The following is a 243793-nucleotide window of genomic DNA, read 5'->3' as shown; positions in this document are numbered from 1 at the left end:
TGCCAAGGGACAGAGGGGCTAGGGTCTTTGGTAAGGTTCCAGGCTGAAGTAGAGGTGAAGAGACCATTGGGGAGGGAAGCCAAATAACCTTATCCGCACAAGGGGAGGGGGAGGGCTGTAGAGGGGAGAGGGTTGCCCAGATTTGAGGGATGATGGCTGGGTTGAGAGAGGGGTGGGAGGTCCAAGATCCAGAGGAGATGAGTGATGAGAGGGGCTGCCTTAGGGTGGCCAGAGGAATAAATCGCTCTGGGGCCGAGGAGATTAAAGAGGACCCCCATAGGGTGCCAAGGGTCAAGCCAGAGAGAAATGGAGGTGCCATCAGCTATGGAAGAGGAAATACCACGAAGAGCAAGGGGGCGAAGTGGAGGTGCCATCAGCTATGTAAAAGAAACTTGATTGCAGAAAAAACTGTAAACACTTACTTGTAATTGAAGATCTTCAAAGGCAACAGCAGTTTGAAGATGTAGAAGAGTCTCCCGATCTGAACAGATCCAAGGAGTGAAGAAGACCTCCTGATTTTAACAGATGCAAGAAGACGATTGGTAATCCCCCCAATCCCTTCACCTTGAGATCCACAAGGCAAACACTCACTAGGAGTAGAGCAGCAGCAGCCATGGCAGCAAAGCTGAAACAGAATTTTCTTAAACTTTTCATTGTGGGCAGCCTCCCACGATTTTGCTATTAATAAGATGGCCATAGGCCCAAACCCTAGTACAAGCTAAAATGATCCTCTAAGGACCAATAGAAATAGAAAGCATCACTTAAATTGAACCAAAGTTGAACCTGGTTCAATTTAAGTTCCAAAATAAACTAGGTCTAACCAATAGAACTGACTCACTTAAATTGAACCAAAATTGAACCGGAGTTTACAAAATAAACTAAGGCTAAAATAACTAAGTCCTAATCTTAGGGCTCCTTTTATTTGTGGATGCTTGGACCTGCATCAGTTTGAATTTGATCTTATTCTGGATTAACTGAGGTACTGGATTTATTTATTTCAGACGTGGTTCCAGTAAAAGATTTCCAGAACCCCACCCCCCTCCTCTCTCCCACATCACCCCTGAGCTATCTCTTTGATAACCCGAAAATGGGAGATAAAAAGAGAGATTTTTCAAGAAAGAATTTGTTGAGTATGCTAGAGAAGGGTAGGTACAAGGGGAAGGAGGTGATTTTAGAGAATCCCAACAAAGAAGAGAGATTGGTGGAATGAAATTTTCTTCAACTAAATGAGGTTAGGGAAGCAGCAGAGCAGCTGCAGGGATGAAGCGAGAGCTCAATAAAGAAATTGAAAGAGAGAGAAGGGAGATGAAGGTGACGTTAATGACCCTTAATCTCTCTCTAGCAATCCCAAATGTCTCTATCTCTTACTGCCATCAAATGCAAATTGATGCAGGGAGAAATTTGCTCACAAGGTTCTTTTCCAGAACCTGGGCCAAATGCTGGTCCAAAGGCCAGCACCAGCCCAAGCCGCAGGCAGGTCCATGCTATCCCAACCTGGCCCTGCTGAGTTTATTTTATAAAGTTCTTTTTTGGTCCACTTGGGTCCATTATTTTGGAATAGCTGCTGGAGAAGACTTTTGGTATTCTTAGTGTCTTTTAGAATTCCAAGAGTTTGTTAATTTTCTTTGTTTGTGTTTCCTATGTATTGAGGGTGGGATTCAATGTTTTGGGTTTAGTGTTCTGTCTTGGGGGGCAGATATCTATGTTTAGGATTTGTTATTTATGTATGGGGAATTCCAAAGGTGTTTTGGAATTCTAAGAGTCTCTTTTATGTTATTGTGTTGTACTCAAGATTTCTATCTCTATATAATGCAAGTCCTGGCTGCTCTCAAAGGAAATCCAGAATTTTGAAAATAAAAATCCTCTTGTGAGAACCCTTGTGAGAAACAAGAGCTGTGAGACTCAGCAACCCAGGTGGGACTCCTGCGGATTGGCCTAGGTGGGACCGTGGGACTCCTACGGCTGGTAGACTGGTGGGACTCCAGCTCTACTACCTAACTATCTATTTTCATACCTACCTATTCTCTTACAGATTGGATCTTGGCTTGCTTACCCTCTCGGGTTTGCATCATAAATCCTTCTGCTCCTCCCAAACCTTCTTGACACACTCAGTCATTGGCTCCATCGAACAACAATACACGAATGGCAAGCTCTAATGACTTCAAGGCTGCTTCTCTCTCCTATTCTTACTCTCTCCAATTCTTTCACAACCCCAACTGCTCACTCTTCACATGCAACTCCACCGAGAGCCTAGTAGCAAGTTGGCAGTTACCAGATATGGTACTATGGAGAGGGAACTATTGGATCAATTCACAGTTGGTTCATGCCCATCGGCGACAGCGGCGTTTGTTGTCGAATCACGGTGGTGGAGGCAGAGGCAGCACTGGTTGTAGTTTTGGACATCTATTGATGCAGGGTAGTTGTCAGATTAACAAGGATTCATATAATAGTCTTTACAGAACAACCAGCTTTGACAGCCAGTCCTTCCCCTAGGAGCTTCTCGCGAGGCCAAGGAAGGATACGGCCTCGGTGGTTTCGAGAGGAAGAGATTTTGGACAGAAGTCATATGGTAGCAGAGCAAGAAAGCTCACAAGGCCAGAGAGGATTCTGTTGGAAATAGATTCATATTCAATCCTGTAATGGCTCAGATAATTCAAGAACTCCCATATGATACAACTGAGTTTGTGAAGGAGCACATGAGGAATTTCATTGGGTCTCTTGAGAAGACAGAGGAGTTAGTTAATCTACAGAATCAATTTGTGAGAAGATCGGACCTCACTTTTGAGACACTCTTAGTATCATAAAGACCAATTAGAGATCTAGGTTGCAATCAAGATGGGCCTTGTGAATTACGTATCAAGGAAGAATCGTCTCCCCATTACTGAGCTTATGGAGATCATTTTTCTCGTGAGATGTCGCAATGTGAATTGCAAGGGTTTATAAGTTTGAAGTGATAAAAGTGAACAAAAAGAAGTAGAATGGAAGAAAGAGAGTGCGTAGAATGCTTGGGGAGAGAATCGATTTCTCTCTCCTATATTTACATCAATACCCCGTGCTAATATAAGAGAACCTAGGGAGATAAAAATACAAGCTTATAACAACAACAACAACTCAGCCTTGTCCCAACTTAATGGGGTCAGCTACATGGATCTTTGGGGGGAAAAAAACATCAAAATCTTATACAAACTAATTGGGGTTGGCTACACGGATCCTTGCCCTCCAATCAGCTTTGTTCGACGTCAAACTGGAAACAAGACCTAAGATATGCATGTCTTTCCTCACCACTTCTCCCAGGGATATTTTAGGCCTGCCCCTAGCTCTTTTAGTACTGTCAATCTGAATCAAGTTACTCCTCCGAACTGGAGCATCCAAAGGCCTCCGTTGAACATGGCTATGCCACCTCAGCCGACTTGAATCTGGTCTACTCCCAAACCAGCTCTAATATGATCATTTCTAATTTTATCCTTCCTGGTTTTTCCACTCATCCATCTCAACATCCTCGTCTTTGCTACACTTAGCTTATCTATATGACGCTTCTTAACTGTCCAACACTCAGCGCCATACATCATAGCAGGTCTTATATCTGTCTTGTAGAATTTTCCTTTAAGCTTTAAAGGAATCTGTCGACCACATAACACTCTAAAGCACCTCTCAACTTCATCCATCCTACTTTAATCCTCTGTGAGAGATCATCTTCTATATCACCTTCCTTACTGATGATACATAAGTCAAACACCCAAGTCTCAACTCCCAACAAGTGACTGCCAACTGATATGAACTATGACGTGCTGGATCTAGTCCACACATGGTCTAATGGAGACGACATGCATTGTCCTCTGTCTATATGACATATGAATATCACGTCATAGAGTTCGAGAAGAAACGAGAGTAGTCCTTCACAACTGCATTGTAAATGGTCTCATCTACATACTACGTGTAACCTATCCTAGGGTATAGGTCACCGCAGTGTGAAGAACCAGTCATTGAGCCACTCTCATAAGATCCATACGGATGCATGTACGGCTGCTGGGCTGAGTAAGAAAACAAACTATCGTAGATCGGCCTCCAATGTAGCACATAAAAAATCTACACCCATACAACAAGTATTTGTCATATATTTTTTCCAAAAAATGGTTTTTGCGAATAGTAACTTTAGCTGAAATAGTTGAATGTAGCCAAATCTTCCACAATAAGCAACAATCGATCTCTTTGTAGTGATGTGGCAACTGGCAACCCCTGGTAGTGTATCCCAATAGTTTTGGGTGATGATGTGGGCAAAAAAAAAAAACAAGGTTTTTCCCCCTTCTCTAGCCAAAAAACACCTTCTTTGTCAAGTTTTTTTTCGAAATTTTGAATTTTGGTCAAGATGTGGCCTTTTTATAAGTGGGGGGGGGGGGGGTTGTAGCATTTCAGCAAGATGGTACAAACAGTACCGAAATCTCGCTGAAATCTCGGTCGAGTTATTCGAGACCTTGCATGTTTGACATTTCGGATATGGTTTCATCTCGACAAGCTTGAGATCCTCGAGATTTTGAACGATGATTTCAAGGTTGATCTCCATAACTCTAGTTTGGCATTAATTCCAGCTTTTGTCATAGTGTTGCTAAGAGATTGCAAGTACTCTCCCACACAATACATGAAAGTGGAGTCATCAACAAACTGAAGGTACCCTATCTTAGGATATGGAAGAGGCGGTTGCGATGAGATCGATCCACTGCTACTACCACCAGGTTGTCGAACTACCATCAACATGTATGGCTGGTTTGGGACCGTAAATATGTCATCTACAAAATCTGACCTAGTGCTCTGATGATAAGGAGTATAGATTTATATTGAAGGAGTTATGTAGCGGTCAAAATTATTTTGGTGTGCGCGAATGTTGTTAAAATCGCTTTGAATGAAAATATTTTTTTGGATATCAAAACAAATGAATATTTTACTGCACTTTTGGTTTTTAGTAATATTTTACCATATTAAGATTTATGGAATTTTTTGATTTGAGAAAAACCCCAGCATTAGAAAGTTGAAAATTGCACCTACCGTCGAAAATCCAGTTTTTGTTTTTGAACTGGGGGGTTAACTTTTTTTCCTTTTGGAATTTGATTTTTTTAACTATTTTTTATTGGATTCAAATAGGGGGTTATTTGCTTATTTATGAATAATATCTTTAGTAAATGAAATGATTAGGCATAAATAAGTATTTGTCCTGGTTCTATCATAAATAGGTGTTTGTATACCAAGGTTTGCATTGATAGGGGTCTGTATACCAAGATTTCCCACCAAGAACTCGCCCAAATCTCGAGATCTGGTACTCATACAAAGGAGTTTGGGTCGAGATCCCGATTGAGAGATTGAACTTTTTAACTCGTAGGCCTTCTCGTCTCGACCTTTTAAGAAACCGAGATCTCGCGAGTTTTAGTTCCATGGTCTATTAGATGAAATTCGTCTTTTATGAGTAACTTGTTTTTATTTGTTGAAATCCTTGAATAATGGCTTATGAACAATGTGCCCAGAACCTCTTTATTTATAATCAGAGATCATTATAATAAAGGAAATAAAATCCTAGTCAAATCACATGTGCAACATGTGCATAATGAACCTGGATACTTTAATGTATCCGGATCCGGGTCACAGATCAACGGGTAATCCGTGAACATTCAACACTCCCCCTCAAGTTGGTGCATACATGTCAAACATGCCCAACTTGCTAACAATAGAACAAAATAATTTACTACGAATTCCCTTAGTAAGAATATCAGCCACTTGATCACTAGACTGAATAAACAGAACACAGATGACCCCTTGCTCCAGCTTTTCCTTAATAAAGTGTCGATCAATCTCGACATGTTTGGTGCGATCATGTTGGACTGGATTATGGGCAATGCTGATTGCGGACTTGCTATTGCAATAGAGTCTCATTGGAAGGTCAACTGACAATCCAAGATCTTAGAGAAGTCCTTTGAGCAAAAGAAGTTCGCAAATGCCTTGTGCCATGGCTCTAAACTCAGCTTCCACTTGACCGAGCAATCACTGCCTGCTTCTTGCTTCTCCAAGTAGTCAAATTTCCTTCAACATAGGTGCAATATCCAGAAGTGGACCTTCTATCATCAGGGCTGCCTGCTCGATCCGCACCAGTATAAGCTTCTACCCGAAGATGACTATGTGAGGAATATAGGACTCCTTTACCAGGAGAGGACTTTAAGTACCTTAGGATTCGGTATGTTACCTCCAAGTGAGAAGAGTAAGGATCATGCATAAACTGGCTGACTACACTTACTGCAAATGCAATATCTGGTCGGGTATGAGACAAGTATATCAATCTCCCAACCAACCTTTGATAACTACCCTAATTAATAAGGTCATCATCCTTACTCTTCATTTCTTCAAGTGTGTGTTAGGTTCCAAAGGTGTATCGGCAGGTTTACACCCAAGCATCCCAGTATACTTTCTCTGAGAAAGAGATATACCTTTAGCAGAGTAGGTAACCTCTATTCCAAGAAATACCGCAACCTGCCCAGGTCCTTGACCTCAAACTTGGTACCCAAATAGGTCTTCAACCGCTGAATTTCTTGTTTATCACTTCCGGTGATCATTATATCATCTACATAGACAATCAAAATAGTGATCACTATATACCCTTTTAACTATTGTAATATGGGTTTTAGTCCCACATTGCTTAGTTGTATTCTTGTCATATGATTTCAATGGTATAAATAAAGGCTGGGCTGTGATCACTTGGATCAAGCCAGTATTCACGGAATTCCACATGGCATCAAAGCCAACAATATTCCGGGGATATGGGAATTAAATTTTTTTTCCTTTTTTCTTTTTTCTCTCTCTTCTCCTTCGTGTTTCTGCCCTAAGGCCAGCCACCACCGCCAGCCCCCACCTCTTGCCTTCCTTTCTTTTTCGCGAGAGGGTCTCCCTCCCCTTGCCGTTATTTTTTTTTCCCACCCTTGGTGGTGAGTTGACTCCCGCCAAGGGTCCTTTTTTCCCTCCGTATGATTTAATTATTTTTGGAGGCCTTGTTTTTTGAGTTTTGTGATTTTTTCCAGCCACCATGCCTGACGCTTCGGAGATCACCTTTGCTTCTTCTGGATCTAATGGTTTGTCGCTACGTGATTTTATTCTGTTTCCTATGAACACCATCAAGTTGAATGAAAGCAATTATCTTATGTGGTCTCGTTCCTGTTTATTTGCGATTGGTTCCCATGGCTTGTCTGGCTACATCACGGGCGCCACGGTCAGGCCTACAGAGACTGGTTCTGTCCAGGATCGCTGGATGAATTTTAATTTCTTGGTCATGTCATATCTAGTTAAGTCCATGGACCAAGACATTGCTGGGCGGTACCTTCTTTTTTACTAGCATGGAAGATTGCCAAAGATACTTATTCTCAAGTTGGTAATGCTGCCCAATGCTATGAACTCCGTCAAAAAATTCATTCTACCAAACAGATGGAGTTAACACTTTCTCATTATTACAATACCATGTGTACGATGTGGCAACAGTTGGATTTTCTGGGCACCTTCACTGCCACCAGTGATGTTGATGCCACAACCTACCGCAAGTGGGAAGATGGTTTACGCGTTTTTGAATTGTTGACAGAGTTGAATATTGAGTTTGATCATATCCGGTCAAATTTTTTGAATCGGAAACCTCTCCTCACTCTTGAACAGGCCTATGCGATCCTTTCGGCTAAGGACAGTTGACGAACAGCAATGGTTCACCCAGTTACTCAGGAGAGATCGACTCTTATTTCTGGGTCACAGTCTGCCTGTGGGGGGTCTTCCCATTCTGCTAGCACTGATCGGTCATTTGGTGATCGCCCTCCCATTAAATGCGATTACTGTGGAAAGGAATGGCATATGAAGGACTACTGTTGGAAATTTCATGGTCGCCCTGCAGACACTCGCGGCCGTGGTAGGGGTGGTTCCAATCGGTCCAATAATACCCGTGTTCATCAGGCAACTACTGAGGATCATCCTGATCATTCTCTGTCACAGGTTATGGAGGATTTGCAAAATTTGCGGGATATGGTGGCTCGTTTGGACTCATCTTCTTCAACATCTGTATCTCCTTCCATGGCTGCCTCGGCTCTATCTCTGCCTACTAATCCCAATACACCTTCTTCCATAGGTATTTCATTTGGTGGGAATTGCACCTCGGTCACACCCAATTCTTGGGTAATTGACTCAGGGGCTACCGACCATATGACCGGTTCTTCCTCTTTTTATTCCACTTATTTTCCTTTATCTGGTCATAGTAAGGTTCGAGTTACTGATGGGTCTCTTTCTCCTATCTCGGAAAAGGGATCCGTGCAGTGTTCTTCATCTCTTACCCTTTCATCTGTGTTACATGTTCCGAAGTTTACTACTAATTTGCTTTCCATTAGTAGCATAACTAAGGATTTAAACTACAAAGTAACATTTCTTCCAACCCGTTGTTTATTTCAGGACTTGGAAACGGACAGTACGATTGCATGTGGTAAGGTGGTTGGTGGTCTGTATGTGCTGGACGGTTCCCGGGCAGCTTTGACATCTCAGCCTACATCTTCTGATTTTGATTCTGTACTCTTTGAATTAAATAATTGGCATCGTCGTCTGGGCCATCCACCATTTAGTGTTTTGTACGCTTTATTTCCTAGTTTGGTGAAGAGATGTAATAAACATAATTTTTCTTGTGATGCTTGCACTTTGGCAAAGCAAACTCGAAGCATTTTTCCCATTTCTAACAATAAAAGCTTGCATCCTTTTGGTTTGATACATTCTGATGTATGGGGCCCTGCCCGTTGTGTGTCTAGCTCTGGATTTCGGTGGTTTGTCACTTTCATTAATTGTTTCAGTCGGATGACTTGAGTATATTTGATGCATAGTAAGAGTGGCGTCTTTACCTGTTTCACTTTATTTCATAAGATGGTCGAGACACAGTTCGATGCCAAGATCAAGATTCTCAGGTCCGATAATGGAAAGGAGTACATGGACGGTGCCTTTCGGTCTTATTTTGACAGCCATGGGATCATTCACCAAACCTCTTGCGTTGACACTCCCGCTCAAAATGGGGTGGCTGAACGCAAGAACCGCCATCTTCTGGAGGTTGCTTGGTCTCTTATGTTCACTATGGCTGTTCCTCCTCGCTTTTGGGGTGATGCTGTTCTGACAGCTACATATCTTATCAATCGGCTTCCCTCCCGTGTTTTGGATGGTCGCTGTCCCTTGGATGTGCTCTGTGGGACATCAACCTTTGTTGCGTCTCCCAAAGTCTTTGGCTGTGTCGTGTTTGCCAGGAATCATCATGTACACGGAAAATTTGATCCCAAGGGACTGCGATGCATATTTCTTAGTTATTCTGCTACCCCCCAGGAAAGTGTTTGTCACTATGGATGTAGTGTTCCGGGAGTCTGAAGCTTACTTTAAACAGCTGGAACCTCTGCAGGGGGAGATTATAAGTGGTGAAGAGGTCCTGCTGATTGCTCCTCTAGATATTGAAATACTTATTATTGAGGATACCTCTGTTGAATTCGAAGAAGGGGTTACTAGTCAAGAACAAGAAGTGGGTTAGTTACAACAAGAAAAAATTGTGTACACTCGGGGAACTGATTTTCGTCTAGACGACCACCACGGATCCTACTTAATCGGCATCTGCTTCTGCTCCAAGTCTTGCTCCTAGTTAGATTTCTGGTAAGCCCCCTATTAATCCCAGTCTTGATTTACCCATTGTTGTTCGGAAATCAAGAGAAGTTGTACATTGCACCCTATTCCAACTTTGTGTCATATAACTCACTAACTCCTGCTTTCCATGCCTTCATAGCTTCTTTATCCTCTGTTTCCGTGCCTAACAATTGGCAGGAGGCTATAGCCGAACAGAAATGGAAGGATGCCATGAATGAAGAGATGTATGCCCTTGAAAAAATCAGACTTGGGATTTGGGGAGTCCTCCGCCTGAAAAAAGACCTGTTAGTTGCAAATGGGTCTTTGTAGTGAAGCACAAGGCTGATGGCTCAGTGGAGAGATACAAGGCGAGGCTTGTTGCCAAAGGGTTTACTCAAACCCAAGGTAGGTATTGACTACCAAGAGACCTTTGCTCCTGTAGCAAAGATGAATACTGTACGGGTTATTATCTCTTGTGCTGTGAATCGAGGATGGGAACTCCAGCAACTTGATGTGAAGAATGCCTTCTTGCATGGAGATCTGGAAGAAGATGTCTACATGGAGATACCTCCTGGCTTTACTTCTTCAAAAACCCAGGGAAAGGTATGTAAATTGAAGGCGGCCCTGTATGGTCTGAAACAGTCACCTAGGGCTTGGTTTGGCCAGCTCCATAAGGCTATGATTGCTTATGGGTACAAGCAGAGCAATGCTAATCATACGTTGTTTGTGAAGAAGGTAGGACAGCAAGTGACAATGCTGATTGTCTATGTTGATGATATAGTGATCACAGGCAGTGATGCATAGGAAATACAGAAGTTGAAGGCTTATTTGGGTACCGAGTTTGAAGTCAAGGAATTGGGTAGATTAAGGTATTTCTTAGGGATTGAGGTTGCCTATTCAGCTAAGGGCATATCTCTCTCTCAAAGGAAATATACCTTAGATTTGTTACAAGAGACAGGGATGCTTGGGTGTAAACCAGCGGATACCCCCCTTGAGCCTAACACACATTTGAAGAGTAAGGACGGCGACCCGGTGGACAAGGGCAGTTATCAGAGGTTAGTTGGCCGATTGATCTACCGCTCACATACTCGACCGGATATCACATTTGCTGTAAGCCTTGTCAGTCAATACATACATGATCCTCACTCTTCTTACTTGGAAGCAGCGTATAGAATTCTCCGTTAACTTAAGTCATCTCCTGGAAAAGGAATCTTGTTCTCTCCTCATAGCCACCTCCGGATAGAAGCATACACTGATGCAGATTGGGCTGGTAGTCCTGATGATAGGAAATCCACATCCAGGTATTACACAATTGTTGGAGGAAACCTAACTACTTGGAGAAGCAAAAAGCAAGCTGTTGTAGCTCGATCTAGTGCTGAAGCTGAGTTTCGAGCTATGGCCCAGGGTATTTGTGAACTTCTTTGGCTCAAGAGGCTGCTTCAAGATTTGGGGATGCTTACTGATCTTCCTATGCGACTCTACTGTGATAGCAAGTCCGCAATCAGCATTGCACACAATCCGGTTCAACATGATCGTACTAAACATGTTGAGATTGACCGACATTTTATCAAAGAAAAGTTGGAACAAGGGATAATCTGTATCCCATTTATTCAATCTAGTGATCAGTTGGCGGATATCCTCACCAAAGGAATCAGTCCTAAATTATTTTTTCCTATAATTAGCAAGTTGGGCATGTTTAATATGTATGCACCAACTTGAGGGGGAGTGTTGTAATATGGGTTTTAGTCCCTCATTGGTTAGTTGTATTCTTGTCATATGATTTCAATATTATAAATAAAGGCTGGGCTGTGATCACTTGGATCAAGCCAGTATTCACGGAATTCCACATTAACAAATAGCGTGTGGTCAGCATTGCTTTGCTGATATCCATTAGCAACCATAGCTCTATGGAAACGACTGAACCAGGCTCGAGGAGACTGTTTTAAGCCATACAAGGCTTTCTTCAATTTGCACACCTTTCCCTGAGTGTTTGGGGAGGCAAACTTCCATGTAGACATCTTCTTCCAACTTTCCATGTAAGAAGTCATTTTTCACATCAAGTTGTTGAAGATCCCAACCTCGATTCACAGCACAGGAAATGATGACTCTCACTGTATTTATCTTTGCCACAAGATCATAGGTTTCTTGATAGTCAATTCCTTGGGTTTGAGTGAACCCTTTGGCAACCAACCTTGTTTTATAACAAATTCTCGAGGGGCATTAGCAATTTCTTCAAGGATTTCATAATCCATAGGAAATTGGGTGACAAAAATACGTCTTCCGTCAGCCACAATGTACCGAAAAGCAAGTAGACCATACTGAAGAGTAATATTAAGGGCCTCTTTGTGGAGAGCCATTAAAGACTGCTTATAGTGCTAGTCTGAATGGATGAAGAGGTTCGCAATGGTAGCGGCTTCATCATCCCTTTCAACTGAACCATCAAATTTATGCTGCACAACAAATACCCATTTACAGCCAACAGGTCTCTTTCCTGATGGAGGAATTACCAAATCCCAGGTCTGATTTTTCTCTAAGGCACGCATTTCTTCATGCATCGCATCCTTCCATTTTTGCTCTGCTATTGCTTCCTGCTAATTGTTAGGAATAATAACAGAGGATAATGAAGACACAAAGGTATGGAAAGAAGGAGTAAGGGAGTTGTAAGATACAAAATTAGAAATTGGATGTTGAGTACTACTCCGCTTTGGCTTCCGAATAGCAATAGGTAAATCCAGACTGGGATCATAAGGAGGCTTACCAGGAGAATGAGTGGGAGAACTCAGAACAAGTGCTGATTGAGTAGGTAGTGTAGTAGTGGTCTCTTTGTACAATGGTCCATGAGGAGGAAAAAACGTCCCTTGAGAATAATTCTTCATATCTTTCTCCCCCTGAACTGGTTGCTGCTCAATCTGTCCCATTTATTGTTCTTGACTTGTAATCCCATCCTCCAATTCCACAGAAGAGTCCTCTATAACAGGTACATGAACATCCAGAGGAACAATCAGTGGGACCTCTGAATTTGCACTTATGATCTCCCCCTGCAGATGTTCCGATGATGAAAAGTAGGCCTCGGATTCACGAAACACATCCATGGTAACAAATATTCTTTTGGTTGGAGGATGGTAGCATTTGTAGCCCTTCTAAGTAGCCGAGAGTAGCCAAGAAAAATGCACCGAAGTCCCTTTGGGTCGAACTTGCCATGAACATGGTGGTTTCGGGCAAACACCACACAACTAAAAATTTTTGGTAGTACAACAAAAGTCGAGGAGCCCAATAAAACATCCAATGGGCAGCGTCCTCCTAAGACTCTTGAGGGAAGTCGATTAATAAGATAAGTAGCTGTGAGGACCGCATTACCCCAGAAACGAGGGGGAACAGCCATATCAAACATCAGACATCGAGCCATCTCAAGTAAATGCCTGTTCTTGCGTTCTGCGACCCCATTCTGAGCAGGTGTATCCACACAAGAGGTCTGATGGATAATCCCATGAGTTTCCAAGTATGACGAAAGGCACCATCCATGTATTCTTTGCCATTGTCAGACCGAAGAATTCGTACCTTGGCATCGAACTGGGTCTGAACCATCTTATGAAATAGGGTAAAAGAGCGGAAAACATCACTCTTATTGTGCATCAAGTAGACCCAAGTGATCCGACTACAACAATTAATGAAGGTGACAAACCACCGAAAGCCAAAAGCAGAAACACACCGGGCAGGGCCCCCAAATGTCAGAATGAATCAAATTAAAAGGTGATAAACTTCTACTATCAGAAATAGGATAAACCGTCCGAGTTTGCTTGACTAAAATGCAAGCATCACAAGAAAGATTAAATTTATTACATCGTTTAACCAAACTGGGAAAAAGACCAGATAAAACCCCTATAGGGGGATGGCCCAAACGTTTATGCCAATTATTCAACTCCAAAATTGCCTAATCAGATTCAGTAGAGGAAGACTGAGATGTCAAGGCTGTCGGTGCACCGTCAAGTACATAAAGACCACCAACCACTTTACCACAGTGCAATCATACGACCTGTCTTTGAGTCCTGAAACTAGCAATGGTTGGGAAAAAAAGTCACTTTGCAATTTAAATCTCTGGTTATACTACTAATTGAAAGTAAATTAGTAGAGAATTTTGGAACATGCAAGACAGAGGAAAGGCAAAGAGAATATGTGCACTATACAGATCCCTTTCCCGAGATAGAAGAAAGAGATCCTTCAGCAACACAGACTTTGGTATGAGTCGTATGACTAGATAAAGAAAAATACTTGAAAAATAGAGATGAAGAACCTGTCATATGGTCGGTTGCTCCAGAGTCAATCACCCAAGAATCGGGAATGACAGAGGAGCAGTTCCCACCAAATGAAATACCTGGAGAAGGAGTGGTAGAAATAGTAGAAGGACAGAGACAGCCAATGAAGAGGATGTAGATGCCGAAGAAGACGTGTTCAAATGAGTCACCATATTCCTAAGATGATTGAGTTCAGCCATAACTTGAGAAAAAGACTGCACAGGTTCTTCAGTGGATGCATGATTTGCACGTGTGCCAGTAGACCAATCGGAACCACCCCTGCCCCTCCCCCTCGTATCGGCAAGGCTACCATGTAGCTTCCAACAACGATCCTTAGTGTGCCACTCCCTTCTACAATGATCACATTTAATAAGAGGACGATCCCCAGATGGCCGATCACTAGGAACAGAACGGGAAGTATTGCCACGAGCAGAAGACTATGAACCAGAAATAAGAGTCGATCATTCCTGAGGGACAGGATTAACCATGGCTATACGTCGACTGTCCTTGGCAGAAAGAATTGCATATGCCTGCTCAAGAGTAGTTAGAGGTTCACGATTCAGAATATTAGACCGGATCGGATCAAATTCAATATTGAGCCCGGCCAAAAGATCAAAAACACGAAAACCGTCTTCCCATTTTCTGTAAGCAATTGCATCAGCAGTACTAGTTGTAGTCAAGGTGCCCAAAAAATCCAACTGTTGCCATAGAGTACACATAATGTTATAATATTGTGAAAGGGACAACTCTAACTGCTTGGTAGAGTGAATCTCTTGACGAAGTTCATAGGACTGAACGGCATTCCCAACTTGAGAATATGTGTCCTTGGCTGTTTTCCATATCTTGGCCGCCGAATCGAGAAGAAGATAACGTCCAACAATCTTTTGCTCCATGGAATTCACCAAATAGGACATAACCAGAAAATTAAAATTCTCCCACAGATCTTGGGCAAAACCAGTTTCAGTAGGCCTGACAGAGGTTCCAATGATGTAGCCAGAGAAACCACGGGAACCGATTGCAAACAAGCATGAACGAGACCAGAGGAGGTAATTGGCCCCATTTAACTTTATAGGACTGGCTGGAAAAGGAACAAAGTCACACTGTGATGTACCGTCAGGGCCAGAGGAAGCAAATTTGTTGAGATCCCTCCAGACCTGATCAGACAATGGCTTACTTTGGGCTACATCCATCTCCATCTTGGTGCAGTCAAAATGACACTTACCTTGCATGGATGGAAAGGTCTTCCAGTTATTATGCGTATGGATCTGTTGGATACCCGGTTCAAACTATATCAACATGCTGTTCTAACCAATGTTCAGTCCACTTTGAACAACGGCACAGTATTCTATACCCTGTATCCCAACTATAACCTTTCTTTGTTGGATCCTAATCTTCCTACAGCTTGGAAATTTCTGATCCAAATCACGGGAGCTCCCCAGGTGGAATCAGCAATAGTTGCAACCTTGCATTATCAGATATGTTATCGCCTGCAAAATCAAGCTTTTGACCTTAACACTGGTCACACCTCAAATGATTCAGCTCTATTCCTCCATATTGGTTCAGATCAGACCCCCACGGTCACTCATGTTCCTCGGCAACTTAGTCGAATGGATCTCTTCAAGTTGGTCCCAGATTCTTGGGTTTCAGCCTACGAATCAACACATGAAGTTCCATCCACACCTCCTTTGGTGGCAACTGATCCAACTTATAAGCGGCTCAGCAACGGATAAACAGAGATTACTTTCCCGAAACCCGTCAATATGGGTCCAGTTCTTCCGTCTCCACCCCCGCAGCTTGATCTAAGATTAAATGCTCCTATAACGTCTTTTGATGCTCAAGGCAACCCGGTCTACAGCTTTCAAGGCCCCACTGGCCATAAATATTTTGATGTCTGCGATTGCCCCGACTGCCTCTCTTCTGATTTTGATGAACCTCCTCCTGTCTCCTTCAGGAAACCTCGGCGAAAGAAACGACTAAAGGATCCGCTATGGATTCGTTACCAACAAGGCTGTCCTAACGTCGGCCCCCTTGGCGACGACCCGGGCAAATACCAGTTTATTGTGGAATATGGAAGCAGCAAACCTTGTACTTTAGGTTGTTGTTCCCCAGCTTCAGCTCCGCCTCCTCCTCCACCACATTGTTATCCTTTAAGTGGTAGTGGAAGTAGTTCGGCATCGTGAAGAATTTCCCGGAGCAACGACTATGAAGATCATGATAGACGCCTGCATAAATGGAAAGTCACACCTTCCAATTCAGTCCAACCAGATGGACATCTCCCTGGCAACACTACAGTTGAAGCACAGCTCAACTGGCAAGCCGAGAATGCTATTGTGCAAAACCAGTACCTTTAGAAGATTGTGTCCTATCAGGATCACACTACTCTTCGTCTAAGTCAACAAGAAATCGATGTTCGTTATCTCAAAGAACGAATCGAAGCTCTACACAAGGAACTCATGCACATAGCCACTACAGTTAAAGATGTTGCTTATGCCTCTTCTCTCATCTCTACTCGAGAACGAGAAAAGCAGAGACTCGAAGACCAGCTCAGCTGGATCCAAGCCCCGATACAGCCTCCTCCCTCGCCATCTCTCCCTCGGTTTTACCCAGATTTCCCTCCAGCAGTTGAATATGATGTGTCACCTACACACCACAGTTTTCCAATAGACCTATTCAAAGAACTGCAGGATTTACACCAAAGTCAGAGCAGACTTGGCCGCAGGAAGTCCCCAAAATCACCGTCTAGCACCAGTACCATTCCATCCATATCCCAGACTGTAGATCCCCCACTCTACCAGCCCAATCCTTACCGATATACCCAACCTACTTTTCAACCAGTTCACTCTTCCCATTCCAAATCACCTGCTTTTGTCCCATATGTACCTCCACAAAGACCTCCATCTACCCAACCAGCTTGTTCCCCATTGACCCCGGCTACAAACCCCAATTCCCTTTCAAACTTCCTCAAACAACTATACTTAGACTCCTTCCCTCCTTCCAAACCCTCTCCAATCCCTGAGTCCTTTGTAGCCTCTGATACTGATTCATGGTCCACGGAACCCCCTTTGGTTTTCATGGCACAGCAACCACCAAATCCACCACCTGCAACTGAACCTACAGGAGTTACAGAAGTTCTTTCTGAAGAAGAAGAACATGTTGGCGAAAACCAGCCACCTATGCCACCAGTGCAGGATTTCCAGCCATTCAGCAATCAAGATCCTAAGCAGCTCTTTACTTTTGATGGCATTCCATTTCATAAATGGCCCAACAAGATCTCAGAATGTCATGCCTGGCTCACAGCTGAATTACTTCAGGAAGGCATGACACCCAGAGCAGCTATTACCAAGTTTCTAGCACACACTCATGGTACTCTTCGAGAGTGGTACATGGCTTTAGGACCATACAGGCAAATGCAATGGGTCCAATTGAGTATTGATGACTTCGTTCTCCAAATGTACAACGAGTTCATTGGTCCTTTGGAGAATAATCGTCTCAAAGCCCGTGAAGAGTATTTCCAGATGAAATGTTGTTCTTTCTAGAAATCTGATCTTGAAAGACATTTTCATCGCATGATGGATCGTTTCTACATCCTTGGTGGAATGGATGATGTGAACATGAAATAAGTTTTTCTCAACTCATTCCCAGAACCCTTGGGCAATGATGCTGTCAAACATTTGACTACTCAAGGCCTTCAGCTCAGTCAGGTCACTTTTGGTCACCTCTACCAAGAAGTCCAAACAGCACTTCAACGTCTTTGCAATCAACAGCAATTCTTCAAGACATGGGAAAAGACTACTGGACGTTTACAGGACGTCTGCAACACATCCCACCTCGAAATCAAGTGCAAAGATCAAAATTGTCATTGTCCCACCAAAAAGAAACATCATCACTCTCGTCTCTCCGACACCAGATCACATCCGCACATGAAGCACAAGCACAAGGCTTCTTACCGACCTCGCCACACAGGCAACCCCAAAAGATACAGGTACTTCAAGAGAAAGAAGTTTCATGGAAAAACTTCTGATACATGCTACTCTTGTGGAAAGAAAGGTCACTTTGTAAAGAATTGCCCCGACAAGACAAAACGGACCAAGCTCATGCATATGTTTAATACTTCAAATGATCCGAATGCCGACATCGAGTCTTTGTATTCCATTGACGAAGAATTCTCGGCAGATCTTCTGTTCGCAATAGAAGCTCTTGACTCAGACTCTGAGTCTGACCCATATACCGAGTCCGACGGATTTGAACCCGTCTACCCTCTCTATTCACCACCTCCACCCCTGTATCCTTCATCCTCAAAGCTTACCCTTCCATTAGCCCCACTTTCAATTTACCCCACAACATGGGACCTCCCAGTAAAAGTTATTGGTTATTTTGACACTGGCGCAACTATGACCATACTTACCCCCCATGTTCTACCCCCTTGCTGTTGGAAGCCTCATAAGCAGTACTTTACTGCTGCAGATGGAAAAACCTTTTTCGTTAATTTAATATCCAAGGATCCAGTCAAGTTCAAGATTTTTCCCCTGTTGACAGTCAGCCATAGAGTTCTAGGATCCTCCTTACCCGGCCGTGATGCTCTAATTGGATTTGACCTTTTAACCAAACTCCCTGGCCTTCAATGGAGTTCCCATGGTCTCACTTACAAGAAGCAAACCGTACCATGGATTACTACTCCTACCCTTCTCTCCCTCACTTCTCCAATGGATGATATCAAGCAAAAGCTAATTTCTCAATGCTGTGCAGATTCTCATATAGATTTTCTCACAAAGTGTGATCATCCCCTCTGGAAAAATTCCCAGTTCTTCATCAGGCTACCTTTCAAGAAAAATGAAGATGCCAATCCAACAAAAGCTAGCCATTCTGGTCTAAACCCGGCCCAACTGGTTTTGGCCAGAGATGAAGTTGCTCTTTTACAAGCCCAAGGTCTCATTGAACCTACCTCATCTGCATGGGCATGTGAAGCTTTTTATGTTAACAAATGTGTCGAACAGACACGTGGCAAGCTCCGATTAGTCATTAACTATCAGCCTCTCAATGTATTTCTGCAAGACGACAAGTTCCCTTTGCCTACTCGACCAGCTTTAATGCTCCAACTCTCAGATGCCACCATCTTCAGCAAATTTGATCTCAAAGCAGGTTTCTGGCAACTTGGGATCCATCCTGATGACAGGCCCAAAACAGGTTTCTGCATCCCTGGTTCACATTTCCAATGGACAGTTATGCCATTTGGTCTTAAGGTGGCTCCCTCCTTATTTTAAAAGGCTATGATGCGGATTTATGCTCCCATCCAACGACAAACTCTCATTTACATTGATGACATCCTACTATTCTCAAAGAATGTTGTTGACCATCAGAAGCTCTTATCCTAGTTCTATGATATTACCGTTCAGCATGGTATAATGCTCTCCTCCACAAAAATGGAAATCGGAGTTACCACTGTGGATTTTCTTGGTGTCACCATTCATAAAGGACAATATCAACTCCAACCTCATATTGGCAAATCCCTTCTTCAGTTCTCAGATGGACCTCTCACTGTTACTCAACTCCAATAGTTTTTTGGCGTCATTAATTACATAACAGAGTTCATTCCTCACCAGACCACTTATACAGGACCGTTATACAAGCTCCTCAAGAAGAATCCTCCCCCATGGACTGCAGAACATACCAAGGCAGTTCAAGTTCTTAAACAGATTGCGGTTAAGCTACTACCTCTTCATATTCCCACCAGTGGCATACGCATTCTTCAAACAGATGCCAGTGACGACCAATGGGCGGCAATACTTCTTGAACACACCAATGGTAAAAGACAGATTTGTGGCTACCGCAGTGCACAGTTCAAACCATCTGAACAACACTATCATTCTACCTTCAAAGAGATCCTTGCAGTTAAACGAGGAATGGTACTAGTGCTAGACGGTGGTTTTGGGGACTTCCTGCGGCCAAGTCTGCTCTGACTTTGGCGTAAATCCTGCAGTTCTTTGAATAGGTCTATTGGAAAACTGTGGTGTGTAGGTGACACATCATATTGAACTGCTGGAGGGAAATCTGGGTAAAACCGAGGGAGAGATGGCGAGGGAGGAGGCTGTATCGGGGCTTGGATCCAGCTGAGCTGGTCTTCAAGTCTCTGTTTTCTTGTTCTCGAGTAGAGATGAGAGAAGAGGCATAAGCAACATCTTTAACTGTAGTGGCTATGTGCATGAGTTCCTTGGGTAGAGCTTCGATTCGTTCTTTGACATAAAAAACATCGATTTCTTGTTGACTTAGACGAAGAGTAGTGTGTTCCTGATAGGACACAATCTTCTGAAGGTACTGGTTTTGCACAATAGCATTCTCGGCTTGCCAGTTGAGCTATGCTTCAACTGTAGTGTTGCCAGGGAGATGTCCATCTGGTTGGACTGAATTGGAAGGTGTGACTTTCCATTTATGCAGGCGTCTATCATGATCTTCATAGTCAGTTGCTCCTGGGAAATTCTTGCTGATGCCAGAACTACTTCCACTACCACTTAAAGGATAACAATGTGGTGGAGGAGGAGGCGGAGCTGAAGCTGAGGAACAACAACCTAAAGTACAAGGTTTGCTGCTTCCATATTCCACAATAAACTGGTATTTGCCCGGGTCGTCGCCAAGGGGGCCGACGTTAGGACAGCCTTGCTGGTAACGAATCCATAGCGGATCCTTTAGTCGTTTCTTTCGCCGAGGTTTCCTGGAGGAGACAGGAGGAGCTTCATCAGAATCAGAAGAGAGGCAGTCGAGGCAATCACAGACATCAAAATATTTATGGCCAGTGGGGCCTTGAAAGCTATAGACCGCGTTGCCTTGAGCATCAAAAGACGCTATAGGACCATTTAATCTTAGATTAAGCTGCGGGGGTGGAGACGGAAGAACTGGACCCATATTGACGGGTTTCGGGAAAGTAATCTCTGTTTATCCGTTGCCGAGCCGCTTATAAGTTGGATCAGTTGCCACCAAAGGAGGTGTGGATGGAACTTCATGTGTTGATTCGTTGGCTGAAACCCAAGAATCTGGGACTATTGCTGAAGAGATCCGTTCGACTAAGTTGCCGAGGAACATGAGTGACCGTGGGGGTCTGAGCTGAACCAATATGGAGGAATAGAGCTGAATCATTTGAGGTGTGACCAGTGTTAAGGTCAAAAGCATGATTTTGCAGGCGGTAACATATCTGATAGTGCAAGGTTGCAACTATTGCTGATTCCACCTGGGGAGCTCTTGTGATTTGGATCAGAAATTTCCAAGCTGTAGAAGATTAGGATCCAACAAAGAAAGGTTGTAGTTGGGATACAAGGTATAGAATACTGTGCCGTTGTTCAAAGTAGACTGAACATTGGTTAGAACAGCATGTTGATATAGTTTGAACCGGGTATCCAACAGATCCATACGCATAATAACTGGAAGACCTTTCTATCCATGCAAGGTAAGTGTCATTTTGACTGCACCAAGATGGAGATGGGTGTAGCCTAAAGTAAGGCATTGTCTGATCAGGTCTGGAGGGATCTCAATAGGAAAATATTGCTCAGATCCTGAGGCGGTAACCTGATTTTGGGAAAAAGGAGAGGCTTGCACATACTCTTTAAGACCTGGGGACTTCTTAGGAGCAAGGAGAGTCCGTATAGTCTTTGAGAGAGTAGCGGTGTGTCTGGGGAAAACATCATAAGGGTTGATGACCGGAAAATTTGTAGGGTGAACTTGTTGATCAGAGGGAGTATAATTTAACTCAAAAAGATAATCAACTTTAAAAGCATGGGTTTACGGAAATGTAACGGATGGAGTACCGGGAGCCGTTTGCATCATATGGATTAAAGAGATTTCACCTGCCAGAAGAAGGATGACTATCTGTGTACAATGGAGTAAGGTCTGTGAATGTAAGCACAAGGTATCTGGAAAGAGCGAATGTACATGCCATAGGTTTTCCGAGCCTTATAGGGATAAAAGGGGCCTTTTGCCAAGATCCCACGCGCTCAAGGACTATTTTTGACATAACCATGCACCATAACCAGAGAACCTAAGATAGAGGATTGACCCTTAGAACCATCATACAGAAATAGACAGAGCCCTCGCCGGGCAAATGAAGAGAAAGAACTTAGAAACTCATGGCTTTGATACCAAATAGTGTAATATTTATTAACGTTCTTGCGTTCTGATTTAACTGGTCAGAAAAAAATAATATTGAAAAAAAAAATCGCAGATTTGTTTACTGCATAGGGGAAAAAAATTTAGGGGAAAAGGAGGATCTAAAAGGATCGCAAGGAGGCGGGAAGTCCTCTCGCGAGAAAAAGAGAGAGAGAGAGAGCCGCGGGAGGGCGGCGGTGGTGTGAAAAAAGTGGGGAAAGGCTGTCGGAGGGCTGGCGATGGTGCGGAGTGCTGCAGGAAGACTGGCGGAGGTGTTGTTGGCAGTGGTGTTGCTGCTAGGGTGACTTCACGATGAGAGGAGAAGAGAAAAAAAAAAACAAAAAAAGGAAAGAAATTTTTAGATCCCATATTCTCGGATTGGCTCTGATGCCATGTTGAAATCCTTGAATAATGGCTTGTGAACAATGTGCCCACAACTTCTTTATTTATAATCAGAGATCATTACAATAGAGGAAATAAAATCCTAGTCAAATCACATGTGCAACATGTGCATAATGAACCTGGACACTTTAATGTATCCAGGTCCGGGTCACGGATCAACGGGAAATCCGTGAACAATCAGCATTATTGTACTAGTAAGCCCATGGCATGCTTCCTATATGATGATCGATAAATCATTGCTCATTAAAAAAATAATAATAATAATAATAAATAAAAAAGAAAAAGAGGGGAGGTGGGGAAGAATCCTTAGTAGGCAACGCCTTGACTTTTGCTGTCACCTTGGTCGCCTAGGCGACGCCTTGTTGGTGTCGACTTGGTTTTTAGTCCTTTCCATCACCTTGGTTCGCCTAGGTGCCTTAACAACTATGTCATGAGCAAGGTTCGAGAGTACAATTTTGACCAGGATCAAAACCAAAATGTATTGCGAAATGTCAAAAAATTGACCCAAATTTGTTCCATTTCGATGGTCAAACATTTGAATTTTTCCCTGAAACTTCAGGGCAAGGCTATTAAGCACGATTACTCATTCAAAAAAAATTAGATTGGAAAAAAAAACACACAAAAAAAATGTTTTTCTTTTGATTTGGACTCTAGGTTGCTATTGCATGCTGTAGCCTATTGTATCTTGACCTTTTTTTTTTAAAAATAAATTAGTTTCAAGAAAATAAAAATTTTAAAACCAAAAAATAATAATTTAAAACATAAAATTAATTCTGACTCTATGAAGTAAACTGGCTACAATGTTTAACATTTAAAAACCAATATATACATTTACCCTATGTTTTGCAAAATTTGTTTTCAAGAAAGAAGGATTTTGTGATTTACCTTCAACTACTCTAGCAAAAGATCATTGTATATGCTCCAAATAGTCCACAATGTTTGGTCCAACAAGAGATTGAAGGTTTTTTTGCTATTTTGGGGGGTTTTCCAGAGGTATCGATCGAAATGGTCGAAGTTTTGACGTCAATTTGTGAATTGGAGCCTTTTAGAAGGCTCAATCGTTTCAGCAGAATTTCAGCATTTTTCGACCAAAATTTCGAACCTTGATCATGAGTTTCATGAATCATCATCTTGCGTTTTGAAATGCTCATGGAATTTGAAAGGAGATGATTTCATTCCAGGTGGTCAATATCCTTAGTAATTGTTATACTTGTGGCATAGTTTGAACTTCTACCTGGCTTTATTCTTGTATCATGAACCACAATCCAAGATCAGGACTATTCTCAAGCTTCAAACAATTTACTTACCTTCATTTTACCTCCCAATACAAATAAATAAAGAGGAAAAAAAAACTAATTTACTTCACTTTCTACCACAGGGAACTGGAAAAAATTGAAGTGGATGGGGATGACCTTTATCTACCAACTGCTCCCACCAAACTTGTTCGTGGAATTCAATTGGATAGTGGGATACCTCTGCAGTCTGCTGCGAAAGTTCCTATTATGATCACATTTAATGTGGTGGATAGAGACGGGGATCACAACATCGTAAAACCCCAAGCATGCATCTTCAAGGTAAGCCTGTTTGTTAGTCATGCACAGAGATGATTGTTGACCAGGTAAACTGTGCACCAACTACCAAACTGGAATCATGTGATTTTTCTAGGGTACTAACATTTTTTTTTGAAACTAACATTGTTGAGTTGCCAATTCTGCCAATTTGTGAGAGTTTTTCTGACAGTTGGAACTATCTAGTATATCATGATACCCATGTCAATTGGGTAGTGCTCAAGTCAATCACTATATTGTGATGTTGCCATATGCAACTTCAAATATGGTTCTTTCTTCCAGGTTGGAGATGATTGTCGACAAGATGTTCTTGCCCTTCAAGTGATTTCACTCCTCGAAGACATTTTTGAAGCAGTTGGGCTTAACCTTTACCTTTTCCCATATGGAGTTCTTCCTACTGGCCCAGGGAGAGGCATAATTGAGGTATAATGGTGGATTCTTGATGGCATAATCTAGTGTGCTAATTGATGTTAATTTTATGAAAACACTATCATTATGGTACTTGCCATGTTTTTTTTTTTTTTCTTTTTTTTTTTCATTTTTTGGCAAACTGTGAGTTCTGTTTCTATTTTTAAGTAATATGACCAATGAGGAGTTCGAGATATCATCTATTGCAACTTTTATGCATAAATTTCGGAAAACTCATCAATTTATGAGGACTTCGAGTCAATAATCCAAATTTGTGATATTTATCTTCGACATTAAAATGATATAGGAGCCTGTTTTGACTCTTGTTCTTGACTCTCTTGATTACTACTACATATTAAATGTGTGTTGTTCATTACTTAAAGTGATTTTTGACCAGTGCATGTAAGAAAATGTCAAAAAGCTTCACTGCAGGTTGTACCTAATACACGGAGACCTGGTAATAGGTGTTTTTTCTTATCACATTTGAATCTGCAGGTTGTACCTAATACACGGAGCAGAAGCCAGATGGGTGAAACCACTGATGGTGGATTGTATGAGATTTTTCAACAAGACTATGGGCCTGTTGGCTCAGACAGTTTTGAAGCTGCCCGTGATAACTTCATAATTAGCAGTGCTGGTTATGCAGTTGCCAGCCTCTTACTTCAACCAAAGGATCGTCATAATGGGAATCTTCTTTTTGACAAGTATGCTCAATTTTACTTGGACTTTGTGTATATGGATGAGAGAGGATTTTTTTTTTTTGTTTGGGGGCGGGGGGTGAGGATGCAGGATCCTCAACAATATCAATAATTTGTAAGTGACTACTAAGTACTGTCTACTTTGCCATTCTCCCATATGAATAGGGGTCTTTATGTCAATGATAATGTTTCCTTAAAAATATCATTGTAACATAAGTTAATTTAAAAAGACTAAGGCTCCATGTAATTGGAAAACTGTATTGTATAGTAGACAAGACCAAAATGAAAACTTTTCTAATCCTTAAAAAAATTTGCATAACTAACTGTGCAACTTAGACTTTGTTGGAAAGTGTGATCAACACAAATTTTACATCACTTTCAACTACTTTCTAAAATATTTCTATTTTCTACTACACTATTGGTCATTTCTTCTTAAAATAATTTCCATTACATTTCATCATTTTATGTACGACCAGATGGAGCCAAAATTATTTTATATTAAATATATCAGCCATACAGCTGTACTCCTGGCAGTATTGAGATGTGGGGGTCAAGCAAGACCAACATAGAGTTCTATACCAAATAAGACATTTAAATGTGGCCTGTTGCTTGGATGATAACTAGCCTCTTAATTTTCGTTTCATGCAGTGTTGGCAGGCTTGTACATATTGATTTTGGTTTTATCTTGGAAACTTCTCCTGGTAACAATATGCGTTTTGAAAGCGCTCATTTTAAGCTGAGCCACGAGATGACACAGTTGCTTGACCCATCTGGGGTGATGAAAAGTGAAACCTGGCTACACTTTGTAAGGTGAGTTCTCTCTTTTTCAGGTGTGCACTAATGCACACCTCTGCCCATACTCTGGGTAACTTGATTTATTTTTTGGACTAAATTGCCACTCAATCTTGTGATGTTTGTTATGATTGGTACAATATCTGCAGCTTGTGTGTGAAAGGGTATCTTGCTGCTCGGCGTTATATGAATGGGATCCTCAATACGGTACTGATGATGGTTGACAGTGGGCTACCTTGCTTCAGCCGAGGCGACCCTATTGGGAATCTACGCAAGAGATTCCATCCTGAGATGAGCGAACGAGAGGCTGCCAATTTCATGATTAAAACCTGCGCTGATGCCTACAACAAGTGGACTACTGCAGGCTATGATTTAATACAGTATTTGCAGCAGGGCATTGAAAAGTAGAAGCTTATGGGCCGCCCTCTTTAAATTATCATTCCTTGCAAGTGTACTCGTCTTCGTTTACCTGTTAATTTGTAGAAAGAATTTTTCTTGAGAGTTTTTCCTTAGTGAGGTTTCTGAGAAACATTGTAAATGCGGGAAACACTTGAAAGAATCAAAAGTTCTTTGTTGTGGGACTACATCTGAGTTCTGTTGAAATTCAAAGTGTATCTTGTACCTCCAATATATCAATGGAAAATTTCCTTTTTGGCTTCTTGCTCCTCCCCTACCCCCTCTTTTTTTTTTTCCGTCTCTTGATAGTGCAGGAACCCCTTTTAGATGTGCTTGTTTTTTCCAGTTTTGTGGGAATCTCCATGCCCTGTGCTGATTGGACCCTTTTATATCTGTTGCTTGATTTTCAGATGGGGCTGAAAGTTTGTGGAGTCGCAACTCAACTAAACTCAACTAAACTCAACTCAGTCTTATCCCAACTGAATGGGGTCCGCCTCCTGAAAATTGCTCTATCACTCTTCCACTTGGCCAAAACATAAGGTGTGAGTATACAGAAATCAGCAGCGGCTGTGGAGAAACTTTTTTCCCTTTTTTGTTTTATCTTTTTGTAGTAGCTAACGAATCAACTTGGATTGCTAGGAAAAAAAAATTGGACACCTGATCGTCCATTGGGCAGTACAATCCTAAGAAAAAGTGACATGAAGGTAAGCAAATTTTGGAAATCTTACAACCTCTTCTGTGTTGCCTGTGGCTTCCAAAATCAGATGGGATGTTCAAGGATTCAGGTCGGTAATTTGTTGATCAAGTCTGCTGATGGTTCAATTAATTCTGCTTTCAGGAATGAAGGATTGCAAAATAACAGTTCGGTTCAGTTCTGCATAATTTAGAGTTGGCCAGTGGGTCTTCTTAGCTTATTCTTGAATCCCCGAAGAAGGTATCTCATGATGGCCAGCTTGCTGTTTATACTATTGCTCCAACTGTTGGTTCTAGTCACACAGAGCCATTGCAACAAGCTTTGCCTTTTTCTTTTACATTGAGCTCCCAGACTCTATAGACATGGTGAACCCCTCCCCCCCGGGTGCTGCCAAAACTCTAAAGCACTCTGAGTCACAGAACTCAGTCTGAGCCCCAGTCCCCTCTATTATCTTGTGGCAACTTGGAGCCCGTTTGGTAACATTTCTTTTTCAGAAATCCCAGTCCCCTCTATTTTACCTTTATCATTTTTTCCCGTTTCTATTCTTAAAGCCGAAGTGGCTTTCTCTCCCTTGTGCCCGTTTGGTATACCATACATGTAGTTTACCAAAAGAAAAAGGGTATACCATATGTGAAGCTGAATTTGACATCACTCTTGGATTTTTATCCACTCCAGTACTGGATGAACTGTGCACACATGGCCACTGTTGCGCCGCACGATGCGACAGCAGCGCTGCAGTGCACAATAGCGGATAAAAATGCCATCACTCTTTCATGTTGCAAATTAATGCATTTGTTACCATATATGGAGACAATAGACTTTTATTATTTTTAAATTTTTATTATTACAAGCAAAAAAAGAAAAGATTCTTGCATACGTTTATGGGATCCATTTTCTACATGTTACCTATATGTTGCTACGTGACGGTATGATCCTTCCTACATGCTACTTCTTCTCCTTGTGTTTGATTGCTTTCTTATATATATAGATGGATCGAGTTTTCCTTCACCGCTAGGGTGAAAAAAGAATCTCTAACATTTGACCTTTTAATTTGATTGATGATAGGTATTTAGAATTTCAATGATAGTGACGAGAGTTAATGACGAGATTCACTATTCTAATCATAATATCAAAAAAAGTGAATGAAGAAATTCTATCTTCACCTTAGGTAATGAAAACTTTCATTTATAAAGAAAGTGAAATAAAGAAAACAAGAGAAATTTAAAAAAAAAAAATACATTAATTAATTGATTTTGGGGAAAAGGTTCTCTGAGCCGCTAGGGGAGGGTACATTAGCACCCTCTATTTTTCTCTTTTTCACTCTAAATGACCTTGCTCCCGTTTTAAGTAAGAAACCATGGTGTGCTCCTCTATGCCGCTTGCCTAGAGAAACTTTTCTGTTGATTTAATATGACAAATTTTCTTTTTGTTTGGTTACCCAAAAACTTTAGTTAGTTATCCCCATCTTGTAAGAGGAAAAGAGACGTTAGATCAAAGATTTTAAGAGTGGAATCGAGATTCAAAATAGTCTTGATAGATTTTGATTCAGATTGACAGGAATAGGTTGGAATTGGTCAGACTTTTCCCAAACCATAGAAATGTAGTACAAATCGGCCGCTCTAAATCGGTCAGAATTGACTGTAATGGGCTAGATTCTACCCTAACCCTAGAAATGGAGTACAGATAGGTTAGAATTAGGATTGACATAGATTAATTCTAATCTGAAGCGATCGATCCAGCAATCCAATCCTAAGTTTTGAAACCCTACATGTGACCAACTTTTCGTTGTGTTCTCTAATGCCAAAAAAGAAAAAAGAAGGTAAGATATTAAGGACTAATTTTTTTTTTCTAAAAAGATTATTATTCTTTGCATCTAATAACCAAATGGATAATTTGGTACATATTAAGGGCATGTATGATAATACTTCTGGTTTTTTATTTCTCTATTTTTTTGTTTCTGTGAACCAAAAAAAAAAAGTAGAAATCTGTTTATTAACAGCGGTTCTTTTTTTTGTTATTGGGAATGAACTGGGAATAAAAAGTAGTTGAAAAATAGAAAAAAAGAAATTCCAATTTGAAACTTCCCTATTCCAGAAACAAAACGGAAAAATAAGGAGGTGGAGGTGTTCAACCTATCTCCACGAGACTCCACCTCAACCACCACCATCACCTCTACCATCACCACCACCAAATTTTTGGATATTTATTTTGAAAATATATTGAAGCTCTAGAATCAAAAATTATTACGTGTTTTTGTTTCTTTTCTGGACTAGAAATAGAATTTACTATGGGTTACCAGCATACTTTTTTGTCAAGAAATTTGTCCTAATAATAGAAACACAAAAAATTATTTCTAGAATAGAATCATGGTGCAGAAATAGAAGTGTTATCATGCAAATCTAAAGTCCCATTGGACAGTTAAACAGGATACTCATTATTGAAGATTCTAAAACACCGGTTGAAGATAGAGGTCTATTGCATTAGGTCTAAACCCGAGTCTTTTGACCGCTTTCGGTAAATCACTTTCCCTAGCGACTCGTAATAACTGACCCCATTCAAACATCGTCCTACGTGGAAGGGAGTCGGTTACCTACTTAACTTCCAGCAGAAGTAAAGCACTAGACAAAATGACGGTTGGACCAGTCATTATTTCGTCCTACGTGGCAAGCGCACGTTAGTGAGACATAAAAGCGCATATCCCGTAGATCGCATGACGACAAAAGATGGACCAAAAAGTACAAGGAAGAAGAATTATTAGGGAAAAGAAGGAGAATATGAAGAAAGAAAGGGGTTTAAAAGAAAATCGAACTAAATACGCGGTTACACAGATTAAAAGTGTTCATAGCGTATAAAAGCAATGGTTATTACTTGTTAACCATAACCATTTGCCACTGTACAAGAAAATCAAGAACTGTTGGAATAAAGATGCAGGCAAGGAAAGGGAGAAAGCCACTTCGCATCGTTCGCACATAGCAAAATTGTATAGTGTAGAGGAACGAGTTGAAGTATATCAAATCAATGGAAGGGAAAATGGAGAGAAACGTACACGAATCCCGTTAACTACTCTTCATCACTTGCTTGAGTTACTTCTCTCTCTTTCCCTTTTTTTTCGGTTGGTTTGCTTCGTCGATCTGTGTTCCGACAAAATTTGGATATCCCAAAATGGGTGGATGGGATAGGGTTAGGTCATCGAGGTCACGACTTACAGGAATAGGAGGAGGGTTCTCAAGGCTGCCCAACATGAACGAGCGCCAGTCTTCGTCTGTACGTCTAGGTCGGATCCAACCCCAGGCTCCTGATCACCGCACTATCTTCTGCAATGATCGAGAGGCCAACTTTCCCGTCAGATTCAAGGTTGGTTCCATTTAATCTCTTAACCCGATCCCATCTATGTTTTCCTTCTTCATTTTCGTGCGTTGGATATATTTTTTTTTTTGGTCGTTTTGGAGAGTTTGATAATTTTTTTGGCTGAAATGTGGACGAAATTGAAGGACAAGGAATTGAATTAATAAATGGTAACATGATTCAGATTTTCTATAGTAACTTGGATTTCTGAATACTAGTAGACAACTCTCCTGTTTACTAAGTCTAAGAACAATTGACAACTCTCACATTGTGAGTAAAGTTTTCTTAATGCACCTCTCTTAGGTAGGAGTGGTTGGTAAAACAAAGTTTTTCGTGTTAAAGACTTCATATATCGACTTATCAAGTTAGAATGATGTGAGTTTTATTTGGGTTGTTCTGCCAAGTAAGAATGTTGATCTTAATTCTAGTGAAAATTGTAATACAATATCTTGAGTCAGTTCTATTCAACTGAAAAACAAATAATTTTTCTTCATAATAAAAGGATCCATATTTAGTTCTTCTTAACTGTTACTTCAATGATCCAGTACTCTATAAAGTTTGAACTAATTAAAAAAATCAAATGCAACAAAATAAGGATAACTTGTTTGCTTCAGAGTAAGTTTTGTATCAGTGCTAATTATCAGATTGTGACAGAATGGGATGTTGGAAGAATTAATTGCATGGAAATTTTGGAACTGCAGGGTTTTTGTATATATTTTCATTTGACTATGGGTGAAAAACATCTGCTACTAAAAAAAAGAAAAAGTCAGTAATCCAACTATGACTAGGGTTTGAACTAACTACATCAGCAGCCAGCTTCAATATGCAAAGAAAGTATGCCTCATACTTTCTCAGAAAAATCAAAATTTCATTTCAACCTGACTAGCATTGTTGGGTCAAGCACATCATAACAGATGCAACATATTCACTTTCCAGAATCACCAAAGAGCAAATCCAATTGAAAATCTACCAAATTTTAGATTCAGCAACTAAACTTGACCATACGCCACTCCTAAATGTAGCATTTAAGTTGGCTGAGGATATGGCCATTGTTCATCCAGCTGCAGAGTATTTGGCCCACTTTTTTTATGAGGATGGAGATTCACCACTGCTTTGATGTTGAAGGCATTTTAATCTGGTTGTGGGTGGGATGTATCATTTCTTTTTGCCTGTGCTTGTTTATTTCTCCTTCAAAAAAAAAAAAAAGAAAGAGCTTATAGCAGGATGATCTGCCTTCCAGGCTTGAAGAACAGGTTATGTTCCTCTGGAAAGATCCATGACTGAGTGATTAAATCTCAAATCCATAACTTGAGTAATCTAACTCCTGAAAGGAAGGATGTCTGTTACAGCACATATGGAGTTTGGATAATAGAAGAGACAGTATCCAAACACTAACAGTAATCCTGGAACACTGAATGGCATGAGCAGCAGTTATAAAGTGGAAAAACTGAGGCCAAAATGGAGGAAAAACCTGGCTGTAGCCTGTAGAAACTCTCTCAATACCAATAAATAAATAAATAAATAAATATATATGGCAAAAAAAAAAAAATTTCCATAACTATGTGTAATCCCTCCTTGTCAACCACCCTTATAGTATCAATTATGGAGAGGCACCATGACCAAATGCATGAAAGGCATCTTAATCAAGGTGAATATGAATATTAAATTGTGGAAATTTGGAAAATTTCTGGCAGGACAGGTGGAATCATAGTTGTCAAGGCGTCCAGGTGCCTTGGTCGCCTAGGTGGACGCCTTGTTGGCGTCGCCATGTTTTTTTCCCCTCTCCAACGCCTTAGTTCGCCTAGACGCCGTGTCAACTATGGGTGGGATGGCAAAGCTCCTTTGCAGTTGCCTTTCCTAATCTGTACAGGATCACCTTTGGTAGAACTGTTATTTTGAGTAGTCTTTTGATGATTTGATCTGGTAACTGGCACCATGATCCATGAGTGGGGATCTGAGGCTGAACAGAAGGTTAAATAACTGGGAATTCCATCAGTCCAATAAATTCTCTGATTTGTTAAATGAAATGCCAACTTTCAGATTAATCCATCTGACCCTGATAGCTGGATATGGAAAAAAGCCTAAAATGGCCAGTTTACAGTCAACTCTGATCTATGTTGCAATCAATAATCAATTATCGAAGACTGAAACTGTCCTTGGTTCAAGATCTTAGGAAAATTTATGAAACCCAGTAAAGTGGGGCTTTACCGATAGATGGCATGTAAAAAAGGTAAGATCCTTACTGTGGATCAACTTATCTCTGGGGGCCTGAATTTCCCCAATAGATGTACTCTATGTGAAGCTGAGTTGGAGACTTGGAGTTTGCTTCTAACTTGCTGTATTCGTGCCCTTTCTCTTTGAAGGTTTTGGGGTCACAATCTGCAGGCTTTAAGACAAGTTTGGCTTTGTCCTGTTGACATTCTGAGGTTTCTCTCAAGTTGGAAAAGGATAAAATATGACTTCTTTGGGATATTTTGGTCATTGAGAAAATTTTGGAATAATAGTAGAAGAGTTTCTGATGGGCTTAAGAGAATGACACCGAGATCTTTTATCAAAACCCTTCATGGATTTATTTTAGGCTTCCACTTTGCAAGAGTGTAAAAATTACTGGTGGAAGGACTTTCCCACCAGATTTTTAGAACTGGCTGTCACACGTATGTCCTTGTTTGTATCTGGTTACCCTCTTTTCCCAGGAACTTGAACGATTGGGATTACCTTGGATAGATTGGTCGCTGCTGACTTTACGTAGTACAAGAATCCAGAAAGATCAGAAAGATAAAAAAAGTTTGGACACTGGATAGTTTTGGTATGTTCTCTGTCAAACCATATTAGATTCTCTGCAAGGCTTAGGTGTGCTAAAATTTTCTTTTAAGAAAGTTTGGGTTGAGGGAATGCCCTCCAAATCCAGTTTTTCATTTGAGACTGCTGCTCAGGATCACTATTGACCTCCTTATATCTAGAAGGGTTTTGCCTCCCAAATGTTTGCGTTCTCAGGCTCGGTGCTGCTGACTCAGTTTCACACCTTTTAATCCACTGTCCATTTCACTTTTGAAGTTTTTGCTGTTATTCTTGATGGCCCGGTCTATTATGGTACTGGAATTGCCAGATAATATCTCAAACAGGAAAGAAACTTTGTTCTTTTCTTCCATCTGTTCCTATTTGGTGTGTGTGGTTCAAAAGGAATGATAGAGTATTCCAAAATCGTGCAGAACCTGCATTTAAGATAGCGGCTGAGTCCAGAGAGTTACTCTTTGGGCTTCTATTTGTAGAGAGTTCTCTAATATGTCCATAGTTTACATCAGACATGAATTTTTTTCTTTCTCGTGTAATATTCCTGTTTTTTTTTTATAGACTTTGATATTGGAGCATTGTAAAGTCTATTGGGAATGGTTCTTTACATAGACTTTTGTAGCCTTTTTATGAAATTTGTTTTAAGTTATGATAAACAAAATTACAACTGGAAGGACTTGTGTGTGTCTGTGTGCGTGTTGTATAAGGGGCTTTTTGATGGTGTACAAATTAGCCATGTTTCCATAAAAAGTATGTATTCACCAAAAGAATAACAATGACATATTGACATCATATATTTATAAAGACATATGCTCCCACCGTTGTACTTAAAGCGACTTTGTTTACCAGACCAATAACACTTAAGACTTCTAACTTGTCCACGCCACTAACTCTACTTCTAACGTCTTAAAAAAGTCTACTCCTCTAGACTCCCCTTGCTTAATACAATCGATTTAAACTCTTCACCCTGGGTCCCACTACTAGCCACTTAGATAATATAAAAAATTAAAATTACAAAGCTTCCTTTTTAACTTAAAAACAATACGGTACAACCCAACCCATGCTAATACAGTATTCCTCTGTTGGAAATTCCATTCTAACAGCAGGTATGCTTCAAGCCAGCTTAAAAATCGGAGCTAGTGACATGGAATTAGGTTATGGTTCTGTTAGAACTAGAATTGGGGTTTAGTAAGAAACGACAGGGGTATTTTAGTAAGGTGGAAACTTGTGAGCAAATTATTAGGTTCAGGTATGAGAAAAGGGGTTGAGGAGGCTTAGAAGGGCACTTGGAGGATATACATTAAAGCTCTATCTATCTATATATAAATCTCATCATCTTTTGTCAATTTTAGTTTATGGCCTAGTCAATGATTTAGTAAAATGAAGGGGTCGAAAGGGACACTGCAATGCATGATATTTTTGCATTATTTTTATTTTTATTTTTTTTTCATAATTTTGGCCTGTAGGAGATTGCCCCTCATTCATGGACTGTCATATTTCTTGAGTATCGTTAGCTTTTGTTTGTTTCTTAAGTTCCTATGATGATGAATTTACTTTAACAATCTTTCAGGGGAACTCTATATCGACCACAAAGTATAACCTCCTTACCTTTCTGCCGAAAGGGTTGTTTGAACAGGTAACATGGTCTGAGCCTATGGGTTAAAGGAGGGTTGCTTTTAGGTTGCAAACTGTCAATTGGATCCCTGTTTTTCTTATACTCCTACATATGTGTTGTTCTTGTTTCATTCTCCTAAAATGTTTCCTTTCTGTTTATGTTGACAGTTCAGGCGGGTAGCTAATTTGTACTTTCTTATGATCTCTATCTTGTCTACTACTCCAATCAGGTATCTTGTTGGAGCCAATTTAGTTTCTTTTGAATTAATTCTTGTTTGGAAAAAAAATCATACACAAACATTTTTTATAAGGGAAATTATCCGTGCCACCCCCTGAGCTATCCTGTTATATTAATGCAACCCCACTAAGTATCAAAATATCAATTCTGGCCCAAAAACTAACGGGGTTAACTGAGTGCAATGCAATTGACTAAACTACCCTTTACACTAAAAACATAAACACCAAGGGCTTTTCCGTCAATAAGAAAATTAGAACTGGGTTTGAGAGATAAAAGCACAGCTGGCAACTTTATCATTTCGCGGCAAAACCTCGCCGCCGGCAAGAAAACAACCGCTGCAAAATTAGAGATCCCAAAGCCTATTCGGATTCTTCGGACAAGAAAACTCTATTTCGTTCGAAAATTTTCATAAAGAAACAAAATCTGAATCTGGTAGTCCAAATTCCTAGACTGAGAAATAAATGTGTCTAGAAACCGACAAAAATAGGATATGAAAAGAGAAGGAAAAGTGGAAACAGACCTTGGAAGATCTGTTGCTGTAGCTACTCATCCTTGAAATCCTTAGACCAGGAGAAGATGACGGCATTGTCGTCCAAGCTTGGAAATCCTTCTCAGAAATGTCGGGCGAACGAGCAACTTCAAGAGATATCGAAGAAGACTGAGAAGAGTGCGGCAGAGATAGAGTTTTCTTCAGCTTATTCCATGTACTCGCCATGGATAAACCAGAAATGAAGACAAAACGAAAGAAAGGAACCCAGTACCTGGATTCCTGGTTGAGAGACTGTTGTGATTGGAGACAGAAATTGAGGTTACTTTTCCTTTTTTCCTTATAATGGATTCCTTTCTATCTTACAAACTTCAACACATTAAGCACACAGCAGCTCAGCTGGTGATGACATTCAAGCTCCAACAGAGAAAATTCACCAGGTTTTGCAAGTGAGAGAAGAAGTTACCCCAAGATTTGAGGGTCCCACCATCAGTTAGTCAATGTCAAAATACAAGCCCTAGCATGGTGGCAGGGATCAGACTGCTTTCCTATTTATAGATGTCTGGCCATCCATTTCCCTCGTTACTCATTAACTTCATGGGCGGCCACCAAAACCTCTTCCACGATCACGGAATCCTCCATGGACGGCCGTTCTCTCAGGGTGGCTACGTGTGTCTGCCGCCTGTGGCACTCCTTCACTCGTCATGACTGGCTCTGGGAGAACATTTGCTTCTGCTACGTGTCCCCTCCACCTTACGACTGAGACCTGCGGTGGTGGCCCTTGGTGGGTATCGACGCCTCTACATGGTTTGCCTCCGCCCGCTCCTCATTCGCCTCTCTTCCTCCAGGTTGAGTCTGGATGGCGGCGGTGGCGGTGGCGGTGGCGGTGGTGGCCTGCTGTGGAAAACGAGGAGCGGGTGAGGAGCAACAGGGTGTGGACAAGAGACGAGGTGCAGCTCTCACTTTCCCTCTTCTCCATCAATTACTGTGAGAGATCGGTCTTGGGCAATTCTAATGAGACGAGGCTTCCTCCTCAACGTCAACGACGGTTGCAGAGGTGAGAGGTGACCAAGTGAGTGTGTGCAAGGGTGCAGAGGTTAGAGATGGGCAGCGGTGACTAGTTGCAGAGATGGGAAATAACATTCGTTCGACTGAGGAAGAAGAAGACTAATTTCAGTTGTTTTAATGGGAAGGGCAAAATAGTCTTTAAAAAAAAACTAACTTGCTGACATCACTAATTAACAGTTAAAACGCTAACCCCATTAGTTTTGGGCCAGAATTGATATTTTGGTACTTAGTGGGGTTGCATTAATATAATGGGATAGCTCAGGGGATGGCGCTGATAATTTCCATTTTTATAATGGGATTGTGTTTCATTATGAATTTATTTGCACACACATTTCTGTGTAGCAACAATTAAAATATGTTAATTGTTATTGTAGAATATTTTTCCTCCACCTAAACCAATATTGTTTGGAGAGAACCTTTTAATTATGGACAGAAGTGACTTGTAAGTGTTGTTTTGTATCTGGTATGTGGTTATGAAAAAATTGCTCTTTTGTGGCAGTCCTGTTCATCCTGTAACAAATGTGGTACCATTGAGTCTTGTGCTTTTCGTCTCACTTGTAAAGGAGGCTTTTGAGGACTGGGTAAGTAATATAAGCTACTACACTTTCTGAATTGTGTTTTTGCCCAAATAATATTGCTATTATTGTTTTTCTTTTACGAAAAAGGTTTCTGTCACGTACAATGCTGGAAACTATCCTGCAATGACAGCCATAAGTGCCATGTGGGAGTGGCTGTTGGTCAATTGGATTGATAGTGAATTCCCTGAATGGTCCATGTGTCAAATTTGGTGACCCATCTCAGACATACAGCCCACCATGTTGGGGGCTTTTCACCTTGTTTTTCCAGTTGTCCCTGTTCTTCCAATGGTTCCAAATTTATTTGAACTTTAAAAAAAATTATATTGACATGTGGAGAAGTCATTATTCTGGAAATTAAGACATGACTGTTAATTACCTGTTCAGCTTCTCTAGTATTTGAGCCCTATGAATTGCCACTTGGCAGTTGTGCCAAAAACCTGACCCCTTTCTTTTTAATTGAGAAAAAAATATTTCCTTAAAAAATAACAAAGAAGCAAAAAATTTTGAGCCACAGGGTTTAATTGTGGTTCCATCTTTGTTGCGTATTTTAGATACTTTGCTCGTTTCAGAGTAAAATAATTATTTGTAGTTGATTGTTTCTTTTCCTTATTCTGTAAAACAGAAACGTTTACTTAATGATAAAGTGATCAATAGTAGTCCCGTAGATGTTTTGCAAGGCCAGAGATGGGAAAGTATACCTTGGAAGAAGCTGCAGGTTGGGGACATTGTTAGAGTAAGTTATCTAACTTTTTCTTACCCCCCGCCCCACCCCCCTTTTATATCATTTGATGATGTACAAGGTGGGACACCAAAATTTTTCTTTTGGGGATTTGCTAATAGCATGATGTTTTTGATGTCTTAGGAGATACGTACTATGTTTAAAAGAAGTCTTTTATTGGATATATCTTTTTGGTCATCCGTTCATAGATGAATTGGTTGTCTAATTATGTGTAGTCCATTGCAATTTTTTTTTATTAAGTCACAGTCTTTATTTATGTGGGAAAAAGAGAAGAGAGCGCCCCCGCCCCCCCCCCCCCCCAAAAAAAAAAAACTTTAGAAGGACTAGAAAGGCTTTATAAAAGACTGTCTACATGAAAAACTAAGTCCAGTCCCTTCTCATCTCATAATGTGAAGAACCATGGACACTTCATATATAGAACCTTTACAAATAGTGGCACATACAGTCTTGGGCTTGCGTGTGTGGGAATATATAATAACTACTTATTCATTGGTCTGTTACGTGTTTCAAACTGCTATGTACTTCTATTTCTTAATCATTACTTAAGCTTATAGTATGAATCTAATTGTTGCATTGGTAGCAGGTTAAGAAGGATGGGTTCTTTCCTGCTGATGTACTGTTCCTTGCCAGTTCAAATCCAGATGGTGTCTGCTACATTGAGGTTCTTTCTCATTATCTTTACTGCTGAGCTTCACTGGATTTTTGCACTGCTAAATTAAACACTCTTCTTACCTTATACAAAGAAAATCTGAGTATTTGGGTTCTGCTGTTTTGGTTTCAACTCTCCCTGTGTGTGTGTGTGTGCACATTCACACTTGTGGCATGCTCCCCCCCCCCCCCTCTCCCAGACCGCAAATCTTGATGGTGAGACGAATCTGAAGATCCGAAAAGCACTGGAAAGGACTTGGGATTACTTGACTCCTGAGAAAGCATCTGAATTTAAAGGTTTAATCTTCTATAATTACTCACCATGTTGCATTAAGTTTTTGTGGACCAGAATTTTAGATCGCAATCATTCTTTAGTTTTTTTTTTTTTAAATAACGTCTAATTTATAAAATGTGATAACTGTCTTAATGTCATTTTTTTCTTCTTTTTCCTTTTTATTGTCTGAATATTCAGGAGCTAAGACCATTCCAATGCCCCCTTTCGCCACACATAAACTGAACCTACAATTAGGATAAGCACGAAAATTAAAGCTTCTATAAATACAGATAGACCCAAAAGGTACAGAATATATTTGCACTGTCACCATCTTCGAATAAAGTATTTTCTACAGTAGCATCATGAATAGCTGATGCAGGTCTGAAGTAATGTAGTCCTAGAATAGGTGATAATCCTACTAGGAGCCAATTGGAATCAAGCTTTGGTCAAGCCTGTTGTTTAGGGCTGATTTGGGGCTGTTTTAGGGCAAAATTAGGGTTTAGGATGGAAATTTGGGAATGGGGTTTATAGGGTTTTAATCTGCAGGTTTAGAGGGTCATTATGGTATAAAAATATCTGAATTTGAATCAGTTTTAATTTCCTGCAGAAATTAGGGTTAGGGTTTCGGGTTCTAAAACTAAGGAAAATAGCCAAAACTAGGGTTTTTAATGGGGGTTTAGGGCTAGGCTTGGGATCGAGTTTAGGGCACTGTGGGAGGGAGGTTCGATCCTAATATGGGCCTGTTTTGATGGTCCGAAGTGGGAGATCTGTAATTTTAGGGTTTAATGGCTAATGGAACTTTTTACAGAAATTAGGGTTGGAGTGATGGGAAGGGGCAGCAACTTGGGTCGAGTAGGGATGGTGTTGAGGGGAGGCTATGGTCAAAATTTGGATGGCTTCTGATAGGTAAGCAGATCTGGACAGAACTGAGATTCAGATCTGGGCAGAATGTAGCAGTCTAGGGTTTATGAGAAATAGGACAGAAAAAAAAGGGGATCGATTGGGGAAGGAAAGAAAGGATAAAACAGAAAATTAAAACCCAAACTTACACTGGATTCCTCCGGCAGCAGCTTGGATTGTTGAAGGATGAAACCACCTTCAACATAGGGATCCTCCCAGCCGTCACGGCGTAAGGAGTCGCAGGATTCCACCCACCCTTCCACCTTGATAAGCCCACAAGGATGCACACACTCTTGGAGAGCAAGGAGCAGCAAGCAGCCAAAAAAATCTCTTTTTTTAAATTCAAATCTGTTCTGGGGGAGCCTCCCACGATTCCTTTATTTATAATTAAAGGCCTAAGCCAAATCCTAATACAATCTAATCTCCTCCTCACTTAAATCGTGGAAGGGATCTAATCAAATTCAAATTACTAATTTAAAATACTAAAATGTCCTAACTACCCCTACTAACTTAAAATAAAAGAATCTAACTTAAAAACAACTAATTAAAAGAAGATTCCATATTAGCCAATAAGATAAAATAACCTATTAACCAATAGGAATACTTCACTTAAATTAGACCCATTGAACCAATTGGATGCAACCAAATCTAAACCGGTTCAATCTAAAAACATAAAAATAACTAAGTATTTGGCTAATCCCGTATGCAACCTAAGTACCCCTAGTTTAGGCTCATTAAAGTGGCCTAATACATAAAAAAACCCTTGGGAACAAAGGCCCAACATGGATATAACCCAACCTTAGGCCTATTTCTAAAGAAATAAGCCCTATTTGGTGATCATTCTACATCAGACTTATGTTCAAAAGAAGAAGAAGAAGTCCATGCTGTCCAAGTAATGTTAGTGTTAGTATTTTCTTGGTTTTTATTTTAATGTAATACTCATGTGGCTACTTACGCCAAGATTTATGTATGAGGGATGAGTAAATTTGTGACCTATTAAATGGAGATCGGTCGTGTAGAAATGACCAGGACGAGTACATTATGTATCAAGATGCCACACGCCATAGATACATACGAAATGTGAATGTGGCGGAAATTAAAGAAGCCTTAAGAAAGATGAAAGCAGGCAAAACACTAGGCCCAGATGAGATCCTGATTGAAGTGTGGAAAAACCCTAGGAGGTTGTGGGGTATATTGATTAACCAATTGTTTAACAGAATTATGACTATAAGGAAGATGCTAGATGAATGGAGGAGAAGCATAAAAAATAAAGGTGATATCCAAAGCTGCAATTTCTATAGGAGCATAAAGCTAATGAGCCACACTATGAAACTTTTGGAGAAGGTTATTGAAGCCCGTTTGAGAAGAGAGACTCATATCTCAGTGAACCAATTTGGCTTTATGTCAAGAAGATCCACGATAGAAGCTATCTACTTATTGAGGAGGCTTATGGAAAGATATAGAGATAGCAAGAAGGATCTCCATATGGCCTTTATTGACCTAGAAAAAGCCTATGACTGAGTTCCTAGAGATTTAATCCTCCATGTCTCAGTAAAGAGGGGTTTCGAGTAAATATGTGGATATAATTAAAGATATCTATGAGGGCATGGAGACTAGTGAAAGATCTGTGGAAGGTCAAGGCAAGGAATTCCCAATTACGATTGGGTTACATCAGGGACCAGCCTTAAGCCCTTATCTATTTGCGCTTATCATGGACGACCTAACCAAGAGCATTCAAGACGAGGTCTCGTGGTATATGCTCGTCGCCGATGATATCGTTTTGGTGGATGAGACAAAAGCAGGGATTAACGCTAAACTAGAGTTTTGGAGATCAATCTTTGCAACAAGAGGCTTTAAGATTAGTAGAACGAAGACAGAGTATATGATGTGTACTTTTAGTCATACTATGATGGACACTGACATTGTGCGAATTGAGGAAAGAGAGATACCGAAAGTGACTATTTTAGATATTTGGGGTCAATCATAAATAAAGAAGGTGACATAGAGGATGATGTTTCACAGAAGATTAAAGTGGGATGGATGAAGTGGAGAGGTGTGTCTAGTGTGCTGTGTGACCGACATATTCCTTTAAAGCTTAAAGGCAAGTTCTATAGGACTGTTATACGACTGGCTATGATGTATGGGGCAGAATGTTGGGCAGTTAAGAAATGTCATATTAAGAAGCTTTGTGTAGTAGAGATGAGGATGTTAAGATGGACGTGCGGAAAAACTAGGAAGGATAAAGTAAGGAATGATCATATTAGAGCTGACTTGGGAGTTTCTCCAATCAATGACAAACTCCGAGAGAGTTGTTTGAGGTGGTATGGTCATGTTCAACGGAGGCCTAGGGACGCCCTAGTAACGAGGAGTGATATCCCAATTGAAGGAGCTAAGAGAGTTAGGGGTAGGCCTAAAATAACCATAGGAGAAGTGAGGAAGGACATGCATAGTCTAGGTCTTGTACCAAGTATGACCTCGGATAGAGCCTATTGGAGGGCAAGTATCCACATAGCAGACCTCATTTCGCTAGGATTATCCTAACTTGCTGGATTGTGCGTCTTTCCTCTTACTTTTATCTTTCATCTTTCCCTTTCCTATTTATTTTCTACTTCTCGTTTGTCAAATTTCCATTTTTCATTTCATATCTCATTTCCCTCTCCTCATTCCCTTTTTTTGTATTATACTTCAGTTTTCCCTACTTTGTTTTGTTTGGATCCATGTAGCCGACCCCATTAAGTTGGGATAAGGCCGAGTTTGTTGTTGTTGGTAGTCAGACTACTTAAAGGTCACATGACCTTGTTTTTTATTTGAATTGGTTTTAGTAGTCATGTGACTTTTAAGTTGTCATGTGACAACTTACTTGTCCCCTCATAGAATCGGTTAGGCTATTTCTAGGCTATTTAGCAGTCATGTGACTACTTAAATTAGTTACATAACCTTCTAATTGCTGGCTATGTAATAAGAATCGGCTAGGGGGCTTCTTAGTCTCCTAGGCTGAATAGGAGTGTGGCCTTATGGCCTATATAAATAAAGTAATTTTCGTGGGGGCTCGTTCATCCCACAATTTGAAAAAGAAACTCTCTCAAAGCTGCTAATTTTCTGTCCATTGCTGAAAATTTGTCTTCCGTTTGATCAAGGTTGACGGAATCAGTGTTTGATATGATTGACACCTTGCAGTGGGAATCCTGGGTGGTTTGATTTGGTTACTTGTTTCTCCTTTGCTGTTAAATTCAAGTTCTAGTTTCAAGAATTTATTTTACATCAACAAAGTTCTGTTCAAGTTTGTTCTTCAATCTATAAGTAAGTGTGAACCTGAATCAAACCCTATCCATTCTCTTCTTCTCCTCTAGACCACCCATAACCTGCCCAGCATATCCTAACCATCTGAACATTACCAAACCTTGACCAAGTGTTCCTCCAGGAAGACTCGATCCAAACCTGATCCTATTCTGCCCACTCTAACCCTAGAATCTCCACTCATCTCTCTTTCTAAAACCTAATCCTAAGTCCCTAACTTAACCAACCTTTCTGTCGATTCTGTTCAGAAGTCTTAGACTGGTTATTTGTTAACGAGACCTTCACTGGAAGACTCCCCTACATCAACTTACCCTAACCCTGACATCAAATCCTAAATTCCACTAAACCCTAACCCTAAATTTGACTTTTCCCCCTTAATTTAACTCTTAACTGTATTACCCTTTGAAGAACAGATCCTGGTTTTGGCTTCTAGGTTGATTATTTTCAATCTAGGTCTATTAATAGCGCATAGCAGAGCAGCACCCAATACTCCATACTTGCTTTTCTTCTTACCTGATTTCAGAGGATATCAAACCCTGCAGATCATTGGCCCATGGGTATGATAAAGAAGCTAGGTTTGACGAATAGGCATAAAATCAGTCTTCTGTAATTGAGGGTTAATTTCAGGAAATCATATCCTAATCCTTTGGCTTCTGCATGATTTTAGGTTACTTGGATAATTTCTTAATCTTGGCAAATTTCACGACCATGTTATAGGCTCAAAAACAGAGCCAATGAATTGACCATCATACATCAATAAGGTCAGTAATAGGCTTTGTAAACTCAGCTGATTGCAGAACTTAAAAAGAGCAAGAAAGGCTGAATTTTTGAAGAAAATCTAAGAAATTCCTGATACCAGGGGAAAAGTTGCAGTTGTCGTATATAACTAGTTAGTTGCTATTCTGCAAATTTTTTACACTAATCTTCTACTTGCTATAATTATGATTTCCCAACTATTCAAGATTGTGGGTATGGGAATAAAGTATCAGGCAGCAACGAGGACCAACCAAGGATGTAAATTCTTTATTGCAGGGAGGGAAGAAAATATCAATATTCAACCAAGAAAATCTGATGCAGTTTATCTTCCTCTTCTCTTTACATGCATAGCTATGGACTCCCAAAGTATCTAATCCTACTGAGAGTGCAACTTGACTCAACCTCATCTCGCTCCTAGAACTCAAGACTCCTACCTTGGCCCAAATAAATAAGAATATTCTCTTGCAATAAATTTTTAATCCAATAAAAATGGAAAGACTGGAGTTAGTAGAAATAGGTAATGCTCATTTCTATTAAAATAACATATGTAGTATTTACTAAAATCTGGTTGAAAAATCTTAGATAATATCATTCTTTGCTGGTCCGAGGCTTTGACAGGAAAGGTCACTCCTCTGCTGCTCTCATGAAAATTGACAATGCGTAAAGCCTTTGATTCTCTAAGTCTGAGATGGGACTATATTGTCTCTTTCATGAACAAGATAGGATTAAATGGTATAATAGTATGAAATATGCAATATATGATAAATTTTGATACACTGAATTTGATAATGTGGCTTATCTGGCATAGTTTCTATGTCCTTATTGCATGGATCTTAATCTTATTATCCTGATACTTGCTAATTCATCTTCTTTTATTTGCCTCCTTGTTTTCCTTATAATGATTCTTATCTTGAATGCAGGGGAAATACAATGTGAACAACCAAATAACTCATTGTACACTTTCACTGGCAACATCATTATCCAAAAGCAAACATTGCCCCTTTCTCCAGATCAATTATTGTTGCGAGTATGATTTAATCTCTCTTTTTCCCTAAAGCATTATTGAGGCTCAAACAACTATGCATGCCTATTTTAATAAAAAATGTTTAAAGCCATCCATTTCTGCTTTTCTTGATGCTTGGATATCATGTTGAAAATATATGCATCAGTCCCTTTATCTTGCCACTGCTGAGGGAGCATTTGGTATAACTTCTCTTAAGTGATTCTGAAGGGTTTTTTATTCTTCTGAGCTATTCTAACTAGAATTGCATTTGGTAACAATTTGATTTTATTTTTTTCGTCTTCTGGAGTTTTTTTTTTTTTTTTTTGGGTGAATAAATAAATTCATTACTAGAGGAAAAAGAAAAAGAAATACAGGAGACCCCAAAAGGGGAAAAGAAAGAAAAGGACAGCCAACCCAAGCTTAGCTAGGGGAGTCCAAAGCAACAAAAGAAACATTTTGAAGGCCCCAGGAAACAACAATGGGCCTGTTCCTTGGGGTATCTAAACACTGAGAAGGAGGAACAAAAGATAACTTTGCAGAAATTTCAAAGGAAATGGAATCCCAAATCTGCCGGTAAGATCGAGAATTGGAGGTCCATTTGCTGACATTACGCTCCATCCAAATATGGTTGAGAGTAGCACAAAAAGCCAATTTTCCCACAAAATCACATAAGGAGGAGCCAGCAAAGGACTTGTCAATCCACATCCATTCTCTTGAGAAAGGGAGGATTCATCTCTGGGAAGGCCAACACTTGGAGAGGATATCCTTCCAGATAGCTTTGGTGGTGGGGCACTCAAAAAAGAGGCGATTCAAGTCTTCATCATTGTTCCAACAGAGGCAGCAAGTAGGGGACACAGGGATCTGTCGGCTGCGAAGAAAAGCTTGAGTTGGGAGGCAGTTGTTGAAGATTCTCCAGGCCGTGAAGCAATGCCGAGGGATGTGGTGCTTGAACCAAATTAGCTTGTGCCAAGGGACTACTGGGCCTTTTAACCGAATAGAGTTCCAAGCCACTTTGGAAGAGAATAAGCAGGGATTGTCTGGCGACCAAGTAACACAGTCGTCTCTTGTCACAGGCCTTCTGGGAATAGACAAGAGATCATTCCAAATAGGAGCAAGAGCAGGGACATGGGAGGGAGGAGCCCAACCAACAAGATCAAGAATGTTGGCCACCAAGGAGAACCTATGAAGACCTGAGGCATAAATGGTTCTCGGAGTGACCAAGTGAAGAAGGATTCCCCTTGGGTGCCAATTATCCAACCAAAGGTAAGTAGAGAGACCATCTCCAATCTGAGAGCGGATGGCCTGATGGACCAGCTGGCGGCAAGAGAGGATTTTGCGCCAGACCCAAGAGGCATCAGAAGAGTTTGAGGTTAGTCCAAATGGAGTTTTGGCGGAGAGGCCCCGAATAGATCCAATCAACCCAAATGCTTTTCTTCTTTGAGGCAACCTTCCAAATAAGCTTAATGATACCCGCTGTATTCACTTCTTTGATTCTTCTGATGCCTAAACCTCCTTCTTTCTTTGGGAGGCAAACTGCAGCCCAGCTAAGAGGATGAAGGAACCGAGAGGAGTCTGTACCCTTCCAGAGGAAGGAAGCCATGAGAGCTTCCAAGGACTTGATAATGGAATGAGGAAGGCCATAGATACCTGACCAGTAAATGTGCGATGCCTCCAGAACTGATCTGATAAGAACCAACCTGCCTACACATGAGAGAAGCTTGCCTTTCCAAAGCTTAAGTCTTTTCCGGATCAGATCTAACATGGGGGTGCAGTGGTGGGCAGAAAGCCTAACTGGAATGAGAGGGAGCCCTAAGTATTTTATAGGCAGCCTACCTTCTAAGAATCCAGCTTTTCCAAGGAAAGCAGCCTTGTCAGACTCTGAGACCCCAGCAAAAAATATCAGAGACTTAGAGGGGTTGATGCGAAGACCCAAAAGCTCGTTGAAATGCTGCAGGCATAAAAGGATAGGCTCTAGGGAGGCAATGACCATCTTAGTCATAACCTGAGCAATAAAGTCCCACCTCAGAGAATCAAAGGCCTTGTGGATGTCAATCTTCAAGAGGAGAGAAGGAGAGTGATTTTTCCTGTCAAACCCTCTAACAATATCATTACAGAGGAGGATGTTGTCAGAAATATTCCTGCCAAGGATGAAAGTTGTTTGATTATCGCTAACCAAAAGATCCACAACATTTTTTAGTCTTCGGGCAAGGATCTTGGCAATAAACTTGTAGAGCAGGTTGCAGAGAGCAATAGGCCTGAAGTCGGACATGGCAGTAGCACCTTCCTTTTTCGGGATGAGACAGAGGAAAGTGTGATTTGCCCCTTTGATTTGAGCAGGATTGAAGAAGAAGCTTTCAATGGCAGCAATGAGATCGGGCTTGATAATATCCCAGGCAGCTATGAAGAACCCCATACTAAAACCATCAAGCCCCGAAGCTCCATTGGCTTTGAGGGAGTGAATAGCTTCCACAATTTCATCTTCTTTCAGAATGGAGCTCAAAGAAGCATGGCAAGCTGGGTCAATGAACTTGTTGATCAAATGGTTTGGAATGGGATAAGTATCCTCTTGAGAGCCTGAGAAAATGCCTTTGAAGTGCTGAACTGCCAAGTCTTTAATATCTTTGACTGTATTGACAATAGAACCATCCAGATGAGCGAGCTGCACAATGGAATCAGCATTTACTCTAGCTTTCACAGACCGGTGGAAATAAGCTGTATTTGAGTCACCCAAGTCAAGCCACTTGATTCTAGATTTTTGTTTAAGGAAGCTTTCTTCTCTAGGCAGTAAAGATGAGAGATGACCGGAAACCTCTTTCTCTTCAGTAGCAAGCAAGTCATTTAGAGCATCAGATTGCAGCCGAATCTGAATAGAAGCAAGCCTTTCTTTGCACTCAGCAACTTGGAGGGAAATATTGCCAAAAGTGTTGATATTCCAATCTTTAAGAGCAGCCTTGACATTTTTGAGCTTCTTGGAGAAAGCTATGAGGGGGTGGAGAAGGCAAAAACAGGCTTATTCTAGGCTTCTTGGACAACCGGCAAGAAGGTTTCATGAGAGGACCACATGTCAAAGAACTTGAACGGTTTGGGGCCAAAGGAGGTGAAAGGTTGAATATCAAGAGAGATGGGGGAGTGGTCCGAGATGTCCGGATTGTCAAAAGTTGCATGAGAGGAGGGGAAAGAGGATAACCATTCTTCATTGGCAAGCACTCTGTCAAGCTTGCAAGCAATATGGTTTAAACCAGCCCTTTTATTACTCTAGGTAAGGGGAAAACCAGACCATCTAAGATCGTTGACTCCAATATCTTCAATGCAATCATTGAATGAATTCATAGCTTCCAAATCAGGCTGCTCACCTCCCTGCTTTTCATGGCTGTAACGAATGATATTGAAATCACCACCTAGCCCCCACGAATGGGAACCAATTTGAGAAGCCAAGCTCCTAAGATCAGACCATAGAGAACTCCTTTGCAGAGGGCAGTTCAGAGCATAGACCACTGTGAAGTGAAAGGAAAAATGCCCCAGACAGTTCGAAAAATTGGTGTGTAGAAACTGGGAGGAGGAAGAAGAGAGGGAAATGGAAATTTTTTTCGGATCCCATAAGATCCAAATGTGACCATTAGAGTGATGGGAGTAGTTGGATAAGAGAGACCAACCAGGGGCAATGGAGGTACTGATTTTTTGAGAATTGGGCTCTTTGATGTGAGTTTCCAAAAGGCAGCAAAAACTGGACCAAGAAGTGCAAATGCGGGAGCGCACAGTAGAGTGCTTCAAGGGAGAGTTGAGCCCTCGTGTGTTCCAAATAAAACCACGGATCATTGGGGAAGGGGGAGAAGAGGCAGCGAAGACTCGATGAGTCGAGTCAGAGTAGCCTGGGATCTAGTTTCATTGTGGTGGCGTCGCCTATAAGAGCTTCCAAAGGGAGGGGCAGGCGAAGAGGGAGGAGGTAAGATTTTACGGGAAACCAGAGTGTTGGAGGATCGAGTTTTTCCGGGTAAGGAAGAAGCCGGGTTACCCTGGATAGAAGGGGATCCAATCGGGTGAAGAGAACCCAACCCATTGCCAAAAGCAGGAATGGTAGAAGATGAAAAAGAACCTGGCCCAGAAGTGGCCGGCGCCAAAATAAGCCCACCAGTCTCACACAAAGGAAGAGAGTCAAAAGTTGGGGGTCCCACCAATGATGACTCAGTAACGGCAGGATTCCCAATATTTAGCATCGAAGGAGTCAAAGCCTTCCCTTGAGTGGGAGGAGAAAAAGGGAGTAGAGCGTCTGTAGTAGACGAAACCTCTACAACCACACCAAAACTCAGTTGATCCATTGGCAACGTAGCATTGGGAGCAGCAACAACAGCATCAGAGCTAGGAAAGGAAAGATCTGCAACAGGGGATGCCATCATACAAGATCTGCTACGAGGAAGGGACTTGAACTAGAGATTTTCTAGGCAGGGGAGCAGATCCGTATCATCGTCAGGCGACAAGATGCTGAATCTGTTCTGACCATCAGTCCAAGGAGTCATCTTTGAAAGGGATTGGTCCTTATGGATCTCCTGTGCCTTCTTCGTCCATCTCTGATTCCGGCGCCGGAGCCTGGTTCGAGACCTACCACGGGAAGTAGGCCTCCCGACAGAAGTGCAATTTTGCACCATCCTCGTCGAATCACGAGCAGGAGACAGGGCAGCGACAACCTCAGGAGAAGTCTGAGCACCAACAACTGAGAGAAGTGGAGGTTCACCAGTAGCCGGGCCATCACCAGAGGAGGGCTTCGCCTTCGGAGTGCACAGATGGGAGTCATGACCGAAAACTTTGCAGACCAGGCAATGCGGAGGCTACTAGTCATAATGCACCTCCTGCTCGAATGAGTAATCATCTCCTTCACTCACGGTGATGAAGGAAGGTAAAGGGTCCTCCGCAGAAACCTCAACATAAATCCTAACAAAGGCCAGGCAATCCTTGCGCATAGTTCGAACATCAGAAAACAGAGGCTTACCCAGAACAAAGCCGATGGAGCTAAGTCCATCAGAGCACCAATAATGGAGAGGCAAGCTCGGGAGAGAAATCCACAGAGGGATCAAGGAGAGGTCCACACGGCAAAGCTGCAGCTGACGATGCCATTGACGCAGGAAAATAAGCTTCTTTCCTACCAGCCAAGGCCCACCTTCAAGGGCACGAACCTTATCGAGGGAGGAGGAGAACTTGAAGATGAAGAACCCGTTGTCAAGCAAGTAGGTATCTAAAGATCCCTTTGGGCACCATTGCTTGGAGAGGGACAGTTTGACGATGTGGAAGGGAGGTCTAGGACCCAGAAAGTTGCCAACAAGGCAGTCCTCCCAGAGCTTGGCTTCAATATTCAGAAGGTCAGCAGGGCACACAGCAACTTTCGAAGAACCAGGAAGGGGGGACGAAATGCAGGGGCAGTCCGTCAGAGTGAGGAGAGATTCCGGCAACAAGTCTAGCATTCCAGGTGGCAGGCTGAGAACCAGCAGGGGGAGAGGAAGGGGACGGAGCAAGGGGGGGTCAACATTCCCCAGGCAAAAGGAGCCAGCAACAGGGAAGGTCAGGCCTGCCGGGAACACCGGCAGGGAAGGGAAGAGCTCACCATGAACCGGCAGGGAAGGGAAGAGCTTCAGGTGCTATCTGATGCCATCATATAGAAGAAATGTTATGTCCCAAGGGAGAGAAAAGAATGTGAATCTCTTTTCATGTCTTTCGCGAAAGAACAGAGAAAGAACAAGTGGTCTCTTGCCATATGTTTTTCTTTTTATTTTATTTGGGGAGAGGAGTTGAAAATCTTTTGCTTTTCATTCTGCGAATTTCTTCTTCATCTTTTGTGTGGATCATTTACTGTAAGAATCACTTGTAAAAGTCAAAAGTGATTCCCAAAAGAATCACTCTAGAAAAGTAGAACTAATACTAAACTAAAGGCTGGTCAAGTTTTAATTTTCTGCTTTGATGCTGTTGTCTTCCATTCCATTCTGCATCCCTGCATGACATGGTGTCCGTTCCCACTGCCTCTTGTTGCAGAGCATGGAGATTGCTTGTCTTGATTTGCATTGCCGTAACATGATTTGATTTCATGTTAGTGATCCTAGAGAGATCTGTTCTCTTCCTTATAACAGTTAATTTTCTCTCAAAACAGTGAAACACCCATTTGGGGGCTATTATACAACATTTTTCACTTTTTCATTCTAGTAATAGACATATATATGCTACTACTTATTTTCCATTTTATATTTGAAGCTTCCATCTTAAGGCTTCTTTCTTTCATCTTAAAGCTCTTATCAATGCAACTCATGTTATCTTTTCAGGGATGCAGTCTCCGAAATACAGAGTACATAGTTGGGGCTGTTATTTTTACTGGGCATGAAACAAAGGTGTGCTTTCTTTCCAGCTGCTGCCATGTGGCTTCCCTTAAAAATTCCTTGCCCCCCCCCCCCCCTTTTCCCTTCTTGATCCTTGTGTGCATATACAGCATGGTGTGATCAATTTCTTTTTGGTTTTGGTGAATGAACTTCTAATCATTGCATAAAGAGATTCTGACAAACTAATGCCATCTGTTATTGTTTTACATCGATCTCGGGGCCTATTGTTTAGGCTCGTCTCTTTTTCCCTTGGTTTTCCATTTCCTAAATAAAACACTAAATAAATGCTCGTGTAAAATTCTTGTCGTGATGTGTTTTCATGCACATTTTGTGTCCAACCAAGCCTTTTCTGAACTACTTGGGGTTGGGTAGGAAAACCATGCTCTCAGCAATTTCCATTCTCCTTTGTGCCATAACTTTCTTATTGTATGTCTTCATGGATTAAATGTCAGGTTATGATGAATGCCATGAATGTTCCTTCCAAAAGAAGTACGTTGGAGAGGAAACTTGACAAGCTTATACTCGCTCTCTTTGGTACTCTCTTCTGTATGTGTCTCATTGGTGCCATTGGCAGGTGTGGTAATTTAAAAGTTTAATCTCTTTTGTGATTGTAATGCTTCTTTTAACAATTATTGTCAAACACCTTGCACATTTTGCCAACTATTTGGATTCTCTTAAAGTCTGGAAGTAACCCAGTTTTCTTCTTGATTGAATTCTACAGTGGTGTGTTCATAAATCGCAAGTACTACTATTTAGGTCTTGATGAAAGTGTGGAAAATCAGTTCAACCCCAACAACAGATTTGTCGTATGTATCACTTATGCTGACAACTGTATTCTCTAAAATATGTTCATGTTTTATGTCATTAGCATACTTAATATGTTTTATTTTTCTTATCAGGTTGCAGTGCTGACAATGTTTACTCTAATTACATTGTACTCGACCATTATTCCCATTTCTCTTTATGTTTCCATTGAGGTGGGTGGCATATCTGATTTAAGTTAAGATAAACTCTGGTAAAAGGTTATGTTTTTTTCCTGAAATGTTGCATATAAATTTGTTGGTTGTTACTTTGTTGTGTTTTAAAATGTCAGATGATCAAATTTATTCAGTCCACTCAGTTTATCAACAAGGATTTACATATGTACCATATTGAAACCAACACACCTGCATTGGCTCGTACATCCAATCTGAATGAGGAGCTCGGACAGGTATGTGGATGCACTTCTTTCTACAAACCAAAAAAAAAAAGGGTGGGGGGGAAGATGCACTCCTTTCTGTGGTGCAAATGAAGCATTAGATGGTCTTAGCAACTTTTTCGCCATCAGCAACTTGTTCTGTCTACCTAGCTCATAGATAGAGACACTGTTGCTGTTGAACTCACTTTTTAATGGATTTTTATAATGATTTTACTCATTGCAAGTGCAAGTTTTTGAGTCTTTGTACTTTGGACTCTCTAAAGGTGGAGTACATATTTTCCGATAAAACGGGAACATTAACAAGAAACATGATGGAGTTCTTTAAGTGTTCAATTGGAGGAGAGGTGTATGGGACTGGTATCACTGAAGTAGAAAAAGGAGGTGCTGAGCGGACGGGCATGAAAATTGAAGAGGTATGCTTATGGATCATTTGTGGAAGGAATGTGCTTTTATTCACTCTTCATCATCATTTTCTGATGGGTGCACTTCTTGCTTGTATAGGTGCCAAGATCAGCAACTTCACTGCATGAGAAGGGTTTTAATTTTGATGATCCTAGGGTTATGCGTGGTGCATGGAAGAACGAGCCTAATTCTGATACTCTCAAGGTATGTTTATTGATGGAATTGGATTTAAGTGCTATTTGAGTTTTACATTAATGCTTCTAATGATATAGATTATTATCACGTGGCATGTGGTAATGAATTGTGGCATCTATAAGTTGCCAAGTGCTACTTGAGAAAAGGAAGTTCTTAATGATAAAATGGTATGGGCATAAGATATCATTCTCTGCCCCCCCCCCCCCCTCCCCCCACCCCAAACATAAAATTCCCTTGATTTTAGTTGTACCACTCTGGTTGAGGCCTTGATTATTTTTCCTGTTCTGATTTCAGAATTGATTTCAAGGTATGCCAATTATTGTTCATTTCTTTGTGTTCAATATTTATCAGGAAAGAATAGAATGTTCTTTATCTATTGTTTCATTTGGCATCATATATTTTCTTGTACATTGTAATAATGATTAACCAATCAACCTATCATTCAAGGATTGCTCTGGGGATAGGTGCTTGGTTTTCTAATGATAAATGTGTGTTCCTTATACTTGCCATATCATCCTCATCAATGAATGTCCAATCATTTCTTGATGAAGAATAGATTCTTAAGAATGGATTTGCATTTCCTGTTTTTTGGGGGGGTGGGGATGGGGGTGTTCTTTCTGCTCATCCTGTGAGAAAATCAGATGGCATTGGATCCCATGGGCATAATATTCAGTATCATCTTAGCAATGATAGTTGCTTTTTTTCTGAGTCATCACTAGGGTATGCTTTTTATGTATATTTATTATTCATTGTTATTGCACTGGAATTTTCTTATTTGTTGACGTCATTTCCAGCTGATGGATGACTTGAGATGTGAAAGTACATCTAAGTGCGTCGGAGTAAGTAAATAGCCATTTCCATGTTCATTATAGTTCTTGGGCATATAGTTGAAGAGCATCAACTGAGCCTTATCCTAACTAAATGGGGTCGGCTACATGGATCCTTGGCCTCCAATTGGGTCTATTTGAGATCATACTTGATAAAGAGCAATTGGGATTAATTACCACTTCTTTTTTTTTTTTTTTTTTTGATAAATCATGGGACTGGTGAAGTAACCCGCATAAGAAGATTGAGTGCATTAAAAGTGTTGTTCTGTTGATATACATTGTTGTAGTCATAATAAATCAAGCTTTTGGAATAAATGGTTGTAACATGATATCAGAGCCAGGAGGTCGGATATTTGATCACTGCTATGTGTTGTGCCCCAATGCTGTGTGCACCTTGGTGCCACGTGATGGTGTCACGTGCAGACTGCAGAGTCGTGTGTGTGGGCCTGCACGTGCCGGGGGGTGTTATTTTGACTGTTGATATACATTGTTGTAGTCCTTACCTAGGCAGCCACCCCGTTTGGCGGATTGACACCTTCAACCTGCGGCTGGTGTGTATAAAGTGTTTTGTTCGCACTGAGCTCTTACAAATCCTCCTTCAGATAATTCCTTTTAGGCTTTTTATCGCATCCCAACAAAATATGGAGCAGCAAGAGCCCCGTCTCGTATAATCAAGGAATATCATAAATGGGAGTCTTCTCGCCCATTAGAGCGGTCAATTGCCCAGTAGTCGTACCTTCTTTTGTGATGCAGCCTCAGATGCTTCAATTGTTGATTCTAGTATTGAGTGAAAGGTTATACCCATAGGTTGTGTATCCAAGTTGAGGAGTTACCTGGAATGCTGCCAAGATATTCGTATCTTTGGTTTCATAGTCAGTAGTATAATAAGTCGATTTGCAATCCTTAACACCAGCTCATTCATCTTTGTTTCGATGGAAGGATTCGATTCCTCTACCTCCCATCATGACGTTTCAAAGTCAAGTAAGTACTGTAGGAAGATAACCTGAGTTCTTGCAGGATATGCATGCCAGCAGACCTAACCATTCAGGAACCTAATTTAAAAGGGTAACAAAAATGACAGACCATTTCAATCAGAGCAAGTGAAGGGGAGAAAGAGATGGTGGATAATCCAAAGGATAAGCTGTTTGCTCCGTCTGTAAAAAAGGGTACAATAGCCATATTAAACAACATGATGGACTCCTAGAATTGCCTATATTCTTTAATGTAAATACTAAAAATAAAATAATTTTTTTCCTGGGAGATTCTTTTCCTCATCTCTCCCATCCCTAAATGTAAGGCTCTCAACCTCTCCCACCTTGCCTTTGTGGACGACCTCATGATCTTTTCCAAGGCTGACCCCTCGTCCATCTCTTCCAATATGTCCTCCCTTCAACTCTTTGAGAGCCTTTCCGGGCTTAGGATCAATCTTTTGAAATCCCACATCTTCCTCTTAGGTGTTTCAGATTCCGACAAGGAGTATCTCCTTCGCCTGACAAGATCTCCCTCGGTTCCCTCCCAGTCCAATCCTCCTATATTTACTGGTGTGGCATCTATGGGCCCCCCAAATCCATAACTAAAGCAATAGAATCCCTCTTTTGTGCCTTCCTTTGGAAAGGTAAAGAATGCTCCAAATTCATCTACCCTGTTAGTTGAGCTTCCATCAGTCTCCCTAAATTTGAAGAAGGTCTAGGTCTTCATAGGATCCGAGATTTTAACACTGTTTTCCTCAAGTTAATTTGGAAAATCTCCTCCAAACATGACTTCATCTAGGTCAATTGGGTCTACTCTTACCTCCTCAAAAAAGACTCCATTTGGACTGTTCCTCATCCTGCAGTCACCTCTTGGGTCTGGCACACAATCCTCCTCCTTCGGCCCTTAGCTCTTAGAGCTACTTCCTACCTGATCACTGATGGATCCTCCACTTCCCTCTGGCTTGATCCCTGCCACCCTTCAGGAGTCCTCTTTAATTCTTTAGGAGCCCGCTCTGAATACTCCTCTGGTATCCTTAAAACATACCCCACTTTCCTCTTTTATCTCTGACGGCTTGTGGTCCCCTCCATCCCCCTTTCCCCCATGTCTCACCCAGGTCTGGGCCTCTCCCTTCAGGAGTCCTCTTTAATTCTTGGTGGTAATGTGTTGTGTTGGAGAGATTCTCCACCACACCTATATTAATCCATTAATAACAAGAAAGAAATTATATACCCCTCCCTAGGGAGGTAGAAGGTTAAAATGGAAAAAAGGGAAAAATACAATATAAAGCAACTAGACAGAAGACTAGTTCCTAAAGTACCCTTATCACACAAACTCTAACACTCCCCCTCAAGCTGGAGAATAAATGTCATGCATTCCCAACTTGCATAATAACGTACCAAACTGGAGAGAAATAAACCCTTTGGTGAAGATGTCCGCCAGTTGATCACCAGTCTTCACGAAAGGGGTACAAATGCAGCCAGGATCTATCTTCTCCTTGATAAAGTGTCGATCCACTTCGATGTACTTTGTTCTGTCATGTTGCACCGGGTTGTGGGCAATGCTGATAGCTGCTTTGTTATCACAATAGAGCCGCATAGGACCTTCAGTGTCAAACCCCAATTTCTGAACCAATCGTCTCAACCATATGAGCTTGCACACTCCATGAGCCATAGCCCTAAATTCTGCCTCTGCACTGGATCTAGCTATAGCATGCTGTTTTTTCTTCTTCATGTGACTAAGTCACCTCCCACAAATGTGCAATAACCAAATGTAGATCTTCTGTCTGAGATGGATCCAGCCCAATCGGCATCAATGAAGCCTTCCACTCTCAAGTGATTGTGCCTGGCATACAACAGTCCTTTCCTTGGAGAGGACTTCAAGTATCTGAGAATGTGATATACAACATCCAAGTGGCCACTCTTGGGAGCATGCATAAATTGGCTCACCATTCCCACTGCATAAGAAATATTTGGACAAGTCATAGACAGATAAATAAGCTTCCCCACTAGCCTCTGGTACTTTTCTGCATCAATAAGAGAGGGACCACATCTTCTCCTAGCTTGTGATTCTGCTCAATAGGAGAATTTGTTGGTTTGCAGCCCAACATGCCTGTCTCTTTCAACAAATCAAGACCAATCTACCGTGACATGTTGATTCCTCTCTTGGACCTTGATACTTCAATTCCCAAGAAATACTTCAAGGGACCCAAATCTTTGATTTCAAACTGTTGAGCCAAGTAGGTCTTCAGCCTATTTATCTCAGCTTTTTCATCTCCAGTTACTACAATATCATCAACATAGACAATAAGAGTTGTGATGGTACCATTACCTCGCCTGGTAAAGAGAGTGTGGTCAGCTTGACTTTGGAAATATTCATTCTTCAGAATAACTTGCCGGAATCTCTTAAACCATGCCTTTGGTGACTGTTTGAGACCATATAGTGCCTTCTTGAGAAGACACTTCCCTTCAGCTAGAGGAATTTTGGAGCCTGGTGGGATTTGCATGTGCACTTCCTCTTCTAAGTCACCATTGAGGAAGGCATTCTTCACGTCTAACTGATATAATGGCCAATCTTTATTGGTCGCCAATGATAATAGAACTCTTATAGAGTTATGCTTAGCCACAGGAGCAAATGTCTCCTGATAGTCAATTCCATATACTTGATTGTACCCTTTGGTCACCAACCTTGCCTTGTACCGTTCAACTAAACCATCAGATTGATACTTGATTTTGTAGACCCATTTGGATCTCAAATGCCATCATCTCCTCAAACATAAAAATTTAACGTACTGCTAAGGGTTGTATTAGAAGTAGCATGAATACTATGCATATATGGATGTTCTTGGTTGGCATAACAAGGGGTTGGATATGGATTCATAATTACTCTAAAAATCAAATAAATTACAAGATGATTTCCTGGGGGCTAAACCCGTTCTATAGTATAGGTTGACAATGGTTCACATACCACTTTTGGCACTCTAGCCTTGAGGTTAATAGTCTGGTTCCACTTTGGGTCAGACATAGCCTCAGTGACATTCTTGGGAATAGAAATAGAAGAGAGCAACAATAAAGGCAAGACCTGTAGGAGAGAGATCATCATAGGAAACAAACTGAGCTATAGGATTAGTACAAACTTTTTTTCCCTTTCTAATAGCAATAGGAAGGTCTAAATCAGAAGGAAGAAAAGGGATGTCACCTAACTGAGGAGAATGGGTCTCAGGATGTGGATCCAAAGAGGAATCTTGGTAGGTCTTCTTTCCTTTCAAGCATTCACCTCTTTTGTATACAACTACCTCTTTTATTGCTAGCATCAACACCTGATTGATCATCAATATCAACCACATCCACTTCTCTGTGTTTCCCAATGTCATGCATAAAAGGAGAAAGAAAGGGAATATTATCAGCACCATGTTCACTCCCACAATTCTCCCCCTGAAGAGGATGTTGAGGAGGGGCAAAGAAGGGTACAGATTCAAGGAAGGTGACATCTTTGGAAAGGAGACACCGACTAGAGGAAGGGTGATAACACTTCTAGCCTTTGATAGTAGAAGAATACCCAAGAAAGAGGCATTTGAGAGCTTTGGGGTCAAGTTTAGTTCGAGAGGGTTTGTTAACATGAACATAACAAACACATCCAAAGACTTTGGGGGGGGGGTAAGAGAGAAAGCAGAGACCTGTGGAGACAAGGTTTCCAAGGGAGATTTGGAACCAAGGAGTTTGGTAGGCATGTGGTTTATAAGGAAGGAAGCAGTGAGAAAGGCATCAGACCAGAAGGTCTTAGGAACATGCATATCAAATAAAAGACTACGGATGACCTCCAATAAATGGCGATTTTTCCTCTCACCAACCCCATTTTATTGGGTATGTCAACACACGCTAGCTGATGGATAATGCCATTATTAGCAAAGAAGGTTTGGAGGCCATTAAACATGTATTCCCCCACCTCCTTTATCAGAACGAACAATTTTGATTCAAGTATCAAACTGAGTAAGGATCATCTGATAAAAATTCTTAAATGCATCACAGACATCACTTTTATGCTTCATCAGAACAGTCCAAGTAGTGCAAGGAAAATCATCAACAAATGAAACAAAGTAAGGATAGCCAAATAAAGAGGTAGTAGGAGAGGGTCTCCAAACATTTGTATGCACAATATGGAAAGGGACAGTAGATCTATTACCCTGATATGGATCAGAGGAACGATAATGTTTGGCAAACATACATGGTTCAAATTGAAAAACATTAGAAAAAGCAGAAGAGGAAAATAAATGAGGTAATTGTTTCCGCATTACAACAAAAGATGGATGGTCAAGACGACTATGCCATGACATAACAAAATCCACAAAGCTACTATCATTGTCCACACACATAGGATTGAATTGTGGGCAAAAAAGGTTAAAAAGGTAGAGGCCTTTCACCTCATGTCCACTGCCAATAATCCTCTTCATCACCAAATCCTAAAGAAGACAGTGAGAAGGAAAAAAAAAAGTGACAATAATTCAGGGATTTAGTCAAATAACTCGCATATAAAAGATTAGCGGCAAGGTTAGGGACGTGAAGGACGGAATCAAGAGAAATGGAAGATGTAACAGGAATGTTGCCCTTACCAAAAATGGAGGAAAGGGAGCCATCAACCACCCTAATCTTATCCCTACCAGAACAAATGGTGTTGGAATCATAATAGTGAGACGTACCAGTCATGTGGTTAGGGGCACCATAGTCAATAATCCAAGACTTGGCTGTAGTAGGAGCAGATGTGGAGGCCTGCAAAGCGGAGGATGATGAGGAATTTGCCACTGTAGGTGTAGAAGATGAAGTGCCCAGATGTGACATGACCCTGTGAAACACTGCATTAGCCAAGGTGGAATCATCCTATGTGCTAGGTGAATACTCCCTAGCATCTGCCTCAGTCATTATAGTAGAACCACCACGTGTACCAAGAGGACAACCGTGAAGAGTCCAGCACCTCTCTTTAGTATGTCCAGATCTCCCACAATGATCACATTGAAATCTTTGTCTTCCCCACGGGTAGCCTCTGTGAGAACTAGAAGTAAGAGCAGACCGCTCAAATGATGATGCTGGTTCCATGGCCACACGCCGGGTCTCCTAACTTTGTAAGTAGCTACAAACCTCATCAAGATAGGGAAGAGTAGACCGGCCTAAGATCTGGATCCGGATTGGTTCATAGTCAGGATTAAGGCTACCAAGTAAAATGAGCACTCGTTCCTTCTCAAGAGTGCGGTACACCATCACTTCATCCTCTGGATTGGTTAGTTGAAGATCCTTGTAGAGTTCATACTCCTCCCAGAGACCAACAAAGGAATTATAGTACTCAAAAATAGTCCTGTCACCCTGCCACATTGTAATAATTTTTTAAAGAAGCTGGTAGACCTTGGTAGAGTCACCCACCCTGTCAAAGGTCTTGGAGACACTATCCCAAATGGCCTTGGCAGTTTCCTTTCGCATAAATCTTCGCCCAATCTCGGGTTTCATCGAGAAAATCAGCGAAGTCTTGACTATGGAATTTTCGGTCTCCCATTTCTGATAGGTAGGAGTGCCAGGCTCTGAGGCTGTAATAGCACCAGTAATATATCCAAGTTTCCCTTTGTTCCTTAGGTAAAGCTTCCATGGGGCAACAAGTGAAGCTTGGAGCTAACATCAAAGGAGATGGAGTTCCAAATCTTATCAAAAGAGCAGGAGTTGGATGTCCATCTTCAGAGATTGTGCTCCATTCAAATGTGGTTAATTGTAGCACCAAAGGCAAGCTTGCTCGAAATATCAAATATCAAGTTCCCAGCGAAAGTCATATCCATCCAGATCCACTCCCTAGCAAGGGGGAGAATTTTTCTGTTGCGGGGCTAGCACATACATAAAACTCTCTCCAAATGGCGGAGGAGAAAGGGCAAGAGAAGAAAAGGTGGTCAACATCTTCCATGCCATACCAACACAAGCCAGAGACACAATGATAGGGCGATAAAGGAGGAAGGACTGGGTAGGGAGGCAATACAAGAGAGCTCGCCAAATGGTGAAACTGTGACAAGGAGTATGACCTTTAAACCAAACAATCTTACGCCAAGGGAAAGGGTATCACGAGATCTGACATGGTTCCAAGCTGAAAGGGAACTAAAAGATCCGCTACAGGAAGGAAGCCAAACAATTGAATCTCCTCCAAAACGAAAACCAGGAGGGAGGGGGGCAGGGCATTCCAAATAGTAGCAAGAGCCGGGGAGGGGGAGTCCAAACACCTTGGGATATGATGAAGGCAACAGGGGAGAACTTACAGATGCCCGAGGTATAGATTTCATAGTCCCCCACTATAGAGTGTAGGACACCCATTGGGTGCCAGTTATCAAGCCAAAGGGAGGTGGACTCTCTGTCCACAATCTTGGAAGAAATGGCCTCAATAGCTAATGGATGGAGGTTCAGGATTTTGCGCCAAATCCAAGAAGCATCAGAGTTAAATGGAACTGTCCAAATGGAATCCTTGCGGAGAAGGCAGGAGTATACCCAGTCTACCCATATGTTGTCTTGTTTTACCACAAGTTTCCAGATCAGTTTAAGTATACCTGCATTGTTGGCTTCTTTGACCCTTCTCAATCCAAGGCCCCCTTCATCTTTGGGGAGGCAAACTGCTGCCCAACTGATTGGGTGAAGGAATCTCAAGGAATCAGTTCCTTTCCAAAGGAACGTACACATAATGGTTTCAATAGTCTGGATAGTTGACCGTGGGAGACCAAAAACTCCACTCCAATAGATGTAGGAGGACTGGAGGACTGATCTGATCAATTCTAGCTGCCCAGCATAAGATAGAGGCTTACCTTTAAAAAATAGGAATATTGACTTCCTCTGTCATGGTTATTTTTTCTTGCGCGTGGAAACATACCTTTCGGGCAAGCGCTTGATTACTATACTGTAAATTTATCTTAAAAAATTTGTTGTATTCTGTAAAATGAACATGGCAAGATTAAGACTGATGGTGACACAATAGCTCTGTTCTGCATGGATTCTCAAATCTTGGTTTCCACATTTAAAATTAATGACTTCTTGCCTAGGATTTCATCCAAATGGGCTATAATTTAAAAATTTATCCTTTGTGAAAGCATATGAGTGTGTGCATTATTTTCCTATTTTTTCACTTATGGCATTCTCAGTGGAAGTTTTTGTTGTTGAGTAGGAATTCTTCAGATGTCTGGCTATATGTCATACTGTGCTTCCTGAAGGTGATGAATCCCCAGAGAAGATTACATATCAGGCTGCATCCCCAGATGAAGCTGCTCTAGTTACTGCAGCAAAGAACTTTGGCTTCTTCTTTTATAGGTTAGGACTTCCTATATGGCATATCTGTATCATAATAGTAATCCTTGTAAAATTAGTGGGTAGGAATGAATGTATTCTCCCTCCCTCCCCCCCCCCCCCTCCTTTTAATTGTTATTGTGGTTAACCAGTTATGAGGGGGCTGTCTTCTTTAGAAACTGATTATCTGATTTACAGTTCATGTGGTGCAGCCATTTTTTTCCTCTCTTTGTTTTGATAAATAGGTAGTCGAGTCTAGTTCTATTTTCATGTTACCGGTGTACTCCTTGTTCTGGGAGTGAAAAAGGTTGATGCAAAGGTCTGTGCTATTAATTGTTCTATGTTAAATTGAATTGTGCCTATCTGTTTCATCTTTCAGGCGGACACCAACTACAATCATTGTTCGTGAATCACATGTAGAGAAGATGGGTAAAATCCAAGATGTCTCTTATGAGATTCTGAATGTTTTAGAGTTTAATAGGTGGGTGCCATCTTTCTGTTCTCATTTCTTTGTTGTTATTGTCTTTGTGCTGTATGTTAATAGTACCAATGATTGTCATTTAAATAGTACAAGGAAGCGCCAGTCAGTCATATGTCGCTATCCAAATGGGAGGCTTGTTTTGTATTGCAAGGTGATTATTTCTCAATGTTTTTTATTTTTAAGATGGGTGTTGCTAATGACAAATGAAATGAGGCTCAGATAAGATAAAACTGTGTTTTGCAGGGTGCAGACTCTGTCATCTACGAAAGACTGGCTGAAGGAAATAATGGGATGAAGAACTTGAGTAGGGAACACTTGGAACAGTTTGGTTCTGCTGGTTTACGTACACTTTGCCTGGCTTATAGGGATTTAAGTACTGAGCTGTATGAAAGCTGGAACGAGAAATTCATTCAAGCAAAATCCTCTTTGAGAGATCGGGAAAAGAAATTGGATGAGGTATCTGCACTTTGAAGATGTGTACTTATGTTGTTGAAACTTATTTTTAAAGTAACCTAGCTAAAATTTATGCTTTCCAGCAGCTTAGGGAAATTATGAAGTTCACAAAGGTTTGTGAATTTCGTAAAGTTCAGAGTTGCTACACAGTAGGCAATGGTATACATCGATGGGTCCATGTCATAGAGGATACCGCACCCATCTCATTAGCCAAGTTTTGTTCAATTCAAGTATTTAACAGGGTCGAAAACATGGTCCAAAGTAATTTAAAATTACAAAGATGCCACTAACCTCTAAAATGTAACATAAAGACTAGTAGCATCTTTGTAATTTTCCACAGCTTTGGATACACACCTATAATGTATATGACATGCTCATTTCTGATTGAAATCTACCAATGAGATGGATGGAGGGTCTTTTATAACAAGGATCCACCTAAAGTCTCAAATGTAATATTTCACAAAGTTCATAACCCTTGTGAATTTTATCAACCCCTGGCTGGTTATAGTTTTTTGTTTTTGGCAAATTTTTCCACAGATTTAGTACCATGATTGTTTTAACAAAGTGGTTTAGTTTCTTTTAGTTAGAAGATCTGTTTGCAATGAAGCATTGTATAAGTAGATTCTAGGGAGGTAAAGTCTTTATGGATGTATGAATTGAGGTCAATTTTGAGGGGGGGGGGGGGGGAGCCTCCTATGGATTTTGTTGATGATGTATATGATTTACCTTGTACATTCTCCTCTTTTTTGGCTTTGTTGCTTCGTTAGAAAGAAGAAAAAAAAGTGTGCAAGTAGCTTCTGAAACATGTTATTTGATTGCTGTTGGTGTGCCACTATCTACCTTGAAGATTATTCTCATATATGGAACTCATGACATCTACAGTCTGATCCAATTCATATTACTGTTTTTTGGAGGTTGGAATAAATCAATATGTTAGGTTTTGCAACTTGTCATATATGAAAAGGCAAAATTAGAGGCTGACAATGGTACCCGATCTGCACCAGCAATTAATTCATTATGATCTTGGATCAAATATGAATGATGGATCTGTTGCTATGGATCCAAGTTGTGTCCCACATCTGGGTAGTTATTTATATCAATGTAGTCAAAATCTTATTAAAAGATGTTAAGATTGTATGATTTTGTGGTAAAGGATCCAATTCATGAATTCAATAGGCACAATGTCTAGCAGCCATAGTTCAAAATCTCGTTTCTTTGCGGTTGAAATTTCGAATGTTTCGATTTCGGTCAAGTTGAAACAAAATGCAACATTGAATTGAAAAAATGCAATATTTTGGAAATTTCAGTCATCTCGTTTCGGAAATCTCGGTAATTTCGGTCATCTTGTTTCAGAAATCTTGGTCATTTTGGCATTTTACACCCACAAATGGCCAAGCAAACTCAGAGAAAAAATACCATATTTCGACGAAATTTTGGTATCTCGAAAATTTCGGTCAGACCGAAACACCGAAACGAAACGAGATTTTAAACCTTGCTGGCAGCCCTCAATCAAGTGCACACACACATCTGCCAAGAACTGATTGGTCGGCGCTGGCTTTTTTTCCAATCACTCATGCATACAATCATGTGACACACCTTGCCTCTCAACCATAGGCACACACAACCCTGTGGCAAGGTCTACCCGGTGTGCACACCCATCTTGCAGAAAAGGCTTTCCATATATATCCACACAAACAATCCACAAGCTATCAGTCGCAACACAATATTTTTTTACGTGGTTCGGCACATGTCTACATCCACAGAGCAATGCCTCAAATGGGCTTCGTATATGCTCAATACATTACTCTTTTGATCGTTACAATGATCCAGGAGCCCCAACCCTTGATTTACCCAACATAAAACTTGGAGGGTGCTACAATGCCTCACTTTGTTATAAGAGATTGTTATGTTAAAAGTAAATGTTTTGAACTGAAAAACCAATATGGCAACTGGTTAGAACCGTGATTGGGATTTCTTCCTTTTTAACCTAATAAATTGTGGAAAAGAAAATGTGGATGAAATTTTCGATTCTTATTTGCTCAAATATTGCATTAATTTAGGATATTTATCTGTCAATTTTGCATGATTTATTATCTTCCATTTCAAGTGTGGTACTGATGTATTTGACTTTTTTTAGCCGTTAGATGCCATGCTTATGTACCGTTTAAGTTTAATTGTTACAAACCAATTATAGACATTGTTTTAAAAAAATGCTCTGAAACTAGTAATATCCATCAACCAATTGATTCAGCCAGACTGCACAATTTCCATTTCTGAGGCAAAGGAAATTTTCTCATCTTTGAGATTTGTTAATTTATTTGATTGTATTTCTCCCTTTTCTCATATGGTTAAAACTTCTCCAGGTGGCTGAACTTATAGAGAAGGACCTTATTTTGATTGGCTGCACTGCTATAGAAGACAAGCTTCAAGAGGGAGTTCCAACTTGTATAGAAACTCTTTCTAGAGCTGGAATCAAGATTTGGGTTTTAACAGGGGACAAGATGGAGACAGCAATAAATATAGCATATGGTGAATTCATCAAGTGCTTATGATTTTATTTGTTTGTTTCTCAGTGATGCTAGAAAAATTCTTAGTTTGGGTTCCATTTTGCTTGTTATACAGCATGTAGCTTGATAAACAATGACATGAAACAGTTCACGATCAGCTCTGAAACAGATGAGATGAGAGAAGTCGAAAGTAGGGTAAGAAGCATTTCTTGCTTTGCATGTGTTAAATATATGTGAGGAAATTTTCTCCAGTTCAGACTGTTGACTGTTTAAAATTGTGTTTAATTTTTATGATTAGGGTGACCCTGTAGAGACTGCACGCTTTATCAAAGAGACAGTGAAACAAGAGCTGAGAAAATGCCTTGAAGAAGCAGAACACTATCTACATAGAGTGGGTGGACCCAAATTGGCTCTCATAATTGATGGGAAATGTTTGATGTATGCATTGGACCGAAGTTTACGAGGAATTTTGCTTAAACTGAGCTTGATTTGTAGCTCAGTAGTATGCTGCCGAGTTTCTCCACTGCAGAAAGCACAGGTAGAATCATAATGATATTTGCTGCTTTTGCAATAAATTTTTTGTTTTTTTGTTTTTCCTGGGGAGGGGGTAGAGGGTGGAGTTGGGAGTATCACCGATATTGTCATTATATAGTCAATGGTTATATTGTCATTATAATGACAATATCGGTGATACTGTCTTATGTAATTAGTATGCTTGTTATTAAGTATTACAATCTTCCAAAACACTCTCAAAAATCCTCTCTTTTTTTTTCTGCACATCCATTGCTGGGACTGGTGACTGTAACATCTTGACTCTGGAGCTTGAATTGTTGTCCCATAATTGCATCCAAACACCATAACAGGTTCATCACATCCTTGGGCATTATCCGGCTAACATTGCAACTCGTTTGACAGCCCCATCAAAAACCTTGTACACAGAATGCAATGGACAAAAGACTGTGAACTGTCTTGGCTTCACTTAAGAGGAGATTGCACACATAGGAGAGTAAAAACCCACTGGGTATTGATCATCTATGATCAGAAAAGCTATCATGAAGAGTCTGTACCCAAAAAAATGAAACAAAATATGATGACAAACCTTTGATCTGGATTGGACCAAAAGGAGAAGATTCTTCTGGAGCACTGATGAAAGCTTCAGAATGAAATTTGACTGAAAACATATCTGATGTCTCTAAAGACTGACGCAATGCCCTTTTACTGTCTCCCTCATAATGTTGGTGGCTTGATTCGAAATGTCTGCTTGCTGAACCTTTTTGTTGAACTTCCAGGTCATTAAGATGTTGGCTGAAGGTTGAAGTCCAAGTCCTAAATGTCCTATGGACCTCCAAGCAATCTGCTACTTTGTGGAAAATAACCAAAAATTCCTACAGGAGACGTCTTCCATACGCCTATCTTCCTTCCAAAACAGAGTCTTTCTCCCACTTCCAACAGCAACTTGGATTTGTTGCAAAACATAAAAAAAGAATCCGGTTACCGTATTCCTTTCTGGTAACGTGGATAACTTGATTGGCGAACTGTTCCCACCTATTTTCCATTCCATAATCAACTGCAATAATGCTTCTCCATAGGTTGTGAGGTTTTGGCCAAAGTGCCATTATTATTTGGATAAATTGGAATCCTTTGTAGGCTTACATTTACCCTCCCTTGCTGCTTCGGTCACAGCCTCCCAATATTTGTCCTTCTTACCATCACATAGAAAATTGCTCTGTGTTAAAACTTGTCTACCGCCGCAGCCATTAAGGTGAATGAGATAGTTAATTGTTTGGAATACTGTCAATTATTATTTTATTTCCTATGGAACAAAGAATATGCAAATTGGACTCTAGAGGAGTGTAACAAGGATTATGGACTGTGTGGGAATAGTCCCCCCGCTTCCCTCCTTTTTCAATTTATGTTAAATTTTTTATTGTGTCAAACTTGGGAATTTGATCTGTCTGATTAACCGACCCTCATCTCTAGGAAAGACCAAAATTGTTTCAGTAAACTATATCCTTCTTCGCTTATATATTTGTTTCATTACTTAACACCCCCCCTCCCCCGAGGGGGAGTCGTGTCACCTGGGTTACTGTACCAGTGTTTGTCAATTGCAAATCAGGCTTAAATACATAAACAATGGATTGGAGATTGGCATCAAGTATGAACAGTGGTGTATTTTTTCTATGTGGTTCTGAGCAAGAAATTCTGGATTCTTTGCAGGTGACTAGCCTAATTAAGAAAGGTGCACGGAAGATAACCCTTAGCATAGGTGATGGTGCTAATGATGTGAGCATGATTCAAGCTGCTCATGTTGGTGTTGGAATAAGTGGGTTGGAAGGAATGCAAGCCGTTATGGCTAGTGATTTTGCAATCGCACAGTTTCGCTACCTTACAGATTTACTTCTTGTGCATGGCCGGTGGTCATATCTTAGAATATGCAAGGTCTAATTTCCCAATGTTATGCCAAATTACCAAAGTCCTGTTGAAAGTTGTTTAAGAAGTCGCACACTTTCTGTTCAAATTACTTGCAGGTGTTGACATACTTCTGCTACAAGAATCTTACTTTACGTTCTGTCTAATTACTTGCAGGTGGTGACATACTTCTTTTACAAGAATCTTACTTTCACTTTGACTCAATTTTGGTTCACCTTCCACACTGGATTTTCTGGTCAAAGATTCTACGATGACTGGTTCCAATCTTTGTACAATGTTATTTTTACAGCTTTGCCTGTGATCATTCTTGGACTGTTTGACAAGGTATAGCAGTAATTTTTTCAATGTGCACCTTGTCTTTGGGTGTGTGCCATTAAACTTGAAACTATTACCATTTAGTTTGGATAAATTGTATGATTGTTAATATGAATGCAACTATTCGTCCAGGAAATTTATTATTATTATTATTTTAATTTCTATAGTATTTATTGCAGCTGGAGGATGAGTATTGTTGCAATCTTCATATTTCTAAGTAAACAATCTTGCTTCACTAAATGTTTAAATGAAAACTAATTTGTGATTGGTTCATCTTTTCTCTTTGCTAGGATGTCAGCGCATCTCTTTCCAAGAAATATCCTCAGTTGTACAAAGAGGGAATAAGAAATTCCTTCTTCAAATGGAGAGTTGTGGGGATCTGGGCTTTCTTTTCTTTCTACCAGTCACTGGTCTTCTATTACTTTGTGACTGCTTCCAGCTGTAATGGTCACAATTTATCGGGCAAAATTTTTGGTTTATGGGATGTCAGCACCATGGCCTTCACTTGTATTGTAGTAACTGTCAATGTGCGTCTTCTTATGGCCTGTAATTCTATCACTAGATGGCACCATATTAGCATTGGAGGAAGCATTTTAGCATGGTTTGTGTTTATCTTTATCTATTCTGGAATTATGACGCCACATGATAGACAAGTAAGTAATCTTTGATATGTTTCCTTAAGCGCTTTTCTATGTAATGAGATGTTATAACTTACTATGTTGTCTCCTTTTTCTTGCAGGAGAATATATTTTTTGTCATTTATGTCTTGATGAGTACATTCTATTTCTATCTCACTCTTCTCCTTGTTCCCATCGTTGCACTTCTCGGTGACTTCCTTTACCAAGGGTGAGATTTAGAAAATTGCCATTTTTCCTCTATACTCCATGAGATAATTTCTAGAGAAAGGTTTCCTCCACTGATGGTGCAAAAGAATTTCCTTCACAGGAAGCTATATCTGCCAAATGTGGAATGTTGATGTATTCATGTCTGACCAGTTTGATAGATATAGGATATCCTCTGGATAGGCCAAACTTAGTAAGTGGCCCATCTCAATCAGGCCCAACCATTTATTCGACTTTTTCCTCATTTTTAACAAGGACATTTTTTTTTCAGAGAAACCTCACTTTTCAACCATTTTTTAGACCATTATTTTGATATGTGGTGAAAAGTCTCCTACTTGACACATAAGTTGAGGGTGATGTGGACAAACATTTGAGAGCGAACTAAAATGCCACATGGCAGATGTAGGCCTGATTTGGTATAATTTCTATTTCAATTTCAAGGGGTGATTTCTATTTCAGAAATTGTTTGGCTTGATTTTTGCACCTTATTTCAGTGAAATAGAAATCAAGTGGAATAGAAATTCTGAAATAGCTGAGGAGCTCTTTCAGAATCTCTATTTCATTTTATTGCACTCTTGCTCTTTAATGAGCACATGGTTAATTTGATGGGCAAAATAGTAATTTCATGTTAAAAATAAAACACCACCTTTCTTCTCCTAGTGGACTCGCCACCACCATTACCACCACCATTGCCACCGCCATGGCCACCACCCTTCCCAAAGAAATATAGAGCATTTATTCTCCGAAATTGAACTACCAAATGGATTTTTTTTATTCTTGAAATATTTCATATTTATACAACCAAAACAATTTCATATTTTTTACTAAAAATCCATTTGTTGCTTATTGCATGAAATCAATTCAAAATTGAAATAGAAATTATAGCAAATCTGGCTGGCCGTAGGCAGCAGTGACAGAAACCATTCCTTCACTGGCAGTGACAGAGACCTGCCTCTGTCTTGTTTTTATTCTGTGTTATTTCAGATTCTTTCCAAAGGAAGCCATACTTCTGAGTTGTAGGTGTTGGACTCCTGACGACAGTGCCTGACATCTGTCTGTTGATGTAAAGAAAAATTGGATCATTTTACCCTGTCTGCTGAATCTTGAATTCGTGTTTTTGAAATGTGTTGGATTCATGTTAACCCTACTTCCAACATTGTATTTGATTGGGAAATGGAACTTTTCAATATTTGTTTGGATAGTTTCTCATTTCTAAGTCATTTTAGTTAGTGAATGTGTGCCTTCCACTATCCCAGCTCCTGATTTCTGCATAGACACAACTGACCACACTTAACTGTATTGAGTATTTGAGTAAACCAAAGTAATGACTCAGTAAGCCATAACCACTCAGGGTTGGCTAGACAATCCTGTTCGACGAATTAAATTCATGACTGTAGTAAACTGTAAACAACTCACTTTTCTGACTACTTCAACTACGGTTATCTGTTATCTTCTTTTTCCTTGCACTTTAATTTTCATGATGTCGATCTTGACTGCTACATTAATTAGTCATCTTTTAGTTGGAGTGCTCTCGAGGACTTATTTGATCCTAATTACCTAGCGGTATTATGCTCCTAAATTCCTCTGAATGCATTATTTTTTTGTTCCATGCTTTGGCTTGTTGGTCATATATCGCAGCTTATCTCAGCTATACCTATACCTGAGAAAACCAAAAAGAGACCATGAACTGAGTAGCCATTTTCTGTCCAGTAAGTTGGAAAACTAAGACTCTAGTTGTTAGTTCTATTCCAAGGACCATCTTTGAGTCCCTTGGTTTTTTGACCAAGGAAGTCGTGCTGTGATGATGACATACACCTCATATGGAGTATTCGTGTGTTTCTACTTCTCTTAGTTTTCCTTTTGAGCAAGGAAGTAGAATTGCCCCAGTTAATGTATAGGTAGGATGTTCTGGGTGACCAGAATGCTACTTCATTCCATTAAAGTTGAAATAAGCTCACCTTCATGGAAACTGGTTTTCACAAAATATATCAAAGCCATATTAACAAACTTTTCATTAATTATTGATACGTCTTGTATACCTCTGAACTTTATATTCTAAATCGTTTTCTTCTATTTACAGGATTCAAAGATGGTTCTTTCCCTATGACTATCAGATTGTTCAAGAAATTCACAGGGAGGACCCAGATGACAGCAGCAGAGCTGAGTTGGAGATTCAGAATCATCTTACACCAGATGAACAGAGGAGTTATGCAATTGCTCAACTCCCTAGAGAAACTTCTAAGCACACTGGCTTTGCTTTTGATTCACCCGGTTATGAATCATTCTTCGCTTCACAGGCTGGTGTTTTGGCTCCACAGAAGGCCTGGGATGTGGCCCGTAGAGCCAGTATGCGACAAACAAGGACATCTAAAAAAGAATTAAACTAGAAAATGTACATTTCTTTTTCTTTTAGACATTTAATCACAAAATCTGTAAAAAAAAAAAAATATATATATATATATATATATATAGCTGTGCCATATCTTAGTTGCTTTTTTTCTTTTTATAGAAAATCTGCTCATTTTTGTTCATCCTCCGCATGTATCAAATATCAATTTACGAGGAATATAGTGCGCTTTTAGTGTTCAGCAGGAATATTACCACAGTTACTTGATCTGATCATCTTGAATAAATACACTTTTTTGTGAGTCTAATTCTTGTTATGCAAGCTTAATTTTTTTAAATATTTCTACTAGCACTCAATTAAGGAAAAGAGGATCATAGTTCACTGGATTCATTTCAATACCAACGCTATTTTCTGCTACATTAGAGTCCATGTTACCCCTCAAACTTTATGCAATCATTGAATCAATTGCTTTTTTAATTGTGAAAAAAAATTTCTATCCAAGTTGAAACCACTTGGGAATGGTGAAAGTTGAGAATTTTTATAACTTACAGCTTTTAATTCCCCCTTGTCTTATTTTAAAGAGCTTTTTAAAATAGAGGTATAAAAGAATTTTCAAAAATAATTTGAAGTGATTTATTATTAAAGTCATTATATTGGACATTTTTCAAGTATATGTGAAATAACAATATTTTTGTGTGGAAAAAAAATATGTTATATTGAATTTTTTTCCTATGCGGTTTGTGATCAGTATGGTTCCCTAGTGCCTCTCTCAAGAGGGGGGTGGATCCTACCCGGGCAGAGTGTTCGGTCAGGTGTTCCAAGTGGGTCCCACCCACCTCTTGTGAGAGGAACTAGGGAACCGTACCGGTCAGGGAACTATAGACGATAATGATTCATGTTATATTAACGTAAAGTTACAAATTATTTGGCACCTTTATTTCTTTAGTATACACGGTTTTTTTTCAATGAGGATAAATATTGTCATTTTACAAATGTATTTGAAAAAATATGTATAACAATGGTAACTTTTGATAATGACATAAGGATAAATCATTGTCAAATTATTTTTGAAAATCTTTTTATACTCTTAACTTAAGAATTTTTTAGTATAAGACAATGGACAATTAAAAAAATGTGTCAAATTTTAAATATACCTTTAAAGATATCATTAACACGGTCATTTAGGCTATGTTTAGAAATTAAGAAAAGAAAAAATATAATAAGACAAAAATATTAGACACAATCATCTAGAGAGTTAAATATATTACTCAAAAATAATTTAGAGAGTTAAATATTAAGATATGATGTATGAGTCATAAATATATCTAATATTAAAATATTTTTTTTAAGAATCAAGATTTAAGTATTTTTTTTTATGAAAAGTGCCATCTTTTTCACTAAAAAACATAAAACGTGTTTCAAATTTGTTATTTTCATCGTTATTATTTATTGGGTTCACTTTGTTTTTTTTTTTTTGGGGCGGGGGGGGGGTGATGACAAAAAATAATTAGGGTTGAAATTAAATTTTAATTTCAAAAATAATTTTACACCAATAAATTTTTATTTTTTTCAAAATCTATTCTGGTTGAAATTACTCGGTACCACCAGTGCGTCGTGAAGTGACTCCAGTGTAGGATCGGTCATCGATTGCGATAATGGCAGCAGTTTCGTCATCTGTTCTTCCCCCGTTATCGTCTCCTTCCGGAATCAAAAACCGCAGCAATGGTTCGTCTTTACTTGTGCCTCTCTTCATCGTCGCATCGCCTAAACAGTCGAAATTTCGACCGCCTACCGTCGTCATCTCCTCCTACAGTTAAAAGTCTATACAGAATCTGTGTCGATTCTTCGGTCTATTCCTTTGCTCTTCTTTGCTATATGTGGATTATTTCTCTTTTTCAGATTCGAGGAATGGAACGGTGAGCGATAGCAAGAAAGAATTATTAGAAAGTTACGGCCTCGACCCCGACGAGTTCTTAGCACAGCCATCTTCATTTTCAAAGGTTCAATCTGTGATTGTCACTGCTTCCATATTCCTTTCTATTCTGTACTGAATTATTTTTTTTTTCTGGGGTTTCTTAAATTTGGTTTTGTAGTCTAGGAGAAGAAAGGAAGCTGAAGGGGCAGGGAGAGGAAAGAGGAACTCGCCGGAGCAGCCTAGTCCTCCTCCTCGGACCACTCATAAGTTGCTTCAGGTATGCTGCATATCCCTTTCACTTTTGTGGGTGCTGAACTTTTTCAGTTATCTTGCGCACAAGTTGCTCATTTAAAATGGAAAATTCTAGACTATTCCCCTTCAGTTCCCTTTATTCTTTTTTAGCATATATTACCGCTTCAGACTCCCGGATAATGGGAACTGAACTGTTTAATGGTAAGCCTACTTACTTGCTAGGAGCGAATCTGCTTTCGAATTTGTTTAACTTTGGAAGCACATTTGATTCTGTTGATCCACATGTCATCAGCTTGTTATATTGTTATATACTTTTGAGTAAGATTTCTGTAAAATAGTTATAACACAAGGGTCTGTCATACTTCTTCTATGACTAGTTTTGTGGAACTAAAGACGATTACCACTACACCTTTAAATTAGTTTTAATTATATTAATTGCCTTCGGAATGGAGTACATGTTTGCTAGAGAACATAGGACATTCAAATCGAGGTTCACATTTTAAATGGGGAATAGTCTATTATGGTTCATCTTAGTCAAGTGTTGTCCAAACCATTCATATCTCTGGTTCTCTCTTCTTTTCTTTTCCCCCCTTTTTTTAATGGTTGGGGGGTGGGTGGGTCTGGGATATTTTTTGCAGGTATTAGGAGGTAAGGCTCGAAGGAAGAAGTTGCTCTCGCCAAAGGGCATGGATGTGCGCCCAATGATGGAAGTCGTAAAAGGTGCTGCTTTTGATATTTTGCAGGTGAGGATGGTAATTTATTTATATGATGTATTCTACTTTCAGCTAGCAACTAAGTATATCAAATGATTATTCATGTAAAAAATTCTAATTGATTATTTGAGTGTGAATTTAAACCACTGTTCTCTCTTGATTAGGCAGCTGGTGGTTGTCCTGCTTCTTTGAGGCCAGGTCGCTGGTTGGATTTGTATAGTGGCACAGGATCTGTCGGGATTGAAGCTATTAGCAGAGGATGTTCTGAGGTATTTTTTTCGATGGCCTGAAATTAATAATGTGTTCCAAATCTTCCTCAAGTCAGGATTTGGACTTCATACTCAGAAAATATGTTATCTAAGAGTTTCAAGATGATTACAAGTTATTACATACTATAAATGTGTCGTTTCCTCCGAGCCTTTCTATATTCCCTTTCTGGCCCTAGTATGTATAAATATCTGTTTATGTTTTCAGGTCCACTTTGTTGAGATGGATCCTTGGGTCGTGTCAAAGGTCCTGAGACCAAATTTAGAGTGGACTGGATTTCTCGATGTTTCTATGATACATACTGTTCGTGTTGAGAATTTCTTGGAAAGAGCTGAGCAATTTGTAGGTATGTGAATACTTCTTCTTCTCCTTTTTTTTTGTTGGCTGAAGGGGAATTAGTGTGCTCTTTGATGCACTAAAATATTAAGTGATACAACCTCATCCACTATGGCTTTGCATTATTGTAAATTTGGATTACTTTAACCCTCAAGCTTTTCATCAATTCCATTAGTTCTTAGAATTATTCAGATGACTTCCATGTGGTTCCTGGTTTCTTGAAAAAGACCACAGTAGAAAGAGTCTGCTGACAATTCTTCTATTAGTTCCTGGTTCCTTGAAAAAGACCACAATAGAAAGAGTCTTTATTGTAGATTAATCTTCCATTCTATAGCCACAGAAGGACAGAAGGACTTTTAGACATGTAGAGGATTGGAAGAGATTTTGTAGGCTGATGGAATAAGGGAGTTTGGGAATCTGCCCTGGGTGTATGGATAATTGGAAGAAGTTCTTGGACAGTGGTTCTGGAGGCAACAATATAATGAATACAGGGTTATAGGGATCTGGAGATGTGGAAAAGCACATTGCTTCTATGGATGGTGGTATTTGGAAAGGTATATTTAAAGGTGTAGGCAGACTGAAAATATTGAGGAAATTGGTCCTGCAGAGCTTAGTTTTGTTGAGATCTCAAATTGCAATGTGCAGAAATATGGCATCATAACTCTTCTTGTTACTCCTTATTAGGTTCATCTTCAATGCACTGCATTCTTGGCTGCCAGATCGTCAAAGCGGAAAGTTGATAGGTAGGCATGTTTAGTGCATATGTTTGTTGTGGCCTATTCCTCCAAGTGGGCTGGTTTCCCTTGAAAATTTTTTGGCTTTCTGTTGAGAGGAGAGTAACCCCAACATTTCACTACCATATTGGGTTATAGGAAAGGGTGTAACATATCTCTCCGTGGCACCTGTGCTAAGTACTCTAGGGTTTGGGTCTTTAGCAGGTCCATTGATAAAAATCCATCGTTTATTTTCGGATGCATTGACATTCCTTTTTTTGTTTTTTCATTTTAGTTATTGACATGCCAAGGGGGTGAAGTGGATCAGAGGTTATGATCAATTCGATAGAAAAGAAGGAATAGTGTGTATTTTCTGTTGGAGTTTTCCTCAAAAAAATTGCCACATTTTCCTTCGATTCTTTATGAAAGATACCCAATTGATCATAATCGAAGTTAAAGAGAGTCTTTATCCCCACCGTGTTCTTTATATGTAAATCAGAGGGCAAGGAGCCGTTCCCTTGACTTGTACTGATAAGAATTTGACTCTACAAGAACTTGAACAAAAAGCTGCTGAATTGGCCTATTTCTTGCGCGTACCAATTGAAGTATTTTGAAATAATAATGAAGGCTTTCTCAGCATGAAGGGAGAAATCTTATTCCCGAAGTGGTTGCTACTCGACTGGTGTGCCTTCAGAGGGAGCCGCAGTTCATTCGGAAAGCTGTCTTTCAAACTCTGTTCTAATATCTGAAACTCTGTTCTGATATTACTAACTCTGTCCATCTATCATGCAGCTCTTAAGTTTTCCAACTCTCAGTTGGATTCTCTCATATCTTGAGATCCAGCCCTCATTTCTGGATCACACTTTACAGTCTTATTCTACCTGCTATAATGAGCTATCGATATGAATTTTAGACCAATGTAGTAATTCTCTTTGGGTTATAGAAAAGGGTGTCAATCAGTTCGGTTCTGATTAAACAGTTTGGTTTTGGTTTGGTTTGGTTGATGTTGAACAAGGACAAACCAGAACCAAACCCGATCATTTTTTGTTACAATTTTTGGTTTCAGTTATCCAGTTTTTATTCGGTTTATTCTATCCAGTTTTATTTGGTTTTGTTATCCATTTTTACTAGGACTATTCTTGTTACTGCTCCCCAAAATTACAATCCGTACGTTCGATAGGCCAGGCATTTCCTTTTGCTTTATGGTATTAGTGGGAAGAAATAATGTGACAGTGTTTATAGGCCAGGCAAATCGATATTAGTCAGCATTAGTTTTAGAAATCGGATAAATTAGGGTTCTTCTTGCATTGAGGATGAAAGTTTGACAGCATACTAGGCAGTTCAGGCAGTAACCGGTATATTTTATTGAGGATCCATCCAGACATATTTCTTAAATGGTTGGGTGAACGACATCATCCCTTCTGACCACCATGCTAACTCTCTCTTAGTATCGCCTCACTAAGGACACAGTGTTGCAGAAAGGCTGGCCAATCATGAAGATGTTTTTTTGACTGAAGACTCCAAAGATGATCCAGTAGGTGGCTTTTACCTACACATGAAATTCTGGTGGCTAGCATCAAAACCTTTAAGCTTAGCAAATGGTGTAAAACATGTGTTGGCAACACCCGTGTTGTAGCCAGCTTAAGTCAGCCAAACATTTAATCTATACAACATTTTCCACATTCTTTGCTCATCAAAGAAAAGGAAGAGGGAGGAGGGGGGGTTTCTCTGCATTCTATAGGTTCTGCTTGACACCCTTTTACTTCTCATATTTACTTGCAAATATCTGGTTTCATGTAGATAAAAATGGACAAGTTGACTACATTAGTGTCACACCTCCCTATACAGTAGTGGATTATAGCATATTGATGGGTCAACTCTCAAGTTCAGCTTTAGTGGGAGAAAATACCTTCATAGTAAGTTTTATATTCCCTATTCCTATTTGCAGTTTAATCCTGTTATTTCTTCTTATGTCTTTGCTACAAGTTTTCTAACTTTGCTTACTTCTATTGAGCTAGGTAGTGGAGTATCCCTTAAGAACTGCAATGCTGGATTCATGTGGATCTCTTGTAAAGGTGCTGTGATGAAAATGACTGCAATTAACATGCATACATGTGAAGTTCATTATATTTGGTAAAAAAAATATTTCAAATGACTGTCTGAACAGCCACTTGATACTTTTTTTTTTTTTAATTCTGTGGTAATCCAAAATTATGGTTCTTGAGATCTGCAAGTTACACAATCAGTTTTAAGGTTCAGATTGAATAGCATCTCTGCTGGATGCATGTAAGATTTCTCCTTTTGTTGGAAGGTGGATGATAATTCCTCCCCCCCCCCCCCCCTCTTCCTCTTTTGATTGTAAGGTATAAATTTCATTGATACTGGAAACAAAGGTACAGAGAGAGCCCTTTAACAGGCTTCAGATAGAAGATAATAATTCCCTTTAATTACAATGAGCGTTTGTATGCGTTTTTTTATGAATTTTGCTCAGGTTCTCTGCTGTAATGAGTGCAAACTAGAATCTGGTATAAAGATGGTCAGGGATGAAAAATATTCTTTGAGGTGATATCCAAAGATTTATCGGAGTAGAAAGTGGTTGTGCTCATCACTTGATGTCAGATTTTTATTTTTTTTTTGGGTAGAACACTTGATGTCAGACTCTACCCTTATCTGTGTATTGCTTAGTTGGAATCTGAACAAAGATTTGAAAATAAAATATGAGTGGAAGTAATTGGTGTAAATCCCTGATTTGTGGCTGTAACAGTCAAGTTTACAAGTTCTATCACAGCAGATATTTCAAATTTCAGCCTACTGCAACATCCACTGACTATAAACTATGTCTAACCTCTGGAATGTAGATTGTTGACTTTTTAGGATAGTTATTATACATTAAAGGAAAGCTTCTACTAGGTCTGAGCCTGCTAAGTGTACCCAGTAGATGCATCACATTTTTACTGTTGCACTCAAGATTTCATTGTGATTAATGACAATATCAGTGGATCTTATACTAGAGCCTTCCAAACATGCCTCTAACCATCATTGTAATGTTGTTGCAGATAACTGATCGAAGGTTTGGCCGGACACACTTGGCAATATATGGACCCACATGGGCACAGAAGAAGAAGAAGAAGAAATCAGAGAATTCAGTGTTAACAGTTGCAGCGATGTCTCCATTGCATATGGAAAGCATAAGATGAGAAGGAAACAACAGTATTATTAAAAGGCTCATTGTAAGGCATTATGCTTCCTTTCGCATGGCTTCAATTGGTCACTCACATGTACATTATAGTGTGTGCTTGCTCATGTGTGTCATATTGATTTCATTCAAGAGGAAATAGAGGTTGTCTTATTGCTCATGTATTTCATATTTTGTGTTTTTATTATGAGAAATAAACTATCATCCCTATTTAGAAATTACAACCAATGTTCAAACAGATCTCCACTGGATACAGATTTCTGTTGGACGCCACCATGTGCGGTGCTTTTTTGGGAGGAGACAAAGAGGTTGCAACACAGTATGTGACGACAGGTAAACTTTATGCCCAACCTGATGATTTAGGGTGCAATCTGTGTTCAAAACTCAATGGTCCATGGCATTTCTATATAAGAATTGGATTTCTTGGAAATTAGTAAATCATGTCAGTGGGTTAACATACTTTAATTTTCCTCTATAATCTCAACCTTATTTACCCCTTCAAATGCTTTAATAGATGAATGAATAAGAAATGTAAATGAAAAAAGAAAACGTGAGGGAAATTAGAGACACAGGCAGACCTAAAAACTGCTCCAAGAGAAAGAAAGGAGGATTAAGGTCATTGAGAGTGTGACTTGAATCGGTCCCGGTCCAGGCCCAGCCCATAGAACATTGGGTATGGAAGGGCCCACTAAAGAGATAGGGTACCACTCTAAAGTTTGATCTGCGTAGTGCTTTGCTTTTGATGTAATTCATCAAATGGGTATATTTGTTATGGGTTTAGCGTAACTCGTGAAGGAATTGGGTGAGACGGATACATTCTATATCTAGGGCTCTGTTTGGTTGCAAGTAAAGGGAAATAAAATCTTGTTGGTTCTGTTTAGTTGCAAGGAAAATACATATATTTTTCGGAGAAGTAAAATATATTTTATAAGAAAAAGCACTTTTGGTGTTTAGTTGCAAGGGAAATGCAGATATTTCTCTAGAAAGTGAAACATATTTTACATGAAATGCAATTATTTTCCCTTCAATTTCCTTCTCCTGTGACCAAACATAGCTCTTCAAAAATAAAAAGAAATTTTTATTAGGGAAAAAGATGTTGCTTGGTCTCACACCCCCTATGCCCAGACATTGATCACCCCACCCCCATGTTGGATGCTTGGGTATCCCTCATCCTTTTTATAATCATGATTGTGTAATCTAACAAAAACTCTTTACTACATTTGGTAAAGAGAAAATGATGAGCATGCTGCTAGTAGTGCACGTTGTCTTATACTCTGGCATTCTCTATCTCGAATTATGTGGGTCCCTTTGTATACAAATTATAATGCACTCCCTCTTGTGAATCTTTTGGCTTGGCATGCGAGATGCCGATGTAAATTGGCAGCATATTGTGCGCTCCCCCTTTGGTAAATATACTTCTAAAATAGAAATTTTATTTTACTTTTTAACTCAAGAATTGGATTGTAAAATAAAGTAAAATTTAATAACCAAATTTGATATGTTTTGGTTTTGGAGATAGTAATAAAAAATATAAAGCCATACCCAATGCAAGAGGCTCCCACCACTACGGGGTCTGGGGAGGGGCATAATGTATGTAGCCTTACCCTTGTTTTCACAGAGAGACTATTTCCAGACAATCATGTATGGTAATGATTATAAAAATTTTCACTTTATTATTGATTTGATTTTACTTTCAAACCTTTCCAGCCAAACGGAGCCTAAAGATTTAGAATAACAAGCTTTCACCCACAAAAAGATTAATAATGAAACGCATAAAAAGTTATTCGCGTCACCTTACAGCATTTTACAATTAAAATTGATATGTTTATGTGCGCTCTCTCTCTCTCTCTCTCTCTCTCTCTCTCTCTCTCTCCCTGTGCTCGCACGTGAGCGCACGCGCATGGCCACATTTGTATAAACTCTATATTCGTGCGAATAACTAACAACTAACCACCAATCATCTTTATTGTTTGAATATAAATACTTAAAGGGAAGAGAGAGAGGATTGAGAAGATAGATTGTTTCTTTTCTGAGCCTCCAAGAAAAGAAAGCTTAATAGTAGAGTAATAAATTAAGCTTCTTCACCCATACAAATTAAAGAACCCCCCAATTAAGCAAAATTAATATTTATATAAAGAAGCTTGTACGGAAAAAAGGAGTCATAAACAGACACCACTTGCGATGCTTCTTTATTACTATCAAGGAAGGTGTGTGTGCTTAAGCATAAAAGTGAAAGCTTTTGTCCTACAAATCTATTGGTTTCCGTGGCATGGAATCAGCACTTATAAAGACCAGTTTTTAAATTGTGGATTTGAGGGAACAATGTGCAAAGGTGTCATGTACAAATCCCATAAAAGAAGAAGAGATTTTGATCCAATAGTGGGAGGTGGGGCCCCTAGAATACTGACTACTCTCAGAGTGTGTGTGAGAAGGGGAAGCTGGTTAAGTGAACCTGTCCCTCCCTCATTACTGAATAGTGATTACTGTAATTTGTAATTAGTGTCCATAAAAGGGTATACATCAAGTGTCAATTTCTAGTCCAAAAACTGGCTGGACTGATCAAACCGACCAGAAAAACCAAACCAAATGTTTATTGTTCAGGTTCGGTTTCGGTATTTTAGAAACGATAGAAACTGAAACTGATGCAAGCGAAATCGAAAAACAGTTCGACGAACCCGTTAAAAATGTGTTTTTTGTATTTAAGCCAACCTGATAAAAACATGCAACCGAACCAGACCGTAACTGAACTTTACCTTAACGGTTTGGTTTTGGTTTAATTGATGACTGTCATAGTCATACATTATTTGGGACCTTATTATGATTCAAGGAGGCCCATCTACATATTGGGCCCAATTGGACATTCATTTTTAAATATGCAAACAAAGGATTCTTGTCAATATAATATAGGGTATGGGTATTAAAGTAGATTGGAATCCTCTATGGTATTTCTCATTTTTCTCCATTCAGAATTAGTGGGAAACCAAGTAAAAGCTTTTGGATCAAGTCCATTCATAAGGTCACATCATGGAGAGGAAGAAATCCAACTTTCTCCAATGCTTTTTGTCTGGATCATTTCATTTAATCAAGTCCACAGGAGATCTTCCATCTTGTTGTATGAGATCGAATAGTTTTAACATCATTTTCATAGATTTAAGTCATATCAAGAATATCTTTCTGTTGTGGTACGATGTCTTGTATTTTGTCGCTTGCATTAGTATGTTGATTTCCCCCGTTGGACATTTTTTTAGGGCTAAATGGGTATTTCGATAAACTGATGATAAAGGGTGTTGCTATATATTTGTAGCAAAGGTTCTTTCTTTCTTTGTAATCGATCTGAAAGAGGTGAGAGGACTAGCGGCTCTAACCCTATTCTCCATTGATAGTTAAGAAGCAGATCATATCTCACTGTGAACATAGGCAATCTTGTCGAACCATGTAAGTCTTTATGTTGTGTGATTTCCAGTCGTTTCCTACATCATTTTAGGTTCTCATTTTCTAGACTTGCATGTCTATAGTTTCATATTTTCTAGAAATATATTTCACTCATTGTTGTAAAGAATATAATGTAGTAGCTCGTTGGAGTGCTCTTGCCCCTAATATATTTTCATCACTGCTATAAAGAACAGGTCAGCCATCTTAAGATTTAACCAAGAAGGTGTTAGGGTTCTATCTAATGGCCTCCTTTATTGTTCTTCAGTCTGAATTCTAGTAAGTCTTCCTCTCCATTAAGACCTACCCAGTACTCAAATGGTGGTGCATTGTTCATTGTTTAAATTTAACCCATAACCCATGACAATTAGGGTTTGGAGTCCAATGCTACAGTGAGCACTCAAAATTTATGGAAAAGAAAAGAAGTACTGGAAGTGATCAGGGGGCCCAAAGTATAATTGAACCATATATATTTGTTATGGTTTCATTGATAGAAATAGAATCATCTCTAAGCTTGAAAAGCGATTGTCTGATGCTGTCTGTCCCAACTTTGATAACTACAGAGAAATTTTCTTGGACAGTAACTTCTTCAAGGAGATCTCAAGCTCTTTAGTGGGAGAAAACACTTTATAGTTTTATTAATGGAGTTGCCTAGGATGCTGGTTCACTTGATAGAACTGATTTGATAGAGCCTTCTCAAAGATGGATTCTATCCCAAATTTAGATTTGTCCAGAAACCTCGAAAGAGTGATCACCTTTTAGTAATGTTTGACAGCCGGCGCGATCTTTACTGTGAGCCGCAATTTGAAGCAAGAACAAGCATTTCAGGGGCCCCTTGAATACTAATTTATCATCCTTACCTGAGAAGCCATTATCAGACAAAGATTTCTGATTCTTGGAACACAAAACTTTCATGAACATAATGTGAGATTCATTGAGTATGGATAAGGCTGGACCAGATTAATGTGCAATATGCTCTATCCATATGGAGTAATGTTAGTGTTCAAATATTCCCCAAGTCAAGGCTTATGTCTGAGGAACCAGCTTCCTCCTGTACTCTATTCTCACTCAAATCTCCATATATATCTCTTTGTTATATGCAGTCCTGTTCATCTATTTATATATTCCCTAAGGTCGATCTTATCTTCTAAAACACCATTGATATTGAATCAAATAAACCCACATAACTCAATGGTTTAAGTGATTAAAGGGGAAGCTCTAGGAATCAAGTTCACAAGCATCAGATTTCATTCAAATAGCATTGGTGGACCTTGATTGATTATGTTGATTGTCATTAACCATTTGTGATGGGTACTCAAGCCAGTGTAGCTTTAGATGTTTTATCTATCTTTGGGAGAGGGTTTCCAATGCCGCCAGAATTAGGGAGGGCGGGGTGGGAAATCTCTCATGCCACACTAATTAGAGATGAGGGATAGTATCAGGGATTAGAGAAGATGCGGGAAATCATCCCCACACCGACAATGTGGCTCGTGATTAGGAAGGAGAGAGAATGTCAGGATGAGAGAGGACATGGGAAACTATCCCTACACTAACATTGTGGGGAGAGAGTATTAGGGATTAAAGAGGGGATCGAATCCTCTCCAATGAGTAGATCACCCAATGAGTTTCCAATGAGGCATCCAACGGTTGAGCTGTCTGGCACACATCCCAGCATACACCCAAGCAGCCCAGCCGTTGGATGCTCATTGGGCGATGCCTTCTTAGGAGAGGATCCGGATCCTTAAAGAGGATATGGATTGGGCTCTTTTTCCCATTATCTATATTGATAATTGATACAGTAAAAACGTGTCAAATTAACCTGGACCATGATCAAAGATATAATTAATGAATATTCTAAATGATTTGGAAGATAAAATCATTGGAGATCCTTAAGAAAATTAAAATTTGGATTCGTACCCTGAAAAGCAAAGAACGGACAAAACCTAATCTTAAAAGCCTTGAGATTTTGTTTAAGTGCTTCATAGGAGAACTACAAATACAGAAGTTTCATAATCCTTAATTGCTGACATAAAAGACTGGTTCTTGTCTTGCTTTGGAAGGGGGGCAACTCAGTGACCTATTATAGAGTTCCTTCGAGACTTCAAATACAAGGAAGTGTGACAATTTTAGATTGGTCCTCTGTGGTGTGGTCACCTGGCCTCTTCAATTCGATCAATGGATCTGACCAAAAGGGCTCAGCTAGCTAGGACACCTACCTATAACCAATTCAAATTTAGCCCTTTTAGTCGTCATAAAATTATCTATGAACATCTGCTTTATCTTACATTTTAATTCAATACTTTACAAGGAAACATAGATAATTAACAAAGAAGAAGAAGAAGAAGAGAAAAAGAAACAAATTAGATAATGGGAATTCATAATCAAATTCTCAAGATAGATTGGGGAAAGATTAATTTGATTCTTTAAAGTTGAGTTTCGATACCCTCCCTATATATATGCTCCACTATATGTGGAGTACAAACTGATACTCTTAACTAGGGGTGTTCAACCCTAGACTGACCCAATCCGAATAGAAACCGAAATATGTAGGATTGGTTTTGGATTAGGGTTTTTGTGAAATCGAACCTAAATTGAATCGCACCGAAACTGATAAGACATCCAACCAATCATAGAAAATCCGATCAAAATCGAACCCAAAACGATATAGCCCTATAAAAACCAGCACCAGTCCAACCAGTCCAACATTCAAAAAAATCACATTTTTTACACCGATTAGAGAAACTGAACCAAAACTGGCCCAAACTGACGGATTGACAACCCTACATACCCTTAACTAGGGGTGTCAATCGGTCGGTTTGAGTCGATTTTGGTGTGGGCATGGTGAAATTGAAACCAAACCAATAGGAAAAGTTTGGTTTCGGCTCGATTTGTTTTTGGTTTACATCGGTTTCAATTTCAGCCCGGTTTGGGTTCGGTTTACCATACACAATTAAATAAACTAAGAAAAAAATATGATTTTTAATGGGTTTCGGGTTGTTATCGATTTCTTATCAGGTAGATCAGCTTGGTTTTGGTTTTGTAGGGGTTTGAGCCGGTTTTGGGTTCTTTCGGGTTTGTTCGATTCGTTTTGGAGTGTTAATCCACCAAGTCGAAAACCAGTCCAATATGACTTCGGCTCGATTTGGTCCAGACTATTTCTATTTGGTTCGAATCGATTTACCTGGTTCGGTCCCAACTTTGACACCCCTGCCTTTAACCGAGCACTCCTTAGATAATGGAGAGTTCAAAAGCTGAGTCCCTCATCAAAAAAGGGCACAAGACCCAAGGTTTTCTTAAATTTAATTAGTTAAGTATAATTACTCATAATTCAAGGGTACGTAACACTAATAAGAGGACCCTTTTGGTTATTATAGGTGCATGAAAATACACAAACCAAAGCAAAGTGTATTGGACCCAATCGGTATAAAGCTAAGGCGGTTCGCTCCATGTCACGTTCGAAACCAGCTAAGCTTCTCTCTCTCTCCCTCTCTCAAGGTTTGAGAAAGTGCAACAGAATCGCTTCCACCTATAAAGAAAACAAACCACTCCTACCACCACACTAAAATACTTGCCGTAGCCAACTCTCCCTTCCCTTCCCTTCCCTTCCCTTCCCTTCCCTTGCCTTCTCTTCGTCTCTTCCTTCCTTGAGAGTATCATCTCTGCAACACAACACAACACAACATGGTTGTGTTGATATTGTGTCCATCATCTCTCTTGTTGAAGTACAAGCTCTTCTTCTAGCTAGAGACAAGTAGAAAGAAAGGAGCCGATTTGGAGTTGTAAGGAGCTGGAGAAGGAGAAATAATATGGATCGTCATAGTGGGTCTTTGAGGGACTTCCTTAGGTTTCTTGTATTATTTGTTGGTTTTATTGGGTTTTTGTTGTTGGTTGAGATCCAAGCAAGTGAAGCTTCCAAAACAACAACAACAACTGTTACTTCTCCACCAGGAAATTTCAAGCAATTGGAGCAAGAGAAGAGAGTGGATCATCCAGATTTAGATCTCAATTACATGAGCAAGAGAAGGGTTCCTAATGGCCCTGATCCCATTCACAACAGGTACATTTCACCCCATTTTTTTATTAAGGATATAGGTGTCTTTTAAACCAAAAATAAAGAAAAAAGAAACATTTTTAAATGACTTAACTTGATTCTCACAAGCTTTAAAGCATGTGGCCTTCAACAAAAGTTTCTTCAAAGATCAATTCTTTCTCTTATTTTCATGAGAAGAAACTAAAGACAGTTAGCTGCCTAGAAGGGCACAAAATTGCTTTTCCATTTTTGTCCTCTTTATATATTGGTCATATGCCATGTATGCATGGATCACAAAAATAATTTTATTGGAAAACCCCATTTAGATTTCCAATGATTTCTCTTTCAATGTGTAATATAACAGTGAACACCAATTTTAGATTAATGAACCCCCTATCAAATCATTTGCTCTCTCTCCTTTTTTTTCCCCTCCTTTTCATTATAAAAATCAATTATAATTTATGGATTTTCATGTTAATTATCTGATTTGGTGACCTTCTTCATGGGCCCCAAGTCATAGGTTTCAATGTCCCTTACTCTGTTTTTCACTTATTGAGTCATAGAAGTTAAAAGGAAAAGCAGGGTCTCTGCATCTTCACTTTATCTATATAATGGCGCATCCCTCTATCATTCTAAAACAAAGCTACCTAATTACACCTCAATTGTGTTCTTTTTTATTTATGTTTATTTATTATTTATGTTTCCTTTTCTCTCTCTCTCTCTCTCTCTCTCTCTCTCTCTTAAGTGATGGGTAGAGACCCAAATCAAGATTTTTGGTGTTGGACTAATAGTATATATTTTTCTTACTGTGGTAATTTTCAGGAAAGCAGGGAAGTCTAAACAGCCACCTGGCAGGGCTTAGGGCTTAGATGAAGGAGAGAAGCTTCACTTGTGTAGCAAAAGATTTGCAAGATGCCAGCCATCTTGTATGTTTTTTTGGAATGGGATTATAACTTTTTTTCATACCATTAGAAAAATCTTAATTTGCAGAGTGAAGTACACAAATTGTTGCAAGGGAGGTGGTGATCAAGAAAAGCTAGCTAAGCTTATCTCTTTACAAAGTACACTTAAAAGAATCCTGAGAGAGAGAGAGAGAGATTAAACCACCTTTGCAGACCCCACTTTAGTATTAATCCCATATCCTTTTAAATATTTTTTGGAGAAAGAGAGAGAGAGATTCATGAATTGGTAAATGAGATTATCTTTACTTTGCTCATGTAAAGACCAAACAAGTAGATATTACAAAAAGAGAAGTAGAGATGGAACACAACCCAAGAAAAGTTCTAGTAGAGCCATACATGATATGAGAAGGTTTGTAAACAAAACAATCTCCATCATCCAATGCTTTGGTGGCTTTGGTTTGTTAACTATTTTTGTGTTCCAAAAAACTAAAGCAAATTCCACCAATTAAAGGTGATCTCATCTACCTTAATCTCATGCTCTCCTTAGTTTTAATTTAATTAAATTAAAAAACCTTCTAATTTAATTTCCTTTTCTTTTTTATTTTTTGGGGTAACTTTTACATTCTTTGGTGAGGAGTGACTAGTCTTCAGTCCATTCAAACTTTATGAAAACAGCATGAGATGCTTCTAGTCTTGTTGTAACACATAAAACTCCAAAGTGAAAACAAAGTAGGGACCCTCCTCTGCCCCCATGCTTTGCTTTTCTTTTCTTTTCTTTTCTTTTCTTTCTCTTTTTTACTTCTTTTCTTGTTTGATTTTTATTGAATCGAGAAGCAAAGACTCGGTCTAAAGTTAGTGACATTCAAAATTAGGGCTGCTGCCGTTGCATGGAGGCAGGAGCTATCCCTAGCTGGCAACATTTGTTTATGATACAAAGAGTCTTATCAAATGGTCCACTAGACTCTATATATATAATTTCTCAACATCATCTAGGTAGTGAACAAGTTAAACTTTCTTTACCCAAATTTTTTACAAAAAAGGACATGTAGAAGTAGAACTTCCAATTACGGATAGCAATGGTGTTGGATAAACTCAAAAGGCTTAAACCATCTCCCTTAATTGGTAAGGTTGTCCAACGGCGTGGTCTTGGGTAATTGGGACGGGTTCCTTACTAGTTCTCGTGAGTCCTAAAATCGTCCTATATGTTAAATGATCTCAAAACTAAGATCCAATCCTATTTAATAACTGAACGATTCGATTATACTCAAATATAAGCGCTCCTTTGATATGTAATCCTTAGTTTTCTTTGTAATTATGACATAACTCTTGTTAAAGTTATAAATCTTAAATATTAACAAACCTTAAATAAGTAAAGGGTGGGGGATCATTGCAAGGTTGTGTGGCCTTGCACCAGCATAGGAGCCAATGAGAGCATACGCGGGGCATCCAACAAAGGGACGATTTTTCATTTCACGGGAGGGAGGTAGGGGAGTTATTTCGCCCTTCTTGAGTTAGGGTGCAGGCGCCATGCAGCTTGGAAGCCTTTTTTTTCCCATAAATAAATATGCATCTTAAACGTGTCCAAGCGATTTCGAGGCCAATCGGTTCCTTGTTGATCTCTCAAGCCTAGATCCATTGGGAAACCTGCCGCCCTAGAACCATACTATCTCATTTAATAATCAACACCCAAAACTATTCCATTCATATAGTTCAATTCTAGGTTTTAGTAGATCGATTGCAAGAAGGTTCTCGATTTTGATCCCAATATAGATCCCAAAACCGTTCGGTTCAATTTGGGTGATAGTGGTGGGAGTTGGTGGCGGTGTTGGTGGTGATTGCAGCGGTGGCAATGGCGGGGTGGTGGTGGCAATCAGTCATCTTTATCGATCCTGTATCAAATGGATCCTATATCACTATATATGAGGATTTTGACCATGTGAATAGTTGATCAAACAAACTAGTGGATGTGTAAAGGACCCTTAGGCTCCGTTTGTTTAGAGAGGACTTGGGTGGGGTGGGAAAATACTGATGTGGTACTTTAAAATCCCACCCCAATCTTGTTTGATTAATTTTGGGTGGTGAACTTACAAAAGCTCAGGGGACATCATTAATTATTTTGTCCACTGATGTGGTACTTCAAAATCCCACCCATTTGTTATCCAAAGTGGTTAATGTCCATAAAAAAAATAACTTCACCTCAATTTTACCTCAACTTTTCCACCCATTTGCTATCCAAAGGCGTCGCAGTTTGTAAGGTGGGGTGGGATTGTTGAGAAGATGAAACACACATGTTGGTGGGGTTTTATTAGGGTGAAAATGTTAAAGTAAAATTATTTTCTCATGAACAGTAACCAAAGTCCCACTAAATTTAGATAGAAAATATGAGATTTTAAAGTACCACATCAACCGACAAAGCAAATTATTTTTCCAAGAGTTTTTTTGTAAGTTCACCTCTCCAAATAGGCCAAACAAAATTAAAATAGACTTTTGAAATGCCACATAAGCCCACCCTCCCCCCCTCTTTAATACAAACGGAGAAATTGACCACCAGCAAAAATGTCAGGCTTCCGCTTCATCATATAGCCCACCTTATCCTAAATTTGCACCAATAAAAAAATTTAGTCAACTTTAATGAAGCTTTCAACCTTCACGACACCCGAGTGTTGAAAATTGGGCGATGTTAACATGAACGAAACTCAAAGGAGTCGACGGGTCGCACAACCGGTGGAGCCACATGCTGATATTGGACTATAAATCTTTATAATTATCCTCTTTGTCTCATGGCCTTCTTTCCCTTGCTATCCATTTTCCCTTTTTAAGGCCATCCAATACTTTAAATGGACGAATACCAAACAAAAAATTACCTTAAATGGACCATAGGAAAAGGTCCATGCTACACATATTGTCTTCTTCTTGATCGTTCTATTATTTGTCTTCTCCCAATCGGATCTATTTTATTTGAGCAAAACCCATGTCAGAGATAATCCTGAATGATAATTGCAATCTTTGATTTTCATGCAAAATTAAAGTACGTGGAATATGTGAAAAATGTCCTTGGAATCATTCAACTTTGACATTTGGATCCCAAAATAATTAAGGGTGTCCGAAGTTTTGGGTAAAACCTAGGTGGGTCAGGCCTAGCCCGGTCCAAAACGAAATTGGTGAGCTAAAGCAGTTAGCGGCAACTTCTGAAATTCGATACCAAAACAGATAGGTATGGATCGAACTTATTTGAAAAATAAATTCTCTATATTCTTAAACCCCCACAGGGCAGTGCAGTTGGCAAGGGACGAGGCCTAAGGAAGCTGAAGGTCCTGAGTTCGACTCCGCCTTCCCCCTTTGGGCCATCCGCCTAAGAGAAAACTTCTTGGTGAACATGGGGGCCCTAGTATCACCCGATTCGTGTGCATTGTGGAGTCCTGCATGAGCCCTGGGGGAATTAGTCGGCCACAGCTCCAATTCCCAAAACAAACAAAAAAAAGTTCTCTATACTCTTAAGTGAAATATGGGCTTGGGCTAGGTACATGGCCCGTCCTGATTCCTGAGCACTGTAGTTATATGCTATACAGTATGTCATTGTTTACAGCGACATTAATTATTAAGTAAAAGGTTATATAAGTACACATATATCAATAGCCCATTCTTAAAAAAATAAAATAATAATAATAATAATTACATACACCAATTTCCACATTACCTAAAAGAAGAAAGAAAAACTAAAAGTTTATCGCTTGTACTTTTTTTTTCTTTTTTGGGTAAAAAGAAGGCTTATTTATTAAAACGTGTCGAGCACATAGAATCTTAGTTACATAATTTAGAGAGCCAAGGAGTGGAAATGGGCCAGTTAATCTCACACGTTAAAGATAACGCCCTCCGAGCAAGAGAGTCAGTTGTGCTGTTAATCTCTCTTGGAATGTGTCTGAAGGTGCAATCCTTCAAATAACTAGCTAGCAAGTGAATGCTCGCTTGTACCTTGTAGTGCTTGCAATTTCTAGTGTTAAAGAAGTTTGGAGTTGATTCAAAAGCAGTTTAGTTCGATTGTACATTTGTACCTTGAACTTTTCCTTTGGTTTATCATTTTAAGTAATTAAGAAATGGATGGGGAATTGCTGCGAGGTCACGTGGCTCCTACGCCAGACACTAGGAGGGTGAAATCCCATCCTTTTTGGATGTTTATGTCTACGCTCTCATTGGCCCTAACATTGGCGTAAGGGCCACATGACCTCGAAGCCTTTTTTATCCCCTATAAAAATTATGTCACTTGTGAGCGTGGAGTCATGGGCTCCCTAACCCTTGCATGACATCTTTAGGATATGAATCTCTATGATCAAGAGTGCAATTTCCTACCAATGAGGGGGTGAGTGATTGAACAGATCGTCCAATAAAGAGGCATTTAATAAAGAGAGAATTTCGATCCACAAGTAGACTGTGAGAGGGCGTTCACATGAATATACACACTGGCATCGTGGTCTTCTTTTTCCCTTTATTTTTTTATTTTTATTTTTTATTTGTAAACAAATTTACTTTTTCCATGTAGACCCTGTAGTTAATATATATTTAAAGTGAAAGGGTTTGTTGTCAAGCTGCATGGTCAATGCGCCAGCGCGGGGGCCAATGAGATCATGCACACAAGCATCCAAGGGGAAGGGTGGAGTGGTCATTTTACTACCACATATGAGTAGGGATGTAAATGGATCGGATTCGGCTCGGATAGTATTATATCCGCATCCTCATCCAATTAGCTTTCGAACAGATTCGGATAGTGCTAAACGGATACGAACACGGATACAGATCGGATATTTTATCCGTTTACATGTAAATATAGCTTTTCGGATAGCTATAGTCTATCCATATCCGTATCCGTTTAGCTTTCGGACGGATTCGAATAGTGCTAAACGGATACAAACACTGAAACTGAAACGAATTTCGGCTATTCATTTACACCCCTACATATGAGTGGATGTAGGAGACGTTGTCGGATAACCTTTTTTTTTCATATTTAAAATGTAGAACTTATCAAAGTACCCATTTGATGCTTTCTCTTTTCCTTTGAAAAAAACACGTGGCATGGAGGACTATCCTTTGGAACGTGCATTCCAGATGATTCTTATGTTATTATGTGAAAATGTGATATATAAGCACCATATATATAAGTATGCTATCTTTTTTCTTCTTTTTTTTTGTGTACAAAAGACTAAAATTATATTAAAGAAAATCAACAGAGGAAGATCTCCTGCTCAGAAAAGTCATATTTACAAAAAAAATGACTAAAATTCTATTCATGGTATGCTATCTTGCTACTCATTGAAAAGAAGAACTAATCAATAATAAAAGAGCCCTGGTAAAATTTTATTGATAGTCCAAGAGGACATTAATATATAATCACCTATTTATGGTATGTGGACTTGTGATTATTTTTATACTAGTTGTTATATGGATGAGGTTCTTTATATGGACTACATGTCAAATTTAATGACTTATCTTAATCATTTGATAGGCTCAGCATTTATGGGACATTTTTCCATTTGTTTTTCAATGAACCTTTTTAGGTTTTAAATTTCAAAGCATTAGTTTGTCACAGTACAATATTAAATTGGACTAAAGATTAATATCAAAAAAATGATTATGTGGTCCTCATGAAAACAAAATATGAGCGTTAATTAATATTACCTTATGACATAAACAAAGCCCAAGTTCTCTCTCCACCGCGACAAATATAAAGGGAGTATGAAACCAAGTATATATGCATTGTATATTTGTATTATAGTAGTTGTATACCTAGCTATATAGTGGAGGTCGTGGGAGAAAAAATAAAGGAACATAACTTAAAAAAAAATTAAGGAAGATATCTTTTTTTAAACTCTGAAAGTGTTTCATTGAAAGTAAAAAAAAAAAAAAGATAAATATATGAAGGCACCAAGGACCTAAACCATATGAAGGAAGCAAGGACGTGAACAAACTGATGTGGAAGTATAACATACACGTGGAAAAATAATGATGGAAAAAAACAAGGAACCATGGGCGCTAGTACTATGTTGAAAGGTCCAATCCAAAACCTTAAGGCATTAGATGGAGAGAACTCCTCAAATTTATGAAGGCATCAAGGACCTGATTATATAACTCCCAACATGTGAAATTTTACAATGAAAACACAAGAAGTAGGGGAGGTAAAAAAAAAAAAAAAACCAATCAATTTGTTTTACATATATTTTACACCAAAACATTGTTGGAAAAAACATGTTTCATCTTTGGCGAGTTGCCCTAGTTGAGTAAAAGAAAAAAAGAGAATCTGGTCATGAGTCATGAAGACTCGCTCTATATAACAAATGGGCTTATGTTCTATGTGCCGCAGCGCAACCTGCACCCAGACAAGCCTACCATTCAAGGGGGCAGGGTGGTCATTTGCCCACCCCCATGTGTCTAGGCGCTGCCTGCGCCCTCAGCACAGAAAATATTCTCCCATAACAAATTTACAAGACTTGGATTGGGTCAATCGACTCATCCAAGAATTATTTGTTTTGATCAAATCATAAAAAATTCATCAAGTTTGGTAAAAAAATTAAACTGTTCTAAAATGGTTGGACCATCACTCCATATATGCCATTCTCACGATATTGTTTCCCTATTCAATTTCGATAACATTGGAACCCTAACCCCTGTGTAACTTCTCTTTGCTACAACCTCTAGCCTGCAACTCCCAACTTGCTGCAACTTCTTGGCTAGCTTGAGGGGATGATGAGTGATCATCGACAACTCTCAAGTCGAATCTCTCTCTTTCACTCGGACTCTCCTTTGATAGTAAGATTGTTAAACCCTTAGGTCTCAGTTTCTCTCTTAGGTGCTTAGCTCCCTTAGGTCTCAGTTTCTCTCTTAGGTGCTTAGCTTCTCACACAATAACTCTCTCTCTCTCTTTCTCTCTCATATCTTTGGCTAGTGTCAGTGAACCACCTCCCACTACAAAAATTAATGGTGTAAGTTTGGCCCTGAGAACCCGAGCCTGCCCTGAGCCTAGACAGGGCTTGGGTTGAGATGTTTATGCTTGAGGTCGGGTCAGGCCTGAGTTGAAGCAATATATGAGCCCGATCCAGTCCAGCCCAACCTAGCCAGACCTGATTTTATATAACTGTATATTAATTAAAAATATAGAGACCCAACCTGGTCAATATTGGTTAGGGCGAGTCTGACTACAAAAAACTGATATTTCAACAATGCATAAAAAATACATAACTTAAGGCTCTCTATGATATAGTTTTTGCTATATTTATATTCTATTTTTAAAAAAAACATTTACAATAATAATTTGTGAATCATAAATAAAAGTTCTTTTGGTAGCAATAGACATAATAGTTTGTACAATGAGATATAGCCTCATATAGGTTTGGTATAGATACATGTAAAATAAATTATGTAAATATTTATCCTCGGTTCTTTGCATAATCTTATCAAACATGTGAGATGCATTGCCAAAAAACAACTCTGTTACAAAGATTTTGACTTCTACTGCATCTCACAAGCTTGATTCACTTGAGAAAGCAGCCCATTGCGAGGTGGCATTTCCCACCGGAGGTCGATTGCAGGCTCTGTTGGCTGCCTCCAAATGCCAAATGCCTCGTCATTGAAGCCAATGCTCTCTCTGTCCTCATATTCTTTTTTTTTTTGTCTACACAGGTCTTGTCCAAATCAGAGTTGCAGTTCCTTGCCTTGCTTCATACTCTCTGACCCCCAACCCAAAAGAATCAGTTGGTTGCGTGTCTGCAATTAAAAATGAACGACACTGGAAAACAATGGCCGATTGCGAGAGACTGCTGGGCCGACATTGAAATTTGAATAGAGTCCAAAACCATCGAGGGCGTAGTGACGACAGTCCCCAGTCACTGAAATCACAAAGACACTAGAAAACAATGACGGATAATCTGCTCAATTTGGCACACGATCTCTGTTCAATTCTGCGGTGGGCACTGGAAAACTCAGGCGAGTCTCGAGCACACGAGAGAGAGAGAGAGAGAGAGGGGGCGGGGTGGGGGGTTTGCAATTTCAGCTTGGGAGAAGATGCCCGTGCTGTCAGTGCAGGGAGGATTGAATATGCACCACGTATTTTTATCTGCTTCATTTTCTGTCCGCTCTTCTAATAGATGGGGGTGGATCCCATCCAAGCAGAAGTAGGGTCATTTTTACCCTCCTCTATTAAAGGAACTTGGGGAAATGGATCTGCCCAGGAAATAAAGCAAATAACACAAATGATCGACATTTTGAAAAATTATCATTCATATGGAATTCATATTTTTAAATTAAATAAACAAAATCATGTGAGAGTAAAACTGCACAATATTGTAGCAATATTTTTCCTTTGTTATCTTACCAAAATATATATATATATATCTTTTTCCTTTGTTATTAATACATATATAAAAAGCCATGCTTTTATCTAGTGTAGATAGCACGTCTTTGGATCATTGCCACATGGCAGTTTAGATGAGATTGAGATTTTGTGAATCTGTGAATTTTAAGTCTTTTATTTACTAGAAGAAATTTTAGTTTAATTGATATTTATAAAATAATAATATAAGATAGGATAAATTACACATCACCCCTTGGTTTTCAAATGAAACTCAAATCATCCCCTGATTTTTGAAAATACTCATCTGTCCCTATCTATAGTAACGGTGTTAGTCTGTTGTTAGTTATTGGTGTGAAAGGATTATTTTACCCTTGTACTAAAATATTAGAATTAAATTTATGATATTACCCTTCAAAATTTATGTTTGGATGTCAATGGTAATTTAGAGATTTAAATTTATTTAACTGGCTGACATCATCACTTAACAACATAAAACTAATGATATGGATTAATTTATCATATTAGAGTCTAATATAGGAGGTGATTTGAGTATTTTAAAAAACCAAGGGGTGATTTGAGTTTCGTTTGAAAAATAGGGAGTGACGTGTAATTTACCCAAAATAGATATTAAAAATTCATTAATATAAATCATGGATAGAATGTATTGACACTCATATGTCAATATATGTGGAATGTTGGGCAATTAAAGAAGAATTTTATAGGAAGACATACGATTGGGTATGAGGAATGTTGTGGAATGGTGTGCAATTAAGATGGTATTGAGAACCCCAAGGGGTTAGCGCAGTTGGCTTGGAGGGGACATGAGACTTCGCCTCAGGAAGCAAGGTCTCGTGATCAAACCTTTGCCGCTGTATAATTTATTGGGGCCACCCGCCTGAGGCTCACTAGGGCCTAGATGCTCCCAGTTCTTGCAATTCAACGGAGGCATTTGGATATTCCAATATGATGACCCTATAGGAAAAATGATAAGGAAAAAACATACATAATATAAGTTTTATATGAAGTATGACCTCGAATAGAGCTAATGAGAGGGCAAAGATCTATGCAGCGGATCCCATTTTGGTGGGATAAGGCCCTTCATTTGCAATTTGAGAAGAGATCAATCTAGATATTTTTTAAACATCTAACGGTTAGAATTTTTAGATAATTTCTCTCAATGAAAAAAAATAAAAAACTGTGTTAATCTACTTCGGTACTTCCGGACAAGGGCGTGCTGAATTTTTCTTTCTATTATTTTTTGGGCTTCCGAGCATATCAAGAAAGAGGGAGGGCTTTCATTTCTCTTACAGACGAAGAAGAACCTCAAAATCCAGAAATTGAAAAACAATGCTTGGCTCCGAGGAATGATCGAAGGAGGATCGAAGACAAATCACTCTTTTTCTCTGGTTTCATCCTCCTAAGTTCTCTTTATCCTCGACCCTTAATCCCAACAGTTTTTCATCGGCGATCGTCGCCGCTGCCGATGCTCCGAATTTGATCCGGCAATCTCTCTGTACGTAAGAACTCGATCTACAATCGCCTTTCCGGTTGGATTTGGGTGTTGTGGTTTTTCTGATCGATTTGCATTGCAGTTCGGTGAGGGAAAAAAGAAAGGATGCCGTCACACGCGGATCTGGACCGGCAGATCGAGCATCTGATGGAATGTAAGCCTTTGGCCGAGGCGGAGGTGAAGGCTTTGTGCGAGCAGGCTCGGGCGATCCTCGTCGAGGAATGGAACGTACAGCCAGTGAAGTGCCCCGTCACCGTCTGCGGCGATATCCATGGTCAGTTCCATGATCTCATCGAGCTGTTTCGGATCGGAGGGAACTCCCCTGATACCAATTACCTCTTCATGGGAGACTACGTAGGTCAGTCGAATAATTTTCTCTCTCTCTCTCTCTCTCTATATCTCTCAGTTTTTCATTTCTATTATATACTTGTTTTTTGTTAGTGTTTCATCTCCCCCTCCCTTTTCCCAATTGAAAGGTGTTTGGCTGTCTGGATGTTTTTTTTAAGAGTTTTGGGTTTCCCCTTTGACGTTTCTGTTCTTGTCGAATTGCTGTCAATTCCATTGGTTGTGCGGTTTGGTATTTATTTCTACATGATTTCATGTAATTCCTATAAATCGGAGCGGCTGTTTTACTCTTACGACAAAAGCAAACGAATTAAAACCATCGCTGAACTGAGGGATCCACCGATCGCCCTCCAAACAAAACAACCTGATCTGTGGTGGCTGGCAACCGCCAACCGAGAGAGGAGAACCAATGGCTCAGAATGGGTTCCGAGCAGACCCGTGGAGCTGCAGCTGCTTCTGCATTCATGCTCCTGTTCTATTTGTTTACCGTTTATGTTTAAGTTTGTATTCAATCTTATTCAAATCAGAGTTCAAGAATCAATTATTGCATTTAAGCTCTATATGTTGGACCGATACAATTTTTGTTTCTGTTAATGCAGATCGTGGGTACTACTCGGTGGAGACTGTTACCCTTTTAGTGGCCTTGAAGGTCCGTTATAGAGATAGAATTACAATTCTAAGAGGGAATCATGAGAGCCGGCAAATAACCCAAGTGTAAGCTCTTTGTTCTTTTCAAAAGTCTGCCCATCCTTAATTTGCTACCTTAATTTCTTGGATGGTCAACTCCCAAGAATTTACATACTTTTTTTCTCACCAATGAATGGTAGAAACTGTATGAGCTTCCAGTCCTTACAAGGGTTCCATAATTATCTTACAGGTTGTTGCATAAAAGAAACGTAAATCTCATTGTTTTGCTATAAAGTTACATTTTATCTCTTGTAAATTTTTTCTTTTCGGATTGATATTGACTAAACTATCTTCACTACTTGTCTCGTCTATTTTCTGCTCTGATAACATGTTGATTTATTCTTTCTTTTCCCAGCACTTCAATTCATGGATTTCAAACAACTCTTTCTCAGTTGAAGAAATCATGTGGGGAAAAAAAACTGTGATTTTTAATGCCTGTTGGAGCTATTCTTGTGTTCCATGAGATATGTTTGTTTATTTTTGTCACCTTAACATATACTTTGTTCTCAGAGTCAGAAATTATCGGTGAATTGGTTTGGCAACTGTCGTATGGAGCTGTAAAACTATGCAGGAAGGTTTAAGCAATCCTTGCACCCGGTGAGCTATGGTCCTAGGACATAAATGCTAGATGAATTAGGGCTGCTAACAGTAGCATGAATGTTAAATTTTTTTTTAATCAACAGAACCCCAAATCATGTGAAGCTTGAAACAACAAATAAAAGGTAATTAAAAAAAAAAAAAACTGCTTTACAGAATTGTTTTCTGTTAGTTAATATGTGGGACTTCTTGAAGGAGTTGTTTTCTTTTAAGAAAACTCGTTGTAGTGATGATTAGAAGCTGAATACACTTTATACGAAGAAACCAAGAATCTACCACAACAGCAATCGAATCAATTTCATTTCAACAAAACAGAACCCTTGCGTATGTAAACTGACCTAGGATTTAAAGAGATGTATATGGCAATGAAGAATCCATCTCCATTTGGCAGGTCCATTGATTTGTCATAAGAATGATTCAGTGCATTTGTGGTGTACCACAACTTTGTGAAACCACATGCCCATATGGTCTGAAGTGCAATTCTAGTTCTACTTGTAATGGAAATGGTAGTGTCTTATAGAAATTTTGATTTAGGAGATATAGGATTTAGATGGTTTACTTGTGAAGAAGATGGGTTTTTTAAGGACATTTCTTAGTGTCCATGCCCGGACCATTTTCGGGGACTGTTTAGCATTTCATGTCACAATAGCAGTGATGTATATGTAATAAGATTTCCTTTGAAGTAGATAAAGGCGTATGGTGGAAGTATGGCTGAATTAGATAAGATGTATACTACAAGTATGGATGAATTTATGTAGACTTTGTGGTGTGGAAATATGGTATGAATTTTTGGACCTTACTTTGATTGCAAGTTTGGTGTATTACAAAGAAGCTTCCATCCTGTTCAGACTTCAGATTCCTATGGTTTTTATTTATTTATTTATTTTATTTTTAATTTATTATTATTATAGTGTAACTGCTTGCTAGAGCAGGTTTCCGTGTCTGAATTTGTGTCATGTGCCCCTTAGTGCAAGGTTGGAGTTATTAATTTCTGCCACCTCATTCATATTCAAGAAAATTCAGTGATTAGCACCTAGTTTGGCTTTTTTAATATGAACTCATCAGTGAGATTTTTTCTCAATTATAAGAGGTAATGCTAGCTGAAAGCACGGAAGGAGAATTAGGTCAAACAAACCTTAACAGTAATGTGTTAGCACCTCCCCATCCTCCAACATACACCAAACACTTGTGGGCAATGGCCTCAATTAAGTTGCTAGAATTGTTAATTAACACCAATAAAAAATAACTTCTGAAGTTCAGCAAGCCAGACAATCCAGAATGAGCAGGCTTCAATTGACCTAAAGCAGATCATTCAATGTGTGACTGAATCACGTGAAGCTTCTCAGAGAAAATTAGGCTTGAGCATGAATAAAGCCACCTATAACACACTAAAAACTAATGAGGTCTGGCTCTCTGATCCTCAAATTTGTTTGGACATATGAACCCTCTCATAACTCATAAGTGTGTATTTAATTTTGGCAAAAGAGAAAATTGATCATACAATGTTTGTTTGGTCTTAAATTATTGGTTAGAATGGTATCTTTACAGAGGTTTAAACCTGCGAAATATGAGCCCAAGTCAGTTAGTCAGGTTGATGTTGTGGTCTTATAAGACTAATGCAATTTCATTTTCTGAGAACCATCCGAATAAATAACTTTTCCGTGATAATGAAACTTCAGGTTTTGATGGTAGACCTAAAGTGCAACAAATGCCCAAAATTTAACCCCAAACAACAAACCTCAGCTATGTTTTCCAAGGCTCACAGCCAGGACAAAAAGTCAAATACAAGAATCAGAACTCTGTTTAAACACCTCTGATGAATGTAGCTTCAAATAAACAAATCTTAGATCTGAACCTAGCAGATTAAGATGATTTGTAATCCTCCTGGAAATCATGCTTTTAATATGTTGAGAAACTCCTGCCTTCAAGATCGTGATACAACTCCCCCCGACATGTTAAACTGTAATGATAATGAAAAGTTTGTAAAAACTGTGGAAAAAAAAAAATCAACAATCTTATCGATCAAATTATATTAAAAAAGTACCAGACACCTCTATAGTCTATATGGACTTCCAACTGATCCATCCCCCCTCAAGGTGTAAAAAAACCAGATGAAAATATGAATAAGATCAAAGAAAATCTAATGCAGGTCTAAACTTGTTTGGACAACGTGAAAATAAGAGGCAAAAGGAAAAACATATCGTGAAACATGGGCAGGATGAAATTTTAATCTTCTCATGTAATGAGATAATAAGTGTACTTTGGAAACTAAGGTCAGATCATAGGTACACAAAAAAGTTATGAAGTTGTTGGCTTTTTAACATCTTGACTAGCATTTGTTGCTTTTAAGAATTAGGAACTAGGAAAGATAAATTTTTAAGTCCGCCATAGGGCATGCTGGCAGAACGCATTCCCAAAATATCCATAAAATCTAATCCAGCTCCTCTTGCTCCCTAAATCTTGACACTCTGCATTTGTAGGGTCTGTTAAGATATGTACCATGGGAGTATTCTTGTCCATCCCCTGTGGTATATTCTTCTTGCTGTAATGTCCACGATAAGGGTGGTTTCATTTGGTGTAACTAGGATTTTACTTCCTTGTTTCTGCAAGGATTGCAATTATCAAGCTTGGTTTAGTTATTATAAATAATATGTGAGGTAAGCTGCTAAGAGTAATCGACTACTTCTCTCTTGGGCAGCCTCCTCTCTTCTTCTCGCTTAATCTCTTTCTCTCTTTTCTCCTCTCTCCTCTATTCCAGATACTGATTACAGATCCTGGTTTGTCACATGGTATCAGAGCTGTAACCAGTATCTGTTTCTCTCAATGATTGCCGTTCTGAGAGGTTTTTTGGGTGTCTGGTTTGAATAAGGAAACCCTTGTTTATAGAAGAGGCACTAGGGTTTCATATACTGTTTCAATGAAGATTTGTATGAAAAATCATACCTGATCAATTGCTGATTTTCTGGATGCTATTCTGCTGATTTATTTTTGAATTCATATTGCTGAAGTAATCTGCGATTTCCTCAGTTGCTGCTATTATTCTGCCTTTTTTGTTCATTTGCTGCTGTACCTCACCGGTTGCTTTAGGATTTGAACTAGTTGCTGCTGCCATCGTTGATAATACTTAATTTTCTGAGATTTTCATGGGCTGTTTGGTGCTTGCTACTGTCGTATAGAAGTCTAGAGGGTTGAAGATTTGTTTGCTTGCTACTATTTATAGGTGTTCATTTGCTACTGCTATTGATGGTGTCGATTCCTGTCCATTCTTGGTATCGATTTGAACTGGCAGAGCCTTCCAAAGTGATATTGGTAATGATTGATTCCCAGGTTTCTGCCTCTGGTTCATGCTGGAGATGGGAGACCATTGCTATTCTTTGATTCCCAGGTTTCCTATTACGAATGGGTTTCTTCGATTCCCAGGTTTCCTAATACGAATGGGTTTCTTTTATGAGTTGGTTTCCTCACAAAGTTACCGCTGGTATTTTTTTAAAATCCACATTATTGCCCCTCCACTTATAGTCTATCCCCACGTTATCTTCTTTTTTATTTTGTTATTTGGTTTCTATAATTACCCCTCCAATTACCATTAAGTCCCCCTCCCTTGTCCATATTTTATATCCCATTCCAAGTTTACCCTTTGGCCTTAGCTTGTGCAAAAAATTGGATTTCAAATAAATTACGTTCATGCCATTCCCTTTATAACTTGAGATATTTACTGTATTGTCATTCATTCTCTTTTAACTACCCCTGAGCCCTTTGAATATTATGGTTAATTACTAGATTGCCACTATCTCATTTTCTTCACATATTTTGAGTATTCCTTTGGTTGGTTGGTCCCATACTTGTGGCCAATAAAATTGGTTTTCAACCCGGGATTAGCTGGATTATTTACTGAATTGCCATTGGGCTTGAATATTTGCAAATTTTAATGCTTTGGTGGGCCTCCAATCGCATCGGTTTGGGATTCACAATTTTTTGAAATTTTGGTACTTGCAGGGGGGATTATTTGCTATGTGAGGGGGAGATTGGGATTATTTTTTTTATTGGAGATTATTTGCAATTGCTCTTGATTAGGATTCTTTGTGATGCTCATCCTTTGAGATGTTGATTATTGGTCATTATTTGTATACATGTCGTGCTACACGTGAGAGGGAGATTGGAGGTTCTTATTTGCTCAATATTATTTCAGTTGAAGATTATTATTTATTTGTTGGTGTCCTCAACAACAATTTTATTTGTGAAGATATTCAACAACAAAGCATATTTATTTGGTCTACAACAACTTGATGTTGTTTGGTCCCCAACAATTTGATACTGAGTTATTTGGTCTACAACAACCTTATGTTGTCTAGTTCACAACAACCTGGTGTTGTCTAATCCCCAACAACCTGATGCTGCTACTTGGTTCATGGTAACCTATATTGCATGTCTATTAGTGGAATTTTTATCTGAGACCTTTGGTTGGGGCTTAGGATTGAGTCTGATTTTCACTAATCAGATCTCTAATCATGTGATCTTTGCTAATTACATCATTTTTATCATGTTAGTGGAGTGTCTTCTTTTGAGAAGAGTTTATGATGTAATTTTTGTATGTTGCATTTGTATTTGTCTTCTTCCTAAAGCTTCCTACTTGTTTTCTTTAAGAAGGGCTTATGATGTAGCTATTGGATGCTATACTTTTATCTTTCTTTAGAAAGATTACTATTTATTACCTCCCTTCTTTGAGAAGTGCTTTTAATATTGTTGTTGTTGCTATGATATTGTGGATTGCGGTTTGTGTTCACTACCGCTTATTTTGTTCGTTTCTGATTGGATTTATTCGACACAAGGATTATTGTCCACTAATGCTGCCAATGATTGGTGTGCTTGAGTTGATAATGCTACCTGAATGAAGCTTCCTCCATGTTCACTGGCGTCGACAACTGCTATTCAAGATTGGTGTTGCTTTTAATGTCTATTCTTTCTGTTCCAAACTGGAACCCTTTTATATGTATACTCCAGCTTGAGGGGGAGTGTTAAGATATGTACTATGAGGGTTTTTCCATCTCCGACAGTATATTCTCCAGGTAGCAATATCAGCTCAAGCACACCAATCATCAGCGTCGTTAGTAGATAAAAAGAACGTCGTGTTGAATAAACCCAATCATAACCATCAACAACGAACAAAAAATGTGGTGGAGAACACCAATCCACAATCCAAAATATCATATCAGCAACAATATAAGCTCTTCTAAAGCAAGGCAGGTAGTATGTAGTAATCTGCTTAAACAAAGATAGATAAAAGTGCAGCATCCAATAGCTACATCATAAATCTTTCTCAAGGAAGGCAAGTAGTAAGCTTCACAAAGAAGACAAATAAATGTGTAACATACAACAACTACATCATTAGGCACTTCAACATAGGGTAACAATGAAGTGATTAGCAAAAATCACATGATTAGATATCTGATAGTAAAGATCAGTAATATAGTCCTAGATTGAATTAAATTCAACTAGAAGCCAAAACTATGATTTGTTGTTCAAAGGGTAGTTCAATTAAGATTAACTTAAGGGAAAATGTCAAATTTAGGGTTAGGGTTAGGGTTAGGGTAAGTTGATGTAGGGGAGACTTCCAGTGAAGGGCTCGTTAACAAATAATTAATCTAACGCTACTGAACAGAATCGGCAGCAAGGTTGGTTGAGTTAGTTAGGATTTGGAAAGAGAGATGAGTGGGGATTCTATGGCTAGAGTGGACAGATTAGGATTAGGGTTGGATCGAGTCTTCCAAAAGGCTGGAAGGACACTCGGTCAAGATTTGGTAGTGTTCTGATGGTTATAAGTTATCCTGTGCAGGTTATGGGTGGTCTAGAGGAGAAGAGAGTGGTTAGGGTTTGATTCAGGTTCACACTTGTAGATTGAAGAACAAACTTGAACAGAACTTTGTTGATGTAGAATAACTCTTAAAACCAGAACTTGAATGTTACAGCGATGGAGAGGACAAGTAACCGAATGGAACCACCCGGTCTTCCCACCGCAAGGTGTCAATCAGATCAAACACTGATTCCTTCAGCTTTGACCAAACACAAAACAAAAATCTTCAATGGAGAAGAAGAGCAGCAAAAAGCTTATCATTAATCAAAATTTGTGTCCAATGCTTGCCCCCTTTACAACCTTTATATAAAAGACTTAAAAATAGACTCCTACACTAAAAAGGGAAGGCCTAACCCAATCCTTAACCTATTAGGTAACCTAATTTGACTAGGAAACTGAAATACTGAAGGAAATAGACTCAATACATAGCTGGACTTGTAGAGCCCTAATCCAGCCCAACTTACATTGCTTAAAGCAAATAAAAGAAAACTACTAAAATCACTTAAATTGAACCATTGGTTGGACCAGCTTGGACTCAGTTCAATTTAAAAAACAAGAGACTTCAAAAAAAAACTAAGTTCGGAAACTAAGCTGATTAATCCCGTATGCAACCTTATGACCCATAGTTTAGGAGTAGGGATCAGCTACCCACATGGGGAGCATTGGGGACAGATCTGAACCCTCCATACGGTGTGGGACCCACGCCCCTTAGAGGGCTCAGATCTGTCCCCCCGTACCCAAGTGGGGAGCAGATCCAGACTCATAGTTTAGGCCCGTAAAAGTAGCCTATTACATTGAAAATCCATGGGATCATAGGTCCAACATGTGTATAACCCAACCCTAGACTTATTCCCATTAAAATTAGTCTCTTTTGGTGATGTATCTGCATCAATCAGACTTACTCCTGAGCCCCAAACAGAGGTCTCGGATAAAATTCCACTAATAAAAATGCAATATAGGTTATTACAAACCAAGATCTCATTAGTAATGATCAAATTTACTCCTAAGCCCCAAACAAAGGGCTTAGATAAAATTTCAGCATAGGTTGTTGTGAACCAGATAAAAGCACAGTATAGGTCACTGCGAACCAAATAACTCAGCATCAGATTGTTGTAGACCAAACAAATTGCATTGTTGTTGTATACCATCTTTACAGATAAAATTGTTGTTGAGGACACGAACAAATAAATAATAATATTCTTCCATTGGTGACTGAGTTGATAAAAATCTTAAATCTCCCCCTCACGTGTAACATTACACGTGGACAAATAATGCAGAAATTCCTATAAATAATATTGAACAATCATATAATTATCAGCATCAGCAAGAGCAGTTACAAATAATCTCCGATAAAAAATTAATCTCCAATCTCCCCCTTACGGTAGCAAATAATCTCCATGCAAGTATCAATCTCCAAAAAAAATTTCAAATCCCAAACTGATGCTAACTAGGGCCTACCAAAGCTATAAAATTACAAATATATGACCAAAGACAATTCTGTTAATATTCCATGCAATCCCGGGTTGAAACTCAATTATTAGCTATACTTATGGGACCACTCAAGCAAAATAATATTCAAAATATGCCAAGATCAAGAGATAGTGGGAATATGGTAATTAACCATAATGTTTTAAGGGATCCATGGATAGTTAAAAAAGAAGTGACAAAAGTGTAAATATCTCAATTGACATAATTTAGTTGAAATCCAATTTTTAGCTCTAGCTAAGGCCAAAGGGTAAACTTGGAATAGGAAGTAAAATATGAACAAGGGGGACTTAATGGTAATGGGAGGGATATTTATGGAAACCAAATAAATGAAGTAATGATGACAAAGGGGAAAGATTACGATTGTTGTGTTCACATGAAACGAAGGGGTATTTTAGGGTAGGTTAGATGTAACGAATTGAAAAGGACTTCAATTGTCTCCTTGCTCAAGACGAAACCAGGGAGCAACTTTTGGGAATAAAGAAAGTATGTTGTCAGTCACGCAACCACAGAAAATATGCAGAGGAAGGCAATGCGGAAAGTGCTAAGAACACCATTAATCTTGAATGGCACCATAACGAGAAGCAATCCAGACGGAAGTTGCTTCAGGAAAACACCTCTTCTCCCCTTAAACCTCCCAGCATGGATAATCAAAAATCGGTCCGGGAGTAATACTCGACCTGAGCTTCTAGTTATAAAATCAGAGGGGGAAAACAGAAGTAAAGTCAGCAATATGTTGGAGCAGTAGGTCTTCTTCTCAGACCTAACATGAAACTCTGGTTCAGCAGATTTGGTTTGAGATAAAATGCAGCAAATCTTTCAGTGTCGAGAGCTAGCTTCAGTTTCAGCTAACGATAGCCAGTAGTAAACCAAAAACTATAAGCGTCTTCTACAATAAAACGCTATTAGCAAATCGACTCCATCGATAGCAGCAAATATGAAATATATGAATTGATTCGGGTATGATTCATCAATCTTCATAAGTAGCAGATACACGTACTTCAATCTTCATTGAAACCCATACGAAACCGTAGTTCTTCTATGAACTAGGGTTTCACCACAAATCGGAGGACTTGAACGACTGTCAAATCAGCTACTGGTTACAGCTCTGATACCATGTAACAAACCCAGAATCTGTAACCAGTACCTGCAAGTAGAGAGAGAGAGAGAATGAAAGAAGAGAAGAATGGGACTGCGAGGAGAAGAGCAGCCGATAGAAGCACAGCCTTCCTCCATTGTATCAGTGTAGATATATATTCCCAATCACAAAAGAGCAAAGACTAGAAGCCTTGCAGAAATAGAAGACTTAACTAACAGTCTAACTAGGAAAGAAGACCAACTATAAAGGAACACTATCACTATGATATACCACAATAGGGACACTCAGCCTATCTTGTTAGCTACTTACTATAAACAAACCAAAACGGAATATTACTACCGCAGGAAATCTACACAAAGATTCTCATGGTATAAACCTTAACAGGGTCCATTGGACCCGCTGGTGCCCTAGCTGTATTTGGGAATTGAATATTGTTCTATCCCATCTTGATACTCTGAACTTCTTGCTTTCGATGTGTTTAGGAATGTAAAATAATGTGGTCTCTCACTGCTGCCTGTGACTTTGATGTGCTTAGGAATGTAAAATAATGTGGTCTCACTGCTGTTTGAGGAAGTGGAGTAAAATGATCTTATGATCTTTCTTGAGATATGTTTTCTTCATTTCTTTTCTTTTCTTTTCTTTTTTTGTCTGATTATTGCAGATACTTTATTTTGTGGGTGTTGTTTCAGGTACGGTTTCTATGATGAATGCTTGAGAAAATATGGAAATGCAAATGTGTGGAAGTATTTCACTGACCTTTTTGATTATCTACCCCTTACAGCTCTTATTGAGAGCCAGGTATAAGTTCTACAGTGTTGCAGATTTCTTTAATTTTTTTTAGCGCATGATATTATCTGACAAGCATTCATTGTCATCTCCAGATCTTCTGTTTGCATGGTGGACTCTCCCCATCTTTGGATACTTTGGACAACATTCGTGCCTTGGACCGTATACAGGAAGTACGCATACTATTTTTTACCTTGCTGTTTCTTGTACTAACATTTCTGCTAATTTACCTTGAAATAAGTTCTTTATTATTTTCCTCCTGATTCCTGAAGAGTTATGGTGAATGTTGGGAGACTCTTATTCTGCCAATGAATTGAGATCTCTTACAGACAGTATTTACATTTTCTGCTTTTGTATGGTTCATTATTGACTCACAGGTTTTACCTCTTTGTCACTTATCTACTTGTATATTTACATTCTTCTCCGCATTTTATTCGTATTTTTTTCTTCTCTCAAATGGTTGTTAGCAAAACCTCTTTTTTCAATAGTAGCAGTAATAGGTGATGATTTTCGCCTCATGATGTGACTTCACTGACCCAGATTGTCTGTCTACCTGCTTGGGTCACTAGTGCTCTTAACAGCCAGTTCCTTCTGTCTTGTGCCACTTTCAGATGTGCTTAGTGATTTCTTTTGATAAGTATGTTTTCCTAGATTATAGAACATTGAAAAATATCAGATTATGAAAGGAAGTAGAGAGGGGGGGGGGGAGGGAAGAGAGATATCTGCCTAGAAACATGGATATTTTGTGTTTGCAAGAGTGTAATTATAATAGAGGAGCCATGGTGGTCCCCTCTGGACCGCCCGGATCCCACGAGTGAATAGAAAGTTGGATCTACATTGTATCTCATCTGAATTGCCCCATGTATCCTCCTGAGGAGAAGTTTGGTTTCATACTCCGGTTCGAACAGGAGGGAGTACGCCATGCTAATGTGCCTTGGATGATCCACATCTCCGGGTCAAGCGCTGATGAGCACATTGAACTATCCATGTGGCTGAGAGCCCTCACAGCCCAGACACAGATTTATAGGATTTCAAAAACACCCTGATTTGCAGTCCTCGCTACTTGGTTATTTAGTGTTCAAAAGGTCCACCATGCTGCTGATGATTTTATCATTCTAAAATGATTATGGGTATGAATTTATACATGCGGTCCTAGCTGTTGAGGTTTCATCAGAGATTTTACAAGTCGCTTAGAGAATGTAGTTTCAAATTGTGCTTTAATGCAATATACCTTTTTGTGGGTGTTCACACCATCTTAATTGAGGATGGTAATGTTCTTCCTTTTGGTGAATGAGTTAATATTTTAGAACTAGTGATTTTGTATCGAGGATAATGGTGTGAAAGAAATTTTCTTGTAGTGAATTGAGTTAAAATTTTAGAACAAGTGGGGGGTTTGTATTCAAGGCATAGAAGAAAAAAGAAAAGGGGATGTGTGGGTGGGGGGGAAGGGGGGAAGAAAAAGGCGTTACTGTTCATTCGAATGAAAGATGACTATCCCAGAACAAGTCTTCATTGTTTCGTGCCCAAAAGCTGCTGTGCTAGCTCTTGTGGTTTCATCAGAGATTTTAGGTGTCACTCATCTTCTCTGCTCTTCAGCTGCTCGCCTCTGACTTATCCCAATGTTAATCTGCTCTTTTCATCTGCCAACCGTCAAACCAGATTTTTGGTGCGAGTTGGTAAGTGTAACAACTAGTTGATTGTAAGAACTGTTAAAACCACAGGCTTGTCATTATCTCTCCTCATATTTGTATGTAGTTTCAAAAACTTCTTTTTGTGGGTGTTCTCTAGTGTACGGTTGAGCACAGAGAGATCCACCATCTTAGTCAAGGATAATGGTTTGAAAGAAACAAAACCTTTTAGTGAACGAGTTCAGGTAAAATTTGAGAAATGGTCTTGTATTTGAGGGCATCCAGGAAAAAAGAGAGCAGGTGGGGGGGGAGGGGGGAGAAAAGGGCTTTACTGTTCATCAAAATGAAAGATAACCATCTCAGAAAAAAGTCTTCCTTGTTTTGTGCCCAGAAGCTGCCCTCATATCCTTTTCTTTTCTAAAGGTATAGACGATTGTTTGTACGGTGTGTCACTCATTTGCAAATAGAGGAAGAAACGTATTATGTTGGTTTTATCTTTACTCTCTTTTTTTGTTTGGAGGGGGGAGTAGAACTGTAGTAGTAGTCCCCCACTACTCTGGCATCGAATTGCTTCTTTAAAACTTAGTAGTCTAGTAGCAACTAAAATTAAAAGTTTCTAGAATTTGCCTTTTACCATTTAGATACAATACAATCTTAATGATTTGTTTGGATTTCTGGCATCCGTCCTTGTGGGGAGCAGGTTCCACATGAGGGACCAATGTGCGATCTCTTGTGGTCTGATCCAGATGATCGATGTGGATGGGGAATTTCTCCTCGAGGAGCTGGGTACACTTTTGGACAGGATATTGCTGCTCAGTTCAACCACACCAATGGACTCACGCTTGTTGCAAGAGCCCATCAGCTTGTCATGGAAGGTTTTAACTGGTGCCAGGTGGGTGAAGACACAGAATATACACTTATGTTTTTGGATGGACTTTGTAATCCTTTTGTGACACTACACTAGGGCTCAGAACCCAACCCTGCTAAAATCAATCCACAGAGCTTTCTACAAATAAGAAACATCATAATCATTAATAATTACCATTGTCTTCGACTTTTGCAGGAGAAGAATGTGGTGACAGTATTTAGTGCACCGAACTACTGTTACCGGTGCGGGAACATGGCTGCTATACTTGAAATTGGGGAGAACATGGATCAGAATTTCCTTCAATTTGACCCTGCCCCTAGACAGATTGAACCTGATACCACACGCAAGACTCCAGATTATTTTTTGTAATTTCCATATCTTTGTCACTTGTTGGTAATGCTTCTTATTTCCTGCTGTGCTTTTATAGATGTGTCTTAGGAAGGAGTTTCGTTAATTAGAGAGACAGATCATCACCATCATCATTCTTTTGTTTGGAGTTGTCCTGCTGCTGCTGCTGCTGCCGTGCCATGCTTAATTAGGAGACCCTTGAAAGGCCTCAATGGCCATTTATGTATTCGTAAACACCCCTTCCCCCCCCCCCCCCCACCCCCACCCCCACCCCCCCAAAAAAAAAGGGAAAAGGAAGCAGCAATAACAAGATGCCTCTCGTCTCTTGCCTGATTTACATCCGAAGGTGTTCAGATTGTAATCCCTCATTGTACCACTACAACATTCGATTCCGCTGCGAGGCATTCAGAAAGAAAAAATGTAAGCAAAGCATCTATTCGGGTTTTGGATAGCAACATTGGTGTACAAGTTAGCAAGAATTGACTGATGGTTTTGTTTCTCAAGGTGTGCACTTTTTGATATGCTCTATAAATAGGAGTTGCATATATAAATTGCTTGATTTATTTTGCTAAATAACTTCTAGCCTTGATGGTCATGAAAGGGGGGGAAAAAAAAAAGAACTTCATGCCCATGTTTTCCCATGTATACCATTTGTGCGTTTTTCCATAACATGCCGGGTGAGTAGTCTCAGCAGCGTATGGGTTCTAGTCAAATGTTCCTTTTTATCTTTCTATCTTTCCATTGAATCAAAATTTTGGTGATGCGTGATAACCATTAAACATTCGCCTAGATTCTTGTTGTTTCGGTTGCCGCTTAGTAGCATGGCACCAGGGGTGTGTCTGGATTTTTTTTGGATACTTCTCTGGGAATGGCAATATCAACCCAGATTTGATTTTGAGGTGTTTAGAATCTTTAGATGCACCAAAATAAAGATTGGATTGGTCACCAAGGCTTATTGGAGCACATTTTTCAGACATTTGAAAACTAAAATTTTCTACATATTTCGGTTCCAATTATAAAAAAAAAAAAAAAAGGAAAAAAGGAATAACCATATTAGTTGAGTAGTGGTTGCTTAAAGTGAAATAATCTACAACCTCAATTAATTTTTAGGGAGAGCTCTTGCTACATGGACAGTGCAGTTTCATGCCTTGAGGAGGGGTATTATGGGAAAACACTAAAAATAGGGGGTATATGAGACATTTTTACAGTTTCATGCCTTGAGGAGGGGTATTATGGGAAAACACTAAAAATAGGGGGTATATGAGACATTTTTACAGAGGTGGTGCTACAGTAATCAAAGTCTGCATACAATTTTGAAATTAAGTTGACGTTTTACGAATTTTCTACCCTAATTTTTAGCAATCAAGATTCCTTGTCAAATTGACTGTTGGACAAAAGTAAAAAAGGGTAAGGGTTTCCTACTTGGCATAAACCATGGAACTTATCTATTTCCACTCTACCATATGATAGATCTGTTAAAGCGGAAATTTCAAAAATAAGTAGATCCCAAGGTCCCTATGTGTATGTAAAATTTCAGTAAGGGGAGTTTTCTAGTGATTGAACAAAGCATTAAAAGATTTAAGATTATAGGGAGGAGCATTTAAGTTTTTGGGCAAGAGATAGCTAGTCTGCTTGTGTAGCCCTTGGTCCAGCGTGGGGCCAATGAGAGCACGAGTATGGGTATCAACATGGATGGATTTTTTTATTTCACAGTGGGCAGCGATAATTTCATGCGTTCAAGTGTCTAGGTGCAAGAACCACGCGACCAGACAACATTCTTCCCCCCACCCCTTTTTTATGGGTGCAAACATAATAAAATTTTATGAAAACAAAACTGTAGATACATCATCCTACATGCTCCCATTATGGAGCGTGGTTTCATTGTTACCTATGGCAACTATTGTTAACCCAATTGGGATTTTCATAGTTCCACCACTGAGCTGCTGCCCCCATAGCCAAACCACCCTTGTCTAATATCTAGTTTACATATTGTTGAGTTGTTTCATCCATTCTCTTGGTAAATCTTGGAATGCCTCTAGTATACCTTTTTTTTTTTTTTTGGTAAAAACCGCTAGTATACCTATTGTAGACGACCCACTCCGTAATATAAGCCATAATTTACCAGTTCTTTTTTGAAAGAAAAAGGGGGGGCGGGGGGGAGGTTGTATGTTTTCTTCTGATACTGAACACAAAATATTTCTTCATTAAAATCTTTGATATCAATTGACAAGTCAACCTTTAATTTTTTGATGTACCATAAGACAAACCTTTGGTCCTTGGGGGTGTCACTCTGTTCTCAGACTGATACCACCAGCTTGCATGAATTACAACTGATCTATGATGATGGATCATATATATACTGTTGGGTTTTGTGTCATATATTTTATGAAGCACACAGTTATTATTGGGCTTGTATTTGTTAAATCGTGTTTGTTTTTGATCCATTATAATATGTACAAAGGTAAAATTGTAATTGCATAGAGATTAGGGTTTCTAGGGGTCTATATATTGTCTTTGGTGGGGTGGGGGGGGGGGAAACTAGTCTAAGCAAAGGAATTCACATAGTCAGGTGGAGAGTGGTGTACAATGTTTTTATGGCTAGTGAAAAATTCTCTAGTTCTCTCAAGTGAATATTGGCATTAGTGCCAAACCATGTTAAATTCCTCATTTCGTGTATGATCGTTTGCTTGGTTTCTTGCTCGTATTTGCATATGCTTCCCAATATTTACTTAGTACCTATGCTTCTTGAGAAGACACATTTTTTAGTATAAACAATAAATTGAATCATCACACAGAACAACAATTTAGTACAAAAATGAATATGAATTTATTTTCACAATATTTTGGACGGTTTTAAGCTGTTCTGGGATCACCAGGAATCAGTGTTGGTTATCAGATACAATGCTTCATCTACCTTTCTCATTACCTGTTCTGACATCCCGGCAATCCCCTATGAATTCTAATAAAAACTAATGAAGCATCAATCAAGTGGGATGCAGTTGAAATTGGTGGGAAGGAGGTAAAAGGCAAGAAAGTCTTTGATGCCTTAATTCATTACATTCATTGTTTGTTTTTATCCCAAGTTGAAATGTATTTTCTTTCACTCAATACAAAGTGCTATCCCAAGTTGAAGTGTTTTTCCTGCTCAATACCAAGTGCTCAGTTGTGAGCTTGGCAGAAAATTCTCAGCAAAGGGATGAGTGGCTGCTAATTTTCCATGCTTGTTTACCTGTACAAAGAGAGATTTCTAAGAAGTAACAACTCACATTCTTTTTACTCAATAAATTAGGATTAAAAAGTATTTCTTGGACCTTAAAAGGATAGTAAATGTGAGAGACAACATTAAGAATAGTTTACAAGAAAAGAATAAGGTGATCTAAAGAACAAGATAAAGCTACCTGATAGTTTGCAGTATAAACAGAAAATAGTAAATTATTTGATGATTTTATAATGTAGTTTGTATCCAAGTCACAGGATGGGGTCTGAGTTCTGCTTTGGACACACAACCTCCAAATGGGATGGCTCTACATGTCTTGTGCATGTAATGTGGTGGGTTGCTGCTTTGGACACACAATCTCAAAAAGAGCTTGAATCTTCTGAATTTGTCATTTTTTGCTAATTTAAAATGAAATATTCATCACTATAAGAAAAGCTTTCAAAGAGGAGCCAGAATCAAGAATTATTTCCTTTCTTTCTAGAATGGAACAATGTACATACTACAAACAAGAAGAAATTGAAGTTCTTGCTTTTTTGTTCAACGAATAAATTCGTTCAAGAAAGGAACGTAGTATCTTAGCCCAAATGCAAAGGATGAACTCTTAAATTATTTAAACTTCCCAAAATAATTTCAAGTGTCACAGGTAAAGGCTAAAACAAATTCATCAGCTGAAACCACCCATGAACTAAAATCAAAAGTCAATAAAGAAATATTAATATGACATAAAACATAAAAGTAATTTAACATAGCCCATATCAATCAGCTATGATTTACACATAGCTTCAGAGTAGGGCTAAATCATGTTCTGGTCCATTTTAAGCAGGCAATATTATTTCACACACATGAACTGTGTGCAAGCAGAAGAAAGATAAATAAAAATAAAATAAAACTGAAAGAAAAGGTAAAAATTTTGTTGTTGAGATCAAGGTTGAAATTACAATATTGATGGGAATATAAATAGATGATTTATGAATGCATCATGGATATGAACTACACTTTAAATCTTTAATCCAGCAGAAAATTTGAGGAGAATATGCACAACTCTAACTGCAAATAAAACATGAGCAATTCAAGTTGTACTTCAGATGCCTATGTCTTTTGAAGTACTTAGTGAATGGATCAGAAGTAGATTCAACCCTAAATGACTAGAAAACTTGGCAGAAAATCCATGAACACACATCCACTGTCCTTTTCTTTTTTTTTTCTTTTTTTGTGGGGAGTGGGGGGGGGAGGGGAGGGGAGGGGAGGGGGGGACAAAATGGATCATATAAAATGAGACAAAATGTGAAAAAAAAATCAAAAAACATACTGTAACCAGACCAAACTATTCAATTCCCATAGTCGGCCACAGTTTAATCCAACTCAGATCATAATATTTGAGGTGTTTTTTAATCTAAAGGCAACAGAAGAGGGAGAGAAAGGGTGGAAAAAGTAAAACTCCTCTATCATATTATATCATTCATGTCATAACATATCCACTCCAATACAACTTATGCAATAGATATTGTTAGTATTAACACAATATTCAGTATCTTAAACTCTATCAGTGCTTATGTCCTGATGGACCCTGATAAAGGATAAGAACTGGGTATTCTGGTGTGTAGGTTTGGAAGCCAGAATTGGAAAAATCTTTAGCCAAATGTTTAAGCATAGATACAAATGACAAAAGTCAGAAGGAACTTCATATGATTTAAGGATTTAAATAGCATATACAAATACTTGACTTTTGAGTATAACATTTTATTTAACTCCACAATGTACAAAACAGATGGTTGCAATGAACTTATGGTGATGTAAGAAATTAATAAGAAGACCAGAAGTTCTAGGCTGTAATATTTGTCTCAGTCTTTACAAATTCTTAGGTCTCGCATCTTAAGTGAAGTAGTGAGGAGACCTGCATAGCTTAGGTCTCATAGCTTGTATCACGTCGAACGGATCTCATTGGAGAACAAGGATCCATGTAGCCGACCCCATTTAGTTGAGAAGAGGCTATGTTGTTGTTGTTGTTGTTGTCTTTACAAATTCTTCAGAAAGCCTATTGTTTTTGAAGAACTAAACAAGTGTCTGGAAATTAAGATTTTATCTGAAGTTAGAACATTATATGTGCCAGTAGAAGCATAATTGAAAATAATCATATGCCTAGATGATGATAATAATGATGACCAAAAGAGACCTTCACATTTCATCCTTTGCAAATTTTAGATGGCTGAATATATTTCCTTGCTACGTTTCCAGTGAATCAAGTACCCGGATCAAGGAATATTCACTTCAAAAATATGGTTTGGTATACTGAGGAAGACAGTAATATCATAGGTTTTAACAACACCAGTTAAATAGCATCTCGAGTGTCAGCATCAACCAGATACCAAATTCTTTAAAAGGTTGGTAAATTTATGTGTCAGTTGATCCATCTAATCACCCTCCAGAACTGACAGAATTTAAACTGTTAGACTGACTATGTCCATGCATGCAATTCTTTATCTAAAAGAGTATCCAGAACCCTGGATGCCGCAAGCCTTCTCTAAGATGAAGCATTTTACATATGAAAACTTTTAATAAATGCATGCCCAGCCACAGTTAGCCAATTCAATCATTTTCTTTATCCAAAATATATCAAACAATTTCAAGGTAGCATGATTCAGTCCAGAAAGAAAATTGAATCAATTTCCAATGTTTCATGTGATATAATTTTACTTTTAGATAATTGGATTTCAAGATTTTCCACTCTGAGTTTTCTTCTGCCTATTATCTCTCTTCACATTCCTTTATTTCCTTCTATTAATTTAAAAGATCATGCATCAAAAGAGAAGAGAACTACTTTTCATATGAATTCAATATATTGCATAACATTAGGAAGAGTTACCCAAAGAGTACCATAAACTAAGCTTTGGTAGAAAAACTGAGACAAGTGTAATTTGATTCCTAGCCAAAAAATATTCAGTAGCCAGATCAATTGAATTATCCGGGCAATCAAGAAACATCTACTAAATATTGTAATGTAATCTGATAATCCAGATTATGGATCTCAGATGCAAACAGGCTCAATGACCAAATCTGTGAACAAAATCAGATTCTATTAACAGAGATGGGGAAAATAGAAGTAGAAGAGTATTGCAGGTCAGCAAGCCGTGAGGTAGAAAACAAGGAGGGAAGATGGGAAGAGAAGGTAGGAAGAAAGAGGGAGGAGATAGAGATATTGCATAAGGGGAGAGAGGAGAGAGAATACAAGGCAACAACCTCAATATCCAAAGCAAACTAACTTTAATCCATTCAACCAAATAGTGGGGAGGGCTATGCCTAATACGACCTATTAAATAGAACTGAAACAAAACAAAATCTAACTCCTTAGCCGCATACTAATGTGAAGTGTCCTAAAACAACTAAAATTTAAAATGAAGTAAGAAACAACCTGCAACAACAAGACTCTAATAAAGAAACCCAAACAGGCTGGAAACTAAACAACCTGCTACAAATATGGACTCTAATAACAACCCACAATTTGCCTTGTAGATATATTCTCAGAAAAACTTCCCAACTGGTCCCCACAACTACTGTGCTGATAAGGTTCTTGAAATTCAGGAAACCTATAACTGAAAGCCATAAAAAACTTATCCAAACAGCTCCATGAAATCTTGTTTATAGAAGAACCAGATCTGAACCAATTCTTGAGCCACAATAGTTGGTTTGAACCATATGAACCGAGCCAAACCGAAATAAACAAACTGCAGAAACTGGTTCTTTTTCAAAGAGAATACTGCATCATATTGGGGTGCAGTCATTCTGTAGAAATGCAATAAACCACTGAGTGGGTGTCACAGAATATACTTAATTCTAGGAACTTTCTGAAGACACAAACTTCCCCTGTTAATTACTACAAAGAAGACATATTCTCTTGTTCATTAGTCGTCAAGAACTATGAGCTTGTAAAATGAAAAGATATATATACACATAAGAATAAATAATTATTGACATGGCACCACTTAACCAGTGACACAAGGTAGTTTAACAGGCTATGGGTTAAATTCATTACTAATTGCAAGTGCTCATCCAATAAAATTTCAGTTAAGTCATTCATGATGATCCCCATGACCAAAAAGTTCTGATTGGCATCATGATTCACTTCAGCCTTGCACACTTTTTCTTTTCATTTCGTTTCTTTCATTCAACTCAGCCAATGATTTTGGCACTGCTGGTCCCAAGCTTGGGTAAAGGAGGAGCATTGGGCACATCAGGCTGGCAGCCAAGCATTCAAGAAAGAAGGGAGGGGGACCTTGGATCCTAGGAATTTGCTTTTCTGACTATTGAGTGGATGGCAGAACAGGATTCACATAGCAACTCCAAGTAGCTTGTGAAGGCTTAGTGATTTATGAGTTGTTCTTTTTATTTCCTTTTTAAGGGTGGTGAGGGTTCTCCCATTAGCTAATAGTTAATTTCTAAAGTGCATATCAGAAGAAAATTGATCAAACTTTTTATTTCTTTCCCTTTAGCTATTTCAAAAGGCATTTTAAATGCCAAACAAAGAGCAAAAGAGGAACTCTGAAAAGTACTTACCATCTAAATGAATTATGTGAAACAAGCTCAAGCAGAAACACCATCCAAGGGCATCTTCTTTTCACATCGAAGCTCCCAAAGATGATGAGCTATCTCTCTAAGAAGTTGGGTTCCTTCACCACCTTTGTGGAGTGACCTCACAGCATGCTTTAAGAATTCTTTATCGGCCTCAAGAGCTTCCAACTTCTCACTGAGACAAGATATTTCTTTGGTTATGATGTTGCTACTCAAGTCTCCTGCAATGACAGAAACTCATTTAATCTTATGATGTTTAAGGGACAAAGCAATGAGAAAACTTCAAGTTTTTACCTTTGTCTTCCTCATTGAGATTATCTATGTTAGAACTAGGAAGCAAGTTATCCCCATCATTCTGGGGTAGATGAATCCTCTTCTCCAGCATTTTCAACCGATCCAAAAGATATGATTTCTCTTCTTCAAAATTTAACAATGATTCATCAAGAATTACCCGTCCATTTGCTTCTAGTGATGGTCCACTTTGATCTGAATTATGCTGTTGTTCACCATTATCTGCCACTTCTTCATCAATATTAGCAGGAGGGCTACCACATTCACAATGTGCACTAACAGATGATTCAGACTGGGACTTAAACTGATGGGAATCTTCATCAGCAAGTTCTCTGCAGCTATCAATACCAAGTGCCTCTCCATGTTCCGACCTTCCTCTGTAAGTTTCTAACTGTGTCTGTAAAACCTTTATTTCCTGTCCTCTCTTGATAAGTAGTTCCTTCATAACGTGCAAGGCCTCTTCATCATACTCTGCCTGCTCTTCCATCATTCTTTGGTACTGCAATGCCTCCATCTGCACAGCTGCCTTTTCTGCCTGCAACCTGGTGATCATGGCCATTGCCTGGTTTGCAGCAATGGCAGAAGCATTTCTTTCTTCATCCAGTTCCATATACAAAGTTATCAAAGATTTGCGGTCCAGTCGAACTTGTCTCTTCAAACGATGCAGAATGGTTTCACCATCTACTTCAATTGCAGCACATCCTTCAACAAACTCGGTACTCATATCTGGTTTTTCCATTGCGAACCTCTTGGGAAACCTATGAAGCCACCTAGGGGTGGTGGTTGCGGATTCAGTCAAGCCGATTGCGGACAACCTGCTTCCTTTAGTAAAAGTAGGCGTCTTGCAAGTGTCCTCATTCAATTCATCCAGCAATGGCACAATTGCAGCTTTGACATCTTCTCTACCTGTTCCACAAAATCCAACCGAAAAATGAATGACAATGAAAAGTGATTGTGGTGAAGCCAATAGATCCAACACAAAATAAACTCACATTGATTCCTTAAAGTAAATAAGGTTGATCCGTCCTCATCCTCTGGAACCCCCGATTCATTGTATCGAATGAGGGGCAATGGGTCAGAACCCCGCGATTCATCAGGTTTTGTCTTCACTAATAATCCGCGAGGAGATGGTGCAGGAGTTTGGGGGAAATGAGTCACTTTTGGTGGCAAATTCTGAACCAATCCCTGGGGAAATGAAGCCCTAACCCTCAGTGCTTCCCCACAACAAGAACAACGGTGAGTGCTGCTCTTCTCAACCTGCAACATGTCTATCTTCCCCCCAGCCGGCAGTCTCAAATGAATTTTATGATCATCTTCAACAGAACATTCAAGATCTTTACCCAAGATTCCCACTAGAGATCTGTAGGTGTCGCAATCGGATTTATCCTCCGTGGCGAAAGAAAGAAGACAACCCTCACACATTCGCCGGATATCGGCTAACTTCTGGTGAACATGACAATATGCATGGGACGACACATCTTTCCTGTGAGTTTCACAGATAGAATCATTGTAATAAAAATTAGGATCCCTGTGAACCAGAACATGATCAATCCTCGTGCAGAACAAGCATGGAATTTTTAGTTCGAAGAAGCGGGCAAATTCATTGGCAGCAAAAGCAATCAGACCATCGATAAACAGTATAACTATCAATACCCATTCAAGAAGAGTGTGTATCAAGAAGTATGGGAATTTCCCAAACTTGTGTTCAATGAATTGCTTGAGTGATCTCTTTGCCATGACTTGGATTCAGAAGAAAACTTCAATTCTAAACTTAAATATCCAGAAGGGGGAAAAAAAAAAAGTATAAATCCAACAAAACAAAATTCAAAATCTTTCCCTTGTTGGGGAAGAACGTATAGAAATCAAAGAAGCAGAAAATCGAAATGAGATAAGAATCAAATAACAAGTAAGTAGGTAATTATGATTGTTCAAATAAGAAAGAAGATCATGATCTTGGTGCGAATAACCGAACCGAGATCATGATCTCTCTGTAGAAGGTAGGGGGAAGCGAGGGAAACAGAAAGAGAGGGAGGGAGGGAGGGAATTGATCCGATATTTAGGTGTCATTGTCATTTGGTTGCTTTATCTGTTGGCGCCTTGGCAGAAAGGTACCTGAAATAACGGTCGATTTTCCGTTCCACGACCACAAGAAATAGGTTGCTTTATTCCCCTCGCACATACAATCCTCCTAAAATAAATAGATACCTTGTGATTTTGCCTTTTCTGGTATTTTACGTGGATCTTTTATTACTGTTATTTTTTTTTTGGGTTTAAAATTTTGGAATCGGATCGGTCCAGTTATGGTCGATTCGGTCAATTTCGGCCAATTTTCATCGATTGTGCTACGACCAATTTAAATTGGAATCGGCACCGACTTATTCACACTCTCTCACATTGCATTTGGTAAAAAAAAAAAATTAGATCCTGAATAGCATGTATAATGTCTTGGCACATTATTTTGGTTAGCTCGCAAATTTGATGGACATATTGTTTGCAATAACATCTAGCCATTTAGCCATGTATGGAACTTCAAGGAATCCAATGTGTCCATGATATTAGAATGAATTTAAAAATTACACAAAATTCAAAGAATTCAGTTCAACAAAAGCTTTTAAAAACCAAGAAGAAAGCTTCATAGAGGGTGGCGAGTGGATGATATGATCGAGATTAAGTAACATTGTCGAACAGTCGGATATCGGTTTCATACAATAATTTGTTGGTCTATAAAATCAAAATCTCAACCGATTACTATGGATCTGGTCAATTTCAGTCCCTTATTTGTTTCTCTGACAAGTCTCTCATATCAGTTTATTATTGATTCAATCTTGAATTTTATATAAAAAGGGAAAGAAAAAAAAACAGCTGCTTGATCGCACCCCTATGAGCCTATGCAGAGACACAGGGAGTGGCGAAATGATCACCCCACCCCCATGTTGGATGCCTGGTGCATTCTTCCATTGGCCCTTGCGCCGGCATAGGAGCCACACAACCAAGCAGCGTTTTTTCTCTAAAAAATATCATTTTTTTTATCAATTTTTTACATCAAACAGCGCTCGCTCTCCCAAAAATATCATATGATTTTTTACCCTTTCAAATATTGCAAATCCACTACTAATCTCCCCCAACAACAAACATGAATGCATACCAAACGCAACATATGGTATCCATAGCAATGAAATATTCAGCCTTTATGCCAGGAGTGCAAATTAGAGGACCAACAAACTGATGACTACTATACCAATTACGACCTCCAAATTAAACTCATTATCAACTTGGCCTGATACCATACCCAATAGGTCCAAGTAAATCTGTAGAATTTAACCTTGAATTGCCTCTGGATACACATCCAGTGGCCATGTTTGAGATTTACAGTGAAGCAACTATTTCCTATGTGTTCAGTAGAGTTCACTATTGGGTGGAGGAGCAAAATCTTAATAGACCTGTGGAGAATGAAAACCTGTAAGCTGCTTCACTGAATCCAGAATGATGTCCCATGTGGATATATCTTGAAAATTGTTGGGTCAAAAAATGTCCTGGCAAAAATAAGATCAACAACCTGTATCGATATTGATTTTGCACTCGATCCAAAAAATACCCTGTTGGTCCTCTAGAATCTTATGACCAAAGTCCCTAATGCAAAATGGTAATGAATGTAAAATGTTATAAACAAATTCTCCATTTCCAACGGACAAGAAGGAAACATGCAGGGAGAGAGGCTTCATGTCTGCTCTGAACTGTAGTATCATAGTTACTTAATTCCTTAAAGTAGACAAACTACTTGGAAGCCATGCATCTAGATGGACCTATAACTTTCTGGTGTAGCTAAGTTCATTGATTTGGCCAACAGCAATCAAAAGCAAGAAAAATGAGCAGTCGCAATCAGTTTCAAGAGAACAAGCTCCTGTGTCTTATTCTCCTTAGAGATGGAAACATTAAATTGGACTTCAATAAGGTAGAGCATCTCTACCAAGTCAAAAGTCTCAACTTTCACATACGCTGAAGAAATGCACAAGAGTTGTAGAATTGAAAGCAATAGCTAAAAAAAATTTAAGGAAAATTTCAGAACACATAATTTATGAGATAAATGTTTCGTATAAATAACCTCTCTATAAAACCAATCTATATGCTGCTCAATCTCACAAAAACAAACCAATTAGAGGACAGAAATACAAGTACAGGCATGCAGCACATTGACCTGGCTGATGATGACCCATGCACATTTGTTCCATAGTCCCTTGGTTGGTTCAGGATCAGTGAGTCAGTGACACATTAAATCAAGGCCAGAAGCTGACATTATAGAATCATCTTCTCTGAGTTAAGCAAAGCACCCACCCAGAAAATGCAGGTTTTCTGTCGCAGCTTTTGAGATTCTATAAAAGAGTATATATAGTCCCCTAAATTTTAAATCAATGAAACGTATCCTAAATTACAAATGATCCTTTCCAATTATTTGAAAACTTCAGTCAGCAACCACCATAAAGGGATCAGAAAATATTCCTGTACAACTAGCACCAGTACAACTGGTCAAGAGAGCTAGTTTGTAAGCAGCACATTCGCTGACATGTAAGGCGACATACATCCTTGTACCTGCAGAGAGGCAGATGAGCAAAAGAGACAGAATAAGTATCAAATCTAAAATATAAGATCATAGGCAGCAAAAACTGAATGAACTGAAATTTCCCAAGATAAATTACTGGCTACCATATGATTATCCACTTGCTTTGTATTATCTAATAGCATGTAATGTGGAACCTTGACCTGGAAAACTTGTAGTAAGATCTGACAAATTTGGTAAAGGTCCTAAGTCCCCCCCCCCCCCACCTCTTGTATGCTTTACCATCTATAGACACAGATTATCTGACAAACATTTCCAAAACAAGCAACAATATGACTAATACAAGAAACGGAACAAGCCATTCATCCACCTGCACTGCAGAGATAAAAAAAGTAGTATGTGCAAGGGGGTCCATGACTCACTAAGTCCTTCCTAGAAAATATTCTAGGCCGGAATCAGTTGCATTGAATAACTATGAATCTTTAACTTGGAACACTGCATAGAATAATTCCATCTGCAAGTCCCTCTGTCCCAAGGGCTCTTTTCTCCCCATATGATAGGAAAAATAGCACAAGTTGCTTTCTCCAAGCTAATGAATGATTGGACAAAGTGGGCTAGAGAACTTGGGGGAAGATCATGTGGAACAAAACAAAAGAAGATATAAATTGCCATATCAAGTATACCACATGTTTCCTAACATGTACATGCATGCAGATATGCAACAACAAACACAAATCAAGCATGGAATGTCACTTTCTTCAATAGAAGATAAAAGCATTACAAGTTTATAAGGAAAACAATCAAGAACTTAAAGGAGATGACCATTATAAAGGTTATATACCTGCAGAAGACAGATCGGAATTTGAATAAACCCCTGTAGAAAAAGATCTACCTTCTTCAGATTGCACCTCGGAACAGGTGTAATCACATAGAATAAATCTTTCGAGATATCAATGCCTCTAACAATCCCTGATTCAAAAAGTATTATGCCAATGGATAATGTAATATTAAGATCCAAAATCATCACCATTCTTCAGCATTTACATTGAGATAAAGAGGAAGAAAGTGGGAGGAAAACAAAGAGAGAGGAAGTAAATGAGTGCTTAAAAAAATATCTACGCCCAACATCTTAGAAGAAAATTATTTCATGATTAACAAGATTGTAAACACCAATATGTTTCAAAACTGTCAAACTCACAAATTCTGCTCTGGCATTATATCAGCCTGTCATTGCTAGAAGTTCTGGATGCAGACTCTTCCTGATTAATTTGCTACAAATTATACTGAAAATATACAGCATCATTGGATACTAAAACCTTGGAGCTAAAACTTCAAAACTCACTCATTTTGAAGTCAAATAATGTTGTATATGTAAGAATGACTTAAAAGTTTTGGCAGTTATTCTGAGCTAAATGATAGTTTGGCAACAACAATGAAAGATAAATTGGCTAGATGAATGAACAAACTAAATTTATTAATGTATTTGACTATTTGCAATCAGACGCTCAGATGGCAGAGATTCAACTTTTTTTTTTAAAAATCTTGAGAACCAATGGCAAAACAGAGCATCATAACCAATATGCATTTAGTAAATAGCTGGTAGACGTGGTTAGTAATTCTATTAAGATAACTCGTTTACACAGGGAAGTTGTGCCGTTGACGCTCATAAAACTTTAGAGGAAGAGTTAATAGAAGAACAGTATGTAAAAATCATTATATTGAATTTTAACCCTTCTTTATGATGTATGGATTGCTGTTCAACGTTGTAAAATGATCGTTAAGAATGAAAAATAGAAGAGGATATCAACTTCATGCCCCACATGTCTAATTACATGGATCTATTTCCCAAAATTATTACTTTGTTGAAATTTTGGAACAGCAAAACAAGCAACCAGCTGAGTTCTTAGCACCCCCCACCCCCCAAAAAAAACAAAACAAACAAAAGAAGGGCAACAGCAGAAAGTTATTAATGCCATCAACATATATGCTGACTACCTCTAACTATACAGAAGTACAAAACTAATCATTAAATAAGATATTAATTCACAAATGATCACGCTCTTCTGTTGTCCCTACTCAGTACATATGATGCAGATAAATCACAAAAGTGAGCTAATTTTAGTGGAAATAACCCTTGAGTTGGGTCCTATACATGTTGGGCCATTGGTCCAATGGGTTTTCATTGTAATATGCCACTTTCATAGGCCTAAAATTAGGGCATGACCGTCGGAGTTAGGAATAGCAGATTAGTCAAGTAGGATTAGTTTAGTCCAAATTCGTGGAGAAATTTAAGTCTTGGGAAAGAGAACGCCACCCGGTCGCACAGCGCACGCCGCCCCTGCACCCTGACACAGGAGGGCGCAAAATGACCGCCACACCCCCCCTGGAACCAAGGAAATGACCAGGGGTGCGGTGGTCATTCTGCACCCCCTGTGTTAGGGCACAGGAGCAACATGTCTGGTGCGACCGGGTGGCGTTCTTTCTCTCTTAAGTCTTTTTTACATTGAAAGTTAGCTTAATCAAGCCCTAGAGTCATTAGGAATTTGAGTCCAGATTACATTCTAAGTCTTTGTTCTGTTTTTAGAGACCTAGTTTGAGTAGGAGTTTCAAATACTAGACTGTTTTGACTATCCAAGTACTAGTTTGAATTCCAAGTCAGTTTAGAACCGTAGGAGAGTCTTTACAAAATTTATATGTAGGTGTAGTGGCCTATGGCCTAAGACACGAATTTATGAAATATATTTCAGTTTCTGAAAACCTTGGTGCAACGGTAAGGTTGCTCCATTGTGACCAAGTGGTCATGGGTTCGAGTCTCAGGAAACAGCCTCTCCGCAAAGCGGGGGGGTAAGGCTATGTACATTATGACCCTCCCCAGACTGCGCAGCGGTGGGAGCATCGTGCACTGGGTACGCCCTTTATAGTTTTCAGATTCTGAAACTTTGGCTGTTGTAGATTAGGTAGTTGTTGCTGTGAATTTAGTAGTGCACTTAGTGGATTCCAAGTGGGGTTTAGGTAGATTTCTAACCTGGTTATCTCCTCTATCTACCTCTCTATCTTTCTATCAAGATCAAAATGCTAGATTCTATCAACTCCCATACCCTACGGCACCCCTGTTCTGCTAAGTATTTCCTAATAGTTTGTTATGAATATATCAATTAGAGTACTATTCTGTTTTGCTTCAAAATCTGTATTCGAGTTGGTCATCTGTTCCCCGAAATTTTGATCTATTCTGGTGAGTTGCTGAAACCTTAGTTACTATGCTGCTCTTTAGTAATCCTATTAGCACACTGACTTCTCTGCAGATCCCTTCTCTGTTATCAGAATGATAGGGCTAGACTCACTAAAACAGCAAGGAACTAAATCCAACCCACAAGGAGGACTGTAGGGTATAATTTCCAGCAGCAAAAGGGAACCGATGGTTAAGTAACCAAGGCTTAGATCAATCCCAAGCTCTGGTTGAGTGGACAGTTAGGGTAGAGGAAAAGTACCCCAAGTTTGATTGTGATCCAAGGGTTGGATTGATGGATGTACGAGGAGGAATGAAAATAGAAAGTAGGGACACAAGATTTAGCAACAACTAATACCTAACAAACTGCTGGTCAGATCAACGCCAAATTAGAACCAAAGATAGAGACTGATGGTTAAATACATCCCTCCAAATATTACATCAAACTGGTGATCAACTTGGAAGATGCGATCATAGGCATGAAATTAGTAAGGACAAAATTAGTAACTTACTAACTTATAGCAGAACTAACCATTAGATGGGGCTGATATTATGATCAATAGAAGGTCTCCAATGGATGAAGATGACTTCCAAATATCTCAATAATGCTGGACAGATTAGGAGATACAAGAGAGAAAAAGTGTTGCGATGGAAACTCCGAGAACAGGTGTCGCAGGTTTGCAGATGATAGGAATGATTCCACTTGATCTTGATTTCACCAATATCAACTCCAAAACAATGGTACAGCAGAACAGTGAACACAGTTCCAGAAATAGGAAAGAATAGGGCTGCAAGGATGCTACAAGGGATATGGTAGAAGAATAAAGGAAGAAGAAGGGGATATGACCAAGGCCTCTCACCTATGGTCTTGGTCAGTCTCTCACTTACCCTATGGCATCTCACCATGCTCACTGTCTCTCACAGCAACAAAGGCACAAAGCCAAAGAAATCTTCATTCATAAAATCGATGGTGAGGCTCTATGGCTCTTACAATATAAAGAGAAGTCTACTACCTCCAAAAAGGAAAGTACCAAATATAAACTACTAAAAATAGGCCCACGCATGCAGTAGTGGTGCCTTGTACATCAAGAAAAAAAAAATTAGGAACTAAAGATACTACTAAGTAACCAAAATAGAAACTAACTGCTAAATCCCGTATAGGACCTAAGTCCTTAATATTTGGGCTTATAGAATTGGCCCGTAACAATAAAATACTCAAAAAATACAATGCCCATGGCCCATATAACCCATTGGGTATTCAAAATTAAGTCTAACTTGACCCAAGAAAGTGAACCAAACCCAAAACAACAGGCCCATCTTCTCTTCTTGCTGAAATTCTGCATCACAGAATTCAATCAAGTTCTGCAGACCTATTCTTCTATTAGATAAACCACTCAACTAGGTTATTGGACTGTTCTGAGCTCTCAGTTTTGAGATATAAACTTTCTCCAGATTCTCATCTATATTCTCTGTGCTGTGATCCTGTCAGTACTAGTTTCTTGCTGGATTTTCTGGCTCAGAATTATTTTACATTAACAGACCATAATGAAACAGTATTGCAAATTGGTTCTTTTCATGTATGCTTCATCCTTTCCTATGACAATCTGGAAACTGAAAATTGGTAAAAGTGATTTACTTCTTTACAAGCTCCATTTGACACATAGACAGCTAATGCTTTAGTAAAATTCCATAAAATATCAAGAAACAAACTGGCATAACAACTAATTAGATGCATGTTTTAAGCAGATATTTGGAAGGGTTCTATATAGAAGGAAAAACAAGCACAAAATTGCAGAAAAAAAAAGTTAATATGAGAACAGAACCTACCAAGTGGCATAACGTCTAATTAGATGCATGTTCTAAGCAGATATTTGGAAGGGTTCTATATAGAAGGAAAAACAAGCACAAAATTGTAGGAAAGAAAGTTAATATGAGAACAGAACCTACCAAGACCAACACACTGAGGTATGCAAGGCTCAGATTCTGAAGACTTTGCAGAACTAACAGCTAGACCAACAATGGTTGCATTTAGACTATGGAAGATTTCACTGCTTGGGACCTAGCATAAAAGCTGTCGTATTAGAAACTAAAACATGAAAAGCATAGGCTGACAAGTGACATTTTAAAAGAATATCACTTGGGAAGCACAAATCCTCTGCACTATGCACACAGGGAGGGCTTTGAATAAATTTTCGTTATATGATACAGGATAGAACGGTTAGATTCAGCCAAGCATCCGCATTGAGTGGCTTTTGAGTCTTTCAGGCAGAAAAGTTTGGAGAATCCAGTTATGCCTCAAAAAAGCATAAGTAAAATCCAACTATCTTAGTATGAGGCCTAAAAAAGTGAAGACTCATGAAAGTGAAATCCAGGTCCTGGGTCTTCCGGCCTTTATAATTACAATGGTAAGAAAGATTATCTCCCTCCCCCCTCCTTTCTTTAGGCGAAGAATCTTTACTGATGCCCAGAAGTAAAAAAAAAAAAAAATAGAGATGTTACAGCATGTCAATTAAAAATTCTTATGTTACAGCACTTCATTTAGTATACTAGCCAAACCTGGCAATGGAGATGTCTAACTTTGATACTTGATATAGGGACTTCATAAGGAGGATGAGAAGCCAAGGCACGAGAAAGTTCCTTGAATGTGGTGATATCCGAGTCACTTGGAAAGCACTGTCTGAAATAAGCAATAATTCGTATATCCCGCATAAGACGTGCATCCTTCTGTACCAACACCCTACAGAGTGAAAGAGACATGATGGTTCTAGTTATAGAGAATTTCAAGTCTTCCCAAAAAGAAAGCATATTGAAATGTTTTACATATGTTGCTCGATATTGGTGTGTATCAGCATGATTTAACAACTAGTCATCAGGATCCATATTGATTAATAGATGAATACAAGGATCCAGAGATAAGGAGCTGGGATCGAACCAGTTCCAATCCATCTGATCTGGATCAGCCAGTCCAAACAGTGGATCTCTCAGATCGGCCCTAGTCAGTCCTGACTCCTGATACAGATCAGGCAACCCAGATAGTAATCAGCCAATCCTTAAGAACTTAAGATTGATACCGACACAGATCAGGCGATCCAGATAAGGATCAGCATTAAGAACTTAAGATTGTTACATAATTATCACTAGAAACACTGAAGAAACAATTGGCTCCAAGTCCCATATCAAAGCACATTACTTATTTAACTGGGAAAAAAAAATATTCTGGATTCGATTCTGACCACTCTATTTATCATATGAAAAACTGTCCTTAACAAATACGGAAATAGAAAAGATTAATAAATCATCTTATTTGCTTTTACATCCACCTTGTTGTTGTCTACTTCTTGACACACATAATATTAAAATGGCTTTCAAATTTAAGGTGGCACAGGCAGATGTAGACTGCTCTATTTTAATCATAAACCAATGAAACCTTGCACTTATTAAAAAACATAATCAAGGAAATAATTAAGCAGATTCAATCACACAACTCGTCCATCCAAGCAACATTTAAAACAACAATGGCCAAAGCACATGTGGAGACATAGGAACTCACGATCTATTAAATGAATCTTGCCGCGCTGAACTGATCTCAATCAGATTAACCATCTCCCCACTATCAGCATCTAACCAGAATGCCCCAGTTGGTAAATTCTTACTTTCAGCAGAGATCCGTATCTGGACCACATGGCTAGGAGCAATATATTTCAACATTTCCACCAAAATTTCATAGCCAATACCTGCAAACAAGAGCAGTTACAAAGTGGTCATCAGGCAAGTTTAGTAGAGCAATACCAGTCAAGAAAGAATGTTCCAAAGGACTTAGTCTAAAATTTACACATGGAACAATGAAATAAAATAGAAATAAAACAACTTCCATAACTGGTACATACCTTTCACCCATCCAGGGGTATTAACAACAAGAGGCAACTGAGTTTGTTCGGGACTTCCCATCTCATCGGATGTATAATACTTCATACGAAAGTAATCATAGAGGGAGAATATAAAATTCAAATAAGCTTTGGGATCCCTTTTTGAAGAAATATCACCAAAGAAAAAACACCTAAAAAAACAGAAAATAAACTTTTAGTTGCCATTTTTTGGCGCTCCTATAAATCTCTGCAATGAAATGAGGCTCAAGCACAGGGCATGCATAATCTGCGATTTTTTATTTTATTTTATTTTTTTTTGGGGGGGGGGGTGGGAGGGGGAGGGGGAGCATTTAGAACAAACCAAGAAGGTATAGCCAACATATTGCGATAGATAACTTTTACCAATTCTAACAAAACTCCTTTCAAGACCAATTCCAAATACGCATACAAGAACATCATAATAAACACACACAAAAAAAGGGCGTACCCAGCCACTATGGGGTCTGGGGAGGGTCATAATGTTCGCAGCCTTACCCCTGCTTTCGCAGAGAAGCTGTTTCTGAACTCGAACCCGCAACCACACCACTGCACCAAGGCCAGCCCTCTGCAATAAATAATAAACACATAAAAAATACAATAAAATTCATATAGATGCATCTCCCGTTTCAGCATCCCCACCATTGGAAAGGTGGGGTTACAAGATAAGCCATTAATCATATCAAAGGCTAATACCAGATACAGCCATTTTCTCTCAGAAACCTTAAGCCACTTGTTCAATTTCAGCATGATCTAATCAACTATTGAATTCCAACACCCTGCCCTTTCGGAGGTGCCTGAATCCCAATTTTCATGATGTTCATAAATTTATTTGTTGTCTTATGCTATACAGAACTTCAGGAGACTATGACTTATTTCCTTAATTTATTACTCACCTATATGTTCAGCAACAAAGTACATTGTAGGCTGGTAGAGCCTCAAATGATTGGGCCAATGACCTGTAGGAACTACTTATCTGATGAAACATTTAGTACCCATATGGATCAAAAACTTTATTTGTTGATATACACCCCAAAATTGTGAACACCTTTAACAAGCGTGTTACTCCCTGATCATGACTACTTGAGAGCATGAACATGTATATGACATGACAATAAAAATTGGGATATAGAAAGTAGCCTACACCTTTTTTTTCTTTTTTTCCCCTTCTTTGGAGTTCCTAAAAAACAACGCATAGGTAGTGAAAAATAAGGGCATTGAACTATCAAGGTACAGACGCGTTCAGTCAACGGGAGGGTGAATACCAAACCCAACCTTATAAAATACATTTGCTGGTTCATTCTTGAACATTATAACTCCTTTGTCCCTACATAAGCTCATAAACCTTCCAACATATCTTATCAGACTCAATAATGATCTCATTCAGATATATTCCCAATGTCAAACCGCTAGCCAATTGCTTTTTTTTTTTTTTTACGACTGATAATTCTTTGTAATAGCTTACACACCACTGCACAAAAGTGATCGGATCATAGAAAGCAATACATATTCAGAATTTGTACCTTTCAGGTGTTTTGAGACAGGGAATTGTCAAATCTGCCAATAATAAAAGTGATCAGAAACAAAACCAAAACGCACGCTGGCATATGCAGACACATAAAACTTAAAACTACAATTTGCTATATCAATAGATACCTGGAGTTAATTTGTCAATGACAGTAAGGGACAGACAGCCAGTGGGAGTAAACTCTGGCTGCCCAACATCTGTATCCAAATAAGCAACTTTCCTGTACCTGAGAGGGAAGAAGACATAAGCTATTTTTTTTTCACTCACCAGATAAAAAAACCAAGGAGGGTTAGGGGAGAGAGAAAAAAAATTATCAAAGTTCAGACTATCAGACGAGACAATTTTTGAATAATGCGGCCAAGTAGCCGGGATGTCTAAAAGAAAGCTTCAGATTATACTATGCTAAAAACATATATATTATCCAATCTGCCATTGACATATAAGAAGCATCAAACCAGTAAAAACAGAGCACTGTAATAGGAAAACCAAATTCAAAATCGAAAGATGGAGATGGGGATGTAATTGGAACCTCTGCAAAAGAGTGTTGAGAAGATGGCGGGAGAATGTGGTTTTGCCGCTATTTTTGGCGCCGCAGATGAAAGCAATTGGAGGCGGTGAAGTGTTTGAATCATAAGCAATGGAGTCCGCTGCTTCAGACCATGAATCAGGTATGAATATGTTAGGAGATGGAGTTTCGGTTTCTGTGATAGTAGACTTCGTCTCGCTCTGGTCGCCCATCTCGCTCTCTCGCTAGCAACCCGCAACGGCTCGGCTCTCGCTCTTCAGCAACAAAAAAATCTCTCTCAACTATTGTCTGGTAACAGAAATACTGAACCTTATGCCCTGTCCACACTCACGTTAATTTTGTGATGCAAAAGTACATTGTGCTTCTCCTTTTTCGCGGTACGGATTAAGCACGGGAATATTGCCGGTTCGCTTCTCCTGTCCATTTGGGTTGCGTGATCTAAATGGGCTATCCGGTCCACCTGAAAGATGGGCCGTGGGTTCCTTTTCACACACACACACTCAAAAAGAGAGGCTGAACCCCTCCCAGCCCAGCCTTGATGTCAAATCATTTGTGTCTGATTCCAACGTCTCATCATCTCCTACCAAGTGATAAAGTTTCAACCAGTCGATCCCAAGGGGTAGCTCATGAAAATGCGGAATTTCTTGGGGGTGTGGTGGTTATTATACGTGTCCCTGTCTCTAGCGCATGGGAAGTGTATTGCACATGCCCTGTTAGCGTTCTCTTCCCCCATTAAAAAATGGACCGAGTTTCCTTCCACCCAAGGTGAATGGCATCCCATTCACTGAGGGGCGGGAATGGGTATCGAGAAAGTATTTTGAAACATACTAAAACCCTATGAGGGGTTTTGTGAATCCTAGGATGGTGGGTGAAAGAAAACTTTGTCCTAGATAGAAACTCTACTATAATTATTATGGGGAAGGGTTCTCTGACCCAAGGCGTTTCCTACCCATCTCATACCATAAATTTTAGGGAAAATCACGTGATTATCCTTTTTTGAGTTTTCTTTTACAAAACTAGTCATCCTTTGTTTCAATTAACAAAAATATATAAAAACAAGTTTAGTTTTACAGAACTAGACAAAAAAAATGATTCTCCTTCATCCTTCGTCTTCCACGTACCACAACCTCCTCTTCGACGTACCACTGCCTCTGCCATCGACGCCACCACCACCTCCATCACCTGCCCCTGTAATACTGCACCACCCCTATAATCCTGCCCCAACCCTCCCCTGTTGCGCAAAGTAGAAGCCAAAATCCCAAACCCATGCATTGCCTAGTAACGCTCCTGAGTAATCGAAAGCATGCGTTACTGAGACCACCTACTTTGAGGTAATGCGCCACATCAATGAGGAACACTCAAGGACATCGATCGAAATGAGCCATTGAAGGGGGGTTGTTCTCACCTAAAACCGAAATGAAAGTTGCAAAACCAGAAGAAGAGCTCGGGGGGAAAAGGGCTTAAACCCTAAGTAACAGAGGAAAAATAATAGATTTTTCTTTTCGAATGGGAATTGTCGAGCTGCTGATTTTCTATGTTTTTTGAAACTCAAAAGTAGATTATCATGTAGTTTTTTTCTAAAATTTATTCATTTTATACGAGATATGGAAAAGAAAAAAAAAAAAAAAAAGTAAATACAATGTATCCTACGCCTAAGGCTTAGAGGTATTTCCCCCTATTACTATTATAAGAAAAGGTTCTTTAAACCTACGGTGAAAATTGATGAAAAGCAGATCCTACAAAGTTATTATTTTAGGTACTTGGGCTCAATCATAAAAGGGGAAAGGAGAAATAGATGATGATGTTACGCATGAAATTAAAATAGGATGAATGAAGTGGGGAGGAGCGTAGAGTATTGTGTGATCAGCTCATTCCTTTAAAACTTAAAAGAGATTTTTATAGGACAATCTTATGATCGACTATAATGTGTGGCACTGGATACTGGGCAACTAAGAAATATCATATAAACAAACTTAGTATGGCTAAGAGTGCGTTTGGTAACGTTCCGTTCTGAACATCTCTTTTGTTAAAAAAGAACAAAAAAAACATGAAAAAATGTTTGGCTTTGCGGTTCGTTTTTTCATTCTTTTAGAATGAACCGGAAGTCTTGAGCACCAAAAGAACGTTAGAAAGACGAGCGACGGACAAAAGTCACAAAACCGGTGATTTTTTGAGAGAAATCACGAAACTCATCTCTTGCTCTGCTAGCACCAATTTGGGAGACGACGAAGGAAGGACTCGCTCTGCAACCCTAGGTGAGATTTCTCACTCTCTCTCGCTCTCTCTCCCTCTCTATCTCTCGCATGCTCTGGTAACATTCTCTCGCTGTTTCCCTCTCTCTGTTTCTCTCACTCCCTCTCTATCTCTCGCACTCTCTGCACCTCTCTCTCGCTCTTTCCCTTTCTCTATCTCTCTCTATCCTTCTCATACTCTCTGTGTCGTTTTTTGGCTCTTTCCCTCTCTCTGTCTCCCTCTCTCCCTCTCATACTCTCCCTCTCATCGTTTCTGTGTGGAGATTATGGAAGATTGATCCAATTTGTTTCCGATTTTGTCTCAGGAAGTGGATCAGCACCCCTTTAATCAGCAGCCTACAACCGAAAAGGTATGGAGAACAAGTGAACAACCCCTTTGTTTCCCATTTTGTCTCTGCATAAATCGATCCTCTATTGGTGTCTCTCCTAAGTTCTGTTCTGTACTGGATTTTGGGGTTTTATTCCACCCTCTAAGAGTGCTGCTCGAAGTCAGTCTTGGCTCCTTTTGCCCACTGCTGCTGCTACTTCGTTATTCCCCTGTGGTTATCAAACGTTTTCTCTATTCAACCCTAATGTTCATATTTTGGTTGATTACTTCTTCTAATTAAATCTTAGTTTGTTCTTCCTAAGTTTCCTAATAATGTTTATGACTCTTTCCAACTTTGTATTTCCTCAGATTGAGAAATAGAAGCTTTATCCTACACAGTTTTTTTGTTTTACACAGCCTCTCAAGTCTCACTGATTCATAAATCATGGTTACATCCAATATTGGTTCAGATACACTTCTTTCAGATGTAATTTCTAATTGCCTCACATCTATATAGTGTAGAAACAAAGGAATTCGTCTTTTGATCAAAATTCAAATACAAGGCAGTTGTAAATCATTTCCATACTTAAGGTAATGGGGTTTCAGCACTTGAAATTATTTATTCTCCATAAACCACCGAATACTCAACACAACTCAACTAATCTTTGACCCAACTACAACTACTTTTTCCTACATAAGTACTGTTGTGTTGGTCCTCTATTTAGCACTTGAAATCATAAGCACACATGTCCTTTCTTACTACTGCAGCCCAAATCATTTTTTCCCCTGTACCCATATTAATATAAGAAATTCTATCCATAAAAATAAAAAAAAAAAAATTAAAAATATATATATATATAAGAAATTCCAATTTGCACTGTAGCATAAATCTACTAATAATACTTCCAATTTATCCTTTTGAGATGTCTGCAGCCCAAGTAATTTTCGATTACCCCCTTATCCTTTTAACACTTTCAACCTTCCTCTTCTCCTAATGGTTACAATGGGGTTCAAAGTCACCTGAGGATTAGGGATCAGAATTCCCAATAAAATTCCAGAATCTTAGAGATAGGAACAACCAGATTTCAGGAGAATATTCAGATGCAGCAGGAATAGCAGAACAATATTATGCTATTGTTCAACATGGAAAGACATGTCTGAACAATATTATGTTATTGCCCAGTTAGAGCTGTCCAAGTGGCATAACATAACTTTACAAATCCACGTGTGCAAAAACTGATTTATAGTCTAAATTAGGGACTTCTTTTGATAAATTTATATATTCTATATGCTATTAATCTGTTTGGTAAATGATGTACAAGGTTGCTGCATAATGAATGTATATGCCTCTCCAGAATTTTTGCAAATGAGCACCAAAAAGAGTGGTTTAGTGCTCATGTAGTCAATTTAACATCTGAAAACGGTTATTATGTATCAATAGTTTCCTTTTGGTTTCACCCATTTCCTTTTTAAACATCCAATCTTATTCAAGTCATGCTTCTCATGCAGCACTTCGACTTTCCTTACACAACACTGAACCATCTCAGTCAACTTCCTTCATCTTACCAAATGGTGTTAACACTAGGTTCCAGGGAATGCATTCAGTGTTAGTTCTATGCTTTATAGTTTCACCCTTGATCTGTTTAGCCTTTTTCAGCTTTGGGGTGGGTTTGCATTTTGAGTGAAAGTGAGTGAAAGAGTGAGAGAGTGAAAGAGAGTTTTTTTCTTAGTAAATATTGCCATAGTCTATGGCATGAACTATTTTCAAGTTGGCAAGGCAGTCTTGAACAGATGTGTTTTTATAAGTAGTGGTTTTCTACACATCAAGCCAAGAAGCTGGTGGGCCCATGATCGGAAAGGCACTGTGTGAGACCACCAATGTGAATTGCTGGTCTACTTTTCCTTCCATTCCAGCATCTCTCTCTCTCTCTCTCTCTTTGGGGGGTGGAGAGGGGGGGGGGGGAAGGGTTGCAGGGAAGTGGAAGGAAAAGTTAGGGAAGGTGGTCATCCTAGTCAAGTCATTTTCTTCTTTTTGGTTTTTGCTAACTCCCTCTCACTCCCCTGCCTTGTGTATGTGTGTGTGTCTGTGTGCATGGTTGAATGATGTAAATTGGAATCTGCAGTCTCAGAGGAGTTTGGTGTCATTCATCCACAAGTTTTGATACTTGGGTTTAGCTGGATTGATAAACAAATTTTTTTTTTGGGGGCGGGGGGGGGGGGGGGAGAAGGGTTTCTTATTTTGCTGTCAATTGATTTCAGGTTGTTATAGTTAGTAGATTGAGTTGCAGAAAAACATGATTCATGATTACCTTATCAGTATGTAGATAGACAAACAAAATACAAAGGAAAGAAAACTGGGCTGGTGGAGTTGGAGTATAATAATGATGGAAGAAAGGGGTTGCACTCAATTTTGATGGGTCTTTAGCTCAAATTGGTAGAGCACTTGGAACATGAGTATGTTTCAAGAGGATGGTGGTTCGAGTCCACCAAGGCCCTCTTTATTCAACTGTTCATAGCATAGTCAGTTATGCCACTAATCCACATAAGAACCCAATTTTAATGACATATTTGAAATTTGACATATTTTTATATTTATTTTGGTTATGTTAATGAGATATTTTAATTTTATGCTAAGGTTGGTAAGAGAAAAGGATTTTACAAGTCTTTTTTTTGGTATAATTGACAAAGAAATGGTATTATTGTAATTAATATCTGTTGCATCAAGAAATCGTCGAGCGGTCCTGCGAGTGCCGTCACCTGCAAGTGGACCAAGGGGTCAACAGAGAGAACCGGTGTGATTCCGGCCTAGGGCTCTCCGATGCCAAAGTTAGATCTCCTGAGCAAACAGATGAATAGTGATTATTCAATATGAGTTTAGCTGTCCCCTAATGGGGTTGTGTACCTTGCCTTTTATAGTAGTGCATGGCGGTGTGGAGAGTCCCAGTTTGATGGCGAGTGTGCCGTTGAGTGGATAGAGGCCCTGGGTAACAGGGCTCTATCCTGATTGGCCATCTCCCCGCGGGAGGGAGTGTCTTGGTGGTATCAAGATCCTTGGCGGATAGATACCCGCGTGTGGTGATAACGTTGTTGGTGCTTGAATCCTTCTGGGTGACGTGACTTCTAAGCGGTGGCCTAGAGTCCTGGTGGTGACATGAGTCTATAGTGACATGATTGGGTCATAGACGAGTGGCCCCAGTGTCCGTGTACATCACGTCCATGTCCACGATGCTACGCCTTGGTGCAAGCCTGCCTGGGTGAGAGGCCGCGCTTGGGTGTAGGCCGCGCCTGGGTGAGGCCATGCCTGGATGAAGGCCGCGCCTGGGTGCAGGCCACTCCTGGGTGAGGCCGCTCCTGGGTGAGGCCGCGCCTGGGTGGGACCCCCAGTTCATTCTCCTTGGTTCTGGAGCGGGTCGTCTTGTGACACGTGGCGGCCACTGATTGGTCCGGTGAATCTTGGATGTATCAATATCAAATAGGAAAGAATAGGTTTTACCAAACACCATTTTCGTTCTGAACGGCGTTCTTGAGACCGTTATCAAACGGTCATTTTCGGTCTCAGAACACCGTTCTAGACCAATAACGCAAAAGAACGTTTCTAGTCAAGAACGGGCATTCTTTGTTCAGATCGTTACCAAACGCAGCCTAAGATGATGATATTGAGATGAATGTGTGGTAAAATTAAGAAGGATATAGTAATGACTAATCAAATAATAATTGATTTGGGAGTAGTTTAAACTTTCAATACATGATAAGTTACAAGAAAATCGTTTGAGGTAACATGACCATGTACAATGGGAGGTTTTTAGACTTTATAATATAGATGAGTGATTTGATTCAAATTGAAAGAACTAGAATAGATAGGGGCAACAGACCCAATGTAACTTTGAGAGAAGTGGCAAAGAAAGACATGTATATATTAAGTATTGTATTATGTAGACTTTAAGTAGAGCTGCTTTTGTAGGGGGGGGTTGGAGTCCGAATCTGCTCCCTACCTGGGGAAGGTGGGGGGACAGATTTGAACCCTTGGGGCATGGGTCCCATAACCCATGGATGGTTGGGATCTGTCTCCAGTGCTCCCAATGTGAGTAGCTGATCTCAACTTGAGGGGGTGAGGATCCATGTAGCTGACCTCCCTTTAGTTGGGATAAGGCTGAATTATTATTATGCTCTAAGCTATTGGGGGCAGTTACACTAGCACATGAAATAATATTTCTGCCCTCATGTATTTTACCATTTCATTGTACCTCATTGATGTATTCCATATGCCATTTGCTCAAAGAACCCTCTCCTTATTAATATTTTTTTTGTTTGGCTCACAGGGTGTGCTACTTTCTTCAAACACAGGCATGGTAGGCGATTATCGCAAAACCTTGCTGCAGCCAGTGGTGAGTTAATCCAGTGACTCTACACTCTACAGTATCAAAAAGGTCATAGAGGATATTGCGGGGCGCGAAGCCATTTTTTCTCAAAGCTCAAAACAATCAGCCGAGAGCGAGAGTCTGAGAAAGGCCAAGGCTGCATTCAGGAGGAAAAAGGAAAGACGAAAAAGGGGTTGGGAGTGAAATAATATTTGGCGGAGGCTATTCTCCATTGATGTCTCTGCTGGCTCAGCAAGGAGACAGAATGTCAAGCACGGAGCTCCAGGACACGGTGAAAAAAGCCCTAAACGCTCTCTATCATCGTCCCGATGATGCAATTCGTTCGCAGGCCGATCGATGGCTTCAAGATTTCCAGCGAACTCTCGACGCATGGCAGGTAGTCTTATACCTACTTACTTCTTGTACCAAATACCAATCAATGGGTTTTGTTGCCTCTCTATTATATTCAGTCATTCGTCATCCACTCTACAAGACCAACCATTCAAATCAGATCCGATTATGAAGTTTATGTTTAGTCTTCATCTTTTTCTGCACTCTTCTAGTAGAACAGTATAGGTTTTGATTCACGAGCTGTTCCTGAAAGTTTCATTGGGGTGTTTACTTTGGTAACTCAAATGATGCCCTGTGGAATCGTTTAGGATAGACCCATGTCTATATACTACTCAATTCGTGTTCGTACGATTGCAGGTACCTCATGGAGCAGTAACGAATCCACTTCTAGGGTTTATCGTTCTTCATTTACTATGTATCATCGATTGCCTCTCTCATTAGCTTTATTTCTTTGTCCGTGTTTCTATCCTGTGCCAACTAATTTTGATTATTGACAAATGATTAGCTCAACCGGGTTTTGATTCATTCCATCGCCTCTACATTGATCCCTCTATTGAATAGATAGGGAGAAGTTCCTGGTACTGGAATAACTCCAACTAAAGCATTACCATATATATTTTGCCAATTCATAATCTTCAATATTCACTTTGCTCCCTGTGCTGTATTCTTTGGATTTTCATTTGGTATCATCAGCAGCTTTGCCTTATACCAGTGGAGGCCACAAGGTGTTCATACGCCTAGTTGTCTATGATGTATTTTCTCACACCCTGAGTCTTGTTATCGAATTCTCTTTTCTCACACTTCGACAATCATTACTCTTTGAGTTTGCAATTGCTAAATTTGTCTGGGGAGCATGTTTGTTGTTACTGTTCTTCAACTTTCTTCTTCTTTTCTTTGTTTTCAAAACCCCAAACACTCCGAGCACTGAAGGTATGACAATGTGCATAAATCTGGGGTAACAGATCCTATGTAGAAGTAGTGTAGAACCCTTGAACACATAGGGTTATGAACTGAAACAGAGCATTAAAGGTATGCTAGCCATGGGTTAGTAGTTGGCCTAATCGGATAGTGAATTTAATAAGGGATTCTAAAAATTGTAATTGGTTGCAGTAGATTTTAATTTGAAATCTGACCTTGAATCTAGAGCACAAGAACTGCAGGTATTTTGATATTGGGAGACCGATAAAACGTACAGATTCAATAAACTCATTATAATGAATTTAGTCACACCCACAAAAGAAAAACAATAGCAGCAGGTCAATTAAACTAGAGGCAGCAAGGGCAGACTGCAAGGGATAACGGAAGTATCAAGCAGTGGCAATATCAGATAAAATTCCCTTGCGGTAGCCTTCAAATTGGAATTATCTCCATCCAAATTCTAATATCAATAACCAACTGCCAGTATAATAATGCACAACTTGCTTATCTAAATATAATAAATGCAGTATATAATGTTAATATCATGAGGTAAGGTAGGAAATTGCATTCTATTGGCTTAATTTAATTTGTGATAGCTATTAATTGTCAAAATTTTCTAGTTTTTTAAAACAAAACAAACAGTGCTAGAGAAGCAATAAAGTTCAATTTCTTTTTGATAGATAACTATGCTAGGTAAGGTAGTTGTTATGCTTGCATTTTAGTTATTATTTATTAATGTTTATTTAGCCGATTCTCCTCACCTCGTAGGCTCTTTGGGCTGCGGTTCCTCGAGACTACTTTCGTGTACTTGAAAAGAAGCATTCAATTCCTCCTCACTCTCGAGTAAGCTTTAGTGATATCGGATTCTTCCTCAAGCTTGGAATGGATCTTAGCTAGCGGTTTACCGGCCGCGCAGGCTCTTTGGGCCGTAGTTTCTCAATGCCAGTACCTTATACGAGGAGCGGGTCCAATACCACTATATATGCAATTTGTTTTTTTCAAGAAAATGCAATTAGTTGTTTTCAATCCACACTTTCTCGCACTTGAGATTGTTGAAGATTCAAACTTAAAAAATATACCCCAACCAAATAAATAGGGTTAGCCGGCCAGCCAATCTTGACTTAGTTGATTCCATATCACTGAAACATTATTTTTAGTTGTTTTCAATCTTCAATCAAATGCAATGAGTTGTTTAGACTTGATTGCATGTGGAAGGCTCTGTAGGAGTTGAACCCAAAACTAGTCAATACCGCTATACCGATGAGCGCTTAGAGCCTTTTTTCTTTTCCCTGACGTACTACATGATTGACTACAAAGCATGGCCACTATTGATTGGACGACCGGGGAAGCGTGATCTATTGGACGACTAGAAAAGCACGACCACGATGATTGATTGGACGACTAGGAAAGCAGACAAGATTGATTGATCTAGGACAACCCCAACCGCGATTGATTGACCATGATGCCGTTAGATAGGATCTGCTGAAGGCCTCAAACTTCCTCGCTCTGTTTAGGATGCGAGATGGAAGGTAACCTCTTAGGCCATCGCTGGAATCGACCGGGTGCACCTAGTGCATGAGAACCAAGCGCGGGCATAGAGGAAGTTGTTGTTTGTTTTTTGTCAAAGTTGCCTTTCTTTCAGGAAGGGTGGCTCGTCAGTGGCACGTGATGGAATCCCTGTAAAATTGATGTAAGTTTGGTTTTTCCAAAGAACGGGTCATGTGTCTCCCGTGTCAGTGCTTACATTAGTAGGAAGCCTATATACTAGTATAGGAAACGTTGGTGTAAAATACCTAGTTCAAATTCACGAGAACCGGCGATCTGAAGCACATGGGAAGTGGTGACCCTTCAAGGAATGTCTTCGCCAATATTGAGGATCAGATTCCAATGATCTTACGCACTACAGCCCTGTCCTGCCGTACGGGACAGAGGTCGGGCTTAGTGACTAGTGTGACGCGAAACTTTAAAGTTTAAGTTTTTTTGAATAATAGAAATAAACAATCTGCGATTGCCTCACTAAAAAGAAAAAAGAAAAATACATATAGAATTCTGTGGAAAGCCGTATTCGATGAAAGTCGTATGTACTGCTTGGAGGGGGATCTTTCGTATCTTTCGAGATCCACCCTACAATATGGGGTCAAAAAGCCAAAATAAGTGATTTTAGCCCTTCTAAAAAGAAAACAGATTCTTGAACCTCTTTCACGCTCATGTCACGTCGAGGTACTGCAGAAGAAAAAACTGCAAAATCCGATCCAATTTATCGTAATTGATTAGTTAACATGTTGGTTAACCGTATTCTGAAACTCGGAAAAAAATCATTGGCTTATCAAATTATCTATCGAGCATTTCTGTAATTTCAACAGCATTATAAATCTCGGTGAAATATTTTCCATTTAAATGTTAAATATTTTTAACAACGATGTACATAATTTTTATATTCTTCCCTTGAAATTTGAAAATATTGAACTAAGCAATCATATTAAGGCCATTAAAACACAGTTTATTTAAAATGCACCTAAACTGAAGCTATTTCCATCTCACACTGCCAGACCTCTTTATCGTTAATAAAGTTACAAATAAGCCCCCTCATCAACTCAATTCATTTTCATTAGTCCAACGAATTAAGATGCTTCATGCTTTCAAACATGCTCAAAGTTGGTCTTTTTAAACATGTAAAAATCTTGAAAAGACGCTGATGAAGATGCTTGATGCTTTCACATCATATAATAAAAAAGAAAATGGTGGATATTTTTCAATGATGTATTGAAGCTCAGACTAATAAACTCTTGATGCTTTTATTGGTACTTTCTGCAAACAGTTCCTATGCTTTGTTATTCTTTACCCAATGTGTAATGGAGAAACCAGATCTCTCAATTCAATTAGAACTAGAAAGTTTGGTTCCCTCTTGTACGAGGAATCACTAATAATAATCACTGAAACTATAGAATAGAAACTGAACAGATATTGAAAGAAGTAAATAAAACCCTATATAGAGTTGTAACTTTGCATAGGTTAACAGAAATAAACTGAAATAAAAAATGTAGCATTTTGGAGAAAATATGTAGTTTGAGGAACGCAAATGCTATGGATCAAGGTTGAGTGGTCCTCAGACTCCTTTCTACATCGTGGCACCAATAAGAGGGATTTCTTCTTCAATTTATGGTGTGCATTTTGATCAGGTCAATAGATCTGGTCAGAACTCCCAGAAAGATTGGAACTCAATGGAAAACCCAGTTTGGACCTCTACACATGCTGATATGATGTGCAAGAACAACTGCTGGAACTTCAAGACTGATGGAAGAAAACATGAAGAAAGAAATTGGAAGGGGGGGGTGGGGGAGGGGCATTGGGAATCCACGAATCCACTATAGGCTGAGGAATCCATCTCACAAATCACAAACTGTATGTGGCAACATGATCTTCTGTTGTAAACCCCACCCCGCCCCCCCCACCCCCCTAAAAAAAAATGGTTATTTCAGAGAGAAAACTCAGAGATTTATTCATCAATATCCATTGCGTCTGATTACCTAGATATTTAAGTATTTGTATGCTGATACCTAACTAAGAAAAAAACTTAAATAAAATTTTATAATTTCATTACAACTTGGAAGATAGAAGCTATACTTAACTCCTCACAACAATAGAAGTCTAAAACTGAAAATTGAAACTCGAAATACTTGAACTATCCTATTTCTATTAAGAAACAGAAAGAGAAACGAACTCAAGTGTAAGGAGCCGCCAGATTTGACTTTTAGGCCCTGTTGCTTCCCTTTGGCCTTTCATGTGGAGGACCTGCTGCATCAATATGTTTTGACTGGAATGGGCTTCCTTCCTTTGTGTGCGTTTCTGTTAGTTCCTTGTGAATTGTGATACTCCTATGATTTTTTGGAGATAGTCTTATATTGAGTTATTTATAAGCTGTGCTGTTATTTTCTAAGTGGTGATTTGTAGAATTTAGCTTCTTTCTCTCTCTTCTTTCTTTCTTTATTATTATTCTTATTAATTTTTTTTCAATTGAGGTAATTTCACATTACCCTCAATTCTAAACTTCAGACTCTTTATTTGTTATTTTTCATGTAACTTTATTAACAGTTATGTTTTGCTCAGGTGGCCGATGACTTGCTCCATGACCCCAATAGCAATCTAGAAACACTGATTTTTTGTTCTCAGACTCTCAGAAGCAAGGTATTTTGTATGTGAGTAATGAACTGTGTAATGAGTCTGAGGTGTAATTTTGGATGTCAATTTTTTTTTGATGGATAAACAACACTTTTCTTGCAATGAAAAATTTAGTCCCTCTTTAGTTCTAATATGTTCCTTCTGTGTCTTCAAGTGTTTAATGGTTTAGTAAATGTTGTATTTGATTTATAGGTACAACGAGATTTTGAAGAACTACCTTCCGAAGCTTTTCGCCCTTTACGTGATTCCTTACATGTAAGTGGGATATATATGTTTTATTTGGTTATAATAACTTGAATGTACTCTTAGGATGTGTCTTTTATTTGGAATCTGGAATTGTACGGACGTTTCATATTATTCTTTTGTTATAATATGTGTCATGTTTAAAAGGATTTCTATTTTCAGTAAATCCCTACTTCACATACTTGTTACAACATGTCTCATATTGCTTGATAGTTGATTGTGAGGAAAGTGACGCAGTTGCATTAGATTAATCCCGTATGGAGGCCTATGAGCAAGCTTGGGAGGTCCATAAGGTGTTAGTGGCAGTTCAATTGGTTGAAATTGACCTTTAGTCATTAGGTGGTTATATTATAGGTTGGGCCCTTTATTTTTTGGGGTTTCATTGCAATGGGCCTAATTTATTTGTCCATAAAGTGAGGAGAAAGTTAGTGCACGGGATTAGTAGTTAAGTGCATGGAACTAAATTTCGGTTTCGAGGTTTCCGAGACGAGTTGGCCAGGTACTTGAAAAAATGCATGGTTTTGACTGGTTTCGACCAAGATGTTGGTAATTTCGCAAGTTTCGACAGTTAGGCCCATCGAAACTTGGGGAAACCTGACTCAAAACCAGTATAGATACTTATGTATGCCAGGAACCAGGACAGACACTTATTTATGCCAAATATCATTTAAGTAAATGTTTTTGTATTTATATTTCATTTACAAATAACTGTCGAAACATGAAGTTTTCTAACCCTAATCCTTCGGTAGTTAGAATACCCCATTGCTACTCTTGAATGATCTCCCACCATTGATATGCTTTGGAAAGCCTCCAATCATTTAAAGTCTTCATAGCTATAGCCCACCTCCTGATGTTGGAGTGAATAACAGCAATCAACTTGGGCCAACTGCTAGGGTTTGCCCATGAATAGTGACTATCTTCTCTTTCAAAATACTCCAAGATATACCTCTGGGAATAAGATTCCGGAGAATACTAGCTCTCTGATTAAGATTCATCTTGGCCAGGATGTAATAATCACCTTAAATGAAGATGGAGGGACCCATTTAACGCCAAATAAACCATCTATATTTTTCCATACTATTGTAATGAAATCAGAGTACAGAAATAGGTGGTCTCTCATCTCCATACAGCAAGAAGATATTCTTCGCTGGCTGACTTGAATTCTCTACTCTGTACCACTTTCAAATCCAGGACTTTTTTCAAAGATGCAATCATAGAATCCAAGCGGAGAGCTGAACTCATGGAGGAGTTTTGACTTCCAAATGACAGCTCTTTCTCTGTGTCCAGAATGCAAGATTCAACATCAGATAATGATTCATAATATGCCTTAAGAGAGAGCATTCCTTTGGCTCCATTCTTCCAAGTTCTGTGATCAGGGGAAGAAACATCAAAAGTAACACTGCAAATATTCAGTAAAAAATTTGACAAATCATCAGGTTCCCGTTCGATTAAATTTTTCTGAAGAACAGATTCTAGCAGATCCTCTCCAACACCAGATTATATAGACCAGGAAAACCTGAGGCAAGAGGCCTTTCACTGATCCAGGTATCCTTCCAAATTTTAAGACCATCCTCCACCTTAGAAGAAATGCAAGGTAAGAAAGAATCCATATTCTTTATGATACTCTTCCAAACACCCAGGCCATGACGAGCATATATTCTTCTAGAATTCCAAGAGACTTCTGCCTTCCTCTTTGGTGGTCTTGCAATTCCTTATTTTAACTAGAAATTGTTCTTTTCTTGTTGAATTGAGTGGCTGAAGCTGTGGGATGGATTTGTGTAGCCAACCCCAAATTCGTTTGAGATAATAAAGTATCAAGTAAAGCATGTCTGCAATGGGAAGAAAAGTATGGGGCACTCCCTAATACAAATATTTCCTTCTATGTGGTTAAGGATCTTGCATGGTATTGCTGTCACTTTGTAGGAGAAGAGATTATAGTGAATTTAGCTCTGTCCTCTAATCAACTTTCTGACATTGGATTTGACATGAACCAATTTTCCAAGGGGCTTAACCTTCACCGTTTATCTGTTGAGTTATACGGACTTGCCTTCTGCATCAGGTTGTATAGAAAAGGAAGAACGAACTTGAAAAGATTCTTGTTTCATTAGAAGCCAAGGGCAGCAAATGATATTGCAGATCTGATGGCCAAACAGGGGCTTCTCAGGTCATGGTGGCTGTCTGGGAATTCTTTTGGCCAAGATATTGTGATGTTCATTTGTCTTCTGCTTTGGGGTTTGTATTATAAACATTATTCTTTCTCAATAATTTCTCTGTTGTACATACAATAAGGACCTTTAAAAGTTTCGTGGATTGATTGGGATCATCATTGGGGGTTTTTTTTTTTTCGGGGGGGGGGGGGGGTTAATATGGATCCCTTTGTTATTGCCATGCTATTTTTAAGACATTTACATGCCCATTTGCTTATCTCAGTGGACTTTGATTGCTATGAGAACTGAGATGTGTTTAATGCAGGCCTTACTGAAAAAACTACACAAGGGTCCCCCTAAAGTTAGAACACAGGTATTGGTTTGACCTAAACTTTGTCACTGCATTAGGAATTTTCACAAATAAGCTGGGGTTCATATGGTTCTGTTTGCACCATAATGCTACTGAACTCTGTTCTGCTTTTCTAGATTAGCATTGCCGTGGCGGCTTTGGCTGTGCATGTGTCTGCAGAAGATTGGGGTGGTGGCGGTATTGTGAATTGGATTAGGGATGAATTGAATTCTCACCCAGAATGTATACCTAGTTTTCTGGAGCTACTCTCTGTTTTGCCTGAGGTATGCTTGCATACTAGCAGTTTGATGTGGACTTCCCCCCCTCCCCCCCCCTCAATGCTGCATGTCAGTTTCATTGTTATTTTTCTTCCATATGCAAATCAAAATTTTTATGGGGACACAGGGAAGGAACCCCTAACCCTGATTACACTTAATATACTAAAAACTGTGCAATGTTAAATTAGGATGTTAGATCTGGACTTAAGAAGTAGGGATTAAACAGTCAATTGAAATCAAACCATGTCACCATAGTTGCCAAGGCGGCAAGACAACCCAAGGCGGTGGAGGGGTGCCTAAGCGCTTAGGCGACAAGGTACCCGCCTAGGCGCCCAAGTGTTATTTTATATTTCCCCTCTTTTCTAACTTTATTTAGAATGCTACAATATATACCTTATATCATAAAAAATCAACACTAAGCCACATCAAGTCATCAAAAATCAACATTAAGCCACATCAAGTCATAAAAAATCAACATTAAGTCACATCAAGTCATAAAAAATCAATATTAAGCCGCATCAAGTCATAAAAAATCAATTTTAAGCCACATCAAGTCATAAAAAATAAAAATAATATTGGAAGACAGTAGAATTGAAGAAGCGAACTATTGGAAGTTTAAAACAATCAAAACATACATTTGGTTCATACTGTTCTTGGAATTGGTCATTGTCCTGGCATACCTGGTCTCTCATTTGGTTTATACTGTTCTTAGAAAATATGATCTTATCTATAAATAATTAAATTGCTCTCTATTTAGAGAAATGTTTTCGTTCTCTAAGAAGTTTGACTGGTCAAATGATTTAATTTGTATTAAGTGGAACACAAAACCAGCTTTCCTATAAATTCATGATTGCTTAAATCTGATTTGTATTGAAGGAGTTATGTTCCAATCAAACCTTATTTGATGTGCGCAAATGTTGTTACAATCACACTCTGAATGAAAATACTTTTTTATATATCAAAACAAATGAATATTTTACTGAACTTTTGGTTTTTAGCAATGTTGTACCATATTAAGATTTATGGAATTTTTAGATTTGAGAAAAACTCTAGCATTAGAAAGTTGAAAATTTCACCTACTGCCAAAAATCCAGTTTTTGTCCTTGAACTGGGGGGTTGACTTTTTATCCTTTTGGACTTTTATTTTTTATTATTTTTATTGGGTTCAAATAGGGGGTATTTGCTTAATTATGAATAATATCTTAAGTAAATGAAATAACAAATATAAAAACATTTTCCTTAAATGGCGCAAAAGTCCAGGGACCAAGATCTGCTTTCATTATATGGGCAATACCGATCTACTTTAGTAGATGTTATGGATGCAGAAAAGCTTCTGATTTTGATGAATTGGAAACATCTCTTTTCCATTACCATGTACCCAGTTCATATCTTTGTTTCATTTGTTCCCGGGAGGAATTCGAGCTCTTAAATGAAAAACTTTTCTTTAACAGCAAATTGTTCAAATGACCTCAACATCATCTTCAAAAGGATGAAGTTGAATCCTGAATCACATGATAATGGGAGACTTAAATCTATGTAAACTTTAGTTGGGAAAAAAAGGACGGAAGGATCCACAATGTATTTCCATATATATTGACATTATAGATCAACCTGAGTCAAACTGGCTATCCCACATAACCTGAATAACCTAACAACAAGTACAATATCCAGTCCATGGATTTAAACCCAGCAAGTATTAGATATTACCATTTACCAATGGACTTGTTACTGCCAAACAAATATTAATATGATTGATTTGGATTTTGGACATGACTAATGCATAATGTCTTGCTGAAATATGTAATACATTATGAATTCTTTACATGCTACAGCAAGGGTGATGGGGGGAAGTTGTGCATGACTGATTTGCACTTACGCAATTCATCCCACCGGCAAGGTGGGGACTGGGGAGAATGATATAGATCCATACACTGGGCTGTATTACGGCCACAGGAAGAAAGGAAAGGAGGGTAGCAGCTGAACCGAGGTCCAATTTTGGACCTATTTGAGCCACCCGGCTGGACTGGACTGGACTTAGTCAAGCTCGTATGAGCTATTTAGTTCTTTAATTGGTTGTTTTAATTAGTTTTTTTTTATTTTTTTATTTTATTTTAAATTCCTGATTGAAGTAGGAGTTTGGTTTTAATTTGTTTTTAATTTCAGCAAATATTCATAGTAGGAGTTGGTTTTTTAGATTCCTAAAAAAGCCAGAGGCAGGCCTAAAATAACCATAGGAGAAGTGGTGAGGAAAGACATGCACAGCTTAGGCCTTGTATCATGTATGAAGCTCTCCTCTTGAGCAACCAAGGATAGAAGATCCAAGGATATCATTTTCTCTTCTTCGACCAAAAGGATTTTATGGATATTTGATTAGAGCCTCAACTGGATAGCAGTAAGCTTGTCCCTGCAGTCAGTAACCCTGTAGGAGATGTTCCCGAAGGAAGAGGAGTTCCTAGTTTTGAGGGCACATTTAACATTACGAAGCTTCTTGACAAATGAGATGAGGGGGGTGGAGTGGGCATGACCGGCTTAGCCTATGCTTCTTGGACAACACTGAGGAAGCCAAGATGGGAGGACCACATGTCAAAAAATTTGAACGGCTTAGGGCCAAAGGAGATAGAGGGATGGGTGAAGAGGGAGATGGGGCTATGATCGGAGATGCCAGGAGCTTTGAAGGTAGAATGGGAAGAGGGGTAAGAAGAGACAAGCTTTATTTACCATGACTCTATCAAGCTTGGAAGCAATCCTGGAATTCCCACATCTTTTGTTGTGCCAAGTGAATTTCAAATGGGACCATCTCAAATTATTCATGCCCATATCTTCAGGGCAATCATTGAATGGTTCAACAGAGGAAGCATTGAGACTATCACCTCCCTTTTTTTCATGACCAAACCAGACCACATTGAAATCACAGCCATTCCCTAAAGGTGAGGACCAACTTGTGCAGGAAGGAGCTGAAGATCTCCACAAAGAGTAGTTTTTTCAGAGGAATTTTGGGAAGCATAGGTTGCAGTGAAAAGAATCTGGAATTCCAAAGGCTATTAGAAATCTTAAGGTTCAGATTTTGGGAGGAGGAGGAAAAAAGTAAAGAGGTTTTTATTTTGGTTGGATCCCAGAGAAACCATAGATAGCCATTGGAGTGGTGAGAGTAGTTGAAGCAATAAACCAAGCAGGGGAAATGGAGGCTATGCCGCTATGGTGATGGCATTGCACTCTTTAACTTTAGTTTCAGTGAAACAACAACAGGCAGCATGATGGAGCGTCTTGCGACAATGGACTTCGGCTTGCTTGGTCGAGGAATTAAGACCTTGGGTTTACCATATAACACCTTGGTTCATGAACTAATAATGGGGAAGTGCAACAAAGGTCCCTCAGACCCCTGGATGGGTTGTTGTGGTGACGACGGCAGTAACTGGCAAGCACGAAGGGGGATAAAGTGTTAGTAGTAGGTGGGAGAGGAAGTGGAAGAAGGGGAGGAATAGGGAGGGAGCACAAAGGGGCCAGGGTGCTGGAAAGGGTTTAAGACATGGTAACCAACAGGTGAAGGGGGAGGGGTGCAGTGAGCTGGTGGTACATGCAAGGAGAAGGGACAATATGGTTCAATTGCGGATCAGGCAGGGAAGTATCGAGGTCCATACCCAAGATAGCAGGAGAGGAGACGGGTTGGGTGGGGGGGGGGGGTGATGGGCCAGGGAAGGGGCATCTTCACTGGATGGGATAGTATCTTAGTTAATTAACTGGGCTAAGATGGGCTGAATAACGGGCCAATCAACCGTATGGAGGAGTTGGGAAGTGTGGGCCTAAATAAGGAGCCCAAATAGTGGTAGAATGGTTTAAGTGGAGACTGGTATTGAGAGGGGCCCAACATGATGACGGTTCTGGTGTTGGGAAAAATGGGGTTGGTTCACGTGGTTGTCCCCGACAGTGGGGTGCTACCCCAAGGGGATTAATAGGGAGGGAGGAAGTCTCTGGAAGTAGAGGGAAAGGTGTCCTACGGCCCTACTCCTTCTATTTTACTTTTGGCTGTAGACGGTATTCATACGTTTTGATTGGCTTCGTCTCTCTCCATTTGCATCATCTGTCATAAAACATTCTACCAACTTAGGTGGTTTGGGGTGAATGGTCTTACTTGTGCCTTTTGCTAGTTGAACCATTGGGGTTGCTAGCTTTGTCCTGGTTTGGGGAGTGGCTTGGGACAGTTGAGCGAATATGAGAAAAAGCGTCTGGCTATTGGTTTGGCTGCTCCAATTGATTTGTCATATCCAGCTTTTAAAACATTGACTATGAATTCTGTCAAAATTGGTAAAATTTTGGGAAATGAAGGGAAATACTAATAATTTTAAAATGGAACTTTAAGGGACACTTATTTAAGAATTAATATGCATGTTGAATGATTAGATGTAAGATAAAAGCGCACACTCAAAGTGGTAGTTTGGTTTCACATCCTATTTTTCTAGTGTAAACATTCAAATATTGCTGAAATCTAGCAAACAGAATTGAACTGAGATGATAAGATTTAGGGATATCTTATCTTTCTTGAAATTTTAACCCAAATGTCTCTTTGCAATCTTTTTGTGGGAGCTTAGATGGGTTTTTTTAGAGAGGTTTGAATCCTCAAAGATTTGTAAGTTTTTGAACAAATTTAAAGTGTTTCTTGCAATTTTGCCTCATTTTCCTAATTTCAACAATTTCTACTCATTTCACCAATTTCTCCAATTTTGAATTGAAATTTGGTATTTTATATGAAGGGATGTGACATTTCGATTATTCGACCAATATTGTCGAAAGATCTCTTGACAAAATATTGTATTCTTTGTATTAGCATGTGTTTTCATCTTGAGGTCCAATGAAACCGAAATATTTGAGTAAATTTCAACCATTCCGATCGAATTTTGAACTTTGGTAGATCTATTTCTTTGTTGATGTGGTACGGATAAATATTGCAATGAAAAAAGGCAAAGAGCATGAAAAATTAGTTACAGACTGTTCTAGAGCAACTGGATTTATATACACTAACTATTGCCACATTTATCAATGCTGTTTTATCCCAAAATTTATGAAATGAGCTGGTACAACATATGGGCCCAAAGAAAAGGGTCTGAAATTCATCAAACCCTAGGCTTTCAAGGCTGAACCCAAAACAGCAAAGAAAACCCTTTAGGGAAGAGAAAAGGGAAACTTTCCTAAGAGAACTCAGTAAAAGACTGAATTATAATGAGTTGTTGCAGATTATAATATTAATGTCCCCAAACCCCACCTAATGTAGAAAACAACGAAGACGTGAAGTACCCCTTACAAAAACAGCGAATGAGGGACTTAATAGTCCGTCACAGTCAAATGGCTTAAAAAGTACAAGTCTAAATTTAACCCTACTAATGACATCTATAGTGGCATTATTGTCCTCACCTACACCTCACACTATTTCCTGTTCTCTTGTTCGTTCCCTTACTGTCTGCTTGATCAACTCAACTTACGTATTGCATTGGATTTCAAAAGGATACTTTTGGTGAACATTAGAAGTTGTATTTTCCTGTGAAAGTTTCTTTCTTAACACCAAAAGATTTCCTGGATATAAGTGTAGTTGGGGTGCAGTTTTTTCTTGTCACATCGTGTGTTGATGCTGAGTATACAAATTTTCATCTGATTTCTTGTAATATTCTTGCTCTTTACAATTAAATTGTACTTTGGTAGAGTTTACTCTTGACCCTTTCCTTGTGACTGCCTCTGCTGCTATCTTACATGTCTCTTTTGCTATCAGGAAGTATTCAACTATAAAATAGCTGCTCGTGCAGAAAGACGTCGCCAATTTGAGAAGGAACTTATTTCATCAATTGAGGTTGCTCTTAATATATTGACTGCCTGTTTGAGTTTTAATGAGCTCAAGGAGCAGGTCAGATATGTTATTTAATAAACCTGGTTTTGGGTCTGCTCTTCTTTCCCCTCATTTTCTGTATCTTGTAATTTGGGAAGGAACTTATTTCATCAGTTGAGGTTGCTCTTAACATATTGACAACTTCATTTGACCAAGTTGTCAAAGGGTTGGTTTATCATTACCTTCTTCCGTAAGTTCGTATTTTTAAAAAAAAAAATTTTAAACTGATGTATGATTTATAAAAAATAGAATTCTTGATTTCAGCTTAAAATTTATGTTCAGCACTCTAGTTATGGTATGTGATGCAAGTATGTCTCTGTAACTTTTCTACTGTAGTTCTGCTGGACCATTGACCTTTTGGGTGGGGAGGGGATTGTACTCTCATAGTCATTCGTGTTTGTGTAGTTAATAGGTGTGCCATCTGCTGTGGTTAGTTGAATGGGTGCATAGTTATAACACGTATTACTCCATCCACCTTGAGTTTTAGTGCGCTGCAAAATTTTTTGATTGGCAACAAGATTAATTTCAAGCCTCGAAGGCTTATGAGCGGTCCACTGAGATCTTGAGAAACAAAAAAAGAAAGCTGGAGGGGGGGGGGAGAATGAACTCAAGAAGTAAAAGGCCTTAAGGCCGATCTTGAAGGTTTGCACATACTGTTAGAGAAATATCTTATAACTGCTCGTTCCAATGGAAGCCAAGTTTGGCTGATGATCTGGCTAATTTCATGGCCATGTCAGACCTAAATGGTGTTGTGGTCATGCTTACACCGTGTGAAAGGCTGATCATAGTTGATATCGAGGGCTGTGCGTTTTCCTTTCCCATTGGTTGAAGTTGGTTTTTCACCGGCTCTGATGGATTGTATTCTTGCTTGTTCTCTTCTTGATTTTCCTAATAGAGTCATTATTATATTCTCGCTTGTTTGTTTTGTGAGAGTTTGGATGGCTGATTTTCATTGTACTTTGTCTGTGCAAATGGATTTTTAATTTTGCTGCATTACTGTAGGAGGCAGATGGCTTTCTATTTACCTTAGATGATAATTCTAGTTGTCTTTCGGCTCCTCTTTTGAGAGGTACAACCCCTATAACCAGTTTCCTGTTAGGCTAGTTGAGTAAGGCAACCTTATTCTAAGGTTATAGCTGGAGTTCAAATCCTGATATGCCTGTTAAATCCATGTTTTTGGGCAACATAGTATCTTTTTTTCAAATAGGGATATGGACATGTTGATAATCACTTTATGCTGTCCTGCTTCTCTTGCCAATTACCCGACCTCAGACAGTAAAAATAGGAAGCACCTTTCCAGCACCATCAATTGCCCAAGCTTAGCCACCACATAAGAGAAATACGACAAACAGTGCACCTACATGACAGAACGCCAGAGATGAAATACAGCGCTACAGAAAAAGCATCTGAACATATAAACATACAAACAGGTTGGGGTGGATGCAATTTGGTGAGAAACAACAAGCATGGATATCGTTTCATGTTATTCAACATCAAGTTTTTCCATTCTAGTTGATGGAGTCCTTGAAGGTTATTTTGATACCAAGGGCTGTTGCAGGGAGATCCCTGCTCTTTTTGTTTAATTCTAGTCACACGAGCATTGAATAGAAATGTTGGAAATAGCTAGTGAAGGAAACAAGTGTAATGAGTTTGTGTTTTGAGTTTTATTTGTAATGGGCTGAATTATAAGGCCCAAAAAAAGGGGGGGGGGGGTAAAGGGGTCTACGATAATTATTAGTGGGGTCCATTAGTTAACCTAGTTGGCTTTAGTTTAGTTATTAAAGAATCCTGTTTTTGGTTAGTTGTGTAGGGCTCAAGTTATCTAGAAGACGTAGGCTTCAACAATTCTAATTATTTAAGTATTTTAGAGTTCTTGTTAGTTAAGTTAGTCTAACTGCCTATGAGTTTTAGATTTTGGAAACCTTTTGTTTTCTTATAAATATATACCCCCCATAATGGTGGTTAATGCAATAGAATACAGAATTTGGATTTGCATTGTGTAGCCAAGAAGGTTTCCTCTTTCTCTCTCTTCCTTTTCTTCAGTTACTATTCACGGGTACTGTTCGTAGTCCCATAACAACCCCTATATCTTCTCTTTCTTCTCTCATTCTTTCCTCAATGCAGGCTACTGAAACCAGCAAATCATACCTAAAATTCCATCCATATTTTATCCTGAAAATAATTTAGATTTGGGCCTGTAGAGCAGTCGATCTGATCTTTGATTCATAATCTGGAATCTAGGTTGGCTGGCTGCGTCATCATCCATGTTCTTTGGGTTGTAAGTTAACTGTGAATGAGATTGTTCAGGGTAAAAACAAGGTGAATCCAATTGGATGGGTTTTTTGAACACCTTAAAGGTATGTTTCTGGGAAACAAGGTGTCAATGCCTGCAGGGTTGATTGAGGACAGTATTAGGATTAATTATTTATGTTAGTAAATTGCTTCTCTGCATTTTTCATATAGAGTTGGGTTCATTTTTGTTGTTTTGTACCATGTGAAGAACTCTATAATTAAATGTTTTATTTTTAAGTTTATTTCTTCATTTACCTGGATTTTCTGATGTTTCCTTAATCTGTTTTCTTTTGTTGCTAGGTTCTTGAAGCTTTTTCTTCTTGGCTTCGACTAAGACATGGGTATGTTTTTCCTTGGTCTATATGTATATCTGTTGATGCATTGGTTTTCGACTGTGACATACTTGATTCTTCAAAGGATTAACTTTTGCAGGGCCTTTCTGTAAAATGGAGGATATTCTCTTAGTTTTTCCTTTTAGTTCCGTAATTTTTATAGCTCCTTTAGCTGGTCATATTTCTCTGTGATATTTGTCTCTTCTACCTTGGGATTTACTATAGTTCATTCAGTTGATAATGCTTCTTAATGATCTCTTTCCCCCCTTTTCTTCTTCTTCTTCCTCTTCCTACCTTTGTTCTCCACTTATTTTGCTTGATGAATGTTATTGCATGTCTTAGTAGAAAAAATTTGTTGTAAATTGCATTCTGTGACACAAGAAGAATGTGTACAGTTGTGAAATTCTGATTCTCCATTTTTTCTTATAGAGCTTGGCGACAAACGTATATCATATTAACAATTATTATAGATATAGCTAGTGTTTTAAGGAATGTCCAAACAGGTCCCAAACAGCATTCGAGATGCTTGCGACGTTGGATATGCAGGGTCGAAGTTCTTTGATATGGTTGGAGCAGCTGATTTTGAGAAAGCAGAATATTTTACCTGAGTTGGGATTTATAATGTATCTGAGGGCAAGTGATGTATATCGATGGGAGAGGAGCTAACTACCTCCCCCCGCTTTTATTTATAACAGCCCAATGGGCCAATACACAAAATAGAAGGTCATAACAATGTAAAGAATTAAAAGAGAGTTTCTATTACTTGGCCTTCAAACCTCTAACAAGACTCTGTTGGGCTTAAGCTAAAAACTTATAGAGATGGACATGTAATGGGCTTAAGTGACGTAACATGTTTTAACCCATTATGGGCCCAAGACGGACTTGGAACAAGTGACTTAAAATCCCAAGAAACAAGTGACTTAAAACCCAGCGTGGGCTGTTTAAAGAGCCTATAGAGTGGGCTGTTTAAAACAAATAGAGGGTCTGTCCAATAGGCTTGTGCCTCCTTGAGTAAACCTTCAGCACTGCATCATAGTCATTCCTCTCTACTTCACTAGTCTTATACAATCTTTGCAAAATTTTACTGCAAGCTTGCTAAGGGCCAAAGTGTTTTTCAAGTGTTGATACAGTAAAACTGGGTTCCTCTTGCTGGCCCTCTTCCTTTCCAAGAATAAAACTGGTTCTCTTTTTTGGTTTCAGGATACCAGCTTCCATGCTTGCATCCCACCCTTTGGTGCTTACAGCTCTTTCTAGTTTGGAATCTGAGGTGCTTTCAGAGGCAGCTACTAATGGTATGAGAACCAGAAAAACTACTGCCGTTGGTGCTTGCAGAAATGTTATTGATTCTCCATTTATGGTATTGATATTTGTATCATTGTGTGGAATTCTTCCTATTAACTGATGTTCGAGTGTGTATCTGTGATGGACTTTATATAGATATTCCATATTCTTTTTGACATTTGAATAGGTAATCTTATTCATTTAGTGTATTTATATATATGAAATTATTGTATGGGATGTCATTTTAGACCGGAAACGCACTTCTATCTTTTCTTTGAACACCAGTTTCTTGGACCTCTCCTTCAGGTTCTTTTCAGTTTTCTAGAACTTGCCAGGAGATCTATGTAGCTATATACCTCATCATTCGTGTGGCACTAATGCAATTTAAAATTGATTCCTTCTTGTTGTGTTTTCACTTATCCTCTTTAGAGAAGGGAAGGAGATTGGTGTCTGCCCTTATGTAGAAAACCTTGGGGGAGAGATCATGAATTTATTTCCCTTCTTAAGCATCCAAATAACTCTTTACTTTTAATATAAAAGAATGATTTGAAGGTTTAGATAGAAATCCCATTGCTGTGATGTGGAGGAACATTCAAGATTCTAGGGACCTATCTGCAAGTTTTCCTTGTGATGGGATCCTCATACTTGCACAAAGTCTGGAGGTTAGTTCACTTCTTGTTATTTTGGTCTTTACTTGTCAGAGTTTATTTTTGATCCACCAAGTGCCTGAAGCACAGTGTGAGCAGGTGCTGGAGCAAGAAACCCTAAGTAAATACTGAAATATACTACAGGCATGACGGATGCGCTGGCTAAGCAAGGGTTCATAAATTGGGCTGGTTCTTTAGGCATTCATCGCTGCTTGCTGACTAGCTCTGGTCTTTTACTGTTTTGAGTTTTTAACCTATTGTATCGTGCATAATCATTAAGGAATAGGGATTGGGTATTCTATTTGGTCCTGGGCTCCTGTAATCATCATTTTGCAGCTTGTTATTTATCAAAAAGTACTGAAATATACCCGATGGTTAAGAGAAGCCCAGAGCAGAATACACATATTGTAAGCTTCATTAAGCTGAAAGAGAAGGATGTAGAACAAGGGAAGCACCTCCGGTGTTTGAGCCAGTATGAATTTTAACCTAAAAAACGTCCAACTATATCAAAATATAAATTTAGCTTTAAGCATGCTACTAATCCTTGGATTAGGGTTCCTTCGAGTACAATGTCAAGCCCCTGAATTTGACGATTGTAGTCTCTCTCTCTCTCTAAGAACGATTCAAGGATTGAGAGTGACTGTGGTACCCCAATTTCTCACTTTTTGCATGGGCATAGGGACAAGCAATGTAGACATCGTACTAATTGAATGTTAATTGAATGCTGGACAGGCATTTTTGATAAGAGTCGTACTCATCCAATAAGTATAATCACCTCTTCCACATAATGAGTCTTTCTGATGGCTTGGAGGATTTGATGAAGTAAAGCAACTGCAAGCGTCTGAGGCAATCTGGGAGATGGACCAGATACTCTTGGTTAACAAATAACAAGAAATTTGGCACTTGGCAGCACTTTCTTGTGTGGCAATCAATTTGCTTTCTTAATGTCTCAAGAGTTTGAATGGAACAAGATCGGCTACTAGAAAGGTATTCATATGAACCAATATGGACACAATTGGGGTTGATTCATGAAGAGGAGGTGCTGGGTAGTAGGATACTGAAACCAAAGGGCAAGGCAGTGATAGGGGCCATGGGTCAAAGTTTGTTTCCTGTAGTTTTGGAGAGTGGAGGACCCTTGGGGGTTGTAGCATTTGGTGATGGTTGTTCATCTCACTCTCTGGATTGTCCTTGGAATTGGGGATTGTAGCATTTGGTGATGTTGGTTCATCTCACTCACTGGCTTGACCTTGGAAGGGTTGATGGCAGTTGCTGTTATGTTTGGGTTCTTTGATGGGGATGGGGTTCCTTAACTATTTCATAGTTTTTGTTGTTGTTGTTGTGTGTGGATCCTTTGACCTATAGTTTTTTTTGATCTGAAGTTTGAACATTAAAGCCTAAGTATGATAGCAAAATGTGTTCTGGTTCCTGCTACAGGACTTGAACAGAGCAGTCTGCTTCATTTAGTAAGTTAGCTAATGCCTGTTTCTTTGGCCTATGTTTTTCTTTTCACATATTCATTGACTTCTGAAGCATCCTTCAGTTCTGAGGTCCATATAACTGTTGACAGGGTACTTCTTTTTCCCGTGCTTAATCTTCTCTCTGACTAATTTTATGCATGCATACTTCTGTAGAACCTTTCTATATAATACTTTTTGTAATAATTTTCTTTCAAATTGCTTTTTGTCCTGATCTATGTTTGACAACTAGCACTTTGTAAATTATTCATCGTCCGTGTTCCACTTGTTTAACTGCCCTGCATGACTTTTTTGCCAATCTGCTTTTGGGCTGCGAGAAACATCTTCCTAGATGTGTTGTAAGTTCTGTTACTTCTAACATACTTATTCTCTGAAATGATGTTTTTGCAGTCATTTCTGAATTGATACACTACACTGCAGCTGGAAGCTCCGGCAATCTTTCTGCCCAATTGCCGTTGATTCAAGTCCTTGTGCCGCAAGTAATGAGTCTGAAGAGGCAACTAAATGATTCTTCAAAGGTATGTCGTCTGACTAGGATTGCCATCCTTGGTATCTTATTATTAGGCATGTTGGAGTATGTTCGGCTGAACAGTGCACAAAAATAAAATTAATAGGGATGATGCTAAAGAAGTGCACCCCTTTATTGGTGCTCGGTGCTAATGCGTTTAATACAATACAGTGACTTGATTACGGTATCCTCTGGTTTAGTTCTCTCATATGTTTCTTCTGTATTAATCACCTCTCTTCTTATAACATATTTTTGCTGAATGCAATTTCTTTATTGTTTTCTTTGTCTTGTCTTCTGCTCTCTCTTTGAAAATCTCATTGATGTGGATTCCAGGATATGCTAGTGTTCATCTGTATGGGCTAGTCAGTAAGGATGGGCAGGGGGCCAGGGGCTTGATGTGCATTGGAGCTACTTTACCCAGCTGATATTTTTCTGGTCATTGTCGATTAGAAGGATTCTACTGTTGATTGACTTCCTTCTAGAGCTACATTCCTTTTCCTATTTCTTGCGAAACGTTTTTGTTAGATATTTTCTGTAGTATTCCTTGACCCATGATCACTTTTTTATATTCTCAAAATAGCCATTATTTTAACTGAGATCATGAAGAAATTTACTAAGAAAAGACTAGAGCTAATTAAACTAGGTACTAACTAATGTTTGATACATGCCTTAAATGCTTTCTTTGCTGATGAATTTAATTTTTTGCTGGTCATACGATATCTCTGGTATACATTATCATCATCCATAGTTGTCAAGCCGCTAGGCAATCCAAGGCCTTTGAGGTCCTCTCTAAGCGCTTAGGCGGCGCCTAAGCGGTGCCTAGGCGGCCTAAATCGCGTTCCAATATATTTTTTTTAAACTATCAGTTCAAGTATACCTAGTCTCACATTTGGTTTATATTGTTCTTAGAAAATATGATGTTATCAATAAGTAATTAATCTGCTCTCGATTTAGAGAAATGTTCTTGTTCTTTAAGAAATTTGATTGATCAAATGATTTTATTTTTACATGGAACTTTTTGTATTAGGTAGAGCACAAAACCAGCTTTCCAACAAATCCAAGATTGCTTAAATCTGATTTGTATTGAAGGAGTTATGTTCCGGTCAAACCTTATTTGGTGTGCGCGAATGCTGTCAAAATCGCTCTAAATGAAAATATTTTTTTAGATATCAAAACAAATGAATATTTTACCGCACTTTTGGTTTTTAACAATGTTTTACCATATTAAGATTTATGGAATTTTTAGATTTGAGAAAAACCCCAGCATTAGAAAGTTGAAAATTCCACCTACCGCCAAAAATCTAGTTTTTGTTCTTAAACTTGGGGGTTGACTTTGTCCTTTTGGAATTTTATTTTTTAACTATTTTTATTGGATTCAAATAGGGGTATTTGCTTATTTATGAATAATATCTTAAGTAAATGAAATATCAAATATAAAAACATTTACTTAAGCATAAATAAGTGCCAGAACTTGGTTCGATACCAATTAAATGAATACAAGGCGCCCTACAATAAGGCGGCAGCTGCCTAGGCACCTAGGAATCTGCCTGATCGCCTAAGCGGCGCCTAGGCGACGCCTTGACAACTATGGACATCATCACCAACACCTTATCCCAGATGTGAATTCCTGATCATATCGTCATATTCTCTCTAGGTTATATCTTTGATTGAAGCATCAATCTTGTGTTCGTTTCTCATAATCTCATTACTTCACCCAATTTCCTGTCTGTTTTTCTCATTTTTAAATTATGTTTTAAATTATGTGGGATGTACCTAATGACAATAGATGATTTTTGAAGCCCTTCCTTATGCTTGTTATCCCCCCTTCATGTGGTTTGAGTATTTTATGTGGACATTATTAAAGATATGTATGATAGTGTGGTGAGTAGTATAAGAACTATGGGGGGGGGGGGTGTCAAGGTAGTGGATTCCAAATTACAATTGGGTTACGTCAAGGATAAGCTTTATGCCCTTATTTGCGCTTATCACGGATGATTTAACCAGAGACATTCAAGATGAGGTTCCTTGGTGTATGCTTTTTTCTAATGATATTGTTTTGGTGGAGGAGACAAAAGCATGGATTATCCCCATAGTTGTCAAGGCGTCGCCTAGGCATCCAGGCGGTTTTGTTGGGGCCTGGGCGACCTCCGCCTTATTGCAAGGCGTATTGACCCTTATTTACTTAAGATAGTATTCATAAATAAGCAATTACCCCCTCCTATTTGAATCGAATAAAAATAGTTAAAAATGAAATTCCAAAAGGATAAAAAGCCAACCTTCCAGTTCAAGAACAAAAATTGGATTTTCGACGGTAGGTAAAATTTTCGACTTTCTAATGATGGGGTTTTTCTCAAATCTAAAAATTCTATAAATATTAATATGGTAAAGCGTTGCTAAAAACCAAAAGTGCGGTAAAATTCATTTGTTTTGATATCTGAAAAAATATTTTCATTCAGAGTTATTTTGACAGCATTTACACATACCAAATAAGATTTGACTGGAACATAACTTCTTCATTATAAATCAGATTTAAGCAATTTTGGATTTGTTGGAAAGCTGGTTTTGTGCTCTACCTAATACTAAAAGTCTCATGTAAAAATAAAATCATCTGGCTAGTCAAACTTCTTAGAGAACAAGAACATTTCTTTGAATCGAGAACAATTTAATTACTTATAGATAAGATCATATTTTCTTCTTAGAGAACAAGAACATTTCTCTAAATCGAGAACAATTTAATTACTTATAGATAAGATCATATTTTCTAAGAACAGTATAAACCAAATGTGAGACTAGTATAAACCAAATGTATGTTTGATTGTTTCAAACTTCCAATAGCTTGCTTATTCAGTTCTGTTGTCTTCTAGTTCTATGTTGATTTTTGATGACTTGATGTGGCTTAATATTGATTTTTGATGACTAGATGTGACTTAATGTGGCTTAATGTTGATTTTTGATGACTTGAGGAGGCTTAATGTTGATTTTGGATGATATAAGGTATATATTGTAGCATACTAAATAATGTTAGAAAAGGGGGGAAATAAAAAAAATAACACTTGGGAGCGCCTTGGTGGCCTAGGCGGCGCGCCTTGTTGCCTAAGCGCATAGACACCCCTCCTGCGCCTTGGGTCGTTTTGCCTCCTTGACAACTATGATTAACCCCAAGTTGGAGTTATGAAGATCAAACTTGGAATCAAAAGGTTTTAAGGTAAGTAGAATGAAAATGGAGTATATGGTGTGTAACTTTAGTTACACTAGGACGGATAATGAGGTGGTGAAAATTGAAGAAAGGGAGGTTCCGCAAAGATGATTATTTGGTATATGAGCTCAATCGTAAATAAAGAAGGTGGTGTTTCATAGAGAATTAAAATAGGATTGCTGAAGATGGAAGGGTAACAAAGCTAAGGCGTTAGATGAATTCAAACTTGGGATTCGGGAGATCATAGTAATAGAAGCGGAGTGGAGCATGGTGGGCAAAGATATGAAGAATGATGAAGTAGAGAGCAATAGACTGGGAAACAGGATTATATCCATCAAGCTAGTATTGGAGAAGAAGGTTGTCAATATTGTTTGTGCTGTAGTGCTTATGCACCCCAAGTAGGTTTGGATGAGAGTAGTAAACGTCGAATTTGGGAACACTTGAATGATTTAATTTAGGGTTTTGGCCTGCATAATCAATTATTATTGGAGGTAACCTGAACGGACATGTTGGAAGTGATTGTAGAGGATATGAAGATGTACATGGTGGTTACGGGGTCGGGGAGAGGAACGAGGAGGGGACCTCAATCCTAGACTTTGCGGTAGCTTATGATCTTTCCATCGTGAACAATTTCTTTGAAAAAAGAGAGGAGTACTTAGTTACCTATAAAAGTGGGATTCATACCAGCCAAATAGAAGGGTAGACAGAATGGTGTGAAAGGACTGTTAGGTTATCCTTAGAGAGAGTCTAACCACCCAACATAGACTGGTGGTCCTGGATAAGTACCTAAGTACACAAAAGCGTAGCAGGAGGGAACCAATTTACCCTAAGATAAGGTGATGGAGATTAAAAGGGGAGGACCTAAGGACATTCAGGGATAATGTTGTCAAACAAGGAAAGTGGGACTTTGAGGGAGACATCAATGCAATGTGAAATGAGATGATTACTTATATTGAGAGGGTTGCCAAGGATGTTCTAGGGGAAGTGAAGGGTCGTTGTCAGGAGCCTAGAGAGACTTGGTGGTGGAACGATGATGTCCAAGCAGCCATTAAGAACAAGAAAGAGTGTTTTAAGACATGACAAAGTACTAAAGAAATAGAGGATAAAAAGAGGCATAATGATGCCAGAAACGTAGCTTGAAAGATTGTGGGGATGGCTAGGGCGAAGAAATATGAGGATCTCTATATCAACCTAAACACAAAAGAAGGGGAAAAAGCTATATATAAAATAGCTAAGATGAGAGAAAGGAAGAGTAGAGACTTCGATCAGGTAGGTGTATCAAGGGTGAGGATTGAAGAATGTTGTTAAGGGATGAGGACATTGTGAAGTGGTGGATGAGTAGATTTGTGGCCTATTAAATGGAGATAGGTCGAGTAGAAATGACCAGGACGATTACATTATTCAACAAGATACCACACGCCATAGATTTGTACAGAAGGTTAGTGAGGCGGAGGTGAAAGAAGCCTTAAGAAAGATGAAAGCAGCGAAGACACCAGGCCCAGATGAGGTACTAATAGAAATGTGGAAAACCCTAGGAGGGTGTGGGGTATATTGGTTGACCAATATGTTTAACAGGATTATGAACACAAGGAAGATGCCTGATGAATGGAGGTGAAGCATTGTAGTTCCGATGTACAAAAATAAAGGGGATAGCCAAAGCTGCAATAACTATAGAAGTATAAAGCTAATGAGTCACATTGTGAAACTTTGGGAGAAGGTTATTGAAGCTTGTTTGAGAAGAGAGACTCATATTTTGGCGAGCCAATTTGGCTTCATGTTAGGTAGATCCACGACAGAAGCTATCTACTTATTGAGGAGGCTCATGGAAAGATATAGAGATAGCAAGAAGGATCTTCACATGGTCTTTATTGACCTGGAAAAAGCCTATGATCGAGTCCCTAGAGATTTAATCCAGCATGTTCTAGTGAAGAGAGCGGTGTTGAGTAAATATGTGGACGCAATTAAAGATATGTATGAGGACGTGGTGACTAGTGTGAGATCTGTGGGAGGTCCAGAAAAGGAATTCCCACTTACAATTGGGTTAAATAGAGATCAGCCTTAAGTCCTTATCTATTTGCACTTATCATGGACGACCTAACCAAGACCATTCAAGATGAGGTCCCATGGTGTATGCTCTGCGCCGATGATATTGTTTTGGTGGATGAGACAAAAACAGGGATCAATGCTAAGGTAGAACTATGGAGATCAACATTGGAAACAAGCGACTTTAAGATTAGTAGAATGAAGCCGAAGTATATGATGTGTAATTTTAGTCATAATATGTTGGTTACTAACATAGTGTGAATTGGGGAAAGGGAGATACAACAAAGTTACCATTTTAGCTATCTGGGGTTAATCGTAAATAAAGAAGGTGGCATCGAGGATGATATTTCATATAATTTAAGTGGGTTGGATGAAGTGGAGAGGCACGTCCGGAGTGTTGTGTGACCGACGTATTCCTTTAAAGCTTAAAGGAAAGTTCTATCGGACTGTTGTACGACCAGCTTTGATGTATGGGGCAGAATGTTGGGCGGTTAAGAAGTGTCATATTGAGAAGCTATATGCGGCCGAGATGAGGATGTTAAGATGGGTGTGTGGAAAAACTAGGAAGGATAAAGTAAGAAATGAACGTATGAGAGCTGACCTGGGAGTTGCCCCGATCAATGATAAGCTTCGAGGGAGTCATTTGAGGTGGTATGGTCATGTTCAACGGAGGCCTAGGGGCGTCTCAGTAAGGAGGAGTGATATGATCCTAATTGAAGGAGCTAAAAGAGCTAGGGGCAGGCCTAAAATGACCATAGGAGAAGTTGTGAGGAAGGACATGTATAATCTAGGTCTTGTACCTAATACGACCTCGAATAGAGCCTATTGGAGGGCTAGGATCCATGTACCAGACCCCATTTAGCCTCTTTCCTCTTACTTTCATCTTTCATCCTTCATTTATCTTTTTCCATTCTTTTTATTTCCCATCTTTCATTTGTAATTTTCCATTTAGTATCTCATCTCTCTCCCCCCCCCCCCCCTTTTTTTTTTTATATGTTTAGACCTCATTTTTCCCTACGCTGTTTTGATTGGATCCATGTAACCGACCCCATTAAGTTGGGACAAGGCTGAGTTTGTTGTTGTTGTTTGCTGAATTGGAGAGGTGCATCCGGAGTGTTGTGCGATCGGCGTATTCTTTTTTAAACTTAAAAGGAAAATTTATAGAACAGTCATACAACCGGCTATGCTATATGGTGCAGAATGTTGGGCAATTAAGAAGCATCATGTAGATAAACTCAGTGTAGCGGAGATGAGGATGTTGAGATGCATGTGTGGCAAGACTAGGAAGGATAAAGTAAGGAAGGATCATATTGGAGCTGATTTGGGAGTGGCTCCGATACATGATAAGCTACGAGAAAGTCGTTTGAGGTAGCTTGGCCATGTTCAACAGAGCCCTTTGGATGCTCTAGTGCAGAGGAGTGATTTGATTCAGATTGAAGGAACAAAAAGAGCTAGGGGCAGACCTAAAATTACCCTAGGAGAAGTGGTGAGGGAAGGACATGCATAGGTTAGGCCTTGTATCAAGTATGACCTCAAATAGAGCTGATTGGAGGGCAAGGATCCATGTAGCTGACCCCATTTAGTTGAGATTAGGCTGAGTTGTTTTTGTTGTTAACTTGTCTTGTAGGTTGATTATTATTGTTAGGGGAAATGGTTTCTGTGGAGGAGTGTGGCCCCTGCACCCAAACACAGAAGAGGCGAAATGACCACCCCGCTCCTTGTGAAAGGCGGAAATGCCCGCCCAGTTGATCTTCCGCGCGTGCTCCCATTGCCCCCGCGCTCGTGCGTTGTGGCCACGCTTCCCCACAAAGAACTCTGCCCCTTATTGTTATGATTTTTATTTTTTGGTAAGTACCTATAGCTTGATGAAGAAGGTCGTGCTTGGTGTGTTGGTCAAGTGCTCACTTGCTGAACGCTTGGTCATTGGTTCAAGTCCTGGAAACAGCCTCTTTGGAAACAGGGATAAGGCTGCGTACATTTGACCCTCCCCAGACCTTGCTAAACGCGGGAGCCTTGTGCACTGGGTACAACCTTTTTTTTTACCTATAGCTTGATGAGTTATAGTTGTTTGTTTATTTTGGATGTGGAGGTTAACAGTCATTTTAAATGCTTTGCCAGCAATTAATCATCCTATGGGTGTGTTTGTGCGTCTGAACAAAGTATGAATCTCTTCTTGGTAATGGCTGTGTGATGTAGTATTCAGCTAGAAAGAAGAGAAAGAAATGACTTTCCTTTGGTTTGGGTTGGTCTGGTTCAATTTTGAACCAGTTCTTTGGTAGTCTGGTTCAAACCTCACGTGCTACTATTCATGTGTTACTGCTTATGCGGTTAATGCCAGAAGCCAACTTTTATTTTCTTATTTTAATGAAGACTCAAGTGTTTGTAGTTGGCTGGCTTTGGGACTCTATAAGTCCAGCCTTATAACTGTCTCTCTTTTTAGAATTGGAGGACCAAATCCAAACTTAAAAGGTTACTTGCTTCTGCCGTCAAAAGAGGTGGAGTCCCAAATATGCTGGAAGCTTGTGTTTGGTGCCGCTACCAAACATATATGCATACTGCATAGTTCCTTACAACTGGCCTAATGAAGATCATAATTTGATGAAATATCTTTCAGCCCTTATCACTTTTTTTTGGATTTTCTTGAAGGCTATACTATAACTGTCGCTCATCGTCAAATCTCCTTGTGGTTTATTCTGCTTATTGAATCTGAAGGTTTCAAAGCTCTTGCAAATGCTTTGTTTATTAAAATCTGCAAATTTGTTAGTGATGATTCCTTTTAATTAATTGTTGTACTGAGAAAACTTTTTCATATATTGTTAGGATGAGGAAGATGTGAAAGCAATTGCTCGGTTATTTGCTGACATGGGTGATTCTTATATGGAGTTGATTGCAAATGGTATATTTTTTTATTTTACTGAAATATTTTATCAAAATATTATTCCTTTTTTGTATACGCCACAAGGCTTTCAAATTGTAATATTGGATATTCATTGCTATTGTAATGAGTGGGATTGAAGCTTTACGTTATCTGATAGTCGTTCTCTTGTGTTATGACTTCTTTCTTTAGGTTCTGATGAATCAATGCTAATAGTGCGGGCATTGCTAGATGTTGCTTCACACCCAGAATATGACATTGCTTCTATGACATTTAACTTCTGGCACAACCTTCAGGTTAACTTGACCGAAAGGTGAATCCTGATGCGATTATACTCACATGTTTCTGGGTTAAATACCTGGCGAAAAAAAATATGATTCTAGTGATTCTAACCCTACAGGGATTCCTACTTATCATATGGAAGTGAAACATCCATTGAAGCAGAAAGAAATAGAAGGCTGCAAATTTTTCGTCCATCATATGAATCACTTGTATCTTTGGTGAGTCTTCCAGTTTAGAAAATCAGTAAGTTTTATAAATTATATTACTGAACATAATTGGCACATTACATATTCTCTTTCCTTAAAAAAATTTAGACCACTACTTTATATCAGTATAAATTATACTTTTGAAAAATAATAGCATTGTAGATGCTTTCATGACTGTGTTTTGATTAAGCAGAGGATGCACTCATTACAATGTTTGGGTTTTATTCGTATCTTATTTTTGGTTCCTTCTGGAGTTGAAAGTTCTTCTATGCAGGTTAGCTTCCGAGTTGAATATACCCAAGATTATCAAGACCTTTCAAGGGAGGATCTCAAGGATTTTAAGCAGACTAGATATGGTAGCGTATATTATCATTATAACCACCATTATTTGACAGAGATCTTCACCATCCATTCTCAATGTTTGCCGAAAGTGCCTTAGTATTGAAAACTGATTTTTTTTTGTTTCTCCCATTTCTATTATTGTTCTATCGGCTATTGGAGCTGTCCTAGTTATGAATCAGTAGTTGTTGCACCTATCCAAAATAGTCGTTGGTCTTATTTTGTTTAAATTTTTTTTTAAAATTTTCATCCTGCAGTGTAATTCTTTACCCTTCCTCCTCCTTTTTATCCATAATAAAATGCTATTATAGAACCCAGGGTGCGGATCCATACATTCAGATTCTTGGCCTTCTAAAAAAACATCATTCCTGATAAATTTACGCAGTTTTCTTACCATCTCTTTGTGAAAGTGAAACTTTTCTTGATAAACTCAGTTCTAACATTTACCACAGAAATTATGGTTGTTGACTTGTTTTTTTATTCTCCAGTGGTATGTCTCATGAACCTGTTCTAGTTCTTAAGTTTGGGAAATTGCAATTTTTCTCTTTTTTTGACTGCTGCATCTTATAATCAATAAATTCCAAACTGTGTCTCTGGAGCATTGAGTTTAACCTTGTTGCCTTCAATGAATGAAATTTATTTTTTAATAAGTGGGCAGACTCTAGCTTGCTGTTATATGTATCATAGTGATGCAGATGCTAAGCTGTATGGGAAGAAATACACTAAAGGACCTCATAGGAGAAGGGCTGGTTTACTTCACCAATTGTTGGACCAACCCAATGGGCCATCGGGCCAATCAACTTTATGTTGGGCCAGCCCAATAGGGCTGGGAGTTGTGGGGTCTCTCAAACCCAGATCCTGGGGGCATTATTGTCAATCTTTATTGACAAATTTTGGGACTTCAAGTGCTGGCCGATATTACCCTTGGTGGGGACCACATGAAGACTTCGGCTATCACCTTGGAGGAGTGAAGATTTGACTATGTTTCTATTTTATTTCAGTCCTAGTTAATTATAGTAGTTTCTATTTTGATGTTGCAACTTATTAAGTTTCTAGTTCTCTTCTTACTTGAGGTGCAAGTATAGCCTTCTTTATATTGTAACGACTGTTAGTGCCTCCCCCACGATTTTTATGATTGATTGAAGATTGCTTTAGCAAATTATGATTCCTTTTGTCAAGTTTTGATTGTGACTTGAAGGGCTGAAGGAGCCTGGCTGTGAGAGCCTAATCCACCTATCCCCACCTTCTATTTTCTTCTCTTCTCTATCTCCTTCTTCCCTCTCCGTCGATCTCTGTGTGCTGCTGTGCTATTGTGATTGCTCCAACCATTGAGAAGACTACACGAAGACTACTGCTGCTGCCCCAGTGGTGTTGCTGCTTCTTATCAACAAGGAGGTTCGAACCCACCATTGTTGGCCTGTTTCTGTCCTACTGCCAGCAATAATTGAACTTGGATAACTCTGAAGATTGAACTCCGTTTCCAGCAAGGTTTTGAGGGTTAAATCACATCCACAAGGGGCCTACTCGATCCCAGTTTGAGTCCATTCTGTGGGCTGGTTTGCTCTACAGCCTCAACCTTCTAATTTATCACCAACTCAGATCTCCTCTGCAGTTCATCAGACCTGACTCAAAATTGCAGCAAAGCCTCCTAATGTAGTCCTAGAATAGGAGATAATCCTACTAGGAGCCAGATAAAAGCAAGGTCTGGTCAAGCCTGCTGTTTGGGGCTGATTAGGAGCTGTTTTAGGGCAAAATTAGGGTTTAGGATGGGAATTTGGGAATGGGGTTTATAGGGTATTAATGGGCAGGTCTAGGGGGTCAATATGGTATAAAAAGGTTAGGGTTTGGATGAGTTTTGAAATTCTGCAATTCTGGACAGAATTGAGTTGCAGGTTTTGGGGCTTTAATGGAGTTAGGGTTTATGGGATTCAAACAAAAAATAAAGGGGATCAATTGGGGGAAAGGATTAGAGGATTAGAAGAAGAATTTTGGGGTCAAACTTACTGGAGATTCCACTGGCAGCAAGCTTCGACAGTTGTGAAGGATAAAGCCACCTTCGAATTTGAAGAAGATCCTCCCAGCCGTCACGGCGTAAGGAGTCAACTGGATTCCACTAGTCCCTTTCCACCTTGATAGAACCACAAGGATGCACACTCACAAGGAGCACAGGAGAAGCAACAATGGCAGCCAACAAGCAAAAGCTTTTTTCATTAATCAAATTCGTGTATAATGCTGGCCTCCCTTACAAACTTACATAGAAGACTCAAAAATAGACTTAGACAGTAAAAAGGAATGGCCTAATCCTATCCCTAACCTATTAGGTAATTTAAATTGACTAGGAAACTAAAATACTAAAGGAAATAGACTCAAAACATAGCTGGACTTATAGAGTCTTAATCCAGCCCAACTTACATCACATGACCACTTAAATTGTCACATGACCACTCAACCAAGTCACATGATCACTTAAATTGAACCAATTGGATGCAACCAATTTGAACCGGTTCAATTAGAAAATATAAAAATAAACTAAGTATTGAGCTAATCCCGTATGCAACCTATGTACCCCTAGTTTAGGCTCATTAAAGTGGCCTAATACATAGAAAACCCTTGGGAACAAAGGCCCAACATGTATATAACCCAACCCTAGGCCTATTTCTAAAGAAATAAGCCAATATCTATGATGAACCTACATCAACTCTCCCCAACTTGAAAAAATTCGTCCTCGAATTTTGCAGTGATGAGGGGAAATCAACATGTGATCAGCAGCTTTGACCATCCCCAAACAAAATTCCGATGAGGCAAGAACATTGGGGATAAAGTCTTCAATGCGTGGAGATTTCTCTTCGAAGAACCATGGTGGCATAACAAACTTTATGTGTTCTGCCTGTGAATCAGTAGCAACTGTCAATGTCTCGTCCATAGAGCCTTCAGTGTTAGCAACCTTCTCATCTAATGCATGAGACACAAGCTCCACCTCTTTAAGAGCAGTATCTTGAAGGTCATTGTTTTCCTTTGGAATGCTCTCAATCAGCTTTTCATCTTCTATTGGTTCAGCCTTATCTATATTGGTTTCTTCACCATAGATCATTTCAGTAGGATCTTCTGTTGGTGCATCTGCTATTGGTGAAACTTCAAACACAGTCGATGCCACTTGCGTTTGAGTTGACATGTTCGGCAGTCCCTGTGGCTGTACAGTCGATGTGGTCACCTTTGGTTGTAACCTTTTTAGAGTAAATAAATAGTATAGACGGTGTCGATCAGGTAGGACACACGAGTTGTTTTCAGGTTCAATCCAACCTTGTCGCTCGTCCAACCAATCACCACCTACTGCAATAAAACTCGTTGAATGTGGTACCGTCTGACACCAAGCACCATCATGGTATGAAGAACACCCAAATTCAACATAGACTTTACCTGTAGGCATGATGCAAATCTCTCCTGATTGGGACAACATATCCACCACGGATTGTGAAATAATGTTGTTACGTCGCCTCTCATCAACAATTAATATGGTCGTGCTCCCATTGGGTAGACAAACTCGGGTCTTAAAAACGAATGGAGGTGGGTCTTTCGAGGCTTGGTTGGAGCTTCCCTCCGCCATAGCTTTGATACCAATTAATGTAGTCCTAGAATAGGAGATAATCCTACTAGGAGCCAGATAAAAGCAAGGTCTGGTCAAGCCTGCTGTTTGGGGCTGATTAGGGGCTGTTTTAGGGCAAAATTAGGGTTTAGGATGGGAATTTGGGAATGGGGTTTATAGGGTATTAATGGGCAGGTCTAGGGGGTCAATATGGTATAAAAAGGTTAGGGTTTGGATGAGTTTTGAAATTCTGCAATTCTGGACAGAATTGAGTTGCAGGTTTTGGGGCTTTAATGGAGTTAGGGTTTATGGGATTCAAACAAAAAATAATGGGGATCAATTGGGGGAAAGGATTAGAGGATTAGAAGAAGAATTTTGGCGTCAAACTTACTGGAGATTCCACTGGCAGCAAGCTTCGACAGTTGTGAAGGATACAGCCACCTTCGAATTTGAAGAAGATCCTCCTAGCCGTCACGGCGTAAGGAGTCAACTGGATTCCACCAGTCCCTTTCCACCTTGATAGAACCACAAGGATGCACACTCACAAGGAGCACAGGAGAAGCAACAATGGCAGCCAACAAGCAAAAGCTTTTTTCATTAATCAAATTCGTGTACAATGCTGGCCTCCCTTACAAACTTATATAGAAGACTCAAAAATAGACTTGGACACTAAAAAGGAATGACCTAATCCTATCCCTAACCTATTAGGTAATTTAAATTGACTAGGAAACTAAAATACTAAAGGAAATAGACTCAAAACATAGCTGGACTTATAGAGTCTTAATCCAGCCCAACTTATATCACATGACCACTCAACCAAGTCACATGATCACTTTAATTGAACCAATTGGATGCAACCAATTTGAACCGGTTCAATTAGAAAACATAAAAATAAACTAAGTATTGAGCTAATCCCGTATGCAACCTATGTACCCCTAGCTTAGGCTCATTAAAGTGGCCTAATACATAGAAAACCCTTGGGAACAAAGGCCCAACATGTATATAACCTAACCCTAGGCCTATTTCTAAAGAAATAAACCAATATCTATGATGAACCTGCATCACCTCCTCTCCAAAGGTCCCACACTCGATCCAAGTCAGAGCCCAAGCTGGTGGCTGGTTTGGCCTGCAGATTTACCTGCTATTTTGGTGTTGATGCTATTTCTCCCAATTTCACCACTGGAATTATATGAAACTTTCAGCACAGTTTTCCCTCTTTACAAGCTACACTTGATCCCTACTTTGGTGGTATTCTCATGGCTGGTTTGGCTTAGAACCCTAACCTGCTAATTTGATTTTTGTGGGTTATTTTGGGACTAGTAACCTAGTCTTACATTACATAGAGGCAACAACAAATTTAGATATCTGCTTGTGGCATGCTCGAAGGATCTTTCATTTAAGGGAAGACTGCCAATGTCATGGTGGACATGGTGAAATGTGCATAAAAAAAGAGTACAGTGATGCAATCCGGGGTTCCAAAAATCCGGTTTGGAACTTCAGATTGCTTATGGGCCCACCCAATCAGCAAGACTCTAAGTTTTAAAAGGGAATGTCAGTTTGGTTATTCTTGAAATTTAAAGGGCTACCAAGGGAGATGAAGAGGGAAGGATACCAACGGAATTAGTATTTATTGGTCAGGGGCAGATGAGGTAATAAAAATAAATAAAGGATAAAACATAAAACTGAAGGTGAAAGGGAGGGCATATCTGGAAATAAAGAGATAAGGCTTTAAAGACAACTCACGATTTGAGGTTCTCTACAACCTCTTGACACTAACCAGCGGTAGGTGAGAATTATCTTCGAAGATGGGATCTTCCTCTTGAGAGACTCAATCGATTTGGAGCTTCAGGAAGTGAATTGCAACTACAAGTCCTTCCAAGAATTGTAGGAGTCAAGTAAAAAGTACCTGCAATAAGAGAGCTCGATGGACCTGAACCTAGGTTTGATGGTGACTGAGAAACCTGACCTGAACATGGAATGGGTTCTTACAATGGAAGAAATATTTGGGGCCAAGATTCTCTAACTACAGTTGCCCCTAGAGTGGTTTAAAGACCCCAAATTTCAGCCCAAATTGATGAAGCTCTACAGAGTTTGGATTCCAGGAGTCTGGACTGCTTACACCGTTAGAACAGAGAACAGGAAAACAAGATGAACAAAATAACAGAAGTGATGCAGTATCACTTGACTGGGTGGACCAGAATGATGGGCTTTGGAGACCCAAACCCAGACAGAACCAGTCCAATGCTTTTTGGTCTAACAAGGGTTGGAATTAGTTATTTAGTTGGTTTTATTTATGTCTTTTATTTGTTTTGGGTTGACTATGTACGAGTTAGATAGAGTTGGAGTTTGAGTTGTAAGTTATTTCAATTTCATGGTCTAACTAGGAGACTAGGAGTCTTGTTATTTATTTCTTTAAATACTTGTATGTAACCCAATAATGGTGATAGTGAATTGAATAGAAGTTTATTGGGTTTACTTTTGGAGAGTGTGTGATCTCTTTCCCCTTCCCTTGCAACTTTTTCCTTCCCCTATCCGGCCCTCCACCAAGAAGAAGTGAGCACAACCACATTCACAACTGTGAGAACTCCTCAAAACCAAACTTCCATTCAAATCTCTCTTTGAGTCCCATCGTAGGTTATATGTATTTAAATAAATAAAAACTGTAAGAGAAAATAGAAGAGGGCGGACCTCGGCGCAACGGTAAGGTTGCTCCGTTGTGACCTAGTAATCGTGGTTTGAGTCAGGAAACAGCCTTTCCGAGTCTCTGCGAAGCGGGGGTAAGGCTGCGTACATTATGACCCTCCTGAGACCCCATAGTGGCGGGAGCCTCGTGCACTGGGTACACTCTTTGTAAGAGAAAATAGAAATTATCAATTTAGGAAGCTAATCTTAACAAGGAAAAATCTCCTATTCTCCTATCCATAAACCATAGTTGTCATGGAACCTAAGCGAACCAAGGCGGTCGAGGTGGGCAAAAATTAAGGCCACCAACAAGATGCCTAGACGACCAAGGCGCCTATCTAGACAAATCCGCCTGAACTAGTGGGAGATGAACACTTTGGTGAAAATATCAGCCAATTGATTGATTTTCTTCACAAAAGGAGTGCAAATGTAGCCATAGTCAATCTTCTCCTTGATAAAATGTTGGTCCACCTCAATATGCTTTGATCGATCTTATTGTACAGGGTTGTGAGCAATACTTATAGCAGAGCTTTGTTATCACAATAGAGCCGCATAGGTCCTTCAATGTCAAATCCCAACTCCTGAACCAATCGTCTCAACCATAGGAGTTCACATACTCCACGGGCCATTGCCCTAAATTGTGCCTTTGCACTTGATTTAGCCACAAAATGTTTTTTGGTTCTTTACTTGACCAGATTACCACCCACAAATATGCAATAGCCTGATGTAGAGCGTCTATCAGAAGCGGGGCCAGCCCAGTCGGCATCAGTGTAGCCTTCAATCCGCAAATGGCTGTGCTTGGCATATAACAATCCCTTTCCTGAGGTGGATTTGAAGTATTTGAGAATGTAGCATCCAAATGCCCACTTTGGGAGCATGCATAAACTGACTCACTACTCCAACTGCATAGGTGATATCTGGGCGAGTCAGAGAGAGATAAATCGGCTTCCCTACTAGTCTCTGATGGTTGCATCAACAAGGAATGATCCACAGTCTTCTCCTATCTTTTCTGTTAAGAATTTTGCTTTCTTCTAGTTTTGCTGGTCCATAGGATGTCTACAACTTATTGGTCTTTTTTTATATTCGAATTTTATGTGATGTAAGTATTGTCCTGTTCTTGGACCTGAAGGTCATTGTTTATTCTTCATTGCGTATTAGTTTTCTAGTTGATTTTACTTGGCTTCTCTCATTTCTATGACGCTAATGGATTCTATCATATTGCTAGCTGTGGCGGACGTATTAAGTGACACAGCATCAGTTTTGGGTGGTGAGACGACATTGAAAATTCTTTACACGAAACTTGGGCAGGTGAGCTATTTTACTTTTAAAAGTGGTATTGCCAATTGTTATGGCTCCTATTTATGGTCCGTTTAAGCAGTGAATAAATGCTGACTGCAGCCTGCAGCCCACCCCTCTCAAAACCAGGAATTCATGCTGCTGTTTCTTTTCATTTCTGTTATTTCTCTATCTTGTGTTCATTTATGGCTACTGATCAACTAAATTTTCTTCTGTTCTCTGGATTATTGCCTCTCTGTCCGAATATAAAGAATTTTATTTCTCAAGATAGACTCTACATTTTCCTCGTCTCTTTCAGTCCTAGTTAGTAAATCTGTGAATTATGGTTGGGGGGGGGGGGGATGTTTTTTCAGTTAGAAAACCTCATTGCCAAATATTCAGTAAATTTTGTTTTTTAACCCCCTCTGTATCATTCACAAATTGCTTGCAAAGCAAAGAATTCATTCATGGGACTGGGGCTCCAACTAAGTGCAGTTGGAAAGCATTCTAACTGAAGTCTTTGTTCAGCAATGTTTGATGGGGCCCAAATTTAGTGGACACATTGTCCACGCTGTCGTCTAATTATGGTTCTATTTTCAAACCAATTTGATTTCTTCTTGTTTAAAAATTATCAGTTTTATTTGGTATGTAGTACAAGAACCATTGAAAAAACAAGGGGGGGAAACCTGGTGCATAGCAACCAGATGGTTGAGATAGGCTCTCAAATTGTGACATGTGGCTTATCCAGGTCATTCCCCATCTATCCAACAGTTAGAATGACCGAATGAATAATCTACATCGTGAACCAAGCTTCTGCAGTTGGAACGCATTCCGACTGTGTTGACCACATTTTGCTATCATTGTATAATCAATCCTTGCACACCAACACACACCCCCCCCCAAAAAATAAAATAATAAATAATAAACAAAAGCAAATTGCAATAAAGTTGAACTTACGTTTGATTTTGGAGTGGTGCCAACCCGTACCAAAGATGATCAGTTGGCATGCCTATTTGTTGACAACCTCTTCTTTAATCAATGTTCCCAATTTCGGTTGAAAGATTCAAAATTTTGTGAAATATATCAGTTCCCCTGAACCTCAAAATAATATCACTTGGGAAATACAAAGTTGCATATTTGTTGAAATAAGCAAAACAAAATTATCGAAAAGTCAAAATTTTGGTCAAAATGTTCCATTCCTTCATATGAAATACCAAAATTTGAGTCAAAATGAGTCAAAACTGATTGAAATTGGGGAATGAGTCAAAATGATTGAAATTGGGGAAACAAGTTGAAATTACGAAAATGCTTCAAGTTTATTCAAGAACTCACTAATCTTGGGAGGTTGAAACCTCTCCCAAACTCATATCCAAATTTGGATATTTGTAGACGAGTGCGTTTAGCCCCTTGTCTTTCCATTCTTTCCAGCTATCCAGTCCTGATGGAACCAAAAATGACAAACTCATTCATTTTTTTCCGTTACCGGGGTCAACTCCAAAGCCGTATTGTCTCAAAACAAGGAGTCCATAGAGAAACTATTTTTTGTTCCTTTGTCTTGAACTTCGTGAAGAGCTCCATTCTATTTCTCCCTCGTTACGAACAAAAAAAGTGGCTGCTGCAAATGCTCTATATTCGCTCTGAGCTCATCAAGTGCTAGTGGCCTAGCCTGCCTGCCTGCCTTATCAGCTCTATTTCTCATTTGTAAGGCCCTCCCTGCTCCTTTAGTAGATTTTACGCTGGTCTGGTGAGCAGAAGCAGAGCTAGCATAAGGTTTTAATTTACTCCTCATTACAAAGGTTCTCCCTCCTTCTGTGAAAGGATCCCTTACGAAGCTGAACTAAGAGCACAAACACTGAATGGTTCAGTGGGTAGTTATGCTCTGTAGTAAAAGGATGAAAGGTAGGTTTTAACATTGAAGACAGCAGAAGAGAAGAAAATAAATAATACAATCGCTTTGAAGGTAAAGGTTGGAGGAACTCTTGTCCCCTCTAAGGCCGATCAAGATGAGGGCCCCTTCAGATAAAACCCCCAACGCTTTACTATTATCTAAACCCTCTCCTTCCAGGCTTCCAGCAATAGAAGAGAAGAAAAGTAAGTACCTGGAATTAAAAAGACCTCTATCCGATTAGACCAACTATGATAGTTTCAGGGGAAAGAAAAAAAAGAAGTAGAATTAGGTTTTGTTCTTTTGTGTAAGCATCTCTTTCCTCGGTTGATTAGTCTGCTCATTCAGTGTATGATTCTTATCCAATTGCTTCTGTAGATCAGTATTAAAATGGATCTAAGGTTGAATCATATTATTATTATTAAATTTTTTTTTTGAATCTGTTCTTTTAAAGGGTGAAAAAAAAAAACAAGAAATATTATCTGTCTAAAAATAAATTAAGCAGCAAGCTCCCATGACAAGATTGGAAGGAAATTCAAGAATTTTTGCATAGATTTAGTTTGAAACTTCAAGAAAGAGAAGTCTGTAAAACTTATCTTGGTTCACTTTTTTTTGCTAGTTCTGAGCAATGTTTAAATGCTTACATGAGGTTCACATCATATTATGAAAGTTTGTTGGAGGTTTGCAAGATTGAAGCATCTTTGCTTCTTTCTTTTAACCCTAAATTTCTCAAAACACATTTTGCCAAAAAGATTATGGTGATTTGACTTTGTTAGGCCCATATAATTATATTTTTAGAGCATTGGCTCTGTTGCCCATGAAAATGCATAGACATTAGTATGAATAACATGATGTCAATATTTTAATTATGTGCATAATGACTTATATAGGTGAAACTTGAAAGGACACAATACCTCCACTATGCACTAGCAATAATATGTGTATTTATGCTTAAATAAGTATCTCCTAGAGTTTTCTTACAAATTCCTTACTCCTTAGTACCATAATTTTCCCTCATTCCCAAAAGTTTACCAAAATTTGACCAGTTTTTGAGGAAATATTTCAATTTTGATAGTGTTGAAATGACCATCATGTTGAAATCTCAAACAGTGTATGGTGTTCTTAATTATGTTACTTAGGGTTTAATGGCTGTGTGATAAGAGTATGGATGGAGTTTTTATGTGGTGGCCCCAGATTTTTCTGTGTTGAGAAGGCATAATTTAGGTTCTGTTTGGTATTTCTTGGGGACTATTTAAAAGAGAGTAACAGAATTTTTTTTCTTCATAAAAAGCAATCAGCTCATACCAAAGATTAGCCTGGCCATTTCTTTATTGCTATTGGGTTGGCCTAGCTCTCTAATGTAACTTGGAGGGGTTTGTCAGTTTTTTGGAGAGACGGAGACTGGTTTGTACAGCTACATGTTTTGTTTTTGGTTGTGCAAAAAACTTTCGCAGCATTTGGCATCCACACATGGTTTTAAGTTTCGTTCAAAACTTGAAGTTTCGACCGAGACGTATCGGTTTCGACACTAACCGAAATGAAACCAAGAGCCGATACTAGTTTGGTCCAAGTTTTGATCCTATTTTGACAAGTGTTGACCAAAACATGGTTGAACCATATATATAATTCACAGGTTTGTATCACAACCTGTCATATTTTGACATGTTTCGACCGAGACCTCCTTGTTTCGCAAGTTATGACACTGCTCCTTGGGATTTTGCCAAAACTTGCAGTTTTTGGCCGAGACTTGTTTGCATTCTTCTACTCGTTTAACCCTTCTACAGCTTGGATTTGTGGGATTAGAGCTTGAAGATGGTTTTCCCTCTAAATCTATTTTATGGAAGAATTAGACATAGTAGTTTCATTTCAATTTTTTATTTGTTAGATAGAATGGCCTGATCTACGACTTCATGGTGTCGGATTATTTTTTAGGTTGTTAAATTATTTATGGAATTTTCTGGTGGTTTAAAAAGAGATTTTTCAGCAATAAGTTTTTTTAAAACAATAGGGGAAATATGTGATGGATGGATGTTATATTTATATATGTTAGACACCAGTTTGGCATTTGGAGAGTATGGTGGCTACGGTGAATCTTCTATCTCATTCCCCAACATTGAGTATGGGGGTGGGTCAGGTGTTGGGTCATCTTTCGTCTACATCATCTTCACGTATCCGACCCAACTTTTTGTGCTGGCTCCACTCAGTTCAAGTCTTAGTGAGCCATTCCCTAGGTTGGTATACTTCCGGTATGTAAATATTTAAGTTTATAGGTAGGCTGTTATGGATACTATCAGAACATCTGGACACAAAATATGTCATGGGATACATATGTGTTGCATTCGAGGAGCATCGACAAAATCTTCAGTCATACGCAGCTTGTGGATTAGACCCGCCAATAAACTTCATCAATAAACTTCATGTGGTATCGAGTGGTGAGTGTTGTATACTTGTGATTCCCTAACCTGATGTATGTTTTGATTGTTTTCATTGCATATTTACATTTCCAGTAGTTAAATTATATGTAGTTAGTGTTTATAATAGGGCTAGTGTACATCAGGATTTAGTATACACTAGCAAACTTGGGTCCAAGCCACAAGTATCATTTTGGGTATTATTTTGTGATACTAATTCATGGAATAAGTGTAAAATGCTAAAGATAGACGGCACAAAAAAAAAGGTTTAAAAACCATTTTCTGGGCCTCAAGACCTAGGTTTCGATTTTCTCCCAAAAAAATCCCAGGTTTTAACTAGGTTTCAGATTCAGCCAGGGTTGTAACCTGGAACATTGCTCCATGCCATATCATACGGTTCTGTTTTTTGCTTTTCAGAATGCACAAAGTACTTGTTAATCTACCCGGAAGCATTGTACAAAATTTGTCAGTTTTGCAGGCTGTCGAAACAAAACAGCCTGTGATACATAAAGATGTCAAGATTTTGATTCTGTCCATCTCATTTCGCCGATATTCCGGTCGAAACTGTTTAAACCCTTTGTTATAAATCACACATTTCGCATTTCGACCCATTTTGTGCACTTTGCTTAGTTTCAACTCGGAACCTTGCTAAACACAGTTTTGGTGCTTTCTTGGTCAAATCATTGCCATGCAAGGTTGGAACTAGTGCTTGGCAGTAGAGGGATGCAGTGGAGGGCCGGAGGCGATGATTTGCTGTGTTGTTGGACGATTTATGCATGATTAGAAGAAGCTATATCACTTCTTAAAAATTAATTTTTACCAAAACATGTGATAGATACATGGTTGTTGGGATTCAATTTTTTTGTGTTAAACACCGTAGGCTGATCTATGTCTTCACGTAGCCAGAATTAACTTTCTGTAAAAAAATGATTTTTTTGCAACAAAATTGTGAAAAAATAGGATTAATACCTAGTGTTTGAAGGTCAATTTTATATAAGTTTGTTGTAATATGGGTCCAAGGGTAAATCTGTCCTAGGGGTATTTTTGTCCTTGTACCTATTCTAGAATGTTCCCTGTTATATTATAAATAAAGGCTGGGCTATGATCACATTGATCAAGCCAGCATTCATGGAATTCCACATGGCATCAGAGCCAAAAATGTTCCGGGGATATGGGAAGTAAATTTTTTTCGATTTTTTCTCTCTTCTTCCTTTTCTTTTTCGTCATTCTACCTAAAACCACCCACCGCCAGCCCCTCCACCACTTCCGTCAGCCACAAACCAACCCTCCACCACTTCCGCCAACCACCGACAACCCTCCACCGCCTCCGCCGACCACCGCAGGCCCTCTCCCTTCCTCCTGCCACCTCCGCAAGTCCCTCCCTCCTTTTCCGCCACCTCTACAATCTACACACCTCGGGGGGGGGGGGCTTCCACCTTGTTCGATTTTTTTTAAATCCCTTGGTGGTGAGTTGACTCCCACCAAGGGTTCCTTTTTTCCCCTATATATGTTCTGATTTTTTTTTGGGGATTTGTCTCTGCCAATTTTTCTCCAGCTACCATGCCTGACAAGTTAGAGATCACGACTGCTTCGACTGGTTCTGAAGATTCCAACCAACGGGACTTTGTTCCCTTTCCGGTGAATCCCATAAAGTTGAATGGAAGCAATTATCTTCTATGGTTTCGTTCCTGTTTATTTGCTATTGGTTCCCATGGGCTCTCTGGTTATATCACAGGCACTAAGGTCTGGCCTATAGAGGCTGGATCAGCTCAGGATCGATGGATGAATTTCAATTTTTTGGTGATGTCCTATTTGGTTAATTCCATGGACCAGACCATTGCTGGTCGTTATCTTCTCCTTGATACCGCTGCAAAAATTTGGAAGACGGCTCATGACACATACTCTCAGGCTGGGAATGTAGCCCAATGCTATGAACTTCGTCAGAAGCTCCATACTACCAAGTAGCTGGAGTTGTCTCTGTCCCAATATTACAATACCATGTGCACACTGTGGCAGGAATTGGATTTTTTTGGGCACATTTAAGGCTACCACGGATGTTGATGCTACAGCCTTCAGGAAGTGGGAGGATGGTTTACGGCTGTTTGATTTTTTGGCCGGCCTAAACATTGAATTTGATAATATCAGGTCCAATATTTTGAATCGGGATCCTCTTCCCTCTTTGGAGCAGGCCTACGCCATACTTTCGGCTAAGGACACGAGGCGCACTGCCATGGTTCATCCTATCACTCAGGAAAGATCAACCCTAGTTTCTGGTTCTCAATCTTCCCGTGGAACTTCCTCTCGTCCTCCTACTGATCGGCTAACTAGTGATCGCCCGCCTATTAAATGCGATCATTGTGGGAAGGACTGGCATACCAAGGACCAATGTGGAAGCTTCATGGTATTCCTGCGGATACTCGTGGGCGTGGAAAGGCGGGGTTCCAATCGGCCTAGTAACTCTCATGCTAACCAGGCTGCTAATGAAGATCAATCTGACCAGTTTCTTTCCTCTGTGCTGCCTGAGTTGCAAAATCTGCGGGATATGGTGACTCGCTTGGACACATCTTCTTCGGCATCTGTATCTCCTTCCATGGCAGCTTCGGCTTTGTCTCTACCTGCTCCTTCCAATGCACCTTCTTCCACAGGTATTTCTTTTGGTGGGAATTGCACCTTGGTCATGCCTGACTCTTGGGTTATTGACGCAGGGGCAACCGACCATATGACAGGTTCTTCCTCTGTTTTTACCACATATAATCTTCTTTTAGGCCAGTCAAAGGTTCAGGTTGCGTATGAGTCTCTTTCTTCTATTTCTGGGAAGGGATCCGTTCAGTGCACCTCCTCTCTCACTCTTTCCTCTGTTTTACATGTTCCTATGTTTACTACTAACTTGCTGTCCATTAGTAGTCTAACTGAGGATTTAAACTACAAAGTAATATTTTTTCCAACTCATTGTTTATTTCAAGATTTGGAAACGGATAGTACGATTGCATGTGGTAAGGTGGTTTATGGTCTGGATGTGCTTGAAGGTTCCCGGACAGCATTGACATCACAACCGGCATCTTCTACTTTTGATTCTACATTGCTTGAGTTGAACAATTGGCATCGTCCATTGGGCCATCCCCCGATTGGGGTTTTATCTGATTTATTTCCTAGTCTGGTGAAACAATGTAATAAACACAATTTTTCTTGTGATGCTTGCATTTTGGCAAAGCAAACTCGGAGTATTTTTCCTATTTCAGATAATAGAAGTTTGAGTCCTTTTAGTTTAATTCACTCTGATGTTTGGGGCCCTGCCTGTTGTGTTTCTACATCTGGGTTTAGATGGTTTGTCACATTTATCGATTGTTTTAGCCGGACAACTTGGGTATATTTGATGCATAGAAAGAGTGATGTGTTCAACTGTTTTATGTTATTCCACAAAATGGTCCAGACGCAGTTTGATTCCAAGATGAAGATTCTTCGCTTAGATAATGGCAAGGAATATATGGATGGTGCTTTCCGTTCCTATTTGGACAGCCATGGGATCATACACCAGACTTCTTGTGTTGACACTCCTGCTCAAAATGGAGTGGCTGAATGCAAGAACAGACATCTATTGGAGGTAGCTTGTTCACTTATGTTCACCATGTCTGTCCCTCCTCGTTTTTTGGGTGATGCCGTGCTTACAACTAATTGCCTCATCAATCGACTTCCATCTCGTGTCTTGGGTGGCTGCTGTCCCTTGGATATATTGGTTGGAAAATCCACTTTTGTAGTACCTCCAAGAGTGTTTGGCTGTGTTGTGTTTGCACGTAATCACCACGTCCATGGTAAGCTTGATCCCAAAGGATTACGGTGCATTTTTCTTGGTTACTCACTGACTCAGAAGGGCTATTAAATGCTACCATCCTCCTACCAGAAAGGTGTTGGTCGCCATGGACGTTGTCTTTCGGGAGTTGGAGGCTTACTTTCCACCGCCGGTACTTCTGCAGGGGGAGACTCAAAGTAATGAAGAGGTCCCGCTGGTTGCTCCTTTAGATGTTGAGATACCAACCATTGAAGATGTTTCTATTGAACTAGAGGATGGAGTTACAAGTCAAGAATAAGAAGTGGGACAGATTGAGCAACAGGTGCAGGGGGAGAGACTTGTGAAGTAGAAATACACTTGGGGGACTGATTTTCCTATAGTTGGTCCTCGGTACAAAGAGAAAGAAACCACCACCGCTGCACCACCTACGCAATCGGCATTTGTTCCTACTCCAAATCTTGCTCCTAGTCATACTTCTGGTAAGCCCCTTCTTGATCCTAGTCTTGATTTACCCATTGCTGTTCGCAAACAAAAAAGAAGTTGCACTCAGCATCCTATCTCAAACTTTGTGTCCTACAACTCTCTAACTCCTGCCTTTCATGCTTTCATATCCGCTTTGTCCTCTGTCTTTATACCTAACACTTGGCAGGAAGCAATAGCTGAACCAAAATGGAAGGAGGCAATGAATGAAGAAATGCTTGCCCTTGCGAAAAATCAGATCTGGGATTTGGTAAGTCCTCCACATGGGAAGGGGCCTGTTGGTTGTAAATGGGTCTTTGTTGTGAAGCACAAGGCTGATGGTTCTGTGGAGAGATGCAAGGCTAGATTGGTCGCCAAAGGGTTCACTCAAACCCAAGGAATCGATTATCAAGAGACTTTTGCTCTTGTAGCGAAGATGAATACTGTACGGGTCATCATTTCTTGTGCTGTGAATCAAGGATGGGAACTCCAACAACTCGATGTGAAGAATGCCTTCCTACATGGAGACTTGGAAGAAGATGTCTACATGGAGATAACCCCCGGGTTTTGCCTCTTTAGAGACTCTGGGGAAAGTGTGCAAGTTGAAGAAGGCCCTGTATGGTCTGAAGCAGTCCCTAAGGGCTTGGTTTGGCCGATTCCACAAGGCTATGATCACGTATGGGTATAAGCAGAGTAATGCAGACCACACATTGTTTGTTAAGAGAGTGGGACAGCAAGTTACCCTTTTGATTGTCTATGTTGATGACATAGTAATCACAGGCAGTGATGCACATGAGATTCAGAAGCTGAAAGCTTATTTGGGCATGGAGTTTGAAGTCAAAGATTTGGGCAAATTGAGGTACTTCCTAGGGATTGAGGTTGCCTATTCAACTGAGGGCATATCTCTCTCTCAAAGGAAATATACCTTGGATTTATTGAAAGAAACAGGGATGCTTGGGTGTAAACCAGCGGATACCCCTCTGGAGCCTTACACACATTTGAAGAGTAAGGAAGGTGAGCCAGTGGACAAAGGCAGCTATCAGAGGTTAGTGGGTTGATTGATTTACCTCTCACATATCCGGCCAGACATCACATATGCTGTAAAACTTGTCAGCCAATAAATGCATGATTCTCACTCTTCTCACTTGGAAGCAGCATACAGAATTCTTCGTTACCTCAAGTCAGCTCCGAGGAAAGGAGTATTGTTCTCTCTACACAGCCATCTCCGGATAGAAGCATACACTGATGCAGATTGGGCTGGCAGTCCTGATGATAGGAAGTCCACATCTGGATATTGCACATTTATTGGAGGTAACCTAACTACTTGGAGAAGCAAAAAGCAAGCTGTTGTGGCTCGATCTAGTGCTGAAGCTGAATTCCGAGCTATGGCATAGGGTATTTGTGAGCTTCTTTGGCTCAAAGGGCTTCTGTAAGATTTGGGGATGAGTGCTGATCTTCCTATGCGACTCTACTGTGACAGCAAGTCAGCAATCAGCATTGCTCACAACCCGGTCCAACATGATTGGACCAAACATGTTGAGATTGATCGGCACTTCATCAAAGAGAAGCTGGAACAAGGAATTATTTGTATTCCATTTATTCAATCTAGTGAACAGTTGGCTGGTATCCTTACCAAAGGAATTAGTACAAAATTGTTTTTTCCTATTGTTAGCAAGTTGGGCATGTTTGATATGTATGCACCAACTTGAGGGGGAGTGTTGTAATATGGGTCCAAGGGTAAATCTGTCCTAGGGGTATTTTTGTCCTTGTACCTATTCTAGAATGTTCCCTATTATATTATAAATAAAGGCTGGGCTATGATCACATTGATCAAGCCAGTATTCATGGAATTCCACAATGTTGGAGACCGTTGTCCGCTTTGTGGCCTCACAGAGTTTGTTTTTTTTCCCTATCCAGAAATTAATTATTTAATTTCTAGATTTTAAAAATTATTTTGAAAAATTGCAGAAAATTCAGAAAAATTGATAAATAATTTGTCTTGGGTTGAAAAGTCTTTAAAATTGATGAAAGTATTGCTGTTCTATTCACAACTGAAAATGATGATTCACATCTCATTCCATTATTATTTTTCATAAATTATGGGATTATTATTTCTAAAAAAAATATAAAAAGTAGTTTTAATTAAGAATATAAAATAAGAGTTGTGGAAAAAATAGGATATTGTTATATGATTGTTGTAGGAATCTTAAATGATGTAGTATAGCTAATAATGAATGCATTTTTTGATGTAATAGTGTAAGATCTAAGGAGATTGCACAATGTTTGACAAGTGGAAGAGAAGATATAGCATGGAACATGGAGTGCCTAAAGAAAATGATATGAAAATTTACAGTGTCATTATTGTGGCAAGATAATAATTTCAGGGGGACCACTAGGCTGTATTGGGATCTGGATGGTGGCTACAGGGATGTGGCCAAATTCAGCAAGGTTCCTTATGAGGTACAAAAGGCCATGGCTAAGATCTTGAAAGGTGGAAGACAGAGGAAGGCCAAAAAGCAAAGGGCAAGAGAGGAGTTTGTGGAGGCAATGCTAGAGAGACACCCACCAAGAACATGGGTTGACAGATGATTCTGATAGTGATTTCATGTCTGCTGATGTGGAGACAGAAGTAAAGAGGAGACAATTCCAGCAGGCTCAAACAATGAGCCGAGTCTCACATCAGGTGGAGAGGATTAGGAGAGAAGAGATGGGGAAAGGAGCTCCTTTCCTCTGGTTCTAGAATAGCTGCATTTGAGGCAGGGGAGGAGGAAGAAGCAAAGGCAGGGTTCGAAGTCAAACTACCATTTTGGGTGTGGTTTTTTGAAATCTAAGGGCTCCATTATGTTTAGAGGCCCTAAAATAGGGTGTCCAAGAAGTTTCAAAAAATAATTTGGCCCTCAAAAACAACCATAGAAATTTGAGAAAAAAAAGGTTCAAGTTTCGACTGAAATTTTGGTTTCGGTCGAAAACGAAACCTGGAACCTTTCCGGAAGAAGGTAATGGCATTAAGGAAATCATTCTTTAGTCATTGACTTTCTGCCACATGGAGGCTGATTTGGTCATTCTGAGTGTTGGATAGGGTACACTTCCGGGGTTGGCCATATTTACGGTTAAGTGGTCCATCTCAACCGTGTGAATCGCCATGTATTGGGCTCTTTCACCTTGTGTTTTAGGATTCAAACTTATTTTCAAAGTCAGTGACTTGCTCTTCATATGGCTAAATGTGTTTGTGCTGAAGTTACCGGGGAATAGTAGTCGACTTGAACACAATAGGTGGCAATTGAAATGCCACACAACAGACATGGGTGCTAGAATGGCTTTGTTGATTGCCAGTCTAGCCCACCATTCCCAATAAAGAAAAGGAAACAAAACATCTGCTCGTGCCAAAATTTGAAGTTTTTATTTTTAAATTTTTTTTTCTGCCTTTAATCATGACGACATTGTGGCAATCAAAAAGTTGAACCCCCCCTCTCTGATGGTGCTTATTTGATGCAAGTTATTTTGTTGCTGATTTACACCTTACCTTTATAATGTGCTTTGCTCTGGTAAATACCCTGTGGTTATGGAATTTCAATTAAACAAGCCTCATGTATTTTACTTTAATTTCTCTTCTTGTGCTTGGAAAGGTAATTCTTATAAATTGGTTGGATTTATGGAATTCCTTGGAGACAGTTGGGATAAATCTGAGTTGAGTTGCATATTCAACATTATGTGGTTGCAGTGATTTATGCTATGCGTCAAAATTTTAATATCTTCTTCTCACCTATAAACATCTTAATGGTTCTTGTGGTGATTATGATATGCTTTGAAATTCGGGTATCTTCTCACATTTGAAAAATCTCAGGCTGTAGGCAATTGCCGAAATGACGAATCTTGTGAATGGCGCCCTGTGGAGGCTGCTTTATATTGTATCCGGGCTGTATCAAATTATGTTTCTGTTGTTGAAGCAGAAATAATGCCCCAGGTATGACCATATGAGTCTCCTGTTTGGGACACTTCTGCATGTCTGTTTATTGTTTCCTTTTCCTGCTTTGATTAGGAGTGACAATATTCAACTCTGCTTTCCAACCTGACACAATCACAATCTGCAAATTAATGTTTGGGTTGGTTATTTTGGGGTATGGGTCAAATTGAAACGGAGATTGGGCAAAAGGTCATTTATTTGTTTGACCAGACAAACCTAAAATTGACCTGTTTAGCCCTTTTTACCTTCTTTACTTTTTATTAACTTTTAATTAGTTTCTCCCCTGTTCTTTTATTCTAGTGTCATTTCTGGGTGGAAATCTGACTTCACAATTCATCCTTTGTGTAAAAAGGATCTGATTCATCTTACCTTGTCTCCCCCCACCCAACCCAAAAAAATAAAGTCTGACTCACCTTTGGAAAATTTGGAAACCCGTGCTTGACTGTCATCACCCCAAATTACGAAAACAGGGGGAAAAAAAATGTTCCCATGGTTACCCAACGACATGCAAAAATTTAGAGTACATGTATCCAAACATGCTTCAAAATATCACACAGAATGGATCTCTGATCATCCTGGAAACTTCTGTCAATATGAACTCCTTCAGGTTACCGACCTGTCCATCAGTAACAGCAAGCAACCTATGTATGCACATAACTTCCGAAGTTGGTATGAAGCTTCCTTAGACTGCAAACTGTCATGTTGCAGATGCTTTCAGCCTTGTACCTTAGGGTATGCCTTGGCATGCCTGGGAAGCTCATATGCAGTCCTAAGGAGAACCCATGTTATTTCAATGTGAGCTATGATGGACCATGCCAGCATGACAACTCAACTACTCCACAGTGTATGAGAATATGTGCAGATGCTTTCAGCCTTGTACCTTAGGGTATGCCTTGGCATGCCTGGGAAGCTCATATGCAGTCCTAGGGAGAACCCGTGTTATCTCAATGTGAGCCATGATGGACCATGCCAGCATGGCAACTCAACTACTCCAGAGTGTATGAGAATATGTGTGATGCCATCTCCACCTTTGTACATGATACATCTGTTTGCAACCCGATTATCCTACTTCTAAGCTCTTCAAAGTAAGAATCCTGTTTGGGATCACCAAATTCACTGTTCTCCCATTTGAATAATTGAGATTTTAAAAAGTACTCATATTCTAATATTCTATACATAAAGGTTTCAAACATCAGTAAAAATTTTATTCTCATTATAGAACTCTTATAATGTCTTACTTTTTAATATTTACAAAACTAGTTATAGTATGAATTGTTATGTGTTCTTATGTCTTCGAAGTTTGCAGAGAACCAGCACTATATTTTTCTATCCCTTTTCCATCGCAGAAGTCAGCTAGTATGATTATGATCCTATCCACTGCTATTGCCCATATAAAAGCTATTGCCCTTCCCAAAAATTTTTTTAGTGTGGATCTTTCACTAATCACTATACCTTCTAAGGTTGGCTTGGATGAGTATGCACCTCTGTATCTTACACTTCCATCTTTCACCATTGCCAACATAAACCAGATTATATATTGCTCAACCTAACCTACCCCAACCCACCAAGCATGTAAGGAACTTGCTAATTCCACAACAGGGTCCTCTTCTTATGAGGGTCGTTCTATATCCATCCAGTGGGCTGGGGCAAAGCAGGCCTTGGTTAGATCTGCCTTGTTGCCATCCTTACTCGGCATGCCAGTTCTGAAATGCGTTGTTATGAATGAAGGGTGACATATTAAAACGCCATTCTGAAGCTCAAAAAATTGGCCGGTTTTTATAATTTTCATAGGATGCGGCAAATAATGCTTGGATGTAGATCATAATGAGTCTTACTTCTTACTTAGTCATCTTCCTGGAGCGAGTTCACTTTCCAGTGCCCAAAGATGATTAGCACCATAAATTCATTAAAGCTTCTCAAGTCCTCCTCACTCTTTTCCAAACACTAGCTCTGTAGCTCAAAGATTGTGTTCCAGCTATTGCTGCTAGTCCCTTGCATTCAATAATGCTTTTTCATGATAAGGGATCTTCCATTCTGAATGCATCACCTACTTCACTTAGAATGCTCGATTCATTAGTGGTTAGGTCTATGTACTTAACTGTATTTTTTTGCTCCTCTTACCATGCATAAAAGTGCTTTCTAGTTCATGGCTTTAGTCGCTTTCTAGCTGATGCTTCCTTTTCATTTCTATCATTAGTACTTGAGAGTTATAATCGAATGTGGTATGATTCCGCTGGATCTTGGAAGTGGTGGATTGGGTCAATCGTGACCTTAACAAACTTACACCCAAAGTGGCCACCCTAAATAAAGTTAGTCCCATCCTTCTGATACCATAGCTACTAAGTTTTTTAGGTCTACCCTCACATTCTGGGGTCGTCACTTGCAATATGGCCGTATCAATTAGGCATACTGAAATCCAGCAATAGGAGAAGTCATGTTACTGTTTATGGAAAAACATGCTAATTAAACATATCTAGCTTTTATCATTTCACACATAGTTTAAAAGCTTGAAAGTTACACTCACTCGCCAACTGATGCAGTCACAGGATATTAGGGATTTGGGATTACTTTGTTTTTTGCAATTTTATTTTATCAGGGAAGTAGAGGTACGTGGGGGAGATTTGATTGTTAATTAGTCTCCCAGTTTGGTTTGGTTACCATTTTCAGCTTACGTCGGAGAGTTGGAATCTTGCCTATTTATATTGAATGTAGTCCTATAACATAAACAGTTTGGAATAATATTGGAATTTTGACATACCGTTTCTGTGGCTTGGCTTCATTGATTCAATTCTGATCAGTCCTCCAAGTCTGGATTCCTCTTTCCCCTCTTTACTTTGTTATTACTCTTCATATATTACTGTTTCTACCATTTTGTTTAAACCCAATCCCTGTTCTAGGCAGTAGTTGCAGCCCTCATAATTTTGATCGATCTCCTTTGATATCGATGCATTTGGCTTGATATTCTAGGCGTGAGAACTCTTCCATAAGCGACCTAACACCCTCAATTTGGTTCCGTAATTAGTCTTCCTGTATAGAGAACCAAATCCATTCTCATAGCTGGTTTGAGTCCATTGCCAGGTTAAATTTCAGCAATTTGTTGTTGAATCTGCGGCCACTGGTTCAGCATATTGTTGGCTGGAACCAACACGTCGTTGGGTGTCCCACCGTTTCCCAAAGTTTCGAGTCAATCCGAGCTTGTTTGACAGAGCTCAAAAACCATATCCCATATTGGTCTATTGTGGTTTTACTGCAATGTCTGTTCTACATCATGAAGAAGAAGACCTCTTCTTTTGACGTTAGGGAACGTACTTGCTGTTATTTACATAAACACCTTCCCATAGTTCTCATCTTATTATTTCTTATTTAGTTTCCAAGAAAACCCTCCACTTCTGAATTCCAATCCCAATCTTGTCTCTTCACTTGTTACCTTATCCATAAGGTGCTGAAGTGATACAGAAATTCCGAAATTGCTACTATCAATATTAATTGTGATATTTACCATCTGGGTGGGCCCGTAGCGACCCAAAACAGGGTTATTGAACCACGGGTTCACATCACCAGATGATTTGTGTAAATCACCGAGTTAATACTAAAATATTATTAATTATATAAATCAGTTAGGGCGGATGGTTATCAAAGGCACAGTCTTACTATTGGTAAGATTTTCTGTGAGATGATGTGGACTGCTGTGAGAATGAAATGGGGAAGGTACGGTTTTGCTGTTGACTCGGTCAATCTTCCTAATAGGTTTGACACTTGTCCCAATCCACTTTGCCAATCCAGCGAGTCAGGATTCTGATCCATTTGAGCAAATTCAAGATGGCGAGTTGACTGGGTTAGTGTTCGATCCCAATTGGATTGGATGATCCTCGAGTCAACTTGCCAAGTTTGTAAACTATGGTTAACATATTTGATTTTTTTTTTTTTTTTTACTGCAAAAACTATTCTGTATCTTGGAAAAAAGTTCTTGGTTTTCTTTTTATATTATGCTCCAAAAGGTAATTCCATCAGGAGTATGTAGCACTCTGTAATTGTGTATAAATCTTTACCTCATCCTGTTTTCTGTTTTCCTTTAATAGTGGTGGAATTATGCATCTTTTGGTAGAAAAGAATTCCATTGCATACATACTCCTGTGCCTACAGCCCTACATGGTATATTTGGGAACACTGAAACTCAAGGATTTCTAGGACTTTTTAGAGAGCATCCAAGACTTGATTGATAAGATGATCAACAGGGTAATCTACTTGGCGTCCCAGCTATGTTTTTTTTATTAACTCTTATTTTTTTTTTCCTTTGCCATTTTCATTGATTCCATTGGCAGGGATTGGCTTGGATTGGTCAGTTGTTCTACATCCTTCAAGGCCTTGGTGTCTGAGGGGACACTGAACTACCACTCCTCCCCCCCCCCCCCCAAAAAAAAAAAAAAAAAAAAACCTATAGGTATTGAAATGAGTTACAAGAAGAAAGAAAATTGCCATTTTAATAACTCCTGCTATTCCACGGAAAAGAAAAATCCACCCAGTTTGTGAAGGATGGACAACTCCTGATTGGTGGACCTAGAAAAGGAAGGGCCTTTCCTGGGAGGCTTAATTAGATCATGAAGAAAAAATGAACTGGTAAATTTCCTCATTGCTCATTTGTGCACTTGAATCTACCAACTTTTATCAGCCCAAAGTTACACTTTATTAAAATCCCTCCAATAAGTGAACCACTTTCCCTTCATAATCTTGTATCATCATTGATCAAGTATTTTTGAGCCCCGTGTGCATTTACATAAGAATTTAAAAATTTTCCTAGATCACATTCAGGTCTCTCAATGCTGGGTTGTTACTAAATTTGAGGTGGTTTGTTGATGCCTCGCCATCTGTAGATCACATCATTGATCAATTTATGAACACTTTGTTGGAGCTTTGCACTAATGTGATATTTACATGCCTACTATGATAATATGTTTGAAAAAGCCCATTGCTTTCTCGACTGTTTGTTCAAATGCTTAATATAATAATTGAGATTCTTTTTCACAAACAGATTTTATCAGAGTTATGTGATATTGTTTTTTACAGGTTATGGCTTTGCTTTCAAAACTTCCTCATCAGCCTCAACTGCTTCAGACAGGTGATTATTTCAATGTAATTTGTCATGGATTCCATTTTACTGACACTGCAAGTAGTATTTTCTTTCGTGAAGGGTGGGATTTTGTCCACAAGAGCATGTGCCATGATCATATTTGATTGAAAATTCCTCCAGTGTGCTTAACAATTGGAGCATATTCAAAATGGCTTGATGCTGCACCAAATGGAATCGTAGTTTTGCCTTCGGTTATAGAGATTCTAATGCATGGCATGAGCACATCTGAAGATTCTGCAGCAGCTGCAGCTTTGGCATTTAGGAACATTTGCGATGGTACAGGACCCTCTCATCCATGATTTATTTGCATTTTTGTACTTGTTTATTGTGTTAGAGTTTTAAAGGAATCAATCATGTCTGTATATTCCTTGCACGAGTACTGCATGATTGCATACATGACCATAGTGTCAAGAATACCCATTAATCTTGAAGGACAAAATTTTCTTTTCCCAAATTGTTAGTTTACTTGCAACTTTTCTATTTTATGCTGGAATATTTGTTTATTTATTTTTAATTATTAATTCCAGGAATTGCTCATGCATGGTTTTTGGTAAACAATATGATGCAGGCTCAGAATAGTATCTTATTATTTATTTTGGTTTATGATTAATTGTTTAAGGTAATTGGGTATAGTTTTAGTATTCCTAATTATTTTAGATTTTTATTTAGTCGATGGGTCAGCCCAAGCCCATGGGTAGTTATTTAATTAATGAAGATTCCCAAGGAGGTAGAGTCTTCCAAGGTGAATGAAATCTCCAAGAGTTGGTCTCCCAAAAGAGTGGAAGGAGGTTCCAAGCTGAGCACATCCCCACCTTCTATCTTTCATTGAAGAGTGTAGGTAGTTAAAGTAGTAATGCATTATACCTAGGAAACCTACTTTAATCGAGGTTACTTTGATTAAGCTTATTTTCTCTACGGCATCTCGACTGTAGGATTTAATTAGATGGGTGGTCGAGATTGATTAGGGTTTGTTTAGGTCTTATTTTTTTTCTTTAAATATATAAAGGGAGAGCAATGTAAGGGAGATGAATATTGAATTGATTTTGGAGTTTCTCCTTTTGAAGTCTTGAAGAACTTCTCCCCTTCCAAGCCTTGAAGAGCTTGAAGACAGGCCTAAAAGAGCTTATATTGTGCCGGCTGAGCACACCCCCCCACCTTCTATCGTTCGTTGAAGAGTACGGTAGTTGGTTTCACGTTTCCAAGCCTGCGTTACAATATTTCTGTGAATATGATGAACCGATTGTCTTGGTCAATGGTTAAAAGTTTGAACTTGACTTATAAGTCAGTTGCTAATTTTGAAGTTTGACTTAATTTATTTTAGGAATTAGTCATTGCATCTACTCTTGGAAAATCTATTTAGATGTTAAACATTTCCTGCTAGAAATGATATATATATATTAAAATTGTGTTGTAATGTTTAAGAAGATTTTGAAGCTTAAGAGAGATTTTTAAAATTTGGTAGAGCCCTTTGTGTTGGAGTGATTTTCATTAGTTTATGGCTGCTTCTCATTACAGCTGTACTGCCAATTGTTTTTAATTTTACTGGCAAGCATGAATTCCATATAATTACTCAGCTTTTATGACTAGATTGCCGGAAAAAGTTATGTGGGTCATTAGATGGTCTCTTCCACATATATCATAGGGCTGTCTGTGGGGAAGGTGGCTATAAGGTCTCTCCTGAAGACTCACTGAATTTGGTTGAAGCCTTGAGGTATCTGTTGCTCAAGAACCTTAATCATGATCATGTTGACAGATAGATTGATATTAAATGTTAAAGTAGTATATGTAACTTTAATTTGGCTTTAAACTTTGTCTTGCAGTAAGGTTATTACAGAACTTCCTCTGGACCATGCAAAAAGTGCCCTAGAAGCCTTGTGCCTGCCAGTTGTAACTCCTTTGCAGGTACGTATCATTGTTAAAGGAAATAATCTTCAGCTATTTTTGAGGGAATAATTTGACCCTTTTTTTTTTTTCTTTTATATCAACAACCAGGAAGTAATCAATCAAGGGTCAGGAACATTGCAACAAATACTTGCACGTGAGCTTACTATCCATATTGATCGACTTGGAAATATTTTCAGGTATAAATGGCATTTTCTGTAACTGTGTACTGTGTGTGTATTGATTAAGCAACGCTTTCCTTTATCTTTACTGCATCTGTACTGATTAAGTATTGGTGCTTAAGTTTAAAGCTGATCCTTTTTATCAGGTATGTAAATCACCCTGAAGCTGTGGCAGATGCAATTCAAAGGCTATGGCCAATTTTTAAAGCCATCTTTGACAAGTAAGGATTTCAGAATAGCTGTCCTTTTAGAAAAATTTTCCCATTGCATAAACATCTTTTCCCATTCTTCTGGTCTGAGCTTCAATTGGTTCTTGTGCAGCCGCCCTTGGGACATGCGAACAATGGAGGCTCTATGCCGGGCTTGTAAATATGCTGTGAGTTTTTTCTTAGCTGTGCTTTTGCCTTTTTGCAAGACTTCACGTTGAATGGTTTGATGCTAATTTTATCTGCTGAATTGGTAGCGTGATGAATTTGGTTCAAGTTCTAGTAGTCTTCTCAGAAGAGTGTTTTCCCAACTTTATTCCTTCTGAATTGAAGGGTTTTTTTTTTCCTCCATGCCTATCATACCTTCAGAGGCCTAATAATCGTTACCATTTACCTTTGGTTATGTGATGCCTGATGTCGTAAAGTAGATGCTTTGCTGTCTTAGTTGTTGGTGTTGCACCTTTACTTCCTGTTAAACTCATAGTTATCAAGGTGGCAAGGCGACCCAAGGCAGTGGAGGGGGTGCCTAAGCGCTTAGGCGACGAGGCGCGCATGTGTTCTTTTTTATTTCCCCTCTTTTCTAATATTATTTAGTCTGCTACAATATACACCTTATATCATAAAAAATCAACATTAAGCCATATCAAGTCATCAAAAATCAACATTTAGTCACATCAAGTCATCAAAAATAATTTTAAGCCACATCAAGTCATCAAAAATCAACATAGAACTAGAAGACAGCAATCCTCCTACATCTATTGGTCCGGCACCTTCGCTCTCCTCATTCCATCATCAAGGCTATTGAAGCTCTCATGTGTGGCTATCTGTGGAAAGGTACTGAATCATCTAGATTCCTCCGCCCTATCAGCTGGTCCTTAGTTTGCCTGCCCAAGAAAGAAAGGGGGGCTTGGGTTAAAAAGAATCAAAGAAGTCAACATGGCTGGGATTCTTAAACTCATCTGGAAAATTGCAACCAAGCACAACAACATCTAGGTCGATTGGATTTATTCGGGGCTCCTTCAAAGAGATTCAATTTGGACCGTTTCCAGCTCTCCGGATGCTTCTTGGGTCTGGAAAAACATCTTCAACTGTAGACACTTAGCCCTTGGGGCTGTTACTACCAAGATTGCTGATGGATCCTCCACCAGACTTGGGCTTGATCATTGGCATCCTCCTTCCCCTAGTGTGCTCAAGAGATATTTATAGGGCTGGGCTCCACAGACTTTCCTCAGTTGCAGACATCATCTCATCCGGATCTTGGGCCCCTACTCCCTCCCCTCAGCTTGCATTTATTTGGATTTCTCTCCCTCTGATCAGAAGGGCAGCAAGATTTGGAGACTTGATGTCTTGGACTCCATCGACTTCTGGTATTTTCAGCTCCAAATCAGCTTGGAATCTCATAAGAGTAGGAGGTCCGTTCAAAGCTGTTTGGTTCAAAGGGCACATTCCAAGACATAGCTTTTGTGTTTGGCGTACTCTTACAAACTGTCTCCCAACTCAGTCTTTCCTCATTCACCGGCATCTAAGTGTCTCTCCAGCTTGCTGCCTTTGGTGGAACGGCTTAGAAACTATTAATCATCTGTTCTTAGAATGCACTTTTTCGGCTACTGTTTGGTCTGGAATCCTCATCAAATGCTGGCCTAGAAGGAGGATTCTGCCTTTTCAGAGAGTGGAAGTGGATCCTCCAATCTTTTGGGGGTAAGTCGCACTGTGATAGAGTTGGCTTTTGGGGCTACCATTTCGCATATTTGGATGGAGCGCAACATTAGGAGATGGACTACCAACTCTAGGTCTTTCAGATAGATTTGGGATTCCATCTCTTTGGATGTCAGCTCCAAATCCTTCTCCCCTTCCCCTCCTCCCCCTTATGTGAACTCCCCAAGGAACAAGCTCATCGTTGCTTCCTGAGGTCTCCCCTCTTCTCTTCTCTCCCCTTCCCCCTAGGGGGTCGGTTAGCCCTATGTATTGTAGAATGTTCTCTTCTTTTCTTTTCTCCCCCTGAATTCTGGGGGCTTCTTGTATTCTTTCTCTTTGGTAATGAATTTTTATTCACCTAAAAAAAAAAAAAAAAAAAATTTAATAAGACAACAAAACTGAAGAAGCAAGCTATTGGAAGTTTAAAATAATCAAAAGTCAAAACATACATTTGGTTTATATTTTTCTTCGAATTGGTCATTGTCCTGGTATACCTAGTCTCACATGTGGTTTATACTATTCTTAGAAAATATGATCTTATCTATAAATAATTAAATAGCTCTCGATTTAGAGAAATATTTTTGTTCTTTAAGAAGTTTGACTGGTCAAATGATTTTATGTTTACATGAGACTTTTTTTATTAGGTAAAACAAAAAACCAGCTTCCCAACAAATCCAATATTGCTTAAATCTGATTTATATTGAAGGAGTTATGATCCGATCAAACCTTATTTAACGCGCGCGAATGGTATCAAAATCTCTCTGAATGAATTTATATATATATATATATATATATAAAACAAATGAATATTTTACTGCACTTTTGGTTTTTAGCAATGTTTTACCATATTAAGATTTATGAAATTTTTAGATTTGAGAAAAACTCAAACATTAGAAAGTTGAAAATTTCACCTACCACCAAAAATATAGTTTTTGTTCTTGAACTGGGGGGGTTGACTTTTCATCCTTTTGGAATTTTATTTTTTAACTATTTTTTATTGGATTCAAATAGGGGTATTTGCTTATTTATGAATAATATCTAAACATTTACTTAAATGATATTTGGCATAAATAAAGGTTGATAACACTAAGACATTCAATACCATTAAGGCAGCAATCGCCTAGGCCCCCAAAATTCCGACCGGATGCCCAGGCGGCGCCTAGGCAACGCCTCGACAACTATGGTTAGTCTACTGTATATTAGCATTAAACTTTATGAATATGTATGTAGTAGTATATCCTTCATCTGTGTACTTTAAACAATATGAATATGTGATGCAGTTAGGTGAAGGTAATGTAATTTTCCTTCTTTTTTTTTTTTAAATCTTGTTGGAGTCGTTAGTAGCAAGTGAGAGTTAGAATTCGTTTCAATTTAAGGGTCCAGAGTAGAGTCGAAGTCAATTTCAATTTCATGGTAGTAATAGGATTGTTGAGTCATAAATATTCTTGTAACCAGCGTATTATTCGGATTGGAGATTTGAAAATTGAATGAAAGTTTCTAATGTAGCCTAGGTGAAATAAATCTCACTTAGGACCAGGTTCTGTTTTAGGGTTGGCCGAATGGGCAGTTTAGGGTAAGTAGGGCAAAATTACGGTTAGGAATGGGAGATTGAGTTAGGGTTTTATTGGGTAATGGTCTGCAGAATTTTAGGAGTCTAGTAGAATAGGTTTTAATGAGGTTTGAATAAGAAATAGAAATTCAGAAATATTAGGGTTAGGGTTTTGGGTTTTCAGATTTAGGATCTAGGCTGAAACTAGGGTTTAGGAGCAGATTTAGGGGCTGGGCTTTAGGTCGAGTTTTCCTAGCAGGGAGGGGGTGGTTCGGCTGGACTTTGGAGGGGTTTTGATGGCTGGTTAGGTCTAGGCAGATTTTAGGGTTTCTGGGTTTTTATGTTGAGGGAGGGATTTAGGGTTTGTAGTGGATAGGTGAGGCTGCAACTGAGATCGAGTGGGAGGGTTACTGTGATGGACCTGTGGTTAGGTTTTGAGTGTAATCTGATGAGGGAATAGGGCTGTGATGAATGTAGATGAAGCTAGGGTTTGGGGAAGTCGATTAGGTTAGATGGAAATAAGAAGAAGAGATGATAAAGTTGCAGGAAATTGTAACTCTTACTGGAATTGCAGAATTTCAGCAGCAGCAACCTTGAAGAACTTGAAGGAAGAAGAAGACGAACCTCCCGATCTGCAAGATGCAAGGAGTCGCCGGATTACTCCAGCCCTAGCCCTTGATATTACTCACAAGGGGTCTTGATATGACACACAAGACAGAGAAGCAGCAGCAGTCATGGCGGCAGCAGCAAGAAGAAACAAAATTTCAAACATAATAGGTGGGGGAGCCTCCCACGATTCTACTATTTATAATAATAAAGGAGGGCCAAAAGGCCTTACAAATAATCAATCTAAAGCAATCCTAATCAGATTAGGAGTTGGGATTCTTAATTTGAATCCTAATTATAAAACATAGAATAGACTTATACTCTAAATAGGAGTATAAGTGTAAACAACTAAAACAAATAAAATAAAATACTAATCCCTCTAAAATCGTGGAGGGGAACTAAGAAGATAAACCATGAAAAAGACTGTTTTAACCCTAGGCTAAAAGAACAAACAAATAAAAAGGCTCCAACGAAAAATCAAAGAACAGCCAAATTAATCATGGTTTCGGCTTCTGCATCAGCTTCTTTGGTGTTGCTGCCAAGAGCTGTGTGCGCATCCCTCTTTCTTCCCCCCGCAACCACTCCCTTCTCCCTTATTGGCCCTCCACCAATATGTAGATACTAGTATGTCCTTCATCGCTCTATTTAAAACAAATCAGTTTCTGAGTTGGGGGAGGAGAAGGGAGGAGTAGCATGTAATAGTGTGACCTTGGATGATGAGCCCTCATTGCTCAGCTGTATGCTTTTTTCCATCCAATAAATGATGTGGGACAGCCTTTTTTTTTAGATTTCTAGGGTTGAACTACAAGGAGTAGGTTGCGGGAAAAGGGTCAGGGCTGACTAAAAAGAAAACTCAACCTTTACTTGGCCACTGTGAGCACATCTAACAAAAGAAAAGTTCTCTTTCAGCGCTGAAGGGGATATTATAAATCTGTAATACTCTCTTTAAAAGAAGAGGAAACTTTTAAAAATTGTTAACTCCTGAAGAAAATTTATTGACTCTCTCAATGATTTTTGTAAAAGTGGAAGTTTGACTTTCCTAATACATATTAAGGACCCCGTTAATTCATTACCATGAAATCCTGAAAGGGGAATAGATGACAAATTAGTTAAATATTATCTAAATTGAAGCAATAAAGTTCAATTTCTTTTCGATAGATAACTATGCTCATGGTTTAAAGTATCGACCGATACGATACGATACGATACAGACCGATATGTATCGGTATCGGCCGATACTGTTACGATACAGACCGATGTCTTTTTTTTATATAAAAAAAATCAATTGTCTCGAATTGTATCAAAATGTATCGACCGATACGGGCCGATACGATACGACCGATATGTATCGATACCATCGATACGTCCAATAAACGGTTCTGTGGGTGGTTTAATATGTATCGATATGTATCAGTTGATACGGCTCGATACATACCGATACTTACCAATACATACCGATACGTATCGATACGATCGATACATTCCATAAAAAAACCATTTTCACTCACAGACTCAATATGACTCCTAATCTTAAAAAAAAAAATGAAGGAAAACTCTCAACCAAGAGTCTAAAATTTTGCATTTAATCTTTGTTTTTCACACTTTTAGACTAAAAAACGAATCAAGGAGTGCTATAACATCATCCTTTGCATCATCTAATACTCTTCATGGCTATAGATGATTACAACATGTAAGAAACCTCATCTTTTATAAAAATTTCAATTTAATGTACTTATTTGGTTATACATTATTCACCATTTTAGTGTTTATGCATGACATTTGTTATATATTGCTTATTTATATTGTTTTTTGTTCCAAAAGTGTATTTCCATGTGTGTCTTGACCATTTCTATATGTATCTGTATTGTTCGATACGAATCTCTGATAAGTTACGATATGTCTCTTAAAATCACCCGACTGATACAATACCCGATACCGATAATTTAAACCTTGCTAAATATATTAAAAACAGTAAATCAGAGTTACAACCAGGGAATAATAAAATAAAATAAAAAACTTACTATATGATACATTATATTTACTGAAAATTGTATATAAAAAACTTAATAAATTATTATAAAAAGGAATGTAACCGTAAATATTCCCAATGCAGAATAGCAGTATCAATACCATAATAGATACAACCACTCCCGTATCTCAAAACAGGCAATCCCTAGCTGGCCTTGTTCCATGTCTATAAGTGTCATGTTGGATTTAGCTTGATCTCTCTCACAGCTATGTCGTTTTCACTAGCACACAATGGTCTCTTGGGTATTTTCTGTAATGATTTGTTATATAATGGGTTTATGGAACAGAATGTAGATAGAGACTGCTCGGGAAGCTATCTCGCATCTCTAAAGAAGCAGTGAATAGAACTTTTTGCAAGTGTTCGGAGCATAGATCAATTGCATATTATGGTTTTGATAGTCTGGAAAATAAATCAAAATTTGAAATTCAGGATCAGAAGAAGCATTGATTGAATCTGGAGCTTGAACTACTGATGGGAACTTTAAAATCTGGAACTTAAACTACTGATGGGAACTTTGTGCCTAAAAACTTTGTTCTTGGTTTCCTGCCGGATAAACTTTACCGTCGTCTCCTGTTCCTTTTTCTAAAACTCATCTGGAAATTCATGTACCTTCCAAGTACAAAGCTCTGGCATGGGAAGTAATTATCAACGGTTATAACATGTGATAGCTTGCAAAGAATAGCTAGGAATGATATATTTTAACACAGTTTTGCACTTTGCATGATGTGCATTGATGATGGAAACTGTCAGGCACTTCTTCATTCAATGTCCTTTTGTGAGGGTTGTCTGTGCTTGTCCTTTGACTCTTAGTAGTTAATTGGACTTCCCTTAATTGTTTCCTTGACTTGATGGGGCTTTGGCAATTGGTTCCCCTCGGCAAGGTATAAATTTGATTTTGTAGCTAACATTTGAACCATCTAGGTGGAAAGAGATAATACTCTTTGAAGGATGGATTAAAACCCGTCAGGAGGTGGTTGATATCACCAAGCTGAGATGGCAAGATGGGCTGATACATATGTCATATGATTCTATCAAGCATATGTTAAGAAACTGGACTGTTTTACTATTGCCTATTTTTGTTCTTATACACTGCGTGCTTGATTATTTTCTATGCAATGACCTGTTTATTTGTTGAGACTGATGCCAAACTATCAATTATCTTTTAAGTTGAGGACTTCTGGAAGGTTTATGGGAATCACTATAGGAGCAATGCTAGAGGAGATTCAAGGCCTATATCAGCTACACCATCAACCATGCTTCCTTTATCTCTCAAGTGAAGTAATAAAGGTGTGTTTTTAATACTTGATTGTTCGAATCTTTTGACTGTTTTTCATTATTTTTGGTTTAATGAGTGGATATTTTGGGCTGCAGATATTTGGTTCTGACCCTTCTTGTGCAAGCTACCTAAAAAGTTTAATTGAAGCTCTTTTCAGCCATACGACACATCTACTGATGAAGATTCAGGTTTATCCTTGACTTGGCTAGTAGGCTTTGCCACAAATGATTATCAATGTTAGTATTATTCACATTGCAGGATTTTACAGCTAGACCGGATATAGCAGATGACTGTTTTTTGTTGGCGTCAAGATGTATACGTTATTGTCCTCACATATTTGTTCCTTCAGACGTCTTTCCGTCATTGGTTGACTGTTCAATGATTGGGATCACAGTACAACACAGGTACGCCCTTGTGATTGCTTTATTTCTGAACAGAGTACAGAATTTAATAGTAATGTCTTACGTCACAAAATTAGGAATGTTTAATTTCTGAACAAAGGACGGAATGTAGCAGTAATGTTTTATATCATAAAATTAAGAAATAGTGCTGGTCAACCAGTAGTTTTTACTATGTGGTGGGAGTTCATCCTTTTTTGTGTTATGTATATGTGTTAGACTGTCTCCGACTAGAACTGAAAAATAAATTAGTCGACAAGGTCACAAGGAAGAGGTTAGCAGATTGGCCTGTTCTGCCACCTTAGTAATCTGATCTTAATCTTCTACTTTTGCCCCTTGCATATTGCGTGATCTTAGTTTATGTGTTAGGGCTGAAATGACAAGCAAGCGGTATGTGGATCCATCTGAACCTGAGGTTGGGTCATGCTGGCTTAGGGTTGAGGCCTTAGGCTCAGCCCAGCCTGGCCTGGCCCAGCCCGATTTACATGTGAGTTTGTGTGTGTGTGTGCATGCTATTGTGATGGTAGTTCCTATGGACTATTACTCATTGTATCTGAGTTTTAATCCCATCTGGTGCCTTTAGCTCTTCTTTAGTCAACATATTCATACATTTTGCCATGAATTCAGTCAGGACCAGGCCAGGCCAGGCTGGGCTAGGGTTGCAGTTTCCCAGCCTGAGGTCTGGCAATGCCAGGCTTGAGTTAAGCATAAGTGACCTGATGTAGATCGAAGCACGAAGAAGATAATTGCAAAAAAAATAAAATTGCGAAGTTACTGTTCACGATGAACAGTAACGTCTGAATTTTTTTGCACTTTTCTTCTTCGTGCTTCGATCGCATGAACAGTAACTTCTGAATTTTATTTTTTTGCACTTTTCTTCTTCATGCTTCAATCTGCATCATGACCTCACGTTAGGAGGGGTAAAATACGAAACAAATAAAATTACTCAGACTTCTTGTTTTTTTTTTGGGGGGGGGGGGGGGGAGGGGGAAGTACGGAAGTAAGTTGGGTAAAAGCTTCATTAACAATGGAGATGGACCCCATAAAGTACTTGTATAGACTGAACAAGGAAACAATTGATCAGCCGCACATGAGAAAATACAGACCATTGCCATGTGAGAGATTGCCAGGAGATAGAATCTCATTCCAATTCTTCTCAAGAGGACCTCACATAATTCCTCTGAATTCATCCAAAATTTAGGACCCATCAGACAAGGATTCTGAATACTTGGTCCACCACCTTGCTAACAGTAATGTGGCTCTATCTCTTCCAAGATCCTGGAATTCGTCAACTGTGGATGACAACGTCTATGTCAGGTCCTCATTCTTTATTGTGGTAACTTAATTCTAGGCCCCCATTCTGCTCAGTTGTGGCCGACAAATTCAGAAAGCCCATTCACAACCACACTCCTGTATCTTTGCTGCGGTAAGTGTAGATGCAATCAGACATCTGGAAAACCTTCCAACTTATTTGCTAGTGTACTGTATCAAAGCCAAGTTACATAAAGCAGCTGATAAGGAAACAAAAGGTTGAACTAGAAAAAAAGCCAGTTCTCATCCCATCAGAAAAATGCAAATAGTGAATAAATAATAAATTACAGGAAAAAGGGTCAGGGACATGGTCGTAGTGTTGTAATACGGAAGATAGATTCAATCCTAGGCATCAAAAGATGATTTAACTGCTGACCTGCTAATTCACTAGCCAGGAATGGTATTCAATTTGTACGATTTGACAAGCATACCCTTATGATTAGTAAAGTGAAGTGATTGGTATTTTAGCTAGTTGTTAACGTTATCCTTTCTTCTTGCAGAGAGGCCTGCAATTCCATATTGACTTTCTTATCTGATATCTTTGATCTTTCAAGCTCTAGTTGGGGAGCAGAGCTCCCATCAATTAGGGACACCGTGGTACTCCCTCGAGGTGCAAGCCTCATCAGAATATTGATCGCCTCATTAACTGGGGCACTTCCAAGTTCTCGATTGGAGACGGTAAATATGATGCTAGAAAAACTCTCTCTCACACACACACACATATGCATGCATGTTGAAAACACCCTCATATATCTTGCATGAGCTATTAGAAACCATACTGTAGTGAAGTGCAGCTTTTGTCCTCAGGTAACATATGCTCTGCTGGCGCTGACTAGGACTTATGGTTCCAAGGCACTAGAGTGGGCAAAAGAGAGTGTCTCATTGATCCCACTGACAGCTGTTACTCAGGTGGAGCGTTCAAGGTTCTTTCAGGCATTATCGGAGGCAGCAGCAGGAGCTGATATCAATGCCCTAATTGTTCCTGTTGAGGAGCTTTCAGATGTTTGCCGTCGCAACCGAACAGTTCAAGAGATCGTACAAGGAGCCTTGAGACCACTTGAGTTGAATCTCACACCTGTATCCTAGTTATGTAACATAAGAGGTGATTTTGGTTTATATAGGTTTACATCTATTTGAGTGATAATTATTTGGTTTTGTATCATTTTCGTCGTTTTTTGTGTTTTTTGGAGTGGGGTGGGGGGGTTTTATTTCTTCCGTCCCATGACCAGTGTTGGTCAAGTGTAATCGGCACCATTCATTCTGGTTATCAAAATGTATACTTTTTTATTCATATTGAGTTTGGCTTTGAAATATAAGGTAAGTGTAAGAAGCAACAATATCAATCTTATGAATTCTCTGATGTTTCTCTGATGTTGTTTCAAGGGTTTTTCACTTTAGGGGGCAGACCTCAGTGCAATGGTAAGGTTGCTTCATTGTGACCTAGTAGTCATGGGTTCAAATCAGGAAACAACCTTTCTGCAAAGCACGGGGTAAAGCTGCATCCATTATGACCCTCCCCAAACCTCGCTGGAGGAGTCCTTTTAAGTGACACTGGTGTCAAGTGCATTATGACTTCTTTTATTTGCTCCCAATTCACTGGTGAATGGCCAAACATGTAAATTCTGAAGAACTCCATAAGTGAAGTTCTTACCAAGCAATGCATATTTTATATTATGGAAAAATCTTACAAAAGAGGAAATCCATAAGTGAACTCCATATGCATATTTTAACATATGATGGAGGTCCGTAGAGTTTTCTTATGAGTTTACCAGTTCTAGCCTCAGTGTTGAGTTTGTGAGCCACAGATATCAAGGTCATACCTTGTTTTAGTATAAATACATAACCAAATGCTTTTGAAATAGCATAAAGATCTTACAAAAGAGGAAACAGTTCCCACGGTCAATGGAGTTCTTCTCGTGAAGTTTTTAAAGTTATTACAGACCAACTGAACCTAGACAATTTGTAGAGTATAGAGTCCACTACCGGAAATGACCTTAGATTTCTCCCATCAGCCTTTTGGCCTCAACTGAGTTCAGTTTGCCCGAAGTTTCCAATTCCATGACAGCTTTGCTATAGACAAATTGTTTATAATCTTATATTTGTTCCCTCTTTAATGCCTATGTTCCTCCTTCCTTCCCTTCCAAACCTTGGCATATGCACTGCACTCTTACTGCTTCAACAAAACCTTGAAGAGCCAATAGGGAACCCATCTCTCCCATCCTTCAACTATCATTCATTTATTCATTGCTCATGGCCTGATCATCTATAATACGAGCAGAAATTCAAATTCAGCCGCTTCTCACCATTAAGTTGCGACCTTGAATAGAACCCGGTTTAAGAATCTCTTCAACCGTGGGATCTGACCCTCCGGATTGCGGAATGGTATTATTTACCTATCTCACACGATAGGAGGTGGGAACCAATGATGACACTCACCTTTCATAGAGTCCAATCACAAGCATGGATTTAGGCCATGGCGTCAGTGAAGGTATCGGTTGCCGTTGATGTAGATACGTATCGCCCATATCGGACTGATACAGGATCAAAAATCCATTTTTTTTAATAAAAAAACAATTAGATTCGTATCGATATCAATCACGATTGATATGGATTTCTAAAACCCCAATCACAAGGTCAGACATCAATTGTGAAGAGATTCTCTCTTCACTGTGGGTGCCAGAGTTCACCTAGGAGGTGACAATACCCTTAATTCAATACAAAATCTTTAACCATACTGCTTTCTATTTCAAGAAATGATTTATTGCAGGTACCACTCTCCGACTACAAGAAAGATTTTGTTGAAGGGGGAGTTGAGGACATGGCATTATGAGGTCTTCCCATTTTCCTTCCATGGATTTAATTGAAGATTGGATATGATGAATTCCACCGGATAAGATGTTAAAGGCTCTTGTTGATTAAGGGAGATTCTGCAAGAAATATTTCATTTTTTAATATGATTTAGAGAGTTCCAGTCTAGTACACCCCACTAGCTGATAAAACTGGGTCTCTTTTCTGACTTAAAAAATATCATTTTAGGTGATAAGTCACACAAATCGACTTCTTTGATCAACAAATGGTGGCCCAATTCGTCGTGAGTATCAGAGACTTATCACCACTTGACCAGAAGAATTTTCTGCCTATAGCATCTAAATCTCGAAAGACTGAGCTTGGAAGGTAGAGGAAGCATGACATAAAATGTTGTGGCATTACAGAAAGAGTAGATTGGATCAAGATTTGTTTTCCAGCACTACTCAATAATTTGATCTTCCATGAACTAAATTTTGTATTAATTCTAGCAATAAGATTCTCACATTTGAGTCTTAACTAAATTAATTTCATGGCCTGAACGGGAGCAGTAGTCATGAAGAATATCTTGGAAGGTCCGTCCGAGACTCCTAAGAGATTTGCTCTATCAAACAAATCATCGGCAAAAGCTAGGTGAGAGAGGGCCTCACTATGACCCCTTAAGGTTTTTTCTGGAATTGAGAGATAGAAGGAGATGAGAGGTGAGAAGTTCAGCGCACAACACTAAGAGATGTGATGAAAGGGGATCTCCCTGTCTATGTAGGCCTAGAGGCCCAAAAGCCAAGCTGAGTTTGGACTTTTCCTACAAAAATTGTGTAAAGATTGATGTGCCAAGCATATACGTACACAGTTCCCCTAACATGAAGAGAGAAAATAAAGAAATGAACCGATATAGAATACTCATTGGAAATAGATTGCCACTTTCTTATTTGTAGCAAGTAAATTTACAATAAAAACAACAAGAACTTAAAACATTTAACACATAACTTCATCTTGGAAAAAATGCTTGCATCTACCTCAGTACGCTTCCTCCATACAAGAATTCTCTTAAGGTAGCTGTGTGAAATGACTCAATAGAATATGCCAAATTCCGTGTAAGGTAATAGCTCCTGAGACACATGTTTCATAGTAGGCCGACATTGGGGATTAACATTCAAGCATGTAAATGCCATTTTTAAAATAGAAATCAATGCTCCATATACTTTAGTGGTGGGAGGAGGGAGCCGTTGGTCTAATACATCTTTCAACATCATGGTATGCGCATTTGATGATTCCAACGATGACAATGATGATGCTGATAAAGATGAAAGGAGCTCACCAGGGTGTCTTCCCATTAATGTTTCTATTGTTACCACACCAAAGCTATACACATCACACTTTTCAGTCACTCTCATTGTATAAGCAAACTCTGCGAAAAAGAAAGTTAATCAATCTTTGTTGTGGATGTTCCTTAAATACAATATTTGAATTGTAAAATACATTTTTGGAGAGTACATTAATGGCTTATGATTTGGAATAAATGATTGAACTAGAGTCATATCTTTTAGACTTGTAATACTTCGTCGGTAAACCCTTCGAAACTAAGCTATAGAAATTATGAGATATCTTTTATCATTACAACAATCAAAAGTTTTAAAAATTTGTATCATAAATAATCAGTGCTAAAAGTTTTCTATAAAAAAAAAGTTATACAACATATCAATGCTAAAATTTCTCTATAAAAACATTTTCTACAAAATAAATTCCAGATATAAAATAATAACTTTTTAAAGAAAGGGTATTAAGTAATAACAAATCAATGCTAAAAATTTTCTATAAAAATATTTGCACAAAAAAAATTAAAATAAATCATATTTTTACAAGATTGATCAAATTAGGAAAACCTTAATAAATAAAAAAAGGAATCCAACCATAATACAATTAATTAAGTTGGCATTATTGAGAAGGGAAAAGGAACGCTAACCGGTGTTGTGTGGGCGTGTACCTACGCCCAGACACAACCCGGCAAGAAAAGACCGCCGCACCCCTAGACCTTTCCACCTTTCCAGAGGTGTGGCGGTCTTTTCGCGCCGGGCTGTGTCTGGGCGCATGTACACACCTACACACAACACCGGTTAGCGTTCTTTCTCCCTATTGAGAAATATAGGATTGTGTGTCTTAAGTAAAAGAAAGAAATGCATTACCTGGAGCAAGATAGCCATAAGTTCCTGCAAGAGAAGTCCAATTACTTGAATCAGACATTAGAAGCCTTGCTATGCCAAAGTCTGACAAACAAGCCTCATAATCTGAATCCAACAAAATATTGCTACTTGATATATCTCTATGAATCATTGGTGGTGAGCAATCATGATGCATGTAAGATAAAGCATTGGCCACACTTTTAATTACATTTGTTCTCTTGATCCAATCCAACTCTGTTGCCCTCTCCACATTCCCTAGGATCTTCGCCAAACTTCCCCTTACCAAATACTCATAAACCAAAAATGAGTGTCGCGCATGTGAACAGAAACCATAAAATTTCACAATATTTCGGTGTCGTATTTCAGTTAATGCACGAATCTCATTTGTAAAATGTTTTGTGTTCATCATGTCAGCATCTTCTTGTAATGGATAAAGCTTCACAGCTACCAACTGACCAGTTGATAAAGTTGCTTTATAAACACTTCCATATCCTCCCTTGCCAATGCAATGCTTGTCATCAAAGTTCTCAGTGGCTTCAATGATATTTTCATGCACAACTCTACCATCATAGTTACATATTGCAAATAAATCTCCTTGATCAATTCTTTCCGTTTGTCCCATTTCTATCTTTTTCTTTGCCTTTCTTTGAAAAAGACAAGCAATTCCTACAACTATGGATAATAGAATCATTGCACTCAAAAAAGAAAATAAGATATAGAAGATGAACATATGCTTCTTTCTACTATCTCTCTTTTCTATGATTGAAGAATTGCAAGAAGGCAAACCTTTTGCAGCATTGCCACACAATGCTTTATTGTTTGTGAAAGCCTCTGTAGGAGCATCTTCGAAGGCTTTAATTTTGGGAATCGGACCTTCCAATTCATTGTATGATATATCAATGGATGTCAAACTCAACATGTCTTTCAGTGATGAGGGAATGTAACCAGAGAGCATATTGTGTGAGAGATTCAATGTTTCCAGACTACGCAATTGCCCAATCTCTGATGGTATCTCTCCCAAGAGTTGATTATGACTAAGATCCATTAAAGGTTGCAGTGAAATCAGGTCACCCATTTGTTTTGGAATGCTTCCATTAAACTTGTTTTTACCCAAGTTTAGGTATATCATTTTGAAGCAGTCCCCTAGCTGCTCTGGAATAGGTCCAGTTAGATTGTTGGCTGATAAGTCAAGATACTCTAATCTAGACAACTTACCAATTTCCGATGACAACCTACCTGAAAGCTGGTTATGGCTCAAGTTCAGGCTTGACAAAACCTTCATTTTCCATAATTCCTTTGGAATCTCTCCAATTAAACGGTTGGAAGAAAGGTCAAGTCGTTGTAGTAGAGATGGCTTCCCAAGCTCTGGAGGAATCCTGCCAGTAATCTCATTTTTTGACATCCGTAAACTTGTAAGATTTGGGCAATTTCCCCAATTTGGTGAAATCTCACCATATAATTTGTTATTGCTCAGATCCATGTAATACAAATGTGGATACGAACCAAAAGCTTCTGATATATTTGCCTTCAATTGGTTGTTATCCAGTCGGACTCTCAATAAGCTTGTGCAATTTCTCAAGCCTTTCGAGATGGGACCTGTGAAACTATTATCAAATGCAGAGAAATATGAAAGTGATCCACCAAGGCATAACTGTTGTGGTAAATTGCCAGACAATTTGTTGTCATAAATTAGCAGGACATACAATTGTTTCAGATTTCCTATTTCCTGAGGAATAGAACCCGAAATTTGATTTTCAGAGGAGCACAATATTTCCAACTTTGATAAGTTTCCGAAAGTGATTGGAATCGAACCAGTCAGAAGATTTTTAGACAGACCTATATTTACAAGGGATGCCAAGTTTCCAATTTCTAAAGGAATAGAACCAGAAAGATAATTGTGATACAGATATAATGTGTTCAACTTGGTTAAGTTCCCAAGCATGGAAGGGATTGATCCTGTTAGAGAATTTTTGTACATCATTAAGACAATCAGACTTTTCAAATTTCCTATGAATGCAGGGATTGTGCCAGATAATTGATTTTCATACAAGAACAAGTTCTCTAACTTGGACAAGTTTGCAAAAGTGAGTGGAATCGAACCTGTCAAGAGATTTGAAGACAGTTCTAAATCTACAAGGGATGCCAAGTTTCCTATTTCTGAAGGAATAGGACCACAAAGATTGTTCTGATACAGATATAACTTGGTCAACTTGGTCAAGTTCCCAAATGTGGAGGGGATGGATCCTGTTAGAGAATTTTGGTACATATATAACTCACTCAGATTTTTCAAATTTCCAATTTCTACAGGAAGAGAACCAGAAAATGCATTAACAGAGAGTGATAAACAAGTAAGATTGTACAAATCACCTAAAGATGTAGGGATTGAACCACTGAGATTGTTTGAAGACACATTTAGTTCTATAAGATGAATTACCTTTCCTATACCTGGTGGTATGGAGCCATTAAGATTATTAACAGCAAGATTCAAGAATTGAAGACTTGTTAGCCCACTGATCTCTGATGGAATGTCACCATAGATTTGATTGAAAGATAGATCTAAGAATCTAAGTTTGGAAAGGCTACTTATCTGAAAAGGAATGGTACCAAATAGAGTTAAATTGGTGAGTTGAAGATGAACAAGGTCAGGGAAAGAAGTAAAGTTGAAGCTTTTGAGCGTACCTTGAAAACCCATATCCCATAGTTCTATGTGGGAGACACTGCCGAACTGATTGCAAACAATACCAACCCAATTGCAAGAAGAAGAAGAAGAAGAATTGGTGAGTGTCCAAGAAGGCAGAAGATCAGAGTTGGTTTGATTGTGAAGGAGGCTGGATTTCCAATTCAATAGAGCCTCTGCTTGTTCAGCAGCAGTGGTGGTAGTAGAAGTGAAGGCATTTGCAGTAGTAGAAGTGAAAGGAAATGAAATAGGGAGCAACAAGAAGAGTAAGAAGAAAAGGGTTCTCATGAAGGCAATACGAGAAGAGCAATTCATGCTTTGAGGGGTTTATGCAATGGGTTCTGTTGGGTGTCTGAGAGCAAAGGAAGGATGTGTTAGGGATATTTATAATAAAATTCTTGGAAGATGGGCAAGGAATCCCCTTATTTGCACAAATTTCACAAAGGCTAAATTCCCATCTCGTGCAAGAATTTGAAGAGAGAAATCAACGGTCAGCAAAGTCGGCCCCCTGGTTCCGATTCAAGGGAGACTAAGATAAGGGAATACCTTCACTGTAGGTTAACTTCAAGTCAGCCCCCCCTATTGTATGAAGTTGTTCACATCTGGTCCAAACCGGGTCCATGTATAATTGGAAACGGAACTCTTCTCTCTTTATGAAAACGAAAGGACGTTGTTTGCATGGTTTGTAATCTCGGATCGATATTGAGTGGATCGGATCAATATTGGCCAAGGCCAATCTAGAATCTTGATCAATCCGATATTAATCCATTTCAGGGTGATCCAGAATCGGTATCGGCTAAGACTGATCCGAACCATACCAACAACACAAATGCCAGAGTTGGTGAGTTTTGTCGGATTAAAAGAAAAACATATGTAAAAGAGTCAGCTAAAAAGATGACCAATTCAAATCCTCTACTTCCACCTGCCCATATTTTCATGTGCGCCCTAAATACAATAGGGTGCACAAAGTTCGCCTTACCTTTGTTCGAGGGCCTTACCCCAGCGAGGGTAAGGCGATCTTTGCACGCCCCGTTGTATGTAGGGCGCACATGAAAGTAGGGACAGACGTAAGTAGAGGATGTGGATTTTTAAAGGGACCCTTCACGACCAAAATTTTTCAACGCTCCAGCGCCCATAACGTTTAAACTCCAAACTCTATCCCATTCCCATGACTAATAAGGTGTTAAAGGACTAAAAGGCCCCTTACGAGTTACGAGTGCCCTTGCAGAGATGAAAACGTTGGCGTGCTTTTCACGGCAATATCTTCTAGACTCCGACGTCCAAGTTCAAACCCTGTCCTTTTCACTTTGCACTTATCACGTTTCACGGCCATATCTTCTAGATTCCAACCAAAGTCCAAACCCCAACCCATGACTAAGCCCCTACCAATCTACCATCCAATGCCAAAGTCCAGACCATAACCCATGACTAGGGGTGCAAGTTTGGCCCTGTTGGCCCGAACCCGCCCTGGCCCTCCCTGAGCCCGAACAGGGTTTGGGCTGAGATATTTGACCCTGAGGGCGAGTCAGGGCTAGAATTTTTGACCCTGAGTTAGGGTCGGATCGGGTTAGGGTTGAGGCCTCGAGCTAAGCTTGGCCCGGCCGGGCCCGACCTTGATTTAAGTTATACTATAAAATATATATTGACAAAATTTATACATTATAAACTTTAAATTTCACCCACATTTCTTTATATAATATATTATATATGAAGTCAATAAGTGTTATAATATAATTTATTATATTGTTATTTTATGTAAAATTAATAATGTTCTTCCCAGCCCATTCCAGCCCATGCATTTCTTTCCCCCTCCCCATGATCAGGGCCAATCAGGGTCGGCCCGACCCGACCCTGAGGGCGGGTCAGGGTTGGATTTTTCTGGCCCTGAGTCAGGATCGGGTCGGGCCTGGGCCCAACTAAGGGGACTTAGGGTTGGACTAGGGTTCTATAAAGCCCGGCCCAACCCGACCCTGTTGCAGCCCTACCCATGACTAAGGCCCCTACCCTACAATCTCTCTCTCTCTTACATATGCATGCATGTTAAAAACACCCTCATATATCTTGCATACACTGTTAGAAACCATGTTGAAGTGAAGTGCACCTTTTGTCCTTACAACTTATGCTCTACGGGCACTGTTGCGGGTAGGACATCTTGGTCATTTTTCGATCCTTATTTATCCGAGCTTTTTCAATCTGATTCCAGGAGTGTAACTCGTTTTTCTGAATATATTGGTTTTTTACCCCAAAAAAAACTGTCAAAACCTAATAATCCAAACTGATAATCTTGATTAAAATCGATTGAAAAAACCTAGATTCGATCCTTATTAGACTGGTTTTGGATTGGGGTATGACGGAAATTGAATCGAAAGAAACTGATAAAAAATCGTTGAATATGAGGTCATGAATAAGTGAATTGATTATTCATTAGTCTCTAAATTAGTGAAAATTTTTCTGGTTGTAAAGAAAATTATTACAAATTAATGAATACGAGATTATGAATAGAAAAATAAATTTATAACATTGCCTCCATTAATCTCGTTGTTCCACTATACAAAATCAGTTGGATAGTTAAATGAATGATTTGATAGTAAGCTTAATTATGTGATCTTCTCACTGATTAGCTTGTAGGTGTTCAGTCCGTAGCCCCAACGGTTATGGGGTCCAGACTCATGTAGAAAACTTACAAGAAAGCATCAAGCGCCTGCCCGGTTCAGCTTGGGGATGACAAAAAACACACCTAAGATTTCTCCCATCAGCCTTTTTCTCTCAATTAAATTCAATTTGTCCAAGTTTCCACAGATCTGAAGCCTAATTTATCTGATCCAGACATTACAAATTACTCCTAAGTTTCCAAACTCGAAGATAGCTTTGCAATAGACACTGTTTCTAAACCTGATTTTTGTTCTCTTTTTATTGATTTCTCATGACCTGATCTGATCATCTACTTCAGAACAGCTCTCTTCGAGTCTCGACTATTCTTGCAGAGTGAATAATGAGAATAGAGGCGACTGCTCTGGTTTTTACTACTGCCTGTACCCTTTGTTGTTGCCACCTCAGCTGAGGTGAAATAAATGATCAAGAAACTCATTGAATAGGATAACTGTCATTGGTTCTTATAGGTGTTCAGATGGAATGAAACAAAATGGTCAAGGTCTTCAAATTTTAATTTTTTTCAGGGGCAGGGAGGGAAGAATGATTTGCATTTCTACCTTTTGTGTCCATTCAAAGAAAAATCGGAGAAGATATTCAAAATCAGCCGAATCTCAAATCGTTATCCCCTCCAATTCGCTGCCCGCTCCAATTCCTCCAATTCCTCACATAGGAGCAGAAATGACCACCTTGCCCTCTACCCAAACACACTGCCCAAGGTGGGGTCGGGTGATCATTTCCACCCCTATATGAGGATTTGGAGGAAATTGGCACGGGCAGCGAATTGAATATGATATTCGCCAAATCTCACCCCTAAATTAAGGGGGAAAATTTTTGCTGTAACAGCCAAGGAAATGGAATAATTCACTTCCCTTTTGGGTTCATAAATACCCTCCCAGGTTAGTATTTTCTAAAATACCCCTTAAGATCCCATTTCCTTGGCTGCCAGCCTTGTAGCAGGAACATTAGCAAAATTTCGTCCAAATTAAGGTGCTACCTTGAATAGAAGGACCCAGTTTCTCTACCCCAACCATCGTGAAGAGAGAATCTCTTCAACCATGGGATCTGAACCTCTTTAATACGATTTAGAGAGATCCAGTCCAGTATTCCACTAACTGATAAAACATGGTCTCTTGTTTGCTTAAATATCAGTTTAGAGGGTAAGTCTCAAGCTCACCCAAATTTAATTGAAAAACAAAAAAACCTCCCAAGCTCCGTCAACCCATTGTATTGGTTCCAGGATCTGTTAAGTCTTTGATCATACAACCTACCCAAACATGAGGTTAGGGAGCATCTATACGTAAACAATGATTTGTAGTTAACTAAAAAATTCTATCTAACATCAATGACAACGCAAAATTATGTAATCTGCTGAAATACGGTTGCAAAATTGATTAATTTGAGCAATATAACTTGTCCAAAGAAGAAAATAATTTACCTCATATTTCATGAAATCCAAATTATTGCTCTATTCTGTGCTGCATGCTGCCGAGCTGCACCTGACTTCAAATACTTATTGTTGACAATCACCCCAGCCCCTTCCCGAACTGGATTACTAGTACTTCCAATCTTCACAAGGGCACTGCCTAGAATACACACCTGTACCTGTGGGTTGACACCGCAGTTTCAGTTTTGGAATGAAACCCAGGCCATTTGGAGCTCTATGTTTGCCTTGTAGCAATGCCTCAGCCAACTGAGAGCTCTACCAGAACAGCACTATAGAGCACTTTAGCAGCACACTGGGATCGTTGGCTTACAGAGAATATCGACGTAAACATATGCCTTTCTTGAAGTAAGAAATCAAAAAGTGTGCAAAAAATACAGAAGAGAAAAAGGTTGAAGGAAAAAGTTCTGTGCCAAAATGGTGAACATATACTGAAATGGATGAAGAAAGCTAAGAGAACCACACAGTCACAGCTTCTTCCATGGTGATGCTCTCGACATCATTCCTTCGTAAATTCTTTAATAACAAATGGCTTTGCACGAGGATGTCTGCCTGGAAGGATTGTGTCTACCGACTCAGAATCTAGAGATGGTTTGTATTCTTACTGGTCCAGTACCAGGCATGGCAACAGTCCGTTTACGTCTGAAGTGTACAAATGAACCACTTACAAACAACAAACATAACATAATACCCTGCAGAGAAGAAAACACGACAGAAGCAGTCAAGACCCATCTGAAGAAATGTACACCATTAAGTGACTCAAGTATATACTAGCCAATGTCAAAAAGTCATAAACATGATTGTAACCATAGTTAAGGAAAATAGATGATTGAGGTTCTAGATACTGAAAATTGCCACAGATCAGCACCATGAATATTAAAGAGAATATGCAAAACACTGCTGCTCAGCCAGCTCTAGCTCCCTAGCATGGGTTGTGAATTGGTTGCAAAAGACAAGGCAGAAAGATGCATATAGATTCTAATCTCTACACAGGGAAGTTATACATACACAAAACTTCTTTTGTTTGCATAAGAGAAAATGATGCAAATCTTAAAGTACTCTCAAAGGTGCATAATCTTCTAATTTCCATATACTGAATCCCAAACTAAAAAGACTGACAGATGTCTATCCCACCCTAAATCATTATTTCTGGAACGACAATTTAAATGTCAAGTATGAATGTGGATCTGATCTATCCTTGCATGCAGTTTTTCTTTGTTCTTTGAGTCAATATTAACAAGGAAAAGAATTAGCTCAAATTAAACAAAATTATTGCAAAAACAGTAATCACCAGCTGACAAAGTTCCATGAGATTCTTTCAATAAAGAATGAGAAAACATATGTAACATGCTGATAACAGCAAATACAGAAGAAGCTAGTCAGAGATCTGGTTAAAATAAAGCGACACAATACATTTAGTTACCTCAAAACCAAGCACTGACAACCTTTCTTCATTTATTTTTGGTTTACAGCTCCTGTAAGTGATATAAGCTTGTTTCCCACCCTCCGACTTGGATGAGTCACCCAAAAATCTTCTATGGATTAGTGAAGAACTATGTTCATCTGCATCCGGCAACATTTCATGGGTTTCCTTTTCATTGTAGGAGCTCTCCAAAAGAGATCGTGTTTTCTTGGATTTTGTGTTCTCTGCCACCTTTGGACCATGTTGATTTTCAATACATTTGAATGGGATGCGATATCCAGTCTCACTGCAATGGTACTTGTCATCACTCTACAACAACAATTACAAACCGGAACTGAGTACAATGAAATAACACATACTAAGGAGGACAGTAAGAGTTGCCTATTTATCAAAGTAATCGAAATTCCCTACACATGACATGCAGCGACTACATAAAAATGATATTTTAACTGCAGGCTATTCAATTTTGACTACTCATATCATGTTTTGTTATTTCACCACTTAAGGCTATATTTTCTGTAAAATTAAAGCTAATCACATCTTTATTCACTAGTCCAACCCATGTCCATTTTTGGCTCCCTTTGCCCTTCCACCAGCCCTAATTTGCCTCATATAACTCCCTCCTCACCAGCGCATTCAATAGTATTTGTTTCACCTGCTGCTCATATATGATGAGTTCTCTTTTGTAATGCTTTTGCAAAAGGGGGTACCCAATACACGAGGCTCTCGCCACCACAGGGTCTGGGGAGAGTCATAATGTACACAGCTTTAACCGCCGCTTTACAGAGAGGCTGTTCCCCGACTCAAACCCACGACCACTAGTTTGCAATGAAGCAACCTTAATGTTGTGCAGAGGTCTACCCTCTAGAGCTACACATCACAGCTCCCTCTAAATCCAAACTTTTTTCCCCCTATGGCAATAAGGAAACAAAAGATCTACTCTATGCCACCGTAGCTAAGTCAATGACATGTATTCTTTTAGGATGCTGCTAACAGAAGATCCCTTCCTTGTCTCAAAACTTTGATATTTCAAAAGAGGTACGCATTGACAATATAATCAATAATGTTGCCCAGCATTTACATGCATCCATAACCTTCTTCAGTGGTTACAGAGTATATGTTTGCACGCAAAATGACTTTCATACTCAGAAAACTCTAAAGAGTGCTTAGGTCATGTATAACAAGCAAGACATTGCAAGGCACACAAAACCACATTTCCTAACGTGTGATCAAATCTTTCATATTCACTGCAAGCAAGCACATAAGGTTATTAATTATGCTACAGAGTTCTTTCTTAATCACCTTAATTAAATGCAACTTCGTGATTTATTTTGCATATGCAGGAAAGGGTACTAATCGCAGCTTGAGGATGCCCTATTAAGCTTTTTTACCGCAACGTCAATTTCATTTTGGCTGGGATCAAGCCCAAAGCACCAGAGATCTGGTTACAAGCCTAATGATGCCTCGTTTTCTAGAATCAGTTACATGTGTTTGGATCAATTACAGTGCCAGAGACTAGGGCGAATTTTTAATTAACAAACAAGAAAAGAATTCGCCGAAAGGAATTTCTCACCTTTTCGGAGTAGAGGCAGGCAACACAGGGCCCAGATGGAGAACAATCAAAAGTAGCGTTAGTCCCCTCCGGGGTTTCCCTGAAACTCTGCTGCAATAGGCGTCCTCTTGTTGCTTCACCGCTTCGTTCTCCTTGTCTTTCTCTATCCCTATGAGTAAGGAAACCAAATCAAAACTGCAATATCAGCAATCAAAGATCAAAACTGTCGAGAACGATCACCGCCACAGCCAATACAGAAAGAATTAGAGAAGCTCCAGGTACCTCTCGTCTGTTAATAGTGAAGCTGCCCGCGTGAATGAAGAACAATTCAAGAGCAGGAAGATGGCTATAAGGAGGGCCGGGATTGGGAAGAAAAACAGTGGCTTTGAAGACGCCATGGCTTTTCTACCCTCCGTTCCTTCCTCTGCCTCTGCCTGTATTTCCCACTTTCCACTCCTCTCTCTTTATAAATCAATAGAGTAATTAATCAAAGAGAAAATGCTTACCCATCATATGTGTATTGTCATAAATGCCCTTAGATAGGCGTGAAGGAAAATAGAAGGGAAATTTACACCCATCCCATCTCCTGAACTATGGTCTAATTACACACCCTTCTCCCGTGTTTTCAAAAATTACACGAACCTCCTCTACAGTTTAAAATGTAGTACAAACAGCACCAGTCCGTTAGTATGTCTCCGTCCGCTGAACTTCATTCCATTTCCAACAATTCCGCCCCCAGCCCGACTTCCGGCACAACCCAGGAGACCTTTTCCCTAGAACCCCGCCACCACCCCTTTCCTGCAACTCCGCCGCCACCCCTGTTGTCGGCGCAACCCATCTTCCTAATTGTGACTGCATGGTGCCCATGTGAACCCGGGATTAAAATGATTTCCAAATAGATTGACCAAAAGAACTCTTTATGAGATGAGTACCCTGGAACAAGAGAATTTTGAATTGATACGCGAGAAGGAGAAGAGTGATGGGAGAATCAAGGATTTGATGGAAGAGATCAGATTGAGGACTGATGGAGATGCGATGAAGGACAAGAAGGAAAAGGTTGCAGAGGGAGATCGAACAGTCCTCTGAAGAAAAGAAGGCTATGCAAGTTATCTCGGCTCGTGCGGTTGAGTTGGAAACGCAAGTCTCTTGCTTACAGCATGATCTCGTGTCCTCGATGTGAGAAAGCGATGAAGCGACTGCGGAACTACGGAAGTTGAACGATGCATTAGAAGAGCTTAAACGGAGGAATCTGAATAAGGAGGCGAAGGTCGAAGAGCTTGAGAGGGAGAAATCTTCTCTACTGGAACGAGAGAATTTGGAGGAGAAACTATCCCTAATGGAGACGAGAGAATTTGACAATAGAGATCAGGGTAGCTACCGTGAGGAGGAGACAAAAGTTAAAATCTTGGAAAAAGATGGGAAAAAAGATTTCAGCTTTAGAAAGATATAGACGGATTGGAATCGAAAGTCATTGACGGTACTTTTTCGCAGAGGAGAAAGAAATGAGATGCAGATGATGGGATCTCTACCTATCATCATCGAGAGAGATTAGAGAAGGGAAGATGGGGATTGATTGGCCAAGAGAGAGAGAGAGCATGAGTGGAGACGGGGAGATGGGTTGAGCCGGCAGCAAGGGTGGAGCCGGAGTTGCAGGAAAGGGGGTGTGGGGGGGGGGGGGTTCAAGATTGTGTCAAGAACTCAAGATCCGCAGAGAATAGTGATGGGTATGGCTTCCAGCTGATGAACTTAGTGGGAGGAGACAGTCTGGTTTTATGGTGGTGGTCTTAATTAGTTTTAGGTTGCTTTGCGAGCTGATTCTGGATTTCTGGCGACAAACCAACATGAGCTTATGAAGATAATCTACCGTGAAAGATGGTTGGTCTGTTGCGTTTGAATTAAATCCAAGAGACGAGTTTTGAATCAAAAAGAGAAGGAGTTGATGAATCTCCAGACCACCTGAAACAGAATAATTTCTTGCTAAATAAGCTGAACATTCTGTATGTGTAGTAAGATAAAAAAACGACTTAAAACGCCATTAACTTTACATGAATCTAGCAGTCTTGAACTTGAAGATCGAAAGGGGTGGTCGTGGGATTGTTGGAACTAGCAGTCGAGGCTCCAGAATAGAACTGGACAGTGGACAAAGATAATCTAAGATGATCAATAAACAAACACGTAACATAATCGCTCTAACTATAATATCTAAGCCCGTCTAGCTCAGTTGGTAGAGCGCAAGGCTCTTAACCTTGTGGTCGTGGGTTCGAGCCCCACGGTGGGCGATTAGATTTTTTTACTCATTCCATCAGTTGATCACTAACAACGTAAAATATACGATGTAAACTGACAAAATTGCCCTTGGCAAATTGGGTTTTGCAGGTTGCAAGCTGGAGAGCTTACCTGCTACCACGGCGTTGAATTGGGGAAAAATACCAAATCACGATTTTGTGATTATGGATGGATTCAGATTTGCCTTGATTGAATCTTTTGCACGTTGCAAGCTGGGGAGCTTACCTTTTATAACTTAACATCTTGACAATGTCGTTCGCACCAAGAGACACCCATGAAGCTCAAGTGCAATTCGCACTCGAATGAGGCGTTCCGGCGTTAATCGGAGAATTGGCTTCCATCAGACTTCTTACCCATCCTGGGCATTCGACTTGGCTCACTGCTCTCGTTGTCTCATCCCCTGGGGTCAATATGGTAGTTCTCGCTTTCTCTCTCTCTCTCTCGCACATTTCTGAATTTTTTTTTCTTATTGATTCTCATTGTTGTCCCCAGTTGGGTTTGGAAACCAGATGGGCTATACCTGATTGAAGTGGATAGAGTTCTCGCCTTGGTGGTTACTGGATTCTGTCAGGGCCACCAATCAACTGGCAAAAACACTGGAAAGGCTGGGAGAGAACAGAAGAGGACCTTAATGCAGAGCAATCTCAGATCGAAGCTGTAGCCAAGAGCCTTTGTTGGAACAAACTTGTCCAGAAGGGTGACATTGCTATCTGGCAGAAACTCACTAGCCACATCCATTGTAAAAAGAATCGCAAGGTGGCCGGAAAGCCCCAATTCTGCAAGGCGTCACAAAACCCCGACAAGGCTCGGTATGTTCTGCTGTTGTTTCAAATCTAACCCATCTTATTCATGCTTAAATGACAAAAAAAAACTTACAAAGCTTCAATCTTTGCTACAGGTACACCAAATTGGGGACTTGCATAACCCCATTACCAGAAGTTTTTGACATTAGCGAAGTCGCCGGAGGTCAGCTGGCTAAATGGCCACAGAGATTGAATGCAACTTCTTCGAGGATTAGTAGCGGAAGTGTGACCGGAATCACAAAAGAAATGTTCAGAAAAGATACAGAGCTGTGGAACAGAAGGGTTGGATATTACAAAGCTATAAACAATCAATGTCGTGGTCATGATTGGAGAGGACGAAGAGTTGCAGGTGCGCAAATGGTTGAAAGGGTTTTGAAACCCAATTGCCAAGGACAATTTTGTCAGTTTATATCGTATTTTTAACGTTGTTAGTGATCAACAGACAGAATGAGTTTACGTGTTAACGTTTGTAAATCTCAGGGGTATGTAGAATTATTCAAAATTAAGAGGATAAAACTATATTTTCGTCAAACCTCAGGGGTGATATGTGTAAATTATCCTTATTTTTTTTTGTATGATCGGTGCCATAAATTATAAATCGATGAGTTTCTCAGATCGAATATTCTGCAGAAATAAAGATTTGCATAATTGTTTACTTTTTCCCAGTTATGACGATACACCAGTGTTCCCTTTTGTCTTCATTTCCGCCGAAAATTTACTCGTTTTAGTATTGTTCATCTGTTTCTCAGCTGCCCCATTAATTTTTTTCTTTCTGAATCCCAATCTCTTCTCCAACTCAATTGGAGTTGAATTGAGTCTCTCTTGGATCAGAGAACTCGGAGAGAGATGGTATCTTCGGCTCAGAAGAAGACTATCCAGTCGATTCTGGCAGCCAAGCTCGGTAAGCTTAGTATCCCTCCCTCAGTATCCACACCCGGTGAAGATTTCGATTTCTCCGACGTATTCGGTCCTCAGGCCACTCACGCTGCGTCTTCTTCTTCTTCTCCCTCACCTTTCCTTGAAATTGGAGAGCCAGAAGTCATACACAGCCGATCCCATTCCTTTTTGGGCCCCTCGCCTCGACTTGCTACTTCCAGATCCCTCTCCTTTAAGACCTTCGATGGAGAAAACAGCGGTTCCCAAAACTCTGATGAACAGGTAGAAAATGAGCCCGAGAAGGCCAAGAAGCAGAAGGAAGAGAATGGCATGGGGACCGGTAAGACGGGCCCTGGGGATTTCGAGATTTTGAGACTTGTTGGGCGGGGGTCTTTCGGTAAGGTTTTCCTGGTGAGGAAGAAGAATAGCGGCGGCGGAGAAATTGGTGGAGACGATGTGATATTTGCGATGAAGATGATGAGGAAGGATACCATTATAAAGAAGAACCATGTCGATTACATGAAGGCTGAGAGGGATATACTCACCAAGGTTGTGCATCCTTTCATCGTGCAGCTTCGGTATTCCTTCCAGGTACATTCTGATTTGTGAAGCCCAGATTCTAATTACTTTGGACTACTTGTCAGTTTCCTGTTTCCTTGAAGTCGTGGTGTCTATTTTTTTTTTCCATTCAAATTAACCAAACATTAAAGACCTTAAGATTTGACTTATCTTGTTTAAATTGAAAATCCAATTCGACCACTTTATGATTTCAACTTCCAAGTTTTGGTTCGCATCATGAGCGAGGACCAGAGAGAGAGAGAATGGTCTATTATGTAGAAGAAAAAAGTAGTGGTAGAATGCATAATTGTGGCAATTGTTCTTTAAAGAGACTATAAAGGACTTGTTGTGAAGCGCAGATTCTGATCACTTTGGACTATTTGTCAGTTTCCTTGCAGTAATGGCATTCTATCAGTTTCATTTCAATGAAATTAACAGAACATGAAAGACCTTAAAATTGGACTTATCTTATACGATGATTAGATTATTTTATTGTTTCACTTTATGATTTCAACTTCCAAGTTTTGGTCTGCCTCATAGATCACCTAAAGCATTAATATCATATCACATATGATTCAGTTGGGGGCGGGAGATTCTGATTTAGACACCTTAGTAAATTGAAACTTGAAAGGAAATATGGTGGTGTGAGCAAGGACCAGAGAAAGTAACACTAAATATATTGAAACTGAATATGTTGGTTCGAGCGGAGACTAGAGAAAGAGAGAGAGAATGCCCTTAAATGTGGAAGAATAGAATTGTGGTAGAATGCATAATTGTGGAATTGTTCTTAAAGTAAGTTGGGGGCAAAGAGACTGTTTTATCATTCTAAAAATAAACATAGTAAACATAATAGGAGGTATGCTTGATTAAAGAGACCATAAGGGACTTGTTTGGGAATGCCACTTCTAGGATAGAGAAATGCATGTGACAAATGATCCTTCATTATGATTACTAGAGTTAAAATATTTAGATATTAAAAGTAAATGTGGTATTTTTAGCAGAGATCAAGTCCACTTGGCTGGCAGTCAATGCAAGCTACCTAGGGAGTATGTTTGATTGATGAATTCATCAACTCATTTCTCAAAGAATTCTCCAGATGAATGAATAATTTTGGATTTATTGATGAAAGGATATTTCATCTCATATATATAAATTTGTACCAAGAAGGATGCACTTGCTATTTTTCAGTCTCTATATAATTAAAGTTAATGACCTAGTGGTGATATGTTGGTCATTTTGAGTAGTTGGGGTTGGCAGTTTTAGACTGTGGTTACTTGATCTGGAAAGGAAGTGTATGAAGAAGAAAGGTAGTATCATTCGATGCTTTTCAAATTTTTGGTAAGGAGGTAAGCAAGCGAAAGTCATTGAGGTGATTGAAAGAATCAAATGTAGATTGGGCTCAAACTGATGATTTGTTTGAAGAAATCCCTGCAAGCCGATTCTTTAGAGATTGCTATCTCTCCTTTTCATGAGATATAGGAAATTGAGAAGGATATCAACCTTGCAGTTGCCTCCCGAAGGTCTAGGTAAGCTCAATATGGATGGATGCTACCTTGGGAACCATGGGCCCTCAGGTATTGGGGAAATGATCAGATTGTGGGATGGAAGTGTGGTTGGAGTTTTTTCAGGGCCCACTGGTGCAGGAGTCTCTGCTAGAGCAGAATCGATAGCTCTAAAAAACTGGAATTATTTTCTTGTTGAGGAAAGAATGGATTAATGCAATAGTAGGATGTTCTGCAAATGTGATTAATGACAGATTCAAGAGAAGCTCCTTGGCAATATAATCACCTAATAAGGCATATGTGGCTGCTTCTGGTCCAAGCTAATATTGCATTCTGCTGGCAGCCAAGAAGTGCAATGACGTTGCAGGTAATTTTGCTAAGCAAGGGGTGATAAGGCCCTGAATCTGTTTGGGGATTCCAATCCATTGTGATATGTAGTTTCAGTCCATAGTTGTAGTGGATGGATCAAGGGTGTGGGTTCTCTGAGGAGGATGCTGGTGTTATTGTTTCTGTTGTTGTATTCTATGTACTTCTATCATTTGTACCTCTATGTTCTGCTTTTTCTAATCAATAAAATTGTTTTTTATCCACAGGAAGAAAAAAGATTGGCTAGGAATTCGATACTATATGCTCATATTGTTTTAGGTGATTGATTCATATGGGATTACATATTTGCTTATGGACATGAATATGCTTTTCTTCATCAAATGGAATCTAAAGATTAATGTCTTCAGTTAATCTGATTTACATTTACTTCAGGCATCCAGTTTCAATGTGGATCTCATTTGACATGTACTATGAGAATAGGCTTTTTCATTACCTCTTCCGCCCATCTTTGTCTGTGTGCCACCCCCCAACCCCCACCCGTCTCACAAAAAAAAAGCATGAGATTATTTATCATATGCTTTATTTTGTTTGATTTTACAGACAAAATCTAAACTCTATCTGATCCTGGACTTCATAAATGGTGGGCATCTCTTCTATCATCTTTATCGACAGGGAATCTTCAGGTATCTTTCTCTAAGCCATTGAACTACTGGACATGGTGTATTGTTCATCTTTTAATTTTACTTTTGGGTATGTCTTGGGTAGCGAGGACCAGGCAAGGGTTTATACCGCTGAGATAGTTTCTGCTGTTTCGCATCTTCACAACAACGGGATCGTGCATCGGGATCTTAAACCTGAAAATATTCTTATGGATGCAGACGGGCATGTAAGACCATGCCCATACATCCAATGCTGTCGCTGGCACATACACCAAAATCATGGAATACCCTTTTTCATTGTCTGCGTATTCATTTTAAATCATTTGTTTTATGCTTATAACTTGGATCTTTATGCAGGTTATGCTAACTGATTTTGGATTGTCAAAGGAAATGGATGAATCCACCAGGACGAATTCTTTGTGTGGTACCACAGAATACATGGCTCCAGAAATTCTACTGCGTAAAGGGCACAACAAAGAAGCAGATTGGTGGAGTTTAGGGATACTGTTGTATGAAATGTTGACAGGGCAGGTAAGCATATTGTTTAATATTGGAAATTGTTGATGTGCTGCATATCTAGGGGACTGTTGCATCTTTTTTGCTTGTCATATAAAATATAGTTAAACAAATTACAGAACAACAGCTTAACAGGAAGAAGAAAAAAAATATTGTCTTGTGTTTAAGTCTCCTTACAAGCATGGGTCCTTGAAATTAATTTTGTTTTGGGGAAAGGTTTTCCTACTTGAACCCAAAAAAGGTAACAGGAGTAGCTTATAGTATATGTCTGGACTTACACAATCTGTACACTGTTCTAGGATCTAGCGAACAGTTACATCGGATTTTCCAATACAACATGATTCAATGATGGTGGCGTCTCTTTGCTTCCCAAAAATATATGAAAAAAAAAAGATAGCAGTCTCTCTTTGAAGCTTAAATAATCTTCCTTTAACATATGCATGTGGTTCTGGTTGTGTTGAAATTAGTTTTTGTTCTTTCAGCCACCTTTCACGCATGCAAACAGACAGAAGCTTCAGCAGAGAATCATCAGCGAAAAAATGAAACTTCCCTCATACCTAAGCACCGAAGCCCACTCTTTACTCAAAGGGGTAAGCAGGTGCTTCAATGGATTCCTCTTGTTCTGTGAGTTCAAGTTTAGGGTTATTTTGATTTTGTATCTCTGCTTTTCAGCTGCTACAAAAGGAGCCATCGAGGAGATTAGGTAATGGTCCTGGTGGAGAGGTTGAAATCAAGAACCATAAATGGTTCCGACCAATCAATTGGAAGAAATTGGAATCAAGACAATTGGAACCCAAATTCAAGCCAGACGTGAGTGGGAGAGATTGTACAGCCAATTTTGACAAGTGTTGGACATCAGAACCTCCGGACGACTCGCCAGCTTCAACTCCAACAACCAGTGAGCATTTCCAAGGCTATACTTATGTAGCACCTGGCCCTTGGCTTTCAGGTTGAACCATGAAGCCACTGCCAATTACCCTATTAACATTGATTTGGTCTTGTGTAGGCATTCATTGACAAAAATGGAAGAAAAGAAGTGTAACAAAACTAAGAAATTCTAACCACCTTCTGCTAAATCCATTCAAATTATTAAGTAACATGGAAGTGAAGGCAGAGATGGAAGGCATTAAATAAAGCTTATCTAAAAGAGTCCTAGTTCAAGTGGAGAATGGAAAGGATTTCCTATGACTAGAATGATGCTAGATTAATACTCAAACCAAGAGTCGTGTCTAGAAAGTGGATGGACTGAAACAGGCAAGAAGCAATATATCCCTGGGCCTAAGGTTGGACCCAATCTAGTTTTATATAGTAAGTTTTAGCTAAAAGTGGGACCAAATCTGTCAACAAGAAACAAGAGAATGGTTACCTCTTAACAGAACAGATCTAACCTTGCTCTACATCAGCCCAACGTTAGAAAAAAGTTAGAAATTTGAATCCTAGGTAGGGAATAATTTTTGTATTCAAGACCAAATGAGGACCAGTGGAGGTTGGAAAGCTGGTGCAGAATATCAAAACCTATAAGGTCTTTGTCTGGAAGGGATGAAGACTTTGTGGGGAACAATCAGATAGAAATGGGGTTTCTGGAAATTTTGTCAATGTGGAATAATTGACCATTTGCTGCGTGAAAGGGTTGATGATAAGGTTTCCAGAAATGGGAAGGGAAGATGGTTGGTTCCATTATGGTCCAGTTCAAAAATAGAGGTGAATATCCTGAGCTTATCCATTGACAAGGAAACTCTGTAGGCAATTGTAGTGTGATTAGTTGTTATTTTTCAGTTGCAGGGACATGATATTGATCAAATCAAGAAGCTTGAGGATATTCTTTTACGGACTGACGTATGCGAATAGAACTGATTGGATAGCAAGGATCCATGTAGCTGACCCCATTTAATTGGGATAAGGCTATGTTGTTGTTGTTGTTGTTGTTGTACAGGAAAATCCAGTAGTCTCCAGAATTGCTCGTCTGCATAGCAGATTCAGGCATTATCAGCATGCAGTCATTGCAATGGGGCAGAGAACTCTGAACGCTGGAACAATCTTTCTCACATTGTTTCCAAATTCTAACATGCTCTTGTCTGATATGCATCTAAGCTTTGCTTTGAAAGTTCAAGTTCAAGTTATTGGTGCTCTTCAAGGTCCAACAACATATGCAGCTATTCTATATTACCAGATGACATATAGATTGTAGAACCATGCTTTTGACATGGTTACTCATCCTCAGACGATTGATGCTACTTCTTCAGCAGCAACTGTTTCTGTTGGGACAGCTGTGCGGCTGATCAGTTTGTGAAGCACCAGAAGGAGGATTATCTGCCAGGTACGTTACTGGAACAAAAGAAATCTGAAGATTCTTCAGAACTTTCCAAAGTACTTGGAAGTGTCTACAACTTCTTCTACCTGATTCTGTTGCTGTAGTGGACAAAAATCTAAGGCCAAAGTTCTGAGGTATTGCGTAAGCTGATTGGGGTTCTCAATGGTACACCTTCTTTTGAGGGCCAGCCTTGCCTAGGCTTGAGCTGAGATCTACCAGTGCAATAGGTTGTTCTTTTACCATATACATTACGAGAAAAGGGGCCACACCATGTGAGTGTTCAGATTCTTGCGCACGCCCTCTCACATACCACCCGTGGATCTCACAGTCTCTCTCCTCAGTAATGCCCACTCCTATTGGGCAATTTGTATTCTCTCATTGATGCAAAACTGCACCTTTGGCATCGCATACATTATATACCTTAACACAGTCATGGATGGGGTCAAAGCACGTGCCCATGCAATCTCATAAATCATTACCAGTCTTTCTTTCTTTGGCAGGAAATTAGTTAAAAAGCCTTACGAATGGAGAAGATAAGCAAAGGAATCGGTTAATAAAAAGTCATGGAAGCAAATCATCTTGAGGGTAGGCATGACTCGTGAAGAGCATTTATTAAGAGTTGAGAGTATTTTATAAAGAGCTGAGAGAAATTTTTTCCTCTTCTGAAAATATGCCCAAAATTGTACTGTTCACCTGGTTTTGTATCACACAATACGAGGATGAGAATCCCAGATTCAGGAATAAATCACAAGAAAGATACAAGCATTCATTTTCTATTTCATTTGCTAATTTTGAGTAAGGTTTGGTAGCCATCGGTTTCATGCTTGATCTTCATTTTTAACCTCTCCCCCCACCCCCTCCTTTTCTTTTAGTTAAAATAGGAAAAAATCAATGAGGCTTACCGTTGGTGATCAAATCCCCAAGTTTGTCTGGCCAATAACTCCAAAAAAACATTTATTTTGAAAAATCTTTGATTGTACTTCCCTTTGTCCAATTTCTAGGGTTTCAATTAATTCTAACTGATTTTGGAATCGATAAGAACCAATCCGATCCCTTAACTTTGTACCCAACACACTCATTCCCAGGGTAAGAGCGGCCAGGCTCATTCATTTTAATGAGCATGAACATAGTGCTAGCATTTCCCGTATCCAGTTTTCTTGGTGTAGAAGACGCGGATTCGAGGTACTCATTCCCGGCCATCGGTAACATTGCTGAGTGATCGGTTGCTCAGCTTCCTCACTCTCAGCAAGCAAAAGATGAGATCACTACTTCAGTTCTCAAGTTGCTTGTCAATTAGGGATCTCGTTTTCTGCAATCTTGGCTTAGTTATTGCCTGATGGATAGGCCAACTTCTAAGTATCTTCTTGCATGGTGTTATGATTCCTTTGTGTCTCCAGTAGATTGTGAGAAGCAGCAATGTGTCATCATTTTCTTCTGAAGGTATATATACAAACCAAAGCAGGAAGAAAAAAAACTAAACTGATCTTCCATTTCCATGAGCCAGCCAGTTATGTTTCAATTTCCATTTCCATTTCCCCTATGCATTATGTAAAAGGTGGTCTTCTGGGGCACCATAGAGCAATAGAAACCATCTCAAGGAAATGACTTAGTTTGTTTTGGTAGGTCAAGTAGTACAAAGTTTTTCTGGTAAAAACAAGATTGTCCCATTAAGCCAAAAAAAATTGTATCGAAGTACTCAATCCACACTCAAGTATGCCCAGTTGGTAGTCCAAGTGAAGCCTGAAGAATTTCAGACATCATTCATTACCTTTGCCATTGTTGTTGGGTGAATGCCATTTTCATCCATGTTGCCCATTAGGCCATTACTAGTGGTGGGCGCAATAAAAATGAAAATAAGGTTACAATGGAACCCGAAGAAGAGTTCCTGAAGACAATTGCAATTACTTGGAATCCAGAGGATCTGGATAGAATAGAACATAAAGTAATTCCCACATAATGTTGGCAGTAACGAATTCATAAACACAACACTACCATAATAGCAAAAGCAATTCTATGTTGGAATCAATTCTTGGGCATCATTCTGAGTTCTATCATTCAAGAATGTTGCGGCCTGTTTGTTCCCTCAATATTTGCAGAACATCAGGGCATGATCCAGACCATGTGAGAGAACTACATTAAACTGAATATCAATTATTGACCTTGGGAGATTCCAGGGCAGTTACATATATAGCAACAATCAAAGCCAGCTTTTCAGACAAACGATTGTTTACTCCTCTGAAGGAAATTCCTGAGCTGACTTGCCAGCCCATCCCAAACACAATCCCGGGTTCAGCTCAGGTTCAGGTTGAGCACCACACCCCCCCCCCCCCCAAATAAAAAACAAAAAATAAAAAAGGGAGAAAGGAAAAGAGAGACTTTTCCTGGTTTAGTTTTATAATCTTAAGCCAAATAAGAAATGGGAAGAATCCAGACTGGGTACTTAGGGTTCTTAACATAACCAAAATCCAACCTGTTACCATCCTTAACGGCTACCTCCTTTGCAATTCGGGGCTCAGTGATGGGGAGCAGACTCAACTACAGTTGTCGGGACACTTGCATCATATGGTGGAGGTCCCTAAAGGACATCTCACTGTAATAGCTAATAGATACACCAGTCAAGCTCATTACACACCAGGTTCTATTGGATGGGTCTTTTGACCAACATGCAAATTAAGAAATTAAGGCATGCACAGGATATTTGCACAACAGATCAATACTTTTTTCTTTCTTTTTTTTAAAAAAAAGGAAGAAGTAAAATCCCTAAAGCTTGGAAAAGGAGATATTGTGTCATAATGCTTTCATTTTATAAGTCTTTCAACAATACAAAATGTAAGCAGATGGAGAGCTTGCATCATCATTATTCAGTATCAAATTCTTTTCCTGAATTTTTGGGACGAGGGCAATTTGCCCAATTTAATCCTTTTGTTGATTCCCTTTGGTGGTTCACGTGCGAGTTTCAGTAAATGTAACAACTTCTCCATACAGAAATATAGGGACCTAGAAAATGCAATACTATTGGTAATAAGTTATTGACATTTGTACAAAATAAATATTGATTTGGAAGACTATTGTATTGTTCTTGTCCTTCTCTACTATTCTCACATTTTAAGAGACATAAAAAAAAACAATGAAATAAATATCGTAGTCACAAAATCTTTTGCAATTGATCAAGAGAAACACATTGTAGTAACATCTTACTACTAAAAATTACTGAATGCTAACAGCAGATGCCATCAAGAGACTAATAACTGTACTAATATATTAAAACTACCAATAAAACCAGATAGTTGGCCATTCTGTCCTAATAAAACCATGTACACACATAAATGGAGGACTCACGCATGTGCAGGGCGTTTATATACGATAAATCTCCATGTGAGCTGAGATTTATATTAATTTGGGCCTAATGTGGGCATTAATAACAATAGAATCTTCAAAGCACTGCAGAAGTAGTTGTTAGAAACATGAAGAAACAGGACAAAAACCAAAAACCCATTAGACAAGACAGAGAAAGGAGAAAGGGGATCCATGTCAAAGCATGAGGTAATGTTATCAAACAAATTAATCAGAATTGAGCTATTCTTGAGGAATGAATCGATCTTGAAACGCGTTAACAGTGATTTCCAGAATTCCCAGCAAAGACATTTATAAACATCAATCAACTACATAGATTGTGTTTGCTAGAATGAGAACAAACAGATTTCAGGAATGTTGAAAGCTACAGTTCAAGAAACATGTATTATACAGATTTATCCAACAAATGGGGATTATAATTGGAAAAGCCAGGGGAAATGAAATCCTACCATTTAGCTACCAAGCCTTTCAAAATTTAGCATAAGATGCATAGACGCTGTATGTCCGCAGACTGTAGACATTCAAAATGTTCACTCTAGCTTCACCCGTCTTATGTCCCCAAAGTGGCAAAGTTACTCGATATGATCGGGATCTTGTTTACCAAAGATAAGTGGAAATTCATCAAACTGTTCAGAAAAATCTTGGCTCTCGCTGATGGTCCTCAATGACTGGTAAACCTGGTACATAGAAGACCTATCCTTTGGCCTAGGAATCACACAACCACAAGCAACATTTAGAAACTGCAGAATTTCACCATCGTGGCCCTTTCCAAGGAGAGACTTGTCAATAACATCCTTGCTCCGACCTGCTGTTGTTACAGAATTGACCCAATCTATTAGATTGCCCTTGAATCCTTCCTCAGCATTACTGACTTCAAGAGGCTTCTGCCCAGTCACCAACTCCAGAAGCACTACCCCAAAACCATAAACATCTCCTTTCAGTGAAGCAACCATGGTGCTAGAGTACTCAGGTGCCACATAACCAAATTCTCCAAAATCCCCATGTACAAATGTGCTTCCACTAGAGCCAGCAGAACTCAAGAGCCTTGCCAGACCAAAATCTATTATACGAGCATCAAGATCTTCGTCCAGGAAGATCACATTAGAACTTATGTTCTGGTGCAGGAAAGCGGGCTGGCAGCCATGGTGCAGCCAAGCCAACCCCCGTGCCGCACCAATACCAATCTTAAGCCTCGTCGGCCAATCCAATGAATTGCCAGAACTGAATATGGTACTGCTACCATGCAACAGTGGAAAAAGAGTCCCATTAGCCATGTGTTTATACACTAAAAGCTTCTCATTTTCGACGACGCAGAACCCCAAAAGAGGCACCAAATTCGGATGTCTAAGCTGCCCCAATCTGGTCATCTCAGAGCGGAATTGCTTTTCATTGAGCTTGCAAGTGTTGAGCCGCTTGATGGCAATTGCGGATCCATCCGACAGAACTGCCTTGTAGGTAGTTCCTGCCCTGGTGGAGATAATAATGTTTTCAGGGTCAAAATTATTAGTGGCAGCCATTAGGTCGGCCAATTTGATCTTTACAAGGGGTTTCTGAAACAAGGAGACCTGAACGAGCTTGTAAGTCCTCAACCGAAGCACCCAGCTGCTATCATCATCTTTCCCAGCCGCATGCCTTCTGCGGCGGCGACGACTGGACTTGACGATGCACCACCACCAGAGTGCGACACCTAACAGCAATGAAACGAGGGCACCAAAAACACCAGCAGCTACGATGATGGTGAGGTTTTTACGGCTCAAACCATCGCAATTAGTTCCAAGAGGGCTGCCGCAGAGTCCGCTGTTGCCATAGAAGTCAGCGGGGTCGTAATTGGACATGAAGGAAGGGATGGAGCCCGACAGATCGTTATTGGCCACCGAAAACTTCTTGAGACGATTGAGACCCGAAAGCTCGTAAGGTATGGAACCATTGAGTTGGTTATCACTAAGGGTAAGGGCGTTGAGATACTGGCAGTTGACGAGCTCCGAAGGTATGGGGCCCGAGAAACCATTGTTGGAGAGATCTAGGCTTACAAGGTAAGGCAACCAGGTGCAGATTTCAGAAGGGATCGTACCAGTGAGATTATTACCAGACAGATCGAGATTCTGGAGGCTCTGGCAGTACTGCAAAGAAGCAGGAATCTGTCCGGCAAGCGTCATCGTTGGGAGAGACAGACCGATCAGACGATTCTCCCTTTCGTTCCAGCACGAAACGCCGACGAACTTGCAGATGTAACCGACTGTAGTGTTGGAGAAGTCCCAACTACTGAGCTCCCCCTGAGGGTCGCTGAGCGAGCCCTTCACACCCTTGAGACACTTCACATCGTCCTCCACCACAGCTACCGAAACGGCGACCATGGAGGTGAGAATGAGAAGATAAAGCATAGTCTGAAACCTCGATCTCGCCATGGCGAAAGCGAGGGGTTTCTCCCCCCTCCCCCTGAAGCTCTAGCTGTAGTTGCCGTTAGAACTGAGTGTTGCCTCCCAGTTACGATTAGGGTTCAGTGGCTACTCCCGTGTCCGTGTTGATGGAGGCGAACGATCGAAGCAGGTCGGCCATTGACTTCAGCCAGAGAAGATAGAGAAGAGAGGGAGAGGGAGAGGGAGGGACGAAGAAGGAATGAATAAGAACTTTTGGAGGTTTGGACTTTTTGGACTATTGAACTCAATTTTGGCGTAATTGCTGATAATTACAGCTTTGACTAGAGATTTGATTCAACTAAACAGATTTGTGCCTAGGAAGATTTCAACCATATGAAAAGGTGACTCTCTCTCTCTCTCTCTCTCTCTCTCTCTCTCTCTCTCTCATCTTTTTGTTGGGAATGAAAATGGTATAATGGAGAGAAACCCCACAGCCCACACAGCCCACAGTCCCTATGGTATGGTGGCCTGCCTTTTGGAGAACCAATACACTACTTTGGATTTGGAAGAACCAAAATAGGTAGAACAACTATTTGTCAATTTGTGATCACACCCAAGTATCTAATTCTAGATTATTTGATATTTCAAGAGAGGTCCCTAACAAAGTCCTTGAATTGAAATAACAAAAAAAAAAAAAAAAAAAAAAAAAAAAAAAAAAAGGGTATTCTACTTGGGTTTAACTGTTCCATGATTTAGTTTTCATTTAATATAGTTTTTATGGGTAAGCTTTACAACACTAGATATGCCCTGTCCTAGTGTTTAGATGTTATATAGTTTTTAATAGCATTTGAGGTATACTACTGATAAATCCAATGTATTTCAATTTATAACTTGTCACATTTGAGAGATATTTGAAGTTAAATGCTCTTAATTAAGCTCCTAATTGATAGAATCTATTTACAAAAAAAAAAAAAAAAAAAAAAAAAAAAAAATTTGAAAATATAAGGATAAAAAAGAAGACCTTTTTAGGATCAACAATTTGAATTTCTTGTCAAGAAGTTTCAACATGGGCTCCAGTAGTTGTAAGACTAAATATTATTCCTTTCATCTAATTTAGCTTTGGTCCACATTAGTGAGTGGTGGTGGGCTTCCTCTTCTATTTGCATCGTCGAGTCTCTTTCTTCAGCATGTCTTCTACATGACTCTAAGGAATCTTTGAAGCGCCTTGAAAAGTTGATGATTTGGATGTGCATATCATCTGTCTTGTTGGACAGAGTCATCGCTTAAGATTTGTCATGTACTATATACCTTCACTTCAAGTAATAAACTTAAAGGGAAAAAGTTCTCTGTCCGGGAGTGTGGCCTACGCCAGCACTCCCATGACTCTATCTCTCTCCTCCCCATGTGAAAAGACATCTCTTTACCCTTTTGTTTTAAGGAGAAGAGAGATAGACACATGGGAATGCTGGCGTAGGCCACACTCCTATACAGAAAACTGCTTCCCTAAACTTAATTTGTAGTTATCCATTTGGTTATGTATTATCTTCGCCTCTATCTTGCCTAAGGCTTTTTGGTGCCTCTTACGCTAATTAGACTTGTTTCTTGCCTTTTGGCTTCATTTTTTTTGGTTTTTTAATAAATTATCCTATTTACCAAAAAAATATTATTGATTTAATCTTTCATACACTGTGATTAATGGTATTATAGGAACCATTAATATTTATATGTTTCATTGAATTTTGTCTTAGAAACTTCTCTTTGAATTTTTGCCTCTTGAGATCAGCCATTAGTTGTTAAGGTCACAAATTTGGAATGTAAAATATTTGACTCTACAATTGTTAGACATCTCACTACAATTACAAAATTTATATTTGTTGAATTTTAAAAGTCATACACATGTTTTTTTTTAATTGCAATATAGCACGTATATATGTATTATTCATAAGGAAGATGGAAGTTGAATAAGGAGATCAATTAATAACACGTATGTATTATTCATAAGAAAAATCGTCTTTTTCGCTAAGATATTTTTCTTTTAATGTTTTGATCCTTAATTTCTTCTCGTTTGGAAAAAAAAAATCTCATAACTTAAAAGGAACTAGCCTCCTCAATTATAATAAAAAAAAAAAAAGGAGAGGTTTTCATGCACGACCAATTAAGGATGATAGGTAATGATGTGTCAAATAGGGGGGTTAATTTGGTCATTTCGATCCCCTATTATCCAATGGCAAAGGTCTTTGTTTTGCTCCTATTCTTAAGAAGATCATGGCAATCCTATATAATATCCATAGACCTCGAAGGCGGATCATAATCATCCTTTGGATTGACTTTAATAATCTCACTAGTAAAAATTTCCTTTTTTTTTTTTTTTTCTTTTCAAAAATGGTTTCAAATTCCTTTGATGAGCATAGATCCCATGTTCTTGCTTTGGCTACGACGAAATGTCGATATGAGTTTCTATCTTTCTCAGTTAAAGCAGCCTTAGGAATATCCTTTGTGCTCTTTCTTAATCATAGTTTATTGAAGTTATGAATTATGTAACTTATTGGTTACAATTCCATGTTTTAGATGATTCTTATTTACATGTGTTATGTTTTTTTCTGGTGTTAGTGTGGTTTAATCTAATCTAGGGCTTTTTTCATTAATTGGTTTCTTTCACTATTGCATGGTACCATAGTTTCCCTCATAAACCTTCCATTTTTAATGCTGTATTTATCACAATATCAATATGTTCCATTCCTATTGAAGACCTTTTATAATTTGAATACTAACCTATGCTTTGTGTTTCATCATCATCTTTTTTTTTTAAAAAAATTTAGAATCAAGGAAAAAGTAAATATTATTAGGGAAAAAATTTACCATCCTACCCCCCTCGTGAAATTTTTAAAAAAAAAATCTCATCCTTATGATGCTCTTATGCGCTCTTATTGGCCCCTGAACCAGAAGAGGTATCATTATCCCCTCCAATTCGCTGCCCCCTCCAATTCCTCACATGGCGATAAAAATGACCACCCTACCCCTTGCCCGAGAACACTGCCCAAGGTGGGGTCCACTCCCCCCTATTAGAGGAATTGGAGGAATTGGAGATGCCCGCGAATTAGAGGCAATAATTATTCACCAAAAGGGGCACGCAACCAAACAACGATTTCTTGCCAATATTATTATCATTGTTCTTTAACGTACCAGCTTTGGTCTATAAACATATTCAAGATTGATGGCCCTTTTCTCAAGACTTTTTAAGACATTTTGAGTTCATGGAAGAGAGGAGGTTTGAACAAAAACGATTGGTTGCTTCTTTGACTAATTCCTCATCCTATCAATTGTGTTCTACGGAAAGAGCATAACAGAAGAACTTCTGGAGGAAAGATGAGAGAGCTAAACACTATCCTTGGGTTAAAGACTCTATTTTGGAGTTCCTTTTAACTTTGGGTATGTTGTAGTGGTAATGGCATTCTTCTCTGCTTTCTAGCTTTCTTCTTCCCCATCTTAATAACTTTTTTTTGAGAAGAAATAAATTAGTAAATTGTTTGGCTCAAGAATAACCACCCCAAATTTTATATTGATTTTATATTGGCTTGATGGTGGAGACCATAACCCAAACTTTTGTTGACTTGTGGGAACCTTTTAGTAGCCTTAGAATCTTTGACCCATAGAGATATTTTATTTTATGATAAAAGAGATTCCTTCTTAATCTTACAATTTTAAACCCCAGGAATCTTACTCTAGGACATGGAAGATTATTCAACATTGTTATGTGGAGATTATTTTTAGTATCCTTTGTCCTTATAATCAAATTATTTTCTACATCAGTTCTGACTAAAGATTTATTCCTCCAACAGTATCAAGAAATTAGTTACCATTTGGAAGGAAAAAAAAAAATTGGGTAATGAAGAGTTGCCTAAATGGAAATAGAAGAAACATTCAAATTTACAGCAACAGTTACTCTTATCAAATAGAGGGCGGGCCTTGATGCATCGGTGAGATTGCTATATTGTGATCAAGCAGTCATGGGTTCGAGTCTGAAAACAGCATTTCTACAAAACAGGGTAAAACTGCATACATTTTGACCCTCCCCAGACTCTACAGTGGTGGGAACACGAAATCAATCCAAATATAAAAGCAAATTTGGGACAATCACAATATGAAGAGGAAAAGAAAGCCCAGCGGAACACTAGAACCAGTGATCTCATTTTCTGCCCCCATTAATAAGAGGGAGGTGCAGAGAGAGACAAACAGAGACCTAGTCCACTAGGTCTCTGTTGGGAGTTCCTTGTGAGTGTTTTTTTTTTGGGTAAAGGAGTTCCTTGTGAGTGTTGATGCCAACGAAGATGTGATTGTATGTACGTGCAGCATCAATTAGTGGGCTGACGCAGTGGCTGGTCCATATCCAGCTGACCATAGTGGGTCCAAAGGAGATGGCTGGGTTCATGCATGCACCATCGAAGGCCCCTCCAGCCAAGATATTGTCACCCACGATGAGACGAATCGCAATTGGTGCAATGATCCAATGGCCTGTTCATGAATCTTCTTATGTGAGAACCCACAATCATGGCGTTCATGACACTAGGTTCTATGAGGCATTTCATCGAACGCCATTTTTGCAAAGATCATGAGCCATTGATATTAACACTCTACTTTTTCAAGACCCAACGGTAGGAATAGTATTAGAAACATCAAATAATAAAGAAACAACTCCCATGGCCAACAATTTAATTTCTCCGTCTTCCCTTTGGTCATCCATGCCCTCTCCCTCCACCATCAAAGACAAACAAATAAACTATGAAAGCAGTTAAAAGGTCAACATTAAGCGGAGGTTTCCGAGGGTGTGGTGTTCCAATGGGAAATTAATCTTGATTTACAATTTAAATGAAACTATCTTGCAAGAGAGATGACTTCACCTTTTATTTCTTTTTCTCTTTTTTTTGGTAACACGGCATGGTTCGTAATCTCGGTATCGGTTGGTTCGGATCGGATCGGAGGGATCGGCCAATACGGATTGGGATTGCCCAAACTCGGGTAAATATGACACTTTTGCCCTTGTTTTTTTTTTTTTTAAAAAAAAAAAACTGAATTTTTAACCTTTATAACCTTGTCCATACAGTTGGATTGGATCGGTCTCGACAAATACCGATCCAGTCCAGCCAAAATCGGGTGATCCGATTCGAGATTATAGACTGTGGTAACACCTTTTATTTCTTTCCAATCCCACTTTGAATATAAAACTCAAATATTATTTTATAGGGAAAAAGAACTCTGTCCGAGAGTGTGGCCTACGTCAGCACTTCCATGAGTCTATTTCTCTCATTTCTATATGAAAAGACACCTCTGCCCCCTTGTTTTGAGGAGGAGATATATAGATACATGGAAGTGCTGGCGTAGATCACATCCCCGGACAGAAAACTACTTTCCTATTTTGTAATACGATTTCAATTATTATAAAAGTGATTTTCTTATTGACATCTCTCAAGGTGTCAAGTAATTTGTATTCTTTTTATAATTTTAATGTTAGACATATCTTTTTCCAAGGGTAAATATTGTTATTTTACATTGTGGATTGTGCATGACAATGATATTTTTTTTATAATGATATTATGATATGTCATTTTTAAATTATTTTTAAAAACCCTCTTGTATCCTTAACTTAAAGAACTTAGGAAAATACAATAACGAATAATTAAAATCTATCAAACTCTAAATACACCTATAAAAGGGTCATTCACATACTCTCAAAAGTCTATTAAATATATAAAACTGCTCACCCAAAACGACTTGAAATTTAAAAAAAAAATGTAATTATTATTTTCAAGCTCCTCGCTTTCTCGAGGGTCAAAGATGAATAATTGGGTACACAACTTGTTAAAATGGTTTTTTTTTGGTACCTTGTTGTTACCAAAATGGTGAATTAAGAAGTTGTAACCTTCTTTTGATTGTTTCTTGTCTTATTCTTAGAATTTATTTTAATATAATATTTATTTTAAAAAGAAGTTTTGAAAAAATTTGAAAGTTATTTAATGTAGTATTTGTGTGTAATTGGACAAGATTTACCCTCATTAAAAAAATGTATTATCTTAACAAGAAAAAAGAGTAAAGTTACAACTTCTTAGTTCATCACTTTGACTACAATAAGATTTTCTTTAAATAATTAATAAATAAATCTATAGTATTGAAAATTCATTTAATGCATCTCAGACGATAGACAACAATTTAAGTGATTAAAAAAACTTTCTACCAAAAGCCAAAACAAAAAAAAAAAGTAAAAAAATTTAATACAAGATATATTGACAACAGCTTAATAACTGTTAACAAATATTTCAATAAACATTTGTATCCACTAATGGGGGGTTAGATTCTAGCAGAAGTGAAAGGATGCTAAAGGATAAGATAGATTAATAAAATAATGGGAAAATGAACGTTGTTTGGTCATTATATTATTTTTTAATGTATGTCGTATGCTACTTTGCCATTTCATGCAAACAAACAATTTTGGTTTTTAAATTTTATGGAAAACCTTCAAATTATCTCATCCCTTTATTTCGAGCTCGGATCACATTCTCGTACGAAAATGTATTCTTGTACGTTGGACGTCACCCATATAGAATCCACTCCTCCTTAGGTACTTTGCCATTTCATGCAAACAAACAATTTTGGTTTTTAAATTTTATGGAAAACCTTCAAATTATCTCATCCTTTTATTTCGAGCTCGGATCACATTCTCATACGAAAATGTATTCTTGTACGTTGGATGTCACCCATATAGAATCCACACCTCCTTAGGTAGGAGGTGTGGCTTCTATATGGGTGACGTCTAGCGTACAAGAATGTGTTCTTGTATGTTAGATGTCATCCATATGGAATCCACTCCTCCTTAGGTAGGAGGTGTAGATTCTATATGAGTGACGTCTAGCATACAAGAATATTTTCTTGTATGTTGGATGTCACCCATATAGAATCCACTCCTCCTTAGGTAGGGGGTGTGAATTCGATTTGGGTGACATCTAGCGTAAGAGAACCATTCTCGTATGAGAATGTGACCAAGTCTCCTTTATTCACATCTCATTTTAATTTTTTCCCATCAAACAAACAATGCCTATGGAATTCAAAACCAGGAAACCATAAGCCACTGATTGATAGACCAAAGCCAGTGACACCAATTCCTAGCAAACAATCAAACTTCTTATGTCTAAGAACAACTTGATAACTATAAGCATGAAGTGATCATCTACTTCAGTCCAATAACCCAAGACATGCATTTCCACTACATCAATCTTAGAGAATAGGGATCTTAATTATCCCCTTCAGTTCCCTGCCCGGTTCAGTTCTCCAGTGCCTCTAACAAGGGGGTGCAATGAACATCAAATTTTTATCACCTGCAGTTCCCCTGCCCGGTATGGTTCCCTAGTGCCTCTAATAAATGGGGGGTAGATTCCATCTAGACAATGTGTTCAATCAGGAGGTGGAATGGTCATTTCAGCTCCTACTATGAGAGAAACCGTACAACCGTACCGATCAGCGAAACTCAAAGATAAAGATCCATGAACATATATCCTACCCCTGCCCGGGTGGGGTCCCCCCACAAGAATGCCAATAATTGGTTTGGCATATTGAAGCATAACACGCAAGAGAACCTCATCTAGCTACCGAAGCAGCTTTCACACCACCCTACACAATGCTATCAGCCCAGTAGCCCAAAGAGAGAGAGAGAGAGAAAGAAGACAAGAATGTCAATCTCTATTAGAAATGCTAAATAGCAGGGACTGGTGCAACCAGAAATTAAAGCATAATATAAAAGCTATAGAAAGAGAAACTGAGAAAGGCACTAGAGAAGAATCTAGCTAGCTTGAATAATTGCTTCCTTATTTCCTGCATTAAGCAATCTATAATGATTTTTAATTAATAGTTAAATGTGATCGTTAGTACTACTAATCAAATTTATGATTAGTGATTAGACACAGAGGAAACCAGAAGGAAGAAACTCAAGAATCTATTCTC

General features: G+C 39.1%; 13 protein-coding genes, 1 non-coding gene and 1 pseudogene across 22 annotated transcripts; 9 read left to right on the top strand and 6 right to left on the bottom strand.

The window, feature by feature from the left end:
- The first annotated feature begins 2142 nt into the window (after window positions 1-2142).
- On the top strand, window positions 2143-2943 carry LOC122654209 (annotated as a pseudogene).
- Window positions 2944-23829: 20886 nt separating this feature from the next.
- LOC122655562 (phosphatidylinositol 4-kinase alpha 2) lies at window positions 23830-26576 on the top strand. Its single transcript, XM_043849768.1, has 5 exons — window positions 23830-24046; window positions 24323-24463; window positions 24944-25152; window positions 25795-25956; window positions 26088-26576. Exons 1-5 carry the CDS (start codon window positions 23975-23977, stop codon window positions 26344-26346), a joined length of 843 nt encoding a protein of 280 aa, XP_043705703.1. The 5' UTR covers window positions 23830-23974; the 3' UTR covers window positions 26347-26576.
- Window positions 26577-30081: 3505 nt separating this feature from the next.
- LOC122655826 (phospholipid-transporting ATPase 3-like) lies at window positions 30082-71471 on the top strand. Of its 3 annotated transcripts, none has more exons than XM_043850183.1 (27): window positions 30082-30382; window positions 34734-34799; window positions 34946-35007; window positions 37070-37151; window positions 37771-37881; window positions 38471-38548; window positions 38736-38832; window positions 44683-44789; window positions 51068-51133; window positions 51574-51695; window positions 51843-51927; window positions 52021-52098; window positions 52215-52331; window positions 52583-52732; window positions 52821-52925; window positions 61889-62031; window positions 62387-62488; window positions 62576-62639; window positions 62732-62944; window positions 65305-65470; window positions 65564-65643; window positions 65747-65986; window positions 67666-67887; window positions 68035-68202; window positions 68484-68846; window positions 68933-69039; window positions 71116-71471. In XM_043850183.1, exons 1-27 carry the CDS (start codon window positions 30191-30193, stop codon window positions 71420-71422), a joined length of 3693 nt encoding a protein of 1230 aa, XP_043706118.1. In that variant the 5' UTR covers window positions 30082-30190; the 3' UTR covers window positions 71423-71471. The 3 variants fall into 3 exon arrangements, with proteins under 3 accessions (XP_043706118.1, XP_043706117.1, XP_043706119.1); XM_043850182.1 differs by having other exon boundaries at window positions 38468-38548; XM_043850184.1 differs by having other exon boundaries at window positions 30222-30382; window positions 34951-35007; window positions 38468-38548.
- A 1496-nt stretch (window positions 71472-72967) lies between these two features.
- LOC122657129 (putative rRNA methyltransferase YlbH) lies at window positions 72968-78810 on the top strand. 2 transcript variants are annotated; one of them, XM_043851907.1, is made up of 9 exons: window positions 72968-73194; window positions 73282-73382; window positions 73476-73574; window positions 74188-74295; window positions 74430-74531; window positions 74737-74875; window positions 77379-77494; window positions 77597-77653; window positions 78635-78810. In XM_043851907.1, the coding sequence occupies exons 1-9, from the start codon at window positions 73038-73040 to the stop codon at window positions 78773-78775; spliced, it is 1020 nt and encodes a 339-aa protein (XP_043707842.1). In that variant the 5' UTR covers window positions 72968-73037; the 3' UTR covers window positions 78776-78810. The 2 variants fall into 2 exon arrangements, with proteins under 2 accessions (XP_043707842.1, XP_043707841.1); XM_043851906.1 differs by having other exon boundaries at window positions 72969-73194; window positions 74188-74292; window positions 74427-74531.
- A 6759-nt stretch (window positions 78811-85569) lies between these two features.
- Window positions 85570-87309, top strand: LOC122656247 (CLAVATA3/ESR (CLE)-related protein 25). The gene is made up of 2 exons (XM_043850730.1): window positions 85570-86260; window positions 87056-87309. Exons 1-2 carry the CDS (start codon window positions 86010-86012, stop codon window positions 87093-87095), a joined length of 291 nt encoding a protein of 96 aa, XP_043706665.1. The 5' UTR covers window positions 85570-86009; the 3' UTR covers window positions 87096-87309.
- Window positions 87310-96780: 9471 nt separating this feature from the next.
- Window positions 96781-110912, top strand: LOC122655678 (serine/threonine-protein phosphatase PP2A catalytic subunit). Its single transcript, XM_043849946.1, has 7 exons — window positions 96781-96986; window positions 97066-97341; window positions 97928-98042; window positions 107737-107845; window positions 107929-108006; window positions 110162-110353; window positions 110525-110912. Exons 2-7 carry the CDS (start codon window positions 97089-97091, stop codon window positions 110696-110698), a joined length of 921 nt encoding a protein of 306 aa, XP_043705881.1. The 5' UTR covers window positions 96781-96986; window positions 97066-97088; the 3' UTR covers window positions 110699-110912.
- A 2930-nt stretch (window positions 110913-113842) lies between these two features.
- On the bottom strand, window positions 113843-120950 carry LOC122653905 (probable myosin-binding protein 5). 3 transcript variants are annotated; one of them, XM_043847862.1, is made up of 5 exons: window positions 120551-120819; window positions 119744-120509; window positions 118755-119657; window positions 118446-118681; window positions 113843-113906 (listed from the first exon to the last, which is right to left on the bottom strand). In XM_043847862.1, exons 2-4 carry the CDS (start codon window positions 120486-120488, stop codon window positions 118473-118475), a joined length of 1857 nt encoding a protein of 618 aa, XP_043703797.1. In that variant the 5' UTR covers window positions 120489-120509; window positions 120551-120819; the 3' UTR covers window positions 113843-113906; window positions 118446-118472. The 3 variants fall into 3 exon arrangements, with proteins under 3 accessions (XP_043703797.1, XP_043703796.1, XP_043703798.1); XM_043847861.1 differs by lacking the exon at window positions 113843-113906 and having other exon boundaries at window positions 118364-118681; window positions 120551-120818; XM_043847863.1 differs by lacking the exons at window positions 113843-113906; window positions 120551-120819 and adding an exon at window positions 120864-120950 and having other exon boundaries at window positions 118365-118681; window positions 119744-120234.
- Window positions 120951-123039: 2089 nt separating this feature from the next.
- On the bottom strand, window positions 123040-134880 carry LOC122656933 (polynucleotide 5'-hydroxyl-kinase NOL9). 2 transcript variants are annotated; one of them, XM_043851636.1, is made up of 10 exons: window positions 134870-134880; window positions 132492-132708; window positions 132091-132188; window positions 131958-131991; window positions 130420-130589; window positions 130083-130266; window positions 129089-129269; window positions 128480-128591; window positions 124148-124275; window positions 123040-123338 (listed from the first exon to the last, which is right to left on the bottom strand). In XM_043851636.1, the coding sequence occupies exons 2-10, from the start codon at window positions 132698-132700 to the stop codon at window positions 123285-123287; spliced, it is 1170 nt and encodes a 389-aa protein (XP_043707571.1). In that variant the 5' UTR covers window positions 132701-132708; window positions 134870-134880; the 3' UTR covers window positions 123040-123284. The 2 variants fall into 2 exon arrangements, with proteins under 2 accessions (XP_043707571.1, XP_043707570.1); XM_043851635.1 differs by lacking the exon at window positions 134870-134880 and having other exon boundaries at window positions 132492-132745.
- Window positions 134881-139494: 4614 nt separating this feature from the next.
- LOC122654383 (transportin MOS14) lies at window positions 139495-206685 on the top strand. Its single transcript, XM_043848452.1, has 27 exons — window positions 139495-139802; window positions 144782-144859; window positions 145046-145108; window positions 147569-147616; window positions 147730-147876; window positions 153629-153760; window positions 156335-156375; window positions 157567-157658; window positions 160160-160287; window positions 168337-168412; window positions 168584-168704; window positions 168792-168891; window positions 169154-169235; window positions 176709-176791; window positions 189145-189264; window positions 194329-194380; window positions 194513-194668; window positions 195980-196103; window positions 196213-196294; window positions 196385-196473; window positions 196602-196676; window positions 196777-196831; window positions 203708-203827; window positions 203912-204004; window positions 204075-204220; window positions 206026-206203; window positions 206333-206685. Exons 1-27 carry the CDS (start codon window positions 139641-139643, stop codon window positions 206609-206611), a joined length of 2922 nt encoding a protein of 973 aa, XP_043704387.1. The 5' UTR covers window positions 139495-139640; the 3' UTR covers window positions 206612-206685.
- Window positions 206686-209400: 2715 nt separating this feature from the next.
- On the bottom strand, window positions 209401-212250 carry LOC122654192 (MDIS1-interacting receptor like kinase 2-like). Its single transcript, XM_043848181.1, has 2 exons — window positions 210514-212250; window positions 209401-209738 (listed from the first exon to the last, which is right to left on the bottom strand). The coding sequence occupies exons 1-2, from the start codon at window positions 211988-211990 to the stop codon at window positions 209401-209403; spliced, it is 1815 nt and encodes a 604-aa protein (XP_043704116.1). The 5' UTR covers window positions 211991-212250.
- Window positions 212251-212336: 86 nt separating this feature from the next.
- LOC122654191 (probable leucine-rich repeat receptor-like protein kinase At1g35710) lies at window positions 212337-213502 on the bottom strand. Its single transcript, XM_043848180.1, has 2 exons — window positions 212559-213502; window positions 212337-212466 (listed from the first exon to the last, which is right to left on the bottom strand). Exons 1-2 carry the CDS (start codon window positions 213500-213502, stop codon window positions 212337-212339), a joined length of 1074 nt encoding a protein of 357 aa, XP_043704115.1.
- Window positions 213503-217583: 4081 nt separating this feature from the next.
- LOC122653536 lies at window positions 217584-220706 on the bottom strand. 2 transcript variants are annotated; one of them, XM_043847396.1, is made up of 4 exons: window positions 220538-220706; window positions 220277-220424; window positions 218704-219012; window positions 217584-217972 (listed from the first exon to the last, which is right to left on the bottom strand). In XM_043847396.1, exons 1-4 carry the CDS (start codon window positions 220651-220653, stop codon window positions 217856-217858), a joined length of 690 nt encoding a protein of 229 aa, XP_043703331.1. In that variant the 5' UTR covers window positions 220654-220706; the 3' UTR covers window positions 217584-217855. The 2 variants fall into 2 exon arrangements, with proteins under 2 accessions (XP_043703331.1, XP_043703330.1); XM_043847395.1 differs by having other exon boundaries at window positions 220277-220427; window positions 220538-220704.
- Window positions 220707-222461: 1755 nt separating this feature from the next.
- On the top strand, window positions 222462-222534 carry TRNAK-CUU. The gene has a single exon. It is a non-coding gene; the product is annotated as a tRNA-Lys (tRNA).
- A 1566-nt stretch (window positions 222535-224100) lies between these two features.
- On the top strand, window positions 224101-228890 carry LOC122656858 (serine/threonine-protein kinase AtPK2/AtPK19-like). 2 transcript variants are annotated; one of them, XM_043851538.1, is made up of 6 exons: window positions 224101-224811; window positions 227208-227290; window positions 227373-227493; window positions 227654-227797; window positions 228265-228372; window positions 228455-228890. In XM_043851538.1, the coding sequence occupies exons 1-6, from the start codon at window positions 224191-224193 to the stop codon at window positions 228734-228736; spliced, it is 1359 nt and encodes a 452-aa protein (XP_043707473.1). In that variant the 5' UTR covers window positions 224101-224190; the 3' UTR covers window positions 228737-228890. The 2 variants fall into 2 exon arrangements, with proteins under 2 accessions (XP_043707473.1, XP_043707471.1); XM_043851536.1 differs by having other exon boundaries at window positions 224102-224811; window positions 227624-227797.
- A 4850-nt stretch (window positions 228891-233740) lies between these two features.
- Window positions 233741-235994, bottom strand: LOC122656104 (probable inactive receptor kinase At1g27190). Its single transcript, XM_043850546.1, has one exon. The coding sequence runs from the start codon at window positions 235850-235852 to the stop codon at window positions 234020-234022; it is 1833 nt and encodes a 610-aa protein (XP_043706481.1). The 5' UTR covers window positions 235853-235994; the 3' UTR covers window positions 233741-234019.
- Between the last annotated feature and the right edge of the window lie 7799 nt (window positions 235995-243793).

Source organism: Telopea speciosissima, chromosome 3 (genome assembly GCF_018873765.1).
Source record: "Telopea speciosissima isolate NSW1024214 ecotype Mountain lineage chromosome 3, Tspe_v1, whole genome shotgun sequence".
Classification (NCBI taxonomy): Eukaryota; Viridiplantae; Streptophyta; class Magnoliopsida; order Proteales; family Proteaceae; genus Telopea; species Telopea speciosissima.
This window is presented reverse-complemented; position numbering and strand designations above follow the sequence as displayed.

Bases quoted from the DNA above. Each gene is read 5' to 3' on its own strand.
- LOC122655562 (XM_043849768.1), top strand. From the start codon at position 23,975: ATGATCACATTTAATGTGGTGGATAGAGACGGGGATCACAACATCGTA. The intron at 24,047-24,322 runs GTAAGCCTGTTT...TCTTTCTTCCAG, and splicing joins CCCAAGCATGCATCTTCAAG to GTTGGAGATGATTGTCGACA. The intron at 24,464-24,943 runs GTATAATGGTGG...TTGAATCTGCAG, and splicing joins CAGGGAGAGGCATAATTGAG to GTTGTACCTAATACACGGAG.
- LOC122655826 (XM_043850182.1), top strand. From the start codon at position 30,191: ATGGGTGGATGGGATAGGGTTAGGTCATCGAGGTCACGACTTACAGGA. The intron at 52,926-61,888 runs GTATGTTTATTG...GTTGTTGAGTAG, and splicing joins CTAATTCTGATACTCTCAAG to GAATTCTTCAGATGTCTGGC. The intron at 62,945-65,304 runs GTATCTGCACTT...AAACTTCTCCAG, and splicing joins GGGAAAAGAAATTGGATGAG to GTGGCTGAACTTATAGAGAA.
- LOC122657129 (XM_043851907.1), top strand. From the start codon at position 73,038: ATGGCAGCAGTTTCGTCATCTGTTCTTCCCCCGTTATCGTCTCCTTCC. The intron at 73,195-73,281 runs GTTAAAAGTCTA...TCTCTTTTTCAG, and splicing joins CGTCGTCATCTCCTCCTACA to ATTCGAGGAATGGAACGGTG. The intron at 74,296-74,429 runs AGGATGGTAATT...CTTGATTAGGCA, and splicing joins CTTTTGATATTTTGCAGGTG to GCTGGTGGTTGTCCTGCTTC.
- LOC122656247 (XM_043850730.1), top strand. From the start codon at position 86,010: ATGGATCGTCATAGTGGGTCTTTGAGGGACTTCCTTAGGTTTCTTGTA. The intron at 86,261-87,055 runs GTACATTTCACC...GGTAATTTTCAG, and splicing joins CCTGATCCCATTCACAACAG to GAAAGCAGGGAAGTCTAAAC.
- LOC122655678 (XM_043849946.1), top strand. From the start codon at position 97,089: ATGCCGTCACACGCGGATCTGGACCGGCAGATCGAGCATCTGATGGAA. The intron at 98,043-107,736 runs GTAAGCTCTTTG...GTGTTGTTTCAG, and splicing joins AGCCGGCAAATAACCCAAGT to GTACGGTTTCTATGATGAAT. The intron at 110,354-110,524 runs GTGGGTGAAGAC...CGACTTTTGCAG, and splicing joins AAGGTTTTAACTGGTGCCAG to GAGAAGAATGTGGTGACAGT.
- LOC122653905 (XM_043847862.1), bottom strand. From the start codon at position 120,488: ATGGCAAAGAGATCACTCAAGCAATTCATTGAACACAAGTTTGGGAAA. The intron at 119,658-119,743 runs GTGAGTTTATTT...TTTGTGGAACAG, and splicing joins ATTTACTTTAAGGAATCAAT to GTAGAGAAGATGTCAAAGCT. The intron at 118,682-118,754 runs GTAAAAACTTGA...CTGTCATTGCAG, and splicing joins TCTCAATGAGGAAGACAAAG to GAGACTTGAGTAGCAACATC.
- LOC122656933 (XM_043851636.1), bottom strand. From the start codon at position 132,700: ATGGGCGACCAGAGCGAGACGAAGTCTACTATCACAGAAACCGAAACT. The intron at 130,267-130,419 runs GTATGTACCAGT...TCTTGTTTGCAG, and splicing joins TACCCCTGGATGGGTGAAAG to GTATTGGCTATGAAATTTTG. The intron at 124,276-128,479 runs GTAGGTTCTGTT...TTTTTGAATCAG, and splicing joins ACCTCAGTGTGTTGGTCTTG to GGATTGTTAGAGGCATTGAT.
- LOC122654383 (XM_043848452.1), top strand. From the start codon at position 139,641: ATGTCTCTGCTGGCTCAGCAAGGAGACAGAATGTCAAGCACGGAGCTC. The intron at 156,376-157,566 runs GTATGTTTTTCC...TTTTGGTTTCAG, and splicing joins TGGCTTCGACTAAGACATGG to GATACCAGCTTCCATGCTTG. The intron at 168,413-168,583 runs GTATATTTTTTT...TTCTTTCTTTAG, and splicing joins TATGGAGTTGATTGCAAATG to GTTCTGATGAATCAATGCTA.
- LOC122654192 (XM_043848181.1), bottom strand. From the start codon at position 211,990: ATGGATCTGAGCAATAACAAATTATATGGTGAGATTTCACCAAATTGG. The intron at 209,739-210,513 runs GTAATGCATTTC...TCTTTTTCGCAG, and splicing joins TTATGGCTATCTTGCTCCAG to AGTTTGCTTATACAATGAGA.
- LOC122654191 (XM_043848180.1), bottom strand. From the start codon at position 213,502: ATGAATTGCTCTTCTCGTATTGCCTTCATGAGAACCCTTTTCTTCTTA. The intron at 212,467-212,558 runs GTATGAAAATCA...ATTCTCTAACAG, and splicing joins AAGTTAGAGAACTTGTTCTT to GATCAATCCCTTCCATGCTT.
- LOC122653536 (XM_043847395.1), bottom strand. From the start codon at position 220,653: ATGGCGTCTTCAAAGCCACTGTTTTTCTTCCCAATCCCGGCCCTCCTT. The intron at 220,428-220,537 runs GTACCTGGAGCT...TTTCCTTACTCA, and splicing joins TCACTATTAACAGACGAGAG to TAGGGATAGAGAAAGACAAG. The intron at 219,013-220,276 runs GTGAGAAATTCC...TTGTTGTTGTAG, and splicing joins CCTGCCTCTACTCCGAAAAG to AGTGATGACAAGTACCATTG.
- LOC122656858 (XM_043851536.1), top strand. From the start codon at position 224,191: ATGGTATCTTCGGCTCAGAAGAAGACTATCCAGTCGATTCTGGCAGCC. The intron at 227,291-227,372 runs GTATCTTTCTCT...TGTCTTGGGTAG, and splicing joins TATCGACAGGGAATCTTCAG to CGAGGACCAGGCAAGGGTTT. The intron at 227,494-227,623 runs GTAAGACCATGC...ATCTTTATGCAG, and splicing joins TTATGGATGCAGACGGGCAT to GTTATGCTAACTGATTTTGG.
- LOC122656104 (XM_043850546.1), bottom strand. From the start codon at position 235,852: ATGGCGAGATCGAGGTTTCAGACTATGCTTTATCTTCTCATTCTCACC.